The 241,034-nt window shown below is 33.6% G+C and overlaps 6 protein-coding genes, 3 long non-coding RNA genes and 1 pseudogene across 19 annotated transcripts; 6 read left to right on the forward strand and 4 right to left on the reverse strand.

Moving 5' to 3' along the window:
• Positions 1–6,250: 6,250 nt before the first annotated feature.
• LOC146720946 (uncharacterized) lies at positions 6,251–10,119 on the reverse strand. Its single transcript, XM_085487591.1, has 3 exons — positions 10,033–10,119; positions 8,669–9,606; positions 6,251–6,839 (listed from the first exon to the last, which is right to left on the reverse strand). The coding sequence occupies exons 1-3, from the start codon at positions 10,117–10,119 to the stop codon at positions 6,251–6,253; spliced, it is 1,614 nt and encodes a 537-aa protein (XP_085343717.1).
• Positions 10,120–39,353: 29,234 nt separating this feature from the next.
• On the forward strand, positions 39,354–40,395 carry LOC114931595 (uncharacterized). Its single transcript, XR_003819703.2, has 2 exons — positions 39,354–40,256; positions 40,334–40,395. It is a non-coding gene; the product is annotated as an uncharacterized LOC114931595 (long non-coding RNA).
• Positions 40,396–50,802: 10,407 nt separating this feature from the next.
• On the reverse strand, positions 50,803–180,150 carry LOC114931603 (uncharacterized). Of its 7 annotated transcripts, none has more exons than XM_029303728.2 (17): positions 179,796–179,856; positions 153,867–154,236; positions 137,452–137,554; positions 125,262–125,321; positions 108,154–108,284; positions 106,498–106,768; positions 105,850–105,967; positions 105,504–105,624; positions 100,858–100,955; positions 99,972–100,116; positions 97,969–98,044; positions 97,222–97,451; positions 95,775–95,847; positions 82,273–82,668; positions 64,839–65,108; positions 63,255–63,511; positions 50,803–54,656 (listed from the first exon to the last, which is right to left on the reverse strand). In XM_029303728.2, exons 2-17 carry the CDS (start codon positions 153,921–153,923, stop codon positions 54,258–54,260), a joined length of 2,805 nt encoding a protein of 934 aa, XP_029159561.2. In that variant the 5' UTR covers positions 153,924–154,236; positions 179,796–179,856; the 3' UTR covers positions 50,803–54,257. The 7 variants fall into 7 exon arrangements, with proteins under 7 accessions (XP_029159561.2, XP_029159562.2, XP_029159559.2 ...); XM_029303729.2 differs by lacking the exon at positions 179,796–179,856 and adding an exon at positions 158,424–158,621 and having other exon boundaries at positions 137,452–137,551; XM_029303726.2 differs by lacking the exon at positions 179,796–179,856 and adding an exon at positions 158,424–158,621.
• LOC114931604 (KRAB domain-containing protein 2-like) lies at positions 66,915–68,926 on the forward strand. Its single transcript, XM_029303732.2, has 3 exons — positions 66,915–67,862; positions 67,950–68,128; positions 68,208–68,926. The coding sequence occupies exons 1-3, from the start codon at positions 66,984–66,986 to the stop codon at positions 68,872–68,874; spliced, it is 1,725 nt and encodes a 574-aa protein (XP_029159565.1). The 5' UTR covers positions 66,915–66,983; the 3' UTR covers positions 68,875–68,926.
• Positions 91,113–94,621, reverse strand: LOC114931605 (uncharacterized). 2 transcript variants are annotated; one of them, XM_029303733.2, is made up of 2 exons: positions 93,706–94,621; positions 91,113–93,503 (listed from the first exon to the last, which is right to left on the reverse strand). In XM_029303733.2, the coding sequence occupies exon 2, from the start codon at positions 92,774–92,776 to the stop codon at positions 91,796–91,798; it is 981 nt and encodes a 326-aa protein (XP_029159566.2). In that variant the 5' UTR covers positions 92,777–93,503; positions 93,706–94,621; the 3' UTR covers positions 91,113–91,795. Both variants share the same exon structure in this region, with proteins under 2 accessions (XP_029159566.2, XP_085343728.1).
• A 2,363-nt stretch (positions 180,151–182,513) lies between the features above and the next one.
• Positions 182,514–184,248, forward strand: LOC114931596 (uncharacterized). Of its 2 annotated transcripts, none has more exons than XR_003819705.2 (3): positions 182,514–182,644; positions 183,393–183,494; positions 183,583–183,686. It is a non-coding gene; the product is annotated as an uncharacterized LOC114931596 (long non-coding RNA). The 2 variants fall into 2 exon arrangements; XR_003819704.2 differs by lacking the exon at positions 183,583–183,686 and adding an exon at positions 183,820–184,248 and having other exon boundaries at positions 182,516–182,644.
• A 2,200-nt stretch (positions 184,249–186,448) lies between these two features.
• Positions 186,449–188,478, forward strand: LOC114931592 (uncharacterized). The gene is made up of 4 exons (XM_085487576.1): positions 186,449–186,524; positions 186,982–187,479; positions 187,599–187,700; positions 187,788–188,478. Exons 2-4 carry the CDS (start codon positions 186,982–186,984, stop codon positions 187,815–187,817), a joined length of 630 nt encoding a protein of 209 aa, XP_085343702.1. The 5' UTR covers positions 186,449–186,524; the 3' UTR covers positions 187,818–188,478.
• Positions 188,479–192,328: 3,850 nt separating this feature from the next.
• Positions 192,329–195,316, reverse strand: LOC114931593 (uncharacterized). Of its 3 annotated transcripts, none has more exons than XR_014925833.1 (6): positions 194,867–195,316; positions 193,458–193,602; positions 193,240–193,345; positions 193,035–193,148; positions 192,882–192,969; positions 192,329–192,820 (listed from the first exon to the last, which is right to left on the reverse strand). It is a non-coding gene; the product is annotated as an uncharacterized LOC114931593 (long non-coding RNA). The 3 variants fall into 3 exon arrangements; XR_014925832.1 differs by having other exon boundaries at positions 193,035–193,196; XR_014925831.1 differs by having other exon boundaries at positions 193,035–193,345.
• A 16,489-nt stretch (positions 195,317–211,805) lies between these two features.
• Positions 211,806–212,934, forward strand: LOC146720947 (uncharacterized; annotated as a pseudogene).
• Positions 212,935–230,035: 17,101 nt separating this feature from the next.
• On the forward strand, positions 230,036–239,356 carry LOC114931597 (glucose dehydrogenase [FAD, quinone]). Its single transcript, XM_029303719.1, has 3 exons — positions 230,036–230,446; positions 232,655–232,838; positions 238,037–239,356. The coding sequence occupies exons 1-3, from the start codon at positions 230,036–230,038 to the stop codon at positions 239,347–239,349; spliced, it is 1,908 nt and encodes a 635-aa protein (XP_029159552.1). The 3' UTR covers positions 239,350–239,356.
• Positions 239,357–241,034: the final 1,678 nt, after the last annotated feature.

Here is a 241,034-nt window from a genome sequence, read left to right on the forward strand (position 1 = left end):
ATGAAGAAGAAGAACAATGAACAATTACGAGAATAAAGTAAGTAATATACTAATATTATATAGTAGATGTGAAATATTTTGATCATTCTTGTTGTGCATAAATATGCTACTTTTTGGGGTATTAATAATTAATAAAGCGGCGGTTTCACAACGCGCATGTTTTGTCGCTACTTCTCCTTTCATTAGACAAGTGGCAAATATAGTCACGTGATCTCCGTTTGACGCTGGTTTCTAACGTCAATAAAAACTGCGCTTAATATTTAACCGTTTTAATTTTGAAATAAAGATAAAAAGGAATTGATTGACCGACACTGGCTAAGGTAAAAAATCTTTTATTAAAAAAGACGCAACGTTTCGACCCCGAATTGGGTCCTCTTCAGGCTGTTAATTTAAAGTACATGGTAAACTAAATGATCATAGTGTCTGTTTGTTGTAACCGATCAGAATATGACAAACTTGAAAGTAATAAAAGAACAGCAGTGTTCATTTTGACATATAACTTTACATTAAACCGACACAGACAAGATCTCGAATAAATAAAAAAAAATGTTTTTTTAGATGGGCTAATATTCGCACCGGTTACTCGAGTTTCCATAGTCGATTAGTGACTTACGTAGCGACTAGAAATTAATAAAGTATCTTTCGCGGCGGACTTTAGGATTGAATTAAGACCCTTCACATATCGGGTGGTTGAGGAACAATAAGACTCGGGCACTGGGAGGAAGGGTAGTCGTTGCGGAACGGCGCGGTCGAGATTTAACAGTGCCTAATTAACCATTAGACAACGCTAGTGGAGATACCGAGAGAGATTTGGCCGACGAAACGGTCAAGGAGGAGCGTACTTTTAGTTAGTCCGACCGCGGTCCACTTTTGTTTTTTTTCCCTCCCTTCGAGATCTCTCTTTCCTTCACGCCGCCGCTAACACGGAGTAAAAATGTCGACAAAAGAACAGTTTAGGTGGATTCGTAAGCTATCGAAAGAGGAGGTGAGGGGTGCACTTGCGGAGAGAAAACTGTCCGTAAAGGGAATTCTCCCCACCTTTCGAGCTCGGTTATTAAGGTATAAGGCGGCTCAATTGATAGGACGAGAACATATTCCGAACCCTGAGATATCGGACGCGTCGAACGAGAAGTCGGATACCGAGGAGGCCGTTAGGGGAGAACCGATCGCGGGACCCTCGAAACCGGTGATACGAGTACACTCCCCGGAACAGCCGAAGACGCGCCCCAAGGCGCGGAGGAATCCCGAACCGTACCGCCCTTGCATAAGAATTAATTTTGCTATTGACGCATATAACATTATGCGAAAATGGAATTTAAACTTTTCCGGAGCACGCGACGGGGAGGCTGAAGCTTTCCTCATTCGGATAGAGCAGGATCGGCAATTAGTCCTCCTACACGACGACGAAATTTTTATATGCCTGCCGTTCTTCTTATCGGGCACCGCGGCTCACTGGTTCCGTCTGAATCAACATCTGTGGCGTACCTGGGGATAGTTCGAAGCCGCGTGGCGTGCGCGATTCGGATGCCCAAATTTTCTAAAAAACTTGATAAAACTCAAAAGAACTACAGTACTTACGATAGAGAACTTTTAAGCATTTATTTAGCAATTAAATATTTCAGATATTTGCTTGAGGGACGACAACTCATTATTAGGACAGATCACAAACCTTTAATTTATGCTTTTCTTCAGAAACCTGACAAAGCTTCACCTAGACAAATTAGGCAACTGGATCTTATTGCTCAATTCTCTACTAATATTGTCCACATTTCAGGCAAGTTAAATTCTGTAGCTGATGCTTTATCAAGAATTGAATCAGTTTCAATGCCAATCATTGTCTCTCTGGAAGAATTAGCAGAATTTCAAAAGGATGATGAAGAACTTCAAGATCTCCTTTCTTTGAACTCTTCACTTCAATTAAGGAAACTTATGCTTACTGGTTCATCTGTACCTATATATTGTGACTGTTCCTCTGAGTTAATTCGTCCATACGTTCCTAAACCTCTTCGTAAGAGAATTTTTGATGTAGTTCATGGCCTCGCACATCCCAGCGGTAGAACTACAGCTAAACAACTTCTACAGAAATTTATTTGGCCGTCATTGAATAAAGACGTTAAAGAGTGGTCTCGCTCTTGCCTACCTTGTCAACGTTCCAAAATTTCAAGACATACAAAAAATGTCCCTGTTAAAATTGCGGTTCCTGATCAGCGTTTTCAACATGTTCATTTGGATTTAATAGGCCCTCTTCCTTCTTGTCAAGATTTCCGTTATTGCTTAACAATAATAGATCGATTCTCGAGGTGGCCTGAAGCTATTCCACTTAAAGAAATAACTGCTGAAACAGTTTCGACAGCTTTCTATTCTCATTGGGTGGCTAGATATGGATCTCCTATAACTATTACTACAGATCAAGGCCCACAATTTGAAGCATCTCTCTTTAAAGCATTAACTAATTTGATTGGATGTGATCGCAAGAGAACTTCTGCTTATCATCCAGCTTCAAACGGAATTCTGGAGAGATGGCATAGGACTGTTAAGACTGCAATTATGTGTCATCAGACGAAGAATTGGTTGGAATCTTTACCTACTGTTCTTCTTGGTCTTCGTTCGTGTTTTAAAGAAGATTTGAAAACTTCACCTGCTGAATTACTCTATGGAACTACTCTTCGGATTCCTGGTGAATTCTTTATTGAGAAAGATTTTCCAGCAGATCCTGAAATATTTTTAGAGAAACATAGAATACATATGAGGAATATTAGATCTTCTCCTACCCATCATCACTCCAAAAAATCACCTTTTGTACACAAAAATCTTTACGATTGTACTCATGTTTGGCTTCGTGAAGATGCTGTTAAGAAATCTCTTCAAGCACCTTATTCTGGTCCTTTTCTTGTTAACAAACGAATTTCTGATTTTTTGTTTACTATTGACATTTCAGGAAAATTGGTCAACGTCTCAACGGAACGTCTGAAACCAGCCTTTTTTCCCAAGGAAGATTCTTCTGTTCTTCATTCATCCTCTTCGAGTACTTCGTCTACATCTACATCTACAACCACATCTGTTGTACCATCTGTTGTACCTGCAGTTCCTACAACCACATCAGTCTTGGATGATCATAGTACTTCTTCTACTGCTTCTTTCGGAAAACCACTACGAACTTACCCAGCTAAGAAGAAAGTCCATTTCGCAACGTAGTCGTCGCTTGGGGGGGAGTACTGTGGCGTTACTGCAGCATTAACTATAGCATTTTTACATCTACACTTACACCACATATACACTTACACCTTATACGTTTTTACACCTTCGTTACTATGTTACAGACCATTTGTTTATTAAACAAATACATCTTTTATTGCTTTCACTTTTTATTGTAATTTCTCATTGATAACACGTATTAATAAAAGCTCTTAAAAAAGTTATCGTTTGTGGACAAATATTACTACATTGGTAAACAAAGATACGACATCTAACAATATTAATTTGAACTCGTTGAGGATACTTTTGTATCTTAATTGTTCCACTAACTGAAAACTATTATTTACATGGCTCTCTGGTTTTGGAATCGAGTCATTAATCAAATCATGTAAAAATAGAGCTAATTTGTATAACGGCGTGTTAATTGATAAAACGATTAATCTTATTGTTAGTGGACACCCGGTTTTATGAATTTTAGGCAGCCCATACGCTTGTGGAAGAATGCCATCCGTGCAATTAAGACTTCTATATTTTGATTTGGAAATATATTCACGCTTTTTCCATCTCGTGAGCAAATCGTGTAGATCTTTGATTAATTTTTTGGTAGAGTCTTTTTTAATTTTAATATACATATTATCGTCAGAAAAAAGCACATTCATTTTTTGGAGATAATCACTCTTATTTAATGTCACTGTAACATTTCCCTTATTGATTCGTGTAAAAGTTACGTCAAGATGGTCCTTTAGGAAGTGGTGAGTTGGTGAGTCAACCTTGAAGCTTTAGTCAGTTCATTATCTAAGGATGATTTTTTAAAGGAGAAATTACCCAAGTTATTAATGGGCGTAATATGATTTCGAACCATAATTCAAGAGTAAGAAGGAAGTCTGTCTATGTTATAATCTGCCGCTTTAATAGAGATGATTTTTTGTTTATCACTTGTAGGAAGGCAGAATTTTTCATCTAATTGTATAAGGCCTTGTACTTCCATAGGCACATGAGTGTTAGATAAATTAACAAACCACTCATCCTGTAAGTATAGTGAAAAGTTAGGGTTGGCAGAAAAGTCGTGAGGGTTTATCTCTATGGAGTTGACGTTTTTTGCAGGCAAAAAGGTTTAAGGGCAAATTCGTTCAAATTTGTCGAACCTCCTAAGTGAGGTACCGTTTTGGCGGGAAAGCTACAATAAAGGTGCAATTTCATGGACACTAAAAATCAACGTTAAATTAAAATCACTAGACTTTCTCTAGATTTGGTGTCAAGAAAATATAGCGGAGAATAAAATTCAGACCGTTTTAGCTTTTTCAGCGTACCGCGAGTTCAACAGTAATTGTAATTAACAATGAATGAAGAAGAAGAACAATGAACAATTACGAGAATAAAGTAAGTAATATACTAATATTATATAGTAGATGTGAAATATTTTGATCATTCTTGTTGTGCATAAATATGCTACTTTTTGGGGTATTAATAATTAATAAAGCGGCGGTTTCACAACGCGCATGTTTTGTCGCTACTTCTCCTTTCATTAGACAAGTGGCAAATATAGTCACGTGATCTCCGTTTGACGCTGGTTTCTAACGTCAATAAAAACTGCGCTTAATATTTAACCGTTTTAATTTTGAAATAAAGATAAAAAGGAATTGATTGACCGACACTGGCTAAGGTAAAAAATCTTTTATTAAAAAAGACGCAACGTTTCGACCCCGAATTGGGTCCTCTTCAGGCTGTTAATTTAAAGTACATGGTAAACTAAATGATCATAGTGTCTGTTTGTTGTAACCGATCAGAATATGACAAACTTGAAAGTAATAAAAGAACAGCAGTGTTCATTTTGACATATAACTTTACATTAAACCGACACAGACAAGATCTCGAATAAATAAAAAAAAATGTTTTTTTAGATGGGCTAATATTCGCACCGGTTACTCGAGTTTCCATAGTCGATTAGTGACTTACGTAGCGACTAGAAATTAATAAAGTATCTTTCGCGGCGGACTTTAGGATTGAATTAAGACCCTTCACATATCGGGTGGTTGAGGAACAATAAGACTCGGGCACTGGGAGGAAGGGTAGTCGTTGCGGAACGGCGCGGTCGAGATTTAACAGTGCCTAATTAACCATTAGACAACGCTAGTGGAGATACCGAGAGAGATTTGGCCGACGAAACGGTCAAGGAGGAGCGTACTTTTAGTTAGTCCGACCGCGGTCCACTTTTGTTTTTTTTCCCTCCCTTCGAGATCTCTCTTTCCTTCACGCCGCCGCTAACACGGAGTAAAAATGTCGACAAAAGAACAGTTTAGGTGGATTCGTAAGCTATCGAAAGAGGAGGTGAGGGGTGCACTCGCGGAGAGAAAACTGTCCGTAAAGGGAATTCTCCCCACCTTTCGAGCTCGGTTATTAAGGTATAAGGCGGCTCAATTGATAGGACGAGAACATATTCCGAACCCTGAGATATCGGACGCGTCGAACGAGAAGTCGGATACCGAGGAGGCCGTTAGGGGAGAACCGATCGCGGGACCCTCGAAACCGGTGATACGAGTACACTCCCCGGAACAGCCGAAGACGCGCCCCAAGGCGCGGAGGAATCCCGAACCGTACCGCCCTTGCATAAGAATTAATTTTGCTATTGACGCATATAACATTATGCGAAAATGGAATTTAAACTTTTCCGGAGCACGCGACGGGGAGGCTGAAGCTTTCCTCATTCGGATAGAGCAGGATCGGCAATTAGTCCTCCTACACGACGACGAAATTTTTATATGCCTGCCGTTCTTCTTATCGGGCACCGCGGCTCACTGGTTCCGTCTGAATCAACATCTGTGGCGTACCTGGGGATAGTTCGAAGCCGCGTGGCGTGCGCGATTCGGATGCCCGAATTTTCAATTTACTTTACGGGACAAGATTATGCGACGGAAACAGGGGCAGGACGAACCGGTAGTAGACTATATAACGTGTATGCAGGCCTTGTTCGAGAGGTTAAATCCCCCCTTTTTTTTTTTTTTTGCGTAGTGGAAATCCTCATGGATACCCCCGCCTTCGGGAAGAGGACGGGTGGTTATGTGGGACTTCTTGCTCCCCTTGGCCGATCCACGAATGGATCGGTCAGGGGGCGCAGGACATACCTCACTAAAACCACTACGGATACCTTCTCGAGCGTTGATGGGGGACGGTGAGGATGCTGGTATCCCATGCCGACTCGCCGCCCTCCCGCCTTATCCTTCCTTAGGAGAGTGTTGCAGAAGGCGACACTCTCCTCCCCGCGAATTACATCGTGCGGGGTCCTCGCGGTTACGACGCAGGGCGGTATCAACCTTACGCCGCGCCCTCCCAAAGAGTTTGGGGGGCGGGGTCGCGGCTCGAGTATCCCGCTCGAGCCGCCACCCCCCGCCTCCAGAGTAGTGCTCCCTCCCCCTCCCAAAGGGAATGGGGATTTGGCAGTCACCCTGGAGGCCCTCACCAGGGAAACCCTTCCCTGAAGGGGAAGGGAACCCTCTACGGCGTTGTTGCCCTCCCATCGGTGCCTTACGGTTCCCGGTGAGAGAGCCCTCCCGCCGCATCTACGTCCGTGAAGGGAGAGGCCGCGCCCCGCGAAGCCGAGTAAAGTCCGACCCCGCGGCGCAGTGTTGTGAGACGAGCCCGGTTTTCTTGCGCATGCGCGGCGAACGTAGTATCAGTGAAGTAACTCCATATGTAAAAAGGTGTACCGTTAGTCACCCGTATAGTTGTAAGTTATAATTTTGTAAATTTTTATTAAAAAAAAGATAAACAAAACGGAGGGATATAAAAATAACTTTAAACAAGATATATAAAAACTAAAAAATTTTATTTGACAGAAAAATTATGAAATACCAACATTTGTTGCAAGGGTAAGGGAAACTGCCAAAAACCTTACCAGTATTCAAAAAACAAAAGTACATTTATTAAAATACAAAATAAAATTATTTTATAAATATAAAAATTAAATTTTTATATTAATATTTAAATTTAAAAGAAAATAAATATTGCGTCCTAGATAATAAACAATAAAATAAAAAATATTTGCCATAACTTTAAAACTAAAAATTTTATAAAATTTATAAAAATATTAATTCTATATAGATATTTAATGGCTTACACATTTAATAACTTTATAAAATAAAAATATCTTAAATTTATTAAATAATAAAACTAAAAATAATTAAAAAATAAAAATATTGCACTATCTTTGGCAAGAAGAAAATCTGGAAAATAAATAAAATTAATATATACATCTATTTAAAAATAAAAATATTGCACTTCGCATCTTTGGCAAGAAGTAAATCTGAAAAATAAATAAAATTAATATACACATATAAGATACATGTATGTAGCATGCATTAATAAATCTTGGCTAGATGTTGCAAAAAAATTAAAAATGAAAAAGCAAAATTAAAAATTAAAAATAAAAAAGCAAAAAAAAAATAAAAAATTAAAAAGCAAGCATAATTAAGCACCATCAAATGTGCCTTCTTCTCCGTACAAATTTTGAGCATTATGCAGTTCAAGATGCCTTGAGTCAGGTTGAAAATTTATACAATTAATATTTTTTGCTTGAAAACTGGACCGAACTACACAAATAGAAGAAAGTGACTCATTACTTAAACGATTTCTTTTTTTATTTTTTACATCGGTTACAATAGAAAAAATTCGTTCGACTTCAGCATTTGAGTGGGGAAAAGAAAGAACTACGTTAACTAATGATTCTAAATTTGGAAACATCTTTTTCCCATCGAAATTTGTAGATTTAAAAATATTTTGCCACATTTCATTTATTTCTAAGCAAGCTAATTCTTTTTTCCGGTCTTCACTAAAACTTGATGGCAAAATTCTCCATTCAAAAGCTAAATCAGTTATGTCAATATCATTCAATATTCGTTTCGCGATAAAAGTTAAATCTTTAATTTTTAATCTACCTTCATAATACAAAGCAATTTTTGGATCTAAAAAAGTTAACTGTTGAAAAAGTGTATCTTTAAAAGGCAAACGTTTAAGCATTTCTCGAACTGCAGTAATGTAAAAATCCAAACATTTCATTCTAATTTGTTGCGAACATTCCAAAGACAATGTATCCAATAAACTCTCACATTCGGGCCCTACATATATATTTTCTAAATTTTGAATATGATTTTTATTATCTAAATCTAAATTATTAATATCTTTTAAAATATCAAATGTAACAAAATTTTGAGCAATTTTTTAAATTAACTCCCGACTACTTTCATATAATTTATGTATTAATATATCACGCGATTGAAATAATGCATTAAAATTATTAAAAAAATTTAACGAATATTTTAAAAATAGTAAATATGCTTTAACAAAATCATCGTTTAAAGATTCTAAAATTACTTCGGCAGATTTTAATTTATCTTCTACTGATGCTAAAAGAAAATAACTTTTTAAAACTTCCCAATTATCGAGAAGTCTAACAACGCATTTATGTAAACAAAACCACCTTGTTTCCGATAATTTTAAAATTTTACTTTTTTGTACTTCAAAAAAATTTTGAAATTTGCCCAAAACTGCACATCTCTTCGCACTGCCCGAAATATAAGTGGCAACTCCTCTAATTAAATTTTCGCAAGAATTCGGTAAATTTTCACACACTTTACTAGCTATAATCGCGGATGAGTGGCAAATACAATTTAACGTTACTAATTGCGGTACTTCTACTTTAAGACGAGACATAAAAGAATTATTGCATCCAATCATAACGGATGCATTATCGCACGCCAAGCCAACAATATTTTTAATCGGAATTTCTTTTTCTTTTAAAAAATTTGTAAATATTTCAAAAATTTTACTCGCGGAACAATCCGTTGCATCTAAAGCTAACAATTCTAATAATTGAGTCGTGACTTTTTTATTTAAAGGCGAAACATATTTTACGAGTAAACACATTACTTTAGTATCTGATATATCCGTACTTTCATCGATCAAAATTGAAAATTTACATGTTTGCAAATATTGAATAATTGTTTCGACTTCGCGTTTTGCTATAACATTTTTAACAATATTTGCACACTTATTTCGAGCAAGTGAAAGATCTTGCACGACTTTGGGCTCTATGCAAATATCTTTTAATAAAGGAGTTAAATGATCCGCGCAATAAAAAGCTACGTTATGTTCAGCAAAAAAGGCAGATAATTTTATTTCGGCGCGTTTAACTTTATCTTTATGTGATAAATTACTATTAACACTAACGGTGGCTTCAAAATTAGACAAATTTATATTTCTTATATGTTTTGCCGTCTGTGAGTGTGCAGTTACATTTGTTTTGCAACATCTAATGGCCTTATTACATGCAGTACAAAGCGCTTTATTCTGAATATCAGGATGAGGAGTTAACCATCCTTTAAAATTATTTTCATCTAACCAAGAATTTGAAAATTTCTAAGTCTACGTTTCTTAATAACTCCTTTACCAATATTACTGCTACTATTACTACTACTACTACTACTGTTATTATTACAATCCATAATTTACATTTACTTACTGATATTCAATCTTCTTCCGTTGGGCTTTCGCGTTGTATTCCTCTGTTGGGCCAAAGCTTTCGCGCCAATTCGCGCCCATATCCTCTGCAGACAGTCATCTAGATACGTGTCTGTTAATACTAGCCTAACAGACAACATGGCCGCGCATGCGCGAGAAAACCGGGCCCGTCTCACAACACTGCCGCGGCGAGCGACTCCCCCCCTCTGTCCCCCCAGCTGCGGCTCCCTCCGCTCCCTTGAGAGTTAGGATTCGGCCACAGCCGAGGGGATTTCCCGTTTGGGGGCGCGGCCACGCCCACCCCGCCTAAGCAAGGCGACGCACCCGCGTCTCCGATTCTCGAGAGGTCTTCGGGGGAGAGCCCTGGGACTTAATTGTCCCCCTCCCCCCGGAGATCTCATCCCGCGTCATAGTTTGACGCGGGTGTGTTTGGGGCGGACCCTCCCCGATCCCCGCCACCACGGATGAGCAAGCTCATCGATGGCGGGGAAAGAGAGGGCCCGCCCCCGTATCCACTACTGCCACTTCTACCGTCGGGGGCGCGCCCCCCCCCGATTCCCGCTACCACAGACGAGCAAGCTCGCCGATGGCGGGAAAAGAGGGGGCCCGTCTTTATCTCTACTACCGCTACTTCTACCATCAGGGGCGTGCCCCCCCCCCCCCCGATTCCCGCCACCACAGAAGAACAAGCTCGCCGATGGCGGGAAAAGAGGGGGCCCGTCCCCGTCCTCCGTATCCTCTCCTTTATCCTCCTCTTCCGAGGGCTGGGAGTTACCTCTTCCAGCCCTCTTCCTCTCTCTCTCTCTCTCTCTCTCTGCCTCCTCCTTCTGCAAGAGCACGCTCTTCCACGCTTCCTCCTCCGCAACTATCGCCTTTACTATCGCGGATAGCGATAGGTCCCTCCCGATTGAGGTTAGATCCCCCCTGACAATTGAGCGAACAACTAAGTTACGCGCATAGAAATATGATACCGAGGTTGCGCGTAGCCGTACGAAAGAACGAGATCTATGATTTTCGATCTTTAGAGACCTTAGCTTCACAGATCGAGGAGTGTTACGATTTGGATCGACAGCCCACATTGTCGTGGTCTATTTTTCCGGAACTCGCGTATAGGGGTACGTCGGGATTGCCGAAGCACCCAAAAACGATCGCCGCGGCCGGGGTCCCCGCGACCAAGCCAAAGAAAAAGGAGAAGGCTACCGAGTCAAAGAAATCCCCCGTGAGTGCCGTAAATAACGCAAGTACGGACACAAAGCTCTCCTCGTCTATCGCGAATAACACCCGATTAGCCGACATGAAACGTTGGAACTGCGGAGAAAAGAGCCACAGATCGCGAGAATGCACGCAGGCGCGGAACCTGCATTGTTACCGATGCGGAAAAAAACAGCATACGACGCGGACGTGTCCGAATTGCGCGAGAAACGAAGGAGAGTAGATCGGGTCCTAACGGCTCGAAAAGAACAGACCCGCAAAAACACAGACACCGGGGGTATTCAATCGTACGTAACACTAGACGACACCGAGTTTCCCCCGTTGCAATATTTCGTAATTTACATAAAGGGACGGCCGTTAACGGTCCTTGTCGACTCGAACTCGAGTAGAACGCTCGTAGGAAAAGAAGGGATTAAGCTCATACAATCTCTAAAATTGCTGATGTCACGATACCGAGGCGGAAAAATACGGACGGCCAATGGCCAAGTTGCGCGAATAGAGGAAGTAAGCGAGGTACCTCTCAAATTAGGCGATGTCGAACATACGCTTTTTGTGGGACTACTACCCGATTTAGCGGTTTTGTGCATCCTAGGGATGGATTTTTTGTGCAAATTTGGAATCGGGTTGGATTTAACCAAATCCGAATGGTTTTTCTCGCAAAATCTCTCATTTAGATACCGCTTCAATGCCACCGAGCCGTCCGGACGCGCGTGTAGCGGACTGTTCGAACTCACCGTGCTCGACGACCTCTCAACGTGCGGAAATAGAAGGCGTGTTAAAAGACGCGGTGAAGGGTTCGAGATAACCCGGGGGTGACTACCCTGACGGAGCACCGCGTCGGATGACGTCGGAACACAAAAACCTATTAGGCAACGATGTTACGTTGTATCACCAAAAATACAAGGCGCCAAAATGTCGACAAAATGTTAGCGAGCGGAATAATCGAGCTCTCGTTTAGTGAATGGTCGAATCCGGTAGTGATGGTAAAGAAACTTTCCGGAAAGTATAGGTTCTGTTTAGATTTCAGGAAGGTAAATGAGATCTCGAAGAAGGACGCGTATCCTCTCTCAAACATGAACGCAATTCTCGACAAACTAAGGGCCGCGAAATACATTTCCAACCTAGACCTCAGTCAGACGTATTTTTAGATACCCCTGGCCAAAGATAGTCGCAAAATAACCGCGTTCAGCGTACCCGGCAAGGGGCTCTACCATTTCACGCGGATGCCGTAAGGGCTCACGGAAGCTCCGGCAACCTTCCAGCGACTATTAGATAAATTAATAGGACCGGAAATGGAGCCTTTTGCGTTTGCCTATTTAGACAACATAATTATCACGACGCCGACCTTTGAGGAACATCTTAAAAAGAACTGCTTAAAAAGAACAAGCGATGGGAATGGGGGGAAGAGCAATCGCGTGCGGTGCAAGTTGTTAAAGAACATCTGACCACGGCTCCGGTCTTGGCGTGCTTGGACTTCGAGAGGCCCTTTGTGTTTCAAACCGACGCGAGTTCGGTAGGGATAGGATCCGTTCTAACACAAGATTTTGAAGAAAGGGAGAGAGTGATCGCGTTCGCGAGTCGCGCCCTGACAGACCCCGAAAAGAAATACTCAGTTACCGAGCAGGAGTGTTTGGCCGTGGTGTGGTCTATAAAGAAATTCCGGCCATATTTAGAAGGCTACAAATTTACAGTGATAACAGACCACAGTAGTTTAAGGTGGCTCCACAACTTGAAGAATCCCATGGGCAGATTAGGCCAAATGGGCCCTCGAGTTATTGGAGTACAACTACGAAATTATTCATAGAAAGAGGGCCCTACACCACATGCCCGACGCTCTATCGAGAAGTTACGAGGGGGAAGTCGAGAACGACGAGGTGGTAGTCGCGGCGGCGGATCGGTGAGGGAAAATCTCGGCCCCGAGAGCACAGATGCCTGGTATAGACGTCAATTTGAGCAGATCGCGAGCGATCCGAATCGCTACAATCAGTGGTGGATAATAGACGCACGACTGTATTTTTTAAGACCTAAGCCGGTCGTTTCGAACATAGTAGAAGACTTGGACAGATGGAAGTTAGTACTACCGGGCGAATTGAAGGGGAAGCGCTGCACGAAGCACACGATGTTCCTCAATCCGAGCATCTCGGTATTGATAAGACATATCAGCGTCTCGCGGTCTCATATTATTGGCCGCGAATGTTTCGGGATGTAGTCAGCCACGTTAAGAAATGCAGCACGTGTCAACTCACAAAAGTCGAGCAGGCCAGTCCAGCCGGACTAATGGGTAGGGGAATAGTAGAGGCTCCGTGGACAGTGGTCGCGGCCGATACCATGGGCCCCTTGCCGCGTAGTAAGTCCGGTTTTAAGTATCTCTTAGTCATTTAGGACTTGTTTATTAAATGGGTGGAATGTAAGACCTTCCGATCCGCGACAGGCCCGAAAATCAGGGAGTTCCTAATAGACTTAGTTATTTCGCGCTGGGGCACTCCCAAGTGCTTACTTACGGATAACGGTACCGAGTTCGCGAATCGAGAGATCGAAGAATTTGCCCGCGAGAATGGGATACATTACGATACCATTCCTCCATATCACCCTCAGGCGAATCCCGTCGAGAAAGTGAATTGAGTCCTCAAAACGATGATCGTCGCGTTTATTGATAAAGATCATAGGGAATGGGATAGGAACATTGCCGACTTCAGGTTCGCGTATAACACCGCGGAGTATTCTTCCCTAGGAATTTCTCCTGCATTTTTTAATTTAGGCCGCGAATTGGTGCCGAGGGAAAGACTGCGAGACCGAGGTAACGATATGACTCAGGTCGACGCGGCGGACCTTGCGGTTTGGTCAGATCGGATGAAGCGGCTTAAGATGATTCGGGAATGGGTTAGCGAGAATTTGGAGGAAGCTCATGAGAAGCAAACGACTTATTACAATCTCAGGCGTCGCCGTCGCAATTTTCGTCCGGGTGAACGTCTTGCGAAGGCGGCACGTCCTTTCGTCCGCCGCAGATAACTTTGCGGCGAAATTGGCACCCAAATTCGAAGGTCCTTTCCGGATCGGTAGGAAATTGTCCTCGGTCGTTTGGACGGGTCAGCCGCCGGAAAGATTCACGCCCAGGATTTAAAAACCTATCATTTCTCCGACCCCGAATAGGATACCGAGCAAAATGGAGCAGATCCGAGAGGAGTGGCAGCGCTTTATCGAACGCTATAGCCACCTCCTAGAGAGGACCTGGAAGGACTACCCGGAGATTTGGTCCGACATGGCGGACGTGATGGAGACCGTCCGGCGCCACACCACTACGACGCGCGGCGCGGTAGTCCGTGACTTCCCGACGATTCGGGAAATAGAGATGCAGACCGCCTTGTCCGGGGCGGACGGCGAGATCCGGGTGAGCCCTCCAACGAGGGAATTCGGCCAGGCAGGTGCGAATTGTGGAGGCCGGGACCAACAGGGCCATGCAGACGCAGTTCCTACTGCGTTAGGCCAGGACCTACCAGCAAACGGCTGAGAAGGCCACGTCGCCCCACCGCCCCAGAACACCCACACCGCCGCGGACAAGGGAAAGGACCGGTGAGGGACTAGTTGCCCCTGGGGTGCTGGAATTGTGGAGGCCGGCACCGCTATGCCGCCTGCCCACATTCCAGGAAGCGAGACTTTTGCTACAAGTGCGACCAGCAGGGAGGTACTGTCCGCACCTGCCCCCGTTGCGGGCCTTCCTACGACGAGGAAATTCCAGCCAAGACGACCGAGGGCCGCGTCGGGGATCACGGCCGGAACGGAGCGGACGGTGCCGGGGCACACGCCCGACCCCCTACCCGTGATGGCCGGGAAGACAATCCATTTTTTCTTAGTTACCGTTTTTTTTTATTTAGGCGATCTCGCCATAACTTTAGTTTTATGCCGACCTAGACTACTCGGTTCATGCCTTAGGCTCTCCTCCTTTTCTCTTTTTTCTTCTTCTCTCTCTTTCTTTTTTTTTTTTGAGTTCTCGTATGAGAAAATTTCTTGTGTTACCGAGGTGATGTGTTACCTCCCGAGATAGGTTGGAGAGGAAAATCTCACCAAATAAGGCAAGGCCGCGACCGTAGAGAGAGAACAAAGACTGATTATTATGTACCTCGAAGAAAAATAAAGATGTTTTTTTTCATGTATTCGAGAGACCTTAGTGTTTAAACGCGAATACCTAACCTACCTTAAGACCCTCTCATTCCCTGAAGAATCATTGTCTCGGTAGACGGGACCCTTTTGCGTATCGCGGTATTTCTGGAGTACGGACGATTGCCGACGGAATTCGTGACCTCGTGGGCGGATATCTTGGCGGGAGTGGATTTCAAGTTTGTCCTTTGTCGTGAGAGCGCAATGGTCGAGTGGGTGGTCATTGATATGGGTCGATGTCCAAGACCTTCTCAATCCTCCCCAGGAAGGGGGGAGTTGTGACGTGGCCTTTTATGCCCGTCACAAGGGTGGACGCGCCCGGCCGGGAAGAGTCGGCGAGCGCTCCAAAATTTCGTGTATTTTGCGGGCGAGCGGCAAACTCTTCGCCGGCTCGCTTCTACTCGGTAACGAGAGTCGAGGTGGTGGACCAGGAGGATTAGATTGTGTTAGAGAGAAGAGGACCCCGAAGAATTAAGGAGGGAAGACCATTGTGCGGGAGGAACGGAGATTGAGCGCCCGGCCCGGTGAGTAATCGAAAGAATAAAATTATACACGGCACTGAGTCGCATAAGAATAGAATACTGCCGAAACGATCTTTACAGCCTCGGGGAGTCAATCAGTTCGAATAAAGGAAGAAAAGGCGCCTGTATCCCTCCACGAGAATGACTACCTCTGAGAGGCCCGCTGTCGCATGTCGAGAGAACTTGGAGATCGTTCGGAACTGATCACCCCGGGACGATCTCCCCGGCAGGGCAAGGCCGTAACAAACATCATCCGGCGGCCGTATGAGGTGCAGACGGAGCCGTCGAGAACGGAGCTGCGATCTCGCGACCCCCGAGGGCAAGGATTTAAAAGTGGCGGCAAGAAATCCGCGACCAGCCACGGAAAGGGGAAATCGATTTGAGGATCGATTACGGGCCTGACGCGGGGCGCAACGCCGCCGCGAAGCATGGCAACCGGGCCAGGGTGGCGCGCGCCCTTTCCCTCCCCCGGCGTAACCACCGACGTTCCGCCGGCCCGAATCGGAATCACTGTTCGATGAGTCGGTGTCCTAAACGCGTCACGGACCAGCGACCCACATCCTACGGCGACATCGAAAAATTGTAAGGCCACCTCCTCGATCTTACGGTAAGCGCGGAATCGACCGGGACCCGTGTGTCATTAGACAGTTCTCGCGATACCGAGCGTATGGGCTTGTTGTATTTTTATTGTATAGAGTTACCGAAAACCTAGAGTGATGCGCACGGGACTCGCGTCGATATCCGCGTAATTTATTAATTGTGTATCTCTTTGCCTTCTTTGCCTCTCCGAAGGGCACCGAAACGAGTCGACAGTCGCTGTAAAATCGTGAATTTGTTGTAATGTTATATCGAGTTTTCTGTCCAAGAACATTGTAAATTGTTATCGCTGGATTAGAGTATTGTGTTCACGATCCTGAGCTGATAATGAGAGAAGAAGCGTAGCAATATTGATAAGTAGTAAACCAACGATCTCCTTTGAGCTCGATAGTTACATTGTACTAACAGATTGTTTTCTGCGTACCACTGACGTGAAATATACTCTTGTCATTTTATCATATATCTAATGACTGATTATATTGATTGTTATGTCTTTGCTTAATATTTAAGATATATTTAACAGAAAGTCTCAATACAGGATTTGGATACCGTTAATTAAGAGTCGTGAAAAATTATTGCTCCGGAGTGTCGAGATATGCTCCACTCGGTTCTCCGGTACTCTCTCTACAGCCCTCTCTTACACACCGATCCTCGAGCCCGCTCTATCGCGATTCCTCTCTCGGCGGAATTTGGATCTAATATCAATAAGCCGCGTCCTCGAATATTCATGAAGAAGCGCGCTATTCGATTCGCTATCCATATCCAACATTGATATTTCCTCTCTCTCTCTCTCTCTCTCTCTCTCTCTCTCTCTCCGAGACTACGATTCCGACTCTCCTAGCGTAAAGAACTCCGCCCCTCTACCCCATGTCAATACCGAGCTTCCGAGGTTAAGCCGTTGTGCGCGCGCGGCCTGACCGTACCTGGCACCCAATCTTTTATTGCGAATAGCGATCGAGGGAACGTGAGAGCGGCATGACCCAACACACATTTCTCACATAATTCAAAAAGTTGTGACGATCCACTAGTGGTCGTCACTAATCACGCCGGGCCGAACACCTGCCCGACGCGCCGAGCCGACCATCCGCCGGTCGCGTGATACATCCCCTCCGGAAGGATGCACGCCATGCGCAAAGAAGCGCGTGGGGGGGCAACATCACCAGTATATAAGCCGGCTCGTCCGAGGAGCCGGCATCAGTCCTGTCTTGAGTCCAGTCCTAGCACCGGGCCTCTGGGTGTCCCCGAGGCTTCCCAGATTCCCGACAGTTGACGAAGACGGGAGTACCCTCTTCGCAGCCTGGGAGTTCCCAGCGTTTGACTCACTAAGTCCGACCGACGGAGGTGGGTTTGACCCCTCCGCTGCCTGGGAGTACCCGGCACTCGGCTTCCTGTCCCCGGTCAGCAGAGGTGGGCGTGCCCCCTCTGAAGCCAGGGTGCACCCGGCATCCGACCCTTCTGCAGCGCGCCTTGCCGCCGTCCGCGGCTCTGCGACCGCGAGATCGTTTGTCCGTCCGCGCGATAGTAGTAAGTCCGTGTAAATACCAGTGTGTCCGTCCCCTAGGTTTAAGTTTGTACATATCACAGTGTAAATAGGCTAAATAAACAAAATGTGTCACCATAACTCGTCTACGCAAGTTTGGCCTTCCGCTCCCGAATCCTGGTTCCGGCGAGCCGTCCGAGGCTGACCGAAACGACTCCGTTACAAGTTGCGCGTCAGTCAATCGCGAAGTAGACGCAGATAGTCCTCTATTGCGCGAGTTAATGCAGGGTATGCGCGAAATACGAACATATGTGCGTGCGGAAATAAATGCAATGCGCAAGGAAATGCGTAGAGAAATGCGTGCGTCATTGTCTCGCGGAGAGGAATCGGACGACAGCCGTCAAGAATTCCACAGGCGTACGCACGACCGAAACATGATACTGTATCGCGATAACCCAAGAAATTCCCGCGAATACATTAGCGACAGGGACGTAATCATAAGGTACGACAGTCGGCATAACATACGCGACAATATACGCTATCAGGACGCGGATAGATATCGATATGATAGGGATGCGAACAATATGATAATCGACGCGACTCGCGAGACTGCTCGCGCGACCGAGATCTGGATAGATGACAAAGTTATTGACGTGATCTACGAAGAGATTCACGATCAAGGATCCGAAGATGAACAAGCATTTTGCAACGAGAAACCGGAACAGATGCGAGGAAGAGAGATACGACATCGCATACGGACGCAGCGAGTACGACGTAAGAAACCGTAGAAATATACGCGGAAGATACATGACGCTAAAGGAAGCAAGGGAACTTATACCCACTTTCCACGGCAAGTCACAGCGCGAACTCAATGAATTCCTAGATGCATGCACGTACGCTATCAGTCATATAGACAGACGCGACGAGGACAGTCTAGTTTGGGGCATCTTTAGCACAAAAATCAAGGGAAAGGCTTGGCTTGATTGCAAAACGCGAGATATACGAACTTACGAGGAATTAAAAAGGCAATTAGAATCAACATATCAAAGCAAGCATACGACTACTCATTTACAAATTGAGTTTAATTCCCTTAAACAAAAAGCAAACGAAGACCTTCGAAATTCGTGTCGAGACTACCGCAATGGAGCTCTACAAATCAATGATCGAGGGACGAGCGCGCTCCACGACGGAAAAACGCGTTATTCTCGAGACGATATAAAGTTAGGCGTTACATAACTTCCAGACGGAACTACGCGAGGAAACACTGGGATACATTATCGACCATCGTTAGGTCACGGGATTATCGTACATTGAAGGATACTATCAACGCAGCAATAACGGAAGAAAAGGTCAGGAACGCCAATGCGACCCGATCAACTAAAAATAACCAACGGGATATAAAGTCGTCATCGCGAGATATCGGAAAAAATACTTGTTACAAATGTGGAAAACCAGGCTACATCGGGCGAGAATGCCATACTAGTAAATACGCGCTTCCGAAACCGGAGAAGTCAGATCGCGTAACAACAATAGAAAAATTTTGCAATTACTGCAAAAAACGCGGACACAACCGTGAAGAATGCCGAAGTTTAAATAGGTCAAAGACGAAAAAACATAACGCAAAAATAACACAGATAGAATCGGAAGACGACCGAAAAAAGGGTAGGTCACGAAAAAACGAATCTAAGAACGAACGCAATAGCAACGAGAGAGACTCGGAAAGAGAGATTCTGGTACGCGCAATCGAGTATCGCGTATCACACATACGACCAACACTACAAGTGATCGCAGGTTTAGATCTAATTACACTACCGATACGCAAAGCACAGAATGGCACAGTTAAAATGCTATTTGATTTAGGGGCCACTATTTCATTAATAAAACCTAAATATCTAAAAGACGACGCACTAATATATAAAGGAAAAATAACACTCATTGGCATTACGGGACACAAAGCGCGGACAATAGGAAAAACACATGCGACAATGGACATAGGCAAACGGAAAATAAAGCACACAATCTACGTCGTCAAAGACGATTTTCCCATGGAATACGAAGGAATTCTCGGGATAAATTTTTTGCGGAAACAGGGAGTTAACTGCAATTTCAAAAAACGGGAACTCACTATAAAAGACGCCGTGTTAAATTTACACCCGTATGAGAAGATCCGATTACAGCCGCACAGCGAAACGATTATCCAAGCCGCCACAAATAAAAATAGCGCAGGAATTGTAAGAGCCGAAGAAACTGCACCTGGTGTCTATATAGGACGATGCCTAGTTCAACCGGAGAACTACGTGTGCCCAATTAGCGTCATAAATACAACTGACGATGGAACGCTCCGCTATTAGTAGTGCTGAAAAATGCTGACGCATTCGGAAAACCGAGACTCAGAGTAGTCATAGATTTCCGAAAGGTAAATGACCTTACAATAGGTGACTCATTCCCACTGCCAAATATCACGGACATTTTGGATCAACTGGGAAACGCCAAGTACTTCACCACTCTGGATCTGACATCAGGATATCACCAGATACCAATGGCGGAGGAAGACAAAAGCAAGACAGCCTTTTCAACCCCCTACAGACACTACGAATTTAATCGAATGCCGTTTGGACTAAAGAATGCGCCAGCAACTTTCCAACGCCTGATGAATTCAGTACTCACGGGGATACAAGGACTCAGATGTCTGGTCTACCTAGACGACATCGTTATCTATGGATCCAGTCTGGAGAATCATAATCAAAGGCTTGTGGAAGTCTTGCAGAGATTACGAGAACACAACCTAAAGCTACAGCCGGACAAATGCGAATTCCTGCGAAAGGAGGTAATATATCTGGGATACATTATCTCCGAAAACGGAATATTACCCGACTCATCAAAACTAATAGCGATAGATGACTTTCCGACGCCGAAAAAAGTAAAAGACATCTAGTCATTCATCGGATTAACCGGATATTACCGCAAATTCATACAAGATTTTTCAAAAATCGCGAAGCCTCTAACTAAATTAACAAAGAAAAACGAAACCTTTGTGTGGAAGAACAAACAGCAGATAGCGTTCGACATATTAAAAGAAAAGTTAACAACGGTACCATTATTGCAATATTCAGATTTCAATAAAGAATTTAATGTGACCACAGATGCTTCTGATTACGCAATCGGACCGTGCTCTCGCAGCGACCGTCCCGTTGCTTACGCAAGCAGAGTGCTATCTCGTGCGGAGCAGAATTATAATACAACCGAAAAAGAATTGCTAGTAATCGTATGGGCCGTGAAGCATTTTAGACCATATATCTATGGAACGAAATTCAAGATTATTACGGATCACAAACCCTTGGTTTGGCTTTTCAGCGTAAACAATCCCGGTTCAAGATTAATCCGATGGAGATTAAAATTAGAAGAATATGATTACAAAATCATACATAAGGCCGGACGAGCGAACGCAAACGCCGACGCATTAAGTCGAAACGTAACAAGAGACGCCAATCAAGAAGAAAAAGAAGAAGAGATCATCAAGATAGAAAAAGAGAAAGAAAAAGAAGATTCCGCCAACGAAAAAGTATACACCAAAGAAGAAAAACGGCAAATATTTTACAAATATCATAACGCGCCCATTGAAGGACATCAAGGAATCGAGAGAACAATTAAGGATGTATGGGAGATACAATCGGAGATAAAAGACCCGAAATTCGAAAATTACAAATATTTGCATTTTGCAAGTCTTAAATAAAGTCATAAGCAACTGAAAGGATAGTGGCAGCTCTAAGTTTTAATTTAGAAATGTGATTTTTTCATTCCGATTCATTTTTTGGCTGTATTTGTTAATATTATTATTTATGTAATAAAATTTTTGAGAGTGAATATTCCCTAAATTCAACTTGACGGAAATGAATTTTTAAAAGCATTAAGTAAAGTTAATAATCGTTATAAAGTAATGAATTATGTTTAAATATAAATAAAAATGTAAATACATGTTATATTTATAAAAATTATAACTATAAAATGTAATTATTCTTGATAATTGAGTGCTCTTTGAAAACTGTTAAACGTGACAACACTATTGCTTCTCATAAGTTGGAGCTGTCAATTCCACATGTCAAAAAATATGCCAATTCACGTTGTGCATAATTAGAGGCTATCTATACCGCTAAAAGTTTTTTACGCATTATTATGTCAAAAATAACATATCGTTGGAAAGGAAAAATAGTATCTAAAAAAACTTATGAAAAAAGAATCGCTCAAAAAAAAAGTGGCGAGAAGAGAAGAAAAATCTCAAAAGAGAATGAAGAAAAAGTAGTGAATGAAATTGAGGACGTTATTGAAGAACAGTGATTTTAAAGACGGACGACGTATTGTTGATTTAAAAATTCTTGGTCAACAATTATAGTGTATATCCTGCAAAGAAGCTCTATCTTTGAAATAGATCGAAAATGAGATATGCCGTGGATTGGGTTCACAACTCATGGTGCGATGTCATAAATGTCTGCTTCTCAATCAAATTACTACAGATAAGAAGCTATTATCAAATGACAAACGTAGTGCTCGTTTTGATATTAACTATAAAACTGCTTTAGGTAAATTTTAATATTTAAATAACACATTTAATTATTCTAATTTTAATTATACATATATTTATTTTTTTGGATTATTTTTTTCTCAGGTGCTTTGCACGCTGGATTAGGATGGATACATCTCTCGAAATTATTTGCTTATATGAATATCCCATGTTTTAATTTTAAAACCTATAAAAACTACGAACAAGAAATTGGATTAGCAGCGGAAAAAGTGGCTAAAAATAACTGCAAAGATGCAGCAATGTTGGAAAGAAAATTAACATTGGAACAAGCATAAAACATCACTAAATTATTGTAATTTAATAATCTTAATGGAAAAAATTTAAATATATTGTTATCTGAATACAGAAAATTTATTTTTTAATTTTTATATCTAATATCCTTCTAATATCTCTATATTTAAATCTTCCTATATTTAATTCCTCGCCAATCATTGAATGAATCCACTACTCCTAATTCACAAGAACTAGAATCTAATATTACTCAAGAATATCCTGCCACTTTTAATGATGTAATCAAAATTTTAGTTTTATACGACATGGGATGGAGTACACGAGGCACAGGACGAAATTACGATAGTTTGAATGGTTTTGGTGCTATTATTAGTTATTTAAGTGGTATGGTATTAGACTATTCAACATATGTAATCGAAAATGTAAAAAATGTGGCAAGGATGATAAATCTCCAGAACACGACTGTCGTAAAAATTTTTACGGATCTGCGAAAGTTATAGAACCTCACATTGCCAAGAAACTTGTCATTGATAGTGCTATTCTTAAATCAGAAAATGTTGAAGTTGGAATATTAATAGGAGATGATGATAGCTCCACAATTGCAGCATGTCGGACAGCAAGCACTCATCCTATAATCAAGCAATCAGACGTCAATCATACATCAAAAGGAGTCAAAAAGCATTTGTATAGCATTAAAAAAAATCAACAAGAATTAACCAAGGATCGTATAACATATTTACATCGCTGTTTTATGTATGCTGTGGCTCAGAATCGAGGAAATAGTAAAGCAATGGCAGATTCAATTCGTTGTATTCATTATCATGCATTTAATGATCACAGTAAATGTGGTACATGTGTGGTGTGGCTACATTCAAGCTAAGGAAAACTATAACCACAAAATAGTTCCTGGTGGCTTTCATGATCAGGGATTGTTTATTGAACTTAGAGACATCTTTGAGAAATTTGCTTCAAAAATGCAGAGAAATTTTCAAGTGGTGCTTCTAGTAATGTAAACGAAAGCTTAAATGCCACAATGGCGAGTAAAGCTCCGAAGTCAAAATGCTATAGCTTGACTGCATCAGCTGACTTCCGATTTGCATGTGCCGTTGGCCAAAAAAACATCGGAGAAGAATATACTCAAGAAGTAATTAAAACACTCAATATGTTACCAGGAAAACATCTCTTACAACATATATCAAAAACTAATACAGCATTAATAGAAAGACGAATATTAATTAAATCTACCGCATTCAAAAAGAGACGTATGGAATTAAAAATGCTTCGAATTGTTTTACGTCATAACAAAGAAAACGTTGAGGGTGTTACTTATAAAAGTCAATGTTCTCTTTTGAGTGAACCAGCAGTACCGATCGATGAAGATGACGATGAGTTCAATTTCGAACAAGATGATAACGAAATTTCTATTGTCTTGCTTGATTTGGAAACCTCAGACTTTCAAAGAAATTGTGATATCTTACAGATCACAGCAAAGCATGGAAAAAATACTTTTTCAATTTATGTTAATTCTACTCAAGAAATTTCTGCAAATGCTACTGCAGCCAATGGTTTAGTAAATTGTTATGGAGATCTCATGTATCATGGTATAAAAGTACAATCTTTCCCTATAAGAATAGCTTTGGCAAATCTACAAGAATGGCTAAAATCATTTGAAAAAAAATGCTGCATTGCTACACATAATTTAAACTTTGACGGACCAAGATTATTTACAGCAATCATTAAATATTCTTTGATCGATGAATTTTCTGATGTAATCTATGGTTTCATAGATACATTAGAAGTAATTAGAAGAGTGACAGGTAAAAGGGGTAAAGGTGCCTGTACAATAAGTGGATTAGCAAATTCACTTAATATTAATACCTCTGAAGCTTATAATGCAATATACGATTGTGATATTCTTGCCAAAATTCTTTGTAAGTTGAAAATAACAAGCAAAATTTTATTAAAAAGTATAGAGATCTTTTCTGAAAAAACTAAGCACTGGACAACAGAGAAACAAGTTAGTGAAAATTTGATAACTTTGACACTCTTGCAAGGTATCATCGGAGTATTGATCCGTAAAAACTTAGCGATGGCCGGATTTAAAATAAAAACTCTAGAAAATATTTATAATGTTTCTGGCAAAGATGGCCTTCATGAATTTTTTAAGGAAAAATTTCAAAAGAAAATTTTAAAAGGATTACGTGAATCTACAGTTCAAAAAATTATCGATTGGTTTAGCAAATAAATTTCAACACTTTTAATATTATATATATAATTAATTATTTTTACTGTGTAAAGAGATTTTAATGTGTAATACTGTGCATTTTTTTATATTATAAAAAATGTATTTGTATAATATTAATAATAAATTATTATAATAATAAAAAAATTCATATAATAATAAATAAATATTAATAAATTAAAAATAATAAATAATAAATAGTAATAAATTGGAAAAATTAATATAATACATATAATAAATTAGTTATTTTGAAATCTTTCTTTTTTTAAATCTACAAATAAAAAGGCAATAAGAGCTACTTAAGTATAGAAATATATTTGTGAAACGATTTATAACATAAATTATTAAAAATTATACAGAAGTAAGTTCAATTACGTACGTTTCGGTTGTCTTTTCCAACCTTCTTCAGCGCAAATAATAATTAAATATTAGTATAAATTAATAATAAATTATTCATCAATGTCATTATAATAAAAATAAAAATAAAAATGTCCGGAGTCAAGTTATATGCTAACGCTCGAGATCAACGCATTTATAAAGTAAGAGCATTTTTTTGGGATATATTCTATTCTTCACAACGTCATTATATGTAATAGTCGCGAAACAGATCTCTCGCTAATTGTTCTGTTAGGAGGTCGGTTGCGAATCTCGATAACAGCCATTGTTAATATGTCTATGAAATCATAAGTATACGAAAAATTAACATTGAAGATAAGTAAATTAATAAAAATGGACTTACAGTTAGATCGAGTAAGATGTTCTATTGTGACGTGGAGGCTTACACATGTTAATAGCTCGAGGTAACAATAACGTATGATTTATTAAACTCTCGGAGAGACGACCGCACGACTAAGAAAATAGTTAGTTGTTTATGTTTTTTAACTTTCAGATCTTTGGTAGTCTATGTATAATGTCGTCATAGATCACCGGCAAGCCATCGATATCTGTTTTCAAGTTGAGACTGTTATTTTGCCTTTTTATAAATACGAGGGTCACTATTTATATTTCGGGAATAGGAACAAAAACAAATAGTTAAGTTGCGAATATATTTTTATTGTTTTTCAAAGTACTCGCCACGATGATCGATACACTTTTGCATGCGCTTAAACCAATTTTCAAAGCATTTATTCCATTCCAAATGAGGTATCTCCAAAACATGATTTTTGAACTCTTCAATAGCTTCTTCGGGCGATGAAAATCGTTGACCACGCAGTTTATTCTTCACGGATGGGAACAAAAAGAAATCATTGGGTGCCAAATCAGGGCTGTACGGCGGATGACCCATCAATTCGATGTTTTGAGTGCTCAAATAGTCTCTTGTTTGAGCCGATGTGTGAGAGCTCGCATTGTCATGATGAAGAACAATCCGACGTCTCTTGTTTGTTTTCCTTATTTCACCGAAGATTTCTGGCAAACAGATGGTTGTGTACCACTCAGAATTTACTGTTCTACGATCCTCTAGAGGCACTGTTGCAATATGATCAGTTTTTCCGAAGAAACAGGCCACCATTTTCTTTGAAGTGCTTTGTGCGCGAACAACTTTTGTTGGATTTGGTTCATCTTGGAACACCCATACAGTCGACTGCTGCTTACTTTCGGGCTCATACGAATATATCCATGATTCGTCACCTGTCACGATTTTATAAACGTCTTTTGAAGCACCGCGATTGTATTTCTTAAGCATTTTTTTGCACCAATCGACACGAGCCTTTTTTTGAGCGATTGTCAAATTATGTGGGATCCAACGCGAACATAACTTTCGCACAGCTAAGTGTTCATGTAAAATCGCATATATGCTGGTGGAACTAATGCTTAGTTCCACCTCAGATGCCTCAATCTCACAATAGGTTACATGACGATCTTGCTTAATTATTTCGTGCACAGCATCGATGTTTTCTGGCACTACAGTCGATTTTGGACGACCTTCACGAAACTCGTCGGACAGCGAACTATGACCACAATTGAATTCACTATACCAGCGATACACAGTGGTTTTTGATGGAGCTTCATCGCCAAAAGTCAAATTAAGTTAATTGACGCACTCTTGTTGTGATAATCCACGTCAAAAGTCGTAAAAAATCATCGCACGAAAATGTTCACGATTCAGTTCCATTTTTTGCCGAGACGAAACTTTCAACTAAATATAAAATAAACAAATAGCGTCCGTATGACAAAATGTTCTGAGTACGTATATCGTCAAAAATGTCAAACTTTACGATGGAACCGTCAGATGGACTCACATGACATCAGTGTTGCTAATTCCCGAAATATAAATAGTGACCCTCGTATCATCTCCGAAATTAATCTTTTATTATACTGTGATTCTTTATCAAGTATTTTTACATCGTCCCAACAAAATTAATGACTATGTTTTAATCTATGGTCAGTGATTACCGATTTTTTTACATTTCTGTGTATATTAGATCGATGTTCAGAAATTCTAGTAGATAATTTCCTACTAGTCTGACCAACATAAGATGCGTTGCACTCTTTACAGTCTATCTTATATATCACATTGGTGTTTGAAACCTTAGGAATAGGATCTTTGTGTACCTTGATATATTTATTCAATTTGTTAAGACTGTAAAAAGAGAGTTTAACATTCATATCTTTAGTGATGTTTTTATATTGTTCGGTAAGTGTCGGTAAAAATGGGATGCAAAAATACGAGACTTTTACATTTTGGTTATTCTTGTTTGTAAGAATATTTCGTTCTTCTATTAAATGTTTTAGTCTTTGATTCATTGTGTCAAAGATCAATTTCAGAGGATAATTATTTTCAAGCAATATTTTGATTACTAACTCTAAATTATCTTTATGAAATTCTGGATTTGATAATAAAAAGGCTCGATCAACTAGCCCTATTATCGTACCTCGTTTTTGACTCATAGGATGTTGAGACAGGAAGTTCAGATATCTACCAGAAAACGTTTTTTATGGTACCAATCGTATATAATGTCTTTCTTTTTTTGTCGGTCTAATTTTTTAATAGTGTATATATAAATTTTGTGGTATATATCTATATGGAATCTCAACTGTTTCCAATGTTGCCGCACTTCTACAACCAACGTCAGAGAAATAAGAAAAATAGCCAGAATTTCAATAAATTTTTATCATTTTAACCATTTCAATTATCATTTTCTTCTAAACGGTTTAGTGAATGTTAATGTAATATTGCAAAAATGTTCCTTAAAGTTTCAGTTGTATATGTAAAAAATTTGAAATATATGGTACCATTTTTTAATACTTTTAATGTAATAAAATCGTTCACAGTCATGAATCTTCATAAGATATATGTAAAAGTAGCGAAAATTGCGGAAATTCAAATTGCAATAACTTTTAAATGGGTTAGTGAATTAATTCCAAATTTTGACAGTAGCTTTAGTATTAAAGTGGAAACGATTTGTATAATTTTCATGAATTTTGTACCATTTTTAGATGTTTCCCATACATTCTTAAACGAATTCGCCTGTTACACAATTGGCCAGGTCTAACAAAAGACGTCGAAAAACATATTGCAAAATGTGAATCGTACCAGAAAAATAAATTGTCACGAAAAAATAAAGCGCCACTAATAATTACTGACACACCTGATGAACCATTTGAGAAATGTGCGTTTGATATAGTAGGGCCGCTAACGGTAACTACAAACGGAAATAAATATTTACTGACATTCCAAGACAGCTTAACAAAATTTAGCAAGGCAATACTGATACCGAACCAGGAGGCCGGAACAATCGCGAAAGAATTCGTAACAAAAATAATTCTCGAACACGGAATTCCAAATAAAATTCTGACAGATCAGAGAACAAATTTTCTAAGCAAAATCTTTAAAAATACTTGCAAAAATCGAGAAGCTGCAAACAACCGCATATCATCCGAAAACGAATGGAGTGCTCAAACGATCACATAAAACATTAGCCGAATACTTTCGACATTATATCGACGCTGATCAGACGGACTGGGACGAATGGACACTGTATGCAATGTTTGCATATAATACGACCTCGCATACAGCAACTGATTATACGCCTTTCGAATTAATATACAATCATCAAGCAAATTTATCGACAGCATTGACTAAAATGATCTATAACTACGATGATTACGCCCAGGAACTCAGAGAAAGGTTGAGGGCCACCCAACAAATCGCGAAAGATCGCGTTCAGGAAGAAAAAATCAAAGCAAAGAAATACTATGATAAAAATGCGAAAGAAACAAAATTTAAAGTCGGCGAAAAAGTGCTGATGTACGATGAGACGCTACGACGAGGACGATCAAAAAAACTTGACGCCTTCTGGACAGGACCGTACACGATAATTGAAAAGAACTCCAATGTCAATTATACAATAAAAAAGGGAAGACGGACAATAAGAATACATGCAAACAAGCTAAAACAATTTATAAACAACTAAGAAAAATACATACCTTAAGGCGGCTAGATCACGACACGCAAAAACAGTTTATATATCCAATGGCATCTAGCGGAATAATAATATAATAATAATAACATTAATTATAATATAAGAGTTTTAACAAGGCTCTGTAATATAAATATAAATTTAACGTATAAGACGGGCAACAAGAGCCAAATCGCGGATGACAATGCGTTATCCTAACGAAACTAAATAATTTTCCGTTAGAATTAAATACCGGTGCACAAAGCACCAAATTTTACTTGGACACGGCCAAGATTTTAAATATAAAATAATCTCATATTTGAGATTTAATTTCAATACCCCCTTTTAACCCCCTACGGAAAATAAATAAATGAATGCAAGAGAAAAATATAGATCCGAAAATCGCTGAATCGGGAATCGAACCCGAGACCTTTCGCTTGCCGGGCGACTGCTCTTCCAGCTGAGCTATTCAGATCCTTTCGATTCTATACTTTTCTCTGTTATATAAATTAATGTTGGTAAACAAACGCATTTTTTAAGCCAGCGTGTATCAAATATAAGAGTTTTAACAAGGCTCTGTAATATAAATATAAATTTAACGTATAAGACGGGCAACAAGAGCCAAATCGCGGATGACAATGCGTTATCCTAACGAAACTAAATAATTTTCCGTTAGAATTAAATACCGGTGCACAAAGCACCAAATTTTACTTGGACACGGCCAAGATTTTAAATATGAAATAATCTCATATTTGAGATTTAATTTCAATACCCCCTTTTAACCCCCTACGGAAAAGGGGGTATTGAAATTAAATCTCAAATATGAGATTATTTCATATTTAAAATCTTGGCCGTGTTCAAGTAAAATTTGGTGATTTGTGCACCGGTATTTAATTCTAACGGAAAATTATTTAGTTTCGTTAGGATAACGCATTGTCATCCGCGATTTGGCTCTTGTTGCCCGTCTTATACGTTAAATTTATATTAATTATAATATTCATTGTAGTTTGGAAAATAAGAAATAAAAAAGACGATAAAAGAAGACCGAGAGTCACGATACTTTACTGGAATTTACCTAGATCTATACTAAAAAGAAGCAATAGCACACGTTTTTAGAAACTAAAAAACGATTATGATTATATTGTAAACGGGTATAAAACATTTGTAAACTTTAGTTTTAAGCGAAAAACTACGTACTTTCGTTTTTCTTCTTTAACGGGGAAGGGATGTTATATCCCTAAAAGATATTAAGGTATAACTATTCATATTACATCCGCTTGACGACGGGGACAGACCGCGTAAAAACGCATACGCTGCGAGATACACGCGAAACCGAAATTGCCCAACGTGCAAGCAAAGCAGAAGGACTTTGAATTTACTTCGCTTTTACCTAGGTTTTTGACCGAGGGGGCCCGTTGCCAGGCACCCCTTCCGATCAAGGAACTTCCAAAAAGCGATACTATAAAAATCGAGCAAGAGACGCGCCCGGTAGTCGCTCTCGAGTTGTTAATTAAAAGTAACCACGCTAACCGCGTGCGATCTATAACAGTCTCTTATCGCAGTCGCGCGCACAATTCGCGAAGTCATACGTAATCGCTTCCGCTCAACTACTTAAGTAACTAGGAAGTGTAATATTGTGAAAATAAAGATAACGTCAAGTGTTTAGTTCAAATAAAAGCTCTTTAATAGTGAGAACGTGAAGTGAATTAATATAATAACACCGATCCAAGCCCTGACGTCCCGGATCCTCATCCTAATTTGGCGCGACTTCTTGTGCCCGACCCGAGGCACACAACATCGTGTTGATACGTCCGCTCTTGTATCTGCACCGGTAATGTAATTGCGCTGGAGATGTTTGCGTGGGTACCGTCGGCGAGCTGCACCTGTTCGACGCCTGCATGATCGCAATGTCCCCACGCCCGGACGGCATCGGCCGTGGCGGTGTTGATAAATAAAATCTCTGACCCGGAATCGAGAAGCGCGGTATAGTTTCGGTGGTCTATACGGACGGTGACGTGGGGCCGTGGAAGGAATCTTACGACGCGGGGCGAGCGTCGGTCCGTACGGCCTCGGCCTCTTTGGCGTTTCCCGATATCGGCGGATGGTCAGTACTCCGTCGCGTCTGCATTGTGAGCAGAATTTCTTTGCCGGACGGCGATAATCGAAACAGGTGTGCCCCCACTGCTTGCATGTTCAGCAGCATTCGGCCGGTTGTACATCGCCGCCACGCTCGGTTTCTCGATCGCGATCTTTTCCTGTTTTCCGCAATTCTGTCCGTTGTCGTTCGATATCCTCGAATTCTGCGGCACGCTCCTGCAGTTCAGCGATGCTGCACACGTCGTCGATTCTCACGTAAATTTTGTACTCAGGATTCATGTTCTCGTATATCTGGTCGAGTTGCTCAGGACGCGGAAGTCCTCCAACACGGCGCATTAGCGTCATCATGACACTTGCGAACGTGACAAAATTCTCGCCGGACTTCTGTCGACGTTCCATTATTTCGCGGCGTAGTGTAGCGTGATAGCGCCGCGGCAGATATTGACTCTGAAAATTGCGCTCGAAATCGTCTCATGACTCCCAGTTGCGTGTATTACGGTACCACAACAGTACGTTCCTCCTTAGCAATTCCGGCAGTGCTTTTAACAATTGCACGGCGGAGAACCCGTATCCGAAGTTCCTGAACTCGTTCGAGAAAAGCGACTAAATCTCGCTCGTCAAAATGACATCCCCATTTTTGGATTTGATTCATAGTCTTTGAGTCGTTGGGAAAATTAGGTTCCGCATTATACGCGTCTGGTGGCGGGGTATGTTCGGCCGGATGCGTAATCGCGGAACTCGTGCCTGCGCCGTTCTCCATTATCGTGAACTCGGTCGGGTGCTCTTGCACATGTCGCGACTTATGCGCCTCGTCGAAGGTGTCGGTACTATCGAGACCACGGGTGGCTACGATCGCTGCGAGCTGTTCCTTCGACAGCACGTAAATCCACGAACGTGGCATACTTGACAGAGGAAAAAATTTTACGCACGCGGGATTTTAATCCCTAATTACAAAAATAATAAAACAGACGTACGCAGAACGCGACCGCCAAACAATAATAATAGCGCAACGCGACTTTCCGCGGGTTTCGTGCGGACGGTCAAAACAGGTCCCTGTTCGAGCGCCAACTGTAACAGTCTTTTTCGCGAGGGTTCGGACGGCCTAGCCGGGATCAGGGCTCAAGAAAGAGTTGACAGAACACCGCAATTTAATATTAAAATAAATTGAATTTATTCAAAACAGTAAAGTAACATAAAATAATACAATAGCATATAATCGGAACGCGAGTAATATAAAATTATATCAAAGAATATACTCGTGACGCGAGTAATAATATACAATAATACAATAGTATATTGTGTATCAAGTGCGGAAAGTTGACAATTGGTCACGAGTGCGGGGGATGGACGCGCGAACCGAAGGCGAGTGCGACCACCACACACGAGTGAACAATTGTCAATCCGCACTTGATACACATACTATTTTGTATTGCAAGTGCAGGCAAAGTGGCTGTTTCGGCGCGTTTTCTGTGCGCGAGGCCGATCGCACGCCGCTATCTTGCCGCGGCACGGTAAAGGAATAGCCGGTTTCAATACATTTCCTACGGCTTGAGCCGTATACAATGACTTTTAACGCGATTCAGCCGTAGATAATGGTTTTGAAACCAGCTCATTCACTCACCGCGTCGCCGCTAGATGGCGACGGGGGAAATCGGCCGCTTTCGGCACAGAAGAAAATTTGCAGTTGGTAGCTGCGGGCAGTCTTCGACAGCTGCGCTTTTATTACTTAAAAAAAGTACGTGGAGAGAAAATTTTCGCGGATCGAGTAAATAACACTGGAGAGAAGTGCATCTTAAGTTGAAAAACTTTAAAAACCGAAAGCCGAATATAGTTATCAATATTAATTCCCGGCCAATCCAGCCGGGCGGAGGATTACCAACGCAAGTAAGAGCCTAACCTAAAAGTGAATAAATTCACCCACGTGGACGCAGCCTTCCCCCGTAACAGCGGAGGAGGCGCAGAGGCATTTACAACAATGAACCGATTTGAAACTGTGTCACAAGAGGAAAACATGGATTGGTCGACGGTGGTAAAGAATAAAAGGAAAAGTTCGGATAATGAAGAGATTAAAAACTATAAGAAATCGGGAAAGGAAGCTTCAGAAGTTCATCATAAGGTAACAAATTCAGCGGAACCAATAAAAGTAAAAAAAACCACGTCCCAAATTATCAAAAATTTTCAAGAAGACAATAAAGGCCCATTCACAGTATGGATTCAATCTAAGGCAATTGAGAGCAATGGGAAAACATACTATCCACAAGTAAGCCAATATAAAGTAGGTAAACTGTTTTGCAAAAAATTCAATAGCATAGATTATGTCTGCAACAAAACTAGATCTCGGGTAGAAATTAACTTCAAAAACATACACGAGGCAAATCAATTATTAGACGACCCATTATTAGAAGCAAATAAATTGAAAGCTTTCATCCCGAGCTTTAGATTAATAAGAAGAGGCATCATTAAAGGCGTAGACGAGGATATTTCAGAAGAGGAGATGCTGGAGGAAATGGAGTCACATCAGCGTATACTGGGAATAAGAAGACTAAATAGGAGAAACCGAGATCCTAACAGACAGGAAAATGACCCGAAATGGGTACCAAGTAAATCAGTGATAATTACATTCTCGGGCCAAAACTTGCCCAGTGAAGTACGGCTATATAAAATTAAGATTGAGGTAGATCCTTATATGACATTACCCACTGTCTGCTACAACTGCTTCAAGCTAGGTCATACAAGTTCGAATTGCAGAAATGAGACAAAATGCAGCATGTGTGGTGAAAATAAACACCAAGAGAGTTGCGGAACAAGTTGCCCTAAATGCTCTAACTGCAAGGGGGAACATATCGCCACTGACAGAAATTGTCCAATATACCGGATGGAATACGAAGTCAAAAGACTGATGGCGTACGAAAACTTAGCCATGGGAGATGCTAGGAAACTAGTTTTTCATCCCCCTCCAAAGAAAAGGCTTAAACCTGGACCTGAGGAATTTCCAAATCTCCAAAGCACAGCATATACAACATACAGTGAAGTAGTTAAAGATAGAAGGTTTTTACCTACAGTACCCAGGAAACCCCAGAAAAAACCAAACAACTTTTATAAAGCCCAAATGGAAAATTGTGAAAATTTTATTGGAAGCCGAGAATCCATCAACTCAGCAAATGGAGTAGCGATGGGTCAAGGTAGCAGCGGTAAGAAGACTATCCAAACGAACAAAGATCAACCAAACAAGACAAATAAGTCAGCAAAAACGGAAGACCACCTACAACTCATACAAAATGTCCGTGGCCAGCGAGTCATCCTCAAGGACTTATCAAATAAACCAGAATACACGATGATGAAGAAAGAAGTGCAAGTTAAGGTTACACCTCCAAATAATTCCCTAAAGACGATAAGAACATACCAAAAATCAGCAAAAGTAACAGAACTGAATAATAATTCGAAATAAGTATTAATAAATATATAAGTGAGTATGAATAATCGCGTTAACTTAAAAATACTACAATGGAATTGTAGAGGATTAAGAGGTAAAATTTATGAATTAGATAGATTTACGCATGAATGGGATATCCTTATGTTTAACGAAACTTTTCTGAAACCAGACCAACCTGATTTTCATATAAATGGTTTTGAAACGGTTCGATTTGATAGACTACACAATAACGGAGGCGGTCTAGCTTTTTTAATTAAAAAAAATATGATTTTCAAAACTGCCGAATTAGACTTTAATCCCAAGACTCTGGAAATAGGATGTATATTGATAACTACTACAACGGGTAATTTATTAATAGTAAACTGCTATAGATCTCCAACAGGAGGTAACAATTTATCTAACAATGAATGGAAGAAATTTTTAGAGGCAGTAAAAAAATATAATGATACATTTTGTATTGGAGGGGATTTGAATGCCCACCACAAGTCATGGGGGAGTGATCACAACTGCTACAATGGTAACATCGTATACAATTTCACAGACCCAGAGGATTTTATAATTCTAAATAATGGTAATCATACGCACATATCAGGACCTAACTTTAAAAAATCAAACATTGACTTAACAATTGTTTCTCCTTCCCTAGCTTTGAGCAGTGAGTGGTCTGTAAGCAATGATAATTGGAGAAGTGATCACTACCCCATCTCAATTAATCTAGATATAGAAAGTGATTACTTACCGAAACCTCAATACAAGTTTAACGAAAATAAAATTAATTGGTCTAAATTCTATGAGTTCTGGGAGTTTAATAATAATCTTAACTCAATTCAATATATAAACTCGACAGTAAATGAAAGATACTCATTCATGCTTAGTCAAATAACAAAAGCGGTTGAATGTTCCTTGCCTAGAAAGAAAGTAAATAAAATAACTAATACTAATCGAACTAAGCCAAAAAATAAGAATCCACCAACGGTATGGTGGAATGAAAACTGTGATAGGGCGATTAGAATAAAAAAGGCGAAGTGGCTATCTTTACAATATAAATTTTCAAGAGAGGAATTTTTTGAATATAAAAAAGTAGAAGCTCAAACTAAAGTTACCCTAAGGAAGGAAAAAAAAGAAGCTTTTCAAAAATTTTGTGAATCTTTAAATAGACATAGTAAGAGTGGGTACGTTTTTAGTAAGATTAAAAGATTTAATAACAAATTCACTAAACCAAAATCATATGAAGGTAATACAGAAATAATTACATCCATGAAAGAAAGCATTGAAGAAATATGTGCACTAGGCTCACAGTGTACTTTGCCTAAAATGGAAAATTTATATCAAGATAACCATTTCCTCGATATGCCTTTTGATTACGAGGAACTTACAGTATCTCTAGAAAATGTTAACCGTAAATCAGCTCCGGGGTATGACAAAATTAATTATAACATAATTAATAAATTACCAGAAGCGGTAAAGAGAGCACTCTTGGATATCTATAATGACGTACTTTATACGGGTATCTTTCCAGAAGAATGGAGAAATTACTTATGTTACTTTATCCCTAAGCCAAATAGTAAAAAAGTCAGACCAATCAGCATGTCTTCTTGTTTATTAAAATTGTTAGAGAAAATGATAAATGAGAGATTAATGTGGTGGCTCGAACACAATAAACTAATTAATAAATCTCAATTTGGGTTCAGGAAAAATAAATCGTGTATAGATAGTTTAGCAATGATCATCTCAGAAACAGGAAAACAATTCTATAAAAAAAACCACTTAGCAGCTGTATTTTTAGATATCAAGGGGGCCTACGATAATGTGGACCCCGCAATTTTAATTAAAGACCTAATCGAATTGAAAATTCCGAGAAATGTTATTAAGTTTATATATAACTTAATCTCAGTTAGATTCATACATTTTATTAATTGTCCAGGTAATATAACCCGCCCTTCATTCAAAGGTCTCCCACAGGGAAGTATTTTGAGCCCGGTCCTGTTTAATATATATATAAATAATATAGATAACTTAATACTCCCGGGCGTTAAAATTTTAAAATTCGCGGATGACTTGGCCTTATACACGTCTGACCCACAAATAAGTAATAGCCTTAACCACCTTGAGCAGCAAGTCGGTACCATTTCGAATTATCTAGCTGCAAAAAATTTGTACTTGGCACCAGAAAAATGTAAATTAGTCATATTCAATAGATTAAACTTAAACACCAATAACTTTCATATTAATATTAATAACACCATCATTGAACCTTCACCTTACGCAAAATTTCTCGGTATAATTTTAGATAAACGACTAAATTGGAATCTCCATATCTCCCACATTATAAAAAAATGTGATATTCCGATAAGAATCCTCAGTTGCATCAGAGGAACTTGATGGGGAGCAGATCCGGTTACTATGCTGACCCTATATAATTCACTTATTAGATCTAGAATCGAATACGGCGGATTTCTGATATCACCGTGTAAACCTGAGTTACTCGAGAAAATTGAAAAAGTACAATATAAATGCTTGAGGCTGGCTATGGGTTACAGAAAGTCCACTCCGACAAATATAATACTAAGTGAGTCGAAAATCTTGTCTTTGGCTCGTAGATTTGATACCTCCTGTTACAAGTTCTTAAACAAAAATATGGCCAGTAATAATACAGCCCTGTTGGAAATTATAGAGGAGATAAATGAAATGTCAGAAAACTTTATATATGCAAATAACTTCGAGAAATCATCTCTCATAAGTAAATTTGAAGAAACTCTCCTTTATACGAACATAATATATAAGTCAGAAATCCCCACATATTATCAACTAGATTTTAAAAATCAATTTGAACTAACTAATATAGACATCTTCAGTGGTGAAGAATTAAAAGAATCTAACGATGCAGAAGGACTATTCACAAAAATTTTTCAAGAAAAAATCAGTAATAAGATTGCTATTTTCACGGATGGCTCTAGATCAGTAATAGGCGATAAGTCATATGTGGGCATGGCAAACTGGTGTTCCAATGATCAGTTCACAGCAAGCTTCAAGCTTTTTGATCATGCCTCAATTTTCTCTGCGGAAGCCATGGCCATTTTAAAGGCATTGAAAACAATTAACGAGTCAGAATTAAGTAGCTTTATCATCTTCTCAGATTCCTTGAGTGTTCTCAAAGCTTTGTCAACCGTAGAAAATTAAGAAACCAAAATCATATAATCCAAGAAAGCAAGCATTTATTATCCGTTAATAAAGAACAAAATAAAGACATAGAACTGATATGGATTCCGTCTCATAGTAATATTGAAGGTAATGAAAACGCTGACGTTTTAGCTAAGAATGCAGCTCAAGAAGGCCCTTTTTTAAACCAAGAACTTCCTTACTCGGACATAGCTAACGTTTTCAAACTTAAATGTAAAAAGGAAAACGATTGTGATGTAATAAATAGGGCACGAACACAGGGTAAAGGTGCATTCTATTTTGAGCAATATTTTGCGCCAAATAGCAAACCATGGTTTTTTAAAACGAAATTAAGCAGAAGAGCTATCGTATCTGTGAATAGAATCCGTTGTGGTCATAATTCTCTCAAAAGTAGTCTTGCGAGATTTAATATAATAAACAGCGATTTGTGCTCGTGTGGGAGCCCTGAGGATATTAATCATGTCTTCTGGGAATGTAAAAAGTTTGAAGAGGAAAGAAAAACCATGGTTAAAAAATTAAAAAAATTAAGACTAAGACCTCCGATAGACATTAGGGAAGTATTAAAAAGACTGAAAAGGGAAGAAATTGAAATTATTACAGAGTTTATTTTCAGTTGTAAAATAGACATTTAAGAAAAAAAAAAAAAAATTTACTACTCGGTAAAAGTTCCTAGGCATTAATGTACAAGTATAATATTAAGATAAACACAAACTATATTAGTTGTTTGCTCATTAGTTTATAAATGCGTTAGATTTAGCTCTCGTTCGATACTAAGACCATACCAATAATTAAGCTATAATACGGAAGCCAAATGATAATGTACCAAAGCGCCATCTACAAAGACTGACTAAGGCTAAGCAATGTAAAATGGCTGTATACTGAAAGGTTGGCCAATAAACTGAATTATCTATCTATCTTCGGCACAGAAAACATGCACCGAAAGTGCCACATTGCCTGCACGTGTAATACAAAATAATATAATCAGAACGTGAGTACTAAAATAACATGAAATAATAAAAAAAGAATATAATCGGAACGCGAGTATATAATACAAAGTAATATAAAATAATACAAAAGAATATAATCGGAACGCGAGTAATAGAAAACAAAAGTAATACAACAATAATGAGAGGATATCGGCAGTTCCGGTGTGCACACGGATTTATTCGGTCGGTCGAAATCAGGTATACATATATTTATTAGGTGACGCGGGCCATTAATACGACCGTAGGCGGGGGACGGTTATCCCTGTGAGTAGGGATACGACGGTGATGGCCGTGGGATCAATTTCGGGGGTAACGGGTAAACCGCGAATATAAGAATTCGCTGAGAGTGGATCGTATACGCGTAGCGGGGCTCGTATGTTGCCGCGGGGCGCGTTCGCGAATAATCACGATACCCCCCACGCGGGAAAAATCGTTCTCTCGGTGAGAGAGAGTAGATGGTGCGTCCGGGAGAGCGCAAAAAAATTTCGGCACCGGGTAACGATAATTAATTGTAGGCGACGTGCCACGATCGTTCTGCGGGTAGTAGGATGCTCTGACCTGTTGCAATTCAGCAACACAAGAGGCTTGAGCTCCTCTTGAGAAGTCGGTGCAGCAGGGTTCGGAGAGAGAGCAAGAAAGAGAGATAGTCGGCCTCGAGAATGATTCGAGGAGATCGAGTATGTTCGATCCCGTTGCCGACTGATTTGGGAGAAATCTCAGACTCGGGTACAATGCTGGAAATGCGGCAAGGTTCGCCGCGGAGACCGAGTATTTTTGGTCTCTATTTCCTGAGTATCGTTCCGGAGATCTGGATCTGGCGGAATCAGGAGATGGAATCCTCTTTGCTAGGATTTCGTCGCTATTTATACGCTTAGATCTGCGGCGAATTATTTGGCGGCTCGATAACGGTATACGTACTTGCCGACGGCGGCATTCGGCTGAATCCGTCGGCCGTTGGGCGCGCTCGGCGGTACGTATACGTATATAGTACCTTGAGCCGTGTAAAATCAAAGTCGCTTTTCGGTGATTATAATGAGAAAAATTAGAGGGCGCATATGCGCCTGCTGCGCTGCCCGGCCGGTGTTCGCCTGGCGCACTTCCGACATTCGGTCGGGAACGATGGGAGGGTGCACCGTTACAGTACTTATAAGATAATGACTTGTTAAAATCTGGCGCACAATGTTTATAGCAATTATGACTTTTTCTTGACGACATGAAATGTATATATCTATTTTGTTTTGCTTATTTTACACTGTATATCGACACAAAAATAGTTTTATTGCCATTATTGCTAGTTTACTTAATCACCGTGTCTTTTGTGGTGCGTGTGCTGATGCTGAGCTATCTTGTCCGGCGGGCACCGGAATAGGATATTGATTTTTCGGATGGTGCTTTGTACCCATGATAATTTGTCTTTTGATGTTGATTTAACCACGTATGTATAAACCTATTTGAGCTTCGCTGATTGTAAAAATGTGATCTTGCTAAAACTATGTCGTTTTAATTTCTCAGATGCTGAAGATGGTCCGAACGTAGAACCGAAACGTACTAATAAATTAAATAATTTATCATTATTTGTTTGTGTATCAATTACCACGCCTGGCTCTTAATTGGCTCTGTTTTCCGCATATTATAGAAATGTATATTACTACATATAAAAAAATTAAAAAATAGTATGTTAATAATAGAAAATAATTAATTAATTTATCGATTTTTTGTTAACATATAAGGATTGAAATCTCGAATTTTTAATTTTTTTAGTTGAATCATAAGTAAAGAATCTACATAATTAATATAAAAAAATTCGACTGAATGAAATGGACTCAAATTATAAGAATTGATAGTTTATAGTTTTATTTATTATTACAAGTTTTTCTATATATAACCATAAGTAATGAAAAATAATATATATCTGCTAGAACATATAATGTGTAGGGGTTGAGCATGTTCTATTTTATAGCAACATGTCTCGTCTATACTATCATCAATGTTAATAAGCTATATTATATTTATGTACAATCATTGAATAAAGGGTAAAGAAAGAAACATTTGCTGGATTTTTAAAAGTGAAGGATGATGCCGATTTACATTTTGTTTGTGATGGCGGATTTGATGACATCATATCTTAATCTTAAAAAATATTTTAATATAACGTTTTTTATATGCGTATAAATATGATTGAATCATTTATTAATGGATCAGTATATAGTTTTAGACCTCCCTCTCTCTCTCCCTCTCTCTCCTTCCTCTCCCTCTCTCTCTCTCTTCCTCTCTCTCTCTCTCTCTCTCTCTCTCTTCTTCCCTCTCTCTTTCTCTCACCCTCTCTTTCTCTTCCTCTCTCTCCCTTCCTCCCTCCCTTCCTCCCCCCTCTCTCTCTCTTTCTCTCTTATAGGAGAATCTCATCATATATTTTTCAATAAAATATAAATCAGAATAAAAATTCCTTGATTCAGATTATATATATGTATAATAATTAATAGAGATACACCGTTTCAATAAATACTCGATTAGAAGCTAGTGACATATGTATATGTATTTAAAGGGTATGTACGTTGACTTATATTTATTTTTCAAATCTCAAATTATAACAAATTGCCGAGAGCGAAAATGAATGAGTAAAGATGAGTGATAAAATAATGAAATTATCATTTTTTAAACATTTCTTAAACTAGTGTCGTTGTTACTATTACTAAAGATTGAAGATTAGAATTTATGCATAATCATAACAAAAAGAAATCTTTGATTCCTTATTCTGATTGAATTCAACTTGTAATCTTCAATCTTAGTCTTCAATACAATAATTTGATACCGTCCAAGTAGCAAAACTGACGTCATTAAACGTCAAAATGACGTCATTTTGACATCCAATGTCATTCAATGTCTAATGACGTCATTCGATGTTAAAATGACGTACGTTTTGTTACCTGGGCGGCTTTCGATCAGCTGCGCTTGTTAGCTTTTCAATCGTTGGCTGTCAGATAAAGATAAAAATAAATTCGAAATTCTTTAATAGATAAAAGAAGGATATCAAGGAATAAGAGAACATTATTTAAATCGTGAAAGATAATTCTGACATTTAAATTGATAATTATAGTAAAAAATTCGAATAACATAACCTCGAGTTAAAAATTTTTATATCTATATAAGTAATTAATTTAAAATTATTTAAATTAGTTACTTATATATAGTTACTTATACCATATATTTAATTTTCTTTGTAATTCTATTTTGTTTCTCGCTTTCCTTTTTTCTCGCATTTTTTATAATAATTATTAATTATTATTTATAATTTTTTATAATAATTATTAATTATTAATTATTATTTATAGTATATGGGCGAGGCAGAAAATCAGTCGATGACGGTTTGGGAAAACCCATCATACATTCAGCAAGATGTCTAAAAGATAATATCATAAATTTTCTTCGAAAATTAATTTCAATATTGATTATATTACCTTATGTAATTTCTTAAGTTTTCTCCGGATTTTTCATTCGCACTGTTCTATATATGTTTTGTCTTGACTAATAATCCCAAGTAGCAAGCGCGTACGCCATTTTGACATCAAATGATGTCATTAGACGTCATAGTAATGTTATTTTGTTCTTATGACGTCAGTTTGCTACTTGGATATAGTTAATAGCAAATTTGATTCTTCTCAGAAATGATGTTAAATTCTTCAAAGCATTCTGCTTTCTATTTAGACTTTTTTGTTTTTTTTGCATATATTTTCGCACAATTACAAAAGTAACGCACAACGTGTCCAGCACGTATTTGACTTTTATCGCGAACTTTTATGGCAAAAAGCTATTTTGCCATAAATCGAGAGTTTATATCTTCAGTAACGATGACCATCCACAATATCTTTCTACACGTGTCTTTTGTCAACGGAAAATGGTATATCAAGAAAATATAAAATATTTCGCAATACATATATTAATCTTGATAAAAAAAAAAATCCAAGCCTTTTTCTACAATTTTTCTTATTTACATATTGTAATATAACAACAATTTTAAGTGCATTTAAATTATGGAATAAAAGTAAGAGCAAGGCGCGAATTGTCAAATTATAAAATACACATAATAGGAAAAAACATATGTTAAATCGTACTAAGAAAAATATTAAACAATATACTAATTAAATGCTTTTTAATTCAAATGAAGTATTACACATATAAAGGGCTAATAAGAGCAGAAGTAATCTGAAGGTTATAAAACTAATTTATTACATTTAATCAATATGTATTAATATAAACAAAACAGTTTAAATTAAAATTATAAAAATAGACTCGAAAGTTGAAACAATTAAGAACGCGAACGTTTTGATCCAATTTTTCGGATCTTCTTCAGCGCAGTACAAAAAGCAAAATTAAAATCAAATAAGTCTAAATGTTTTTCCAATTATATTTTTGTTAAATTTTTTAAGATAATTTATGATTGTGAATATGACACATTCTTGTAGATATATATTTTGCTGCAGACTGAGAACTTTTGTAGAAAATAAAATTTCATTTTTGTTATAATGTTTTAAAACTGAGTTTTTCTCTGAGCCGTTCTACTGGCATGAGGATTACACTAGCATCACTTTTGTTACTGTTACAATTAAAATATTGTCACATCATAAATATATGATGCGAGTAATATTTTATATTTTAACACCTGCCAACCTTGTAGTCAGAAAACTAGTGAGGATCGCTTCCCACAGTAACGTAATTGTGATGGCTTAGTGAGAGTCATATTAATCTTGCGACGTTTTTTCGTTTACTGATGTAACCGCGTTTTAAATATGTTTATTAGACGTTTATACGTCAAAAACATTTAGACTTATTTGATTTTAATTTTGCTTTTTGTACTGCGCTGAAGAAGATCCGAAAAATTGGATCAAAACGTTCGCGTTCTTAATTGTTTCAACTTTCGAGTCTATTTTTATAATTTTTATTTAAACTGTTTTGTTTATATCAATACATATTGATTAAATGTAATAAATTAGTTTTATAACCTTCAAAAATATTAAAATTGTAATCAAATTATTAAAGAAATAACAAAATTTTTGTATTTATTTGAAACTATGGTTCTTTGTCGCTAAACACAATTAAATTTACCTATCATTATTTCATATTGTAAATTAAAATTAAAAAAAGTAGTATTAATTTAGTATCATTTAAAATATTGATTTGTTAATTGTATGAGCTTTTAAAAATCTCTAACAATAAAATTAAAACATTATAACAAAAATGAAATTTTATTTTTTACAAAAGTTCTCAGTCTGCAGCAAAATATATATCTACAAGAATGTGTCATATTCACAATCATAAATTATCTTAAAAAATTTAACAAAAATATATTTTGTATTACACAGAAAGATAAATAAATATAGTATCTCGATATAATAATCAAAGGAGGGTGTTAAAAAAGTGTTGATTTTCGTCCTTAAGTGCAAAGTGTATAGACATTGAAAAATCATTGTTTAGATCTTTAGATAAGAGAAAATGACAATTATTTGTCTGAGGAATGATGGGAACATTACTAGAATGGCTTAAATGTATTAAAATATTATTTATATATAAACGGTTAATAATTGGAAAACCATAATTCAGAATTATGAGTACATTTTGCATGTAAAGATTACGGACTACTTTAGCATTATCCAGGATGCACCACGTGAAGGTATAGTACTCACAACTCTGACCACAATAATGGTTTTTGAGTTATTAACCGTTTATATGTAAATATTTTTTATTACATTTAAACCATTCTAGCAATGTCTCACTATTTCTCGGACAAATAATTGTCATTTCCTCTTACCTGAGGATCCAAACAATGATTTTTCAATATCTATTCACTTTGCACTTGAGAACAAAAAGCGGCATTTTTTTAACACCCTCCTTTGATAATATTATATTTAATTGTCCATTTAATTATAAAGAAAAAAACGAATGCCCAAGTAAAAAAATAGTATAATAATAATAATAATAATAATAATTCTACCAGTATAGTTTGGAAAAAGTTAGTGGTACGTTTTATCAAACTTCTATTGTCAAATTTATGAGTAAAAAAATAATCTTAAAACATTTCAACGCCCAGTGAGAAATGATGGTCAAATCGACGTTGATTCGTTGTCGAATCGATGTCAAATTCGTCGAATCGATGTCGAATCAATAACGATTCGGCCAATCATTTTTCACTAGGCAATTTTGCTAACGCTTCCATATATAGGATTAAATAAGATGAAAAAATGCTTTAATAATAAGTTTAATTGCTCATCATTCTCAATATGTGATATCTTAGGCATAGGGTGCCAAATATTACATGAAAATCATACCAAATAAATTTATGACGTCACTCACCAACGGATCGCTTGAAAATGAAACAAATATTGTGGCATTTGAGTGAAGCTTCACTGTAGCTGCGATACAATAACGTGAATATCTTAAAATATTTTAATTCTGTTTAAAAAATACAGTAGAGATATGATTTAGCATACTTTCCCCTAATAAGTTAAAGATTAATAATTAGCTTATAATTAGCTAATTATATATGAGTCTCGCAACATATAGTCAAGTGGCACAATAGAATGATTTTATTTTTTATGAATTGAGAAAATTTCGAAATTTCGTAGTGAATATCTTAAATACGCTTATAAATAAACTTGCGAACACGCGATACAAATGTAATAATATTTAATAAAGATGCTAACAATAAAAATGCTAGATGTGGTGGACGTAACATTTGCATTTGCTTTCATTTGGAGGAGGAAGAGAGATTATTTCTTAAGATTGAAATGAACATGTGGTCTAACATCACAAAACATGTCGATTTCTGAATTCGGACGGGCAGTGTAAGCTTGCAGAGTGTTTTTTTTAATGTACTGTAAGCCATATGTATCATATATTTCCGTTTTAATAGCGCGTTTAAATCTTTATTAAGCGAAAAAGAGCAAGACTTGCTTAATGTTTGAATCAATAAGCAACTATCACTTTAAATTAAGAACACTGCAATTTATATATGCGTTTCAAATAATCCTTTTTAATCCATTAATTTTTATTTTTTTATCCATTATTAATTTTTATCTATCTCCATATTTAATTTTATTCTTATTCCTTTTCTTAATCCATTTTATTTTATTTGAGCTTACATGAAAGCTTTTCGAAAACTAACATATTATTATTCAATTTTCTCTATAGCCTTAATGTGACTGTATATAGAGAAAATGAAATAAAATAATAAATATTAAATTAAATATAAATATAAATTTGTTTTCTTTCACTTTTATGTTAGTAATAGTAGATTTGTAATAATAAACAAATTTTAACTATTATCTTAAAATTGATAATTCTTAATCGAATCTGATTGGCATAAGTAAAAATAACAATATATATATATATATATATATTTAATTCAAATGTGAAGAACGTTCATAAAAAAATATTCAACAGGCAATAATTGTAGATTCAGATTGCATCGGACGAATGAATTTGGAGTTGCAGCCAGTCCTTCATTGTCACATAAACTGTATATCTGCTATATCTGCGATGGAACAATCGGTGACGATGATAACTCCTATTGCTGAAATCTAGAGATTCGAACGAAAAGATAATATAATAGTAAAAAAATCTGATATTTGTCTTAATCTTTTAAATTCTGGGATATATCTTTCTTGGACGCCCTTTAAATATCTCATCTCTTGTGTGCAATTTCGTTTTTATTCGGAAAAAATCGGGATTTTTGTTGTATTTTGTTGCTGCAATAAAAGATTCCCAAGTAGCAAACTGACGTCATTGGACGTCAAAATAATGAATGCTTGTTATATGCCTGGATCGCTTATCTTGAATTTTGTGAATCAAAACCACACGATTTATTATAACACTAAGTATCATTATTATTTTCTCCTTTTCTTTTAATTCAGTGATTTGTTAACAGCTTTCCAACATCGAGTAAGAATATTTAATCACCGCGTTACAATTTTTCAACATTGAAGGGCAAAAGGCAAACGTACAAAAAGGGTTATTATATATTCTTGCCTAAAAATCTGTCGCAATCCTAAGTTAAAGATTATTCTTTGGATGAAAAATTAGGCCGACTTTTTACGCAAATGGACTTTTGGAGGGAAGCGCTACTGTGCGATTCGTATACATCATATGTTTCAATAGTCCTCAGATTTTTTCTTTATAAATAACATTCAAATTTTTTTGAGAACTATAAATATTAAAAACAGGAAACTATAAATAATTAATACATTTGTATTTATATATTTTTTATTTTTTTAATTAAATAATAAGAGAAATAAATATATAATAATAAGTATAATATATAAACAATAAAATATATAATAAAATATATAAATAATAAAATATATAAATATAATATTAAATATTTAATAAATAATATATAAATAAATAATAAATACAATATATAATAAAATTTAATAAAATTACGACGAAAAGGCTCAAAAAATTAAAAAATTAAAATGACAAGAATGGGCAGACGAGCCGTAGCAGGGTGTTCGTGCTAATAAATTTCAATGAATACAATTACCCCAAAAACATACGTTTCGGTTTATTTAAAACCATTCAGTGCAATATTACAATCAAAAAATAAGCATTAAAATTAAAAATTAAGCAAAAGGTAAAATACAATAGTCAGTAATCAAACGCATCGCAAATTTCAAAAGATAAATTATAAACCCTAATAGCAAAACTCACAGTCATATAAAATAAAATAAAACATAAAAAAATATATTCTAACAGATATATCAAGGTAAAAAAGATCCAGTCGTGCTATAATACTGTAACAGAATATATACGAAATAGTTAATCCCAGTTAAGACATAAAAAAATAACAAGAAATAATTTTTTTGAATACGTACGGACAAAATTGTATTACATGGCAAACTGTCAAATTTACAAGTCAGATCACAAATACACAGTTGAAAGACTTAGAGCAAATGATAACCGGATAAAAATGTACTCATATATAACAGTAATGAGAGAGAGTCAGGAATGGGGAGTACAAGGAGGGACAAGGAAAGAAGGAATAGGATGAACATTAAAAGGGAATATATTCGTCTGATTCTAACTATCCTCATAAAAGCTCATAAAAGAGAAGTCATTTTTGGTTTAGTTGATAGAGTTTTGATGATCTCAGACCCTCGGTTCCATGAGAAGAACTTGAAACAGATTATTGAGATTCTTTTAGAGAAGGTTACCCGCTACCTTTGATCTTTGCTACTATCAACGATAGGATTAAAAAATTGATTTTTAATATTGATAATGAGGCTCATCCTAATCGCCCAAAAGGATTTTTTACAATCCCTTACGTTAAGTACTTTCTTACCAAAAAAAGAATAATCTTCGAAACGGTGCATATTAAAAGACAAATAAAGGGATTAAATAAGCAAAGTGATACGGAATCTCTATCAGATGAATATATTCCCTTGATTAATGTTCATCTTACTCATTCTTTCCTTGTCCCTCCTTGTACCCCCACTCCTGACTCTCTCTCATTACTGTTATATATGAGTACATTTTTATCCGGCTATCATTCGATCTAAGTCTTTCAACTGTGTATTTGTGATCTGACTTTGTAAATTCGACAGTTTGCCATGTAATAAAATTTTGTCCGTATTCAAAAAAATTATTTCTTATTATTTGTTATGTCTTAACTGGGATTAACTATTTCGTATATATTCTGTTACAGTATTATAACATGACTGGATCTTTTTTACGTTGATATATCTGTTAGGATTTATTTATTTATTTTTTATGGTTTATTTTATTTATATGACTGCGAGTTTTGCTATTAGGGTTTATAATTTATCTTTTGAAATTTGCGATGCGTGTGATCACTGATTATTGTATTTTACCTTTTGCTTAATTTTTAATTTTAAAGTTTATTTTTTGATTGTAATATTGCACTAAAGATGGTTTTAAATAAATCAAAACTACATATGTTGGGGAAAATGGAAAGTTATATGGACAAGAAAAGGTTAGAGGTGAATGTGGATAAGACAAAGGTAATGAGGTTTAAAAAGGGAGGAGGAAGAATGAAGAGAGTGGAGTGGAGATGGAAAGGAAAAAGGTTAGAGGAAGTGAAAGAATTCACATATTTAGGGTATAAGCTACAGAGGAACGGGGGGCAGGAGGCGCAGGTAAAGAACAGAGTTAGGAAAGCAGGAGCGGTGATAAGACAGGTGTGGGGAATGGGAAAGAGAAGGTTTGCAGGAGACTGGATGAAAAGAGTATGGCTAATGGAAAGGTTGGTGGGGACGGTGTTGGAATATGGGGCGGAAATATGGGGATGGAAGGAGAGGAGAGAGGTGGAGGCAATGCAGGAGCGATGGATTAGGTGGACGTTAGGAGTAGACTGGTGCACGCCGGGGTATATGGTAAGAGAGGAGATAGGAAAAGACAAATTTAGGATAAGGGCAGGAAGGAGGGCGGTAGGGTATGAGAGGAAGTTGGAGGAAGGAAGGGGAGGAAGTTTAGCGAGGAAATGTTTTGAGGATATGAAAGAGAGGATAAGAAGAGGAAAGGAAAGAACGATGTGGGAGGAAGAGAGGGGAGAAATTCTGGGAAGAAAGAGGAATAGAAGGGAAAGAGATGGAGGAAAAAAGGGGAAGAGGAGAGGAAGTATATGAGGGGTGGGAACAGAAAGACAGGGAAAGGCAAAAGGAGGAAAGATGGGAGAGGATAAGAGAGTCGAGATATAATAGATGGTATGGGGAATGGAAGGAGGAGGGTTTACCGGAATACCTGAGAAAGGGATGGGGGGAAAGTAGATGGAGAAGGATAGTTAGGTTCAGAATGAACAATGAGATGAGAGGGGCGAGATACTGGGAAGAAGAGGAGAAAAGAAGATGTAGGTTATGCGGGATAGAAGATGAAACATGGGAGCATGTGATAGGAGAATGTGGGGGAGAAGGGGAGAAGGGAAACTGGTGGGAAAGAATGAAGGGAATATTGCAGGAAGGAGGAGAAGGGGAAGGATGGATGAGAGAAATAGAGAAAAAGAGGGAAGAGGGGAGAACGGAAGAAAAGGGGGAGGGAGGGGAAAAGGAGGAGGGAAGTATGAGGAGGAGAATGAGTGAGGTATGAATGAGGTGGTGGAGAATATATGGGGAATCGGAAGCCGAAGCGAAGCGATAAGTAGGGACGGCTCTTTCTCTCTCTAAAGTAGTAGATAAGTAGGTTAAAGTAGAATTAAGTTATTTGTAAATTAGATGTAAGAGTAGAGATAAGAGTAGATATAAGTATAATTGTAAGAGTTTTGTAAGGTTGGGGAACGCTCCTTCAAAAGCGCCTTCAATCCCTTATAGGGGACGAATAAAGAATTGAAATTGAATTAAATTGAAATAAATCAAAACGTATTTTTTGGGGGTAATTGTATTCATTGAAATTTTTGTTTATTAGCACGAACACCCTGCTACGGCTCGTCTGCTCGTTCTTGTTATTTTAATTTTTTAAATAAAATTTGATCTCAATTTTTTATATTATATCTCTTGATCTAAAATCTGAGAATCACTGAAATCGATTTAAAGCTTTCACAACAGCTAAATTTTTATATACGTTGGATAAAAATTGTGTATCCTTTTCTCACAATCCAATTAACAATTATTCTTGTCAAAATTCAAAACATTTTCAATATCGAACAACGATATCATCGTCAACGATCGCTCGCTGTTAAAGCAATTTTCATTTCCTTTTATCTTGAATCTTGTCATCTTATGAATCTATAAACTCTATCCATCCAATCTTTCGTCAATTGTTTATTCCAGCTTTCGTTTTTTTTTATGTATTTAACGGTGTTTTCAATATTATTATTAACATAATTATTATTATCATTATTATCGTTAGCAATAATTGGTTTTTGGACGTGGATCTGTGGATGGATTATAATTTATATGAAAAATTCCATAATTGTTTTTCCTTTTTTTACCTCAAACGAGCGAGTGTTTTTCGAATTTTTTGATTTATCCAACAACTGATAAATGACGGAAATGAAATAAATCGTTTATTTTGACCATCTTGCTATAGAATATCAAAAACATTTAACGTTTGAATATAATATAATTTAATTTAATTTAAAATGTCTTATAAAACTTCGAATAGATATGAAAAAAATTTCAATCTCTTCTCAGTTTTTAAATATTAAAAATATTTTTTGCTACTTAAAAGATCGCAGATATTTAATGCTGATTTTAACAAGAATATTTTCAATATTTATTCCAATAAGTCCGAAAGATTGGTGAACTCTCGCCCGTCATTGATCTCTCTTCGAGCGTTTTTTTAGATATTTTTTTCATCATCATCGTCGTCGTCGTCGTCATTATTCTTTTCTTCAAAGAAGAACGTACGAAAGAATATATACACATTTGCATAAGAAAACAGACGGAATATACAGCATGCAAGTGGTTAGATAGCGTCCACCTTTTTTTATTCTTTCCTTCTTGTTCTTTTATTCTTGTGATGCGCGACTTTTTTCATCGGCATTTTCATCTTCGAAATTTTGATAATCGAATATAACGCTGATGAGGTCATTTCTCGAAAACGTTATCATTATCATCATTATATCGTCGTCACACACGCAGCAATATTTTATGTTAAAACTTAATTGCGAAGATATTCAACGCACTATATATACTATTTGTGAAAAAACGCTACACCTCACTACAGTGATTTATTTTTTGCTTCATAAATGATGATGATTAAATCATTCGAGACCGTCCTCTCGACCATTTAAATAATTAATCTTATACATATAAGATATGTTAATACTGTTAAAATCAAATTGTTATAAGCGGCATGGAAAATGTGCTTAAAGCTATATATTTCAAAAGTGATTAAGAGAAATCATTTATTTTATAACATTTTTTAGCTAGAAATCCTCAACAATAATAATGAACGAATAAACTTGTCTACAAAATCACACGTGAAATGGTCGAGATTTCATTTGGGAAAATGGAGCAAGTATTTTTTTCATAGCAATAACATGTAAAAAAAGAGAGATCTTCTCTCTATTCGAAAAGAAATTTATTTCGCGTTTTGCAGCTCAAGAATTCCACAGATTTCTTCGATTATTAAATTATGTGTAATTCTTATCTTAGACAAAAAATCTTCTACATAAAAAGATTTTAAAAAAATAAAAGAAAATTTGAAAACAGAAAAAATAAAAAAATTATACACATACAAATACACTACAATTTAAATAAATATTTCAAATATATTACATTTATATAAATATGTAAAACTCAATTAATTCGATTGTAACTACTTCGTCGTGAAATGTTATAAGATATAACAATCTTCTCGAAATAATAAAAGTAAAAATACATAATATTATTTAACTGAATAATATTATTTAATAATTGATATATTGTCGATCTGAAGAATTCTCAATAATGCAATACTGCACTTTATTTATAATCCGCGAGTGCTCTATCTCATAATTGTATACATAGTGTGTATACGTGTTAATATATAATTATAATATATATTCCGTATATAGACTTATATAAAACGCACGAGAAGCGATTATTCAAAGGCTACTTATTCTTTTCGATTTTATTTATTTATAGCAACAAGCTGTTTTTTTTATCTATCGATACTCGGTACTCGGCTTCGAGTTTTATAAATGGAAAAAGAATTCGGATTTTTAACTATATGGATCTCGTATGTACGGGATCACTTTAATATCCTATATAACGTTAATGTTTTCGCGTAAATGTGTATGTATTTGTCTTAAATACTTGTTCACGTGTCAATAAATGCACGTATTATGTATGTGCGTATGTGTATTTGCACCCGCATATATATATATATATATATATATATATATATGTTTTGTGTGTATGTGTATGGATATAAGAAAAATATTTAAAAATTTTCCATTCTTTGGACTAATTTTGCATAAAAAAAAGAAAATGCTATATATTTTATTATTCCATATTTATACTAGTATAAATAAAAACAATATATTTTAATAGGCACACTTTGTAATATGATATTTTTCTGCTTTTTTTACATAGAAAATATTCCAAACAAGATGAACAAATAAATTTATTAGTTATTATATGCATCCTGACGTGTATTTTATATTTGCAATCTATGAAATCTTGCAACGTCCAAAGTAGCAAACTAACGTCATTAAACATTAAAATGACGTATGCTTGCTATCTGGGGTAAGCGCTGATGAATCAAAAGATATATGTATATATCTTTTTGCGTGTGTTTATATTTGTATGCATGTGTGAATGTGTGTATGTGTGTTATAATAAATTAATTATATTTTCTCAAGTCATTTCTTGAGTTCGAGACCGACGCATAACCTGCACGCACCGTCATCGTTATAAGTTTCTGATGTTAATCCTTCATCCTGATCCGGATTCATTCGGATTCTTCATTCTCTATCTGCAATTACCTCATTTTTTTATAACTAATGATGATGATCTATATGCGGATCTCCACGATACTGCGTCCTACTATCTATTTTCTGATTGCAAAGAAAAAGCAAAAAAACTTTCTTATCAATGATCGATAAAATTTGATGTTCTGATAATTGAATAAAGTTCTTTATTTTTTCAAGTTTCTCTTCGTGAAAGTTTTAGGATCTAATTTTGCTTTAACCAACCCAAGTAGGAAACTATAACGTCATTAAATGTCAAAATAATGTCATTTTGACGTTTAACCCTTGTAGAAATTTATCACTAGTAACACCAATTAATCACTTATTTCGAGTACTTAAAATACTGATATACAGTAATTTAAGTACTCGAAATAAGTGATTAAGTACTCAAAATAAGAGATAAATTGGCGTTACGAGTGATAAATTTTTATAAGGGAATGACTTCAGTTTGCTATTTGGAGAGGAATATGCCGTATCATCTTGATTATTTCATCTAGTATTTGTATTTTAGTTGTTCTCGCAATAAATAAATCAAATTGTAAGCGTAAATCAAAATTATCGATCATAACCTTTCAGGAATCTTTAAGTATTGTTGATTAGACTTTATAGTTGTGTTCCTTATCTTTTTATCTTTAGTGATTATATTTTTATTGATGATCGCACTCTTTGAGTTATTTTATTTATAATATTAATTTATATTCGGTATAGGCGCATGACTCTTCAGCAACTCTCGAATGTCAGAATGTTGGTATTAGGCTAATGAAGAAATTTAGAGATTTCGGTCGTGAAGATCTTGAATCATCATCGATTATCAATAAGAAAAGCTCTTACGGGGACATCATCTCGGCCCATTTCTTCACCTCTTTGCTGCAGCTATGAAAGTACGTGGACAGACTGATTGCTAGAGAGGTGAAGTGATCTTGTCCCTTTCCCGGGAGGGCCATCGCTCGTCTTTCCGCGACGAAAAATGTGGAATTCTCGTTGAACTATTTTTTCTCTTATCTTTCTGTCCTGTAATTTCGAAGGATGCGACGGACTCTAATTCTCCGTGCCGTTGTTACCTTTTCCCCAGAACTTGTCAAAGCGATTGCGTGCTTTCTCAAGAACGTCACTTGCCGCCGAGCGTTGTGTCGAATCTGGCCCTACTGCTGGTGCCTCTAAAACATGGTAGCCGCTCATGGTGCTACTTCCGGTGCTCGTGGTACCGCCAGTATCTTGGGGCGACGACTCAGCCTCAAGAATACGGTAACTCTGTTGTGGTGCATGCGACGTAGATGACGATGTCGTCACCAACATCTTCGTAATTGTTGTCGGTACGTTGTCCTTTTTCTTCTCCATTTCGGAAGCTGGATCTTCCAGACATCTTGTACCTGCTGCGGGTTTCACCAGTGATTCTGGACTCTGTCGCTCTTTCGTCTCCTCCACAATATCGGTGATCTAGAATTAAATATAAAAGAAAACGATTTTTTAAAGGTGATCCCAAAATCGTTGTGTTTTATCGATAAAACGATTATTTTTGTGCGCGCTTTTCTTTTTATTGATTGAATAGAATAATAAATGCTTTTCCACGATTAAAGTACATATAGAAACAAAGCCGGGACCTATTGACCTATTCATGCTCAGCTAACCATTTCTGCGAAGGCAAATGTAGGTAACAACTTTTGTTTGTTAAATGGCCGCAAATGAGAAACATATTTTGTCATCATAAATTCAGTAAATATTTCCCAACATCAGGAATTTTTTCCTGACTTTTCGAAACGAGTGCTTATTAATTTTGTAAATATTAATTTTTTTAAGTCAAAATAGTGAGTAAACAATTAAAAAATGTAATTATTGAAAAAAAATTCGAAAAATGGCTTTAAAAAATCGAAAATATTTAAATATCCTTTTTGCCAAAAGCTTAAAATTTATGTTTGAAATCTAAAATGTTATACATTTTTATAAAAAACCGAAAAGGTCTCATTAAGAAAAAAAAATAATTTCGGTTAAAATTGACTAAAATATCATCAAATTTTTTTCAATACAAAAGGCTTCCGGATGGATGCCGCGTGATTGAACAGCATAATGCCGACGTTTCGCAAACGTTGCAGTTTGCATCTCCAGGGCTGAGATTTCCGATACTGAGCCTTTTTGAGTTGTGGTCCTTATGTATATTGTGGAAGGTTTTTCATCTACGGGAAAGTATTCCATTATGAGGCCCTCTGGTGTGAGTGTATATTAAGGGCAATGTGCCAAATAAGGTTTGATAACCTTTGTCGCGGTTGAGGTTATCGGGATGCTTCAGAATTTCTAAGGCTTCACGATGTTTCCTGGCGAAATAGCTTTGCGAGAAGGCTAGTTTGGTTGCTTTGTCGTGTTGTACCGGGTGTCCCGTCTCCATCCAATGTTCTGCCAAGACTGATTGATTAAAATGACCTTGGCACTCCGTTGGTATTCCTTAATTCGTGTACTGATCTTTCTCCCAGTTTCTGTACGCAGTTATGTTACTTTTCCGCAGGAACAAAGAATCCTGTATACACCTCGTGTTTCTAAGTGTGGTCTCTGGTCCTTAGGATTAGGAAGTAGTTGCGCAATCTTTTTTTAAGATTTGGAAATTACTTTGATGTTGTGTTTACCCAGGATCCTACTAATGCGTTCTGTTGTATCCTGAAGGTATGGAAGAATTGTCCATTTTTTATCTTCTTTTTCTTCTTCTTTTTCACTCGATGTACTCATATTTGTAGAACTGGAAATTTTGTTTTTCAGCCTTTCAGTTGTTTGATTGATGTCTTTGCTGTTATACCCATTCTTGGTCAAGACTCGGTTGAGATATTCTAATTCTTCATTCAGGGAAGTTGGTTCAGAAATTATTAAGGCTCTGTATATTAATCACATCTTGGGATCACAATCCAAGAAGGCTCAGTATCGGAGCTCTCAGCCCTGAAGATGCAAACTGCAACGTTTGCGAAACGTCGGCATTATGCTGTTCAAGCACGCGGCATCCATCCGGAAGCCTTTTGCATTGATAATTCCAATGGTCGCAAAAGTCTCAAAACTAGAATTAAATTTTCTTTTTTAATTATTTCAATATTTTGTTTGAAAAATACATTCAAAGACAAAAAAAATGATCACCTTATTCATGACAATATATTTATTTTTCTTTATGTTATAAATATTTGAAATTTTTTAAATTCAAAAAATTCATGTTTTTAAAAATATATAACTCGGAAATTAATAAAGATAAAAATCTAAAAAAATTCATGGAAGCTGCTTTCAATAGATACAAAAAGATAAAAAAAATGAAGTAAATAAGAAATGGTCGGGGAAAAAAGTCGTTCATTTGGTACGGAATGCCCCATATATGTATAGGTATATGATGTGGATATATAATATAATATGGATATCTCGAGAGCCGTCAACATCGTTCTTAATAATTCAAATTTGATGAAAGTCGCCAATAGATAAAATTTAAAATTAAAAAAAACTTTCTTTGATTGTTCTTAATATTTATTTACACGCCTCAATCTAACTTATGGCGTTATTTATAAATAGTTATAAGGCAGAGAGAAGTATTGGATTGAAAGGGTCTGAATAGCTTAGTGATAAGAGTAGTGGCCCGGTAAACGAAAGGTCTCGGGTTCGTTTCCCGATTCAGCGACTTTCAGACTAATATTTTTCTCGTCAATTTTTCTACAGGAGATTAAGGGGGAAGGAAATTGATGATCTCAAACCAAGAGACATAGTTTCCAATTAAATCTTGACAATTTGTCAAGTTTAAAAATCCGCGAAAAAAAATTAATTTTCGCGCGCGTTAGCTCTTAGGCCGATTTAACTATATATATATATATATATATATATATATATATATATATATATATAATATATAGTTGAAAGCATATCCTAACAGCAGATCAGTCACTAACAGTGCGACGACAGATTGACGCAACAATCTGAGAACAGATTCGTCAATCGCAAACTGAAAACAGATTCGTCAATTGCAAACTGAAAACAGATTTGCGCCAAACGTTCACCAATTTGAAGAAAAATAATTAAGTAAAAAATGAAAAAAAGCAAATACAAATAAATCAAACATTAAATAATAATCCGACTTTCGAGTCGAATAAATACGAAATTACCAGAATCTTTATTGCAAAATATACAAATAATACTATCTAAAATAATTATAATAAAAAATATAATAAAATTGAAAAACAGTTAAGAAATCAAATAAATAACGAGTAAACGTTTCAACATTAACAAATAAAAAAACATTTAATAATTCATAATATTAAAAAAGAATAAAAATAATTATTTTTATTTTTTATAATTATTTTTATTTCTTTTTCAATTATTATAAATTATTAAATGTTTTTTTATTTTTTTTTATCCTTTTTTACTTAATTATTTTTCCTCGATTTGCTGAGTATTTGGCGCAAATCTGTTTTCAGTTTGTTGCGTCAATCTGTCATCGCACTGTTAGTGATAGATCTGCTCTAGCGTTACACCCAACTTGATGTTAGGATATGCTTTCAACTATATTATATATATATATATATATATATATATATATACACACATTATATATATACATATATATATATATATATATATATATATATATATATATACACACACACACATTATATATATACATATTGTTGCATAGTTACATGTCTTTTCAAAATAGGCGCGTAAGCATGACATCGCGTTTAGGACAGGAGAGCAAGTGGTATGGCGGGGGTGACAATGTGCGATATATATATACACGCGTATCGGCGGATCCAGTCTCTTCCTCTCCGGCACAGCGTAAGAAACACACACACAGCTGAGTTATACGAAGGATAGGAAATAAACCGATAGTGAATATAGCGAATACGTGGCAGATTAATTATCGAACCCCTTTCCCAAGCGGGGACACAACAGTTGACGACGAGGATGGGATACCGCACAAAAAGTTAAGAGAAGAGTACAAAACCCTGCAAAGAAGAACACGTGCGTGTTACATTGAGTGCCGAGTAAATTTTTTTTTACGGACCACAACTCGGTACTGCGGATTCTGCCATGGCTGAGGCAATCGTGCATGGAAGTTTCGCAATAGAAGCTTTCGATCCTGCCGTTACAAATTGGAAGCGTTGGCTAAAACGTTTTGAGGAAGCCGTTACAGTTTTCAAGGTTCCTGAACCACAGAAAGTGGCGTACCTACTACATTTCATCGGAAGTAAATCTTTCGATATATTATGCGACAAGTTAGCACCTCTCAACCCGTACACGCAGACGTACAACACAGTCGCATCACATTTGCAGGAATTCTACGCCCCTGCACCTGCAAATTCAGGCAGCGGGAGTATCATCCGTGGACTACGTGGGCCAGAAAGAAGCGGCAATGGGGAAGAAGGACAAACGGTCACAACACAAGAAGCCGGCAGTAAACAGACCAGCTGTGTTCCAGAAAGCAAAGCGTGCCATACAGGACGTTCCAAATTATAACAATACAAACGGTATAAATAGCGCTACATGTTATAGATGCGGAGGTAAGCATTTAGCTTCGAAATGCACATTGAATAGAGAAATCGTGTGTTCAAATTGCGGCATTAAAGGTCATTTAGCAAAAGTATGCATGAGAAGGAATAAAGCAAAGGCGCATCAATTAAGCGACATTTTATGGATGAATACGGAACGTATTAAGCATAGAGATAGGTATTTTGTTTCCGTCGATGTAAACGAGAAAAATGTGCGTTTCGAAATAGACAGCGGAGCGGCGGTTACAATTGTTAGTAAATATTTTCTTGAGCGTTGGTTTCCGGATGCACAAATAGAGAACACAGATTTGAAATTATTTACATTTTACAAAACAACAATTACGGTTGTAGGTTACGTAAAACTACACGTACGTTACAAAGGGATTATCAAGTCATTAAATATGTACATTACAGTCATGGATAGAGAACCACTCATGGGACGGGAGTAGATTCGTCAGTTAGGCGTACAATTGACCAATACGGTATTTACGTTAAACTCAAATACAGGAACTGAATTATATAAATTTCTGCGCGGTTACGAAAACGATTTGGATCCTTCAAGTACAAAAATCAAGGGAATACAAGCGCGGCTTATCCTAAAAGAGAACGCGAAACCAATTTTTCTTAAAGCAAGGAAAGTACCATTCAAAATAATACCTTTAGTAGATCGGGAGATCGATAGACTCGTTAAAGAGGGAGTTTTACAAGAAACGAGCGCGGCAGAATGGGCGACGCCGATCGTGCCAGTCTTAAAGAAAGACAATTCGATGAGGCTCTGCGGTGATTTTAGCGTGACAGTAAACAAACAATTACTAGTAAATGAATATCCGTTACCTACAGTAGACGAACTTTTTAGTACCCTATCGGGAGGTCAAAAATTTTCAAAGATAGATCTGAAGCAGGCCTATTTACAAATGAAAATTCATCCCGCGGATAAAGAGTTATTAATCCTCAACACACACCGGGGATTATACAAATGTACACGTCTATTATACGGGATCGCTTCGGCGTCGGCAATCTGGCAGAAAGAAATCGATACTGTACTGAAGGGCATTCCGGGCGTCTCTGTTTTCTTAGACGATATCAAAATTACGGGTCCGAACGACCAAGTGCATCTGGAACGACTTAAGGAAGTACTTACACGTTTAGCGAAATTAAATATACAAATTAATAAGGAGAAAAGCGAATTTTTGAAAGAGGGGATACATTATTGTGGCTATTACATTGATAAAAACGGAATTCATAAAGAAAAAAGAAAAATGGAAGCCATTGAGAAAATGCCTCGCCCGAAAAATATAACGGAATTGCGTGCGTTTTTAGGATTAATTATTTATTACGGACGGTTCATTCAAAACTTAAGTGAAATACTTACGCCATTACATACATTGTTACAAAAGGAAGGCGGCAAAGCTGTGATTTTCAGATGGACACAGGAGTGCGAAGCAGCTTTCTTAGCGGCGAAAAGAGAGTTTACGAGTAATAAAGTTTTGGCGCATTACAATCCCAAACACCCATTAATCGTAGCATGTGATGCAAGCATGTACGGCGTAGGAGCGGTCCTTTCGCAAAAGCACCCAGATGGATCAGAGCGAGTAATCCAATATGCTTCGCAATCTTTGTCTCGAATACAGCAGAAGTATGCACAGATCGATAAGGAAGCGTATGCAATTATTTTCGCGATAAAAAAGTTTTATCAGTTTCTATACGAAAATCGTTTTACACTCTACACAGACCACCGTCTACTTACACAAATATTAGCACCCAACAAATCGTTGCCGGTACATAGCGCGATGCGCATGCAACATTACAAAATTTTCTTACAAGCTTTCAATTACAATATCAAGTATAAAAATACGAAATTACATAGTAATGCAGATGGATTGTCGCGGTTACCAATTCAGTCAGAGGACGATTTCGAATACGACGTAGTACATAAATACGAACTTAAATTAATAGAATCCTTTCCAGTCACATTTACAGAATTAGCAGCGGAAACTGAAAAAGATACAGAATTACAAAAGTTATCGCGTGCGTTACAATCAGGCAAAAAGCTGAAGCCGAAAGAAAGATTCAATGTTCCACTTGCTGAATTTAGTTGCCAACGTGGCGTGATCTTACGAAACGGTAGAGTCTTAGTGCCGCGGAAATTACGAAAGAAAATTTTGCAAGAGTTGCATGAGGAACACTTCGGCATTATTAAAATGAAGGCAATGACTAGAAGATATTGTTGGTGGCCGGGTATCGACAATGATTTAGAGAATGTAGCTAGGAACTGCGAAAATTGTAATTTAATTCGAAACAATCCGCCAAAAACACAAAGACTTACGTGGAAGCCAGCAGAGCGAGCGTTTCAAAGAGTACATATTGATTACGCAGGCCCCTTTATGGGACATTACTTTTTTGTGTCAGTAGACGCGTTTTCAAAGTGGCCAAAGGTGCTCATTACGAAAAATATTACAAGTAATACAACGATCATATCGAATACGTCGTATTCGAAATCGTCCTCTGACTGAATTGGTAACCGCGACAATCCATCTGCATTACTATGTAATTTCGTATTTTTATACTTGATATCGTAATTGAAAGCTTGTAAGAAAATTTTGTAATGTTGCATGCGCATTGCGCTATGTACCGGCAACGATTTGTTGGGTGCTAATATTTGTGTAAGTGAACGGTGCTCATTACGAAAAATATTACAAGTAATACAACGATCAAATGCTGTAGACAAATTTTTTCAACGTTTGGCATACCGGAGGTGGTAGTGTCAGACAACGGTCGACATTTTGTATCTAGTGAATTCAAAAACTTTCTCAAATGTAATGGAGTAATACACAAAACTACAGCACCATTTCATCCAGCGACAAATGGGCAAGCGGAGAGATTCGTCCAAACTTTCAAGCAGATGTTAAGAAAAAAATTCAATAGTCTTTCAGCAAGTACGGAAGACTTACAGATAGCTTTGTACCAAATTCTATTACATTACAGAAATCTGCCTCATGTGTCGTTGGGTGAATCGCCAGCAGAGAAAATGCTAAAGCGTAATTTGCAGACACGGTTAGATTTATTGTTGCCAACACAAATTGATACAAGCAATAATTGCGAGACTAAACCGTACGATAAGAGATTGCGAAGTACATATCGGCGAATGAGTAGAATGTCGGAATTATTACGGCAAACAAAAATGGATTTTCGGTTACGTGCAACAAAGACTCGGTCATGCACATTATATTATTTGTTTAGATAATGATAAATGTTGGAAAAGACACATTAATCAAATTCAAAAAAAGGCGAGTGTCCAATTAGAGATACGTATAACAGGAGCGACAATATGTTCGACTACGAACCCCCAAATGTAAATCAAATACCTGTTATTAATTCGAGAGATGTAAATGTAGACAAGAATGCGAGAATGGTAAGGGAAACCCCAGCGCAAACAAAGGTGGATAATACACCACGGAGATCAGCGCGGGAAAAGAAAGTCCCAACGTGTTATGGGGAATCAAGTTTATAAAAAGAAGAAAAAAAAAGAACAGAGTCATTAACACATATACATGTAGATTTTTTGTTGTTGTTGCTTTTTTTTTCTTAAGAGAGGGAAGAGTGTTACATAGTTACATGTCTTTTCAAAATAGGCGCGTAAGCATGACATCGCGTTTAGGACAGGAGAGCAAGTGGTATGGCGGGGGTGACAATGTGCGATATATATATACACGCGTATCGGCGGATCCGGTCTCTTCCTCTCCGGCACAGCGTAAGAAACACACACACAGCTGAGTTATACGAAGGACAGGAAATAAACCGATAGTGAATATAGCGAATACGTGGCAGATTAATTATCGAACCCCGAATAATATATATACATACCCGAATAATATATATATATACCCAGCAAACACAGTATATAAATGTTATATACTCAAGCATGTTACATGTAACGTATATGTTAGTTGTAATTTCCCACTTATAAATGTAACATTTTTAATATTACATATATTACATTGTAGTTATATTGTCATTATATCCCAAGATAGCACTGACTTATCAATACATCAATGTGCTATTTGGTATATAATTACAATATAACTACAATGTAATATATGTTATATTAAAATGTTACATCTATGAGTGGGAAATTACAACTAATATGGATGTTACATGTAACGTACACGTTATATTACCTGTTATATTCCGTTTTATTATAGCAATGTAACAATTATATATCGGTGTTTGCTGGGTATATATATAGTTAAATCGCCCTAAGAGCCAACGCGCGCGAAAATTAATTCTTTTTTGCGGATTTTTAAACTTGACAAATTGTCAAGATTTAATTGAAAACTATGTCTCTTAGGGTATACTTTCAACTTTTGCTTGTAATTGGAGCACACTCAAGGTCCTAGATTTGCAGCCGCATTGGGTAGAAAATTATTTCCCGATTGTTAACAATTCTCAAGCAAATGGTTAGCTGGATGTTAAAAAAAATTTTAAATGTCCAAAATTTAATTTACATCTTATATGTATGCACAGTTATGCTTCTGACCTTCTCAGTCTTCGTTAATGTATCCTGTATGTTCGTGGGCAATGGACTGTCCCTTTCTGAGTCCAGATCCTTGTGGCCGTTTATGCCGCTAAAACTACCGAGCGAGACACTTTCGCTCTCAGGCGACTTATAACCGGAGTGCTGGGAATGTTGTGATTTGTGTTGTGCTGCGAGCTCCGGTGGTGCCGATTGCGGTGCTGATGGTACGGATGATGGTGCCCACGTCTTTGCCTCGCTATGCGGACGCATGAGGGGTTCTTTAACAGAAATAATTAGATTTACAATCAGAGTAATATATTATACCTCATGTAATAATAATAATAAAAAATAATAACGTTATTTGATCCTTTTGGAGCCACAAAAATGCTTTTTTTGCAAGGAGTGTACCCGAATCTTTTATAATATCTTTTTAAGTGCACATTCTTGGCTATCTGGGTGATCATAACCCTAACAGCACACATATCCCAAAAATGTTCAGAGAACATCCTGAGGATGTTCGAATGTCATCTGGATATCTTCTGAATATCCTCTGAATATCTTTTGAATGTGTTATGCTATTAGGGAAATTATTCAGGTACTAATCTTTTTGAATGAATATACAGACTGATAAATCCTTTTCCACAATTAAAGCATTAATATTAACAAACGGAGGAGGGAAGGTTAAAAGAATTGTTAAATCTGCATGCATAACTAATAAAGATTTATGCTCGAATTCAACTTCGCGCTGCTATCGATAAAACAAAGCTTTAAGATCACCTTAATTTCTTTTAATTTGGCCACACACACACACACATAAGTAATTTTACAACTATAATCCCTTTTTTACAAATAATCCTTTTTTCCTCCTTTCTCCCATCTCCTTTTCTTCCTTATTCTCCTCATCCTCCTTTTCTCTCCTTAACCGCTTTCTCCTCCTCCCACAATTCTTTTCTAAAAACCTCTTATAAAGTTAGACATATGCCTCATAAGAGGTTTCTCTTAGAAAAGAATTGTGAAAGGAGGAGAAAGTTAAGAAAAGGAAAGAAAAATGAAGCGGAAGAGAAAAGAGAAATTATAGTTATAAAGTTACTTATGACCAGACTATACCCAGCAAACACAGTATATAAATGTTATATACTTAAATGTTATATACTTAAGCATGTTACATGTAACGTATATGTTAGTTGTAATTTCCCACTCATAGATGTAACATTTTTAATATTACATATATTACATTGTAGTTATATTGTCATTATATCCCAAGATAGCACTGACTTATCAATACATCAATGTGCTATTTGGTATATAATTACAATATAACTACAATGTAATATATGTTATATTAAAATGTTACATCTATGAGTGGGAAATTACAACTAACATGAATGTTACATGTAACGTACACGTTATATTACCTGTTATATTCCGTTTTATTATAGCAATGTAACAATTATATATCGGTGTTTGCTGGGTAAGAAGTTAAAGTGATGATGGTAAAAGATTTGGGAACGCTCTTTGCAAAAAACGCCTTTGTCCCTTAAGAGGATCAAATAAACGCAATTTTTTAATTAAGTTCACGTTATTATGCCACTAAAATGATTCTACCTTCTCGAACGTTTTGTGTAACGGTGAAAGTCTTGCCGGTATCGAGAGGTACAGTCCAGTTTACGGGTTCTGGCGAGCGCATAATCATCTGTTCTGGCGATTTCACTCTTGTTGGTTCTGGCGGACTTTTCACTACTGGCTCGTCGTCCAACCACGGACTTGCTTGCGTAGCGGACATCGTCGTCGTTGCGTGGGTTTGTGATGGTGGCGTCGAGGCGATACTCGAGTCTCCACCGATGACATCCCCATTTACCTGGGGTTCCGCGGTCACTGAAAATGTTTGAAGCAAACTGCTTTATCATCAATATAAGTGATCTCCCAAGTCTCATCGATGGTGCACAATTCAAACTGTCCTTGCACTCGATAGTTAAATTGTCACGACTTGTATATTAGATTTTTCACTTTTTTTTGTAATATTAATTCATAATTTATTTATCTGTCTATCAATATTACATCTAAAATATTATTCTTTATTAATTAATAATTAATAATGAATTAAACAATATTTAGATTTCGATTATCATGTTGCAATTTTGAGTTTGAGATTTACTGTTTAATTTAAAAATTTGTATATCTATCGAAAGTTATAGATTATTTGTTTCCTGTTATATTGTCGCTGCAACAAAGTTATTGGAATACTGGACCAAATTCAACATTCAACATTTAAAATATTTTTCATATGTGAGATACAGAAATTGCAGTAGTGCCATGAAAAATTACGTTTACTTGAAGGTAAGATACTGTCATATTCTCCTTCAAGTGTGAATTGAACAAAATATACAGTTGTAAATATATAGTATGTATACTCTGTTCACACAAACAAGAGAACGTGTAGACGGGCAAAATAGAAAAAGATATTATCAGTTCAATGCTTCGAAGACCTAGTGCCATTCATTGCAGGCACTGATAAGTTAAATAAGCACTGAAGAGGTAGACTATGGACCCGATCGGACGAATTTTCGATCCGACGAATCCGATGCACATTCTCTCGTTGAAGTATACAGGTGGAGTATACAGGATATAATTAAACAAATATATACGAAGCACACCATCAGATGCAGGACAACAAACTTAATCGAAAAGTTCTGAGCCATTTTTTGATCTGAGCTTTTTTTTCGTAATATTAATTCATAATTTATTTATCTGTCTATCAATATTACTTATAAAATATTATTCTAATTAATAATTAATAATGAATTAAACAATATTTAGATTTCGATTATCATCTTGCAATTTTGAGTTTGAGATTTACTGTTTAATTTAAAAATTTGTATATCTATCGAAAGTCATAGATTATTTATGTTTCCTGTTATATTGTCGCTGCAACAAAGTTATTGGAATATTGGACCAAATTTAACATTCAACATTTAAAATATTTTTCATATGTGAGATACAGAAATTGCAGTAGTGTTATAAATTGTTAAAGTTTGCCAATCAGCGCATGGCTACGCCGTAGGCACCGCCTACGTTGTTTTCTGTTGTAGCCATGCACTGATTGGCAAACTAACAATTTATAGCATCAAAAAGAAAGCTCAGATCAAAAGATGGCTCAGGACTTTTCGATTAAGTGTGTTGTCCTGCATCTGATGGTGTGTTTCGTATATATTTGTTTAGTTACACCCATATGTGTACATATTGTGTGTGTGTGTATTCCGGAAATACATTGGCATATTTAGATACAATATAAAGATACGCAACAATACATACAGATACAAATGCAGACACACAATAAAAAACAGATAGGCACAATGCGAATGTATGTGTGTATATACACACGATACACATGACATATAAATACATATATATATATATATACCATATATATATATATATATATATATATGTCGTAGCCCGATAGCGAAATTAGCCAATTAGCTAAAAGCCTAGGCGTTTAGCTAAATGCCGCCTGTTAGGCTAATCGAGGACGATATAGTCTAATGGCCTGGAAAATTCAGCCTGTTAGACGAGAAGTCGGCTTTTCGCCTAACGGCCTGGCGCGCTGTAGGCGATTAGAGAAATGCTTGTTTTGGAGCTCGATATGTTGTCAATTTATTGTTTGTAAATATCTCCGTGGGTCTTAAGTAAATCATCACAGAGCTCGTTGTATATTCAATTTTTTTCGTTAGTTGGCAATCAATAACAGCCATGGCAAGTTATATGCCAGTAAACCGCGATGAGTTTAACGAAAAATTAGATAAATTCTATTCAAATCGACCTGGCAGTAATCGAACAGTGTGGAGGCGAGATCAGATGATCAACGTTATGAAAATTCTGCAAGAAATTCAGGTTCCAAGTACTAAAAAGACAGTATCTCATTATCATTACGCGAAGAAGTATGAGCTAGCAAAAATTGGAACGGAATCGTATGTAATTTTAAAACGAAAAACTTCGAATGAGCCAGTTATTTACGTAATAGCGATGGAGGATTACTACGATAAATTGTTAGAAGCTCACATTCAAACAGGCCATGGCGGAAGGGATAAGATGCAGTATTACATTAAAGAAAAGTACAGGATAACGAAGGTGGCTTGTGAAATATTTGTGTCTTGCTGCGGGACATGTAACAGAAAGAGGGTTGCTCCAAAACGAGGAGTTGTGATAAAACCAATACTGAGCGATGGATTTAATGTTCGCGGACAGGTGGATTTAATTGATTTTCAATCTTGTCGCGATGGTGAGTTCAATTGGCTACTAAACTACCAAGATCACGCTACCAAGTTTTTGCACCTTCGACCCTTGAGATCCAAGCACGCAGCTAACGTTGCTGAAGAATTGTCGAAAATCTTCTTTACATGGGGAGCCCCGACTATTTTGCAGAGCGATAATGGTCGAGAATTCGTGGCTGCAGTAATACACGAACTTGTTTCCATCTGGCCTCACTGCAGGATTGTTCATGGGCGTCCGCGACACCCACAGAGCCAAGGTAGTGTCGAAAGGTCAAATGCGGACGTTGAAAACATGTTAAGAGCCTGGATGATCGATAATGATTCGATAAATTGGAGTCGTGGTTGCTACGAAGTACAAGTAATGGCTCTCACATATATAATTAAATTAATATTGTGTTCTTGAATACACACTTGAAAATTTACATACTTTAAATATTGATTTCAGTGGCAAAAGAATACATCGCGACATAGAGTCATAAACAGGAGCCCGTACGAAGCTCTACTTGGACCGATAAAAAGCGGCATAAGAAATACATCTTTGCCTGATGAAATTTTAAATTCGCTTCAGACAGAGGAAGACTTGGAGCAAGCTCTGGAGGAGCAGAATGTACAATTGAACGCGAGGTAATTGACTTAAAATAAATATAATAGAACTAGATAAATATAATATAATAGAACTCATATAGAGTGATTTGAACTTTAGTGTTGAGCAGTGCGAAGACGTAAGCAAGAGAAAAAGAATGCGAGAGGATGAAGAAGAGGAAAGAGAGGGACCACAGAAGAAGCGACAGGTAGACGACTCGAGCAGTATACTTTGCACAAAGTGCAAAATGGAAATGCATAGCGACCGCGGACAGATTGCTATCTGTTCATTGTGCGCTAGGGGCAAACAGCTACTTGACACTCGGTCAAATTGTTTCGAGCGTCAAACGACAGAGGCCGAAAAAATGGTTACCTGTTCGAGTATCACTTTTCCACCCCTTCAGATCAATGACACCATTACATTATCTGTTCCCACTGTTGACCGTGGGCCTCTCGATTTTAATAACATATTTGGCGTTGTAACTGATACCAAAAATGACGTATATCAAATTGGAACTAAGGATGGGATATTGAAAGGATGGTTCCCCCGTATTGAAATTGCAAAATCGGGCACTAATCTTATTACCATGGCTGACGTTCCAAAAAATGTTCTTCTTACTTTGAGGGAAGCTGCTGCAAAGCAGTCGGCAAGTGGTGGACAGGGATATAAAAAATGCAATTGCAAAATTGCTAAAAATCAGTGTCAGACAAATAGATGTGCATGTTTTAAAGCAAAAATTCTTTGCAATTCTCGTTGCCACAGTAGCGCATCTTGCATTAACAAATAGTAATGTAGTAATAATTGTGTAGTAAATAAATTGACAACATATCGAGCTCCAAAACAAGCATTTCTCTAATCGCCTACAGCGCGCCAGGCCGTTAGGCGAAAAGCCGACTTCTCGTCTAACAGGCTGAATTTTTCAGGCCATTAGACTATATCGTCCTCGATTAGCCTAACAGGCGGCATTTAGCTAAACGCCTAGGCTTTTAGCTAATTGGCTAATTTCGCTATCGGGCTACGACATATATATATATATATATATATATATATATAGTATATAGTGTGCGAGTATATGTCGCTCATTAGGTTGATAAAAGTTATACGTTTCATCGTTGTTTTCGTTATAAATCACAAAATCAATTATTCATTCCTTAGTTGTATATATTCGCATTATATTTTCCTGTTGTTAGTTTGCTTAATGATTAAATTTTTATGAGAAGAAAAAATAAAAAAAAGTTATACTTGCATCATACATAAATTGTGTTCTTTATCTTTAAAAAGACATTTCTAATTAAGTTTAAAAAGAGCTCTTTTTAAAGAAAGTAATTCTTTTTTTATGATAAAAGGATTAAATTCCAATTGAGTTCATAAAGTTTCCTTAAACTAAGACTTCATTGTTCTTAGCATTATTTATTTAACGATTCATAAACGGAAATTATTCTTATTATTATAACAAAATAAGAAATAAAAGTTCTTTTTAGTGAAAAGTTTTTTTTATTCTTTTATTATTATTATAAGAACGTATCTTTCAATCTTGTTAAATATTGTATAAATTATTAAAATATTAAAATTAATTAGACTCAACATCAAAATCTTTTTCCAGAATTGTTAAGTTTTTCATATGCATTTTACAAATCTATTAATTACTTACAAAATATATTTTTTCAAATAAAAATCTGCATGTTTTATCTCCATCCTAAACTATCGCAAAAAATGGGAAAAAGCCATTATAAAAAATCTATTAAATGTCATACTTTTGATCATATTATCACAAAAGTAACATTAGTTGTTACTACAAAAAAATTGTTGCGAAAATAAGATAATATACTCTAGATTAGGTCGAAAATAAAATGCTCTAAGTTCGATAAAAAATAAAATGCTCTACGTTGTATTAAAAATTAGATTTTCTTAAGTAGGTTTAAAAAACTATACACGCACGTAACACACACGTGCGCGCGTACACACACACACACATACGCACACGCGCGCGCACGCTCACACACGCACACACACGCACGCAAAGACACACACACAAAGCTTAAAAAAATTTATATGGTATAAAGTAATGACAATGCTATTAAAAAAGAATTAACATGAGTAACAATTAGCAATAATTTTAGTAGAGGTTTAAATTTGCACGCTTTTGTAAAATTTGGCGCCACACATACGTATATTTTTAACATGTATATACATTATATCTATATATATTCACAGTATATATACTTATAGTAGTGCAATTCGACATGTGTAAAGATAAACTGTACACGCACAAACAAAGTATATAATCAATTATCAGAGTATGCTCTTCTATTTTAATTTCTCTCTCTTCACGCTTTTTTCTCAATTTTATGAAAATAATAATATAACATTAAATGTAAAAAGTGGCGGCAATAAATCACAAATGATTTGAGTTTAGTGAATAGTGTTAAATGAAAGCCAAGAACAAAGGATTAGAGATTTTTCTATATAAAGATGGTACACAATTTTTAATATTTTTTTTAGAAGCACTTTGATCATATTGTTAATTTTTACAGACCATTGTTCTCGAAATCATAAAAACAGAGAACAAAAGTCAGTCATTTATTATATATTCATTTTCAGAAATTATCTCAGGTGTAGTTTTTATAGAATTATGATTTAATGCGAAAAAAATTTTTATCTTAAAAATGTTTATTATTATATTAATTTTTACTTATAAAGTAAACATTTTTCTTTATGGAAATGTTTTACATTCTCAAAAGTAACGTTTCAAGTGTTTTCATCCTGTATAACATGTTCTGTTCTATGTCAGATGCCTCCCATATTTTATATACATATAATAAGTTAATAAGAGAGAACAAATTATGAAAGAGAGAGAATAAGTGAAACAGAAGAAAAGGGGTGACATGTAGCCATGCATGAAAAGTCACAAACTAATATGAGAAAAATCCCAGGTTCGAATCCGGTTCGAACCTAAACACCTCATATGCCTGCTGTTTGGAAAAAAATATTGTAAGAGGAGGAATAGATTTGGAGAAAAAAGAAAGAAAGCAAAATTAATAAGTAAGGAAGAAAAAGAAAAAGTAGCAATAGGCAAGATGGAGAAAAGATTCAGTAAGAAGAGGAAAAGGTAAACAATAAGAAGAAGAAGAAGACGCAAGGAGAAAAAGAGATAGAGAGAAGAAAAGAAGCAAAAAGGATGGAAGAGATCAAAAATTGTAGGATTATAATTTATAAGATCTTCAAGATTAGGCTGTAAGAAAGTGAATAATGAGATTATTGTAAAAAGTACGGGTACGCTCTTTGTAAAAAGCGCCATATAACTCCGAGGGGAATAAACATTCTAATCTATTCCACTTAATGAGGCAGAAGATCACTGTCATTATTACATATACTTCTTTCAACGAAAGAACATCGGATCGGATGAAGATTCGTCCGTTTCGGGTAGGTTTTCACTCATAGTCTGCTCTCTAAGATTTGAGTTTCGACTGAGTATGTCACACGTCATCCGTCGCGTCAACGAATTAACCAATCAATATACATTCCATTGTCAGCCATTTTATTATAATGGCTGACAATGGGATATTTGCGGAAATTTACCTAACTGCTGATTTAATTTAATTTAATTAACTTCTCAATGCTATGAATGACACTAGGCTCCCGAAGCATTGAAATGCCGGTATCCTCTTCCTTTTTTGCCCGTCTATGTGCAGACCGATGCTCTTTCTCTAGTTGAACGGAATATATACATACTTTGTTCGCGCATATGCAATCATTTTTGCCTACGCTAACATCAAAGGTGCCGACGAAGAGTTGTACTGCTGTATATATTATGACATTTGAATAAACACACTCGAAGTATACACACTCATACACAAAGGTGCAATATCTGACCATGCAACTTCTAGTATACATGCTAATGTCGATATATTTTGATATAATTTGATCAAAAGTATGACATATTTTCAAGACGGATTTAAAAAAAATTTTCATATATACCCCAGTGAGAAATAATTGGTCGAATCGTCATCGATTCGACATCGATTCGACAACGAATCGACGTCGATTCGACCATCATTTCTCACTGGGACATGATAATATTAGAAATAGAAATTTCTATTTTAAAAACTATATAATGACACTCGAGTGTCATTAGATACAGATTTGTATTTTATCAAGAATGATTTCTTTAAAAAGAAAGATAATAGATTTTCAATGGATTCCTAATATATGTACATTTTGAACTTCCGACTTAAAATTCTTTTATCTGAAATATTTTTTCGATATTATTGAGTTTTTACTAAAAATTTTTTATATTAATCTTTCTATTATAGAAATACGACCATTTTTTTGTATGCCTTTTTATGATTGTAAAAATCGTATATCTCTATATATTATAATATTTTATCTCATTCTATAGAACGTTCTTTTGTAGTTGGAGAAGAAATCCCAGGAGCAATGCGAAATGCTTATTTCATGCGCGAAGATGTGTGTGTGTGTGTGTGTGTTTTGTACGCGTGCGCATAAACAGTTTCCTATTAGAAGAATTCAATAGATTATGTAAGCAATAAAAGAATAGTAAATATATAAAAAGTCTGTAAATATCGATTAGCCAGCCACGTACTTTTTCTTAAACAATTATATATGTTTTCTTTATACCACTGAATTTCTCTCATTATTTTGCATAAAAGTATTTAGGTAAGATTATCGAAAAATAAATATTTTACGAGATATTTGGTAATTCATGTAAGATTATGTCAAAGTAAAGCATAAAATATCTCGTAAATTATATACTTTTTGATTATCCTATTCTCATAACTTTTTATGCTAAATACTACAAGGAATTAATTTATATTAAAAAAATAGAGAAGTTCCATTTAAGAAAACTATGTTGACTTTTAAATGATCTTTGAAAAACTCCATTCATAGGTAATTCTACGTCACAATATTATGTCTCCCTCGAAACCCTCGAATAACTTATTTTATATGGAACATTTTTTTCCAAAAACGTTTTATTTTTGAGATAATTGATAGTATCACTTAAAATGATTTCCTGTATGTATAAATAAATATATACATATATATATATATATATATTTATGCAAAAATTTAAAAGACATTTTTTCCTGTTTTTAACCGTTTATCTTTAACGTTCGCCATTTCGTATAACATTTTTTACAATATAATTTTGATCTTTTATATTATTAAGAAAAATGTTCAAGTTTTAATTTAAGCGTCGATTCATCTCAATACAATGATTTTTTACAGGGTTATCGTAATTCAAAGATATCAAAACATTGTAATAGGTAGCTCATTTCTTGCAAGTGTGAGTATATACAATATATATATATATATATAAAAAATTTTTTAAATACATTTTTTCCTATTTCTCAATATCTGGTTTTAATGTCCGCCATTTTGTATAACATTTTGTATAATTCAATCTTGATCTATTATGTTATTAAGAGAAATGTTCAAGTTTTAATTTAAGCGTTGATTCATTTGAATACGATCACTTATTTTTACTGAGGTATCGCAATTTAAAGATGTCAAAAATTGCGCTAGTTGGCCCATTTTTTGCAAATAAATGTACATATACAGGGTGTCCGGTAACTCGCGCCCTACTCCTTAGTTGCAGGTAAAACAGGTTAAACGTAATAGAAAAATCCTTTATCATTTTTCGAAATTCCCAATAATTAATGAGAAATTTATTGAAAAAGATCGGTCAATTCGCACGTCTTATACAAGCACGCGGCGAGATAAGACAGTCTTATACGGTTACCAAATACGCGGCAAGAAGAAACAGTATAATATTAGGCGTTGCTAAGCGCGAGGTATATACATATACATATACATATACAAGGTGTCCGATAATAGTCATGTCAACCGTCCTGTGCAGGTAGAGCACGTTAAACTGAATAGAAAAGTGTACCATTTTGCTAAATTCGCAATAATTATTAAATTATTAATTAAAATATCTAAGTGAATAAGCGGGTGGAAAGCAATAGGCCAGATTTGGTGGACATATCGGATGACTGTCGCTTAGTATCAAAAGTCATTTTACTTTTCGGTGCTGCTCATTGCTCACCGCTCGCTGCATGACGTCGCCTCTCGATCAGATAATGCTTTTGTTACTAAGCGACTTAAACAAATAAGTCATTCGACATGCCCACCGAGTCCGGCCTACCGTTTTTCACCCGCTCATTCTCTTAGATATTTTAATTAATAATTCAATAATTATTGCAAATTTAGTTAAAATGGTATAACACTTTTCTATTCGGTTTAACGTGCTCTACCTGTCCACGACGGTTGACGTGACTATTATCGGACACCCTGTATATTCTGTATATTCCGGACACCCTGTATATTCCGATATTCAATGTCAGTGAAATTATAGTTTATGTCACGTACACGTACACTATAAATTTTCAGTACTGCAATAAATATCAGAAAGCAGCCATATATATTATAAAATGAACATTATTTCTAAAATTACTATAAAAACTTATTGATAATAATTATATAATAATTATTAGATTCCATTTCAACAACTACCCAGCTAACCATTTGCTTGAGAATTGTTAACAATCGGGAAACAATTTTCTGCCAAATACGGCTGCAAATCTAGGACCTACTGTGTCCTCGAGTGCGCCCCAATTGCAATTAAAAGTTGAAAGCATATCCTAACATCATGTTGGGTGTAACGCCAGAGCTGATCTGTCACTAATAGTATGATAACAGATTGACGCAACAAACTGAAAACAGATTTGTTAATCGCAAACTGAAAACAAATTTGCGCCAAATGCTCAACAAATCGAAGAAAAATACTTAAGTAAAAAAAGAAAAAAGCAAATAAAAGACATTTAATAATTCATAATAATTGAAAAAAGTAAAAATAATCTATTATAATGTATAAATGTATATTTTTGTTAGTCAAATCATATTGTGAAAAAAACGTATATAATCTTTTTAACTACTTTTGACACATGTGTACTTTTTGTTGCCAATTTAACGTTTCGACAGATCTGCAGGATCTGCTGCGTTTCTGGCATCAATCTTTTATCAACGATTTCGACAGATCTGCTTGTTACTCTGTGACGACCCGATTAGCCGTCACTAGTCGCCCGCGCTCGTGTAAACGGCCCCTTTCGGGGCCACCACACGAATACGTTGGGAATCCGCCTTTTCGCCCCCACCCGTCACTCGACCCCCTCCAAGCTAGTCTTAGAGTGGGGTGGCCGACGGGTATAAAGAGCGGCGCAGCCGAGACTTCGACACCAGTCCCGTCCTGGTCCCTCGAGCGTACTCAGGGATCACTCCTCAACTCCCACACTCCAAATCACCCCGGCCGACGAGCGTTCTCGTCGTGCAGGCCGAGCGTTCTCGGTCACCGGGTCCTGTCCGTAACTCACCCCGGCCGACGAGCGTTCTCGTCGTGCAGGCCGAGCGTCCTCGGTCACCGGGTCCTGTCCGTAAATCACCCCGGCCGACGAGCGTTCTCGTTGTGCAGGCCGAGCGTTCTCGGTCACCGGGTCCTGTCCGTAACTCACCCCGGCCGACGAGCGTTCTCGTCGTGCAGGCCGAGCGTTCTCGGTCACCGGGTCCTGTCCGTAACTCACCCCGGCCGACGAGCGTTCTCGTCGTGCAGGCCGAGCGTCCTCGGTCACCGGGTCCTGTCCGTAAGTCACCCCGGCCGACGAGCGTTCTCGTCGTGCAGGCCGAGCGTTCTCGGTCACCGGGTCCTGTCCGTAAATCACCCCGGCCGACGAGCGTTCTCGTCGTGCAGGCCGAGCGTCCTCGGTCCCCGGGTCCTGTCCGTAAATCACCCCGGCCGACGAGCGTTCTCGTCGTGCAGGCCGAGCGTCCTCGGTCACCGGGTCCTGTCCGTAAATCACCCCGGCCGACGAGCGTTCTCGTCGTGCAGGCCGAGCGTCCTCGGTCACCGGGTCCTACCTGAAAGTCACCGGCGCCCGACGGAGCTCGCCCTTCTCAGGGCGCCCGTACGCGTGTCCGCGTTGGAAACTCTAGCAATAAGTCGTGTCCGCGTCCGTATAATCTGGTCGCGTCTCGTCCGTAATATTTCTATCCGTCAATCCTAGCAATAAGTCGTGTCCGCGTCCGTATAATCTGGTCGCGTCTCGTCCGTAATATTTCTATCCGTCAATCCTAGCAATAAGTCGTGTCCGCGTCCGTATAATCTGGTCGCGTCTCGTCCGTAATATTTCTATCTGTCAATCCTAGCAATAAGTCGTGTACGCGTCTGTATCATCTGGTCGCGTTTCGTCCGATTATACTGTGCTGTGTATAATGGTTTGAATCACGGGAGAACCACAGGAAGGTGGCCCCGAATAAACTCTACTTTTACCAGAGCAACCGTGTGTCATTGTAAATCTGAGTCTCCCCTCTTCCCGAATCCTGGCACCGACGAGCCGATCCGTGGCGTCGGGAAAGGTGCTTCGTTACAACTCATTGCCACTTTGTCAATATAGTCTGCGAACTGATGTTGGGAAATATTTACTGAATTTATGCTCACAGTGTTTGCAATGACAAAATATGTTACATCTGTTATATACATATTGTTACATCTGTAGATCGTGCTAACAATATATTGCAGTTCTTGGCTTTCACAAGCAAACACTTGTTTTGGTGATTGGAAGTGTATACACTAAAGCATTAATTATCACATTGAAAATATTGAATATTAAATAAATCTTAGAAGAGTCATTTTTAGCGAAATTATTAATGTTTATATTAAACGTGTTGAATTTTAGTATTGTGATAATGTTTTATTCATTGAAATAATAATTAGTGATAGATAAAAAGGCCAACTTATCGAGCAATTATTAGAGTTGTTCTGTCAAATAAAATTTATTCCATGTATAAATTAAACATAAAACATTATGTGAAAACTACAAACATTCTATACTCAAACTTAAGCGAAAATTACAATTATTATATAATAAACGTTTCAACCGCATGCGGTCTTCCTCAGTATTATATTACAGTAATTATTAAAAAATACAAAATCATACAAAAATTCCACATAATATCGAAAATTAATGTTAGTTCTTCAATAAGAGTCGAGAATTTATAAGCAATTAAAGCGTGTTTCAATCCGTTATATCCAACAAATGTTCGCCTCGATATGATCTTTGATTTTAATCAAATCTCGAAAAGTTTCATCGTTAATATGCGAGAAATTAATACGTTCCGTAGGCGCTGCGATTAATAAAAAATTGACGATTAACGTATGTCAAAAATTAAAATATATATCCTTAACAATTAGCAATATGCTTACTTGATATCGTCCTTCTTGACAATTTTAACCACGTATTTTTGAAAAAATTGTTGAAGATGACACAAGACAAGACCAACAATATAAAAAGACACCTCATTTCAAACTCTACTTAATCGAAGAATGTGCGTGTTTATATATGATCTAATACCTATGTTTAAACCGTTAATGTCCTATTTGTCTTATTATTATTTATTGTTCGCTAATTTATCCAAAATATCAAAATAAGACTCGCTGAGTAATTCAGTATCTTTGTTTAAATTTAGCCCATTTTTTTGTTTTTTAATATGTAGCATCTCAGAGATAAGTCTTTTATAATAATTATTTTCGTTGTCCAGAATCTTTACGTTATCCCAATCAAATGTATGGTGTTTATTTCTTATGTGTTCAGAAATTACTGAATATTTCGTTGAGTGCAACCTGATATTATTTTTATGTTCTTTTAGTCTCGTCTGTAATTGCCTCCTCGTTTAGCCTACATAAGATGCATTACAATTATTGCAATTGATCTTATAAACAACATTCGAATTGCATGGATGTTTAGTTTTATCTTTCTGTGCTTTAATAATGTTATCAAGTTTGTTGAGACATATGTATCCTACTATACACTCTGTATTTTTTATCGAGGAGACAATCATTTCTGAGATCCTATTTATATACGGAGTGACAAAGAATTTTTTATTAACTGATTCCTTTTCTATAATTTCTGTTCCTTCTATGTTAGCTTGTCTTTTTATAATGCTTTTTTTAGATATAAGGTGTTCTATCCGATGATTAATTTTGTTAAAAATCAGATCAAGAGGGTAACCATTGCTTGTGAGTATATTAATGATTAACTCCAAATTTTTATTAAAAAATTGTGAGTGTGATAACAACAAACATCTGTCCACAAGGTTGTATATTATTCCAATTTTATGGCATAATGGGTGGTTAGAAAAAAATGATAAAATCCTTCCTGAGAAGGTTTCTTTTTGATACCAATCAATGTATATTGTGTTATTAATAATTTTTAGTGATAAATCTAAGAAATTCAAGCTACGGTTAACCTCCTGTTCTATCGTGAATTTAAGTCTATCATGATAGTTATTAAAATTATTAACTATCTGAGTCATATTAATCATAGAAGTGGCTAATATTATTTCATCTACATAACGGAAGTAAAACAAACATTTTAAATTTAACGCTTTAAGAACTGTATTCTCAAGATCTTGCATAACAAAAAAGTCAGCTATAATTGGTGATAACGGAGACCTCATAAGGGTCCCAAAAGTCTGTTTGTAAATTATGTCATTAAATGTAAAATAAGTAGAAGTCAATATGAATTTTATACCACATATAAATTCGCTTTTCGGTATTCTAGTATTTGTTTCAATGTGATCCCATCTATCATTAATCCCATTAATCGCAAGATCTAGAGGTACGTTCGTAAATAAAGAAAACAACATCTAAAGAAAATATCTTATCGTTCTCATCAATCTTTTTACCAGACAACATGCTGTACAAATCAAAACTATTATTGATATGACTTTTAGCTTTAGGTAGACTAGTTTGTAAGATGTTTTGTAAAAACAAAGCCAGCGAGTATAAAGATGTATCAACCGATGAAACTATGATTTTAACTGGATAATTTTCCTTATGGATTTTAGGTAATCCGTACGCTTTTGGAAGGAGAGAATCACTAGAACGTAATTTATAATATTCATTTTCATTCTCTATTTTTTTTGCACGAATTTTTATTAACAATAGTGTATATATTAACATTTTTTAATACGTTTTCTATTTTATTAATATAATAAGATCTTTCCATTGCAACCGTAGCGTTACCCTTATCCGCGCGTGTGAATATAATATTCGGATTATCTTTACAAAATTTTATTGAATCTCTGTATGAACCAAGTAGTTTTTGTTGAATTAAATCATTTTTATCATTAGTGTTGAGAAGTTGTGCAAATTTCGGAACAGCAATATTTCTAATAGTTGTGAGATTATTAATATTATTCCGTTTATGATTACTCTCTATGTCTTTAATAAATTCATGTATAGCTATTTTTTATTAATGTTTGGGAGGCAGAAATTATCACTCATTTGCAAAACATTAGAAACGTTAAGAGGAATATCTATATTGGACAGATTGATAAACCATTTTTTATTGGTATTTTCCAAAGGATGAATCATATTATCAAGAAATTTATTGGCTTCTATGTGTATACTAATATCCTTAGCGTTATTAGTGATTGCCCTAGGACAATTTTTCGATATTTTTGTCGGTTGTGAGGTTTCATAGTGTAAGAAACAATGTATATCTATGGGTTTGATGCTGTTGATATATTTATAATGTTGTTTCCTCATAAGCCAATTAAATTACTTTTTGTACGCAGTAAACAATCTGTTATGACAATTTTTAAAGGCAATATTGTGATGTTCAAAGATTCTATTCCACGTGTGCACAGGTAAACGATTAAATAATTTGTTGATGAGATTAAAAATCCTATTATATGACTCTACCTATCTATGCAAATCAAATAATAATTATTTGATAGAATTATACTTCAAAAACATTTTCACTACTTCATTTGTCCATAATTTTTATTAGAAAACAATATATAATTTATCCTCTCAATAATGTTAAGAACTTGTTTCCCATACAGCACCGTTAGTGCAAAAACATTACAACAATGTTTCACCGCAATATTACAATATTGCAAATTCACTGCAAAATGTTGCTACATCATTGCTGTTGAATTGCAGTAATGTTAAAATGTTTGCTTTTTGGAAGATAATAAAATTATTGATTATCGTTAACATCTTTTATTGTACAATATTGCAAAAAATTATTTTATTACAGTATTATACCCAGCAAATACCAAGTTACAGTTATATAATTGTTAGTTGTAATTTTCCACTCAACAATATAATTGTTATAATACACGTATTATATTTTTGAGTGGGAAATAACAACTAACAATTATATAGCTGTAACTTGGTGTTTGCTGGGTATATGTATATACACACATATATTACAATATATAAATTATAGAATTTGAATTACATGCAATATTTCCGAAATATTAATGTCATGTTGCTACAAGTGTGCTGGAATTTTGTGCACCTATATCTCTGCAATGTCTTTATAATGTTGCATTGCAATTTGCAACATTGCAACGTTGCTGCAATATAATTGCAATAATCTGTGCTGTATGGGTTTTAATATCTCATGTTAAAGGAAAAAAAGATTATTTTATGCTTTATATATAACCCAGCAAACACAGTATATAAATGTTATATACTTAAGCATGTTACATGTAACGTATATGTTCGTTGTAATTTCCCACTCATAGATGTAACATTTTTAATATTACATATATTACATTGTAGTTATATTGTCATTACATCCCAAGATAGCACTGATTTATCAATACATCAATGTGCTATTTGGTATATAATTACAATATAACTACAATGTAATATATGTTATATTAAAATGTTACATCTATGAGTGGGAAATTACAACTAACATGGATGTTACATGTAACGTGCACGTTATATTATCTGTTATATTCCGTTTTATTATAGCAATGTAACAATTATATATCGATGTTTGCTGGGTAATAAATTATCTTTCACTTACTAAAGTTTAAAATATTTACCATATAATCAGAATCCAAATTATCAACTCTGCTAAATCGACATTCTATCGTGCAACATGACGAGAGAAGTCAATGATATTAGAGTGTACAGAGGAAAGGAAAAAGAAAGAGACATCACCAATCAGTGAATGAAAGAAACAGATAGGGTGAAAAAAAATTACATAAAGTAAATAACTGTTCAACAAAAAGAAACACTGACACGTAACTAGCCATTTCTTATAGTTTTTTTGAACGCTGAACACGAATCTGTCTTCAAAATTGCTTCATCACATCACAATTTTGAGACATGCAATTAAAGTTGCAAACAAGGGCTATTTCACGAATTTTGTAATATTATAACTACAATATGCGATGTGCTAAAGAAGTTTTCTTGCCACCAAAATATGATATATTGGTAGGACTTTTAACTTTCAATAGAAATTTTTGGTGTCGATTATGGTTCGTAAGATATCAATAGTTGAATATGGAATATTGCAGATATTAGCTATGACTTACTTAGGTTGACGAGTTACAAACAGTTTTATATTATGTTTAATTATTTTTAAAAGTTTTTTAGGTCACTGAATGCAAAATCAATGTCAAAATTGTCAAATTCAAAATGATACTCAATATGGGGGATTTAAAAATTAAAAAATTTTTTTTATAAATCCTCCATATTGAGTTCATTATTTTGACAATTTTGACATTGGATTCGTGTTCAGTGACCTAAAAGATTTTTAAGAATAAATAAACATAATTTAAAACTCTTTGTAACTCGTCAACTTAAGAAATAAGTTACTTATATTTAATCAGCTCTAACTTCTGCAATACCCCATATTCAACTATAAATATCTTATGAATTGTAACCGATATAAAAAATTCCTATTAAGGGTGGAAAGTCCTAACAATATACTTTGTTTTGGTAGCAAGAAAACTTCATTAGCACGTCGCATATTGTAGCTATAATATGACAAAGTGCGTGAAAATAGCCCTTTTTTGCAACTTTAATTGCAAATTTCTTAAAATTGTGACGTGTTAAAGCAATTTCGAAGACAGATTTATGATCAGCGTCCAAAAAACTATAAGAAATGACTAGTTTTGTGCCAATGTTTTTTTTTTATGGAACAGTGTAATCAGGGATATATCCTGCACGAAAAGATTACACCTATACAGATATAGATACACAGCGAGCACACGAAGCAAAGATGCTGATTAATGACTGAACAACGTTTAAAAAAAAAGAGTGAAATACTATAAACCGAAACCACGACAACATGCTACTTACTAGCTCGGACGACGGCGGTAGCGGCTTGATTTGATGCGGATCGCGTATCGAGGGATGATTTGGATGATGGATCATTACTGGCTGCGGCTGCAGCCGCAGCTGCTGGATGCCCGCGGGCCAATTTTGCCTGAACCTCGTCATTCGCACTCCGGCACCTTTGGCTTAAATCTTTAACGCCGCGCTCCGGCCTGGCCGCAGCGGCAGCACTCGACGTAGGTGGGTGATGGACGGTCGTATGAACCGAATGCTTTACCGGGGAACGTTTTACCGGGGCGATACTTGCGCTAGTACTGTTAGCGGTAGTAGTGACAGTAGTGGTGGTGTTGGTGATGATGGTGGTTGTGGGTTTGGCATGATGAAGAGGGCGATGGGGAAGGGCGGTGGTCGCGAGGAAGGCTAAAACATATCGTACAAGAAACAGTACAATTGATGAAAAGCTCCGAGCCGTTTCTTGCGCGCTCACGTAAACTTGCCTAGTTCTGTCTAGCTCTGACAAAAGTTAAAACATGGGGTTTTGTTGCTTTATTGCTGCATTAGTGTACACTGGTGCAGTAAGTAGAGTGAAACAAAATATACTTGTCTCACTTTAACTTATTGCAGTATGCAACAATAGAGAACAAACCCATGGTTTTTGATGCAGTGATGCTAGATTTGAGACGTGCATTAAATCAAATCATAGGGATGGGAGTATGGTGGGGGTACATATAAACTTGCCGAGCTTGCTTCACTACTACGATTTGACTTTGATGCGCATTTCAAATCTAGCATATCTTTGATGTGTATTTATTTTCGCGAAATTAAAAAAAAGCTTTCCAAAAAATATAAAATTAATTTTATTTGTAAAAAAATTATGTAAAAATCTAGTATCTTATTATATTTATTTTTATTCAACTATAGCTTGATATAGTTTAATTTTATCAATAATTATTTGATTTCTTCAAAGTTTCAAGTACTATGTTTATTATATGTATATAATACCACAAGCTGTATTTATATTATTATATATATTAATTATGCTGTATATTAAAAATGTACATGTAAAAATGACATTAGGCGATAGAACTGATTATAGATGTGAATTCTTCATTTATAATTCTCTTAAGACGATATATGTTGTAGAATAGGATAGTTTTCTTATTTATAATATGTTGTAGAATAGGATAGTTTTCTTTTTATAATAATATTGTTTTATCAAACATAAATACTGTTGTTGCAATAATATAACATAGTAAAATAATAAAACAAATTATTTATATGGAAATAAATTGTAATAATATACCATATAGTTTTATCTAATGTTACAACGATGTTTATATCGTAATAAAACATTATTACGATATAATATATTGTTGTACACGCGTTCTGTTGTTCGCTTGTCCTTATGCGGCAAAACTAAGCGAAATCAGTTTAACCAATTTACGACAGTAGTTAAGCGTCGACACTTTTGATGCTGTGGATTCACATGCCATATCGCCATATTCTCAGTTGGATAAAGCGCTAAATTTCAAAATGTAAATATTGTAAAATAACAAATATTAAAAACAAAATATTAAAATATTTTAAAGCTAAATATATATATTAGAAATAAAACAAATATTTTAGAGGTTTATTTATAATTATACTTTTTCATAAATCATAATAGAATAATGAAAATAAATATAACATACTTCAAAAATAAATTACACATATTTAAAAATATAATACAAATTAAATAAAATTAACATACTTAAATGAATGAAAAAGATTGAGAATGGCATATTAAATTCTTTGATATGCAATAATTATGAAAATAATATCGAACAAATATATAGGACAAGCGGACAATAGGTATATATGACTATAGGTAAGTAAATGGTATAATAAATATATATACATTTGCAATATGTGACTTGCAAAAGGTAGGTTTCCTTTTGGAAACAGATTCTGCGTCCGAGGATGGCAGCAATAACGACGATATAGGCGATGTCAATCTTAGAACATGTATAAATAATGAAAAGGAAATTGTCTACACTTTGGAACGAGTCTGTGTCCTGTGTTTAACATTGATGCGAAAAAGAAAAGTAGTACGCAGATATCATATTCTTCTTTTATGATTACCTATTATTATTATTAGATTGCGTTCAAAAATACGCTCTTAATACTCTGAATGTGTTCTGTTCTTGTTCACTTTTTCGTAACAAAGAACAACATTTTAGTGCTAACTAAGAGCGCAGTTCTCGAATGTATAACTTTAAGCGGGGAGCACACACTCTTGCATAAGCGCATAAGCATATGCATAAGAAATTCGATTGGTTAAATTTCTTATGCATACGTTCATAGACCAATCAAGATTTTTATGCTTACGCTTATGCGTCTATGCAAACGTGTGTGCTCTCCGCTTTAGTGTGGCGAGAAAAGGAGAATTGACGTAACAGAGTATTCTTTTCCTCCGTATAATCATGAAAAACCTATGATAATATTGGCGCATGCGCATTGCAGATGATTAAGACTATCTTTCTTTCTCGATGTTGAACACAGGTTCAGGCCAATGGCAGAGAACTAAACGTAAGCGCTTATGTCTGTCGTAGTCGTAGACATAAAATAAGACAGAAAAAAGACGTAACTACGTAAAGCTGTTCGCACACACTTTCCGTAAGACGTAACAATAAGGTTTCGACTAATCGAAATTTCAACATGTTGGAATTCTACTGCTACTGTTACGTTTTACGGAACGCGATTGGTCGAAACTTTACTGTTATGGTCTTACGAAAAGTGTGTGCGACTAGCTTAAGTCGTGTCGCGAAGTACGGCAGTATGACTACGGTAGACGTAAGTGCTTACGTTTAGTTCTCTGCCATCGGCCTTGTTAGTACTTAATTCCCTTTCCATTTATATGTATATCTGTTCAGTAAGTCAATCATCGAGAAATCATAAGTTTCTGTATGCTTTAACAAGGACATTGGCCTGAGTCTGCTATGAATGAATACCAACTGCTACACTAAGGGCTATTCTACAATAGGTTGCAAATATCTTTGTAGCTGGTTGATAGTTGCGGATTAACCAATCAGCTGACAAGTTGCTTTGCTCTGATTGGTCAATCGGCAATTGTCAACTAGCAACGAGGATATTTGCAACCTATTGTAGAATAGCCCTTAACCAATAACAATACCTAACCCCAATCAAGCTTCATTAACTTAGCCAGTCAACTTCGACTTAAAAAATTTTTTTTAATCGTTTGTTGGTCGTTTGTTGGTGATTGTTGGACTAATTGCAACGTTTGTTGGTTTATATATATATTTTTTAATTAAAAAAGGAAAATTAGCATTAAGTTAGCCGGAAAAATCTCATTTTTAATTAAAAAATGATCTAATCAATACGTAATCGTTTGTTGATGATTGTTGGTCTAATTTTATCGTTTGTTGGTTTATTATTAGTCTTAAAAACGAAAAATTATCACATTGAGGTCGCATCTACAGAAATTTAATATTATGATTTTGGTTTATTGCTTACGATTTAAGGCTTATTTTTATTGAAAATATTTATTTTCTTTTCTAATAGTAAGTTGAAGTGAGAAATTGCAAAATGTGAGATATTTATTAGACAAAGAATAAACTTGTATTTATATCTTTTTGTAATCTTGAAGTTTTTAAATCTGTATTATATATCATCAATTCAATATGTTAGTCAAAATATAAATTCAACATGAATAATTATAAGAAAAATATTTTGACAGATTTATACATAATAATTATACTTGGTAAGGATCCTTACCAAGTATATAATTATTATACAGGGTTTGTCCGGAAAGTAATGCGTCGCATTTTTTTAAAAAAGAATTTATTGATCGCATAGGTAAAACAACTTAAAATTGTTCGAAGTATGACCCTTCTGCGTCAATACATTTTTGCCAACGCGATTTCCATGCGTCATAAGATTTCTGGAACTCCTTGACTGGGATGCTGTTCAGGGAGGCCGTCGAAGTAGCTTGTACGTTGTCAACCGACTCGAGCTGTTGTCCTTTGAGCTCCCTTTTCAGCCGAGGAAATAAAAAAAAGAAATTGGGATTATCTGCACAGAGTTGCTTGAGTTCTTCACAAACTTCCACTCGGTGTTGCTTTTGCGCATCGGTCAACACTCTGGGCACAAGTTTTGCGCAAATCTTCCGCATGGCCAAGTCTTCCGATACAATCTCGTGAACAATCGTTTTCGGCAAGTTCAATAATTCCGACATTAAGCGAACATTCATTCGACGGTCTGAATTCAATAATTGGCGCACACGAGTCACATTGTCGTCCGTTCGCGATGTTGACGGGCGTCCTGCGCGGGCCTCGTCGGCGACCTCCTTCCGACCTTCTCTAAACATCTTGTGCCATCTGTTTGACTGCGATTTGGAAAGGCAATCGTCCCCGAAAACTTTCTTGAGCATTTCAAAAGTTTCCAGCGGCGTCTTGTCCAGCTTCACGCAAAACTTTATCGCATAGCGTTGCTCTATCGTTCTCTCCATCACAAGTTCGACGCGACCACTAAGCAGAGGTTCACAGAATAAGCCGTCCTAACCCTCCAAGCGCATGGAAACAATTGAGCGACCTACCGTTGGAAAGCTAAGGGTACCCCCCTTCCTCCCCAACCGGTCCCATCGCTCTGCGATGTATAGTCGCGTCACAAAAAAATGCGACGCATTACTTTCCGGACAAACCCTGTATATGTATAAATCTGTCAAACAATATTTTTCTTGTAATTATTTATGCTGAATTTATATTTTGACTAGCATTAAATTAATGATATATAATACAGATCTAAAAACTTCAAGGATCCTTACCAAGTATATAATTAATATGTATAAATTTGCCAAAATATTTTTTTTATAACTATTAATGCTGAATTCATATTTTAACTATAGCGTATTATAAATGATATATGTAATACAGATCTAAAAGCTTCAAAATTACAAAAAAATATATATACAAGTTTATTTTTTGTCCAATAAATATCTCACATTTTGCAATTTATCATTTCAACTTACTATTAGAGAAGGAAATAAATATTTTCAATTTCCTGCCGATGTTAAGGTATTCATAGCCTGTTAGCCTTACATTTATAGAAATAAGCCTTAAATCGTAAGCAATAAACCAAAATCATAATATTCGATTTCTGTAGATGCGGCCTCAATGTGATAATTTTTCGTTTTTAAGACTAATAATAAACCAACAAATGATAAAATTAGATCAACAATCATCGACAAACAATTACGCATCGATAAGACCGTTTTTTAATTAAAAATGAGATTTTTCCGGCTAACTTAATGCTAATTTTTCTTTTTTAATTAAAAAAAATAGAAATTAACAAACGTTGCAATTAGGCCAACAATCACCAACAAACGACCAACAAACAATTAAAAAAAAAAAAATTAAAAAAGTCAAAGTTGACCGGCTAAGTTAATGGAGCTCCCCAATCACAAATTCACATGAGAAAAAAAAACAGGGTTTGCAAAGAAGATAAGCCTCTTACATAATGTCAGGCAACAGGCAATAGGAATAAGAAATAGAAAATATCCACCAATAGGAGCAGAGAATAATATCTATTTCCTTTTCCGATTGGTTGATATTTTCTTTTTCTTATTTCTATTGCCTGTTGCCTGGCATTGTACAAGGGGCTATACATAATTCGAAAAGTTTTAGTTGAGAAAGCATGATATAAGACATAAGAGATGGTTATAATATGTTAATAATAATATGATGATAATAACAAAGTGCAATAATGAGCGCAGACGTATATAAAAATGAAGAGAGAGATTGTTTTGAGAAAATAGGAAGATGATTTATGTGATGATAATAATAATCAATTAACAATAATAATAAAATATACATAAGCTATTGGTTTTGTAATTACATTTTTCGGAAAAACGGGAGTAATTTTTTAAAATATGCATTCCCACATAGCAAAAGTTAATCCGAGGTATGTCCATTGGATATATCTCAAGGGATTTTCAGATAGATATCCAGTGTACATCCGTATAAATCCTGAGAATGTATTTAGGATACACTGAGGATATCTCTATGTTCGTTTATGAGATTATCAGTGATCCAAAAATGGATATCCTTAGAATTATAATTACATAACAAAATTCGATCTCAACAATATCCGCATGGATATTGTTGGGATCGAATTATGCACTCGATGTTTCCAAGGTCCGTAGATGAACGACAGGAGGGGAAGGAAGGTACTCGCATGAGCCGTCATTTTGAGGCCACAAAGTTATGTGTGTTATATGTCGATGTGTGTCGTACGAAGTGTTAATAAAAAAAAAAAACTGTAGTTGAACAGCTGTCTGTCCGATGGCTAGAATAGCGGCACCATTTGGAGCCCAAATGCTGAAATATGAATGTGATGATCTTACTTCCCCTCCCATCGTTCATCTACGGACCTTGAATGTTTCCATATGCCTTTTTTGATATCTTACAATTAGATTGATCGATATGCAGTAATTGTATAGGTTAACTCCTACAATCTCTACGAATTTGTTGATATATTTCTACAAATGTGAATATAATATTAAAAAAATATGGCAGAATATTTCTTATTTAATTCTTCATTTATTTGTCCGACATTTCTGAACAATTACTTTAATATCTAAGTTCCCTGTGTTAGGTTCAGATACAATTAAACTTATAAAAATAAATAGTTCTAATAGCCGCTTTTTGCATATTTATATAATCTCATGACTGAAACTTAAATGCGAGATAGATAACTTCACGTGCGGCGCATAGCGGTAAATGAAAGAACTATCTCTAACAACACACATATCCGAAAGACGTTCAGAAGACATTCAGAATATGTTGAGAGGATTATCTAGCTATCCTCTGAATATCCTTCGGATATATTGTGCTATTAGAGATGTGATAAAAGATAGTAATAATATTTTGCAATATCTCTAATAAAATATTAACTTATAATATTTGTATAATATTGCTGCAATATTTGTAATATGGCGGAATATGGAAATATTTATGCAATATTTTAGCAATATTTTGTGTTGTAAAGGATATCCTTAGGTAATCCTCAAGAAAATTTAATCTGATTTATTATAAATATATATATTTGAGATAATTTCGATCAAATAAAGATATTCTACAGAAATCTTATGTTATATGGGATTGGATGTCCAAGACTGGATATTTTATGAATATCTAAATTTGATCTACTAATTACTAATGAATGTCTCAAATTAGATATACCATAGATGTTTATTTTATATCCATTTTAAATCCATGGATATCTAAAATAGATATAAAATGAATATCCAGGACATTCTATGCTATGTGGGTTTGTTTATATGTATTCATGATACGCTTGTTTAGGATTATTTGATTAAATTTTACATTATTGTCATTGTAAATTAAACACAAATGTTCATTATTGGCAAACTTTTTGTTTATTTATTATTGTTTATTATTGTGAAAAGGTTTCAAGATTTAGAAAGTTTATACTTTAATTTTCTTTTTAAAAAAAGATTTAATAATTTCTTCCTGAAATGCAGATTTTACAAGTTTATTTTATAACATTTTCTTCAAACTAATATAACTTCATCATAAAAAATTGTAGAAAAATGTTGAAATATAAATTTGTTACAAAATTAATGAGCTTAAAAATTCATAGATTTTTGAACCGGGGAACCGATTCCCTTGAACTACGCAAAAATTAAAAAAAATTTTTCTGATTTCTGAGAAATGTTCAAATTTTAATTTAAATTTTGATTTATCTCAATACGATACTTTTTACGGAGCTATCGCAATTCCAAGATATCAAAAAATTGTGTTAGTTTGATGACTTATTTTATTTTACGAGTTAGTATATATTGTAGTTCATTAAAATTAATGAGTTATAAAAAGTAATGCCAGATCACTTATATGACACAGAATATTTTAGGAATATTTTATATATATTTAATATCGCAATAAGATCGAACATCTATATTCATAAAAAGGAAAATAAAAAAAAATAAATATTATCGAAGGAGCGTAATTATGATCAAATAATATTAAATATAATTATATTAAATTTTCTTATTATATTTTGCACATCAATACCATACGATTTTATTTTTACATAAAATTATATAACATAAATCATAAAACATTCATTATAAATTCGCATTGTTAAAAAAGTGTAAATGACTATATTTTCTTTTTTATTCTTATTTCTTATTTTTTTAATCGATTAATTTTATCAATATATTTTATTTAATACGCTGGATTAAAGTTCTAAAAATATTTACATTTATGTATTTTGAAGAGTATATATTATTAATTTATAATTAATTTACCTGTATCCCCCATATAACCTTTATTATCTTTCTTTATTGTTTTTCTTAATATATCTTTTTTGATAAATATATATTATATGAAATGACACAGATATGTAATAAGATGCGTTCATGAATAATGGTGTCGATATAGGTGCCTATTATCACGATTCACGTATAAAATAAGAAACAATTTTGCTTGTTTAATTATAAAAGGCGATAGAGGCGAAAAATACATCGCACGATAGGCTTCATACAGTCTATCGATATAACTACTGATTACTAAATGAGAGTCTTAAAGGCAAAGGCAAAGAGATAGAGACAAGTAGATAGGATTATCATGCATCTGCCTAAACATTAATGATGAGACAATTATGAATAACTGACATTCACCGCATAGCAAATATTTTTGTGCGAATATACTTCACAAAATATATTCTTAACAAAAATAAAAAAAGATATATATTATATTTGATTATATACATACATACATATATATATAACATATATATATATATATATATATATATATGTATATATATGTATATATATTAGAGTGGTCGTTAAATTGAACATCATGTTGGATGGTCATAAATCAGCTCCAAATGTAGAAAAAATAATTCTCTAATTTTTTCAGATTTTTATTTTCAGCCTTAAGTCTTACACATGTTATGTTATATTCTTATATCAGTTCATTTATTTATTCATTTATATGTTATTTAAATATTATTTATATTATATTTTTTATAATTTGAAAAAATACTTAATTTACTTCAGTTCTAGATGGAGTCAGGTACAAAAGTAGTAAACAAAATTATTTAATTTTTCATAAAAGATAGTCATAAATATTATATGGGTTATTCCGCACAAGTCGTGGGTGTTTGTAATTCAGTTAATTATTTTTTATCCATTTTTCAAATATATAACGACGTATTTTATATTTTTTTTAATCTTCCTTGAACTTTAAATCGTCGTTATTTTCAATTATATAGGAAAAAGATGTGTAGGGAATTTCAGTCCAGTGCTCAATAATTAAGCGCAAATTTTAGATAATTTTTTTTAGAAAAACAATTCAAGGAAATCAATATTCAATGGTTAAGAAATTTTAAAAAATCTAAAAAACTAAAAGTCGCAAAGTTTCAAGGAATATTATTGTACTGTATAATTGTATTTATTCAAAGTATAAAAAGAAAGTCGATCATACAGAATTAAAAATGTTTCATAATCGTCTCTTTTTTTGCATCAGGAAACCTTTTTTCGGTATTCAGAGACAATTTGTAACACGAACATTTTTTGGTCTTCGTTTCTCGTCAAAAGATCGTTGTATTCAGAAAACAAATGAACCCCTCTTTCTGCCACATCATTTACTACCTTCAAATGTTTCACAATATTTAAGCTTCGTTGATAATTTGCATTCTGGTCCCAAAGAACTGGATCTATCTTTAAAAATTCGTCATTAATTTCAAATTTGAGAAAGAAATTTCTCGATTGAGGGGTGGTAAAGTAATCCATTTGCTTTCCACAGAAACTGACAATGTCGTGATTCATTTGTATCCGTTTTGGATAACAATTATCAATATCTTCTATAGGATCTAATTTTAATACCATTTTTCTTTTAACCTCAAGTAACATTGACTCGTCGAAAAACGAAATTGCAGCACATTCTGGATTCAAATACCATAAGTGATTTCGGAACTTTTGGAGAGTAACTGTTGAAATTTCTTCGTCGATCAAACGATAATCATACAGGTTTTTCAGGAAACGAAGATCGTGGTTTGGTGCTTTTGTCGTGACTGTACAAGTGAACCAAGCCTCGACGTAGAGCATTACAATAAAAAGCGATATATCACGAATTGCTTTGATTTCTACGCTAGTCATTTCAAACTCAGCTCGAAAAATAAATATTTTTAAGCAATATATTCCTTTCGCCATCCATCGTGCATGATGAAAAGCTCCAGGGTGACGAAAGGAAATATTATTTGATGGAACTGAACCAAGAAAAATGAGAGTGAGCTGAAGAAATTCTTTGTAGTCGTCTCTGGGTTGAAGATATTGTAATGAATCTTCTACAAATGATCTTATTTCATCGATTCTCACTGATGATAGATAGCGTTGAACTATTTTATCTTCCAATCCAGTTTGATACTTTGTTTTATCAATGTTTTTCCAAGAATTACGAAACTTCAGAAAAAGTGGAACATTTGGTCCAGTTGTTCCAGGCATTTTCTTTTCAAATACACACCGAAGAATTAATTCAAAAATATGATGCCTGCAGGGCAGAAACAGAATATTTTATTTCAGTAGGTGCTCTAAAAGCAGCACCATTCTTTATGCCTAAATTTGATGCCGTCGTATCGCAGCAAAAAGCCTTCACAGAGTTATGAAGCCCCCAATCTTCAAGAACTTCATAAATTGCATGTGCTTGATTTACCCCTTTGCCATCTTTTGCCACTGGAACACCAAGAAGTTTCTCAATCTTACCATTTAATGCGACAACCGGTAGTCTGTCAATCATTTCCTTTTTGAGCAAATTGTACAAAAGTTTTCCATCTCAATGAAGAACAAGCCTTTAATGCAGTAGCCTGGAAAACTTTTTTTATTTGTTTGGACTGATCTTCACGTATTTTTTGTCGATGAATTCGAATTGATGTTCGATTGAGTCTTAGCGAATCCATATCAATATTCAATGCTTCAGCTATAGCACCAACAAGATGAACAGTATGTCTCTCACTGTCACTCACTTTACACCTGTCAAGAGCAGCAACAACTTTAGGATTACTGAAAATATTAATAGATCTCCGAGATTTTTTTGGAGCCGATGGTCCAGCTTCACTCTTTTCGCTATTGTCTTCTAACGAAACATTTGAATAACCTCTGACGCTTTTTTGACTTAAGAGCTGGAAAAATCTATCCTCAGTGTCCTCACTCGATGCTAACTCTATAAAATCATCTGGAATAAACAGCAATAATTTCATACGAATGAAACTAAGGATCTCAAACAAAGGATAAAAAATAATAAGAATAGAATTGCAAAAGATGTTTTTAATAATTCATCGATGATTATTTTCATATAAAAAATGAACTGGATACTTTGCTTTTCGAGATAACATGAACGATCAAGTATTATTTTATAACATAGGAAATTATCTTACCCAATAAATCGATGTCCATTTTACTTTTTTCAAACCTCCGAGCCATGAGTTCTTTTTTTTTCGTTTTCTTTACGATCGATTTGTTCAAAATATCTCTCGATCTCACTAATGAAACCCACACAACTATCTCTACGTTGGTTCGTAAGAAACTCTTTGCTTTTTTGATTAATTTTTTTCGACTCTATAACAGTGACGTCGGCGATATTAAATAAATTTTTAAGTTGAACAGAGAATGCTTGTTCCTTTCCGAGATTCCATGATTTTCCGGCATTTTTTTTGTATATTAGACCACTGTGAATGAAGAGCTACCAATTTGTCAATGCACCTGGCGTCATATTTTACAGGCAACCGAGCTCTTTCCCAGAACACTTTTACTTGTTCTATGACGGACTTAGCACTCACTCGTAATTTTTTCTGAGGATTTATAAACCATATTATAAAATAACACTCTCAAAACCTGTCCGTTTGAAGGTAGTTGATCGAAGATTCCAGCACGCCGACTAGAAACCTATTTTCAATCGTATCTGAGCCTGATGCCATAATGCAAACCTGTCCAAATCTTTTCGGCCGATTTCTGAGAGTCACTGCCTAGCGGCCTCCACTCACGCTCGAGATCTTAGCAACGCGTTGTTTAATAATCGTAACTAAGGCGCGCCGCTCTCAGGGACGGTGCATCTGTAACGCGATGCTGTTCCGTATCCTTTAACTATTTTATATTATATTTATATTATTTAACTATTTTATATTATTTTATACTATATTTTCGGTATTTTCAAATAGTTTCAACTTTTTTTCATTAAAATTTCAAACTATTTACAACAACAATTGATGACAGAAGCAGCTGCAGAACTGTGGTATTAATAAAATTACATGCCAACAGGGAGACTCAGGACTCAAAATAAAAATCTGAAAAAATTAGAGATTTTTTTTTTTCTACATTTAGAGCTGATTTACGACCATCCAACATTAAAATTCTGAAAAAACCTATATAACAACCACCCTAAATATATATATATATATATATATATATATATATAATCAAATGCTTCCTCCTTAGCAGTTTTAAAATTTAAATCATATTTAACTTATTTAAGCTTTTAAATGAATTGAAAAATAAAAATAGGATATCAATTTGAACGATTTTCGGCCCGTTCTGATATTATAACAGATATATAACTATAAAAGTTTTTAAAATTTTTAGTTTTTATGTCAATTAAAAATATATATTTATTAGAGTTATAAATAAAATTCATCTTAAATAATTTGGTATTCGGGCTGAAAACCATTCAAATTGATACCTCTACTTTTCATTACTTCTTAGTTAAATATTGACGAAAGAGGATTCAACTCGAATAAGTTTGACATATATTATCAAGATTACGACCATTGATAGATTTTTAATCGTCACTCATTGCTTATTGAAAAAGTATTAACAAATGGAAAAGTTATATAAATCTCAAAGAAAATGTTAATATTGACCGTATAATGTATATACATATAAATTTAATATTAAAATTTTCATTGTGAGTTTACTTTGATAAAACGTGATTTGTTAATAATTTTTTAATAAATAACAAGCGACGGTTAAAATATTTCAAAAGTTACATAAAGTCGTGATCTTAATTACATACGTTAAGGTCATGGAAGTTAGAAATCCCTTTTTGTTAATATTTATACTGTCATTTTTTAAGTTTAACAAAATGCATTTTGTTAAATAAAAACAGCTATATATATTATATATAAATCTCGCGAGCGGTGAGCATCTTTGGCGTACATTTTGTATACAAATATATATAATTATGTATATACGACGAATTATATAACGTTCGGCTTTCGAGGCCCACAAGAGCAGACAGCAATCGAAAAAGTTGTATACAATATAAATAAATATATATATACTCTATTTCTAAATCCAGTTTATGCACAAAAATGCAAAGGGGATTCGACTGACAAATTACGAGCTTCAATCAATTTGGGATTACAATCTTCCGGGATAATGGAAATCGGCTGATAGTACCTTTGATATATAGCTAAGGTAAGATAATTATCATTCGGTTCATGTTACTTACTTGGTCGTGGATGCCTTTCGCGTTCGTTGCTTTTCTCTCTCTGCTCCTTATCCTTCGTCTCTTTCTCCTTCTCCTTGATAAAACAAAAGCAAATTTTTTGATATAGGTTGATGCAATATAAAAAATCGCAGTTTTATCTATTTAAATAAACTCATAAAATAAAATTAATATTATTTTAGGAATAATAACGTCGAATTTTAAGATATATAGAGAGTAACTAAACAAAGATATACGAAGCATACCATCAGGTGCAGGACGACAAACTTAATTGAAAAGTGCTGAGTCATTTTTTAATCAGAGCTTTATTTTTTGACACTATAAATTGTTAAAGTTTGCCAATTAGCGCGTAGCTACAACGGAAAACAGCGTAGGCGCTGCCTTAGTAGATCTTAGTACGCCTACTAAGGCGGCGCCTACGCTGTTTTCTGTTGTAGCCACGCGCTAATTGACAAACTTTAACAATTTATAGCGTCAAAACTAAACCTCAGATTAAAAAATGGCTCAGGACTTTTTGATTTAGTTTGTCGTTTTGCACCTGATGGTGTGCTTCGTATATCTTTGTTTAGTTACACATATTTTTAATCTGCATATGCATCTTAAATAACTTTTATGATTGTATTATCCCAGCAAACACAGTATATAAATGTTATATACTTAAGCATGTTACATGTAACGTATATGTTAGTTGTAATTTCCCACTCATAGATGTAATATTTTCAATATTACATATATTACATTGTAGTTATATTGTCATTATATCCCCAAGATAGCACTGACTTATCAATACATCAATGTGCTATTTGGTATATAATTACAATATAACTACAATGTAATATATGTTATATTAAAATGTTACATCTATGAGTGGGAAATTAACTCTAACATGGATGTTACATGTAACGTACACGTTATATTACCTGTTATATTCCGTTTTATTATAGCAATGTAACAATTATATACCGGTGTTTGCTGGGATGTTACTTCGGTACAATTAACAAGGCCAAATATTTTTTTAATAAGTTTTTAAAATTTTTATCTTTTTTGCAATATTTTTTATATAACTTTTGCGAGAACGATATATAAAAATTAAATTTTGAATTCAATTGGCACATTTCCTTGTAAATTATAATTTTTATAGAAATGACATTTGAAGAATAGACTATAAAATAACGATTCCTTGTACAAAAAAGCCTTTTTTTTATTAAACTAATCATTATATATTAAATATCTTTTGTACAATAAAAGATATTTAATAATGCGTGTAATTTTTTTCCATTTATAATCACTGACTCAAGACTATCGATCAAGTTTATTAAAACTCAATAGCTCTTAGCCGTAATTAAAATCCAATAATCTAAGTTACTTTATTATTGCTACATAGCAGATTAAATTTATTATAATGCTTAATAATTCAAAAATTTGTATTTATATTTTATAAATAACATACCTTGGCGTCCTTAGTAACGGACGGTGCACGCGTAGGTTGACGTTTAGGTGATCTACGATCGGTGACAGTCGGTCCAAGACTCTGCGAGCGTCCGGTTTTCGGACTGTTCTTCGGACTAGATTTAGTTCGCGGCTGAATCTCGTCTCGATGCTCCTTGATATCGTCGCGTCGACGTGGGATCACAGGCTCCAACTTCTCTCGTGTCGGAGAGGGAAGAAGTGCACCGTCACCTTGACAGAATAAAATTTTTCTTAAATTTGCTTTAAGATAATATTTAAAAATTTAACATTTTAAAGAGAACAAATATGTATATAGGTATATACATATATATATATATATATATATATATATATATAGGGTAGTCCTGAAATAATTGGTCAAAATCAGGGATTGAATTGGGCTCGTCATAAGAATGAAAAAAGTTCCCATAAACATTAATCCAAAAACACATTTTTTAGGAGAAAGGTTGTTAAAAGGGTTTATACATATATTATTTATACATATATTAACTCAATTTTGATAATTAAAAATTATCACATCTTAAAAAAAGGTATATATTTTCAGTTTTGCAAAAGGAAAAATATACTTATTTTTTCGATGAGAAATATAATCGTATTAAATTTTGAGGAAACATCCTAAATATGGATTGTCTGTGATAATAATAATCATTAATATAATTAAATATTATTATATTATTATTTATATAATTTTTAAATTAATTAATTTAACTAAATTATTAACACGTACCCACACCCGTAGTACGATCAAGATGATGGCGGATCAAGAAATCCTTTCTTGCGCGAGCAATGGCTCGATCATTATCCTATGACAAAGTTGAAAATAATCTTAAAAAAATAGAAAACTATGTACGTACATATCTTTTGACCATTCATTATAAAATTATAGATTAATATAGTAATATTACTTATAAAAATAATTCAAATTTAAATCGGAATTTTATGTATGTTAACTTGATTTCTAAAGATAGATTACAAAAATTAAGTTAATCTTTTTATATAATCTTTCTACACTTCAATATAATGATTTTTCAACATTTACAATTAAATAACTTACTTAAATATATAAAAATTATATAAGTTTTCTCTATAAAAATATTGTAAATACTCTCTTCCCCATTGATTTTATACATTTAATAAAGCGCCTCATTAATAAATCCCGTTTTAAATTTATATCTATATACATAAAGTTTTATACTTCTCTTTCAGAAAAATTGATTGTTTTGGTAATTTTTTAAAAAATAAGAGTTGCAAAAATGATCATAAACAAAATAATCGTTTTAAAATATCTTCCATAACTTTTTAGATATAACCTATATATACATGAAAGAAGAATTGCCTATACCTCCCGTGGAACGAGTCTGTGTCCAAGATTGGTGCGAGAAAAAAAAAAGAGATAATAACTATCAATCATCCGCAATGCGCAACAGCTAATATTGTCATCTGTTATAGTCACCTATTGTTAATTTGGTAAGAGAAAGGCAAGAGTTGACATAATCTTAAATAAATGACACAAATAAGAAACTTAAAAACACCTACTAGACGAATAAAAATTATGGCGCATTGTAGAGGATTCGTAGTCATTGAGTTTTTGTTCTTTATTGCTACGCTGATGAACTAGTGCACACTGGTGTAATAAGTTAAAATGAGATAAGTATATTTTAGATTTGTTCTTTATTGCTGAACTAACGCACACTGGTGTAGTAGTTACAGTGAAACAAAATATATGCTTGTCTCACTTTAACTTATTGCACTATTGTGCAACAATATGCACTAGTTTACCAGTGTAGCAATAGTAAAATGAACCTTTTAGATCTGTTTGTTTTAGCTGAACTGGCTGCACTAGTTCAGAGTTTCTCTTTTTTCTTTCAATGTCGAGTAAAAAAGATAAACTCTGAACTAGTGCAGCCAATTCAGCGAAAACAAAGGATTTGTTCTTTGTTGCTGTATTGGTGAACTGGTGCAATAAATTTAAGTGAGACAAGTATATTTTGTTTCACTCTAACTTACTGCATCAGTTCACCAGTGCAGCAATGAAGAACAAACCTAATCAGACCTGTTTTACTCTATGGGTTTGTTTTTTATTGCTGCACTGATGAACTAGTGCACACTAGTGCAATAAGTTAAAGTGAGATAAATATATGTTGTTTCACTCTAACTTATTGCACTAGTGTGCACTAGTTTATCAGTGCAGCAACAAAGAACAAACCCTATAATTTACTGCACCAGTGTGCACTGGTTCACCAGTACAGCAATAAAGAACAAATCCGTTATCTTTCTTTCTTGGACAGATCTTGGACATAGAATAGAGTTTCAATATTCTCATTTCATGGGTTTGTTCTTTATTGCTACATTGGTGAACTAGTGCAGTAAGTTAGAGTAAAACAGAATATATTTGTCTTACTTTAACTTATTGCAACAGTGTGCACTAGTTCACCAATGCAGCAATAAAGAACAAATCCCATATATATTCTAAGTTTATATATTCTAAGGCCGGTATTTATAGTCCGATATTATATTTAAAATCTTCTTAAGTCAATCTCCGACCAGACTTTAGACGATCTTAAATGTAAGATCGGACTATGAATACCGACCTAAGCATAAATTAGCAAAAGTAAAACACTCAAATATTTTTAAAAAAACAAAAAGAAGGTTGCTTTCTCTTAAAATATTCTGACAATATTTGATCAAAATAGATTTTTTAAAAACATACTCAATAGGAAATTTGCATACCGCTTTAGTATCGTCCTGCAATATACCATGTACCGGTCTAGCTTGCACCGAAGAGGGTCGCCCCGCCGGTGGCATTGTGGCGATCATATTGGCAATTGGTGCAACCTTCCTGTTCTCCTTCTCCTTCTCCTCTTTGGTAACTGACCTAAAGAGTCAATCGAAAAGCCATTGATATGATAATCATATCAAATCAATTATCGATTACACTTGAATCGAAATAAGTTAGCTAACTACGACGAAATCAGTGTGAAGGTGCGAGCTCATCTGTGAGTTTTTTTTACAAGATCGTGATTGCTTTCGTTCTTTCTTTGTGAATGACACAAATACGTAGTAAACAATATTTAAAATTACACGATGGATACAAACGAAGGTAAATACATGTAGTCTGATAGCAAGATATTTGATGCATTTCTATCTGTTCTATATCTGTCAGTAAGATTTCAAGTTGCTAGAACGTACGCGCACACGTATACATACACACAAACATATAATCCCATTAGAGATTCACCTCTTTAAACATGTGAATGATTTTTGAAACGATAAATTGTATCGTGACATAAGTTGTGTAAAAAATATACATAATAATTGATTTTCAAAGTGTGTTACTGAACGCATTGCAATATCAAACCCACATATGTTTCTGAGAAAAAGTTTCTAGAGTAATTTTAAATTAAGTTCTTACAGTATATTTTTGAAAAATGTGTTTGTAAAAAGACAAAATACAAATTTGTGATTTTGATACATAAAAAGTAAAATTTAAAACGAAAAACGAAAAACATAGACGCAGATTGCAAATGTGAACAATTATGAAACATCAATCATGTGATACTAGTAACAAATTAACGACTTCTTTATTAAAGAATGATGATGAAAGTAATGTACTAGCCTGGCAAGGGATAGGGCGTTGAGCGCATGATTATTGGACACTTGTTTCCACAATGAAGCCTCATCTTCGGCCGTCAGACCGCAACCCCAGTCACGATGCTAATGTAAACCAAAGATATCAACATCTATATGTTGTATATATATGTTGTTAATTCCACAACAATCTAATCTACCATTTAAGGTTACAACCATGCTAATGTAAACCAAAGATATCAACATCTATATGTTGTATATATGTGTTGTTAATTCCACGACAATCTAATCTACCATTTAAGGTTACAACCATACATTTTAATTAAAAATGGAGAGTAAAAAAGGAAAATAAAAATGCTATAACAAATACCCTCCGTATTATCAGTCCAGCGCCAAACATCCGCTGAGCAAGAATAGAGGCTATATAGTGTTTATTTTAATTTTTTCAAATTCTGTGAATTCTTAGAATTTCGACAATGAATGGAGCTGATTGTTGCCAATTCGCTATATATAAACGAACCTCCTCAAATATCACCACGAAACCAAATTCAGATTTACTTGAACCGTTCATTACACACAATCGATCTTGTGCCGATATCACTCGCAATTTCAGAAAAACTAATAATAGCTAGATATCTCTCTCCGCCGAGAGTTCTTAACCTTTCAACTATTCTTTATCAATCCAGTCTGTCAAGATGGAAAAACATTGATAGAAAATCAAGAAAATTTAAACATTTTGCCTGTTATGCTGAACTACATTGTTGATAAAACAAGAAAAAAACGAGCTTATTGTATTCGTATTAGACTCTAGATTCTATTGTAATAAGGCTCTTATTAGACAATCGATCGTCTTGTTTCGAAACCTCAGCAATTGGAAAATATAACAGGCCGAATATCGAAAATACTCGATGGAAATGGAGAAATGTCCATCTTGATTTTTCACAGATCTATATACTAACAGGATAGATTATATCCAAAAAAAGTACTCTAAATTGAAACTCACTCAGCGCCTCGGAATGTTCAATAACCCAGCAAACACCGATATATAATTGTTACATTGCTATAATAAAACGGAATATAACAGGTAATATAACGTGTACGTTACATGTAACATCCATGTTAGAGGTAATTTCCCACTCATAGATGTAACATTTTAATATAACATATATTACATTGTAGTTATATTGTAATTATATACCAAATAGCACATTGATGTATTGATAAGTCAGTGCTATCTTGGGATATAATGACAATATAACTACAATGTAATATATGTAATATTGAAAATATTACATCTATGAGTGGGAAATTACAACTAACATATACGTTACATGTAACATGCTTAAGTATATAACATTTATATACTGTGTTTGCTGGGAAGGTACTAAATACTGTCATGGCGTTGTTCTTGTACAATATTCACAACGAGGCATTTTAAGTATAAAATAAAATATGATTTTGTATATAATTTTATAATATAAATCATATTACTGAACACAAAAAATTACTTATAGGTTATAAGATAAAATAAATATCCACTTGTCAAATCACTCTCACTGTTCACTATTATTACTGGCAAAATCCAGCGTTTAGTACCTAATTAAACATTTCGAGGCGCTGCAGATCATATAGTCTATCCAGTTATAGTATATAGATCAGTGTGATTTTTTATTGATCGGCTGAATCGATAAAGAATAGTCGGAATACCTTAACAGAAAACTCTTTACTTTATTGGTTTTTCTGAAATTGCGAATGATATCGGATTTCTTGTATCACAGTAGACGGTTTAGGCGGATCTGAATCTGGTCTGATGAAGGTACTTCAAAGAGATTAGGTACCTTCATACATAGATAGCAGGTGTACTTCCGAAAACCTGATACCTCTGATTTTTCTAGGGCTTGGTATAGTACTATTTTTGGGTGCGCTGGTCAGAAATATCAACATGAAAATCACCGACAAGGTCATCTTCAAAATCAAACATCGAAAAAATTATATTTTTCTGCATTATTTCAGTAAATTTCAATTTTACAGAAAAATGCTTTAAACGAAACTTATAGCCCTTAAAAAAATACATCTTTTATGTCCTATATATTTTTTTTTGTAGAACAATTATTTTCTGAGTAAAACGTCATAAATGTATCGCCTGATATATTTGACGTGCCCGCGCCGCGCCGCGGTCGTGCTAATGTAGCGCAATGTTTCCTTTGGCGGCCACGTGGCGACGAACGATGATAACGCAACCCGAAAGTCAAAAACTGCACATTTTCATATAAGTGTAGAAGCTCAGAGACCCTATTATTTGATTTGGATATAAAATGGAGCCAATGTATGGGTATTTTGCACGAACTAAGCACAATGTTGGATGAGTTAGGTTAGGTTAGGTTAGTTTTCAGGGGGAGGTTGGGGGTCGCAGCCCCCATTAGGCGTGATATTTCATTTAAACTAATTAAAGTTGTGTTTTAAAACTTTTTGAGGAAATATACAATTTTTTCGATGTTTGGCCTTGAAGATGACCTTGTCGGTGATTTTCATGTTGATATTTCTGATCAGCGCACCCAAAAACAGTACTATACCAAGCCCTAGAAAAATCAGAGGTATCAGGTTTTCGGAAGTTTATCTTAGATAGCTGCTGGCGTTTTTTTTATTATTTTTGGAAAACTTAATGGTGGAATTATTTTAGTGGAATTATTTTACTACAAATCCAGTAAATAGTTATTATAATTGTCATTAGAATCTGGAAAATTTAAAACTGGTACTATCTCTATATACTTTTGTCTAACAGATATTCGACTAGATTAGGATAGTAATAGGGAAGAATATTATCAAAGAGTATCTAACGAAAAAATGTATATGCATTATAGGTATCTCACTGATTTTTGATGAAATTAAAATAAGAGGAATATATATTTCTCTATTTATTCTCTCACGCAGTCGTTGAAAGATAAAACTCCTTTAAATAAAATTAGTTTTTGAAATTATAAGCTAATATTGTCGAAACAATGAGAAGATAGAAAAATATTAAATAAAAATTTTATTCTAAACATATTTTATAATAATGTAATTTAAAATTTTTTGATATCTTTACTTTTCATTTTTGATAATTTTGAAAATTTTTTGAGGATAAAAATAACGTATAATAAATTTTTCTATAAAGTATTTTTTATGTGAAAAATTAAGTACTAATACCTTCTCTGCACATGCACTATTTATGTACCTGTTTTATTCGCACGTTATTAGATAATAATTTTTTTATAACGTGTTTTCTAATATAAAATAATAATAATAATAAGTATTTAATATATTTAATTTTTTAATGAATAAATGCTATAACCATATAATAAGGTCCTTATTAAAATAATAAAAGAAAAACATGTAAAGTACAAATATATAAATAGATGTATTGAGAGCACACAATTTTGCATAATACATAAATTTACTTGTAACTGCATACATCATTATATAAACATCAGCATCACATTATGAAAGCATTCATTGTGAAACAATAATACGAGAGTTTTCAGTTCTACAGCAGTGTTTGATACAAGAATTCTATGAGAATTCGAAAATACTATGAGAATTTGTATTAAATATTTTTATTATTAGTATTTATGCTTTTTATACATTTTTATTTTCATAGGTTTTTTAAATTAATAAGTTTTTCTTTTTATTTCAGAGTTTGTGAAAAAATAAAATTATTATAATACTTTATATACAATTTGAAAATTACATGCAACAAATGTATATTTTATGTTTATGAATTAAAAAATCAATGTAATATAAAGTTGTCTACTATCAAATAATCGCTATCAGAGAGTGCTTTAATAGTATATTAGCTAACAAGTGCGGGGGATCGTAAATCGGCCGAGAGTGCGGAAGTTTGGCGCACGAGGCGAAGCTGACAATGAGTGTGACAATTCGCACGATCGGCCGATTCATTACCCGCACATGTTGACTATGATATTTTGTGTGACCGGTGCGTGGAAAGGGAGCCCTTTCTAAAATCCCATCATGTGCGTAAAGGGCGACTTTTCGCGCGCCGGTTGCACAAAAAATATTTTTAATGAAAAAAATCAAAAGTCATCAGTATATCAGTGTATTATATCATATCGATACGGTCTGTATCATCCGATTGCAGTTGCAATTGAGTTGTTACGACTAAAGTCACGTAATATAAGAAAACAACATAAAACATACAGGGTATCCTTTAATACCGTACGACTTGATACGCAGGTAGAGCGAGTTAAATCGAAATGGTAGAAAAAAAGTTTTTTACGTTTTACGATCTTCGTAATATTTAATTAAAAAAGATTGGACAATCTTTTCTAATTAATTTCTCATTAATTATTGTAAAAATCGCAAAATGGTAAAGAATTTTCCTATTCGGATTCGCTCTACTTGCACACGAAAGATCATAGGATTATTACCGGACACCCTATATATGTATAATTTTGACGATTGCAAATTGTTTGCTGATGTTGAAAAATAAGCTTAACTGTAACGATTAGATTAATTAGAGAAATTGTATATAATAGGTGGATACGTGAATACGGCGACTAAGAAGGGATATTTACGTAAGAGGGATGAACTGTGTGTGGAAAAAGTCGACAATTCGCATGATAATTCGAAGAAGAAAACCTTTAGTTCTGAAATAACAAAACAAATCCCACAGATTACCTTGTACTCGTCAGCGAGACGGCGAAGCTCGATTACTTCCGCCATAGGAAACGGTTTCGCTTGCGATTTGCCCGGCACCTTATTGTCCTTTATCCGTACGACTTTATTTGACTTTTTATTCCTGGAAATAATCAATTTTACGTGTAATGATAGCATAATCATCGTCATGGTAACAGTGTCGTCATCACGTAATCGCGTTATCACACGTTATCGCGTCTTCACACCGATCAAAATCGTCGTAGGTACCTTCCCCTATTTCTAATCTTTTCTTTTGCTTTCTCTCTTATTCTTATAAAAGGTCTTACTCGAGAAAATATATTTACAAATCCAGTTGAGATAATCTGACCTGAAAGTTATTTTCAAGTCTGGTAGATCCTCCTCACGCTCATCGCCCTCTGGTACTACGCCGTCGATTGTATCCATTCCACTGCCTACTAGTGGTTCCAGTTCTGACGCCTGAATTCCTATAAGAAACATATGAAGAAAATACATACAGAGTATCCCAGACAGATCTACTATATAGGGTGTAACTAAACAAAGGTACACGAAGCACACCATCAGGTGCAGGATGACAAACTATATCGAAAAGTCCTGAGCCATTTTTTTCTGAGCTTTATTTTTGACGCTATAAATTGTTAAAGTTGCCAATTAGCGCATGGCTACAACGGAAAACAGCGTTACGCGCCGCCTTAGGCGTAAGACCCTCTGTTTATGATGCAGATGAGTGTTTAGAAAGATGTTTAGACTTCAAAGATTGATATCAATATTCAAATAATTTAAAATATTGCGTGTTGTCCATTATAGTGGCCATTTGTACAGAGAGATAGGTTTACGGAAAACTATATAGCGATTGTTAGTGGCAAAAGAATAAATTTATAATTAAGACAAATATTATGATTAACACAGTTAACACAAAGTTGGTCCAAAACGTATAACATTCTTTTGTATCTATTGATTAATATTGAAATATTGTGCAGATTGTCTTAACAAGTACCATCGCGTTTATGATCAAAGTCGCCTGGTCGCTTTTTATGTACCGGCGCCGGTCCAGTAATCGTCATGCCTTGCTTAAGGGCCCCCATGCTGAGCGACTTTCTTGGAGGACACGTAGTGCCCGCGGAAACGCCCGCTGCTGAAACCGGTACCTGAGCTTCGCCATTCATTAATTGAGGTTTTCTAGGCCAGGCAAATTGCAGCCTGTATTCGGTGCTTATACGAGATATCGCTTTGCTCAGCTGGCTTGGTGGCAGTGTCGACGTGACTTCCTGCAGTACAAAAGTTAATATTTTAAACTCAATTAATATTTTCATGTACCTTAGAAATTATAAATTTAATTTCGTGCGTAAAATTGATTGGTGACACTTATAATTACGTAATTCGTCATTCCTAATCTTTTTTGTGTCAAACAATAAAAAAGGGAGATATTCTTCTCTATTATGGTGTCTAATAAACTTCTAGATAAACTATAGAAACCTGGTTTCTTTGCCACAACTATGTTAATGTAGCATAGTCATAATAATAAGCAATTTTTTGATCATTTTTAGGAAATGCAATGAATAAAGCCATAAGCAACATATAACTGATGTTTAACAAGGAATTGAATGTTACACCAACTTGAACCAACACCAACATATTTCTCAGGAAATACAAATTAAAACCCGTAGAACTACTATACATATAACTCTAAGCAAAGGAAATATATTACACCCAGTACATAGTAAAATACTTGGCAGTCTAGACATCAAGTTTACTGAAGACAGTATTTGAAAAAGAAGAGGAATAAATTATCTTCCATGTGCAGAAAAGCCATGGAAAGAATGTGGAGTATAAAACCCTGTACTATGTTCTCGGATTCTACTAAACAATATTAAAGTTCAAGTTCATATATACTGCTGTAGTATGACCAATGGTGAAGAAAATGTATGAGCAAGGAAATTAAAAAACCTTATAAGGCAGCTACCTAAGGACTGCAACAGGAATCGTAAAAACCACATCAACAGAAAGGCTGGAAATAGTTTTGTAATCCACTCTTGGATTACGAAATCACCAACAAAGCAAGACTCACAATATATAAAACGAAGTATCACGGGAATACGGGAGTCTCATATCGCATTTAAGTTTTTCTGCAATTACAATTTTACACTAGAACAAGACAGAACACTAAAGAAATAATAAAGAAATTTTGATTCAAAATTTGGATACTAATTAGGGAAGACTAGCTGAAAAATTAAAATTTCTTGACTATCAAAACATGAAGTTCTAGTACATGGACGGAAGGCAAACGAACACTTTAGTGCAAGAATCTATGAACAAAAAAGCAACCACAGAGTAAATAATCCAGCCATGATCTTTCAAGTTGAAGTATTGGTCATCCTGAAGAGCATATAGCAAACCAATCATAACAGCGTTTGCTAAGATCACCAGAATTATTTGTAGATTGTACGAAAGCTTAAAACACTAACACAGGGAATAGTCACATTTTTATATATACATATATATACGGGATATCCCGTAAAGACCAACGCTTAAGAATAAATTCATCTTAAACTCATTTAAAACATTTTTTTAAATAGTTTTGATGTCATAAATAGAATTTTTATTGACAACGAGAAAAAAAACAAAAATCACAGAATAATTATGAATCCCATACCTTATCAGCTACGACGTTCGAGTCGATGGCATCGATACCACCACCATCCGCTGCTGTGATAAACTCTTGTGTTTTGTAAGCGAGTTCTGGGCATTTCTTGCGTCTGGGTAACGGTGGTTCCAGGGTGGGTCCTGCAAAATTTATATCATTTTTAAATATTACTATTTCTTTTTTCTTTTTTTAATTGAATTGGAACGTTATCGCTTTGTTTGGTTTTCCAATCGCATATCCAATTGCATAATTGTATTGCATAATATAGATCTTATAACACACAATCTGTATTTTTTATTGAAACATTGATTCAATATTGATCAAATACGATTTTCTCACAAACTCTGGTCTTTAACAATATTTTTAATTTCTTCCTTAAAGGTGAAGTCATCTAAAAAATTTCTTTAATTAATTAAATTGATGCTTGAATCACGTCCAGTTAAATATAAGACTTAATTAATTACAATTTAGATATATTGTTCGCTCTTATTTTGAACAAATACATTTATACAAATTTGAAAATTTACCTGAAGTTCTAACAAATTTTTCAAGCGTATGTAAAACAAGATAAACATAGAAGCCACTATATTTGCTGTGATAAAAAATAAGAAATCGCGAAAAATTGTAGAATTTCTGTGGCGTTTTATAATGTTGGATAAGATGATACTTATGGAAAATCGAGATAATTTTAAGCGGCATGCAGAGGAATTTTCGAAAAAGCAAACAAGACTTGACACTGAGCGATAATAATAAAAAGTAGATATAAAGCAAAAATGTCGAACGCATATTCTTGTCGCGCAAAAATTTTCCCATCGATTTCAAAATTCCACAGTGACTTATTAAAAAAAAAAAAAAAAGTATTTATACGCGTTATGTGCCCATTGGTTTTTAGACTCGTCGCTTTTCTTCATGATTATACATATAACTTTTTACAATAAAAATATATTAACCGACAAAAAATGTGTATAAATTATTTTCTGTTAGCCACTTAATAATTAGTATTACATAATTATGAATGAAATTATTTTCTATAAGTCTATAATAATTATGTATTACCCAATTTTATTCACTATTGATATTTATTCTTTATTTTTGCAAAAAAATATTTTTTATAAAATGTGCTTATCGTAAATTTTAAGAAATTAAAATTTTAATTAAAACTTTTTGTAAAAAAATGTCTTTCAAATATTACTTATTTGCTTAATTTGACTAAAATATCATAACTTTACAATTATTCAATTTAATTATAACCTGCTATTTAATAAACTACTTTTTGGCACTCGAGTTTGCAAAACAGTCATGTAAAGATATTCATTATTTATAAACTCAAATGTTATATTTCGATAATTTTTGTGAAGATAGTACCTAAACTGACATGATACTTTTTACTTAAATTTCGAATGCATTAAGCAATATTTGTATTTTCCTTTAGGATTACTTTATATATAATTTTTAAGGAAATTATTCAAATTAGTAATTTTTAAGAAAATTATTCAAAAAAAATATGGTGCGTGAATTAAGTAATGTAAACAAAGGTGTTTTTTGAAAAATTGCGAAAGGCATTGCTTGTAAATATTCGCATGATAAGGGAGGATCTCTCGATGCTTTCTTATTTTTAAGTTAATAAAACGAATCGACATAACTTTTAAGTCTTATGATCGCTTCAAAGCAAATTCATATTAGTTTAATCATTAATTAACTTATAGAATAGTTAATAACAAAATTTTGAATATTTATAAATTTCCAAACATTTAATAAATATTCACAACTAATTGTTGATTGCCAGTGATAAATTTTAACAAATAATAAGATGCAATTTGATTCGACCAAAAACTGGCTATTTATTTATTGATAATAAGTACACACTACGTTTCGACCTACATTGTGGTCCTTCTCAAGTGCTAGAATACAAAAATACACAATTTGGCAAGCAAAATTAACATTACATTAACATTAAATTTGATCTATAATACATACTTGTTCTTATTCAGCAATTACATTAATTAAAGATAGAAAGTTGTCCTGTCATATCGACAGTTTGTTAGTTACTGTAAACTAGTATTATGTTTTTAAATGATTTGAATAATGTTGTCATAAATAAAACTAGGGTTATCAGTGTCTATTTGTAAATTAATTTTACTTGTTTGTCTTTTTATGTAGAACATTTCAACGATCTCTCTCTTTTGTCTATTTTTCTCGGTATGTAAAATACATGGCTCAAGCCATCGGAAGTCATGATTGCATTCGGTTTTATGTTTACTGACCACCGAGTGGCTTGTTTCATTATATATTATGTCTTTTTATATTTAAAAACAGTTAATCTCGGCTCGAATTATTGTGTTACAATAAAAATAAAATCTCAACGGCAATCGGAGCCTGTGCGGACGACATGCACAAAATTAATAAATTAAAATGAGATCTCAAATCAAACTCATTTATTAAATTCTAAACGTTTCGACCCACTTCGGGTCTTCTTCAGTAGCTGCAAAATACAAAGAAACAAAAATAAAAGATAATCGGTACAAACAAAAAATTATAAAACTCATATACATACAATCCGCAAATAAATTAAATATCATTCTCCTCCCTATTCAAACCGTCCGGCCGTCGGAGCGTCTTTTTATATTATTCTGATGTTCTTTTACTCTAGTAATCAAATGTCTTTTTGTTCGTCCTATATACGACGCGTCACAATCATTACATTCTAATCTGTATACTACATTCGTTTTGTTCATATTCGGTAATACATCTTTACCACGTTTAATTAGCGTGTTTAATTTTTTTGGAATCTTATAAATTGTTTTTAATCCTTTTTTCTTAAGAGTTTTAGAAATGTTATCAGTCAGATTATTGATATACGGTAACATAATATGTGAAGACATGTCAAATTTTTTATTGTTATTTTCATCTCTCTTGTTGTCAAAACTATTAGTAATATTATTAATTACATGTAATCTTTTTTTAATATGGTTTTTAATAACATGAGATGGAAAATATATATTATTGGTTAGAATGTCTTTAATAATTTGAATATTGTCATTATGAAATTTATTGTCAGACAGTAAAATAGCTCTATTGACTAAGTTGTTAATGCAATTAATTTTATATTTGAATGGGTGCGCGGAAAGAAAATTGATATATCTTCCCGAAAAAGTGGGCTTCCTATACCAATTAGTGATCAATCTCCCATCCTTACATCTGATGACACTCGTGTCAAGAAAGTTTAAACAATTGTGTTTTTTAATTTCATAAGTGAATTTTAGGCAATGGTAGTACACATTAAAAACTGATAACATTTCATTAACCTTAGAGCGTGGTAAAATCGTGAAGATGTCGTCAACGTATACAGGTACATTAAAAGTCAATGAATTTAAACAAAAGGTTTCTAAATCGTTCATAACAATATCTGCCAAAATGGGTGACAATGGAGAACCCATCGAGCTGCCGAAAACTTGTTCATAAAAGTGGCCATTAAAACTAAATGTCGTGGAATCTAATATAGTTTCTATTGCGAAGGTAAGCTGTGACAAATTCAATGTGGTATTCTGTGAGATTGTGTTTTATCTTTTTTTAATAGCCTCAATTACAAGTTCTTTAGGGATGTTAGTGTATAGTGATGTTACATCTAATAAAATTAAAACTTCGTCGTCATTGATGTTCATATTTTTTACTTCTTTTGCAAATGACCAACCGTCTTTTATATGTGATTTCGGTTTTTCTATAGTATTGTGTAGAATTTTATGTATGTACTGTGCAATATTGTATACAGGACTGCCAAGTGCAGATACAATAATTCGGAGAGGAACGCCAGTTTTATGTATCTTCGGCAGCCCGTAGCATTGCGGGAGATTTCCATTTGTATTATTTAATCTCTTATACGTTGATTCGTCAATTATATACATTGTTATTGTGCCAAGATTTTACCAAAGAATTAATTTTATTTGTTAACTTTTTAATAGAATCTTTGTCTAATTTTTTATAAGTGGTTCGATCATCCAATAAGGAGCTCATTTTTAAAATGTAGTCACTTTTGTTCATTATTACTGTGGCTTGCCCTTTATCAGCTTTAGTTATTAATAAATTTTGGTTGTTACGTATGAAGTTTTTGCAATTAGCCAAACTTTTCAACATATATCTATCTATAACGCTAAGATGTTTTTGTTTACTTAAAAACCCAGCAAACACCGATATATAATTGTTACATTGCTATAATAATACGGAATATAACAGGTAATATAACGTGTACGTTACATGTAACATCCATGTTAGTTGTAATTTCCCACTCATAGATGTAACATTTTAATAGAACATATATTACATTGTAGTTATATTGTAATTATATACCAAATAGCAGATTGATGTATTGATAAGTAAGTGCTATCTTGTGATATAATGACAATATAACTACAATGTAATATATGTAATATTAAAAATGTTACATCTATGAGTGGGAAATTACAACTAACATATACGTTACATGTAACATGCTTAAGTATATAACATTTATATACTGTGTTTACTGGGAAACTTTCACTTGATTAGTCGTTATACTCCTTGCTGAATCTATCAACTCGCTAGGTATTCTTTTATTACAAGTTTCTATATTTTTAATTGTTTCAAGAACAATTTGACATTGGCCCTTTTTTCCCCTTGGTTAATAGGCAGGGCAAATTTATCTCCTAAACTTAAAAAATCCGTTACATTTTTCGGGACGGCCGTGCCGCTAATATTGATCACCCATTTTGAATTGTCAATATCTTGAAGAGGTTCCACGAGAGTGTTATGTTTATACGCCAAAAAATTGAATTTTTTTGATTTCTACATTTCTTTTTTTATTATTAAATGTTGTCAAATAATTTAAATTAATTTCAAAGAAGCTATCAATTAAGTCATGTGGTAAATTGTTTCTAAGTATTTTCTCAATTTTTTGAGCTTCAAAATTAAATTGTTTTAACCTAATATTTAAATCCTTAATTTCAAAATTAAGAATTTTATACTGCTGTCGATTAATGAGTTTCGCAAACATTTGATTAACAGACTTAGTGTAAAAATAAATCTTCAGATTAATATGTTTTATGTTAACTCTTAAGAAAAAAGGATTAAAAACAATTTATAAGATTCCAAAAAAATTAAACACGCTAATTAAACGTGGTAAAGAAGTATTACCAAAGATGAACAAAACGAATGTAGTATACAGACTAGAATGTAATGATTGTGACGCGTCGTATATAGAACAAACAAAAAGACATTTGATTACTAGAGTAAAAGAACATCAGAATAATATAAAAAGACATGAAACAAGCTACTCGGTAGTCAGTAAACATAGAACCGAATGCAATCATGACTTTCGATGGTTTGAGCCATGTATTTTACATACCGAGAAAAATAGACGAAAAAGAGAGATCGCTGAAATGTTCTACATAAAAAGACAAACAAATAAAATTAATTTACAAATAGACACTGATAACCCTAGTCCTATTTATGACAACATTATTCAAATCATTTAAAAACATAATACTAGTCTACAGTAGCTAACAGATTGTCTATATGATCCCAGCAAACACCGATATTGTTACATTGCTATAATAACACGTAATATAACAGGTTATATTACGTTACATGTAACATCTATGTTAGTTGTAATTTCCCACTCATAGATGTAACATTTTAATATAACATATATTACATTGTAGTTATAATGTAATTATATACCAAATAGCACATTGATGTATTGATAAGTCAGTGCTATCTTGGGATATAATGACAATATATCTACAATGTAATATATGTAATATTAAAAATGTTACATCTATGAGTGGGAAATTACAACTAACATATAAGTTACATGTTACATGCTTAAGTATATAACATTTATATACTGTGTTTGCTGGGAAGAGTCAACTTGCATCATGAAATAAAAAATATTTATTGTATGAAAATTTAGTACATTATATTTTATTTCTATCAAAGACGTGGTATGATTTTATACGTCATACGACTTTATATATGTTTCGTCCGCACTACTTTTACGTTCCAATGGCAATGAGATGCATATTCATACAGGATCGATGCAATACATGTCATGTTGGGTTCTATGAAACCTAATCTAACCTGCTAACTTTTTAGTGCCACCTACTTTACACGATGTATCATCTGCTAATAAAAATCCGAATTAATTTTTAATAAAAAAATTATAAATTTTAAATTTAAATTAAATCTTGTTAAGTTCAGCATAAATTAAAAGTTTTATTATATGTATATACCATACATACAAGGGCAGTCCGATAAGTACTTAGCCTCATCGCCCGATGGTGCCAGTATCGCAAGAGAGTTTTACTATCGTGTAGTACATTCTCGTAGACGGCTACTGTTAAAATTTCAACCGAATCGGACTCGTAGTTTTGTTTTGACCGCGTGTGGAAGCGGGCGTGTCCGCGGATTTTAGAAAAATGGAAAAAGAGCAATATCGGTCGGTGATTCGATTCTTGTTTTTGGAAGGGAAATCGCGCAGCGAAATCAAAGATTCTTCATTTCGACATTTTTGATTTCGCTGCGCGATTTCCCTTCCAAAAACAAGAATCGAATCACCGACCGATATTGCTCTTTTTCCATTTTTCTAAAATCCGCGGACACGCCTGCTTCCACACGCGGTCAAAACAAAACTACGAGTCCGATTCAGCTGAAATTTTGACAGTAGCTGTCTACGAGAATGTACTGCACAATAGTAAAACTCTCTTGCGATACTGGCACCATCGGGCGATGAGGCTAAGTACTTATCGGACTGCCCTCGTATATACGCAGGGTGAACAAAATAAAGCGAATTTTTATCTCCAGAAATATTGTTACTCATAACTCTTTATTTTGTCCACTCTGTATATGTGTATACATATTATATGTATAATATTAAATTAATTGTTATTCAATATCCTTCATCCACTTATAAACAAGTCCAGCTAATTTCTTTTTGATTTATATATTATTTTAATTCAATTTTGAATATTTTTTGTTAAAACTAAATAAATCAACTAAATAAATATTTAATTATTATTAATTATTATTACTATATACTAATATTATTACTACTAATGAAATAATACTTATCCTACATAGAAATTATGAAATTGAATTCGCATCCTTGTTTATGTAAAATGCGAAAAATTTATGATTGTGAGACTGATTTTTATAAGATATATTTGCTATCCTCTCCCCCCTTTCTATCTCCTCCCCTCTTCTTTTCTTCTTTTCTTCCCTTCCTTTGAATGAAGCATAAATATTGCTGCAACTGTGTACATTGCATTTGAACACGTTTAATTATATGTATATAAATTTTAAATAAATTGCTAAATGTTTTTCAAAGAATTATAATGCAAAAAATTTTTATTGGTAAATATTCACGTAAGATGAATCCCTTCAAAAGTCAATGATCTTGACATATGTTGTCCAAGTCATAAAATATACAAGTCAAAATATATGACAACATATCTTGACTTTTGAAAGGGTTGACTTTATGTAAATATTTATCCTTTTATTTTTTACAAGCAAAATTTAATAAGTTTTTTGTCATAAATTTAATAGTAAAATTCTACAGTTATTATATACATATACGTATATACATATATAATTCATAAAATATTTATTAAACTTTATAATAAATTGTCATGTAAAAAATTTTTTATTCTATTTTATTCTAGTGTGTCTTTATATGTTTTATTAATAATTGAAGACAAATTGTGACTATATTACATTTTCACAAAACTTTTATACAAAAATATACAAATATTCGTTTAGTTAAAAATGTTCAGAATTTTAATAATCATTAATTACAAAAACAATGTTTTTAATGAAAATATAAAGCGCACTTACAGTGATCTAAATGCGTTATTATAAGCATTAAGAGTATCATTAATTGTAGTTTGATAGTTCACTCATTAAAATTAACTTAGCACTTCTGTGTGTGAGAAAAATGCGAAAGAAAAGAAATTCATTGCGACTTGTTCGACATTGTTCGACTAAGTTATAATTAATGCTAATGGATCTGCTTGTTGTAATTTACTATTATGACGGCATGTGTGCATGGCATTCTAATGGCTCTTTGAGCGTATTGCGAGTGACACAAGCATGATTGCATGAATACAAGCGTTCTATTATACTAAACTGCATATTGATTATTATCTATACTAATCATAACTTTTCTATATTTCTTTTATTACATTGATCGCTGTTTAGCAGTATAAATTAGATTTATATATATATTTGCAGATAATATTTAAATAAGATTTTAACAAAATTTCTACTTTTCAATATAATTCATATTATTCATGTACAAACAAATACGAATATAAATAAAATAAAAGATATATACACTAGTAAAAAAAATTATTGCAACACGTAATTAATATCAATATTTCACGTAAATTCAAATAAGCATATCTCCGCGAAAAATTATCGTATTTGAAAAATTTTTTTTGTTTTAAAGGGGTGAAGTCTCTACTTTAAGAAGCTTTCATTCGATTTTGATTTCATCCTCTTTTTCTCTCTCCATCCCTTTAAAAAGTAAAGTGTGTTTTTTTGTCAAAAAATTGCAAAATTTGACGAACTCTATGGGGTGAAATAAATTTTTTTCACAAATCTTATTCAAATTTTCATAAAATATGGACTTTTTTCTACAAAATAAAAAAAAGCAAAATTTGTACGATTTTTTTGACAGAGTTACGACATATCAAAACTATCTATGCATTTTTGTGCAATTATCACCAGCATTAGTGATACCCGACGCGCACTAACAATGATTGCGCGACAAATTGCTAATGAAGATCTCCCTCACAGAATCAGTGATCAAACAATTAGAAGACGTTTACGTGAACGTGGTTTAAGATCACGAGTTTGACATTTTCCTCTTCTAGTGTATAGAAAAAATGAATGATCCATACATTTGGAGAGAAAAATGTCGAACTCGCGATCTTAAATCACGTTCACGTAAATATCTTCTAATTGTTTGATCACTGATTCTATGAGAGAGATCTTCATTAGCAATTTGTCGCGCAATCATCGTTGGTGCGCGTCGGGTATCGCTAATGCTGGTGGTAAATGGAAAAAATGTATGGGTAACTTTGATATGCTGTAACTCTGCCAAAAAAATCGTACAAATTATTCTTTTTTTTTAATTTGTAGGAAAGTCCATACTTTATGAAAATTTAGATAAGATTTGCGAAAAAAATTTATTTTACTCTGTAGAGTTTGTCAAATTTTGCAATTTTTACAAAAAAACACACCTTACTTTTTAAAGGAGTGGAGAGAGGGAGAGAGAATGAAATCAAAATCGAATGAAAGTTTCTTAAGGTAGAGACTTCACCCTTTAAAACAAAAAAATTCAAATACGATAATTTTTTGCAAAGATACGCTTATTTGAATTTACGCGAAATTTTGATATCAATTACGTGTTGCGATAATTTTTTTGACCAGTGTATTTAATTTAAATATAATTAAAAATTATTATATATTATATATTTAGAAAAATTATTTATGTGTTATCTTAACTTAAAATACATCATTTATAAATAATAATAATAATAATGTATATAGAAATCAAAAAACTTTTTATTTAAATTTTATATTTGAACATATCTTGAAAAAATATATTTGTTTTGTTTTCAAAGATAATAAAATAAATATGTATTAAAGACATATTAGAGAATCACTTGGTTCTAATGTAAACATTATTTTTGATTATTTTGCACATTAAACTCGAATTGTTAGCAATTATTGTGAAAAAACATAAATCACTACATTAATTGACAAATTCTCTATTTTTTCTCTTATAATTGTAACATTTATATAAAACAAAACATAAATTCTTCAAAAAATCTTTTATTATTAAAATCACAAACAGATATCTAAATTTATATTTCTAGATATTTCTGGATATTTCTAGATATTCTAGATATTTTTTTTGGAGGAACAAAAAACTCAAATAACAAAGAGATAACGAGATTCATTACTGCACTTAATTAAATTATATATTAGAGAAAATAATTCATGTAAGTGCAACATTGTAATATTTCTTAATAAATAAATTAAATTATTTTTAATTATTATTTGTTATTTTTTAAAATAATTTTTGCAATTAAATTATCACTATTAATAATATACTCATTTCTTCAGAGAGATTACTTTTTATTGGAAAATTATTATAAATTTTATTTATTAAGAAATTTTATAACAGCAATATTGTAATTATAATCACGCAGTTATATCAGAAAATTGTGATTTTCCACAGCAATTTGTTTCTATTATTTATATTATTCCAATAAATTCCGAAAATGTAATTGACGCTAATTCGATATTGTCATTCAATTTATACATTCTATCATATATTCTATTACAATTAATCATTATTTATCTGAAATTCAAGGAAAGTTTATATGTACCTACAAAACAAGCGTTCGTGATAAATTTTGTCCAGATAAATGCAAGAGCATTCTATATACAGAGTGTCCTAAAATTCGAGGATAAGATTGTAAGATGAAAATTAAGTAATAAAAATTGTAAATATTTTTATTATTTAGTTTCTCCACAAAACTATTATGCTGCAAATTTATCCTCGACTTTCGAGATACCCCGTGTGTGTGTGTGTGTGTGTGCGTGCGTGCGTGCGTGCGCGCGCGCGTGTGTGTGTGTGTGTAGATATGTTTGGATGCATTTGTGTGCGTTGGGTATGTTTAAGTGAATTTAGGTGCGTTTAAGTACATTTAAATGCATTCAGATACGTTTGAATACGTTTGGATGTGTTTACGTGCGTTTGAGTACATCTAAGTGCGTTCGGGTACGTTTGGATGCGTTTGAGTCCATTTGGTACGTGTATTTGGGTTATGTTTGGATGCATTTGTGTGCTTTAAGTGTGTTTAAGTAAATTTAGGTGCGTTTAAATGCGTTTAAGTACATTTAAATGCATTCGGATACGTTTGGATATGTTTGGATGAGTTTAGGTACGTTTGAGTACATCTAAGTGCGTTTGGATGCATTTGAGTCCGTTGAGTACGTGTATTTGGGTGCGTTTGGGTAATGTTTGGATGCATTTAGGTGCGTTTGGGTACGTTTAAACGCGTTTGGAAGTGATTGGGTGTGTTTGTGTCCGTTTGGGTACGTGTGTTTGGTGCGTTTGGATATATTTAGATATGTTTTGATGTGTTTGAATGCATTTAAGTGCGTTCGGGTATGTTTGGGTGCGTCTGGGCGCGTTTAGATATGTTGGGAGCGTTTGAGGGCGCTTGAGTGCGTGTGGACACGTTTGGATACGTTAGGGAGCGTTTGGATGCGCGTGTATGCATGTGTGTGTACACATATACACATGTACACGCATACAAACACGCGCACATATAAAAATGTCCCAATATAATCATCCAAAAGGTGAGGGAAAGAATTAGGAGTAAAATGATGAAATTGATTCTGTATACACACTTATAACTTACTAATGTTTTCCATTCGTAACATTTTTATTAGATAAATAAATAAATATAGCAACTAGTAAAGTAAAATGACAAATGTCATGTCATATTGGGCAAGATGATAAAATTAATGTCTTCAAAAAACCTAAATTTAAAAAGAATTCTAATTTATTTATAAATTTTCCTAAATAATAAGCAAGGCTTTAGTACTGAAAAAATAAATAATCATTTTTACATTATCTTAGAAATTAGAAAAAGTTGACAAATCTTTAAGATCATAGTCTTATTCTCTTTTCTTCTATACCATGGTATTTCTAAAACAAAATCGAACTACTCTTATTTAAAAAAAATAACATTATAAATTATACATGAAGAGAGACGAACAAAATATTCCGTTTAATAAATATAAGAATATTATCTCAAAAAAGAGCTAAATACACTTAATTACATATACCTACTTATTTATATGTAGTTTGCACGCATTATATGTCTCATTTTCTGTAATAATGCATTTTGTAATATTGTGTGTGTGTGTATTATGATGTATGTGTGTGCAAAATTTATTTGACGAATATTATTTTAAATAATCCCAGTAGCTTCCCAGAATAATAATAAGCTTAACATATTTAAAGGCATGCTTCGCGCGGCTTTTGCAATCAAATGAGAGACTTGTCATGATAAATAATTAAAAAAGATTTTTCAAATAAATACATGAATAAAATTTTTTGTAATATATTTTTTTATACCAATAAAAACCAATTATCTGTCAACTAATTTCATACAATAACTTAAAATTTTAAAAATTAAGATTTTATTCAGCAAGAGTGAAATTATTTTGCGTCAAAATTTATAAAAAAGAAAAAAAATCTTTTAAAAATAAATCGAAATGGTATGACCACTTTATGCAAAATTACTATAAATTACATCACCAATGATTACTTTTCGATAGACTATGTAATAGTTATCATTATGCGAAAATCAATATTAGAGAAGCATCTCATTAAATATTAAAAAAAGTAACTATTAAAAAGAAAAAAGAAAATTAAAAGAAAGAAAGAGAGAAAGAGAGAAAGAGAGAAGGGGGAAATAAGAAACTATTTGACTGTGTTTATTTCTATAAAAGTGCTATAAATAATTGGTTTGATAATTATTATCTCTGATATTTATTCCAAAAAATATAAAGATAAATATTGTGTGTGTGTTTTATACAGGTGTATGCTGCATATTATAAATAAACTACTTGTTTTTATTGAAAGTAGAATTGTTATAAAAGCTAACTTTATTAGAGAACAAAAAGAGAAGTATGAATACATTTTACAATATAAATATTTTGATAAATGTACCAATGAGGGAGTTTATTTTGAATGACATATGTATATTGTTAATGATCCTGTAATCTTCAAAAGGTTTTAATCATCGTTCATTATTTATTAGAAAGTTATTATACATATATTAACAAATAATAAAGTTTTTAATGCAAAGCAGAATTCAAATAAAAACGACAACAAAAAGTTCAATGTAGAATACTATTTTTATGCAAATATTTCTCATTTATATTACATTGTATATGTATATGAACAATAAAAACTGTAAGTTCCAAAATATTAAAAATAGAAAAATAAATTATGGCCTTAACATACATGTTATTATGGTGATGATTCCGAGTAACTCGTACAAATTTTAATTCATTATTTATTAAAAAAATTATTTATTGCCAAAAATTTATTTATTAATCAAAAACTTTGTTATGTAGATAAATGTTAAATGTGATAACCAAAAGTGAAATAAAAAAATAAAAGTTGACCAAAAAATTTTAAATAAAAAAATTTCAATTATTTAAATTAATTTAAGAAATTTTTCTAATCAAAATAAAGTAATACAATTATTTTTTATTACAAAATATATATATATATAAATAAAAGAAGAATACATATACATGTGCTATAAATAATTATTAAGAGTTTAACAAGGCTCTGTAATATAAATATAAATTTAACATATAAGACAGGCAATAAGAGCCAAATCGCGGATGACAATGCGTTATCCTAACGAAACTGAACTATTTTTTCGTTAGAATTAAATACCGGTGCACAAGGCACCAAATTTTACTTGGACACGGCCAAGATTTTAAAATATGAAATAATCTCATATTTGAGATTTAATTTCAATACCCCTTTAACCCCCTACGGAAATAAATGAATGCAAGAGAAAAATATAGATCCGAAAGTCGCTGAATCGGGAATCGAACCCGAGACCTTTCGCTTGCCGGGCGACTGCTCTTCCAATTGAGCTATTCAGATCCCCTCGATTCTATACTTTTCTCTGTTATATATATTAATGTTGGTAAACAAACGCCTTTAAGCCAGCGTGTATAAATTAAGAGTTTAACAAGGCTCTGTAATATAAATATAAATTTAACGTATAAGAAAAATAGTTTAGTTTCGTTAGGATAACGCATTGTCATCCGCGATTTGGCTCTTATTGCCTGTCTTATACGTTTTTATATTTATATTACAGAGCCTTGTTAAACTCTTAATTTATATACGCTGGCTTAAAGGCGTTTGTTTACCAACATTAATATATATAACAGAGAAAAGTATAGAATCGAGGGGATCTGAATAGCTCAGTTGGAAGAGCAGTCGCCCGGCAAGCGAAAGGTCTCGGGTTCGATTCCCGATTCAGCGACTTTCGGATCTATATTTTTCTCTTACATTCATTTATTTCCGTAGGGGGTTAAAGGGCTATTGAAATTAAATCTCAAATATGAGATTATTTCATATTTTAAAATCTTGGCCGTGTCCAAGTAAAATTTGGTGCCTTGTGCACCGGTATTTAATTCTAACGAAAAAATAGTTTAGTTTCGTTAGGATAACGCATTGTCATCCGCGATTTGGCTCTTATTGCCTGTCTTATTACACATTTTTCAGTCGAAGAAAAGCTGGGCTGATTGGAAAGAGAAACATTCTCCTAGCCTCCTCTCCTTTACCATCTTTCATTCTTTTGAAATTTCATTTCATTGCAAGTTAAACTATTTCCACTTTTATTTGTCGGAGCTTCAAAATTAGGACAAGTGCTCTCGTGGCGCTGACGTGTTTACTGATGACTGTGTACACTATTGGTATCGTTTGATTTTCATACAAATCACGAAAGTAAAAAATTAATAATTTTTTGGGGAGAATAGTTTTCGAACAATAAAAACGATAAAATATACATCTATATGAAAAAGAGGCTGATATAGTATTGGAGATAGCAGAAAGGGAACGAATGTATATTTCCAGAACAAATATTTACGCAAAATAGGCGTATAAAAAGAATATGTTTTTTGTTTGATTTGCGACTGTATTTTTCTTTCCGATTCAACAGTTCTCTGTTCTTCCTCTCTCACTCTTGCCGCCATCACTCAAGCAAGCACCCAACCACTCTCGACTAGCTCTTCCCTTCTTTCGCGCGTTTCCTCTCACGGATCCTCTGTACTCACGTTTACTTTGAAGCGGACAGAAAGTGAAGAGAAGGGAAAATTCTATGGGCATAAATTATATTTTGATGTATAAAAAAATATATATATATATATATATACACATATACATATATATAAACAGTGAATGATATTTTATACATTGAGTCGATGTTTTGCGAATTTTTGAACACTTTTTCTTACATGTTAAAAAATGTAATGGAATTAAATTGTTTTGTGTTATTTTTTTACTTGATTTTTTACTTCAAACTTATCCTTGTTCTGATGTCTTCATTCATATCAGGTTAAAACACACTATCTTAGACAGAAGATTTCTATTTACTGACCTTTTTTTTTATCAATATTTGACCTTGAGTGACGTCGTTCAGGACAAGGGGGATTACCTTACATTTTTAAAATAAAATCACTTTTTACATCAAAAATTGACAAAAGTAGATAGTTTACTAAACGTTTTATACTTTAATTTTATATTTTATATAATCTTATTTACATAAACTATATGAAGTTCATTTTTTGATATTTTACTTTAATATTTTTATACATAAAATAATAAGAGAAATTAATTGATGCAAAGGAAACAGTTATTTTTAAGAAAAAATATGTAGCTGTTAAGTGCAAAATACATACTGTGTTTTCTTTACATCAATTGATTCTTCTCATGTTTTGTACAATACGTTAAATTTATAAATAATTATGTTACAATTCTTTATTTTTTTAGTTATTTTCATAAATCTTTTTACTCGATTTAATGAGAAAAAATATTATAAGCCTATATTATAAGCTTTTTAAACTTTTTTAAATACTTTTATATACAGAGTATTTTGATCACAAATAAATATTTTTAATTAAAATGAGGTCAAGGAAATATTTACTGGCACTTTTATGATTGAGACATACAAATTGTTTGACATTCAAAAGTGTATGAGGAATAGCTTCTTAAATTTAAAATTACCTTTGTTTTTTAAACCAAATAATATGTTTTTTTACATAAACAAATTATCTTAATATTGCATTTAGATAGAAAGTGAATAATTTACAAGATATTTTATATATAATTAATTTTTGCATATTAAAAAATCAAATAAAATTCTTGCAAAAATTTTCTTTTATTAAGATAATTAATGGATATTCTCTTATATAAGAGTAAAAATACATATAAGTGCACAAAATATATCATTGTAAAATATACATTTTTAAATATATTTTGTATATATTTATTAGTTCACGCACATCTCTTCTTATTTTGTTTCTAAAAATATAAAAATATATTTACAGAAAGATCTAAAATATTTTACAAAATATATATTTTATGTCATAAAATATTGAAATAAATTACAAAAGATATCGTATAAAAAAATTATTATTTATCTTAATATTTATATTATAAAATAAATTAAAGAGAAAATTGATTTATGTACACATAAAACTTACAATTTTTAAAAAATATAGATAAATTTGGAAATCTAAAAAACTATTTTATTTAGAAAAAATGTTGGATATATTAGAAATAAAATTGATTTACATTAAAATTATTAAGAAACAAATTAACAATATCTCAATATTTCATCCCTCCTCTTTCTCCCTCTCTTTCCCGTCCTCTCTTTTTTTTGTCTTCCTTTCTCTGCTTCTTTTTTCTCCCTCCTTTTATTTCTCTCTCCCTCTTCTTCCTCTTTCTATCTTTCTCTTTTCTCTTCCTTTCTTCCCTTCCCTCTCGTCAAAAATATTCACTTGTAATAGTTTACGCAAATCATCCTGTGCAAATATATTTTATACAAAATACAAAATTTTAATAAAATTAGATTTAGGCCGGTCATAGTCAGGTTTTATATTTAAAATCGTCTTAAGTTTATCTTCAGATGCTGTACGGATCATTTCATTGGCTACAGAGTATCTGAAGATAAACTTAAGATGGTCTTAAATATAAGACCAATATGAATACCGATCTTTAAACTTTAAAAGAAGCATTATGGTCGTCGAATAAAAAAATTGACATTCAACTATAAGCTTTGTTTACTAGCCAGCAAATCAATGGCAGGGGTAAATAGATATAGTAGTAGCAATCGAAAAGAAGAACAAAGGCTATGGTTCGAAGAAACGATTTTTTTGTAGAATATTATATAATAATAAGCGAATAAAAGAAGAAATAAAATAAAAATGGAACTTGAGCATTTGCGTTAGCTCCGAATCGTTCGTCTTACCTTCGCTGTTTTCATCCTCGGTTGACTTGGCCGATTGCAGCTTCGCGCTCGGTTGCTTCGCTGCAATCAGAATTTGCAGCTTGGGGCACCGCTCATTTTTTTCACATATTTCTCATTATAACCTTTCTTATTTATATTCTTTCTCTCTTTCTCTCGCTCTGTCTTCAATGTTCATTTTCTCGCTCGACCGATCGTGACGATTCTGCTCATTGATTGATTGTGCAATCCTAATCTCAAGGTCAATCGCAAAAATTTCTGAACTACGTTAGGTATTATGTATATACAGGGTGGAGTTAAATAAAGATATACGAAACATACCATCTGATGCAGGGCAACAAATTAAATCGAAAAGTCCTAAGTTACTTTTTAATTTGAGCTTTATTTTTGCTATAAATTGTTAAAATTTGCCAATTAGCACATGGCTACAATTTAGACGCTGCCTTAGTAAACCTTAGTACGCCCACTAAGGTGGCGCCTAAGTTGTAGCCATACGCTAATTGGCAAATTTTAACAATTTATAGCGCCAAAAATAAAGCTCAGATTAAAAAATGACTCAAGACTTTTCAATTTAGTTTGTCGTCCTGCATCTGATAGTATGCGTCGTATACCTTCGTTTAGTTACACCCTGTATACGTAAAAGAGAGTTGAAATTTTATTTCTCATCAGATATATTAACTTCTACGTTCAAATATATTGTACCACGAAATATCGATAAGGAACTGAAGTAATAACAATGAAAATAATGATTTATTTCTCATTGCTCAATAAATAAAAAAGGAAAGATTAGATCATCGTTTTCTCTACATAATAATCGTATATGATATTTCTTCTAAATCTTCAGTAGTATCGTGAATATACATATCACAATATAAGAGAAAAAGATATATAATATATAACATTTGGGAATAATCAATTTTTTATCTGGCTCATAAAAAATTACATTTTTACAATTTTTTACAATCAATTATTATTTATATACATATTGAATTATCGTTTTATGTTATAATTAAATAAATCATAATTCTGTCTTTTTTAAAATTTTATATACACGTGAAAGTCAAACAGCACAACACCACTAGCGATAGTATTAATAAGTTGAAGTCTATCAACTTGCGTTGAAAAAAAGAAAAACAAAACAGGAGAAAATGCCCGCAAATGAAGATTACATGGATAAGGATAATGGAGTTTGATTGCCCATGATCTATATTGGGTTTATTTTATTATATTCTATATTTTTCATAAAAAAACAAGCACCATTAACAAAATGGAAAAATCAACGGCGCGAAATTTATTGCAGTCAAATTGCCTTATGTAAACGAGATCGCAAGAAGATCGTGTAAGAGATTGTGAATAATTGAGCGACAAAACTAGCTAAGAAATCAGTGAACAGCAAAATAGGATCTAACATCGTATGTCTATATATTAATTATAATAATCGCAGTTATTGGCCCTTTATATTAACTTTTTGCGACACAAATCTTTTTAAACATATTTTATTGAAACTTAACTTGTATAGAGATTTTTGAAATCACTGATTACAAATTTGAAATCAAAATTAGAAACCATACAGATTTATTGAAATTTCGACCTAACTGGCCAGTACAATTTAATTAGAAACACTACGTTTCGACCCTTAGGTACGGGTCCTTTTCAAGTGTAACTGCACAATAAAAATATACAATGATTAAGATATGAAACAATAATTTACAAAGTTGTTAACGAAGAACTTTAAAATAATATAAAAATAATGTAATGTACCTTTCAAGATGTTGATTCGACAGCAGTAAAATTACTAATGTTAAACCGGAGACAAGTAAATCAATTAAAGTCAAACGTTAAAAACACACTCAAAATTAGAAATCTAATATAGAAAATCCAATAGGTAAGACGATCAAAATTTATAAACAAATTGACTGCTGGTAAATAACTGAAATTTTATACATAAGAATTTTTCAAGAGTTTTTAATTTTAAATTTGCTGTCAAAATTTGAAAGTATAAAATGTGATAAAAAAACTATGATAGAAAAATAGAAAAAATATATTATACAAAACAATTATAAATTATAAAAACAAGGAAAAACTGTAGAAATACGGGATGTCGCAGAAGGCTAATAGATATATTACATCAATATATACATCATATTAATGGATATGATATAGTATTATAAATTATATTATTTGCTTTATTTGTATCTTTTCTATAATATTCTTCACATAAATCATATATAGTTAATAATATAAATATAATAATAATAATAAATAAATAATAATATAATAATATAAATTATATAAAGCTAAAATATTAACGTTTTATTTTCTATTTTAACTAAATTAAATTACAGACTTCTAGTTAAATTATTTGCTTTTTGTTATGTAGAAGATAAATCTTAATTTTTATATTCATTATTATTTGTTATTATTCTTGTTATTGCTGCGATTGAGATAGATACTTTATTACAATTTTAAATTCTTGAAATTTCTTCTTAAATTATGTGAATGGTTCAAACAAGTCTAAAGAAATTGAAGGAATTTGCATATTTTATTTTTTATTTTTTATTAAATATCTATCCCATAGTTGAATATTTTATATAAATACTTTCTAATTAATTAACTTATTGAAATTTAAAAAAAAGCCTGTAATTTTATCCATATTAAATATTGTTATTAAGATTTAAAAGATATTTAAAAATTACATTTACACAATTTTATACGATATAATAACATATGTCTCAAACGTTCTCAAACCAAAAGGCCAAGAACCGCATTTTTGCGCTTAATCGCGATAATTTGCTTAATCAATTAGAAATAATGAGAATGCACCAATTTGATTGATTGTTTCGAATCTGAATTGATCTGCTTTAAAAAGTTAAATCCGAATAATGCATATTTTGCCGACAAGTAAAAATGCATATCTACTTTGACTTAAGCGTTCACATAGAAACATCAGTTAGGATAAAATAAAAATTTTACAACATCAAGAGAACAGATATATGATTTTACACACACACATACGCACACAAACACGCACACACACACAACATACGTAAATTATATACGACAATCCAAAAATATATAAACATATACACCATTATATATATATATATATATATATATATATATATATATATATTAGTGTGTATATATATATATATATATGTATATATATATGTGTATATATATATATATATATATATATATATTAGTGTGTATATATATATATATATTAGTGTGTATATATATATATATATATTAGTGTGTATATATATATATATATATGTATGTATATATGTGTATATATACAGGTAGTCAAAAAGTATCGGACCCCCCCAATATTTCCGTTCCCTTGCATTTTACAAGAAAATGTTTCAGAAAAAAGTTGTAGGGTTTAAAAAGATCTATTTACTGATCTTATCAGTTTGACCTTGGATGGCGTCGCCAAGGTCAGATCGAAATTACATTAACTTTTTTAAACGGAACACCTAACTTTTTATTGCATATTCTTGTAGCTTATCTCGAGACCTTTCCAAAACACTACAAGAAAGTTTATTTTCGTTGAGTACTTTCCGAGTTGTGAGGCTTGAAAGCTACAGTGTACTGTAGTGTGGGTCCAGCCAGTTAAGGCAAGAGTGGCGTGTGGGTCCGGCCAGTTAAGGCAAGTGTAGCGTGTGTCCAGCCAGTTAAGGCAAGAGTGGCGTGTGGGTCCAGCTGGCCGGACCTACACGCCACTCTTGCCTTAACTGGCTAAACCCACACTACAGTACACTGTAGCTTTCAAGCCTCACAACTCGGAAAGTACTCAATGAAAATAAACTTTCTTGTAGTGTTTTGGAAAGGTCTCGAGATAAGCTACAAGAATATGTAATAAAAAGTTAGGTGTTCCGTTTAAAAAAGTTAATGTAATTTCGATCTGACCTTGGCGACACCATCCAAGGTCAAACTGATAAGATCAGTAAATAGATCTTTTTAAACCCTACAACTTTTGTCTGAAACATTTTCTTGTAAAATGCAAGGGAACGGAAATATTGGGGGGATCCGATACTTTTTGACTACCCTGTATATATATATATATATACAGGGTAGGCCATTTTAATCTTTCCACTAAAATTTCTCAAAATCCAAAAATTTAAGACAAAAATGTTTCAGATAAAAGTTGTATGGTTTTAAGGGGGACATGAGATGGTGTCATTGATTTGACCTTGAATAGCCATTTGAAGGTTACGTGAAGGTCAACTTCAATTTCTTAAATGGAACACTATATTTTTTCTTGCATACTTTTGTAGCTGACTTCGAGATCTTTCCAAAACACTACAATAAAATATTTTTTCATGAAGTATTTTTCGAGTTATTAAGGCTGCAAATTTGCAGTATTTTGACATAAAATACAAAATATCTTGGGAAATATTCATTTTTCGATTATCATACCTTAATACTTTTATGCACAGAATAAATCAGTTGATGTAAAGAAAACACATAGTTACCTTTAAAAAAAAAAATGAAACTTGCAATAAGCAGTTAGATAATTTTTCTTTAAGACAACTATGTGTTTTCTTTACACCAATTGATTCGTCTCATTATTCTGTGCATAAAAGTATTAAGGTATGATAATCGAAAAATGAATATTTCCCAAGATATTTTGTATTTTATGTCAAAATACTGCAAATTTGCAGCCTTAATAACTCGAAAAATACTTCATGAAAAAATATTTTATTGTAGTGTTTTGGAAAGATCTTGAAGTCAGCTACAAAAGTATGCAAGAAAAAATATAGTGTTCCATTTAAGAAATTGAAGTTGACCTTTACGTAACCTTCAAATGGCTATTCAAGGTCAAATCAATGACACCATCTCATGTCCCCCTTGAAACCATACAACTTTTATCTGAAACATTTTTGTCTTAAATTTTTGGATTTTGAGAAATTTTAGTGGAAAGATTAAAATGGCCTACCCTGTATATATATATATATATATGTATATATATATATATACAGGGTGTCCGGTAACTAACGGACCAATAATTAAGGGCGGATTCTCTGGCCAATTTGGAGACAATTTTTCCTTAGCAAAAATGTTGAGAAGTCAATAATTTTCAAGTTATAAGCGATTGAAAAAAATGGGTCTTTTGAAAACTAAACGTTTTGGAGTTAAAAGTCTAACATAATTACATTCTTCAGTTAATTTCAGGTAGAGTTTACTATAATAAAATTTTAATTTGAGGCTTAATTATAAAGATACATAATGACAAATATTGGAAAGTTGTAAAAAATGATGACCTTTTTCGACATTTTCGCTGAGGAAAAATCGTTCCCAAATTGACCAAAGAATCCATTTGTAATCGTTGGTCCGTTAGTTACCGGACACCCTGTATATATATATATATATATATATAATATATAAAAAACAATACATCTGTATTGTAATAAAATCGCGAAAATATAGTATATGAAGTGAGATGTGATAAAGAACGAGTGCATTAACTATATGACTAGTAACACGAGTATAAAATCAGTCACTAAACATTTTCATGAGACTAATATAAAATGTAATGAAAAATAAAATGCAGCAAGTAGAATGTTCTCAAGAGCGTGTAATAATACATAATTTTTTTTCAAAATATCCATTAAAGCATTATCATTGAAATAAATATTACAAATAATTATTAATATATTAAAAAAAATATCATTAAATTTCATTAAATATCATGAAAATAAAAACTTATCTCTATTTCTCTCTAAAATATAAATGCAACGATCCAAATAATCCACGCTTGAAAGATATAAAATTTTATTAAAACATTGAGCCTAAACAGTATATAGAAGTAGACAAATTTTTTCTTTTTAATATATTATAAAATATTATCGTATTGAGACAATCGTAGTGACAATCTATTTAAAAACAAAAATATCAAAAATAAAATATACATATATACATATATACATATATATGTATATATATTATACAGGGTGTTCCATGACTCGAAGTCTATACATTAAGGGCGTGTTATTAAAGTTATTTAGAATTGAAGCAGAGTTGAAATTCTCAAATAAACATATGTCCGAAAATGCTTTCTAACAAAATTACAACCATTGAAAGTTGATGAAAATATTTGAAAAAAAGAAAGAAAAAAGATATTTATAATTTAACTTGTTTATTTAATAAATTGAAAATTATAAATATATTACAAATAATTTATTCAAAATAAATTTCGAGTTATGGAACACCCTGTATATGTATATACAGAGTGTTCTAAAAAGGTACGGACAAAATTTAGGGAGATAATCATCACACCTGCAGGATAAAAAGTGTTATATGAATATGGGTGCGGAAACGCTTTTTTTCAAAAATTAGATAAGCTTCTTTTCTGAGTACGCGACGTTACACCTAAATAAGGTAGTAATCTTATCTACCAGACAGAAAAATATTGATCTTTAATGTTATGGTTACTTATTCACACCTAGTAATGGCTAAAATAATAGCAATATAAAAAACTAATTCCTAAAAAAAAACTAACTTCTAAAAAAAGCGTTTTTGCACCCATGTTCATATAACATTTTTTCATCCTTTAGGTGTGAAGATTATCTTCCTAAATTTTGGCCGTATCTGTTTAAAATACTCTGTAGGTGTCCCATTTAACTTGGACAGTAAAATATCTCAAAAACTGAGCCCAGCAGACAAAAATGTTTCAAACAAAAGTTGTATGGTTTCCAGGGAGACATAAGATGGTACCATTGGTTTGATCTTGAAGAGTAATTTGAAGGTGACATGAAGGTTAAAAAACCTTCAATTTCTTAAATAGAACCTATTATTTCTTGTTACACATTCTTGTAGGTTATCTTAAGAGCTTTTTAAAACACTATAATAAAATAACTTTTCATTGAGTAATTTTCGAGTTATGAGACTCCAAAGCAGTACTTCGCAGTACTTTGACATAAAGTACAAAATATCTTGTATGTTGTCATGTTATGGGGTCAAGTTGATCCTTAGGTATCATTCCAAGGTCAAATCAAATTTTCACTCAAATCGCTGTAGTTATGAATGTTTAAAAAAATTCGGATTATTCTACTTTTAGTACTATACAGGAACAACGACGTGTACGTAGTTTCTTTCTGTTCCCTTTGGGATGCTTGATTAACGTGAATCCTTTTGCCTCTCACGATCTGCTAATCCGATCATTGTCAACCTATCACTGCATTTCAAAAAAATTCCACAACTTGCGGATAATATTTGTGTCATTGAATTGCTTATTTTGATATTCCCGGGAGAGGGCAGTGTAAGCAAGGTCCACGTGCGGAAAACAATATTCCTTATCATTTTGCAGATTCTCATTCATGATCAATAACTCTCAACTATCTTGCATTTGAATACGAATTTGTACCATGGCAAACTATGCGCCAAGTGAGGTAGTTGATATTTTGTTAGTTCTTGGCGAAAGCCATAGAAATTACAAAAATGCTTCATGTCTTTATGCTGAATATTATCCCGATCGTTGTCATCCAGGCCCGCAATAAATTATAAATATTGAAAGAAGATCTCGTGAAATAGTAAATCGTCACCAGAGACAGCGAAACAGAAACAATAATAATAATGACCCAAGGCTTCTCGCCATTTTGGATATGGTTCATCTGAATCCTCACATTAGTACTCGGCACATCGAACGTGAATTAGGAATTCCTCAATCAACCGCTCATCATTTGTTGCATTCCGTTAATTATCATCCCTACTATATTACACTTGAAGAACTGAGTGAGAATGATCGACTGTTGAGAGTCAATTTTTATAGATGGGCCCTGAATACATTAAATGAAAATCCAGATTTTTTTTCGTTTGTTTGTTTCTGTGATGAAACTACATTTCATAGTACTGGCAATCTGAATATGCATAATAGTCATTATTGGTCGCCTGTTAATCCTCAGTGGATGAGAGAAGAAATGAATCAGCACCAATAGAGTATTCACGTATGGATAGGGATATTAAATGGCTATATTATTGGACCACATTTCTTTGAGCAAACGATCAATGGTAAAATATATTTAGATTTTCTCCGAAATTCCTTACCTGATTTCTTGAAGGAAATCCCCTTAGATGTTCGACAAAGAATGTGATTCCAGCAGGATGGTGCTCCTGTTCATTACTATCAACGTGTTAGCAGATTTATCGACGGCGGTATCAGGATCGTCTGATCATGCGCAACGGTCCAGTATTGTGGTTTCCTGACTTGAACTCTCTTGATTTTTACTTTTGAAGATATGCAAAAGATTTTGTGTATCAAGTAGCTCCAACAACAAGAGCTGACATGATGAATAGAAAAAGAAGAGCTTGTCGTACAGTTACACAAGAAATATTTGTAAAAGTTGTACAAAATTTCAGGCAGAAATTGACTTTGTGTTTAGATAATGAAGGAGATCAATTTGAACATGAAAGCTAAGAAATGAACTAGCCGGATCAGTCTCCATCTTGCTTTTACTAGCCGGATCAACCTCGATCTTGCTTTTGCTAGCTGGATCAACCTTGATCTTACTTTTGCTAGCTGGATCAACCTCGATCTTACTTTTGCTAGCTGGATCAACCTCGATCTTGATTTTGCTAGCCGGATCAGCCTCAATCTTGCTTTTGCTAGTCAGATCAGCCTCGATCTTGCTTTTGCTAGCCGGATCAGCCTCGATCTTGCTTTTGCTAGCCGGATCAATCTCGATCTTGCTTTTACTAGCCGGATTAGCATCGATCATGAGAGGTAAAGAAACTCACGTTAATCAAGCACCCCAAAGGGAACAGAATTCTACTACGTATGTACACGTCGTTATTCCTGTATAGCGCTAAAAATAGAATAATCTGAATTTTTTTAAACATTCATAACTACAGAGATTTGAGTGAAAATTTAATTTGACCTTGAAATGATACTTAAGGATCAACTTGACCCCATAACATGACAACATACAAGATATTTTATACTTTATGTCAAAGTACTGCAAAGTACTGCTTTGGAGCCTCATAACTCGAAAATTACTCAATGAAAAATTATTTTATTATAATGTTTTAGAAAGCTCTTGAGATAACCTACAAGAATATGTAACGAGAAATAGTAGAAACCTAAGATTCACAAAGAAAACACTCCTTTTAGAATCATTGTCTCATTAGTTGATACTGCGTTGTATGCGTTTGCCTCGTTTATGCATAAAATTTTATTAACTAGGATTCCTAGAGCTAAGAGTTATATTAACAATAGCTTTGATTTGTACAGCTTGCTTTCTGGCAAAAGGATTGATAACGAGTTATTCATCTCACTCTTTACTCACGTGCCTCTAAATCTCGCAATTAATGATATTAATGATAGATGAGAACACATCACAAAGATCACAAAAATACCTAAAAAAGAATTCATAGAAGGGATTAATTTTATTTTAACATCCACCTATTTTACCTTCAAAGATAAGATTTATAAACAAACTTATGGGACTCCCATGGGCTCTCCATTATCTCCGATTATAGCCGACATAGTGATGCAGGATTTAGAAGACACAGTTTTGAATTCGTTAAACACGAAATGCACATTATATTTCCGATACGTCGATGACATTTTGTTAACCACTTCTAGTGAGAACATGATTCGGATTGTTGATGGTTTTAATAAATACCACGACAGATTAAAATTCACCGTAGAACAGGAGATTGGCCGCTGCTTAAACTTTTTAGATTTGTCTATTATAATAACGAACAATATGATACATATAGATTGGTATCAAAAAGATACCTTTTCAGGAAGAACCTTATTTTTCTTTTCACACCACGCACTTTACTATAAGATCGGCATAATTTATAACTTAGTTGATAGATGTCTACTATTATCACATCCACAATTTTTTAATTATTATTGACATATTAAGAAACAACGGTTACCCCCTGGATCTCATTTTTAATAAAATCAACCATTGAATAGAGCATCTTATTTCCAAAAAAAGTATCTTAAATAGACACAGTAAAAGACAAATAGGCAACTCAGAAAAAGAAAGACCAGTACTAAAAAAATTCTTTGTTATCCTATATATCAATAAAATTTCAGAAATGGTCTCTTCGGTAAAAAATACGGAACTCATAACAGGATACAGATGTATCAATAAACTCGATAAAATTATTAAAACGCAAAAAGATAAAAATGAACACCCATGTACGTCAAATGTAGTCTATAAGATCAATTGTAAAGATTGCAACGCTTCTTATGTGGGCCAAACGAAGAGACAATTGCAGACTAGAATGAAAGAACACGTTAACAACATAAAGTTAAATTCGACAAGATATTCGGTAATCTCTGATCACATATCAAATGAACATCATTCTTTTGATTGGGACAACGTTAAAATTTTAGACAGTGAAACTAATTATTATAAAAGACCCATTTCCGAGATGTTACACATTAAGGAACAAAAAAAGGGGTTAAATCTAAATAGAGATACCGAGTTGCTTAGCGAATCTTATTTTGATATATTGGAAAAACTAGCAAACATGTAATAATAATAAAAAAACACACAAGAGAAACAGATCGTTAAAATCCTAAACACACTTAAACTATATAAACACACATAATTACAAAATGAGTACATTTGGAAATGAGAGGTCATGTTACGTTGGTACGGTCTAGTTGGGAAGTGATAAACATTACAAGTAAGCACACAGATCACGTAAGACCAATTTTTATATTTTGACACTTTATTAATTTATTATATCTCACTACTCATAATGTGTTATGACAACAATAATTTCTCGCATACTAACGATGAAACCTATGAGATCGGCCAAACATCTCAATAAAGCGATCAATCCGTAAGAAATATAGTGACGTTTTGTAATTTGACTTAATTCGACATGCACTAATTCGGCGATAAAATTGCGACTTACAATCACTTATGATCATCTACTTTTAATTTCTATACTGAAGAAGACCGCGTGCGGTCGAAACGTTTGTACTGTATTATCTTATATAGAATAAATACTTAGTTTATATCATCTAATAATGCTCGATTAGTTGGCCTTTTTATATACTAAATTTTGTTTTAATCAATAGACGAGCGAATACACGTTTTTAATATTTTAAGAAATAGTAGGTTCTATTTAAGAAATTGAAAGTAATCTTCATGTCACCTTCAAATTACTCTTCAAGGTCAAACCAATGGTACCATCTTATGTCTCTCTCGAAACCATACAACTTTTGTCTGAAACATTTTTGTTTGGTGGGCTCAGTTTTCCAGATATTTTACTGTCCAAGTTAAAATGGAACACCCTGTATATACAAGGTGTTTTAAATTCAAATTTTAATCGTAAAAGTATATAATTTGCAACTATAGTAGCTACATATTTTTTCTTAGAAACAATTATGTGTTTTCTTTACATCAATCAATTCCTTTCATTATTTTATACATCAAAATATTGAGATAAATCATCGAAAAATGAATATTTTATGAAATTTTATAGTTTATGTACCTTTTTAGTGTCACATTTATAAATATAAAATACTGTATAATATAAATTATTCACTTTTTGGCCATCTTACTCTTATTACTTTTATACAGAAAATTACGAGAAATCGATTTGTATTTAAAATTATAGTAGTACCATTTAAAAAAAAAACAAATAATCTTTAAATAATCTTGAGAAACGCACTATAGAAAAAAATCAATAGCGTCATCTTCTGTCCACCTTTAAATCAAACAGCTTTTGTTTGAAATATTTTGTTATACAATCAAAAGTAAAAAAATTTGTAGAAGTAGTCGATTAAAATTGAACATCTTGTGTATATATAATATATGTATATATATATATTTTTTTCAAATACAATATATATATATATATATATATATATATATATATATGTATGTATATATATGAACACATTTTGTAATAAAATCACAAACTATTTATCACACATTCTTCAAAACCAGAAAATACATTTTTGAAAACAAAAACATGACTATATTTTTTCTTCAAATATATATTTGCAATAAATTTAAAGAAACTATATTAAAATCCTACTTATATTACACGTGATATATATTACACTGGAAATAAAATTTTCATACTTTCTGTTGATGTGAAAATTGTAAACGATTTTTTACTGTTTAAGATTAACGTTCGCTAAAAAGTAAAAAACAATGAAAAAATATGTATTGTGTTATCTTACCATAATTGTTACGAGTGTTACACTTACTCGATAATGGCGGTTGTGGCGCGCGTCGCACAACCGCGTGCTCCTGATGCGGTCCTGTATACTCGTGCCATGTGTACGTGCTCCTGTATTCCGAATGAAGCTGCTGTAACAGATAATTAAAAGCAGATAATCATATTGCACATGATAGCATACGATTACAGAAATAACAAAAGTAGATATAGTATTAAAAATATCTGATGTTATATAATAAGTATATAATTTTATAATATAATTGTTAAATATTTAGTATTAAATTATAAAATATATTATATTATATAAATATATTATATTATAATATATTAAAAATTGATAAATATAATAATAATAATTCACATATATACATATATAAATTATATTATTACTATATGTGGTTAATATAAATTATGTACATTTTATTGATATAATATATAAATTTTATATAAATATATAATTATAAATAAAATAGTTAATATTAATAATTGATATATATATATATATATATATATATAATATTATTATATATATTATTTATAAATATATATAAATAAATTATTATAATTATTAAAATTATTATAAATAATAATTAAGAACAAATATATATTAATTATAAAATTATTATAAATAACGATTATAAAGAATATTTTCTAAAAAATTAATAAAGAAATATTCGATATTATTCAAAAATAATGTATGTATTAACAAATTTTATAAATAATTTACATATTTTCTTTTTAGTTTTATAATGTAATATAGAATTTTTAATAAATCTTTAGATTTACGAATTATAATCAATGACTTATATATGCTAGAACTTATGTTAGACTTATGTTACGTTTGCAAAAAATATTTTATATTTGATTACTGCCATTTCCTAATGTCGACATTTTACTGTGTTATTTATTATATCACTATATCAATTAAAATAAGTTAGAAGGTTTCGATAAATGAGTGGATCGATAATTGGGGCTTCCATAATCTATCTCAAAAGACAAAACAAATCTGTAATATCTTTTGCGTACTTAATTTTATTTGTAAGCAAAACAAACTTGTAGTTTATAAGAATTAAACATTGGAACATGTGTATAATTTAATTGTATATACATATACATATGTAACATTCTCGGGAAGGCTTAGATCTCGAAGTGCTGCTTGCTCTTTTAATCGCTCACGTTCGGAAATAATTACACTCCCGTTACTAACACAAAATAATTTTAATAATTGAATATTAACACAACAGAACAGAGATAAATAATTATTAAAAAAATTTTAAACAAGAAGAGCATTTTACGAGAAAAATATTTTAAACAAAAATTGTAGTATTTAAAAGAACCCATTTAGCGGTATAAATCTGATCTTAGATATTACTACCCAGATAGCCACAGTAATTATTATGACATCATTTTGACATTAAAATGATGTCATAATAATTACTGTGGCTATCTGGGTAAGGTTATATAAAGGTTATATTGAATTTTTTAAATGGAATTATTCTAGTTTTTTATTTACATAAATCAATTTTTTGCAATATTCTACAAAAAAAAGTTATGAGGGTAGAAAGGTGAAAAAGTGATTAGTTTATGAGATACTTTAGACAATGATAACTTATTAAATATTACGAGGCCATGTGAAACGAGCAATAAAAAATTATTATAAAACTTGGAAAAATTTTAATTTAAAAAACCAATTACAAACGTTTCGAACTATACTTAGTCTTCCTCAGTGCGCAATAAAACAATAATAATAAACTCAGAAATAAATATTTTTATCGGCTCTCAATATAAAGAATATAAATATGTTTTCTAAATCGGCCAACAGAGCCAAAGCACGAAAAATTAATTATTCGGAACTGTATCTCTTGGTTTGAGATCACAAAGTTCCATATATAAATTAATCTCGAAACTTACATATGGAGAAATAGGCGCGAAAAATATAGGTCCGAAAAGTCGCTGAAGCGGGAATCGAACCCGCGTCTTTCACTTTCCGGGCGACTGCTCTTACCAATAATAATAAATAAAAAAATATAAATAATAATTCTAATAAAAAGTCGCAATACAAAGTCAAAATAAATTAGATAATTGTGTCAAAATTAAAAGGCGAAATACGTTAACAATAAATTTAAATTATTAAAAATAGTTCAACACGAAAAGTCCCAATTAGAAGCAAAAATCGAATTAAAATAATTCATCCGGCTAATCAATAAATATTTTAAAATTAATATTAAAACCTCGGAGTGGCACTTAAACATTACTCCAGATCTTGCAATTGAAAGTGTGAGCAATAGATGGAATGATATTAATACAAATACATTAATTCCAAAAAATGAATTCATTTATATGGTTAAATTTATATTGTCGTCAACACATTTCACTTTTAATGACATTGTTTACAAGCAAGTTTATGGCACGCCTATGGGTTTCCCGTTATCGTCAATAATTGCTAATATTGTTATGCAAGATCTAGAATCTAGAAGAATCGATAATTAACACGTTGGATTTTGATATCGGAATGTATCATAAATATGTAGATGACATTATTATGGTGGCACCAAAGAATAAAATAGATAGTATATTGAACAAGTTCAATAGTTACCATCAACGACTACAATTTATGGTTGAATACGAAAGTAAGAGAAGCATAAATTTTTTAGATTTAAACATTAAGATCATTGATAACGTCATACACTTGGACTGGTTTCAAAAAAAGACTTGTTCAGGTAGAGTACTATCTTTCTTATCGAATCACCCCATTTGCCACAAAATAGGAGTGATTTATAATCTCATTGATAGAGCATTGTTATTATCTCATCCCATATATCACAAGAAAAATCTAGAACTTTGTATTGAAATATTATTGGACAACGGTTACCCTATTCATTTAATTTTAAAAGAAATTAATAGGAGAATAAAAGTATTAAACAATTTGCAGCTTAACAATAATAGAACAAAAGAAATTACAGAGGGAAATAATAAGAAATTTTTTGTCATCCCCTATATTAATAACATCTCTGAAACAGTGGCATCGACAATTAAAAAATCAGATTTTAGAGTGGGGTACCGTTGTCTAAATAATCTTAACAAATTCATCAGAGTCCACAAGGACAAAAATGTACATAATAAGAATAATAATGTCGTCTACAAAATTAATTGTAAAGACTGTGAAGCGTCATATGTTGGGCAAACCAAACGAAAATTACGTACTAGACTAAAGGAGCATATAAATAACATTTAATTTTATTCTTCCAAGCATTCAATGATCTCTGAACATATTGTAGATAAAAAACATGTTTTTGATTGGGATAACGTCAAAATACTTGATATTGAATCTAACTATTATAAAATACTTATCTCGGAGATGATACACATAAAAGAACAAAAGCATGGTATAAATACAATAATAATACAGACACCGAATTGCTCAACAACGCTTATTTTGACATTCTAGAAGAAATAGCGAATTTTTAGACTTATTAAAATGTTTATGTTTTGCGACTTGACACCTATTTATTCAACTTTTTAAATGACTCGACATCAGTCAGATACTAAGTTCAACAACAATTAGAGGCATGGTCATTTCAATTTATTCAGAACAATTGTAAGCAACAAGTAACTAATTTTTAATTTGTAATTTTTAATTTTTTACATATACATAAGTGGATTTCTATTTTATAATATAAAATTTTTAAATTCAGTTTATAATAACAAATATTAAAAAACTTGGAGAGGATGGACACGATCATTGCCGGACTGATAGCCTTTCGCCGACTAACGATGAGTGATTGGTTTGGAGTAATGTTTAAGTGCCACTCCGAGGTAATATTAATTTTAAAATATTGATTGATTAGCCGAATGAATTATTTTAATTCGATTTTTGTTTCTAATTGAGACTTTTCGTGTTGAACTATTTTTAATAATTTAAATTTATTGTTAACGTATTTTGCCTTTATTTTTGACACAATTATCTAATTTATTTTGACTTTGTATTGCGACTTTTTATTAGAATTATTATTTATATTTTTTTATTTATTATTGTTTTATTATTGTTTTATTGCGCACTGAGGAAGACTAAGTATAGTTCGAAACGCTTGTAATTGGTTTTTTAAATTAAAACTTTTCCAAGTTTTATAATAATTTTTTATTGTTCGTTTCACATGGCCTCGTAATATTTAATAAGTTATCATTGTGTTTGTTTACATACGAGCTTGAGCATTGTTATAGATTAGGTGATTTTGTATTATTTATTCATTGAGATACTTTAGTTTGACATAATTTTACATAAACTATAAAATATCTCGGAAATTATTCGGTGATCTAAAGAAAGAAATAAACGAACTTTAAGAAAACATAAAAATATTTAAAAAATTCCGAATTGAAAACAGTTTACACGTTCCTTTTTTATACTCTGATGGACTATATATAGCAAAAATTCTGTTTATATTCTATGTGTAGAACAACAACAAAAAATATATAAAATCAAGATATTATTCCAATGTAGAATAAAATTCGAAACTTTTCACCAAAACATGTGAAATTCCACGCTAACTGTCAATATTATAAACATATAACTTTAGAAGGACTAGGCTTTTGTTATCGTAAATACACCAGTAATCATGCAACGTCAACCTGTTCATGAAAGAATAAAATAATGTCAAATGTGTTATATGTGGGAGGAGAGCTATCCTGATAATTACAAAGGTAATTTATAAATATCTATAATTCTCTAGTCAACTCTACAGACAGAAGTCGATCAAAGAATGCAAGCAAATATTCATAATATTATGAGAGACATTACTACAAATAAGGTTAGCTTAATTTAAACCGAATCAAACAGGAATATCAAAGATTAAATTGCCACTATCACTGTCTCTGCTATATATAGTATAGTTCATCAGAGTATAAAAAAGGAACGTGTAAACTGTTTTCAATTCATCAGGTAAACGTTTTATCGCCGTAAGTAATTATAATGCGAAGTCTACAATAGCAATCGTAGTCTTAAGTCGTAGAAATTGACCAATCACAGTCAATTATTCTTCTAAACTTCAACTGTGATTGGTCAATTTCTACGACTTACGACTCTACAACTGCTATTGTAGACCCCGCATAATGCAAAAGACATTAATAGGGTTCAAGTACGACTCAAACCAAAAAGAAGGAACTCTATAAAGCAATCAACACTAATTCAGCCTGGAAACTAGATCTACAGGATGTTCCATAGGAAATTACTGAAACTATAGTCAGCTGTCATTTTTTAATGCATGCAGTTATTGAGAAAACAAAGCTTTTTTCATTGCTTTTTATTAATAAAATAAACTAGTATATAAATATTTTATTTATATCCATTAAAAACTGCAAACTTTCGTTTTTTTCAACCCAGTTTTTGTTTTCTCAATAACTGCATGCATTAAAAAACGACAACTGATTAGTTTCATCAATTTCCTATGGAACACCCTGTATATCAACAGGCGAACTTACTTATTGGCTATATCTGACAATAAAAAATATCTCATTTATTAGATTTTGACTTTCATAATTGAAAGCATATCCAAAATTTAATTCAAAACAGAATCATGTTTGTAATTATCTTCCGATCATTCCCCAGTTATAAGTAGTAAAACAATTAATAAAGAAAAGCTTTGCATTCTTCAACAAAAAACGAACTAACTCTATTTGCATCTACGTTGAACATCAAAATGAAATTAAAACAAAAGAAGACGTTCAATGCAACGGAACACTTCAATCACTGCATTCAACAGGCTGCATAGGACGCTACACCAATCTCTCACAATAAAGATGTAAGCTAATTAGAGAGAAGCTAATTGAAAGCGGAAAATTTGAAAAAAATAGCACGTTACAAGAAAGATCCAGTTTTAAAAATCAAATTAAATATAGCTATTAAGGAGATGCTGACTAGATCTGTTTTATCGACAAATATTATTTTCATTTAACTCTTTATTAGCTATACAGAATTTAAAATCCTTTACTAGAATTAAAAAGTATTCATAATAACAAATCTGGGCTATTATATGTGTATCTAAAAAAACCGAGAAAGTTAAATAATTACAGTTCTCTTATTGTTTAGGTTAGGTTAACCTAATATAAAAAACCGATAGAAAAACTATATTATTTAGCTTTCTTGTTTTCTTTTATATGTATATGTAGTAACTCAGTTATTATGAATACTTTATTATTATGAATACTTTAATTCTAATAAAGGATTTTTTATTCTGTATAGAAAGTATTCTAATAAAGAGTTAAATGAAAATAATATGTCGATAAAACAGACCTAGTCAGCATTCCTTACAGAATTTGCAGAATCACTTATTGTAGAAAAAAAATCTAGAGACTAAAAAATTCTTAAGTATAATCTAAGTGAATATTTCAAAATATTCTTCATGGAATGCTAAGAAGCTGAAACAATCATAAGTATCTGCACTTATTTGCAAGCTAGATAAAAACTGAACTAAAAGTGATGGAAAAAGAACAGCTACCTTGTTAAGATATTCACCAAATTCAGGCAGATAAGCCTAAATGAAGAAAAATGTATACATATATGAAGTTTTTAACACGGCCTACTAAATGGAATTGTTTATTAGTCCTTTTACCAAAAAAGAAGTCTTTAAATTATAAATTTAAAGAAACTGGGTATGATCTTATAACAGGAGTACTTAAGAAATCATCTTATGAAGGTACTTTTCTCCTTCAGTCATATAATGGAATCCTTAGAAATAAGTTATTTTCCATCATAATGAAAGTAGCACAAATTGTTGTGATCTTAAAACCTGATAAAATTGCGAATGATATTAAATCTTATAAATAAGTCTTTTTCCAATAGCATTCAAAGTCTTTGAAACGTTACTCCTAACTAAAGTTATGCCAATTATCGAAGAAAAGCAACTTATATCAACTCAATTTGATTTCGGATGAAAACACTTCACAGTTAATCAAATTCATAAGATCATCAGAAAAATCAATAATGAAAAGAAAGCAAAAAATACTGTTCAGCAGTTTTTCTCGATATATTTCGAATCTTTGATGCAATGTTGCATAATGATCTGCTTTATAAGATAAAATTAACTGCTCCGTTTATATTATTGCTTTTACTGAATTCTGCAAAATAAACATTTCTTAAAATTAGTCAAACAGAATGATGTAATGACACAATTGTACAAAATGCATTCTAGAATTCCCTAACAAAATGTTTTGATCCTATATTTAATTGTACACTGCAGCTCTATCTAGGACACAAAAGGAGTACTTGATAAATTCCATTGTAACGTAGAAGTACTTTTATGCAAATTTGAGTTGATAATTCACGCTTCATAAGATTTATTTGATCTGTATTTGACAATTACTGATGATAATCCGAAATTAGAGCATACGAAATAAACAATATTTAACAAGAAAGAATAATTTATACGCTGTTTATCGCACTTGTCTCTTAAAGCAATAGTTTGATCAAAATTATTATAACCATTGTTATGATCTTAATCATGTCTGTATTCAAAAAATTAAAGCTAAAAATTGCAGTTAAAATATTAATTTTTATTATTTCATATTTTATTTTTTATTGAATAATATATATTTTTATTTGCTTCTATTATTTATCTTATTTATTTTTGTTAATTTAATTTTTCTGTGATTATATATAATGGCTTTTAAATAAACAAAGTGCATTTTTTTGCAAAAATGACTCTCATATAACTTCGTTAAGTTTTACACACGAGAAAATTTCGCGACAATTAGCACGTATCGTATTTAACACTTAAACAAGTTTCAACCGCTATCAACATTAACGTTTAGTATCACTTCCCAAGTGCAGTCGCAGTGTATAGGTTTGTAAATTTGTCTGTAAAGTTTAATGACAAAGTCCAACTTTCTATTCCGGAAGTAAATTTTCCAGTGAGAATATATCGACACAATTGCGCAAATAGCAATAAACATCGGACGAATTTGCTACTTCGAAACAATATCTAAATATATTTTGATAATCACACGATCGCTATTGTTTACAATATAACATACAACATCTATTTCTATTTCCAAATATGAGAGATAACATAGAACATATTGTAAAAAATTATTAATAAAAATTATTAATAAAAAATAAATAAATATAATTACAAAGCACAAAAAATATGTGATATATTATTACTGCATTTAAAGTATTTAATAATAAATTCATACTAAAATATTACAAAGTATATTATTTTTATTTTTAAATTAAAATAAAATACAAAAGAGTGCGCTAATACGAGTAAATAAATAACGAGATTTCAATATTCGATGTCAAAAATAGAAAATAATTTTTTCAATCACGATTTCAATATTCATAAAATTTTGCAAATATTTAATTAAAAATAAAGGGTGAAGTGTGCTAAATCGTACTCTAAGATAAAAGTAAAATTACAATAAAACTATCTATATAAAACATTAAAAAGTAACAAATTTTTTTTATTTAAAACTATGGTTTTTTGTCACTATAAGTTAATTAATGACACAAATTTATTATTGTTTTATTTCAAAAATAAATTTTAAAAAAGTAATATTTGGTACGATTTACAATACCGGTTTGCTAAATTGTACATCTAACAATCCCAGACAGCACACAATATTTATCATAAAGATTCATAAATATTTATGAATATATATTTTTTCAAATCTTATATAAATATTTTGAAAATGTTTTATAAAACCCTTTATTTAACATATTATTAAAACATAGATTAAATATTTCATATAATATTTATGGCATGTAAAGATAAATATTTATAGTAATTATTTTGTAAATATTTTTTAACTAAATTGTTAGTTCTTTCATTTACCGCTATGTGACGTACTTTTCTCGTATTTGATTTTCATCATGAGAATTATATAAGGCTGGCAAAAACGGAAATTAATAAAATTAACAATGTCAAAATTATTTCTATTTTTGAGCTACATTCTGCAACAGAATGTCTTTTAACAAATAAATTTATGTATATATCGATGTGTGCGTAAATTTATTTGTTAAACTGCTCTATTGCCTAAATATATTCAGTGTATATTATAATTTTTTATGCTATTTTAAAATAAATGTCTAATAAGTTACTTATGAACATAAGAGTTTGAAAAACACAAAAAACATCTAATCGACCAAATCTTCAAAAAATTTAACAAAAATATTTTTTGTTTTTTTTTTTACACAAAAATATAAATAAGTATTACCTTAATATAAGTATTATCTTAAAAAAAAATCACAAAGAAATATTTTCAGTTATCTATCTAAATATAAAGAAACGAATGCCTAAATAAAAAAGTAAATCAATATAGGAAATCGATATACGGTATAAAAAAGTTAATGGTTTTACTTCTATTGCTTTGTCAAAAACTTGTGAATAAAAGATAAACATTTTACTTGGGTTTTTTGCTTTGAAATTAATATAATATAATAAATATAATAAAAAATTAATATACAATAAATCTAATAAAAATTAATATAATAAAAAAGTATACAAGATTAAATAAGATGAAAAACTGTGCTTTAATAATAAATTTAATTGCTTATCTTTCTCAATGCGGCATAGGATACTAAATATAAAAATTGCACAAAATAAATTTATTATCATCTTAAAATATGTTAACTTTGTTTAAAATATACAATAGGGATACGATTTAACCAATGGTCTAATTTAACATACTTTCCCCTATTTTTGTATTATGATATAAAATTGATTTTAATTGATTTTTTATATTGACATTTTTTCCCATGTTAATCATATAAGTATGTGGCAGATAGTAAGTAGTAAAAGTCAATGTATTATACATATAACGACTTGCCCTAAATGTTACAAATATTAGCGAAGATATGAGAATGGCGCAATGCTGGTTCTACCCACATTCCACCCACAAAAATCGACTTTTTCCGTCGCATTTTCGCCATAGCAACGACAATTATGATTCGACATTAGCGATACCATATCAAAGTAAGGTCTTACAAAAAGGTCAATAAATAATATGTATTACATAGTAAGCATGCTGCCTTTATTATACATAAGAGGTATAAGAAAGTTTCTTGAAAATAACTTGACAATATGTATTGTAAATTCTGTATAAGGTGCATTTTAATTATGGAATAATAATTGTATTGGAAACATATATATTATAAAATTTTAATTAATTACTAAAATCATAGCTGTAACAAAACGGAAATAGCGTTTTAAAATTTTTGCATAAATTTAAATGTTTAATATTTTAGGATTAGTAAATTGCAGAAACATAAAATGAGTTCTATTACATTACCATATATCACACACACACACACACATAGCTATAATCTGTTACTCATTCATTGAACTTTTAATCTAAGAAGTAAAAACTTGTAATTATTGACTCATGTGGTAATTATAGGTCAAAAAAGAAATCATTTCATGGAAACATGGCAGACATTAACAATACCAATTTGAAAATTGTATCTAATATACAAAGATAGTAATGGATACAACATTCACATTCATAATAATCAAGAGAGCGAGGGAGGGAGGGAATTAATTTGGCGTTTTCTTATTATATCTTATTATAATTAAAATTCGCAATGAGGCATTTTTGTAAAATATATTCATTTTTTCATTAAAATATATGTGGTACATTTTCCACAGAATAAGCAATAAAATCGTTCAATATCTCTGTACAATACTGCATATATTGCATTCATTAAACTTACAAAGCACAATTACGTATTTTTGTTTAATTATGTATTTATAATTAATAATTATATATTTATAACATATAAAAACAAAATAAATATAAAAACTAAAATAAAAAGAGGAAATATAAAAACAAAATTATAAAGTATCGAACACTTTCAAAAAAATACATATTTTATGTATATATAAAAATAAATTATCTCGTTAACTATTTATTTACGACTTTCCATCTTACTGTTAGTATTCTTATATATAAAAGTGAAGAAGAGCTCTCTCTCTCTCTCTCTCTATCTCTCTCCCTTACTCTCTCCCTTCTCCCTCTCCCTCCCTCTCTCTCTCACTCTCTCTCTTATGTAAAAAAATATATACATAATATCTCATTGTCAATTAACAGTTATAAGCTTATTTAATTTAATTAGCTACAATATAATATTCTCGTTCATTCTTCTAAAATGTTTCACCCCAATCAAGCTATAATTTCTAATACTTTTGACATTCTTTCTTGGTTTTCTTATATATTTTTGTAGTTATTTATTTTTATGAGAATAGTTCAAATGTTAAATTGGAATTTATTTGTGCATTACAATTAAGTACAGACTCAATAAATAATGCGTCTGGTAATTACAAAGAATATTTACAATAATTTTGTGTAAATCATTTATTAAGTAGCACTTAATGAGTGTTTGTCAAAGTAAGCGTAAAGCGTTTATATTTCTGATTATGTAATGCACATTATTCGGTGTGTTGAAAATGCTTAAATTAACAAAGTGAAATGTATTCATTTTAGAAACTTTTCTAAATACAATTTTAGGAAATATGGCTTAATTATATTTCTCAAAACAATTAAACAATAAAAAATTGACTGAAATGTAGGCAAATTTTAAACAGCTATAACTGTAACATTAAAATATTGTTAAAGGCCGGCTCGCTAAATGAAATTATAACTATAAGAGTCGCTGTACGAGCCACAAAATATATTTTGTTTAAATATTGCTAAGACATTGAGGAACAATCTCATATTTGAGATATGAATTCTTTGGTACTCTTTACCCCCCTAATGTGATGTAGACGAGAAAAATATATCGGTCCGAAAAAGTCGGTTGAATCGGAAATCGAACCCGAGACCTTTCGCTTGCCGGGCGACTGCTCTTCCTCAATGTCTTAGCAATGTCTAAGCAAAATATATTTCGTGGCTCCTACAGCGACTCTTATAGTTTTTAGTTATGATTTCATTTGGCGAGCCAGCTTTTAACGATATTTTAATGTTATTATTTCGCTTTCTGTAAGAATACGTGTGTTTCAATAGTATACATATAGACGAAAGAAGTATATCGGTTCGTTAAGGTGTCTGAATATCTCAGTTAGAAAAGCAGTCGCCCGGCAAGCGAAAAGTCTCGGGTTCGATTCCCGATTCAGCCGACTTTTTCGGACTAATATATTTTTCTCGTCTACATCACTTTAGGGAGGTAAAGGGTACCGAGAAATTCATATCTCAAATATGAGATTGTTCCCCAATGTTTTAGCAATGTCTAAGCAAAATATATTTCGTAGCTCATACAGCGACTCTTATAGTTCTTAGTTATAAGCTATAACTTTGCTTTAGAAAATAAGAATTTAAATTTAAAAAAAGTTTTAAAGCTTAAACTCTACTTTCGAAAGATCAACTCTCTATTTTCAAAAAATTATTTACTTTTTTCAATTTTGCTATTTTTTATATATAGAAAATTACAATATGGTTTTTTAAAAATTATCAAATTTTGCGTTTTAAAGCACTCCCCTAATTGTTTCGACTCTGTCAGTTGTACACTTACACTTAGTAACTACTGCAGGTACTGATCACGTAGTGTCAGTGTACTGGAAATCAATTTTTTTAATATTAATTAACTTTATTTTCCATTTTTTATTAAAATTAAGCAATTTAACAACTCACTCCATAAAAACATAGTAAAATAAATATTACAACCATTCGCCGATTCTTTGTCAAATTCAGGGTATTCAAAAATAGAAAAATTATGTAAAAAACAAATTTTTGTTGTTGTACTATACAATGATTTTTTATGTCAAAATAAAGAAAGAAAAAGTCGGTAAATTTTTACGTTATTTTTATTTATTTGAAACCACCAGTCTATATGTTTCTGTAAAACTTTTAGCAATTATTTTGTTCGATAGAGCAAAATTTCAGCTTTAATAATCGTTTTTTAAAATTGCAGTACGATGATTTTTAATAGAGTTATGAACTTACAGTCAACATGCTCATTTTTCATTCAATCGGCGATAACTCAATAATAAAATCTCGTAGAAAGAATTTTAAAAAACGATTTTGTTAAGAAAACTTCAAACTTTTACACCAGAGAATTGAAAAATTTCGTAAATGTTTTTACACACGCCGCAGGTCAGTAAAGTGAGAAGAAAATTTCTAATTTTGTCCAGTTCATAGTCTTCTACATGAAAAACTAACCAAACAGAAATTTTAAAAAAGTATTGAAATACCTACTTTTGAAAATTACTAAATGAAATACCTACCTTTAAAGTAGACATTTCAAGCTATAAAAACCCTTTTTTTAAAAGAGAATGTCCAAAAAGTGCGATTTTTTGACTTCGAGCGTAAAGTAAAATTTGAGTTGTTTTAGGTCTCATACATCTAGAATAACGTAACATAGTGGTTTTTCCTGGAAATGCAGGGAACATTTAAATATCATCATATGTATAGAAAAAATTACGTAAATTAATATCTCATAAATCGAAATTTCTTGATGTTTAGTCAAATATTTTGGTAAATATTTTAGTAATACCAAGTTTCTAAAATTATTTAAAACGATTTTAATGTCAGTCAATTATAAATTGAATAATATATACAATACAGGGTGTCTCTAAAGTGCGACCCGGGCTTTTTATTTTATAGAAAAAAAGGTTTCAAACAAAAGTTGTAGGGTTTCAAGGGGAACATAAGATCGTGCCATTCATTTGACCTTGAACAGTCATTTAAAGGTCACGTAAAAGTCACCTTCAATTTCTTCAATATAACTACCTATATTTTTCATTGCATATTTTTGTAAGTTATTTCAAAGGCTTTATAAAACTCTATACTAAAATATGTTTTCATGGAGTTCTTTTTAAGTTATAAAGGTTTGAAGTTAACAAGTTTTTGACATAAAATGTAAACTATTCAGTTTTCGGTACTTTTTTGCACAGAATAATCAATTGGAATAAAAAAACAGATAATTGTTTTAAAAAAATATGTAATATCCAACATGCAACTACATATTCTTTTTTGTAAGCAGTTATGATTTTTCTTACACCAATTGATTGGTCTCATTATTCCGTGTAAAACGGTATTAAGGTATGATTATCGGAAACTGAGTATTTTACAAGATATTTTACATTTTATATCAAAAAATTGTTAATTTCAAACCTTTAGAACTCAGAAAGTACTCCATGAAAAATATTTTATTATAGAGTTAGAGCAAAGCTCTTGAGATAGTCTACAAGAATATGTAATGAAAAATAAGTAGTCCTATTTAAGAAATTGAAGGTGACCTTCACGTGACCTTCAAAGGACTATTCAAGGTCAAATCAATGGCACGGTCTTATGTCCCCCTCGAAACCCTACAACTTTTGTTTGAAACATTTTTTCGTATCTCAAATCTTTTCCAAGATAAATAGTCGGACTTTAGAGACACCCTGTATATATACTATTCAAATTATGATTGACTGACATTCAAACCATTCTAAATAATCTTAGAAACTTAGTATTACGAAAATATTTACCAAAATATTTAACTAAAACATCAAGAAATTTTGATTTATTGTGAGATATTGATTTACGTAATTTTCTCTAAATATATGATGATATTTAAATGTTTTCTGTATTTCCAGGAAAACCCACTATGGTTTTTACATTATTCTAGATGTATGAGACCTAAAACATGATATATTTAAATGATTTCTGCATTTCCAAGAAAAACCACTATGGTTTTTACATTATTCTAGATGTAAGAGACCTAAAACAACGCAAATTTTACTTTACACTCGAGGTCAAAAAATCGTACTTTTTGGATATCTTCCTTCGAATTTCGTTCATTTTTAACGAAGTTACAGCTAATTGAATTTTGTCTATTTTTGGAGAAAATTTAAGCGCTTCTCTAATTGTTTTAACTAGTGTATATAGACTCTAACTTTTATATAAATACAAAATTTTAAATTTTATAAATTAAATAATTTAAATTATTAATGAAATTATTTAAATTAAATTATTTTATTATTTATTTAGTTACATTGAACTAAATGTTGTATACACATATACACACATACACACACATGCACTGAAACACGTACACACTTAGATAGATATTTAAACACATATTTGAGTTTCTGAATTGAACGATAAGTATTTCATATAACATTATATTTAAAAGAATATAATTAATATTTAATTGTACTGATATAGTCATTGTAAAAGTAAATGTGTAGATCGGAAAAAGACGGGAGAAATCTCCCTCCCTATATTCTTGATAATAAGTTCAATTCTATAAAAATATAATTATATCTTACTTTAATTTTTCACGTTTAAATTTATTTTTTAAGTACATAATAATTTAATATTTTTTATGTAATACAAAAGCTCAATGTTAATAGCATTAGATTGACTTAATTAAATAAAAATCGGGATATTGATTATAATATAAAAATTTATATTAAAATTGATTGAAATATGTTATAATAAATATAAGATAAAAAGTTTATAAGATAAGCATTAAAATAGACGTATATGCATATAAATAAATATTTATAACTAAATTTAAAGACTAAGATTTATATACATTTTAAGTAAAAAATAGCATAAAATATGATTTCTAAATTTTAAAATATGTTATTGCATCAATTAGAAAATTTTGAATAAATTGCATAAATTATCATTTTTTGAAAGTAATATTTGAAAATTTTTTGAAGACGTCATTTCTATAAGAATCTTGTGAAAATCGCTTTTTTTAATTTTAAGATTTTTTTTTAATTTAAATGTAACAGTAAACTAATAAAAAATTTCTTGTAAAAAAGAAACAGTTTTTAACATATTTTTTATATCGAGAATTCACAAATATAACATTTTTAAAAAATTAAAAAAACACGTTTATTTCTGCAATACCTCATATTCAACTATGGATATTTTATGAACCATAACCGACACCAAAATTCCTATTAAGGGTTGAAAATCCTAATAGTATACTTTATTTAGAAAACTTCCTTAGCACGTCGTATATTGTAGTTATAATATGCATGACAAAGTTCGCAAAATAGCCCTTTTTTGCAACATTAATTGCATGTCCCTTAAAATTTCGTGCCGGTTTTTTTTGTTAAACAGTGTATAATAAAATCTATAATTTTTGTTTAAAAGAATTAGTTTCCATTTAAAAAAAAAACATATTGCTGTTTTATGTCCCTATTGCCTGCGTTCCAAAATTTACTTCTTGGAGTAGAATAGCCTTTGATTGACCAATTAGATCGAAAGAAACTCGAATTTTTTTGTTCTGCTTAGTCAACCAAAGGCTACTCTACTTCAAGGAATAAATTTTGGAACGCAGCCCTTAAAATCAAATAATAACTTTCATTTGACGAAACATTTTTTTGTAAAAGCATAAAAAAATATTTAGGATGGAATATTCAATTAGCCTATCCTGTATACTCTAATTCAAAAAAGAAATGAGACAGTTGCAACGTCCTACATATGAATTATATTATTACAATTCTCCGGCTCTCTCACCTTATCAATCGGCATTGAAGGGCACGCACGGCAGAGGTTCCAGAATGAACCAATCATGAGGCCGCGGTGTGTGGGGCAGTGGGACAGTAACACACAGCTGCTACGTTAGCAAGCGATGCACAAAGTTGGGCTGTTTCTCGGCGGCGAACACGCGCGCCGTGTCGTTAACAGATTAGGGACGTTCTACCAAGAAGGACAATATGCGACTCTTCGATGTCGATTACACAGAATACACACTACTATACGCAGCTCCTCTTCTCCTCATCCACTTCTCACCACTTCACCAGCACCACCTTTATCTTCTTTCAGCCTTCAAGGCAGTGTTCGTAAGCGGCGCTCGGGCTCAGGCTCGGGCTCCGAATTGCTCCCTCTGTATGTACAAGTATATCATGTATGTACGTGTGTATGTATATACAAATTATATTGTAAAGATCATATATGTGTGTATGTGTTACAAGATTAGAACTTCGTTCGTTCCCAGACAGCACCATGTTCAAAATTGGCGCATAAGACATCTTTAAGAAATCATTAAGACATCTTTATAAAATCTTATGATATGATATCCAAAAGACATCTTAAAGATGTCTTATGCGCTAAAGACATGATGCTGTCTGGTTTACTACTTAATTCTTTTAATATTATTAAGATCATCATCGATTCATCAGCATTTTGGTCGCGATAAGAGTTTGCTAACTCGGTTTAATTATGCTTTCTCAAATATACACAAAGATATGTAAATCCAAATGTGCAATCTCCACTTATACCTTGAATAATGCTAAACCGATGCTAACTTTCACGGCTCCTGATTTAAATTTTATGAATTTTATTAATTTAAATTACTTTTAAAAAAAATTTAATTATATGATTTTAAAGACACCTTGATATTAGCTTTCATTATAAGAATATACAATAAAAATGAGAGTTTCTATATTTACAAAGTACAAGAATACTTTGATGTAACCTTGACAGTCACTTAATATCAAATTAATTATTTTACATTTGTTAAATCAAATAAAATCAAACTTCAGTGAAGAAACATAAAAAATACGTTAAAATCACAAAAATACGTTATTTTTAAGATATTTGAGATATAAAATAATTATTAATTCTCACACATATACGAGTACATATGCACACACATATGTACAACGGACGACTTATTTTATAACTAATCTTTTAAAATAATTGGAAAATACAATAAATGTACAAAATTATAAAAAATTTAAAAACTTTCTTCAGCTAAAGAAAAATAATAAGCATTTTGCTTTCACGATTGATCTCTTCTTATTTCATATATCAACGAATAGCAGATTAAACAAAATCGCAAATTATTTTTAACGAGAAATTAGATATTTTATATATATATATATATATATATATATATATATATATGTATAATACTCAGATAATATAATAATAATTATACACTATAACAACAAATTTTACCAAGAAAAATATAGAGACAGAAGAGAAATATAAAAAAATATCCACTATATAATATTATAAAAACCTTTAATTCTAGAAACAGTCAAAAATTTTTGAAAACATTTCACTCTAAAAAAAAATACTGCAGATCTAACTGACGAGATATTTTAAGAAATAAAGCAGCAAATTCAAAGTACCTGTTATTAATCAGAATACGTCCTAAACTTTTCAAAACTTATTATACAAGATGATCATTAGATTGTTGAAATTATTTAGTTGTTATGTGGAAAAAATAGATAGAATTAAAAAAATTTTTTAATGTTCAAGAAACCATTTAATTTGATTAGCATTATAAAACTATAAAAATTAAAAATTAACTAATCAAGGTTACATTTTAAAAATGTATAGGCAAAATTTGATTATTAATTTATATTATATAATTAATTTATATTATATAATTTTGGTATTATGCTAATAAACTTGACAGATTTTGTGGTACTCAATTTGAGCTTTTAATTTTATTCCCAAATAACAATCAGATAATTATACTAACTTCATAACTGTCATTTTTTTTTATGAATCTCTTCATAATAATGTCAATATGATTATATCGCAACGATTGTGAATTGATATTAGCGTGAGATGGGATGCTCCAACTTATGATGCGCATCGAGTGCGTGAACTGTTAAATACTCAATTTCCCTATCGTTGGAAGTAGGAAAACTTTTTATGACAGATTTTCAGCTTTGATGCCACTAGATGTTTTTATGAAGATATGTCAAAGATAATATATTTAGAATTTTTAATTTCAAAAGAATCAGACATGAATGATAGTGCAAGGAAAATTAATAAATTTTTTTAAAACTGATTAGGTGTGCACAGAGCACAATTTTTTTATCCGCGCGCGCGATACTCCAGTCATTAAAATAAATCTTAATTTGAAATTTTTATTTTAATAAACTCCATATGTGTTCCACTTTGCAATTTATTGAATTGCACTATGATGAGCTCGAAAATAAAATCATCTATTACATAATAGAACCTTTTTATCATTTTTTTAAATATCTTTTATTAAACTTTTTATATATTATTATTACGTTGTTCTTAATTCTATTTAATCCACCCGCATTTAATTTTTTTCAAATTATTATACGTTTTCTTATTTCAGAAAACTCATTAAAATGGATGTATAAATTAATTCAGTTTTTTCACATAAACTAATACAATTTTAATTATCAAATTAATTTCTATTTTTTCTAATAACTTTACATAATTTTTGTAGTAATTAATTCTAACTTGAAACAAATTTTTCAGGTTGACCAGAATGTAATATACAAATGCAGATACATATTCTCATACATATACATCGTGATTTATATATCGTTTAAATAATATCCTCATTTAGAAGCATGTTAAACATATTTGTATAATTTAAAAATATATATGTAATATAGAAAAATTGATTTATACAAAATAAATAAAAAAAGTTTACTCAAACACTTACAAAATTTTGAAAGGAGAAAATATTTTGTTGCCATGTACAAAAGAAAAACTGTATTGATCTTAAAGCTTCGCAAATAATACTGTTGAGCAAAATATTTTCTGCGTAAATCAGTAACTGTATATCCTTATTTTCTTTCATCTAAAAATTTAAGAAAATTCGGATATCTTGGTTTATTTATTTGTTCAACGAGAGATAGGCAGATATCGCCTATGTGAGAAAGTTATATCACCGATGTGCGCGTGCACATGCGCGAGTGTGTATGTACGTAATAAGATGCAATGCCAGCATCCACGCATACAACAGTTTTATCAGAAAAAAATCGCAAAATAGATTCCATTCACGATTTAGGATTATAATCGAGCAGCATTCGGCATCATAAAATGATTGGTATTAAGAGCAGCAGTAATGGAAGGAGATGATTAAAAAGATAAGATGATAAACAAAAATAATCTCCTTGTAAAATAATTGCAGGATCATAGAAATAATTGCACGTGTAAAACGAACTAAAAATAGATTGGATTAAAAAAATAAGAAGGCAATCAGAACAAATTATCGTGAAATATTCCTGAGAAAACTTCAATCGAAGAATTGATCAGTAAGCGCTTATATAACAAGTCACAAATGAAAACATTTCAAATTGAGTTAACAAAAAGACGTAATAAAACTAATAAAATAAAATTTATTGAACTAATTATACATATTATACATTACTCATCAGATACAATTTCTAAAAGATCCAACAAAATACATATTTTAATAACATTTAACAGATTAGTGGAAAAACGGATAGTGCGTGACGGTAAAACAAAACATCAAGATTTTTTAGATGATTACTGGATGATGAGAAAAGATGACTGGACAAAAATAAGATAGATTAAAAACTAATGAAGTCAATCATTTTTCCGCTTTATCACTTCCTCATCTTCAGTCTGATAAATTTTCTGTTTGTCACGCATATACATATATTATATATATATATATATATATATATATATATATATATATATATATATATATATATGTAACTTCTTTCTTTTTTTTATAAATTTTCTCTCTCTTTTTCTATCACTTATTCTCTTTCTCTCTCTTCATTTATTTCATTGTCTCGGCTGTGTCAGAGTATCTTCGACACCTTGTCAACTGACTGGCTCGCGATCATCTTCACACATATATATGTATATGTGCATGCATCTGCATGAATATCTTTGGAAAGGAACCTTGGAAGAAAGGACACACCGGCATCAAGTACGATGGCCGGTCGCATCGGTTAACACTAATTAAATTTTCCTGTTGCGTACATGATATAGATAATAAAAGTGACACTCGCAAAAGGGTGAAATAATCGCCAGTCCAATCATATATCTACGTTGTCGGTCTATGTGAGTAAATGTGACACATAGAGCGATAGTGATTCACGTAATACATCCGTGCGAGCGTGTACGACAAGAGAGAAAGAGATACGAAGAAGAATATATAGCTAAAGAGAAGGACACCGAGACGAATTAAGGCAGAAATGAACTTAATGCACAATGATGTTCAAATATTGAAGTATGTCTATGTATGTGTCTGCGTGTGTGTGTATGTATGTGTGTGCCTATCAGCACTCAGGTGACACTCCGGACACGTACGAATAGTCGTTACGATGAGACGGAGGGCAGAGCGAGAACGAAACCGTGAGAGGCACTGCTGGTCCCACTGTCGCCGCACCGACGTTGCGTAGAGCGCCGCATCGCCGGCAAGACGGCCTGCGGAGGCGGTGGGAGGGATTATCCGAAGCAGGCGCAGGCGTCGAACTGAAGCGAAGACCGGGTCGATAGTCCGCAACATCGTTCCTCCCTTGCCGGCCGGCTGGCTCTACTCATGCTTTCTCGCTCCTTCTCTTCCTCTCTCATCAGCGATGTCGAAGCGAGCTGATCTCGTCTAGTCAGCGCCTCGCGAAGCCTTCTCTCGATTGCGCTCGCATATCCTAATCGATAGATCTCTATATCTCTATATCATCGACCTCTCAAGCCTCTACTCTCTCTCTCTCTCTCTCTCTCTCTCTCTCTTCTCTCTCTCTCTCTCTCTCTCTCTCTCTCTCTCTCTTTCCTTTCCCTTCGCATCGTCACCGCATCACTAAACTCCTTGCAATGACGAATTGCTAGTTTAAAGTTACGCAAATTCTTTTTTTAGTCTTCACATTTTGGGGAATATTTATCGATGCAAAATAATAAAAGTGTGTACTAAATCGTACCCTTCAAGGTAATATTAAAATTGCTATAAAACTATAAAAGAAATGATACATTTTTTATGTATTTGGAAAGTATGGTTCTTTCTCAACTATATATGCCAGTGATTCTTAACCTTTTTGAAGTTACGGAATACGTTTAATATAACACAAATTTGGACAAAAATCCACCAAATCATCAAAATTATATGATCGTTATAAGATTATAAAACTAATAAAAATATACATGAACATATTTTTTATTAAAAATTATACAGTACAGATTATATAAAATATAGTAAAAAATTTAAATTTTAATTACAAAAAATAATATTCATAAAATTAAATAAATTATAGTAGTTTTTCTAGGTAGGTACGCTATGTGCTTTCATAATTTCGCGGAACACTTATAACAAGTTTGCGGAACACTAATGTTAAAAACCACCGATATACGCTAATAAATATTAACACAAAATCATTGTTTTATATTGTAAATTAAAAATTAAAAAGAAGTATTTGATAAAATTTGTAACACAGGATTTGTATTCACGAGTTTTTAAATCGTACCGCTAACAATAAAATTAAAAAATTGTAACAACAAAAAATTTTATTTTTACAGGTCTCAATCTGCAACAAAATATGTCTATAAGAATGTCATATTTATAATAATAAATTCTCTTTAAAAAATACTTTTTGTACACAAAAATATAAATAAGTATTATCTTAATATAATTATAAAATTTGATAATATTTTCTTTAGTTGTCCATCTAAATATAAAGAAAACAAACTAATGTTTAAATAAAAAATAAATTTAGTAAATTGTATCAGTAAATCATACAATATAAGGAAAAGTTAGTGGTACGCTTTACCGAACTTTCATTGCTTTATTAAGTTTGTGAATAAAAAAAATAATTTTAAAATATTTTGCCAATTTTTTCAACCCTTCCATAGACAGGATTAAATAAAATAAAAAATGCTTTTATATATATATATATATAAAACACTTATTTGGGGTGGGACATTAAAATGGGACACCCTGTATTTATACTCAATTTACACTTTCATTCAAATTAGGAAACTACACAAAAATACACACAGCGTTAAATAATAGGGGAAAGTATTAAATCGTATTGTTTGATAAATCGCACCTTTATTGTATTTTTTAGACAGAATTAAAATATTTTAAGATGATAATGCTGTTGTATCGCAGCCTCATTCGAATGTTGCAATATTTGTTTTTTTCTTAAGTGGTCCGTTGACGCGAGTTCATATTTTATGTGATTTTCATGTATATTCCTCGTGTCTAAGCTATTATATTGAGAAAGATAAACAATTAAACTTATTATTATATATATATATATATATATATATAATAATTTTAATTGTTTATCTATATATATATATATATATATATATAGACACGAGGAATATACATGAAAATCACATAAAATATGAACTCGCGTCAACGGACCACTTAAGAAAAAAACAAATATTGCAACATTTGAATGAAGCTGCGATACAACAGCATTATCATCTTAAAATATTTTAATTCTGTCTAAAAAATACAATAAAGGTACGATTTATCAAACAATACGATTTAATACTTTCCCCTATTATTTAACGCTGTGTGTATTTTTGTGTAGTTTCCTAATTTGAATGAAAGTGTAAATTGAGTATAAATACAGGGTGTCCTATTTTAATGTCCCACCCCAATTAAGTGTTTTATTTTTGATTGTAGAAAAAAATGTTTCAGACAAAAATTGTATGATTTTGAGGAGGACATAAGGTGGTGCTATTAGTTTGACCTTGAATAGTTGCTTGAGGGTCATGTAAAGGTCACCTTTAATTTCTTAAATGGAACTACTTTTTATTACATATTCTTGTAGCTGACATGGAGAGTTTTCCAAAATACTATAATGAAACATTTTTATCTCAAGTACTTTTTGAGTTATAAGACAAGATCTCTTTACCTCAAGGTGACCTTTACGTGACCTTCAAGCAACTATTCAAGGTCAAACTAATGGCACCACCTTATGTCCTCCTCGAAACCATACAATTTTTGTCTGAAACATTTTTTCCTACAATCAAAAATAAAAAACTTATTTGGGGTGGGACATTAAAATGAGACATCCTGTATAATTATATAACCACTGTCATAACCACTGTTATAATTATATAACCACTTCATATAATTATATAACCTGCAGATTACGTTAATATTAGATATAGTTGAAATTTTTTTCCACTTCCTTTAAATATTGTTTAATTATTGAGTATATTTTTATAATATTTATTATACAGGGTGTTCCAAAAGTTCCGGGGTTCCTGAATATTTCGAAAACTAAGCATGATAAAAAAATGTTTTGAATGAAACTTGTAGGGCTCAAAATAAGGCATTTATTGATGACCTTGACTTTGACCTAGGGGTCAAATTTAGAAGTCATTTCAAGGTCAACTTAATTTTTTTAAATGGAACCCTCTATTTTTTATTACATATTCGTGTAGCTTATCTCGAGAGCTTTTCACAATAATAAAATTATTTTTCATGGAGTACTCTTTGAGTTATAAAGATTTGAAGCTAACAATTTTTTGACATAAAATGTAAAATATCTTGTACAGTATTCCATTTTCGGTAATTATATAACCTTAATACTTTTTTTGCAATAATTGGAATAATGAGACATATTAAATATTACATTTTTTTAAACAATTATAAGCAACTATGTGTTTTTCTTTACACCAATTTATTGGTCTCATTTTTCTGTTCACAAAAGTATTAAGGTATGATCACCGAAAATGGAATATTTAACAAGATATTTTACATTTTATGGCAAAAATTGTTATTTTCAAACCTTTATAACTCAAAGAGTACTCCATAAAAAATAATTTTTATTATAGTAGCTTTAGAAAGCTCCCGAGATAAGCTACAAGAATATGTAATAAAAAATAGAGTTCTATTTAAAAAATTAAGTTGACCTTAAAATAACCTCTAAATTTGACCCTTAGGTCAAAGTCGAAGTTACCAATAAATGTCTTATTTTGAGCCCTACAAGTTTCATTCGAAACATTTTTTTCTACCATGCTTAGTTTTCGAAATATTAAGGGGTCTCGGAACTTTTGGAACACTATACATATATATATATTATATATATATATATATATATATATATATATATATCAAGGTCATACATATATATATTTACTTTTAAAAAAATGTAATTTAAAATTTTTTTAATTTAAACGCCGGACTAGTTGAAATTTTTCAAATTTGAATTTATCTCTCTCTCTCTTCCTTCTTTTTCTTCGTTTTTTTTCTTTTTCTTCCTTTTCTTTTCTTTCTTTTTTTCTTTGTTTTCTGGCTCTTCTTTTTCTCTTTTGCTTTACAACTATCCATTTTGCATTCTTATTCTCTAATATTTATTTTTCAATTTTTGAACTTTTCTTCCGCCAACCAATATGCCCAACACATACATAAAGTTTGATGTGAAAGCAATTCCGAATTACTTTTACATTCAGAAAGTTCAAGTTCCTTGCGGTGATTCCCGGCTTGCTCTGTCGTTGTACCGATTTTCTTGTTTACTCGACATGTCATAACAATATGTTACTCAAAATACATAGTTTTTTAAAAATAATTATAGTCTTGTTATCGCGCATAAAATGTTTGTTGATTGGTTAGGCATCAAACAAGAAAAATTCTTAGATAAACTTGAAGTGTTTTATTTGTGTATAATAAGATTTTATGCTAATTATTTTTACATTAATTTTTTTTATTTTAAATGGTTATAATTAACACTTCTTTTTTTAAATAAATTTTATTATTTTTTCTATTTCAAAAATTAAGTATTATTTTGAAGATTGGTACATAAAAATATTTAAAATGTCACTTATTAAATTTTGTCGAAGAAGAAAATAATCTCAAATAGATAGAAATACACATTTCTCAAAATTAATGATCAATCTTTTCTGTTCTTCTTTTAGTTATAGCTAATTATTATGTATATTCTCTTCCCAATTTCTTTCTCCTTACTACTTTTTTAAATTATAATATGTTATGTTATTTATTATATACTTAATATTTCTTTCAATTCATTATTGTTTATATTATTATGCACACACATTACTGCACACATAGAATAGTATATTAGCTAACAAGTGCGGGGGATCGTAAATCGGCCGAGAGTGCGGAAGTTTAGCGCACGAGGCTAAGCCGAGTGTGACAATCCGGACGATCGGCCGATTTATGACCCGCACATGTTGGCTACAATATTTTGTGTGACCGGTGCGTGGAAAGGGAACACTTTCTAAAATCCCATTATGTGCGTAAAGGATGACTTTTCGCGCGCCGGTTGCACAATATATAATATTATTATAAATAATTTATAGATAATTTATTATCATATGTAATTATATACATATATATATAATTAAATAAAAATAGTAATTAGCTCTGTTAAATTAATAATTGTAAACAAAGAAGGGTTATAAGAGCTATTAAACATAACAAAGTTGTCAGTTGATATTATATATAATTATATATACATACATATATATATATATATATATATATATATATATATATAAGCGCACATACAGGGTATCCTATTTTAAATGATTCAGGAAAATATCTCAAAAAATATGAAGAATACCGAAAAATATTTCATACAAAAGTTTTTGACTTTGAGAGGGACATAAAATAATGTCATTGGTTTAACTTTGAATAGTCGTTTGAAGATTACATAAAAGTCACCTTCAATTTCTTAAAGAGAAACTTCTATTTTTCAATACATACTCTTGTAGCTTATCTCGAAAGCTTTTTAAAACACTATAATAAAGTACGTTTTTGTTAAGTACTTTTCGAGTTATAAAACTTAAAGTTTACAATATTTTGATATAAAGTACAAAATATCTTGTAAAATACTCAGTTTTCGGATTTTATATTTATACATAATATATTTTATGTCTTACTAATATTAACTATCAAAACAAAAAAATATTATACACATTTTCTGTCTCGTTTTTTATTTAAAAAATTAATGTAATTTTGTGATATTTAATTATCTTTCTCCCTCCCCCCCTTCTCTGTTTCTCCCTTCCTCTTTCTTTTTCCATCTTTTTCTATTTTTTATCGGGCTTGTCGCATATCCAGCGCCACAGTGTCGAGTAGCAGCACATGACGTGTTCATAAACTTTAATTTTTAAGTGACCATCGCGATAAGTGTATTTTGAAAATCAAATCAATAGTGAATAAAGCAAATTACAAGAAAGTATAACGATAAGTTTGTTTATAAACATATACAAAAAATATCAAAAACTAAATAGGCTTCTGCATTAATTGAGCATCTCTTGGGCTTGAAACTTCCAAGTTTCCTTGTGGCAACGATCCAAAATTTTCTTAATCTGCCTCACTCAAAAACACAACAAGATAATATAAATATATAATATGTGATATCATATCACTAATATGTATATGTGCGTTTTTTCGAAAATACAGTATAGAGACTTGAATATACAGAATAAGTCATTAAAAATTATCACCTCGAATATTTGTCAAAAGGCGCAAAAAAATGTTTTAGACAAAATTTGCTTAATTTTGGGAAATTAAATAATAAGTGATTTTGGAATAACTTTGATTGGTCTTATAAAAATCATATCAAGACCGTCTTAAAATTTTTTAAAAAAAATCCACACTTTTAAGAATTTACTAAGGCTCTCTGTGGAATACATATGTGAAATTTAAATTTTAACGAACTAGAAAAAGCCAATCGCGAATGATTTGGAAGAACCAATGCATTAATTTTAAAATTAATTTTTCATGGAACCTGATTAGTTGTACAGTTGTACAGGATACAAGCTTTTCTTGGTGCAATACTAAGTAATTAAATAAATCTCAATTTGATATTTTTATTTTAAATAAACCACTGTGATTCTTCTAAAGAAGTGTAAGCGAGAAAAATATCGGAGTACAATGAGATGGCTAACTAAAATGAAACACTTTGTATAATATACAACTAGCTACATATTTTTTTTTTTTAAACAACTATATGTTTTTTTACATTAATTGATTCTTCTTGTTATTTTGTGCAATAAAAGTTATTGAGACAAGATTTTCGGAAAATGAATATTTTACAAAACATTTCATAATTTATTTAAAATTATGTAAAATTAAAATAGAAAATATCTGGTAAATTATTCATTTTTTGACCATTTTATCCTTATAACTTTTTATGCAGAATATTACGAGAGGAATCGATTTGTATAAAAAAAGGATGATTCCAAAGGATGATTTTAAAAAATTAAAAATCATCTTTCTCTGATCTTGGTAACGCCACTCAAGATCAAAATTATAAATAAGATTAGTAAATATATATTTTTAAACTTTATAATTTTTATCTCTGAAACATTTTTTTATAAAATTTAATTTATTGAAATATTGAAGAGTTCCGACTTTTTTGGGACACCTTGTATATGATATTTACGTTGGGTTTGCAACTTTTCACGTAACAAAATCCACCCACATCGGTTGATGCTTTCAATGAGGTCTATAATTATGCGGTTGAGTTTGCAATATAAAGCAAGATTTACATGTAGACAAATAATAAATTCCAATATATGCAGAAAGTTGCAAACCCATGTGGAACCGTATTATTATACACCTTGTGACACTCAAAGCATAAGATAAAATATAGATGATATATAGATTCGCTGTACGTAAAGAGTTGCAAATTTAGGTGGAATCATATAATTGTAAACTTTGTTATATTAAAAACAACAAACCTTACTTTATATGAAAAAGAGCGACCTAACATAGGTGAAAATCCTTCCTCGTATGTATGTACATTCATGCATTTCTCACCTTTAAAAATGTTTAAATATCTCTTGTAAATATGTGTTTTTATCGATCATTTATTATAAAATATATATTATTAAAAAAATGTGCGTATTTTTTTATTAAATTCCTTACCTATTTAAGTAAAAAATGTTCTTTTTAAAGTTCAACATCTAATGTACGGTATAGACATCTAATGTAGTAATAACAAGATATAGTTGATGTTTTCATATTTCTTAAATGTTAGAAAATATTATAATAAATGTTTCCAAATTGATGGATTATTTATTATTCCATAGTTTTCTTTACTCTTCAATTTTTAGTAAAAAAATTCTTTTTTTATTGTATTATTTCTTTCTCAAGGTGCTAATCGACTCGTCGACGTCAAAGTTCAAGAGAAGGAGAAATTTGAGCTTACAAAAACAATTCAAAGTACGAAAGTTTTTATTAAATTTAAGATACAAAGATATATGCAGTGCCGGATAAATAATGCACAATACGACCGGCGTAGTGATTATGACAAGCGTGACAAGATACAGAATGGTACGTTAGTTGCAAATTACGATAAACAGTAGTGCATACAAAGCACACTATTGACGGATTGTGATAAGTCTTATTCTATAATGAAGACGACACAGTACACACGGAGCTTGGTGAAACAATATTGGGAAAGTCGGAAATTCTCGACGGAGCCAAGAAATGCCTCAGCTCAAGACAGGTAGCAGAAAGGACGGAGGCTCCTGACGGAGCCGAGAAATGTTTCAACCTGAGACAGATGTTCGGACATCGGAAATTCCCGACGGAGTTGAGAAATATCTTAACCTGAGGCAAGAACCAAAATTTCGGAGACTCCTAACGCAACGAAAAACGTAGTTGGAGCGTAGTTGGAGAGTCGAAAGCTTGGATCAGATGGGATCGATGGATAAGATCTGGTACCGGTATGTTGACGAGATGATGTTATACAGAATGTAACTAAACAAAGATATATGAAGCACACCATCTGGTGCAGGACAACAAACTGAATCGAAAAGTCTTGAGCCATTTTTTAATCTGAATCACCGACGAGATACTATTAAAGACTGACAGCCTTACGGGAGTTTGTGTCGCCTACTAAATAGGCCTGTCAGTACGATGTCGGTAACTATTAAATTCTTATTTTATATATATAAATACTTATATACATGGTTCATTATAAAAGTAATGCGCATTTTCTAAGACAAATATATTTATTGACCGTACCGGGGGGGGGGGGGGGGTACAAATGCTTAAAATTCTTCAAAATACTCTCCCCCAGCATCAATACATTTGCGGAGACGTGTCTACCATGCCTGGAAGGCACCCTGAAACTCCTCGACGGGAATGTCTTTTAGGAACATTGTAACATGCTTTTGGATGTTTTCCACGGACTCCCAATGCTTTTCTTTCAGCTCTTTCTTCAGTCGGGGAAACAAAAAAAAGCCCCAGCCTCCTTACAATCCCGACTTAGCTCTGTGCGACTTTTTTTGTTTCCCCGACTGAAGAAAGAGCTCAAAGGAAAGCATTGGGAGTCCGTGGAAAACATCCAAAAGCATGTTACAACGTTCCTAAGAGACATTCCCGTTGAGGAGATTCAGGATGCCTTCCAGGCATGGCAGACACGTCTCCGCAAGTGTATTGATGCTGGGGGAGAGTATTTTGAAGAATTTTAAGCATTTGTACCCCCCCCCCCCCCCCCCCCCGGTACGATCAATAAATATATTTGTCTTAGAAAATGCGCATTACTTTTATAATGTACCATGTATATATATATATGTATATATATACCGGGTGAGTTTTTTACTCTAACTTCTCACTTTAACTTGAGACTGCAAAATATCTGAAAAACTAAGGCTTCTATCAAAAAATGTTTCCTACAAAAGTTGTATGGCTGCAAGGGGGCCATAAGATAGTAACAATGATTTGATCTTAAATATAGTCAATTGAAGGTCATGTGGAGGTTCCTGTCAATTTCTTGAATGGAACCACCTATTTTTCATTGCATATTCTTGTAGCTTATCTTAAGAGCTTTCCAAAACCCTATAATAAGGTATTTTTTCATTAAGTACTTTTTGAGTTATAAAGGTTTGAAGCTCACAATTTTTTGACATAAAATATAAAATATCTTGTAAAATATTCAGTTTTCGGTAATCATACCTTAATACTTTTTTGCACAGTATAATAAGATCAATCAATTGGTATAAAGAAAACAGATAATTGTTTTTAAAAAATATGTAATATTCAGCATGCAGCTGCATACTTTTTTTTATAAGCAACTATGTATTTTTTTACACCAATTGATTGGTCTCGTTATTACATTCTGTCAAAAAATTGTTGACTTCGAACCTTTATAACTCAAAAAGTACTTAATGAAAAAATACTTAATTATAGGGTTTTGGAAAGCTCTTGAGATAAGCTACAAGAATATGCAATGAAAAATAGATAGTTCTATTTAAGAAATTGACGGTGACCTTCACATAACCTTCAACTGACTATCCAAGGTCAAATCATTGTCACTATCTTATGGCCCCCTTACAGCCATACAACTTTTGTAGAAAACATTTTTTGATAGAAGCCTTAGTTTTTCAGATGATTTGCAGTCTCAAGTTAAAAAACTCACCCGGTATATATTTAATTATTAATTATGTTGAATATAAACTATATAATTATAATTTGCAATATAGTAGAACGAATGAAATGTTCTTATCAATTATTTATTGTTATGATTATCGACCGATGCCGGGCCTACCGAGCCCACTTGGTAGAGACAGAAATTTACTCAGGGTCGACGGGCTTTAATAGTATCTCGTCAGTGTTTGAACTTTATTTTTGACGCTATAAATTGTTAAAGAATTTACTAATTAGCGCGTGGTTACAACAAAAAACAGCGTAGACGCTGCTTTAATAGGCGTACTAAGACTTACTAAGGCGGCGCCTACATTGTTTTCCGTTGTAACCGCGCGCTAATTGACAAACTTTAACAATTTATAGCGTCAAAAGTAAAGCTCAGATCAAAAAATGGCTCAGGACTTTTCAATTTAGTTTGTCGTCTTGCACTTGATAGTGTGCTTCGTATACTTTTGTTTAGTTACATATTATATATCTAGCTAATCACATTCCGATACCCCCACTGCGCTACGCGCTACGTAAGGACCAATTCCATGAAGGAAACTGTATAAATGAGAGAAATTGTTGACATTATTCACCGTGCTTTTTTCAGAATCTGAAGAAATTGTAACGGTGCTTACTATACCCTTATAATTCAACTTTTTTTATTAAAAAACTAGGGGGAAAGCCTGTATATGCCAGGCGTTAAGGTGACTGTTACTGAATATTTTTTCAATTGTGTCGACAATTGGCCCAGCAAACACCGATATATAATTGTTACATTGCTATAATAAAACGGAATATAACAGGTAATATAACGTGTACGTTACATGTAACATCCATGTTAGTTGTAATTTCTCACTCATAGATGTAGCATTTTAATATAACATATATTACATTGTAGTTATATTGTAATTATATACCAAATAGCACATTGATGTATTGATAAGTCAGTGCTATCTTGGGGATATAATGACAATATAACTACAATGTAATATATGTAATATTAAAAATGTTACATCTATGAGTGGGAAATTACAACTAACATATACGTTACATGTAACATACTTAAGTATATAACATTTATATATTGTGTTTGCTGGGGGTGCTTTCCATTTAGCAACACAAGTCGACACAAGCATCATTCTATCTTTATTCTTATAGAATGTAGAACAAAAATAGAATGACGCTTGTGTCGACTTGTGTTCCTAAAGGGAAAGCACCAAAAATGACACGGCTTTGTCGAAACTATCACACTAACCTAGTCTGATTTTCCCCTTTGGTTTTTTTCATTACTTTTACTCTAGCTCCTGGCAGAACACCGGTATTCCTAGCATGCCGAGAAGTATCCGATCAATTCAACGACAGACAACATATAGGGATTGGTCTAGGAGCACAAATCTTATCTATCTTCTTATATATATATATATATATATATATATATATATATATATAAGAAGATAGATAAGATTTGCGCTCCTGGACCAAAATTGAAGATTTCAAGAATTTTCCCATTACCTGGGAATGGACCCCAAACATCATGCGAAATTTGGCGTTTCTAGCATATCGGGAAATACCCGATCAATTTAACGCCAGACAGAATATAGGGATTTTATATATAGATTATTTACTAAATAATATAGATTTATAATATATAATAAATACAATAATATACAAATAAAAAAAATAATAATATACGATATCTCATAGCAGTACATTTTCGAAAAGTTTTCAAAAGGATACATATGTTTTCTTACTATGGTATGATGATAGATATTAAATTCTTAATTTGATAGATATTAATTTTCGCTTAATATACGAGGACAGATCAAAAAAATTTTTAAACGAAAAAGAAAACAATTATTTTGAACAAAATTATATTTATTTTCCAAAATAGTCTTCTTTGATAACATTTAGTTCAATACTTTTCAAGATCTTTCATTCCTTTAGTAAAATGAGATTTGTCCGAATTCTCGAAATCCATCTACAGCTTTTATGACTTCAGTATTTGATGAAAATTTATTGCCAGTCAGCCATTTTTTTTTAGATTAAAGAATATGAAAACAGAGGCCAAATTTGACGAATAAGGTGCATATTCGATCAATTCGAACCATATCCCAGCAAACACCGATATATAATTGTTACATTGCTATAATAAAATGGAATATAACAGGTAATATAACGTGTACGTTACATGTAACATCCATGTTAATTGTAATTTCCCGCTCATAGATGTAACATTTTAATATAACATATATTACATTGTAGTTATATTGTAATTATATACCAAATAGCACATTGATATATTGATAAGTCAGTGCTATCTTGGGATATAATGACAATACAACTACAATGTAATATGTAATATTAAAAATGTTACATCTATGAATGGAAAATTACAACTAACATATACGTTACATGTAACATGCTTAAGTATATAACATTTATATACTGTGTTTGCTGGGATAATTCATATTTTTTACCATCCTAATTGCTTGTGTATTATAACTTGGTGGAATAAAGCTTTTCTCTTTGCTAAATAAGGCTTTTTGACTTTGATTTCAAAAGATCCAAGAGTGCTTATAATATGATTTGTTGTTTTTCCATGTTTTAAAATAGTCGATGAAAATTATTTCACATCAAAAAACAGTTGCTATAACTTTTTCGACTGATGGAATCGTTTTTGTCTTCGGAACTGGTTCACTCTCTTGATTATTTTTTGGTATGTCTTTGATATGTAATGATAGATCCAATGTTTTATCGCGACAGTCACAAATAATGTAAAAAATTTTTTATATCACGCTTGAACATGTTTAAACTGTACTGAAAAATAGTCATTTAAACTTATTGTTTCTAATCGATTGTCGGTAAACGCGACACTCATCGGATAGTAGAACTTTTTCATGTTTAAAGTTGATGTAAAATGCAATGTGCACGGTCGTATAAGATACTTGTAGTCTCTGCTAGCTCTCTCAATTTCAATCGGTGATCATTCATTATCATTCCACGAACATTTCTTCATTGATAGCTGTTTTTGGCCTATCTGATCTCCTCTACGCATGTACGGTCGCGTTTAAATTCAGCAACCTAATTTGCAACTGTTGCATATGAAGCAGCAAACTCACCTTGAATTTTATCTAACTCAACTTTTATTTTTTATTTTAACGTTTAAGACTTTTAAAAAAATGATTTATTGCTCGATTTTTTTATGAGTAAGAAAAAACAAAAGTTATTTATTTATTTAACGTTAAATTTATATTTATATTACAGAGCCTTGTTAAAACTCTTAAAAAGTTATTTATTTCAATAATATAATTAAAATGATTATGATTAAATGATCAAAATACTCAAAATCGTCGAGACATTAAAACTGTTATTTATGTGTTAAATATGTGTTAAAAGTAGCACAAATTATAAGGTCTGAATGATTCAATGGTAAAAACAGTTGTCCAGGAAGTGAAAAACCCAAGTTCAATTCGACCATTAGTGCTTCACATATTTTAGTCCGCACAAACTTCTAATTTTCAAATATTGTTTTCCAGCTATTATTTGTTAGGCTGAAAAATATACAAATGCTTTATACAGATACATCAATATCTTTATCACAAATAAATAATTGTTACGAGTTACGAGTGTGTCTGGATTCGTGCCTCTTTCTACTACACCCTTGTTTATTACTTGAGTGCTTCTGCACTGTTTCTACATTACTTTCTCACTGCAACCGCATCACTTCCACATCGTTTTCTCATTATATTCACACTGCATTTGCGCTTGCAATGACCTTATCCGCTTCTGCAATCGTAGAACACCTGTTTTTGTACCGCATCCGCAATTTCTAACTGCAGTTATGTACATCCGTAAGTATATCTGTAGCCATCACCATTTTTTGTCGATCTTCAATATTTTAATGCAATTATATTAAAATAACGAGAGAAATCTTGATGTGAAGAAAATACATAGTTATTTGTAAGAAAAAGTATGTAATTTACAACAAGCAGCTACATACTTTTTCTTACAAACAATTGTATGTTTTCTTTACACCAATTGATTTCTCTCACTTTCTTATGCATAAAAGTATTGAGGTAAGATTGACGAAAAATAAAAATTTTGAGATTTGAGATATTATGAAATATTTTATAGTTCATTAAAATTATGTCTAAATATCAAATGTCTTGTAAAATTATTCATTTTTTGGCCTTTTTACCCTTATAACTTTTTATACCGGAATTTACAAGAAATCGTTTTATATTGTATAAAAAAGATATGATAGCTCCATTTAAAAAATATATAAATAACTTTCAAATAATCTTGAAAGTCGTCCTTTAGAAAAAAAGTCAACTTCTTTCCCCCTTGAAATCCTACAACTTTTGTTTGAGACGTTTTTCTCTAAAATGCATTATTCAAGAGATATGTTTTGCTGTGTAAATTAAAATGGAACATTGTATATTATATACTAGGTGTCCCAGACTTACCTTACACCTATCAATGAGAGATTTCTGAAGTTATTTGAAGATAATTTTTCCTCAAAAAAAAAATGTCAAGGCATCAATCATTTTTGAGTTATAAACGATTGAAGATAAAGTTTTTTTTGCAAACTTTAAGCCTTGTGAAAATAAAATATTTAAAAAACATTCTTTAATTAATTTTAGGTAAAGTTTATAAAAAAAATGTTACGTTTATAAAAAAATATATTAATAGAATTTTAATTTAAGGCTTAATTACAAAGATATATGATGACAAAAATTGGGAACATGCAAAAAATGATGACCTTCTTCGACATTTTTGCTGAGAAAAACTCGTCTTCAAATAAGTCAGGAATCTCCTATTAATGGGCGATATAATACACATAGTTGTTTGTAAGCAAAAATATGTAATATAAGAGTTTTTAACAAGGCTCTGTAATATAAATATAAATTTAACGTATAAGACGGGCAACAAGAGCCAAATCGCGGATGACAATGCGTTATCCTAACGAAACTAAATAATTTTTCGTTAGAATTAAATACCGGTGCACAAGGCACCAAATTTTTACTTGGACACGGCCAAGATTTTAAATATGAAATAATCTCATATTTTGAGATTTAATTTCAATACCCCTTTTAACCCCCCTACAGAAAATAAATAAATGAATGCAAGAGAAAAATATAGATCCGAAAATCGCTGAATCGGGAATCGAACCCGAGACCTTTCGCTTGCCGGGCGACTGCTCTTCCAGCTGAGCTATTCAGATCCTTTCGATTCTATACTTTTCTCTGTTATATATATTAATGTTGGTAAACAAACGCATTTTTTAAGCCAGCGTGTATCAAATATAAGAGTTTTTAACAAGGCTCTGTAATATAAATATAAATTTAACGTATAAGACGGGCAACAAGAGCCAAATCGCGGATGACAATGCGTTATCCTAACGAAACTAAATAATTTTTCGTTAGAATTAAATATCGGTGCACAAGGCACCAAATTTTTACTTGGACACGGCCAAGATTTTAAATATGAAATAATCTCATATTTTGAGATTTAATTTCAATACCCCTTTTAACCCCCCTACGGAAAATAAATAAATGAATGCAAGAGAAAAATATAGATCCGAAAATCGCTGAATCGGGAATCGAACCCGAGACCTTTCGCTTGCCGGGCGACTGCTCTTCCAGCTGAGCTATTCAGATCCTTTCGATCCTTTCATATTTAAAATCTTGGCCGTGTCCAAGTAAAAATTTGGTGCCTTGTGCACCGGTATTTAATTCTAACGAAAAATTATTTAGTTTCGTTAGGATAACGCATTGTCATCCGCGATTTGGCTCTTGTTGCCCGTCTTATACGTTAAAAAAATATGTAATTTGCAACTACATATTTTTCCTTAAAAACAACTATTTTTTTCTTTACACCAATCGATTCCTCTCCTTATTTTGTGCATAAAAGTATGGAAGTAAGATTATGGTAAACTGTAATATTTTACGAGATATTTCATAGTTTATGTGAGATTATGTCAAGCTAAAATATAAAATATCTCGTAAACTCTATATTTATCTTTTAACCATCTTTATAACTTTTTATGCAGAACATTATGTGGGGAATCGATTTATACATATATAAATATATGGTAGTTCCATTTAAAATATTTAAGATGACTTTGATACTTTTATATAAAAAAGATTTTTTTCAAATTTTTTTATAGCATGTAATAGCTTACGTAAAACAGGTTAATTTTCGCTATTTTTTTTTAACTGTCGAAAACGTCTCAAAAATCGCGCGGACGGTTATACTGAGCACCCTGTACATGCATACATATATATATATATATATATATATATATATATATATATATAAATATATCTTATTTTTATAAAAAAAATTTTTGACCAACGAGATTTTATTTTAGTAAAAATCTATTATTTTAACTGAAAGAAAGAAATATACATCTTGACATCTTTTTTTACATTTTTTATGTTTTTTAAGGTTAATAAAATAGAATTTAGAAATAATAAATTTTAATAATTTTAACTGAATATATTAAGTGTACGTTAAGTATACCTATAAAAGACACATATAATAATAATAATTACTGAATTACTAACACAATAATAATAATAATTACTGAAATTTTAAATAATAAAGGAACTTACAATTATATAGTAATTAAAATAATATTTAATTAAACGCAAATTAAAATATATGTGTCAAACAATATTCGCCATTTTATACAGTCTTCATCCGTCTCTGCTGCAATGACGCACAGTAGCTATTACAGAAAGACGCGTCATAATGTCTAACATCGATCCGAAGTAACGCGGACTACTCTCGAGCGATATCCGCCTTGGCCATGCTTCGATCCGCGTTAAATAACATATATTCGTGACCTATATAAACTGGAGAATTCGCTGCTTTCTATTCAACATACTGAATATTTAAGGAAAGAAAAAATGTGTGTGGAACAAGAGCTTTCATGATAATTCGCATTAATCTCCGCAAGCGCTAAAAGAATTGATAATTTATTTTTTTTGTTACGCGAAAATTATATCGTTGTTTCATGTGGTTTATACTATGAAAAATTAATTTGTTACTTCATCACATTTGCGATGACACACAGGGTATTCCATTTTAATGGAAACAACTGTATATCTCTCAAACTTGATGAAGCATAAAAAGAATGTTTAATATTTATATTATTATATTTATATATTATATGTTTAATATTAATATTATTATTAAATTAATATAAAAAATGTTTAATAAATAATATTAATTTATTTACTTATAAATAATTAACATTAACTGTTTTTATAATTTTATTTTAATTGTATAAACATAATATTTAAATTAAGAATGTGTTATTAGATTTTTCCGTTTTGTGTGATATTGATGCATGCCATATAATTATACTTGTTGAATTCGTCTTGTCGAATACTTTGCAACAATATATAACATTTATATATTTGCATATGTTGCAAGAAAATTAATAATGATTTAACTAATCGACTCTTTGATCTTTAATGACTTTAACTCATGAAGAACGCAGTTGACAACATAGTTTCCGTTAAAAATATGTCAATTGGCACCTGTTTTGATTTTGTAGCGAATAATTTAATTAATTCATTATTTAGTTATACAAAATAGATTTATATGAAAAATTTCTTATATAATTAATAATAAAATAAATCGCAAGACAATAAATTACATTAATAATAATAGTAATAATAATAATTTTATCTATTATAATAATGATGATAATAATAATAATAATAGTTATCTATTATCTATTATCTATTAAACCAGTGTGGTTTTTAACTTTTTTGGAAGATATGAATGTTAAACTCTCTTTTTATAGTCTTAACAAATTGAATAAATATATTAAAGTACATAAAGATCCTATTCCTAAGTGTTCAAATATCAATGTTATATATAAGATAGACTGTATAAAGATTGTAATGCATCGTATGTTGGTCAGACTAGTATGAAATTATCTACTAGAATATCAGAACATCGATCTAATATACATAGAAACGTAAAAAAATATGTAATCACTGACCATAGATTAAAACATAATCATGAATTTAGTTGGGACGATGTAGAAATACTTGACAAAGAATCACAATATAACAAAAGATTGATTTCAGAAATGATGATCATAAAAAGGCAAAATAACAGTCTTAATTTAAAAACAGATATTGATGGCTTGGCAGTAATTTATGACGATATAATACATAGACTACCTAAGATATGAAAGTTGAAAAACATAAACAACTAACTATTTTCTCCGTTGTGTGGTCATCTCTCTGAGAGATAAAAATCATTCGTTATTGTAACCTCGAGCAATCAACATCTGAAAGCCTTCACGTCACAATATATTTTACTCGATTTAATTGTAAGTCTATTTTTATTAATTTACTTATCTTTCAATGTTAATTTTTCGTATACAATGATTTTATAGACATATTAACAATTGCTTATCGAGATTCGCAACCGACCTCCTAACCGAACAATTAGCGAGAGATCTGTTTCGCGACAATTACATAGAATGACGATTCGAGGAATAGAATATATAAAAATGCTCATGCTTTAAAAATGCGTTGATTTCGTTTAAAAAAAAAAAATAGCTTGACGTAGTTTTATGCGAATAACTGTGTCTCTGTATAGTTTTATTATATTGACAGTTAGGAATAATTGATTGTTAATTTCTATTAATCTTTAATTTTAAATGATGCGCTGAAGAAGGTTGAAAAAGGCAACCGAAACGTTCGAATTTATTTCTGTCTAATATTTTATGTTATAAATCTTTTTCCACAAATAAATATTAATGAAAGAACTTAATTAGCTCTTATTGCCTTTTATATGTATATTAATTTTTAAAGAGCTGTTACAAATTATATTAAACTTTTTTGGAGTTACGAAACACTTTTGATTATAACAAACATTTGTGGAACATCAAAATCATTAAGGTAATAAAACTAATAATAAAAATAGGCATAAACGTACTTTTTATAAAAAATTATATAGTACAGATTATATAACAGTAAAAAAATGCAAATTAAATATAAACTAAATGTAAATTTAAAAAAATAAATTTATAAAATGTAAAAAATTATAATAGTTTTTTTAGGTATAGGTATGTGGAACACTTGTAACATTAGTGTTCCGCGGAACACGTTTTAAGTATTCTAATACAATTTGATTAAATAGATATAATTTTGTTAAATAAAAATTTAATTAAAACCAATTTGTAAATTGACTCAATAGTAGTTTTTATATATGTATATCAAAGAGAAAAGTTTGTGATAAATACAGATACGGTGCATAAGAATAAATACTGCAATAATATTCAATAAACATAAATAAAGAGAGAAAAAGGGGAGGAAAATGTACAAGGCCTGATTTTAAAAATAAAATATTGAAACGTGATGTTTATATAACCTTGTTTATGTATTGCTACAAATTATACAATATAATATGTATTTGAAAAGGTATGATTACAAATACTGTTTATGATAAAAATGCTGGATACAATACAATACAATATTGAAATGAATTTCTTGTGATGTCACACCATCGAATTATGATTTTTTTCATTTTATAACTCTTATGCCTTATGTTACATATACACCATATGACGCGAGAAGGATATACGTTCTAAAAATTTGCATAAAATTTACATGATCAATATTGACCTAGTAGTGCCCTAGTAGCTTCATTACGCCTTCGCAAAATATATATGTATAAATAGAATATAGATGTATCATGTTGTTATAATTAAATCAAATAAATAATATGTTATAACTTTTATAATAAAAATTTGAAATTTATAATATAATTGCATTATAACATATGGCACTTAAAATATATTCAATATTGTTTAAAATAATGACAATGCAACTATATACATCAAAAGGAACTCGGAATACGAATTGCAACACACAGTTGCTATTAAAGCATGCTCAACATCGATCTCATTCATTCATTTTCATTCATTTTCTTTCTTTTGTTTATTTCTGATCACAATGTAAATATTATATTATTTTCATAAAAAAGAGACCATTAACCATATAAAATAATACATAAAAATAAAAATTTTTATTTTTTTAATCAAATAAAAATACAGTAGCTTAATAAATAATTAAAAGAAGAAAAATGTACACGGTCTGATTTTAAAAATAAATTATTAAAACGTAACGTTCTTCCCTTAATAAATAATTACTTGTTTTTTGTATACACGACTCCTCCACTATACTAAATAAAAAAAATTTGTTTAACTAATATTTTCCTCAAAATTCATAAAAATTTCTCACTCACAAGTTTAGTAATCGCATATATATATATATATATATATATATATATATATATATATATTTCTAACATTAAGAAATTATAGTAATCTTAATATGAATGATTTTATTAATGTTAAAAATTACAATAATAAAATTATTTTTAGCTACATTTTTTTAAATAACACATGCATGTTCACACTTTGAACGAAATTAAGAAATACAGTGTTAAAAATATAACAAGCAAAAAAGTTTGCATATTTTTGGCTATATATGGATAGCTAAAAATTCATATATAGCCAAAAATATGCAAACTTTTTTGCTTGTTATATTTTAAACGCTGTATTTCTTAATTTCGTTCAAAGTGTGAACATGCATGTGTTATTTAAAAAAATGTAGCTAAAAATAATTTTATTATTGTAATTTTTAACATTAATAAAATCATTCATATTAAGATTACTATAATTTCTTAATGTTAGAAATATATATATATATATATATATATATATATATATATATATGCGATTAGTAAACTTGTGAGTGAGAAATTTTTATGAATTTTGAGGAAAATATTAGTTAAACAAATTTTTAGCTATATATATATATATATTAACCTCTTAACCTCTCTCTCTCATTCTTCTGTTTTTATAATTAAAATAAAATATTTCTATATTTTAAGTTTTTGGTAAAAGAAAAAAAGAAGAAAAATATATACAAGCGTACGTAGATATACTATAAACATGCGTTTTTCCTCCGCGCAATTATCGTTTATATCGAACATAACGCTCGTGAGGTCAATAACACTTGATATTCTATTAAAAGAGTCCCACCCTTCGATATTCTATTGGAGAATGACATATTTGCTTTGTGTATCGTAACAAAACACAGTCATGCGAAATACTATATATTTTACAGAAATAGCTCACTTTCTTGGAACGATTGATCGAAACACACATAGATCGCTATATGGTGCCTATATAATTCGACTCTACAAATCAACGCTTATCTCGTCGGTCTCGGGTCTCCTTTCGTTAACATGGCCGTTCGATTCGCGTCACAGTAGGGCTGTAATTCGTTGCTTACACTCACCAGGTATTGCTTGCAATGTTTTTTATGTCTAACGCAGGCGGGACGCTTCTTTTTCTTGGAGGTGACGGCGGCGACTGTCAGCCCATTGCCAGACTTTTCCTTATGGGGAGTCGATAAGTTTGACTTGTTCGCAGGCATAATTTTTCACCCAACTGTTTTTGTTATTTTATCGTCGATTATTATCAAATATCGTCCGTAAACGATGAAACAACAAGAATAGATTTAACAAGGCCAGATTCAACAACAGAAAATAACAATTATGTGATAACGATCGAAACTTTCCTACTTCACACTTTATTACAGGTTGCTCTCACGGCTACATGTGCGCGCCATCGTGTGTGCGCATAAAGCCTGTTCTACAATTGCATAAACGTAGATGTGAGTGGTTGTACGGTATCGTAAAAACTATTACTACTGTTTGCAAACGGTAGTAATAGTTTACAACTGCTTTTTACAACACCGTACAACCACTTACATCTACGTTTACGCAATTGTAGAACAGGCTTAAAGGTGACTCTATAGATGTTTCGAAGCGTTGCGTTAGCCAATCAGAAAATCTTTATTCATAATTGTTATTGGTCAATCCAATGTCTTTTTGATCACAACCTATAACCAAAGAATATAGATGAGTATAGAAACACAGTTTTCGGTACCCCGCGCGTTGCACAAGCTGGGGTACTTTGCTATAGTTTACGTCACGTATACTGTACTCCGTATAGCATTTCAGTACAGTATACGTGACATAAACTATAGCAAAGTACCCTAACTTGTGCAACCCGCGGGGTACCGAAAACCGTGTTTCTATACTCATCTATATTCTTTAGTTATAGGTTGTGATCGGGAAGACATTGGATTGACCAATAACAAAAATGAGTAAAGATTTTCTGATTGGCTAACGCAACGCTTCGAAACATCTATAGAGTCACCTTTAAGCCTGTTCTACAACTCCGTATAGCATTTCAGTACAGTATACGTGACGTGAACTATAGCAAAGTACCCCAGCTCGTGCGACTCGCGGAATATCGAGAACCGTGCTTCTATACTCGTCTATATTCTTTGCTATAACGCATATTTGATTAAAATCGATTGAAGTACTGCCACAGTATAACCATACCCAGTAGCGACAGTGGGCCATTTAAACGTGTCTCAAATCTGAGTGCGCATGTGCGAACTTATACCCTTAGCAACATGGCTGCCGTCAGCTGCTGTAAGCGGGTTATTATATGTTGTGTAGTGCTAGAAATCGCGTAATAAGATAATTAGCTCGATAAATCTCGCTTGAAATTTAATTGTTTCCTCTTTACTCATTCGTGATGTCATCTGTGAAGAAAGGTGAATACAGTTGCGCTATGAAAAATTGTAAAAATATTTCTAAGCGTAAACCTGGTCTCAGTTTTTTCTTTTTCCCAAAAGATCCAGATAGGTATATAAAACTAATTGTTATTAATAAATTTGTAATTTACAAATATAAATATATATAAATGTTAATTATATATCAAATATTTTCTACCTAATATTTTGTGTATAAAACGTTTTTCAGAGAAAAATTGTGGTTGGAAAAATGTGACCGTGAAATTAACGTGTCACACATATATCGGACATAACTCGATTACGTGCTTCACAGATTAATATATTTATATTTGTTTATAATATTTTATTTATATATTATATCTTTATATATTATTTTAATATTTTACTGAGACAGCGTTATCGAATATCTATAGTCATAATACGAATATCAAAATATCGAAGCATGTCGGATTATGCCCAATATGCGTGTAACTTCAAAAAATTATAACAAAGATTTGCGCTGAAAATGGCCCAAAAGAAGGAGCCAAAACGTTCGCTTTTTCATTTTGTTTGTATGAATTATATTAGTATAGAATAAAGGTATGCGTTTTATTAATCTTACGCTTGCTCGTATTCAATTATTCCTATCCCCGTGTGTACATACATTTGAATCGTAGCGCCCGTTACCCTTAGCAATATGGCGGCATATCACGTGACGTTGCCGAGTTGAGACATACTACATCAAAGGTGCCGACGCTCACTGTCGCTACTGGGTATACTGTGGTACTGCGCTACAGTTCATAACATAATAAAAAGTCAGGCAAACTCAAATAGCAAACTGACGTCATTAAACGTCAAAATGATGTCATTAGACGTCACAATGACGTCAATTTGCTACCTGAGAAATGGGATAAAAATATCTTTTTTATATGCTTAAAATATGATACAAATATACACACATACATGCACAATATACAACCCATACAGCACAGATTATTGCAATTATATTGCAGCAACGTTGCAATGTTGCAAGTTGCAATGCAACATTATAAAGACATTGCAGAGATATAGGTGCACAAAATTCCAGCACACTTGTAGCAACATGACATTAATATTTCGGAAATATTGCATGTAATCCAAATTCTATAATTTATATATTGTAATATATATACATGTACCCAGCAAACACCAAATTACAGCTATATAATTGTTAGTTGTAATTTCCCACTCAAAAATATAATACGTGTTTAATTATAACAATTATATTGTTGAGTGGAAAATTACAACTAACAATTATATAACTGTAACTTGGTATTTGCTGGATATAATACTGTAATAAAATAATTTTTTGCAATATTGTACAATAAAAGATGTTAACGATAATCAATAATTTTATTAAATCATTGGCTTAAATTTCTGTGCCGAACGCTCTGCGCAATACATGTGTGCGTGTATAGTAGGCGCCGGCTTCGCTACGTAGTAGACGTAGACCGTTGCAACTCGTGGTTATCACGTGTACAGTAACTCGCATTGACTTGTTTTGCTGTGTAAAGGAAAAGGTAAGCATTTTTTTGATAATACTATGTTTAATTATAACGATATACTATAAAGTTAAAAATCTATATTTCGTAATTATAAAAGAGAATTACTTGTCCCAAAGTTAATAAGAACCTATAACCTCTATAACCTCAAGGAGACTGAGACTGATTGGGAAAGTAAAAACTATATATTTATTTATGATATATCTTCGTATATTTTTTAAGTGAATATTTTTGCTTTATTTAATTTTCTATTTTGCTATGGGATATATGTACATATCTCTATGATACAGTAATATGAAACTATAGATACTTTAGAGGTAAATATAGGCAGCAGTTAAAATAAATAATTATAATACATAAAAAGTAATATAATATATATAAATCTGTAGCTAGTGCTTTATGTGTGTATATTTTATATTATCATTTCTTACTTGTGATGAGTGTTTCAACTATTTATACAGTTCGCACTGTGCATATACATTTGTCGCATTGCAGATAATATGTATTTGTATATTGTGAAATAGAAAACCAGAAAGAAAGCAAGAAATATTGAAATAAGAAAATATATAAAGGCACATAATAGATAAATATAATTATTACTGTTCTAATCAAGTTGAAATTTTGAGAGGATATATGTGATTTTGTCTCTAGAATAAGCATATGTTTTTGTATTATGTGTAATAGTATAAACAACACATTATATACAAATAAATATAGGCAAATTAATCTGTTTTTATATTAAAATATTTTTACTATATTGTTTCAGAGAATATTACTAAACATTTTGGCAAGGAGGATTCTACGTATAATATCTTGAGTAATACGTACATACTTTTGATATATGTATATATTAGCATTTCATTAATAGGTAAGCATTCTTATGTATGTAGGATTTATTTCCTCTCATCTTTAATTAATAATTATTGAATTATTTGAATTATATATTACATTTACAGATATAACTAAAAAATATGTAATTTATTTTAAAAAATTTGTATTTGTACTGACAAGCTTAAACTTAAATGTATAATATGTCTAATATATTAAAAGGTAAAATATCTGTTTCAAAACGTCATATTAGGAGAATTATTGAAGATCAAACTAATATTGATCTAGCAGGATTATCTACACAAATCATTAATTTATTTTTTTTATGTAAGTATATGAATTTTAATATTATTTTATTTTTACAGATCCTTAACAGGAAAGGAAAATCAGCCTCGTTAAGTTTATAATATTTATAATGCTCTTTCTAAGTTTTTTTTATGTTCAATGATTTACTTTATTTGTTTTAACATAATTCCTTATCTTTATTTTTAAGTTCTCTTAACTGAAAACAAACTATGTTTTAAGGCTCAAATGTTATGTTTGGAATTATATAGTTTATGGTTCAAACTCTACGTCGTTACTATCTTTAAGTTTCTTTATAGCTAGTGGGCAATTAATGCTAGCCCATACGCCAAATTTAAAATTATCTTTAAGTTTCGATTAATCGATTGTGATTATATTTATGATTATATAATCAACTGTGATTAATATTTATTTGTGATTATATATAATCGACTGTGATTATATTTATTTGTGATTACATTGCAATAAACAAAAATATAGATAACATTTAACTACAACGTATTTTCATTAATGATTTATTTACATTTATATACCTGTATATGCAACATTAGTTTATGGTTGCAATAACAATGCATTATTGCAAACTCATAACATTGCAATATTGTTGTAATATTTTGTTGCAATCTTCCAAAAAGCGGACATTTTAACATTGCTGCAATTCAACAGCAATGATGTAGCAACATTTTGCAGTGAATTTGCAATATTGCAGTGAAAGATTGTTGTAATGTTTTTGCAATCTATCGGTGCTGTATGGGAATATATATATATATATATATATATATATATATATATATATATATATACATAGATATACCACACTCTTTCAGAAAAAGTTAATAAAAAATTCAAAATAAAGAACACTTCATAAACTCTTGTAAACGAATTATTTAATCAGTGCCGTAACTGGACGCATTCAAAATTAAAAGATGAAAAAATTTTATAAAAAGTTTATGGAATTAAATATATTTATTTGTAGCAAATAAATGTCCTTTTAATTCAAAGATTTTTTTATTATAAATATTTGGAAACTCAAAATATTGAGTACAACGGGGTACCTATTTTGTACATATATATATCTCTCCCATACAGCACCGTTAGATTGCAAAAACATTACAACATCTTTCACCGCAATATTGCAATATTGCAAATTCACTGCAAAATGTTGCTACATCATTGCTGTTGAATTGCAGCAATGTTAAAATGTCCGCTTTTTGGAAGATAATAAAATTATTGATTATCGTTAACATCTTTTATTGTACAATATTGCAAAAAATTATTTTATTATAGTATTATAGCCAGCAAATACCAAGTTACAGTTATATAATTGTTAGTTGTAATTTTCCACTCAACAATATAATTGTTATAATACACGTATTATATTTTTGAGTGGGAAATTACAACTAACAATTATATAGCTGTAATTTGGTGTTTGCTGGGTATATGTATATATATTACAATATATAAATTATAGAATTTGGATTACATGCAATATTTCCAAAATATTAATGTCATGTTGCTACAAGTGTGCTGGAATTTTGTGCACCTATATCTCTGCAATGTCTTTATAATGTTGCATTGCAACTTGCAACATTGCAACGTTGCTGCAATATAATTGCAATAATCTGTGCTGTATGGGCTGGCTTTGGATAGATCTTTTACGTGAGCCACATGCCACATGACGTGGCAAATGCGAGGTTATGTTTATTATACGCAGCTTTGATATTTCACATCTTTTTCGTTATTTGTGCTTTCGTTCTTTATTTAAAAAAAAAATATTACTCAGAACACATTAATATTTATTTGCCGTCTTTTAAGGACTAGACCCCACCAGCACACGAATGACGAAAGAACGTTCGGTAAACGATCGAATCTGTTCTGTTTTACTGTTCGAAAACAGTTCGGTTATGCCACAACAAAAACGTCCATTTGATGTTTGCGTTTAATTAAAAACAGCAATTTTACTGTTTATTAAAAGTATATAATAGTTGACTGATGAGTTTATAAAGGCCGAAAATACTCAATTATTCCGAATGATTTCGGAATGTTTAGGTAACAAACGAGATAATCCGCAGAGTATCTTCGGCGGTCGCCGCTCAGCGATTTTTGTTTGGCAAGTGCACGATTACGCGCTTTCCAAATGAAAATTCGTTCACCAAACGTTTGCTCGTCGTTCATGTGCTGGTAGGGTATAACAGCACGTGAGATATCATAAGAAAAGATATAAATATATTTATTTATTTTTAACATTTCAATATTTTCTATATTGTATCTTCATCGATCTCTCTCGCTTCTCGTACTTTCATCTCACACGAAAAAATACGCGCGATTGGCTATGGGTAAAGTGAAAATGCAATATCCCTATGCTCACGCGAATAAAACGTCAGAAACGTGAGATAGCAGTGGTTAGAGCAGAGAGTAAAAAACCGACAGAATTATTTTTCGTGTTAATTTTTCATGTTAACAGTTAATAATGAATGTTACAGAAAAGCAAAAATTTTGCTTAATTAGTTTTATGAAACAACATCCTGATTTCGGTCGGGGACGCTTAAGATACAACAGCGAAAATAAATGAAAAATTGTAAGTGTTATAAATAACATTTATATATCTCTTGCAAATATATGTTTCTATAAGTAATATTATAAATAATAATTTGATATGTCATTTGGATTGTTTAAATATTTGTAGGATGAATTGTGGGAAAAATTATCTTTAACCTTAAACACGGCAGGATATGGACCACGCAAGTCACCAAAGGAATGTGCTAAGGTAATCTTTATTATATCATACAATATTTATAAATATATAACAATTTATAACTAATAAATAATAGACATAGATTTTTGAAGTATTATAAAATTATGACAAAAATTTCAAAAATGAAAAAAATAATAATAGACTAGTTTGTTGTATATATAAGATAAAAATAAATCAATAATTGCACTATTTGTCGACTTATTCTTTTAAGTACATAATAAGAACAAATCTATTATTGCTTCTTTTACACACACAGACAAAGAGTATAATTACAATAATTATATACAAGGTATCCCAAAACTGATAATATAATGTCAGATTCTTTTTTGTAGCATTGGAACTTATTTATAACTCGATATTTATTTAGAATACTTATCGCCAACCTTGGTCTCGAGGCATCTTGTATATTTATTTTTTAACCGTACAACTATGTAAAAAAATTATTTGTTGCTCATTATATTTTCTGTAGATGTGGAGAGACTGGAAGTCTAATGTCTTAAAGAAAGTGGCGAAACACAAAACCTATATGATGGGAACAGGTGGCGGATCACCAAAAGAGCTGCAATTATCTGGAACAGAGAACGCTTTATTTAACTTTTTAACATCAGATGCCAGTGGTTTAAAAGAAATACCAGAAGGTGGATTTACAAATACAATGCCAACTTATGATAACAATGAAACCTTGAGTTCATCTACTTTATCATATAATATCGAAAATAATGAAAATGAAGTAGAAGAAACATTTTCAAATGATTATTCGAATGATGCATTACTTTTTCAATATAAAATGCATTCTCCTATTCAACAAACTAAACAGCATGTACAATCAGTATCATTATTGCATACTAATATACACGTAAAACAGAGAAAGTGTGGTATTCAAACAAATACAAAAGTAAAAAAATATGATACATTTGTTTTATCATTATCCAACTTCCAAAATGTACATCAAAATAAGGAAAATTGGGTATGTATAAAAAATCTCTTTAGATGTGTTATATAATATTAATTCTTTTTACAAATATAGATTAAATTTAACTTTAATATAAATTTAATATAAATTTAACTTTATTGTTTTATTTATAGGAACAGAATAATAAAACGTGTGGATTTTCTTTAGATGATACAGAAAAATATACCGCAAAACAGTCAGAAAATATATCAAACTTTTTAATAAAATTTAAAAATGTAAGGATGATCTTGTCCGGGATATGATCTGGTTGCTAATCAGTTTTCTCGTGTTTGAAATGCAAAGTAATATATTTCGCTTAACAGACAAATGGCTCTGATACGGCGTTGAAGTAAACTCAGCTCAAGGATCTCCGATGGTCCGACTAGACCTTTCTCAGAAATTTCTCGCTTTATTAACTGTGACCCGACTTGGTCAACACTCTCAACAGAACGCTCGCTTTCTCGAACACTGCGTTACCTCGAGGCCTCGATTCTCTTATCCCCCTCTCTCGAAAGGGAGCGCATCGCTTAATTCGCAGATTCTCATCCCCCTTAATCCTACTTATCAATCACGTATCTATATGCTTTATATTTTGGTCTTCAAATTTTCGGGAACCCTTACAAAAAATATATATATAATTATATTATTTTTATAATTTATTTTTTTTAATGTTTGTGAACAAAGAAGGGCTGTAAGAGCTATATTAAACAAATTGCAGTTGTCAGATAATCTTAATAAAATTCATTTAAAACGAGAAAATAAATACATAAGAAATAAACATTTATGTGTAGATAATATTAATAAAATGTATTTTAAAATGAGAAAATAAATATATAAGAAATAAAACAATTATGCGAACGTTTCGGCTGACATTTCAAGCCTTCTTCAGCGCAATACAAATATTTTAATTATAAATTAGAACGTGATATTAAACATTAAAGACGGTAGTTAACATAGTCAAGATAATAAATATGTGAAGTCAGTTATTGTCTCAATACATATGTTGTTGAACAAGTCATCGTGTATGACAACCATCGTTTCCGATACATACTTTGTTCGAGAGAACGCACCATGCAATCACCCATGAGAATAGACTTCCTGATTTATTGGTCAAGGGAGATATCTTGATTGAATCCTCCCGATGAAATGTTGTTAAACATTAAATCAAGATTTAAATAAACAAGATCCGATTATTTATTATAGTCTGATAAGTAAAATGCACTGTACACTCACTCAAACAAAACGGTGATAATTTTACAAAAGTTACACGTATCAGATCCGACATCCCTTTGAACAAGGTTTTTTGCAGAGGACAAAACAGAACGTTAAACCATCACAACTCTCAGATCGCAAATGCGAAAATACCTCAATGTTTTACCTTCTTATATCAAGGTTTGTTTATAAACTCTGATAATTTTGACAAAGACTCTATAATGTTGTTATAATGTCAGGCAAAAATTCTGTATCAGTTTGTAGATTCAATCCATTAGCTTGTCTTTTTATAAATAACATTTCCGATATTAGTCTTTTATTATAATAAGGTTCTTTATCTAAAATTTTAACTTCGCTCCAATCAAAATCATGGGAGAACTCCAATCTATGATCCGTAACCACCGATTTATTAGAACATTTTCTGTTGATGTGTTTTTTATGTTCCGTTATCCTAGTATTCAATTTTCTGCCAGTCTGCCAGTTATTTTTTTTTATATTATAGATATAAAAAAACCACGACTTATGGCAACAGCAATTAATTTGTTAGAAAAGAAATCAACTTTATCCGAAAATATCAAACAAAAAATGTTAGAATTGAAAAAAGATAAATTAGAATTGAAGAAAGAAGACTCAACTGTCTTTAAGGAAATTTTAAAGCAACTACAGAATATGAATGATCTTGTATCATCTTTGCGAGAAGAATTACTGGGACAATATCTAACAACAGATATTTAAACACTGTAAACTAATCTCAGGTACATCGTCAATTTTGTGATATATGCATACATTATTATTTTTATTTAGTCTATTTAGTTAAAAGTAAAGTAGCATAATATATTTGATTTGCTCTCTTTTAGTTTATTTGTTCTGTTTATTTGATTTATGTTAAACCAAATTCATATATTAGAAAAGCAGAAGGCAATCACTTGCGCTGGATAGCTGGTAATGAGTTTACTAGGTAATGAACTTACAATTAGAGTGATAGCAAACTTACTACTAACACGAGTTCTAATTGGTTGCTTTTCTGCCAAGGTGTGAATTCGGCTTTAGTCATTTGATTATTTTATTTTGTTTATTTGATTTATGAAATCAAACAAAATGCGAAAAATAGAAAATAATCGCATGCATATTTTTAAATGCAAAGTCCAACGTGATATGTATTACTGTGATCACATCTTAAATTTAAGTTTGATAAGACTGAGATTGTTATTGATTATACCGAGATTTATGATTATAATTAATTGCTTTATTGTTAGATCGAGAGTATAAATGTTTAACTTTATGTTTAATTTGTCTTCACAAAGTTCCAGCAATATATGTATGTTTGAAATAAAAAACTATTCAAAATACCATCTAATAATATCTCTTCGTATTTGTTCAGCGTTATTTCCATTAACACCATTATATGGAATTGGTGCTTCTTGATCTATATCCTCTAAACATATTTCATTTGGTGGAATTCTCTATTTTATTGCAATATTATGTAGAACACAACATGCATTTATAATATGAGCTAAAAATAATACGATAATAAATAAAAATATTGTCTTTTTATGGAGGAAATTATGCTTAATATCTGCAAATTCTGGCTGATAATGCAATGCCCTTTCTTTTCGTAAACATCGCCATCGGCCTTTTAAAATACCTATGCATCTTTCCACAGCAGATCGTGCTGTTGTTATGTGTTGTGTGAAACTCGAGGAAACTCGAGGAAACCATCGAATTACTTACAAATACACCGATAATTCAAAGCGATAGCGACGGAGAAGAAAAAATCAGCGACCTGATGCACAAAGTCGAGAAGATAACGTCAAATGCGATATCATATATCGACAAATTTGTGACATACGACGAGACGTACGATACAAAATTCATCGTCACTTCAACAACGACAGTAAGATGAAATAAAGAGGTCGAAGTTACGTCGAAAAAACCTTTACACATCGCGCAAAGCATTATCGGAAACGAAACATCCAAACAAGTAACCGCAAGATGGACTTCCAAGCTAGTTACTTACATCATGGAAAGTGAGGACGAAGACAAAGAGGTTATCATCTTTGACAACTCGAGGCAAAAAATTCAACGAGAAGAACAACCCTATATCCGACTAGAGGATATGCCATCAACATCATTCGCAGACCAAAGTAACCTGCAAGAAGATGATGAGAAACAAGAAAAAATATTATCCGACACAAAGAGTGAGGAAGACGATAATATATCAACAACGATACAACACACACACAATGCAACACAATAAAACACAACAAGATCACAAAATACAAACACAACACAAAAAACAACATGAAGAAACATCAACACAACAAAAAGTACAAACTAAATCAACTTGTATTAAACTAAAGAAAATCACAAAAATACCACGCGAGCTGAAAGATCTACTACAAGACTCAAAAAACTTAACGACTATACACAAAGAAAATCAAAGAAAGAAGAGAAAATTATCGTACGCAGAGGAATCATCCGACTCCTCAGATGATGCGGTAATGCGCTACAAAAGTGCAAGTAGACGCAGACATAAAAGCCACATAAAACATAAAACTAAGCAACAAAACAAAAACATCCAGAGCAAGGGATCCTTCTCCCAAACCTAAGGATTCGTCGTGCCCGGAAGCTATGCAGTCCGAGAACGCCGAAGAAGGGGGAATGCGACCGTTGGCAGATCGCGGTTTAAGAGAAGCATTCAAAGCAGAGAAGACAGCAGCCAAGGAACATCCGAAGCCTGCAGAAGCATGTAAATAGCGAATTAGTAATGTAAGTTAAAACTTTAGTTGTAAGTTAGGATAAGTATCAATATACACTCAAGTATAAGTTAAGATTGTAAGTTAAACAGTTTAGGTTAGTTTTGATTAAGATCAAAATATACTCAGGTATAAATTAAGAGTATAAAATTAAACATTTTAGTTTCGTCATAGTAAGTATCAAAATACACTCAGGTGTAAACCTGGAGTGTAAGTTAAGCATTTTAGTTTGGATATGATAAACATAAGTTAAAGTTTTATTTTCATTTATAATAAATATCAAATAACACTTAGAGATAAAACAGTAATGTAAATTAAGTATTTTATTTTACTTATGATAACAATCAAAGTACGTTTACTGAAGATTATTATTTCATTATGAAAATTATCAAATTACTTTTAGACAATAAAGAGATTTGAGTTCTAGAGACTCAACAATGATAAAAATACAAAAACAAAAATAATAGTAAAAATAAGTAAAAAAACATTAAAAGTAGCTAAAACACAAAAAGATTAAATATATAAAAGTATTTATATAGATATTTAAGAGTTTAGAGATAATTAGATATAAGTTAGAGATAAGCGCATTATAATCACTAATTACTTATAATTATAAAATAGTAATGTAGGTTAAGTTAGATAAGTAAGTTTCATGCATGATTAATGTTTTATTTTAGTCCGATAAGATACTCGCGGAATAATGATTAATTTACTTTTATTATGAATAACGCGAAGTAACTTGAAGGAATCGGACGAGTTTCAGTTAGAAAAACGTAATAGTAGTTTAGGGAAAATAAAGTAAAAGATTACTCGGGCAGAGTAGTCAAAATACATTTAAGGCGAAGGCTTAAATGTAAATCAGATAGATCGAATGAGTTTTAGTTAAGTATTTATTAATTTCTGTTGTTTTTATTTTATTGAGATTAGCGAACAAAATATCTCAATTAACAGAGTATCCGACAAACAAAACGTAAATACGGTAAGCCGAAGAGACAATCTCAATGCTCAGGTTGCTCTGCGCTGATTGGCTGATGGTCAAGCGGTGGGGAGAGAACCTGATTGGCCGACGCTAGCGTAGTGGGACGCCGTCTACCGCGTCGGGGGTATAAAGGAAGGGCTCCACAGCGCTCGGGAGTTCTTTTCCAACAAGAACTTAAGGAGGAAACTCCTAATAGGACTCAGGGGAGTCCGAAGAGCTCTCGAAGCTCAGTAACAAGCTGAGAGTAACCAGCCGACACGCGAGCCGATAATAATCGCAACGCGAAAGTGTACGTATCGTACGAGATAAAAATTGTTAACGCAAACGCGACGGCAAATAAAGTGTAAACGAATCACGGGTACCGTATCGTGTGACGTGTACGGATAATTATTTGTATGTGAACAGTGATCTGTAAACAAGAAAATATAAATTATTTGACTGATCAAAAACAACTGTGTCATCATACTTACCTGTGTTAATCGTATTCACGGCAATCCTCTCCAGCGAGTCCATAGGTCCTCTGGGATATCAAAGAGGTGTCCCAGTTCATAACGAGACCTGAAACGGACAACATTAATTAGTAATCAGCATCACATAGTCGAGAGACAACCGAGAACAATCACCGCAGGGTATTGCGTCAACCGACGTGTCAGAACCTGTTGAAGCGGCCATCTTGGGATCATCTCGTCGACGTGGCGTCTCAATGGTGATGACGACATACATCCTTACCGGAACAGCTTAAGCAGATGGAGACATCAACCCGGAAAACAGGATAATAAGGATTACTAGAAGCATAATCAACCTTGGTACTTATTTAGGCCAAAGTACCTGGCGACCACAAAGAAGGCGAACATTTCGCAGCCTGCTGGCCGGTAAGTCGTTTTCCGTCTTATTTGGGAAGTCGGTCCGGTCACAAGCGGATAGGCAGAATCTCCTAAAAAGCATATTAGTAAATTATAAAAAATAAATAAATGATTTATAGTCCCTTGCCTTTATTTCATTAGGCATAATCTATGCTTAAAAAATGAGTTTACTATTAGCCATACCTATAAGTCATGAACCTCTTGCACCTGCTTCTTGCTGCCTTTCTAAATGATGGAATAAATGCGAAGAACGAAAGACTCTTGAATCATGCGTCCTTCCTTCATGCATCGCATTTACTGCTAATATTTCATTATTGTATGAAGATACCTAATATAGAAAGATATAAATATAAATTATTATTGCATTTTATTTGTACATTTATATTGCATTTAATGTTATCTAATTGTTCTTATCATGTATATTATATATTATTTTATATGTATAATATGTATATTATATATTATTTTATATGTATAATACAATCATCACACACACATATTCAAGGAGTGATATAATTTTCTATTAATGAATAAGTGTTCTCTCTCAGTTTGTGGGGGAAAAATGGCAATATAACTTCCATCAATAGCTCCAATCACTCCTGGAAATCCAGTTTTTTCGAAAAATTTGATATTAAAAAAATAAAAATATAATAAATATAAATATAATAAATTTTAGGTGTATTATTCACAACTTTTTTTTACTCTTTTTTTAATTTGTGGTTTCCTTATGTCTGTTGTTGGAAACTGAATCCAATGTCCCATAATACTATTTAATGCATTTATTGTAGCATGTATAGAGATGGAGATTGATGTTTGACTCATGCATGATAAGAAATCTTGTCCAACTTTTCTTTGATAAGACCCAGATGCGAGAAAATGAAGTGTTACAAATATCTAAAATTATAACAATTAAAATACAAATAAATAAAGTAAAATATATATATAAATAAATAATATAAAAAAAATAAAGTAAAAAATTAGATAGCTATTATACATTTACTTGTAATTGTTGAGGAATTACTGTTGCTCTTTTTGGAACTGGCATAAAATTTATTAATTCTTTTATTAATTGTAAAGTTGCTACCTTGGATAATCTATAATAATATAAAAAATGTAAAAAAATATAAAATAATTAAGTATAATTGTAATATATAACAAAATATAATAAATAATAATTAATATATAATAAAATATAACAAATATATAATAAATAATAACAAATTATAATAAAATATAAAATTATTGCTTATATATCATCTATACAGTTTAAGAAATGAATTATCTGGGATATCAAACGGATTTTGTGTATCTCTTAATATTTTTCTTATTAAATTTAAATTATTTTGCCAATTTTTATTTATATTTCTTCTTTTCTCTTTTTCTACCAACAATATAACATTAATAATGTCCATTTTAATTTTTATTGTTTAAATTTTAACCGTATTTTAATCGCGCTCTATTCTACATAACGTCAGTAGGATATTCGACACATTTTGACATTATTTGACACAATATTTCTTGTCGAATAATCTTACGTGAAATATTTCGTGTTTTCACTATAATAAGAATTAGCCAATCAAGTGAATGCTCACTTTTGTCATTTTCACTAGGTTTTGAGATACACAATCGACTCCCAGTATGTCGACTCTCTGTCGGCACCTTTGATCTTTCGTTTCCGATTATCCGCCATGTTTTTGGGTAGCCCAGTAACTTATCAACTATTAAAATGTCCCAGTTTTTATTGTATCTAATTTAAGCACAAAGTTATAAATAATCCGATTATTTATTGTTAAAAATCTCTATCTAATAAAAACTTCTATCTAATTTCTATCTTCTGTGGTCTGTAACTGAGCAGTGGCGCTTGTGACACTGTGACCACAGTATTCCGTCTCTGAGCATCACACTGATCTTGCATCTGATTGATTACACCCAAAAACATGACGGATCGACGCAAATCAGAAAAAAGGATGGAGTGCACATACTGGTTTTACTGTGGTTGATGCGTCTAATACCAAAAAATATAACGAGTATAGAAGCACGGTTCTCGGTATCCCGCGGGTCGCACGAGCTGGGGTACTTTGCTATAGTTTACGTCACGTATACTGTACTGAAATGCTATAGATAGTACAGTAACGTAAACTGTAGCAAAGTACCCCAGCTCGTGCGACCCGCGGGGTACCAAGAATCGTGCTTCTATACTCGTCTATATTCTTTACTAATGCGTTCATGCGATCTATACGTCTCTTACATAATTCGGAACACTTTTTCACTATTTTCACCGATTGCACATCGAAAACTTGAAACGGCACGAATACTGAAGGTAAGGACAGACAAACTTTGTACTCAAACTTTTGATTCAAACTTTGCAAAATTGTATATTGTGATATGTAGAACCACCGACGAGGTACTATTAAAGACCGGACAGCCTTACGGAAGTTATATAATTATAATTTGCAATATAGTAGAACGAATGAAATGTTCTTATTAACTATTTATTGTTATGATTATCGACCGATGCCGGGCCCACCGAGCCCACTTGGTAGAGACAGAAATTTACTCAGGGTCGACGGTCTTTAACAGTACCTCGTCAGTGGTAGAACACAAATATATAAGAAAAAACTTAACACAAATATATAAGAAAAAAATCGTCGCTCTCAGATAAAAAGAAGAAAGACTGTTTCCTTTTCAGTATTACCAAACAATGGAACCAAATAAACAATTATCTGAATTTTCGGTACTAATAGGAGAAAATAAAATTATAACTTTATTTTTAAGTAAAAAAAATATTGAGAAAGCAACAACAGGTAAATTAATTATAATTATAATGTATTTCTGTATTATGATTTACAATGCTTTTTTGAGACTTTAATGCAAAGATAATATTGATAATGTTATCATCAAAAGTCCAGTGCAATACTACCACAGAATGACTAATTAAATATTTTTTTATTGTGATAAATCTATACAATTTTGTACTACCCATTTCTGTTGATATTTTCATTAATATTTTGCTTATTAATCTTGTCAACATGATTTGTAATTATTGAAAAAAATTTATTTTTTAAATAAATAGTTAAAAAACTAACTTGTTAAATAAATTATTAATTTAAATTATATATAATTAAATATATATCAACAAAATTATATTATAAATTTTCTCAGCTGACAAGCCCACTGTAGCGTAGCGCATAGATCGTTTCAAAATTCTCAAGCGTTCATGCGCTTTATACATGCATTAAAAAAACGGAACAATTTCAAAGCGTTACGCATCAGTATTGCAGTCTACGCGTTTCATGCTTAATTCGGAATGCACCCTTAGTTTATAGTGTTACATCCAGACTCAAGAAAGGAAGAGTCAGAGGAAGGACGTAACTACTGATTTTGTCGAACGGTGCGTCTGTCCAACCCGAACAAACGTGCAAAGACCCAAATAGGTCAACGACCGAGTAGGTCGCTATTACTCTATTTTAAAGGGCTGTTCGTCGGAGGTCCCTTTCGGCAAGAGAATTTAATCTCTTTTGCTCAGGATGGGACCTTCTGCAACTTTTGGTTTGGAAAGGAATGAGAGTGGGGTTCTTATTTAATTAATTAAGTAGCATCAAATTCATAATTAAATTCTAGGTTTATTTTTTTTATCGAATTATGTAAGAAATAGATCATACAAAGACGGATTATATTTATAACTTAAATTATACGCAAAACTATATATTATGATATGAGTGAGAGTAAGTGTGTGTGTGTGTGTGTATGTGTGTGTATGATACGCGGGAGATACATGTGTACGGAGATCATCAATTGGGACTGGTGGGGAGAGGGTTATTGTGAAAAGATAGTTAAGCGTCTCGATTGGTTATTACTATATATATATTGAAAGCGGTGCGCAGCTGTTCGCGCTTGCGTCGGATACGGGCGCCCGTGCGGTGTTGCCACCGCAGTATACCGGGTGAGCGATCGCTATGCGCGCGCACGCGGCACTGGCCACATGGCCGTTTACCAAAATTGCGCCAAGGCGATCGTCACTCTCCTTTGAGAAGCGTGATCGAAAAGTTGAGCGAAAGCGCGAGGGTCTTCGAAATTATCACCGTGTACTCTAATTGTTTAACCATTAAATATATATATTTTATAAATTAAACTTCGGCTCGTATACAATTAAAATATGTGATATAATAAAAGGCCAACTTAACGAGCTTATAAGATATTAATTAAAAAATTTTTTTATTAATTTACGTCATAATATACAAAAGATAAGATAAACGTTTCGACTGTACGACAGTCTTTTTCAATATCATGCTAATATGTCAAAAAATTAATTTAGTCATATCGACCTTATTATAAATACAACATTTATGAGATTATCATATGACGAACGCAGTACAAAATTCATGTTTGTTGGCTTGAGTTAGAGCGTCAGATTTCTGTATGTCATGCTGTTATATTATGTAACGACACTGTGAACAAATTAATATAACCGCTCAAATATTACATTTTAGATTTTTAATAAATAGTATTAACTTACTTTTTTGTCACGAACATAACACTTTTTTTAAAAAATTATTTCTTTTTGAATAACATAATCACAATGTGTACTTTTTAAAAAACAAATCGATATCTGTATCTCACAATGTCGGCGCGCTGTATATATACCCAATTTTTAAGATGACGTAGACAATTTTTTTAGAATATTAAAATAAGAACCGTCAAGACGCTCGGTGTCCTTTTTTAGATTGATACTGTTGTTTTCTTCTTTAATATATATCATTTGTGATATCAACCTTTTATAATAATTCTTTTCATAATCTAGGATTTTTGTGTCGTTCCAATTGAAATTGTGTGTAAATTTTACAATATGATCAGAAACCACCGAGTGCCTTGCAGAATCTAATCTAATATTATTTTTATGTTCATTTACTCTTGTACCTAATTGTCTTTTCGTTTGTCCTACATATGTAGCATCACAATTATTACACGATATCTTATATATGACCCCCGAATTATTTTGGAGCTTATCCCTGTCTTTTTGCGTTTTTATGACTCTGTTTAATTTCTTTAGACATCTGTATCCTACTGTTATATTGACCTCTTGATCTCATTTTCTCAGAAATCAATAATAGACTGAAGTTCCTTATTGTTAATAGATTAAACAAAGAAATGACTCAAGATATAAATAATGAAATCATAAATAACGACAGAAATAAAAATTTCATAGCGATACCATATATTGAAAGAATCTCGGAACTAGTAGCATCAGAATTAAAGAAATCAAATATAACAGTAGGATACAGATGTCTAAAGAAATTAAACAGAGTCATAAAAACGCAAAAAGACAGGGATAAGCTCCAAAATAATTCGGGGGTCATATATAAGATATCGTGTAATAATTGTGATGCTACATATGTAGGACAAACGAAAAGACAATTAGGTACAAGAGTAAATGAACATAAAAATAATATTAGATTAGATTCTGCAAGGCACTCGGTGGTTTCTGATCATATTGTAAAATTTACACACAATTTCAATTGGAACGACACAAAAATCCTAGATTATGAAAAGAATTATTATAAAAGGTTGATATCAGAAATGATATATATTAAAGAAGAAAATAACAGTATCAACCTAAAAAAGGACACCGAGCGTCTTGACGGTTCTTATTTTGATATTCTAAAAAAATTGTCTACGTCATCTTAAAAATTGGGTATATATACAGCGCGCCGACATTGTGAGATACAGATATCGATTTGTTTTTTAAAAAGTACACATTGTGATTATGTTATTCAAAAAGAAATAATTTTTTAAAAAAAGTGTTATGTTCGTGACAAAAAAGTAAGTTAATACTATTTATTAAAAATCTAAAATGTAATATTTGAGCGGTTATATTAATTTGTTCACAGTGTCGTTACATAATATAACAGCATGACATACAGAAATCTGACGCTCTAACTCAAGCCAACAAACATGAATTTTGTACTGCGTTCGTCATATGATAATCTCATAAATGTTGTATTTATAATAAGGTCGATATGACTAAATTAATTTTTTGACATATTAGCATGATATTGAAAAAGACTGTCGTACAGTCGAAACGTTTATCTTATCTTTTGTATATTATGACGTAAATTAATAAAAAAATTTTTTAATTAATATCTTATAAGCTCGTTAAGTTGGCTTTTTATTATATCACATATTTTAACCATTAAAGTTTGTTACCGTAGTCTCAGTTAATATTAGAACCAAATGCTCCGAAATCCCTTCGTGCCTTCCCACTACCTAAAAGCTAGAACGCATCCCTTTGGTACCCACGTGACCGTAACGCCCGCCATTATCGATCCTTCGCCGGAAACCACGGATCATCCTTCGGCTAAGAATTTGAACATAAAGATACTGCTGCTTACATCATCATTACTGGACTCGATAACTTTTAATATATATATATATATATTGTTATGTCCGTGTTACGCCCGTTTGACGATACGTCCCTGTATTTTGCGATCATCAGGATCTTCTATCAGGGTCTTCTATCGTCGCTAAAAAGTTGTTTATGTTAATCGTCACGTTTTGTTCTGGTCTGTCTGTCGTGCGGTGAGGACGTATCCTCCGACAGCTGATCGGCCGACATATTGCATTAGGATTAATGCACGTTATATTATATTGTATCGCTACGGTATATTGGCTTGTATTATTAAAGTTCATTGCTTTGCTACGCGAGTGTATTCATTTCCGGCGTGTGAGAGTTTGAGTGCGCGCGACATTTCTGTGAGATAACCCGAAGAGTGCGCGCGGACGTAACAATATATATATATATATATATACATTTTTTCCTAAATCATTATGTATAGGTGTGTGTGTAGGGGGGGGGGGCGGTTACAGGATCTCTTTAAATTTTATCGTGGATCTAGGATATTGTCTTAATAAAACGAGGGCAGGGACGGCTAAAGGGTATCTGGACCCGGGGACATACCAAGGGATGATGGTATGCGGTGAGATGCGTGTCAAAAATTCTCGCAAGGCCTCATGTTCCATAGACCCTGGCCCGATGGTAAAGGTACCTTCCGGTACCTGCCTTAGCCTGGGGAACTGGTCGATGAGCCAAGCTTTAAATTTCTCAGGTGTGAGTTTGGGTGGGGATTCCGATTCCTCGGAACTTTCGTCGGAGATGTCGATCACCTCTACCTCTTCAGGATGTCCCAGGTTCGCAGAGGACGGGAGGCGATGGCTCGAGCGGGAGCTCTCGAGCCATGGCCCCGCCCCCCAAACTTTTTGGGAGGGCGCGGTGTGGGGTTGGTGTTGCCCCGCACCGCAACCGCGAAGAAACCGCACAGTCATTGACTGTGCGGTCGGGGAGGGGTCTCGGCCGCAAGGTTGAGGCAGCTCCCCGGAGACGGCTTGGCGGGGGGGCGGCGGGACGGCATAGGAAACTAGCATCCTCGCCGTCCCCCATCCAACGCCCGGGATGAACACCCGCTGGGGTTTTAGTGAGGTAGGACTTGGGCCCCCTGGTCGAACCATTCGTGGCTCGGTCAAGGGGAACAAGGAGTCCCACATAACCCGCACCTCTACCCGGGGGTGCGTGGTACCATGACGGTTTCCCTAGCGTCAAAAAAAAAAAAAAAAAAGGTTCGCAGAGGATGAGGGGGAGCAGGGAAGTGATCCTTCAAGGATAACCGTCGAAGGGGCAGAGGATGGAGATCTTGGATGATCAGGAAGTTCGGAAGAGAAAGGAGGAGGGGTTCGCGGGTTTTTCGCAGTCCCAGCAGGAGAACGAAGAGAAGGACTTCGCGGGGTTTCCGCGGTCTCTGCAGGAAAACGAGGAGAAGGGTTTCGCGGGAGTTCGGGGGAAGAATTAGGAGAGAAGTAGGATGTGTAGGGGTATAGTATGCGAAAATTATGGTTAGCTATCTGATAATCTATGTAATTTTTATGTTCTCTAACCCAGATTCCTAATTTCTTCCTAAGCGTCCGGTGAACCTGGGTGGAATCGATTACGGAAGCGTCTCCTGCGACTCGAGCCACTTCTTGCCTCAGCCGGCGGTTCCATCGATTTCGCGCGTGTCTTACTGCGGCCCGCGAAATCCGGTTTTTAGAAATGTGAACAATTATAGATGTTTGAAAATACTTGCGTGGTTAAATAACTCCTGGATTCCCGAAAGAATATATACGAGGGTCACTATTTATATTTCGGGAATAGGAACAAAAACAAATAGTTAAGCTGCGAATATATTTTTATTGTTTTTCAAAGTACTCGCCACGATGATCGATACACTTTTGCATGCGCTTAAACCAATTTTCAAAGCATTTATTCCATTCCGAATGAGGTATCTCCAAAACATGATTTTTGAACGCTTCAATAGCTTCTTCGGGCGATGAAAATCGTTGACCACGCAGTTTATTCTTCACGGATGGGAACAAAAAGAAATCATTGGGTGCCAAATCAGGGCTGTACGGCGGATGACCCATCAATTCGATGTTTTGAGTGCTCAAATAGTCTCTTATTTGAGCCGATGTGTGAGAGTTCGCATTGTCATGATGAAGAACAATCCGACGTCTCTTGTTTGTTTTCCTTATTTCACCGAAGATTTCTGGCAAACAGATGGTTGTGTACCACTCAGAATTTACTGTTCTACGATCCTCTAGAGGCACTGTTGCAATATGACCAGTTTTTCCGAAGAAACAGACCACCTTTTCTTTGAAGTGCTTCGTGCGCGAACAACTTTTGTTGGATTTGGTTCATCTTGGAACACCTATACAGTCGACTGCTGCTTACTTTCGGGCTCATACGAATACCATATATCCATGATTCGTCACCTGTCACGATTTTATAAACGTCTTTTGAAGCACCGCGATTGTATTTCTTAAGCATTTTTTTGCACCAATCGACACGAGCCTTTTTTTGAGCGATTGTCAAATTATGTGGGATCCAACGCGAACATAACTTTCGCACAGCTAAGTGTTCATGTAAAATCGCATATATGCTGGTGGAACTAATGCTTAGTTCCACCTCAGATGCCTCAATCTCACAATAGGTTACATGACGATCTTGCTTAATCATTTCGTGCACAGCATCGATGTTTTCTGGCACTACAGTCGATTTTGGACGACCTTCACGAAACTCGTCGGACAGCGAACTACGACCACGATTGAATTCACTATACCAGCGATACACAGTGGTTTTTGATGGAGCTTCATCGCCAAAAGTCAAATTAAGTTGATTGACGCACTCTTGTTGTGATAATCCACGTCGAAAGTCGTAAAAAATTATCGCACGAAAATGTTCACGATTCAGTTCCATTTTTTGCCGAGACGAAACTTTCAACTAAATATAAAATAAACAAATAACGTCCGTATGACAAAATGTTCTGAGTACGTATATCGTCAAAAATGTCAAACTTTACGATGGAACCGTCAGATGGACTAACATGACATCAGTGTTGCCAATTCCCGAAATATAAATAGTGACCCTCGTATCGAGGGAGAGCAGAAGATAAACCATCCAATTGAGGGATCCAATGTGACACTGGAAAATAATTGCATCGCATTCATGTTTGATTAGATTTGATATGAACTCGATGGTGTGGTGATTGATCGCAACAGAAATGTAGGAGTAACAAGTTTGCTCAAAACTATGTAACGATATCATTCGACAGAAGCATGGTTATGAGTAATGCCGGCTGGATTGATCCGACTACTGTGAATGGACACTTTAATTTCTGCGTACCGCTTTACATGTTATTGAGATTTTGTGATGATTACAAATGGATAGTAATTAACGCGCGTCACGAATTGATCTTAATACGATCGCGCAACAATAACAATTGTCTGGTTGGAAATTCGGCGTTGGAACCTATAATCAATTTATTTAAAATACAATGGCGAATGCCACATGTGTTGTTGAGCAAAATTAACAAGCTGTCGATGCTGCGCGCTTTAGAAAGCGGACGTTACCTCAGCATGGGTTTTTGCTCGTGGGATCTGTACGAATTTCCGCTGTTGCAGCTTACAACTAAGCATTCGTAGACCATTAAGACTGCAATTTAACTAGAAAAGCCGCGATACGTTATTTTTACTCTGCAGACAGGCCGGAAAAATGTCATGTCCGAGGATACAAGTCTATTCGACAACTGTAAATTAACCAACGTGAAACTCTTTCTGAACTCGAAAAGTTATTCATACGACGACATGAATCTCGATTTTGATAAAAACAAATGGTCAATTCTGTATGACACCTACGCACGTTTCTACAAAAACTATTATGGATACGAGTATCTCAAAGCCAATCTCACCGTCTCACGGTTTTTACGTAACGGTCTGTTCGCAATAATTGACTGTTCTCGACAAAACGAATTGGTCAAGAGCGCAACCGTAGACGTGAGATTGGAATTTGAGTGTAAGGACAACATGCCTAATAATACCACTGCGTACTGCCTCATTATACACGATCGTGTGATCCAGTACTATCCGTTGACCAATGTTGTGCGCAAAATTACATAAGTGGTAGTGACCACAATTTAGAGTGGGGGGAAGAGGATACAAAAACAAAGTATTGCGAGATGGTTGTAGAGTTTCATCATTCCTCTCGATTGACTCACATCGAAGAGAGAGATCTCATCATGTCTATACCAACGTTTGTAGATCTGCAAGGATTCATTCTCAACGTTTTATTGTGAAGAAAGCAGCGATCCTGAGAAAAAAATTTATTTTATCACATTATTTCTTCGCACGTCCTATACTATGGGGCGTGTTCATAAAATCAGAGAGACGTCAAGCGTCGTGGTTGACTCAAAATCATCATGGATTACAATGGGAAAATGGAAACGTTCCATATTACATGGCTCAGCGCTTGATTACTGCAGCTATCATTGGTAGAATACATGACGCAGAAGAGGAAGAAGAAAGGTCTCTCTTGTGTACGTGAAAGGACTTGAAAAGCGAGAATGGCTAGCCGATATAATGAATGAGAGAAACGGTTTCATAATTGAGACCTTGGATGCAGATTACGACGACATCGAGTCTCTAAACTATCCAGATGTTAAAAATACTATACGATGTGGAAAATATGTTAAGAATTGCACATTACAAAATGTATTCAAAATATTTAACTGGTGGTCGCAACGCCAGAAATACTATTTGGAAAAATAAAATATGTAAACATATTAAAATGTTTTATTTTTTATTTACCCTTCCCATTCCTTCCTGTTTATAAGAATTCTTTTTAACCGAGCGCTGTCTCCCTTCTCTTAAATTTCAGAGCGCTGTAAGCAATCTTCCCACCACATTTACTCCCCCACCATATTAACTTTCCTACTTTGTAAAATGAGCGTCACATATACTCGGTTAGTTTTATACGATCAGTTTGTCGTTAACTGTTTGCATTGGTAATTCACTTGTGACGACCCATTAGGGGTCGTCACTAATTGCGCCGGGCCTGACATCCGCCCGACGCGCCGAGCCGACCATCCGCCGGGCGCGTGATCCATCCCCTCCGGAGGAATGCCCGCCGCACGCGAGGAAACGCGTGGGGGGAACAGCACCGGTATATAAGCCGGCTCGTCCGAAGAGCACCAGTCCTGTCCCAGATCCTAATCCTGGCACCAGGCCTCTGGGTGTCCCCGAGGTTCCCAGACCAGATCCTTCGACAGTCGACGGAGACGGGAGTACTCTCTTCGCTGCTTGGGAGTTCCTGGCGTTCGACGTTCCTTTGTACGACCGACGAAGGCGGGTTTAACCCCTTCGCTGCCTGGGAGTACCCGGTATTCGGTTTCCTTTTGCTACGACCGACGGAGGTGGGTTTAACCCCTTCGCTGCCTGGGAGTGCCCGGCGTTCGGTTTCTTTTTACCACGACCGACGGAGGCGGGTTTAACCCCTTCGCTGCCTGGGAGTGCCCAGCATTCGGTCTCCTGTGTCCGGCCGACGGAGGTGGGTTTGACCCCTCCGCTGCCTGGGGGTATCCGGCATTCGGCTCTCTCGCAGCGCACTGCGCCGCCGCCCGCGGCTTCGCGACCGAGGGGTTGTTCGTCCGTCCGCGCGTTAGTAATAAGTCCGTGTGAATAACAGTGTGCCCGTCTTCTAGGTTAAGTATGTACATAGTGTAAATAGCAGTTGAATAAATCGTTTGTAACGTTGAAACCGTGTACGCAAGTTTGGCCTTCCGTTCCCGAATCCTGGTTCCGGCGAGCCGTCCGAGGCTAATCAAAATCCGTACCGTTAAATGGCGCCCGAACAGGGACCTGATGCACGGTAGGCCCAGCTTGCGTATCACCGAATGAGCAGTGCGTGGGTACACTCGCTCACAAAAGGTCAAGTACTCCAGGAGCTAGAGCGACACGACCTTGACTCGACCGCTCCGCTGGACACGCTTAGGAAACGCCTGCGGAGACACCTGAGCCTACATTCAGGAATCATGCCGGGAACTAGCACGCAGCAGAAGGCTGCCAATTTAATCCCGCCAACAATAATAGAACCGGGGGACGACCAAATGTCCGACGAGGGGGACGCTAGCGGCAGCGAAACCACAGTGGCCCGCCGAGCACCACGACCCCGCCAGAATCTACCGGTACCCGACAGGATGAAAACAATGAATCAGATCCGAAAATGGGGTCACTTCTTTGATGGCAAAGATCCACTCGCCTTCCTGGAACGAACCGAGAAACTCCGAGTCAGCTACGGTCTCGACCCCGACCATCTGATTACCGGCCTGCCGGAGCTACTACGGGGCGATGCCCTACTATGGTATCGAAACCATAACGAGGAATGGGATACCTGGGAGCAGTTTGCTTAAGCGTTCCGTACCCATTTCCTACCGCCCGGATATCAACGGCGGATGAGACGGGAGATTCAAGGTCGGCATCAACGACCCGGGGAAACTTTCCAGGCCTACTCAACGTCCGTACTGACCATGATGCGTCGAGCCGGCGGGTACACGACCCGAGACAAGGTCGAGCAGGTTTACGAAAACATGGACCCTGAGTACCAGCTGTACGTTCCCCTGACCGACCAGACCAGCCTCAGTGACCTAAGCACCAGGGCCGCTCAGTACGAGTCTATCACTCAGAGGCGAAGAGAGCGCAAGACGGAGAGCTCCGCTCAGCCCAGGGCCGCTATAGCCGCCGCCACGTATAATCGAGAGGAATGCTGCTGGCGCTGCAAACAGCGGGGACACACCCGCCTAGATTGCAAGCGTCCTCCCAAAAAGTTTTGCTCCCGGTGCGGCAAGGACGGCGTGCTTACCCGGGATTGTCACCCACCGTCGGGAAACGCCGCCGCCCGGACCAGGAACATAGCGGCCGTAGGCCGGTCCAGCCCCGAATAGAGTACGATCCCAGGCCGCACCTACACATACACATACACCAGACGAGGGTCCGAGCCCTGTTGGACTCCGGTTCCGAAATCTCCTTCATGGACGAGGAAACCGCTCGACGATGCCAGATTCCGATCCAACACCATGGCACGGGCAGAGATACGGTGCGGTTAGCCGACGAGACCACCATCAGTGTTATCGGCACTGCCCGCCTGAGGTTCCGAGTCTAAGGACGACCCTGTCGTCACCGATTCGCGGTACTGCCTAGACTCAGCAGCCCGATTCTGATTGGCATCGACCTATGGGCTAAACTAGGGATTGGCCTGGCGCCCACCACCACCCGCCGAACCACCAGACGAACCACCACTAGCGCCAACCTCACCGCCCTGAGCACCGGAGTGACCGACGAAAACGCCCGACTACAGGCCTTCCTGGCCGCCGAATTGCCTCTCTTCAATGCCATCCGGGGCCCCACCAACCGGGCCGAGCATCACATTCGGTTAAAACCCGGCCCGCCAATCAAACAGCAGTACCGACCACGGAACCCGGCCATGCAGCGAGTAATCGATCAGGAAGTCGAGGAGATGCTGAAAGAGGGGATCATCGAGCCCTCCACAAGTGGGTGGAGCTCACCGGTAGTCATTGTCCGAAAAAAAGACGGAACTCACCGCTTCTGCATCGACTACTGGAAGCTCAACGCAGCGTCCGAAAAGCACGCCTACCCATTGCCTCGCATCACCGCCACGCTCGATAAACTACGAGGGGCCCAGTATCTGTCCACCCTCGACCTAAAAAGCGGGTATTGGCAGATTCCACTGACCCGGGCAAGCCGGCCAGCGATAGCCTTTACCGTACCCGGAAAGGGGCTGTACCAGTTCACGGTCATGCCGTTCGGCCCTCCACTCCGCTCCGGCCACGTTCCAGCGGCTTCTAGATACGGTCCTAGGCCCGGATCTGGAGCCCCATGTGCTAGTTTACCTAGACGACATCGTGATCGCCAACCGCACGTTTGCGGATCACCTCCAACATCTGCGCGAGGTTTTCCGTCGCTTAAGGGCTGCCAAACTGCGCCTTAACACCGAAAAGTGCCACTTCAGCCGGAGCAGCCTGAAGTACCTGGGGCACATTATCGACCGCCGGGGCATTCATACCGACCCGGGCAAGGTCAGCGCCATCACGGGATGGCCCGCCCCCACCACGCTCCGGCGAGTCCGCCAGTTTTTGGGGATGGCCTCGTGGTACCGCAGGTTCATCCCCGAATTCTCCGCCGTGGCCGCACCTCTCACGAGTCTCACAAAAAAGAACGCACGGTGGGTCTGGGGAGAACCGGAAGAACAAGTCTTCCAACGACTCAAAGAGGCCCTGACTACCGCACCGGTGCTCGCCTGTCCGGACTTCAGCCGCCCCTTCCACTTGCAGACGGACGCCAGCGCCCACGGACTAGGGGCCGTCCTCACACAAGAGTTTGAGGAAGGGGAACGCGTCATCGCCTACGCTAGTCGAACACTCAACCCCGCCGAGCGCAATTATAGCGCCACTGAGTTGGAATGTTTAGCCGTAGTATGGGGGATCAGGAGGATGCGAGACTACCTGGAAGGGTACCGGTTCACCGTGATCACGGACCACCAGGCGTTAAAATGGCTGCAGCAGTTCGAGGCCCCCACCGGCCGATTAGGTCGCTGGGTATTCGAGTTGCAATAGTTCAACTTCGACATAAAGTACCGTCGGGGGATACAGAATCAAGTGGCCGATGCGCTCTCACGGGAACCACAGCTCAACGCTATCATCAACCGACCAACGTGCTCCTGGTACAACCGGATACGAGCCCAGGTGGAAACGGAACCGGAGACCGCCCCAGATTATGAGATTCGGGATGGACAGCTATATTGCCACGTGCTACACGATCTTGACTTCCGACACACCCCTCCGGGGGAGCAGTGGAAAAGATGCGTACCGCGCGACCAACGACCCGAAGTCCTGCAGCGGCTACACGACGAACCTACAGCAGGACACCTGGGGATATCCAAGACCATTGCCCGGGCCGCCCAGTTATATTATTGACCTGGCATGTTCCGGGAAATCGCCCAGTACGTGCGCCGATGCCCGAACTGCCAGGCGTACAAGGTGTCGCAGCAACGGCCGGCTGGCCTCCTCCACGCTACCCCCGTCACGGCACCATGGCAACAGGTTGCCGTAGATCTGGTGGGGCCCCTGCCGAGATCCCGACAAGGCCACACCTGGCTTCTTACGGCCCAGGACCGCTTTAGTAAGTGGCTGGAGCTCATCCCCCTCCGCAAGGCAACGGCGCGACAGTTGGCCGAGGGAATCACCAAGCGAGTATCGGCACGGGTGCCCCGATCAGATCCACTCCGACAATGGGACGCAATTCACGTCCCGAGAGTTCAAGCAACTACTGGCGGGATTCGGGGTGGAACATCGCACCTCTCCAGTATATGCGCCCCACTGCAACCCGGTAGAACGGGCTAACCGGACCATCAAGACCATGCTCGCCCAGTACGCCGGAGAACATCACCAGGACTGGGACGGCCACCGAGACGCGCTGCAGTTTGCCATAAACACCGCACGCCACGAAGCCACGGGGTATATACCGGCATACCTAAACCATGGGAGGGAGCTAGCACGGCCTCACGTGGCGGACCGACGCGAACCGAACCAGCAAGAACCAGGACAACGCAGCCAGCAATTGAAAGAAGCCTTCGAGCTCGTCCGTGTCCACCTGGCCCGTGCCTTCCAGAAACAAGAGAGGCACTACAACCTCCGGCGCCGTGCATGGCGACCGCAACCAGGGGATCAAATCTGGAAACGAGAACGACATCTCTCCCGGAAGAGCGAGGCGTTCAACGCGAAACTCGCCCCAAAATTCAGCGGACCAATGGAGGTTCGTCGCCTTATCTCACCGGTCATCGTAGACCTCCAGGATGCACACGGCAAGTAGCACCGACACGTACACATCCAGGACTTAAAGCCTGCCGGAGCAAGGGAGGCAATCGCCCCAGACAACGAACACGACGTGGAGAGTGACGACGAACAGCCTTTCGAGGGGCCATAAACCCCAAGATAAGTATAATGAATAGACTCTAGCTATCGTTATCTTAGACGAAACCGCCGAAAAACCCTAACGCAAAAACTTGTTTACCACATTCCAGCGCGCCCCCACCCTGCCAACCGGGGTATATAGGGCAGCACGAGCCACACGATCGGCCTAGTCCACGATGAGCTCTCCAGTGGAAACAATCCAGGATTTATTCGGCGACATCTCCTCGTCCTCCGACGACAGCGGCGGGGGGGGGGGGCGGCAACCAGCGCCCGCACCACCGCCATCAGCACGGGTCGCACACGTGCCCCGACCCGGGACGAGCGTTCAACGCTCCGACGTGGAGACAAGGCGGCGGGCGATCATCCTCGCCACCCCGCCTCCCCCGCGAAAGACGAGACACGGGCCAGGGGTCTTAATAGCGCTGCGACGCCAGGCTCGGGCAAGCGCACCACGCCGCCCGCCCGCAAGGACCGGACAGCAACGGGGGCCCAACACCTCAAACCCCGCAGCCATCGAGCCCCGAACCTGGAGCCTGGCCGCCACCACCAGCCAAGCAGCAACCGCTCGACCAGCCGGCCCGCCTGCACCCGGACTAACGACCGACCACCGCGCACGTCCATCACCGCCGCGTCCGCCGAACACCGCCGCGACGCCGCCAGTACAGGTGACGCTGGGGGACGGCACCGTGGTGGAGGTCCCCTTCCACGCCGCCACGATCAGCCGGAAGTACCGGCTACGTACGGCGACGGGGAAGTGGGTCATCCGATTCGACCGACGAGGTCGACCACGGGCCGTCCACCCCCTGCCTGCCACTCCCCCGTAAAAAGGGGGTAATGTGACGACCCATTAGGGGTCATCACTAATTGCGCCGGGCCTGACATCCGCCCGACGCGCCGAGCCGACCATCCGCCGGGCGCGTGATCCATCCCCTCCGGAGGGATGCCCGCCGCACGCGAGGAAACGCGTGGGGGGAACAGCACCGGTATATAAGCCGACTCGTCCGAAGAGCCGGCACCAGTCCTGTCCCAGATCCTAATCCTGGCACCAGGCCTCTGGGTGTCCCCGAGGTTCCCAGACCAGATCCTACGACAGTCGACGGAGACGGGAGTACTCTCTTCGCTGCTTGGGAGTTCCTGGCGTTCGACGTTCCTTTGTACGACCGACGAAGGCGGGTTTAACCCCTTCGCTGCCTGGGAGTGCCCGGCGTTCGGTTTTCTTTTGCTACGACTGACGGAGGTGGGTTTAACCCCTTCGCTGCCTGGGAGTGCCCGGCGTTCGGTTTCCTATTGCTACGACCGACGGAGGTGGGTTTAACCCCTTTGCTGTCTGGAAGTGCCCGGCGTTCGGTTTCCTTTTACCACGACCGACGGAGGCGGGTTTAACCCCTTCGAATGCCGGGCACTCCCAGGCAGCGAAGGGATTAAACCCACCTCCGTCGGTCGTAGCAAAAGGAAACCGAACGCCGGGCACTCCCAGACAGCAAAGGGGTTAAACCCACCTCCGTCGGTCGTAGCAAAAGGAAACCGAACGCCGGGCACTCCCAGGCAGCGAAGGGGTTAAACCCACCTCCGTCGGTCGTAGCAAAAGGAAACCGAACGCCGGGCACTCCCAGACAGCAAAGGGGTTAAACCCACCTCCGTCGATCGTAGCAAAAGGAAACCGAACGCCGGGCACTCCCAGGCAGCGAAGGGGTTAAACCCGCCTCCGTCGGTCGTAGCAAAAGGAAACCGAACGCCGGACACTCCCAGGCAGCGAAGGGGTTAAACCCACCTCCGTCGGTCGTAGCAAAAGGAAACCGAACGCCGGGCACTCCCAGGCAGCGAAGGGGTTAAACCCACCTCCGTCGATCGTACAAAGGAACGTCGAACGCCGGGAACTCCCAGGCAGCGAAGAGGGTACTCCCGTCTCCGTCGACTGTCGTAGGATCTGGTCTGGGAACCTCGGGGACACCCAGAGGCCTGGTGCCAGGATTAGGATCTGGGACAGGACTGGTGCCGTCTTCGGACGAGCCGGCTTATATACCGGTGCTGTTCCCCCCACGCATTTCCTCGCGTGCGGCGGGCATCCCTCCGGAGGGGATGAATCACGCGCCCGGCGGATGGTCGGCTCGGCGCGTCGGGCGGATGTCAGGCCCGGCGCAATTAGTGACGACCCCTAATGGGTTCGCTGCCTGGGAGTGCCCGGCATTCGGTCTCCTGTGTCCGGCCGACGGAGGTGGGTTTGACCCCTCCGCTGCCTGGGGGTACCCGGCATTCGGCTCTCCCGCAGCGCACTGCGCCGCCGCCCGCGGCTTCGCGACCGAGGGGTTGTTCGTCCGTCCGCGCGTTAGTAATAAGTCCGTGTGAATAACAGTGTGCCCGTCTTCTAGGTTAAGTATGTACATAGTGTAAATAGCAGTTGAATAAATCGTTTGTAACGTTGAAACCGTGTACGCAAGTTTGGCCTTCCGTTCCCGAATGCTGGTTCCGGCGAGCCGTCCGAGGCTAATCAAAATCCGTACCGTTACACACTTTTAATAACTTCGAGAAAAATGTACTCCACCGAAAGAAGAAGCAACAGCGACGCCGGCAAACGCATGAATTATTACATGCCGAGTCGTGATAAAACTCCATCGTTTGAGAACAAATATCACGAGTAAATTTTGTGTAACTTCTTTATATTTTATATTATTACAAATTGTTTTATTAGAATTGTTTTATTTTTTAAAATTAATTTCATTTTTCTACAGCATTTCGCAGGGGCATCGTGCGATTCGTATACTAGATAGACGATATGCATTGACAGCCACGGAATTCAAATTCCTCAAAATTGGTATCATGTGAGTGCACTGAGTTACGTGGAGATCGTTATAGGAGATCACCGACGAAAAGAATTAATATTATCTCTCGAAACGTGGAAATGACTCTACGAACAACATTACTGTATTCAAAATTTCCTTCGGAACGACTCTAAAGATACCAACAGTTTGATAAGCGTTGGACCGCTAACAGTGAGATTTCATACGATTAACGACGCTAAACTTATAAGTTTTGAATCTTTAAACATACGCATGATGATGATTGAATCGACGTTACACCGTATGTTCGATCTCGATCAATGCATCGATATAACTTTTGATCGATTGGTTAAAATTACTGAGACAGTTAATATTAAGTTTATACAATTCTCCAATATCGCGTCCACTGTAATGGATCTTAATAAAGTATCAAATGTAATACGCGCTAGCAATGCTTTCAATAAGCATCAATTCGTCAATTGTAAGCTAGCAGCTTTAGTTTTTAGTTCATAATATGTAAGAAAAGAAAATGTAAAAGAGAAGAATAAAGAGTTTTTAACTCTAAATCATGATATAATTTTTCTTTGCACGCATTTCCCATCTTCTTCCACCCGTCCCAGCTCCTCAATAGTTGCATGGTCTTTGCGGAGAATGACGTCATGCGGGACAGGGAAACGTGAGGCTAAAGATCGCGCGAGAGAATAAGCGCTAGGAAAGAAAGAGATAGCGTGACGTTAGAGATCGTGAGAGAGCAAGCGCTAGGAAAGAAAAAGAGAAAGGAAGGCAAACGTGAGCGACAGAGATAGCGCGACATTAGAAACTGTGTGAGGCTTAGGGATCGTGAGAAAGAAAGATTGCGGCGAGGTACACGAAAAAGAGAGATAGTGCGAGGTGCACACGAAGGAGAAAGATGTCGCAGCTAACAATAAGTACATGAAAAAGAGAGAGATGACAGCGTATGCGGAAGAGAATACTTTTTCAATAAAATTTGAATTAAATATATGTATATACTTTTAAAAGTTTTTATAATAATTTTTAATTTTTAATATGATACTTTATATACTTATAACTTAAAAGGAGAGAAATTTGTCCTAAAATAAATACAATTTTATATTAATACTTTTTTTTAATTGTTAAAAGTGTGTATTTATAAAATGTGTGTGTGTGTAACTTTGAAAATTTAATAAATATAAGAATACATAAAAAAGATAAAATCGATACAACCATACAAACACGAATAGATAATATAAAAAGAATCGGTGGGGGTAACGGCGCGGTGGAGCGGTGGTGACAGCACTTTGGCGCGGGCGGTGCTGAGACGGCAAGCGGTGGGTATTATGACAGCAGGACGGGCTCCTGCATAATATATAAAAAACAATATTAAGAATTTTTATGAATTTTTTTTTTAATATTTTTTTAAATACTTTTTTAATACTTACAATTTTGGTTCCCTCGCATCTGACTCCTCAATTTCTTGGTCTGAATCTGTATCATATTCCGATGATTGCGATTTACATGATGTCGATGGTGAAGGCATATCCATTCTATCAAAATAAAAGTTCTCGTATTTATTGAAATAATCGGCACAGTTTTTGTAGCGACGCTAAAAACATATGACTCGCTTATATGCTTCCAAACGATATACATGTGATCACAGTCTTGAATTGAAATCATACACGAAGTGCATAGGGCAGAAGCACCACCCATCGAATAATAAAAATATATTGTACATATTTTTACCGCTTAGCACAAGGATTTGCGAATTGTCCACTATCTCGTCGTCAATATCGGTATCCTCAGTACGATCACTAATATAATTACTGTCGTCCGACAGCGCATGTTCTTTGTCAGACGACTCGTCTAATATCGCTTCGAAATTATTATTATTATTATTTCCATTTTCCATTTTTCTTGCACACTTTTACTCACTGCATACATTACTACCACTAACACTTATGACACAAGACAGTAACCAACTAAACTTTTCTCACCGCTGCATCTATACGCTTTGAAATCATAATATGGTTTGACGCGCTCTCATTCTTACATCGGATCCCGTCTTCCTTGAAGATGTATTTTTACAAAGGAATAATAAAATTAGGTAATAAAGAATAATAAAACTAGGAAAATTTTGAGCGGCCGGACATTGGCACTCATTTTCGTAATGCATATATCATAAAATTAAAAAAAAGTGAAAACTTGACCCTGACACGTTCGTCGATAACCGTCGGTCCCAAAATTCCTTCATAAATTTTCATAAAAATTGTTATAAACATATTTCCCTATTATTTATAAAAAGATATATTTTCACAAAGGAATAATTAAACTAGGAAGATTTCGAACGGTCGGACATCGGCGCCATTTTCGTAGCGCAAATGTTATAAATAAAAAAAATAAATAAAAAAGGAACCATTTCGCGAGGATACAAAGCTGCCTAAATGTGAAAACTTGATCCTAACACGTTCGCCCCGCGTGACGTCAGCCTCCCGCTGTAAAAATCTAGGTTAGAACCCGCCTAGTATACCTACTGTTACGTCTTTTCTCTGTCATACTTTACATCTACTACGGCAGACAAAAGCGCTTACGTTTAGTTCTCTGCCTTATAATCACAGATGTCTATACACTACTAGATCACTAACCTCGGCAAAATAGGTGAGATATCTGGTTTCAGTCATGACACATCGTAACAAAATGGCCGCTCGCGCTTTTTTCAACACGTTAATACTATTAAATGTAATGAAAAGTAATTTTTGGAATAAAATATTTATAATATACAAAAAAGTATAACACAGGTTACGATTAAAATTAAAAAAAAAAACCTTATTATAATAAAAGACTAATATCGGAAATGTTATTTATAAAAAGACAAGCTAATGGATTGAATCTACAAACTGATACGGAATTTTTGCCTGACATATATAACAACATTATAGAGTCTCTGCCAAAATTATCAGGGTTTATAAACAAACCTTGATATAAAAAGGGTAAAACATTGAGGTATTTTCTCATTTGAGATCTGAGAGTTATGATGGTTTAACGTTCTGTTTTGTCCTCTGCAAAAAAAGCCTTGTTAAAAGGATGTCGGATCTGATACGTGAAACTTTTGTAAAATTATCACCGATTTGTTTGAGTGAGTGTACAGTGCATTTTACTTATCAGACTATAACGAATAATCGGATATTGTTTATTTAATCTTAATTTAATGTTTAACAACATTTCATCAAGAGGATTCAATCAAGATATCTCCCTTGACCAGTAAATCAGGAAGTCTATTCTCATGGGTGATTGCATGGTGCGTTCGCTCGAACAAAGTATGTATCGGAAACGGTGTTTGTCATACACGATGACTAATTTAACAACATATGTATTGAGACAATAACTGACTTCACATATTTATTATCTTGACTTTGTTAACTACCGTCTTTAATGTTTAATGTCACGTTTCAATTTATAATTAAAATATTTGTATTGCGCTGAAGAAGGCTTGAAATGTCAGCCGAAACGTTCGCATTATTGTTTATTTCTTATGTATTTATTTTCTCATTTTAAATGCATTTTATTAATATCATCTACGCATAAATGTTTATTTCTTATGTATTTATTTTTTCGTTTTAAATGAATTTTATTAATATTATCTGACAACTGCATTTTGTTTAATAGCTCTTATAGCCCTTCTTTGTTTACAAACATTAAGTTTAACAGAGCTAATTACTATTTTTATTTAAAATTAAAAAAATCTATTTTAGATAGAACGGGAAGTAATAATAAAACATTAATGTCATTTTTATAATAAAACATTTTATTAGATAAGCTAAGAAATAAACACATAAAATAAATGTAAATAAATATTACATATTATTAAAAAGTATTAATTTTGACAATTTTTGTTGCTTACTGACGGGATTCAAATCTTTGTTTAACTTATTACAATGTGAATACATCCGAATAGTTAAATATTTTCTACAAATAATATGTTGATTAGTTGTAGGCGGTGCGGCATATTTGTATCTATTTCAAAGTGTTCGTAACAATCATTTTATTTATTTATAGGAAATACATTATTATCTAATACATATTTACGTGTAACCTCAGAAATTATTTTTGCATATGTATCTTTACGAAGTATCTTATTTTGATCTTTCGCTATTAATTGTCAGAATTCCGGTATCAATAGTAGATGGCATTTTATAGAGTCACACACAAAGATTCCCAAAAATGACTTCATAAGTATGATAAAATTTATATTAACTTCTACATTTTTTTACTTTCAATAACAACTTACAAGCAAATTTATGGGATCCTATGGGCTCCCCACTTTCTCCGATCATTGCCGATATACAGGGTTTGTCCGGAAAGTAATGGGTCGCATTTTTTTAAAGAAGAATTTATTGATCGCATAGGTAAAACAACTTAAAATTGTTCGAAGTATGACCCTTCTGCGTCAATACATTTTTGCCAACGCGATTTCCATGCGTCATAAGATTTCTGGAACTCCTTGACTGGGATGCTGTTCAGGGAGGCCGTCGAAGTAGCTTGTACGTTGTCAACCGACTCGAGCTGTTGTCCTTTGAGCTCCCTTTTCAGCCGAGGAAATAAAAAAAAGAAATTGGGATTATCTGCACAGAGTTGCTTGAGTTCTTCACAAACTTCCACTCGGTGTTGCTTTTGCGCATCGGTCAACACTCTGGGCACAAGTTTTGCGCAAATCTTCCGCATGGCCAAGTCTTCCGATACAATCTCGTGAACAATCGTTTTCGGCAAGTTCAATAATTCCGACATTAAGCGAACATTCATTCGACGGTCTGAATTCAATAATTGGCGCACACGAGTCACATTGTCGTCCGTTCGCGATGTTGACGGGCGTCCTGCGCGGGCCTCGTCGGCGACTTCCTTCCGACCTTCTCTAAACATCTTGTGCCATCTGTTTGACTGCGATTTGGAAAGGCAATCGTCCCCGAAAACTTTCTTGAGCATTTCAAAAGTTTCCAGCGGCGTCTTGTCCAGCTTCACGCAAAACTTTATCGCATAGCGTTGCTCTATCGTTCTCTCCATCACAAGTTCGACGCGACCACTAAGCAGAGGTTCACAGAATAAGCCGTCCTAACCCTCCAAGCGCATGGAAACAATTGAGCGACCTACCGTTGGAAAGCTAAGGGTACCCCCCTTCCTCCCCAACCGGTCCCATCGCTCTGCGATGTATAGTCGCGTCACAAAAAAATGCGACGCATTACTTTCCGGACAAACCCTGTAGTCATGCAGGACTTGGAAACATTGGTAATTGGTAATTTAAATTGCGAACTGACTTTCTATTTCCGTTATGTAGATGATATTATTTTATGCACTTCCGTTGACAATATTACACACGTTTTGAATGAATTCAACAATTATAACGATAGATTAAAATTTACATTAGAAAAAGAGGATAATCGATGTATAAGCTTTTTAGACATAATGATCAAAGTAATAGATAATAAAATTTATTTAGATTAGTATCACAAAAAGACATTCTCAGGTAGATTACTCTCATTTTTTTCAAATCATCTGACTTGTCATAAAATAGGAACAATTTATAGCTTGGTAGATAGAGCTATATTGCTATCACATCCTCAATTTCACAAAAAAATATAGAGAAAGCTATTAATATTTTGCTATTCAATGGTTATTCTCTTGACTTAATTTTCATAGAAATAAAACGCAGATTGAAACATCTTTCAACGAAAAAATTTAACAAGTCTAATACCAACAATATAATAGATACCAATACCACAAATACAAACATTAAATATTTTCGAAACAATAATAATAATATTAAGTCGGCTCCTTAATTTTTAAAACACGATCTACACTCCATTCTTCTCAGCCAATAGAGCCACATGCGATGTTTGTAACGGCGTAGCCGTTACTAACGCCTCGCGGGCCGATCACCCGCCCGCCACTTGAGGCTATGGCGCCTAAGGCGCCCCTAAGCACAAAATCTTAACTGATGCACGGGTCACCCTACCCCAGGGGCGCCCCACTACAACCCCCAGAGGCGCCCCACTACGACGCCGGCGTTACCCCCACCACAGCCTCGAGGTAGAGTGGGGGAACCGCCGGCAGGGTATATAAGCCGGCTCGACGGATGAGCCGGCACCAGTCCTGCTCCAGACCTCCTAGCCAGGCAACGGGCTTCTCGTTGTTACGCCGGGTTTCCCGGTTTCTGGCCTCCTACCTTTAGTATCGGGCAACGGGTTTCTCGTTGTTACGCCGGGTTTCCCGGTTTCCGGTCTCTTCCTGTTACACGCCGGGCAACGGGTTTCTCGTTGTTACGCCGGGTTTCCCGGTTTCCGGTCTCTTCCTGCTACACGCCGGGCAACGGGTTTCTCGTTGTTACGCCGGGTTTCCCGGTTTCCGGTCTCTTCCTGCTATACACCGGGTGACGGGTTTCTCGTCATTACGCCGGGTTTCCCGGTTTCCGGTTTCTTCCTGCCATAGGCTATACGCCTCCGTACACCGTATCTCTAAGTTATACCGGGTAATTTGTAAATCTTTTCCGGACACCGCTACAGGCTATACGCCTCCTTATTTTGTTTATACCGAGTAGTCAATAAGTTTCTCTATTTAGGGCTTTATGCCAACAAACATTTCGTTTATACCGAGTAGTCAATAAGTTTCTCTATTTAGGGCTTTATGCCAACAAACATTTCGTTTATACCGAGTAGTTAATAAGTTTCTCTATTTAGGCTTTATGCCAACAATCATTTTTGTTTACTTGTTTCTTTTTGAATAAACCAAAGTATTGTTAATAAGGAATAAGCGAGTCTGAATCTCCCCCTTCCTCCCGAATCCTGGAACCGGCGAGCCGATCCGCGGCGTCGGGAAAGGTGAACCGTTACATGGCGCCCGAACAGGGACCTGCCCAGTGGAGATCCCGACTCGCTTAAGCCTATCCAGATGCCCGCGTGGGTAAATCAATTATCAAAAACCGAAGCTATTGCCTTGGCCAAAAGACACGGAATCGATAGCCAAGGAACTTTAGACGAGGTCCGCCGACGCCTCCGCCGATTTGTCGGGCAAAACCCCGCGCTATTTCGAACTCACCTACCTGTGCCCACTATCAACGTCGAAATGGCCACCGGAAGCCCAACCAAAGACGAAGAAGCTACCACCCCGACACCTGTTGAACCGGCCAGGATCATGGATCAGATCCGAAAATAGGGGTGCCACTTCGAGGGCAAGGACCCCCTGGCATTCCTCGAGCGTACGGAAGAGCTGTGCCTGGGCTACGGCTACACCGACGCCCAGATGCTGTTAGGGCTACCCGAACTCTTACGGGGAGACGCCCTGCTGTGGTATCGCAACATCCGCGATACCATAGCCAGCTGGGCCGACTTTCGCCAAGCTGTCCGCCAGCAATACCTGCCAAGCGGGTATGAGAGACAGATGAAAAGGACGATCCAGGGACGTCAACAACGCCCTAAAGAGTCCTTCCAAAAGTACGCCACCGAGGTCCTGACCATGATGCGGCGCGCCGGGGGATATTCACCCCTAGACCAACTGGAACAGCTCTACGAAAACATGGATCCGGAGTACCAATTGTACATCCGTCGGGCGGACGTGCTCAGCGTCGGGGATCTGAGCATCCGAGCCACCGATTCGGCCAACCCCGTACGATCCGCCGTCTAGGGAGGGGGTAGTGTAACGGCGTAGCCGTTACTAACGCCTCGCGGGCCGATCACCCGCCCGCCACTTGAGGCTATGGCGCCTAAGGCGCCCCTAAGCACAAAATCTTAACTGATGCACGGGTCACCCTACCCCAGGGGCGCCCCACTACAACCCCCAGAGGCGCCCCACTACGACGCCGGCGTTACCCCCACCACAGCCTCGAGGTAGAGTGGGGGAACCGCCGGCAGGGTATATAAGCCGGCTCGACGGATGAGCCGGCACCAGTCCTGCTCCAGACCTCCTAGCCAGGCAACGGGCTTCTCGTTGTTACGCCGGGTTTCCCGGTTTCTGGCCTCCTACCTTTAGTATCGGGCAACGGGTTTCTCGTTGTTACGCCGGGTTTCCCGGTTTCCGGTCTCTTCCTGTTACACGCCGGGCAACGGGTTTCTCGTTGTTACGCCGGGTTTCCCGGTTTCCGGTCTCTTCCTGCTACACGCCGGGCAACGGGTTTCTCGTTGTTACGCCGGGTTTCCCGGTTTCCGGTCTCTTCCTGCTATACACCGGGTGACGGGTTTCTCGTCATTACGCCGGGTTTCCCGGTTTCCGGTTTCTTCCTGCCATAGGCTATACGCCTCCGTACACCGTATCTCTAAGTTATACCGGGTAATTTGTAAATCTTTTCCGGACACCGCTACAGGCTATACGCCTCCTTATTTTGTTTATACCGAGTAGTCAATAAGTTTCTCTATTTAGGGCTTTATGCCAACAAACATTTCGTTTATACCGAGTAGTCAATAAGTTTCTCTATTTAGGGCTTTATGCCAACAAACATTTCGTTTATACCGAGTAGTTAATAAGTTTCTCTATTTAGGCTTTATGCCAACAATCATTTTTGTTTACTTGTTTCTTTTTGAATAAACCAAAGTATTGTTAATAAGGAATAAGCGAGTCTGAATCTCTCCCTTCCTCCCGAATCCTGGAACCGGCGAGCCGATCCGCGGCGTCGGGAAAGGTGAACCGTTACATGTTATTGCGACAATTAAGAAAGAAAGAAAATTTGGAAACTAAGGAATTCGTATCCTATGGTTGGGATCTCAGAAATTCCTCTTGTTCCTCTCCTAACTTCTCCTGTAAAGAACTAGTTGGAAGAGCAGTCGCCCGGCAAGCGGAAGGTCTCGAGTTCGATTCCCGATTCAGCCGACTTTCGGACCAATATTTTTCTCGCCTAGTTTTTTACAGGGGAAGTTAGGAGAGGAACAAGGGGAATTTCTGAGATTCCAACCATAGGATACTGTTAGATATGCGTGAGATTATTATATTTGCGCGCTTAAATTAATACGCGCACGCGTGTAGGCTCAGCAAATAGGTTCGCGACACGTGCGTGACGATAGCGATGTCGAGAAGACAAGGAAGAGCCCTCAGGAAGGAGCGCGAAGGAAGGAGATATATCGGAGCAGCCGAGCGACACACACGCGGAGAACACTGTACACGTTTAACGGACTTTTTGTTTAAAAGTAAATCTATTTTCAATCAACTGAATATAATTATTTGGTGATCCTCACATACACAACAGATACGAATTCCTTAGTTTCCAAATTTTCTTTCTTTCTTAATTGTCGCAATAACATCGCGTGTGGCTCTATTGGCTGAGAGGAATGGAGTGTAGATCGTGTATTAAATATTTTGTCATACTATATATAGAATCAATTTCTGATAAAGTCGCTTCAGCAATAAAAAGACCTGACATATTGGTGAGATATCGTTGCATTAAAAAATTGAATGACTTCATAAGGGTTCAAAAGGACAGAAACGATTGTCCCAAGAATTCTAATGTTATTTATAAATTGAATTGCAATGATTGTGACGCCACATATGTCGGACAGACAAAAAGACAGTTAGGAACGAGACTTAAAGAACATAAAAATAATATTAAATTATACTCTGCTAAGCATTCGGTTGTCACGGAACATATTCTAAATGAACAGCATACATTTGAACAGCATACTGGGATAACACTAAGATCATGAAAAGAATTACCATAAAAGGCTAATATCTGAAATGATGCATATTAAAGAACAGAAAAATGGAATTAATTTAAACAAAGACACTGAATTGCTCGACAGTAGTTATTTTGACATACTTAAAAACTTAGCTGAATCATAGTTTAGAAAAACATTGGTAATAAATATATACATCATGCCTTGACATTTGTTATTTAGACTTCGCAACACACATTTGAAATTTCGAGAAGAACTTGTTAAAACGATAATGTAAGTTGAAAGATTTTTCAATTTTTCTCTGATATTAATTAATCCGCGTAAAATCTCCACAGCATGATTAAATGTCGCAAAACTTGGAATCTCAGACCAATCGTCTTACTTATTCATTGTTCATCAGCGAAGAATCGTTAACTTTGTATTTTAATATTTGAGTTTTATGTATTGAAGAAGGACTGTAGTGCAGTCGAAACGTATACGTTGTATATTGTTTTTTTAATGGAATGAGAATTTAATTATTAATAAATCTTTATATCTTGTAATTTTGCTCGTTTAGTTGGCCTACAATATTTATTTCTTTTAAAAATATATATTTTTAAAGGCAATTTTAAAAAATTTTTTAATATTGAGAATATTTCAATAATTTTACAACTACAACACATTGTATATAAATGCAAAATAATTCCGTAAATAAATTAATCCAATATTTTCTATATTTTAAGAATTCTTTAGTTTTGTCTTTCCAAAAAAATATATTTTTAATAATTTTTATATACTCCAACTTATTATTAAAAAAGAAAAAATGTTGATACCGATAGATTTGAACCCGAGTTTTCAGTGACAGACTGAACACTCAGCCATTATGTACTTTTCTTTCATACTATATTTTTCAATATCAATATATTAAAAAATAATTAATACATATTTATTAGTCTATAATAAATTTACGACATGTTCTGCAATAACAGACTAGAATTGATAGTCGTTCTCTTCTTGTCTCTATTGCGCTGACGATATGTAAAGTCGCGATAAAAAAATATAAAGTAAATAAAGCAATCAATTGCCAAGCCTAATAAGCGCCCGTGTCTTACATTCTGTACATTAGTTCACTCTTCGAATTATTATTTTATTATTATTATGTATCACTGTACAATTTGAAAACATATATGTAATTTTTGATATTATTTACATATATATACACACATATGTGCATAAGCATATATAAAATTTACAAAAAGTGGGTGCTTATTAGCCTTGTTACATTACTGCCTTCTGCTACGAAAGGCCAGAAAGCATTTTCAGGCCGTATCTCGCGAATACCGGCACGGTAAAGGAACAAGAATAACACGTGATTATCGGTCCTTGTCTCTCTTAAGGTGCGTCCGCGTAAGCAATGCAATGGTGTATTGCATGTGTACAGACATACACCACTACTTATTTTAAGAATCGGCAGGAGACTTGGTGGAGACGCCTATCGGCCAGCCTGGAATTACGTATTCTTTCATATAAGATATTAGCCAAAATACTGAATGAATCTTATTAAATTTAGGATATTCTTATGGGTCGGCAGGAGACACGGTGAAGACGCCTGTATATAAATACATAATACAAATATTTTGCTGCTGCTCTCTAACAAAATTCTGTTAATTTAATAACAAGGTTTGATTTCATTATTCATTAAAATAAGCAATAATCTCTTATGAATATATCCGTAGAATATGAATAATTTTTTTAAATATATAAAATAATACTTTTTATGCAAATATATTTATATGGAAATGTTGCATTAATTTCATCATTAGATTTCTACTTTTTTAGTGTTGCCTAAGATTACTCATCTCGCATCCTGTGGGACAAGGATGCGAAAAAAATTATATGGTAAAGTGGTGGTTAAACCGCATGGTTTATGTTCGACATAATGTCTCAGATGTTTCAGTCTTTAACTTTCTCTGCCACAGCAAACCTGTCGATCACACAACAGTGGTTTTTGATATCAAATACTAACTCAGCTTAACTCTATTTTTTCGTAAGGTATTTTACTTTATAATTTTTTTGTCGAGTTTTAGCGGTTTTTGTGTTCAATTGCTCAATTTTTAGAGTATAAAATGTGTTCTCTATTTTTTATTAGTATATAAATAAATAATGCCCAGACAGCTCAGAATATTTATAGAATATTTATAATAATTATTTTAATATTTTATAAATATTTATCATAAATATTTTATAAATGTTTTTGGAGTCTTTAATTCAATAGATCATAAATATTTATCATAAATATCAGAAAATATTTACGATAAATATTGTAAATATATTTATTAAATCATTATGATACAGATTTTTTAAAATTTATATTTTCTTTAATGAATACTCAGTAAAAATCATGAGTTAAAAAGACATAATCAACGATTTTTTAATCAAAACAATCGGTTGATATAGTCTAATTTCAAATTTGGTCGATTAGATGTTTTTTTGTGTTTTTTAAACTCTTATGTTTATAAGTAACTTATTAGACATTTATTTTAAAATAGCATATAAAATTATAATATACACTGAATATACTAAGGCAACAGAGTAGTTTAACAAATAAATTTACGTACATATCGATATATACATAAATTTATTTGTTAAAGGACATTCTGTTGTAGAATGTAGTTCAAAAATAGAAATAATTTTTTGACATTTTTAATTTTATTAATTTCCGTTTTTACTAGCCTTATATAATTCTCACGACAAAAATCAAATATGAGAAAAATACGTCACATAGCGGTAAATAAAAGAACTAACAATTTAATTAAAAAATATTTAGAAAATAATTACTATTAATATTTATCTTTAAATACCATAAATATTATAGAAATATTTAATCTATACCAAGAATAATGAGAGACTCCGATAATTAATATGAAGTGCGGTATACAGGGCTAATTAAGAGTCAGGCGTAGTTATTAATATAACATATAATAATAATGATAAATTGAATCGTTTATTCGTACGTTTCGATCCTAAGTTCGGATTATCTTCAGCATTTAGATAAAACAATATCAGCAAGCAAATTATCGCAGGTACAAACACTATCAGAAATATCGGTGTTTTATTCCGGTGTTCAACGAAACGATACTAATAGGAATAAGCACTCGCATACTGCGGCAACGGTAATCAAGACAATTGTCTTAGGATCGAAACGTACGAATAAACAATTCAATTTATCATTATCATTATATATGTTATGCGTATTAATAACCACGCCTGGCTCTTAATTAGCCCTGTATACCGCACTTCATAGTTAATCTATGTTTTAATAATATGTTAAAGGTTTTTATAAAATATTTATATAATATTTGAAAAAATGTATATACTCATAAATATTTATGAATCTTTATCATAAATATATTGTGTGCTGTCTGGGTGAAATATTGTTTGCAATGTGTTGGATTATGCGATTTTGTGAGCTGATCGGAAAACAATTACGACTCCTGATCTCTTGCTGATGACATAGAAAATCAAATTTATTTACGACATATATCGAAATAAATAAATATTTTTTCGTATGTTATTGTTATATTCTATTCTTCTATTCTAGTCTATTTTTGGCTTTTGTAAGATGATTCATGTCTACATTTATTGGTATTTATAATAAAAAAAGAATTTTTATTATAAAGTATTACACATATAAAGGCTAATAAGAGCAGAAGTAATATTACGGTTATAAAAACTAATTTATTACATTTAATAAATATGTACTGATATAAACAATAAAGTTTAAATTAATCTAAAATTATAAACTCGAAAGTTAAAACAAATGAGAAAACAAACGTTTCGATCCAATTTTTCGGATCTTCTTCAGCGCAGTACAAAAAGCAAAATTAAAATCACCAAAGTCTAAATGTTTTTAACGTATAAACGTCTAATAAACATATTTAAACGCAATTACATCAGTAAACGAAATAAAACGTCGTAAGATTAACATTAATATGACTCTCACTGAGCCATCACATTTACGTTACTGTGGGAAGCGATCCTCTCTAGTTTTCTGACTACGAGGTTAGCAGGTGTTAAAATATAAAATATTAATCGCATCCTATAAATTAAAATAATTTTCTCATTACACCTCACTAATTATAAAATCCAAAATCACGTGCGTTATAAAACAATAATCTAACACATTGTATAAAAAAAATGCTAATAAAAACTTACATATATTTATGATGTGACAATATTTTAATTGTAACAGAAACAAAAGTAACGCTAGTGTAATCCTCATGTCAGTAGAACGGCTCAGAGGAAACTGAAGCTCAGTTGGAAACGAAAAGTGACAAACAATTATAATCATTTTGTATTTGTTATTTAACCTTAGAGTTTAGGTAGTCTCTCTATAGCTTCGATATAAATATCAGATAGATTTTCAGTATCAGTCTGTAGATTGAGACTATTATTTTGTCTTTTTATGTATATCATTTTTGATACTGATCTTTTTCCGTAATATATTTCTTTATCTAAAATATTAATGTTCTCCCAATCAAATTCATGGTTAAAATTAACGCGGTAGTCCGTTATTACTGATTTAGTATTACTATTTCTAACTATGTGTTTCTTATGTTCAGAAATTCTTGTGGTCAGTCTTCTACTAGTCTGGCCCACGTAAGAAGCGTCACAGTTTGAACAATTAATTTTGTAAACAACGTTGGTATTATTCATTTTAGAAATAGTATCTTTATGTACTCGTATATATTTATTTAATTTATTAAAGCTAAAAAAGGATAATTTAATATTCATGTTCCTAATAATATTTCTAAATTGTTCCGTCAAACCGGGTAAAAATGGTATAGTGAAAAAAACGTCTTTTTTCACTATTATTATTATTATTGTTACCGTTAATTGTGGTATTTTTTAATTTTTTGAATAATATTACTAGACGTTGGTTAATAGTATTAAAGATCAAGTTATAAGCGGATAACAGTTTTCTAAAAGTATGTTGACAACGGTAACGAGATTTTTATAATGAAATCGTGGATGTGACAATAAAATTGTTCTATCCACTAGACCGTATATAGTTCCCCGCTTTTGACAAAATGGATGCTGAGACAAGAAATGTAAATATCGCCCCGAGAATGTCGGCTTGTGATACCAATCAGTAATTATCTTGTTGTTTTCTAAAATTAATGTCAAATCTAAAAAGTTTATTTTATTATTATCGTCAGTTTCCAGAGTGAATTGGAGTCTATTATGATAAGAATTAAAAATCATAAGTGTGTGATCAATTAAAGTCAAAGGAACAGTCAATACAATGTCGTCAACATAACATATCTAAAGTAAATCAGGGGTGAATTTTAACAATCGTAATGATTTATTCTCAAGATCTTGTAAAACTAGATCTGCAATCACTGGTGAGAGAGGAGAACCCATGGGCGTTCCAAAGGTTTAGCGGTAGATAACGTTATTAAAAATAAAAAAGATAGAATTTAAAACTAAGCCTATTCCATTTAAAAATTCTGATTTTGATAAGTCACAATTCTTTGAAATAAATTCCCATCTAGAGGAAATACTTTCAAGAGCCAAATCAATAGGGACGTTAGTGAATAGCAAGACAACATCTAACGAGATTAATTTAAATTCATTATCAATGTGAATCTGTGACAATTTTTTTACTAGTTTAAAACCGTTGTCAACACGACCTTCAGGCACTGGGAGGCCTTTAACTATAATCTTGTGCAGGAAAGTCGCCAAGTTATACAGAGGAGTGTCAACCGATGACACTATTAATCTGAACGGGCAGTTTTCTTTATGGACTTTAGGCAAGCCATATGCCCTGGGGAAAGTTCCATCAATAAACAACAAAAGTCTGTATTCATTAGTTGAAATAAACTTAGAATTTTTCCAGCGAACTAACAAGTCATGAAGACTGTTTATCAATTTTCTAGTAGGGTCTTTTTTTATCAACGTATATGTATTATTATCTTTCAACAAGTCTTCAATATTTTGTGTATATTTATCTTTATCCAACGCTACCGTTATATTTCCGTTATATTATCCGCACGTGTAAGGATAAGATTTTTATTTTCTTTTAAGAAATTTTTTGTAATGTGATTTAAATGTGAAAGCGTATTATTTGCTTCATTCGTAAAATAAAAATAAGTCGAAATAGATTTTATCACATTACTTGTTCGATTTCTTATAATTGTACATTCTCTAACCGGTAATTTTCTAATATTATTTTCAATGTTCTTAACAAACTCAATTGTTAAATTAGTTCTGTTGTCAAAAGGTAAACTAAAATTACTCCCTAACTGTAAAAAACATTGGATATCATTGGGAATATTAATTGAAGACTTGTTGATAAACCATTTATCTTTCAACTGTTTTAAATCTTGACATGTATTATTGAAAGAAGCAGGATCTATTCTAACGTTCGTTATTTCATCCGAGGTGTTCCGCGTTACTTTGTTATTATTAAAAGAAACATAATTAGGACATGATTGTATTGATAGCTTATGTTTTGAATCTGAATTATTATATTGATAAGTATAGTGTATCGGTTTTATGTCACGAATGTTTAATTTTTTCTGTAGTAAGAAATTAAATTTTTTATTGTATCTTTCATTTTCTTTTAAAAAATGAGTATATAGCGGACCACACAGCGTAGTCAGAAAACTAGAGAGGATCGCTTCCCACGTAAATGTGATGGCTCAGTGAGAGTCATATTAATGTTAATCTTACGACGTTTTATTTCGTTTACTGATGTAATTGCGTTTAAATATGTTTATTAGACGTTTATACGTTAAAAACATTTAGACTTTGGTGATTTTAATTTTGCTTTTTGTACTGCGCTGAAGAAGATCCGAAAAATTGGATCGAAACGTTCGCTTTCTCATTTGTTTTAACTTCCGAGTTTATAATTTTAGATTAATTTAAACTTTATTGTTTATATCAGTACATATTTATTAAATGTAATAAATTAGTTTTTATAACCGTAATATTACTTCTGCTCTTATTAGCCTTTTATATGTGTAATACTTTATTTGAATTAAAGAGCATTTAATTAGTATAATTTTTATTATATTTTACAATTACATCAAATGCGAATTGATATTCCTCGTCTTTGTTACTACTTAGATAGTATTTGTGATTTCTTAAAAAGAGACTAAAAAAATAAACTATAAAGACTAAAAAATTTAACTAAATTGTTTTTGAGTGTTCTTCACTATAAACTTTCGACAAATGTGTATAATATAATATGTGCACAGAAAAATTAATCAATTATGCATTGAATAGAAAGAATAAGATAATATGACATCTTTTACATTAAATACCTCAATGGTTAATTTCTTTATGCATTTATATTATGTGATTATGCAAAATACATTTAATGTAATATATACACAGTATATTCGCACTTTTAACATCATACATTTAATATACAGAGTGTCTCTAAAGTCTGATCCAGACTTCCCTTATCTCGGAAATGGCTTATTTAGATATGAAACGTTTCAAACAAAAGTTGTAGAATATTAAGAAGGAACAGATGATGAAAATATATGAATTTAACCTATTGAAGTGGTCATGTGAAGGTCATAGATGTTTTCTTAAATGGAACCCCTCCTTTTTATTACATATTCTTATAAAACTCTTTAATTAAAATAGTTTTGTAAATTTCAAAGTTGACATACCACCGACATTCGCATTACCCGATGAACATTGCAGGAAAATTGTTCGGTCGGAATTGTATATCATAGACTTACACAAGATACATAAATAGGTAGTGTTTAGAAAACGTCTCGACAAGAATTATAAGAATATGCAATGAAAAATTGGGGGTTCCATTTAAGAAATATAACCATAAAAGAAACAGAGATTTTATTCAGTACATATCGAAAACGTATTCCAAAAAAGTGCGATCAAAAAAATTTGACAGTGAAAGAAGTAACCAAAAACATTCGCAAAATTAATTATTTAGGAAATACGGATACAAGATTGATAAAAAAGTGCACGACCAGTAAAAGATGAGCCTCGCAACAATAATCGATGCCACTACAAAAACTGCTCCTGTTTTCTTCGGTGTTGGCAAGATCACTATTATCCCAACACTGATTACCGCGCTTGTATACTTCAATTACGATCTCATAAATCCGGAGAATTATCCACGCGTGACAAAGGAATTGAAGAAAAGTTACGATTTTGTCGTAATCGGTGGCGGTTCGGCCGGTAACGTGGTTGTTAATAGGTTGACCGAAAATCCCAAGTGGGACGTTCTGCTGCTTGAAGCTGGGGGCCACGAAACCGAAATAACTGATGTGCCGATACTATCTCTACACTTGCACAAAACTAAACTTGATTGGCAATATCGCCCGCAACCGCAAGAGACGGCTTGCCAAGCTATGGTCGATCATCGATGTTGCTGGACTAGAGGCAAGGTAGGAAATAAAATCATCAATTCAATAAATTCAGATATGAAAAAGGCTAACAGTCAGGCACAGATATTATAAGTGCAACAAAATTATTTTTAAATTATTTTATACTTATTTTGAACGCTTCGATTCTTTCTTTGAATCATCCTCAGTATGTCATTTAGCAGTCTATACTGTAAATACTTAATATAATGAGTGACCTCGAAAAAAAATGATCTGATCAAATTATATCAAATTAAATCTAATCAGATCTAATTTTTTATCTGATTTGATATGAGTGGATCTGGTTAGATGTGGAGCATATACGAATAGATCTAAAAAGATCTTGTTGAATTTACATGTTTCTCCTGAAGTATATGACTAATTATGATTAATTAAATCTAAGGATATTTGGTCAGATCTAGTCTGTTTTGGTAATATGCATATTTTATCTATCACGATATCTAACTAGATCAAATCATATTTGCTCATATCTAACTTTGCATATGTATTCATGTAAGGTCAGATATGAGCAGTTATGATTATATCAAATTTGATCTATTCAGATATGATAATATACATAGAGAAGCCTTCACTTGCGCACAGTACAATTGTCCACGGTGATATTGAACACAAGATTGCGCACATTTCTTTTGTGCACACTCCTTCCACGCCTACACATGCACACACACGCACACACACCTACACACAAGGGAGGTGCAAAAGGGGAAGGGGCCGAATGCCCCCCTTCTTTCCCCTTTTCGCACCCACCCCACCGGGTAGCATGCGTGGAAGGAGTGTGCGCAAAAGAACTGTGCACAAAAGAACTGTGCGTAATCTTATGTGTCCAATAGCACTATACGCAATTGCAACGTGGGCGATTGTACTGTGCGCAACTGAGCCTCTCCCATATACATATATGTGTATCTTCATATCTGACTAAATCAAATTAGATATAATTATATAATTTTTTTATTTGCCGCTATGCGCCGCATGGCTCTATATCTTTCTCGTATTTGAATTTTAGTCAAAATATATAAAATTGAGGAAACTGGCTCTACTAAGATTAATAGTTGTGTAAAAAGTGCGGGAAGTTGACAATTGGACACGAGTGCGGAATGGACGCACGCCTTCGGCTCGTACGTCCACTCCGCACTCGTGTCCAATTGTCAACTTCCCGCACTTGTTACACACAATATTTTATATTACAAGTGGTGCGTCTAAAGTTTAAAAAAGGACTTGCGGGGTGATATGATTGGGGGATAAGGAGAGTGTCGGAAATGAGCTGTGTGGGAATGAATGAAACTGTGCGGAAATGAATAAAACTGTGCGAGAATGAAATATTACCACACTGTTTCGAGTGGAAAATTTCTCGTGTGTGGAATTAGTTATTTCTCGCACAGAAGATATGCGCGTAATGGGCGACTTTCCGTGCACGTGTAATATAAAAGTATTATGTACTTGTTTATATTAGTTTTTTAACTCGATTCCAATATAGGGAATTAATTATTTAATTACATTAAATTACTTTAACAAACTTTCGGTGCTGTATGGAAGATATTTTATGGAAGATATGATCATTCGCGGTTTTTATATCTATCCAGATCTACGACATAGATTTACATAGATCTGATTAGGTAAACCCAAAATGCAGATTTGATCATATCTTATAATTGAGATCTAATTTGATCAAAGCATATATATATGATTTTTTTTCCTGGGACTTTATTTGAGCACAGTACAATTGAACACATTACAAATGGACACGTTACAAATAGGCACGACATTTTGCACACGATTCAATTGGACATCGTGCTTTTGCACACTGTTCTTTTACACATAATTCAATTACACACCATTAAATTACACACAAAGAACAGTATCCAATTGAACCGTGTGCAAAGTATCGTGTCTATTTACAACGAGTATTAAATAATTAATTTACATACTTCATAAAATTAGAAACATTACGCGCCAAAAAGAACCACCGCATCGAAAAATCTTCAATTAAAGTTTTTGTTTTGCAATTATATTCTATTTTTATTTGCTATTTCCAGCCAGAAATGAATAATCAAATTAACGTCGAATTGATGTCGATTCGACATCGATTTATCTAATCAACATTGATTCAACGATGAATCGACGTCAATTCGTCGTCGAATAGATATCATTTCTGGCTGGGATTAAGTTGTTCTATTTTGCAGAATCTTCATAGTCAATTAATTAACATTTTAGGTGCTTGGTGGGTCTAGTGTTTTAAATACGATGTTATACATTCGCGGCAATCATCGCGATTTTGATCAATGGCGCGATTTCGGGAATCCTGGTTGGGGTTATGAAGATGTTCTCCCATATTTCAAAAAATCGCAGGATCAAAGAAATCCATATTTGGCACGCAATACAAGGTATCATAGTACAGGTTTGTATTGATATTTCAATTATTATCTACTATGTATGCGAAATGTTGAGTTTGTATGAAATGTAATAAATATTATCTTAATTAATAACTACAAATAAGAAAGACTTAAGAGCCATACACGGATGTTCCTTACATACATTTCCAACGAAAATTAATTTTTAAACAAAATGTGCATACAGGCACATATTATTCTTAGTGTACTACCAAGACTTTATAACGTAAAATATCTCATACTTGATATTTAATTTCATAAACCCCTATACCCCCCTAAAGAAATAAAGAAATAAATGCGAGAGAAAAATATAGATCCGAAAGTCGCTGAATCGGGAATCGAACCCAAGATCTTTCGCTTGCCGGGCGACTGCTCTTCCAACTGAGCTATTCAGACTCTTCGATTCTATAGCTTTTTTCTTTGCTTGTAAATACTCTGAATAATGCCTTTTTCGCCGGCATGTGTGTAAACACTAAAAAGTATATCAAAGGCTCTGTAATATTAAACAATAACTATAAATAAGAAAGGCCTATGATCCATACGCGGATGTTCCTTATGTACATTTTCAACAAAAATTAATTTTTCGTTGGAAATAAATGAAATGTGCACATAGGCACATATTATTCTTGATGTACTACCAAGACTCTCGGGTTCGATTCCCGATTCAGCAATTTTCAGATCTATATTTTTCTCTCGCGTTTATTTCTTTATTTCTTTAAAGAGGTATAAGAATTTATGAAATTAAATCTCAAGTGAGATATTTTACGTTATAAAGTCTTGGTAGTACACTAACAATAAGAATAATATGTGCACATTTTGTTTATTTCCAACGAAAAAGTAATTTTCGTTGGAAATGTATATACGCAAGGAACATCCGCATATGATTCTTAGACCTTTCTTAATTGTAGTTATTATTTAATATTACAGAGCCTTGATATACTTCTTACAAGAGAACGGTCGGAAGTGTCCCTCACCGATTTTAATGAATCTTGAATATGTTGTGGAGCATTAAAAAATATGAGTCTCGTAATTTTTTTTAGCGGCGTATCTCGACATTTAGAGGGTAAACCACCCTCTTGAAAAAATCGTTTTTTTTATTTCTAATATTAAAAAATGTTTCAAGTAAAAGTTTTATGGTTTTTAATGCTCTTTAAAACAGCGCAAAAGAATTTTTCAAAAATTTCAAATTTTTTGAAATTCCACTCTTTCCATAATTTTTAAAAATTTTTAATTTTTTTTATAAAAATTCTGAAAGCTTATTTAATTTCAAATCCAACCATATATAAAAAAGTTGTATTCCGACAACGCATTTTTGAGAAATAAGCTACAGTAAAACCTCGTTTATCCGAGGTAATGTGGGGAAGGGGTACCTCGGATAAGCGAAAACTCGGATAACACGGAATAAATAAAAAAAACTCGAAAGCTTCCCTTATTTTTGGTATATTTAAAATGGTAACAAGAGAATTTAACCACATTAACATATGAAAATGAAAAATTAACGAACGTGGATTAATTTTTCGCGTAACAAGCATTACACTTACATATTACAAACGTGGTTTAAAAAAGTCAGTGATAGAGCACTGCTTCAACCTGCTCATTCGTTTTTTAGCTGCAATATCTCGTCATCGTTTCATCAATAAGAGATCACTTGCAGTATTTTCCGGCTGTTCCTCGATATATTTGAGAGCTAGTTCAAGCGCATTTAATCCTTCTTCGTGGCTGATTACCGGACTTTCTTCCGCCTCGCCGTCTTCTATATCATCCGCGATCTCTTCTCCAGAATTTACGAGTTGGCCAATTTCGTCGTCTGTAAGTTCTTCTTCACAATCATCACCATGAACCCATTCCTCAGTATCGTTTCTTTCGATGTTTTCACAACCAAGAATCTGCTCCATAATGCTATGCAGATCTACATCGTCTGCTATTTCATCGCTTTGATTGTTAGAACACAAGATTTTTGCCCATGATCTTTCAAGCGTAAGCCTTTGGACAACATCCCAAGCTTGAACTGACCAGTAAATAACACTTTTCATATTTATTGCTAGCAAACACTCTTTAAGGGTACTACCCGCGGCGCTTTTTTCCAGAATTTCTTGCAGCAAAAAACGTCGATAATGACGTTTGAAAGTCTCGAGTACGCCTTGATTCATTGGTTGTCCAATGGAGATCACATTCGGTGGAAAAAATTTTACAATTATATTTTCACTTCTGAGAACCGACTCGTTCGGGTGTGATGGAGCGTTGTCGAGTAACAAAATAGCTTTTCTTGGAAGACCATTTTTGTTTAAAAATCTCTCAACCGAAGGGACGAATTGTTCGGAAAACCATTTTTGGAAAAGATCGCGACTCATCCAAGCACTCTTTTGATGCACGTAGTAAACTGGCAAGGCTTCCGGTTTGATGTGTTTAATTGCTCTCGGTTTAGCCGATTTCCCGATACACATCAACGGAAGTTTGTGTGTACTGGACGCGTTACTGCATGCTAAAATGCTGACCCTTTCTTTGTTCTTTTTGTACCCCGGAGCAACTGCTTCTTCTCGCGAGGCCAATGTTTTAGAAGGCATCATTCGAAAATTCAGACCAGTCTCGTCGCAGTTATAAATTTGATCCCGCAAGTATCCCTCTTCTTGTACAAGCTTATTAAATTCTTCTTTAAATTCATTCAATCCGCCTTCATCAGCTGACATTTTTTCGCCACAGATGCTTAACTGACGAATAGCGTGTCTTTTCTTCCATCTGTTGAGCCATCCGCAACTTGCCGTAAAAGTTTCGCTTTCATCGGGAAACTGCTTTGCAAGCATCATGGCCTTTGCCTGTAAAATGGAGCCTGAAGGGGGAAAAACGATATTGTATCGATGACGAATCTTCAAACTCCGGAGTGTGCTTACCTGATACTGGCAGTCCCTTTTCTCTCATTTGAGTGAACCATAAAATAAAGCTTTATCAACTTTATCATACTCTACCGGTTTCATCGTTTTACGACTAGTCATCGCACCGCCCGATTTTATTGCGAATTGCTCTAAATTAGATCGATTTCGACCAATCGCCAACGGTGGTCTCTCCAACACCATAATCAGCCGCGACATTGTGAATGATTTCTCCTCTATCCAATTTTCTAATTGCTTCCAACTTTTTCTCTACACTCACGACGACTTTTTTTCGCTTCTGCGACATATGTATGTATGTACACGATGTTTTTTCATTGACTGTTGAAGCCCAACTGTTAAATTCTACCTCACAACCGCGGAGAACAAAGCGTGTACTACTAACAAGCTCGTGCGTGTTTAAACAAAGAAGTAGCAATCGCAAACTATGTATGTTGTACTTCGCGCGCATCGCATAGCAGCGAAGCGTCATCCGTTTCATCTGAATTTTTTCGTATTATCCGAGCACACAGCTCGGTTAACGCGGAGTGTTCGAATAAGTCCGGTGGCTCGGATAACGCGAAGACTCGGTTGATCGAAAACCGGATAAACGAGGTTTTACTGTAGAAAAACCACTATACACGCTCCATTTGTATCTACTAGACGCTCGCTACTCGTGATGACCGTCTTTTCTTTGTAATCTCATAGAAAGAATGAAATATCGATACAAAATTTATATATATTGTGTTTAATAATTAAATTTATAACAATTTATATATTTATAAATATAAAAATTAATACAAAGTAATTTAAATTTATATATTAAAATCTTTTATATATTATAATATTATAGAACAATTGTGTGGCAATAAATAATTTACATATATGTAAATTAAGAATAAGAAATAATATTTCAAGTAAAATGAAAGTAGAGCCAGTCGAGGAAAATCAACAAGAAAAGTCTCTCAAAAATGATGATCGTGAAAGAAATGTTTTATACGAGGGCAGTCCGATAAGTACTTAGCCTCATCGCCCGATGGTGCCAGTATCGCAAGAGAATTTTACTATCGTGTAGTACATTCTCGTAGACGGCTACTGTCAAAATTTCAGCCGAATTGGACTCGTAGTTTTGTTTTGACCGCGTGTGAAAGCGGGTGTGTCCGCGGATTTTAGAAAAATGGAAAAAGAGCAATATCGGTCGGTGATTCAATTCTTGTTTTTGGAAGGGAAATCGCAGCAAAATCAAAGATGTCGAAATGAAGAATCTTTGATTTTGCTGCGCGATTTCCCTTCCAAAAACAAGAATCGAATCACCGACCGATATTGCTCTTTTTCCATTTTTCTAAAATCCGCGGACACACCCGCTTCCACACGCGGTCAAAACAAAACTACGAGTCCGATTCGGCTGAAATTTTGACAGTAGCCGTCTACGAGAATGTACTACACGATAGTAAAACTCTCTTGCGATACTGGCACCATCGGGCGATGAGGCTAAGTACTTATCGGACTGCCCTCGTTTAAAACATTTCTTTCACGATCATCATTTTTGAGAGACTTTTCTTGTTGATTTTCCTCGACTGGCTCTACTTTCATTTTACTTGAAATATTATTTCTTATTCTTAATTTACATATATGTAAATTATTTATTGCCACACAATTGTTCTATAATATTATAATATATAAAAGATTTTAATATATAAATTTAAATTACTTTGTATTAATTTTTATATTTATAAATATATAAATTGTTATAAATTTAATTATTAAATACAATATATATAAATTTTGTATCGATATTTCATTCTTTCTATGAGATTACAAAGGAAAGACGGTCATCACGAGTAGCGAGCGTCTGGCAGATACGAATGGCGTGTATAGTTGTATTTCTAGCTTATTTCTCAAAAATGCGTTGTCGGAATACAACTTTCTTATATATCTCTTTTCTTATATATTGGATTTGAAATTAAATAAGCTTTCAAATTTTTTATTTAAAAAAATTAAAAATTTTTTAAAATTATAGAATGGGAAAGAAATTTCGAAAAAGAAATTTTTGAAAAATTCTTTTGCACTATTTTAAAAAGAATTAAAAACCATAAAACTTTTACTTGAAACATTTTTTTAATATCTTTTACCGTTTTGACGGTATTAGCTCAGAAATTAAAAAAACGATTTTTTCAAGGGAGTGGTTTACCTCCTAAATGTCGAGGTACGCCGCTAAAAAAAATACGGGTCTCATATTTTTTAATGCTCTACAACATATTCAAGATTCATTAAAATCGGTGAGGGACAATTCCGACCGTTCCCTTGTTAGTGTAAATATTATCTTGTTATTTTATTTCTAGGAGGATATCTAACCGTACAGGAGAGTCCTTATACTAGTCCATTGGGTGTGGCGTTTCTGCAAGCTGGTGAAGAAATGGGTTATGATATTAAAGACATCAATGGTAAACAACAAACAGGTTTTTCGTTGCTCCAGTTTACAATGCGTCGGAACTCCAGGTGTAGCACTGCCAAAGCATTCATACGACCCATTCAGCTAAGAAAGAATTTCCATCTCTCTTTGTGGAGCCACGTAATTCGAGTACTAATAGATCCGCAAAGCAAAAAAGCATATGGAGTAGAATTCATTAGAGACGGTCGTAAGGAGGTGGTATTTGCAAAGAAGGAAGTGATTCTTTCCGCTGGCGCTATCGGTAGTCCACATTTATTAATGCTTTCGGGTGTAGGACCACGTATTCATCTGGAGCAACTGGAAATTCCCATAATTCAAAACTTGCCTGGAGTCGGACAGAATCTGCAAGACCACATCGCAATAGGTGGGCTCGTTTTTCCGATTGACTATGAGGTCGGCATTGTAATGAATCGAATGGTAACCGCCAACTCGGCATTGAAATACGCCATCACTAAAGATGGCCCATTGACGTCCAGTATCGGTCTCGAAGCGGTCGGCTTTATTTCTACCAAATATGCCAATCAGACTGACGACTGGCCCGATATCCAGTTCATGATAACATCTTCGGGGATTAGCTCCGCTGGTAGTCATGCAAAAGATGCTCATGGTTTAACTGACGAATTTTACAATGAAGTGTTTGGTAAAGTCAACAATCGTGATGTCTTTGGTGTATTTCCAATGATCCTCAGGCCTAAGTCGCGTGGCTACATGAGACTGAAATCCAAAAATCCCTTGGATTATCCTCTACTCTATCATAATTATCTCACGCACCCTGAAGATGTGACTGTACTTCGCGAAGGTGTCAAAGCGGCAATTGCCTTCGGCGAAACGCGCACTATGAAGAAATTTGGTTCCAGATTTCATAGCAAACCAATACCTCATTGCAAGAACATTCCACTTTACACTGATGAATACTGGACGTGTATTCTAAAGGTGTACACTTTATCTATATATCATATGAGCTGTAGTGCTAAGATGGGCCCGGCCAGTGATCCTATGGCGGTCGTAGATCCGGAACTCAAAGTTTATGGAATCGAGGGTCTACGGGTTATCGACGCATCAATTATGCCAACTATTACCAGCGGCAACATAAATGCTCCCGTAATCATGATAGGCGAAAAAGGTGCCGATTTAATAAAGGCAACGTGGATAGGAATGTCCTATTCTAAAGGAAACAATATCACTGTCACTGCTTCTTATTGATATATAATATATACCCATACAGCACCGAAAGATTGCAGAAACAATGCATAGATCTAACATTGAAACATTGTAATATTGCATGAGAGTTGCGAATTGTTTCTACAATGTTACTGTAAGATTGCGGCAACGGCTGGATGACCGCTTTTGTAATATTGCAATGAAATATTATAGCAACATTGCAATGTAATGTATTTGAAAAAATGCAACGTTGCTGCAAATATATAGTAATATTACTTTTTTTATTTAACTGGCAAAAATTTCGTCTTTTAAAAATATATTTAGATATAAATTGTGATATGCAAACATTGATTGGAGTTAATTATATCTTTATTAAAAATTTTTACCAAATCCATTTAATTATATATTATAAATATTTCTTTATTCGCTGAGTTTATATTTCTTTACTTATTGTATATCTAATACATATACATCTTTTTAACATTTTATTAGTCATACGTTAGTGTATATGTATATTTTATTCTTTTATACTAAAATATTTCTGAAGATATTAATCTATATGTTAATCTATGAGTAATGTTATTATCTTTATAATAATCATTGTTTATTATGTTAGAACTTGACAAAGCGTACAAGACTTATTATATATATACACACTCACACACACACACACACACACACACATATATATATATATATATATATATATATATATATATATTAATATATATGAACAGTTAATTTATTGACCAAAACTGGCTTATTTTATTACGTGCAAAAAAAATTACAACGTTTCGATTACTGCTTGTGATCCTTTTGAAGTAAACTGAAAAATACATTGTTAAATTAAATTAAAGGAATACACACAAAATTTAATTATAAAATCATAAATTCTAACTCACATAAACAGGCGAATTGATGGTAATCGCTCACGTCTCACATTATTCTGTGGAGCGTCTATATTCAAACGGTGTTCAGTTTATAATGACATAGCGATCATAAAAAGGCAAAAAGACAAAAAGACAAAAAGTCAAGCGAATAAACAAACGCAAAAACAACAACCTAAAGTAAAAACAAGTTATCATATACAGAATTTAAGCTCTCTGTGTCTTTTTGTAAATTAATCGTATTTTTCGTTTTCTTAATATAAAACATTTCCGCCACCTCTCTCTTACGCAATTGTTTTTCCTTATGCAAAATAACAGGATTCTTCCAGTCAAAATCATGGTATTCCGTAAGACGATGATCTGTAATAACAGAATAGTTATCTTGAGAGCTATTCATATTTCGTTCGTGCTCCCTTATTCTAACATGTAAATGGCGTTTCGTTTGTCCGATATAAGACGCATCCCAATCTCTACAATTAATTTAATAAACCAGTTCTGTGTGTTTATCGTAATTTAGCTTATCTTTTCCAGTTTCGATAATGCAATTAAGTTTTTTCGGTATATTGAAGAATACCTGGAGACGCAATTTTTTCAAAATAAGACGTATGTTGTCACTAACTTTATTAACAAATGGAATCAGAACAAAATCACCATCCTTGTATCTTTGCTGTACTTCCCTAGTTCTACCTATGTTACCATAGGTGATTCCTTTCAACCGTTTATTAATGTGATATTTAATTAAGTCAGGAGGGTAACAATTATTCAATAAAATCTCTTCAACAATCTTAAGGTTAGAATCATGAAATCGTTGGTTAGATAGCAACAAAGCCTGATCAATTA

This window comes from Nylanderia fulva, unplaced genomic scaffold, assembly GCF_048542155.1.
Source record: "Nylanderia fulva isolate GAGA-0341 unplaced genomic scaffold, ASM4854215v1 Scaffold58, whole genome shotgun sequence".
NCBI lineage: Eukaryota > Metazoa > Arthropoda > Insecta > Hymenoptera > Formicidae > Nylanderia > Nylanderia fulva.

Excerpts from the sequence above, each read along its gene's own strand:
- LOC146720946 (XM_085487591.1), bottom strand. The coding sequence starts at position 10,119 with ATGACGCGGGATGAGATCTCCGGGGGGAGGGGGACAATTAAGTCCCAG. Across the intron at positions 9,607-10,032 it reads CTCGAGAATCGGAGACGCGG|AAATTTTCAAATTCTTGGTT; the intron begins GTGCGTCGCCTT and ends ACGTAGACTTAG. Across the intron at positions 6,840-8,668 it reads TTAAAATTATCGGAAACAAG|AAAACCGGGCTCGTCTCACA; the intron begins GTGGTTTTGTTT and ends CGCATGCGCAAG.
- LOC114931604 (XM_029303732.2), top strand. The coding sequence starts at position 66,984 with ATGGCAAGTTATATGCCAGTAAACCGCGATGAGTTTAACGAAAAATTA. Across the intron at positions 67,863-67,949 it reads GTGGTTGCTACGAAGTACAA|TGGCAAAAGAATACATCGCG; the intron begins GTAATGGCTCTC and ends TATTGATTTCAG. Across the intron at positions 68,129-68,207 it reads AATGTACAATTGAACGCGAG|TGTTGAGCAGTGCGAAGACG; the intron begins GTAATTGACTTA and ends TTTGAACTTTAG.
- LOC114931605 (XM_029303733.2), bottom strand. The coding sequence starts at position 92,776 with ATGCCTGGAACAACTGGACCAAATGTTCCACTTTTTCTGAAGTTTCGT.
- LOC114931603 (XM_029303724.2), bottom strand. The coding sequence starts at position 179,933 with ATGCCTGCGAACAAGTCAAACTTATCGACTCCCCATAAGGAAAAGTCT. Across the intron at positions 98,045-99,971 it reads TGCAGGACGATACTAAAGCG|GATAATGATCGAGCCATTGC; the intron begins GTATGCAAATTT and ends ACTTTGTCATAG. Across the intron at positions 97,452-97,968 it reads TGATCGTACTACGGGTGTGG|GTGACGGTGCACTTCTTCCC; the intron begins GTACGTGTTAAT and ends TATTCTGTCAAG.
- LOC114931592 (XM_085487576.1), top strand. The coding sequence starts at position 186,982 with ATGTGGAGAGACTGGAAGTCTAATGTCTTAAAGAAAGTGGCGAAACAC. Across the intron at positions 187,480-187,598 it reads ATCAAAATAAGGAAAATTGG|GAACAGAATAATAAAACGTG; the intron begins GTATGTATAAAA and ends TTTTATTTATAG. Across the intron at positions 187,701-187,787 it reads TTTTAATAAAATTTAAAAAT|ACAAATGGCTCTGATACGGC; the intron begins GTAAGGATGATC and ends TTCGCTTAACAG.
- LOC114931597 (XM_029303719.1), top strand. The coding sequence starts at position 230,036 with ATGAGCCTCGCAACAATAATCGATGCCACTACAAAAACTGCTCCTGTT. Across the intron at positions 230,447-232,654 it reads GTTGCTGGACTAGAGGCAAG|GTGCTTGGTGGGTCTAGTGT; the intron begins GTAGGAAATAAA and ends TTAACATTTTAG. Across the intron at positions 232,839-238,036 it reads TACAAGGTATCATAGTACAG|GAGGATATCTAACCGTACAG; the intron begins GTTTGTATTGAT and ends TTTTATTTCTAG.